This window comes from Ranitomeya variabilis, chromosome 5 (genome assembly GCF_051348905.1).
Source record: "Ranitomeya variabilis isolate aRanVar5 chromosome 5, aRanVar5.hap1, whole genome shotgun sequence".
NCBI classification, from domain to species: Eukaryota; Metazoa; Chordata; class Amphibia; order Anura; family Dendrobatidae; genus Ranitomeya; species Ranitomeya variabilis.
The window spans coordinates 367,218,529-367,506,886 of record NC_135236.1 but is presented as its reverse complement, the minus strand read 5'-3'; the positions used below and the strand labels follow the sequence as shown (position 1 = coordinate 367,506,886).

The 288,358-nt window shown below is 45.6% G+C and overlaps 3 protein-coding genes and 1 long non-coding RNA gene across 5 annotated transcripts; 2 read left to right on the top strand and 2 right to left on the bottom strand.

The window, feature by feature from the left end:
- The first annotated feature begins 59,915 nt into the window (after positions 1-59,915).
- Positions 59,916-63,690, top strand: LOC143776036 (uncharacterized). The gene is made up of 3 exons (XM_077264925.1): positions 59,916-61,335; positions 61,482-61,641; positions 62,568-63,690. The coding sequence occupies exons 1-3, from the start codon at positions 61,179-61,181 to the stop codon at positions 63,640-63,642; spliced, it is 1,392 nt and encodes a 463-aa protein (XP_077121040.1). The 5' UTR covers positions 59,916-61,178; the 3' UTR covers positions 63,643-63,690.
- Positions 63,691-68,704: 5,014 nt separating this feature from the next.
- ZNF800 (zinc finger protein 800) lies at positions 68,705-159,625 on the bottom strand. Of its 2 annotated transcripts, XM_077264923.1 has the most exons (6): positions 159,409-159,624; positions 102,514-102,605; positions 102,278-102,377; positions 86,665-86,760; positions 79,014-79,157; positions 68,705-71,846 (listed from the first exon to the last, which is right to left on the bottom strand). In XM_077264923.1, the coding sequence occupies exons 2-6, from the start codon at positions 102,562-102,564 to the stop codon at positions 70,216-70,218; spliced, it is 2,022 nt and encodes a 673-aa protein (XP_077121038.1). In that variant the 5' UTR covers positions 102,565-102,605; positions 159,409-159,624; the 3' UTR covers positions 68,705-70,215. The 2 variants fall into 2 exon arrangements, with proteins under 2 accessions (XP_077121038.1, XP_077121039.1); XM_077264924.1 differs by lacking the exon at positions 102,514-102,605 and having other exon boundaries at positions 159,409-159,625.
- Positions 159,626-176,044: 16,419 nt separating this feature from the next.
- On the top strand, positions 176,045-176,905 carry LOC143773671 (uncharacterized). The gene is made up of 3 exons (XR_013215296.1): positions 176,045-176,106; positions 176,284-176,367; positions 176,449-176,905. It is a non-coding gene; the product is annotated as an uncharacterized LOC143773671 (long non-coding RNA).
- Positions 176,906-178,560: 1,655 nt separating this feature from the next.
- On the bottom strand, positions 178,561-180,404 carry LOC143773670 (uncharacterized). The gene is made up of 2 exons (XM_077261054.1): positions 179,711-180,404; positions 178,561-179,626 (listed from the first exon to the last, which is right to left on the bottom strand). The coding sequence occupies exons 1-2, from the start codon at positions 180,128-180,130 to the stop codon at positions 179,609-179,611; spliced, it is 438 nt and encodes a 145-aa protein (XP_077117169.1). The 5' UTR covers positions 180,131-180,404; the 3' UTR covers positions 178,561-179,608.
- Between the last annotated feature and the right edge of the window lie 107,954 nt (positions 180,405-288,358).

Genomic DNA, 288,358 nt, shown 5'->3' with positions numbered 1-288,358 from the left:
AGTGAGTAGGGCCAAATAAGTAAGTAGGCTAAATGCAGTTCAAAATTGGTAACAGGACTAAACTAGCGGCATTGCTTTGTTCAGCGGAGGACAACTGTAATGAGAGGCTGACACAGTGAGTAGGCCCAAATAAGTAAGTAGGCTAAATGTCTGCCAAATATTTTTTTCATAAATAAGCAGGTGGCATAGCTAGGTACAGGGGTGGGCTCCTCTGCTGAGTAGCAGACAGTGGTGGTAGGCGCAAAGTATTAACTGGTCTAAATGGAGGCCAGGGCCTCTGTATATTTAAACTATCATCTATCATTTCAACAAATTTGTATTGGCAGTGCCATTGAGGGATTTAACAGCACAGACTACACAGTGGTGGAGCAGGGAGAGGTAAGTATTGCAAGTGGTAGAGCACTGTTCAATCTGGGGGGAACAATCTCTCGTGGGCGGCGGTACTGGCACAGGGCCCCTCATATTACGATGGTGTGTCTGACGTTGGTTGTGCACCACCACCGTCAGAGAAACATCATTGTACTATGAGGGACCCTGTGCCATCGCCCAAGAGTAGGCACACCCACCTGTCCAGGCAAATGGCACTCGCACGGGTGCTTGCACCAGGTGGTGACCACGGCCCTGTGGGGGAGTCAGCCCATTTAGGGAGGTATAAAAATGGCCTATGGTGGACATTCAGCAGCTGAAAATGGAGGAATTGGAGGTCAGTAAGAGGAGGCCAAAAGCTAGATATTTTTCAGGCAAGCTACGTGTCAGCAGGGGAAGGTGGGGCCAAATAATTTGAAATCCATGATTGCTTAATTTTAATGAAGGTTAGATCATCAACATTTCGGGTAGCCAGACGTGTCCTTTTTTCGGTCAGTATTGAACCAGCAGCACTGAATACTCTTTCTGATAGCACATTAGCAGCAGGGCATGCGAGCTCCTGTAATGCATATTCTGCCAATTCAGGCCAGGTGTCTATTTTAGATGCCCAGTAATCAAAGGGGAATGACTTGTGAGGGAGAACATCAATAAGGGCAGAAAAGTAGTTCGTAACCATACTGGAAAAATGCTGTCTCCTGTCACTTTGAATCGATGCAGCAGTACCTGTCGTGTCAGCGGTCATTGTGAAATCACTCCACAACCTGGTCATAAAACCCCTCTGTCCAACGCCACTTCGGATTTGTGCACCTCTAACACCTCTGCCTTGTTGCCCCCTACGGCTCGTGTGAGAACCATCACAGCCGCTGTGTGCTGGGAATGCCTGAACAAAACGGTCTACAAGAGTTACTTGTTTGGTAGCCAATATTTGCTCAAGGTTCTCATGTGGCATGATATTTTGTAATTTTCCTTTATATCGTGGATCCAGGAGGCAGGCCAACCAGTAATCGTCATCGGTCATCATTTTCATAATGTGGGGGTCCCTTTTTAGGATACGCAAAGCATACTCAGCCATGTGGGCCAATGTTCCAGGTGTCAATTCACTGCTTGTGCTGGGTTGAGGAGCACTTTCTTGCAAATCAATATCACTTGTGTCCCGCAAAAACACTGTACCTGACCTTGCAACGCCACCAGTTTCTATTGCCCCCTGAGAAGCATCGTCATCCCATAAATATTCATCCCCCATCATCCTCCTCCTCCTCCTCTTCGTCCGCCACCTCGTCCAGGACAGTTCCCTGAGCAGATAATGACTGACTGTCATCAAGGCTTCCTTCCTCCTCGGCTGCAGACGCCTGCTCCTTAATGTGCATCAAACTTTGCATCAGCTGACGCATTAGTGGGATGCTCATGCTTATGATGGCATCGTCTGCACTTACCAGCCGTGTGCATTCCTCAAAACACTGAAGGACTTGACAGAGGTCTTGTAGCTCCGACCACTGCACAACAGACAACTCCATGTCTGCCATCCAAGTGCCTGCCCGTGTATGTGTATAGTCCTACAAATAAATTACAGCACGCCTCTGTTCGCACAGCCTCTCAAGCATGTGAAGTGTGGAGTTCCACCTTGTTGCAACGTCGATTGTTAGGCGGTGCTGGGGAAGATTCAGCGATCGCTGATGGTTCAGCATACGGCTGGAGTGTATGGGCGATCGGCAGATGTGTGAGCAAAGTCTTCACACCTTCAGGAGCTTGGCTGGTAACCCCAGATAATTTTTCAGGAAGCACTGCACCACCAGGTTCAAGGTGTGAGCCAGGCAAGGTATGTGTTTCAGTTCTGAAAGGGCTATGGCAGCCATAAAATTCCTTGTTATCACTGACTACCTTGCCTGCCTCAAGATGTACACTGCCCAGCCATGACTGAGTTTCTTGCTGCAAGTACTCGGCCAGTACTTACGCGGTGTGTCTGTTGTCACCCAAACACTTCATTTGTAAGACAGCCTGCTGATGCTTACCACTAGCTGTTCGATAATGGGACACCTCGTGTGCAACACTGACAGCTGTGGATGGACTGGTCGTGCGACTGCGCTCTGTGGACGAGCTTTCGCTTCTGGAGGACGAGGAGGAGGGGTGGCGAACGCCTACAGCCAACTGTTTCCTAGACCGTGGGCTAGGCAGAACTGTCCCACTATGGCTGTCCCCTGTGGACTCTGCATCCACCACATTAACCAGTGCGCCGTGATGGACACGTAACGTCCCTGGCCATGCCTACTGGTCCATGCATCTGTTGTGAGGTGCACCTTTCCACTGACTGATTGCCTCAGTGCATGGACAATGCGGTCTTTGGAGGGCTGGGATGGCTTTTCTCGCAAAGTGCTGACTGGGTAGGTCATAGCGTGGTACTGCGTAGGCCATCAGGTCTTTGAAAACTTCGCTTTCAACCAACCGGTAGGGCATCATCTCTAACGAGATTAGTCTAGCAATGTGGGCGTTCAAACCCTGTGTACGCGGATGAGAGGATGAGTACTTTCTTTTCCTATCGAGAGTCTATTGTAGGGTGAGCTGGACTGGAGAGCTGCATATAGTGGAACTAGCGGTGGTGGTGGTGGACATGGCGGATTGAGAGAGGGTTGGTGATGGTATTCTATACCTGCATAGTTTCCTACCAAAAACCTTGTGATTCCCTGACTGCTTTGGCCTTGCGACGATACCTCCACATTTGCTGCTGGTGGTGTCCTAACCGGTGGGCTTACAGTGAGGGAAGCTATGTAGCGTTGCTGACTACCTTCATTCTGAGCAGGTGCACCAATGGTACGGGACGTTTGGTAGTTAGTCCAGGCTTACAAGTGCATGCTGGTTAAATGTCTACGCATGCACGTTGTATTTAAATTTTGAAGATTCTTCCCTCTGCTAAAGGTCTTTGAGCATTTCTTACAGATAACTTTGCACTGATCAATCGGATCTTGGTTAAAAAATTGCCACACTGCACTCTTCCTACTATCGAATACCTTTTCAGGCATTGCACGCTGTGCTACTTTCACCGGATGGCCACGCTGTCCTTAAACTGTTTTTGTTTTTGACACACGTTTTTGGCCTGATACGGGCCTGCCAGATGACAGCTGTTGCGATGTAGATGGCTGCTGCGGATCATCCTCCTCCGCTTCTGAGCTACTGGCAGCAGCACCCTCTTCCCCAATGGCTGCCAATCTGGGTCAACAACTGGGTCATCTATCACCTCCTCTTCAATGTCATTTGCACCTTCCTCTGTGTCACCGTGTAAGGTGCTATAGCGTTCGGGACGGGGCACCATAATCTCATCAGGGTCAGATTCTGGCTGAGTACACTGCGACGGCAATGTAGTGATCTGAGTCAATGGAACAGCATAATAATCTAGCTGAGGCTGTGCATCAGTGCACTCCATGTCCGATTCATCTTGTAATGGGCAGTTAACAAATTCCCTTTCTAACCCAGGCACGGTATGTGTAAAGAGCTCCATGGAGTAACCTGTAGTGTCGCCTGACGCATCCTTCACTTTTGGTTTGGGTGAAGGACACAAGGAAATGTCTTGTTCCTGACTGGGAGCATCCACTGACGACTCGCTGCTTTTATATTTGGAACTTTCTGAAGAGGAGGCGAAAGAGCTAGAGGCTGAGTCAGCAAGGAAAGCCAAAACGTTTTCCTGCTGCTCCGGCTTTAAAAGCGGTTTTCTTACTCCAAGATAAGGGAGCCTTCAAGGCCTTGTGTAGCCAGACGATGTCGCCGGATCAACACCTCCAGCCTTAGGTGCTATTTTGCTTTTCCCACCACCACCACCATCAGTACCAGCTGGCAACGACCGCCCATGGCATCTTCCACCAGACTTCCTCATTTTTGGGAAAATGTTACCAAAATAACAACCGTTATATGGTACTGTAAAACAAGGTAGAAGGTGTATATAAACTTGTTGAGAATTTAAATCTCCCTTTTTATTATGGGGAGATTGCACCGCAACTCAGGCCCAGTGTACAACACAATGTAAGTGGCAGAATGTGGCTGGCTGATATACGACAAACTAACAGAACTGACGTATATCCACTTTTTGTCAATTTGAAACACCCTTTTTTGGGGAAAACTTCACTGCAACTCAGGCCCAGTGTATACCACAACACAATGTAAGTGGCAGAACGTGGCTGGCTGATATACGACAAACTAACAGAACTGACGTATATCCACTTTGTGACAATTTGAAACACCCTTTTTTTTGGGGGGAGACTGCACCGCATCTCAGGCCCAGTGTATAACACAACACAATGTAAGTGGCAGAACGTGGCTGGCTGATATACGACAAACTAACAGAACTGACGTATATCCACTTTGTGACAATTTGAAACACCCTTTTTTTGCGGGGAGACTGCACTGCAACTCAGGTCCAGTGTATAACACAACACAATGTAAGTGGCAGAACGTGGCTGGCTGATATACCACAAACTAACAGAACTAACGTATATCCACTTTGTCACAATTTGAAACACCCTTTTTTGGGGGGAGACTGCACCGCAACTCAGGCCCAGTGTGTAACACAACACAATGTAAGTGGCAGAAAGTGGCTGGAAGATATCTGAAAAAATCCAAGGACTGTAGTACAATTTCAATCTCCCTACAATGATCTCAGGACAAGTATGGCAGCAACAAAAAGAACTGCTGCACACAAAAGTGTGGACAAATAAATAAGATAACTGCAGAAAGGAGCAACAGGATTTTTTCTTTTAAAAAAGCAGTTGGTTTGCACAGCAGCGTGCAAACAGCAATGCAGCTATCAGGGAGCCTTATAAGGCAACCTAAAAAGCTACAGAGCTGATGCACAAAAAAATAGCCTCCACTGTCCTTACAAAAAAAGGTGGTTTTGGACAGTGAAATCGCTACAGCACAAGTGGTTTGGGGGTTAATCTTCCCTCCCTAACTATATCCCTTCTTCTGACAAAGCTGCAGCAATCTCTCCCTATGCTAAGATCGGCAGAAGTAAGATGGCGGTCGGCGTGCACGCCCCTTTATACCCCCTGTGACGCCACAGAAAGCAAGCCAATCACTGTCATGCCCTTCTCTAAGATGGTGGGGACCGAGACCTATGTCATCACGCTGCCCACACTCTGCGTCATCCTTCATTGGCTGAGAAATGGCGCTGAACGCGTCATATGAAACGCGACTTTGGTGTGAAGATCGCCGACTGCATGGCCGATCCCATAGTAGGATCGGGTCGGGTTTCATGAAACCCAACTTTGCCAAAAGTCTGCGATTTTTGAATTTGTCCGATCCGTTTCGCTCAACCCTAGTCATCATGTGGCCCTAGATAAAATTTTTTAGAAGATATCATGCTGCCGTTGCTTTAAATTTTTGGAGGGTCATGTTGCAGCCATCACTCGTAATTTGTAGAGGGTAAAAAGGTGGCCCTTATTCATAATTTTTAGGGGGTCTTCAGGCACAACTTGCTCTTAATTTCTAGAGGGCAATCACACAACCCTCACTCTTAATTTTCCAGGGTGTGTATTATGCCATCTTTCATGATTTTTACAGGATGTGTATGAGACCTACCTCTACAATTTGCTTACATATACATCCCCAGGAGTAAATGTTTTTCAGCCCTTGCAGTTAGTGCACAGGCTTTACCAGTCTAGGAGTCCCATTCCTTTTAAATGGGAAACATGTTTTCTGATGCCATCCTCTATGTGTCTTCCAGGGTGTATTGCAGTCCGTCCTTCTAATTTTTGTCAGTCCTTGCACTTAGTTCATAGGATTTATGAGTCTTGGAGTCCCACTTACTAACAACTAGTGTTGAGCGATACCTTCCGATATTCCAAAGTATCGGTATCGGATTGGATCGGCCGATACCGGCAAAATATCGGATCTCGCCGATACCGATACCCGATACCAATACAAGTCAATGGGACACAAATATCGGAAGTAATCCTGGATGGTTCCCAGGGTCTGAAGGAGAGGAAACTCTCCTTCAGGCCCTGGGATCCATATTCATGTAAAAAATAAAGAATAAAAATAAAAAATATGGATATACTCACCCCTCCGGCGGACGCTGGACCTTAGCGATGTAACCGGCAGCCTCCGTTCCTAAGAATGCAGAGTGGAGGACCTTCGATGACGTCGCGGATTGTGATTGGTCGCGTGACCGCTCATGTGACCGCTCACGCGACCAATCACAAGCCGCGACGTCATCGCAGGTCCTTCACTCTCTGCATTCTTAGGAACGGAGGCAGACGCTTGCAGCGGTGAGAGCCAGGGGCCGACCGAGGGTGATTATATCCATATTTTTTATTTGTATTCTTTATTTTTTACATGAATATGGATCCCAGGGCCTGAAGGAGAGTTTCCTCTCCTCCAGACCCTGGGAACCATACACTGGGAACTTCTGATTCCGATTTCCAATAGCACAAAAATATCGGAACTCGGTATCGGAATTCCGATACAGGAAATATCGGCCGATACCCGATACTTGCGGTATCGGAATGCGCAACACTACTAACAACAGAATGTGTATCTGGCCCTTCTTTTATGTTTAATACAGGGTGTATCGGAGTCCCTTTTACGTTTAATTTTTGGCAGTTCTTGCATTGTCCACATAAGCTTTGTGAGTCCCTCATTCATATATTAAACAGGATATGTCTGACCATGTCACACACACCCCATGCCCACATAAAGTAGTTACATGTTAAAATGACATTTACCGATGAATACCAGTGGGTGTAGCATTATTAACCCTCTACTATGTTATCCACTGTAGTCATAGATGATGGGGAAATATCCACTTTAAAGCATCATTTACACAGGAAGTAAAGTAGTTCTATTCAGACTAATGTGAAAGAACTGTTCTAATTGACTATAGCTCTGCAGAACTTGCTTTTATGTCTGTCACGTGTGATGAATTGCTTAAAACATTGATAAATTAGAAATTTTGCACACAAGTAATACATGATTTCATTAAATGTAATCAATCAGATGAATAAAACATGCGTAGTTGACTGTCTTTAGACATTGCCTTTTCAAAAGAAATAACATGATATGCTGAGTGTGTTACTTGTATATTTACGGTCACATTCTGAGATAAGAATGAGCACCAACTTATGCAGAATCAGAAAGCACTGAAACATGGAACATTAATTTTTTTGTAGTTAAACTCTTGTGAAAACTAAAATCTTTCTTAATAAACAAAACATGGTTTTATTCTATTTTAATGACCTGCAGCCTCTCGGTAGCCTTACAATTAACATCTACATTAATTGTAATCAATGTGGTATGCCATTTTCAAGTAAGATGAATTAGCTCATTAGGCATTAAACTTGACAGCTCTTGTTACCAAGAAAATTAATACTGTAGCATGAGGACAGCATATGCAGTTTGCTTTGCTATGAAGGAATGTTTATGTCATCCAAATATAATTGTATAAACATTTCTTTCCTTTTATGACATGTCAGGTTCTTTTTAAAGGCTACGGATACCTTTGCCATGAGAAAAAATGATTTCTTCAACTATGTTAGTAGATACATTTAGTTTAAAAAGTTTCAGTCTGCAACCATTCAATCCTCCATTTATTTTCAGACCTCCTAATAAGCATTTTTTCTCTTGTGGGAATATCCATGCCAGTAATATACGTTGATGTATGATCTGTGTGCAACCAAGGTAGTACTGTCTTCTTTAGTGCATATATCAGCACAGCTACTAATATGCATTTGTAAGGGTGGTGGATTGGACTGTTGCATTCCTGCCGCTGAAGACACCAATCGCAATGTATTGTGTCCTGTGTCTTTTTGTAAATATCTTGTCATGTGAAATGTAATGTAACATAAGATAAGTAATAGTGATGAGCTAGTATACTTGTTACTCGAGATTTCCCGAGCACGCTCGGGTGTCCTCCGCGTATTTTTTTAGTGCTCGGAGATTTAGTTTTTATTCGCTGGAGCTGAATGATTTACATCTGTTAGCCAGCTTGATTACATGTGGGGATTCCCTAGCAAGCAGGCAACCCCCACATGTAATTATGCTGGCTAGCAGCTATAAATCATGCAGCTGTGTCAACAAAAACTAAATCTCCGAGCACTTATAAATACTAGGAGACCCCCCGATCATGCTCGGGAAATCTCGAGCAACGAGTATACTCGCTCATCACTAATAAGTAATGTATAATGTAGGATGTGATAGTATAAGTATTGTATTGATTGTATACTGTAAGGAATGTAGACAGTTGAAGGTAGCAAAGGTAGTGATGACAGGGTAAGATAGGTGTTGGGACTAGCCCACAGAGGGTTGGCATTAGTGTTAGGGAAAAGACTGGTTTTCCTGGTAGTGGGGGGAGTTTAAGTTAAGAGAGCAGAGTGAGCAGTGCTGCTAAAAGGGGTGATCCGCAAAAGGAGGAGACCAAAGGCTATGGATAGCTAAATCACATAGAGAAGTATTGACAAGACAAAGTGACTTTCCGTGAGGTGTTCTCGGATAGAACACGGAGTCACAATCCATGGAGCTTGTAGTGCAGAAGATAATAGACTTAAGCAGGACCGAGTAGAACAGACAAGAGTGGGTCCTGAGTGCATGGGTTCCATGGCGCCAGTAGTGGAATTAATAAAATGTGGAACTACTATGCAATCAGGACTGAGGCATTAAAGCTTGGTTGTGGTGACCAAGTACAAAACAAATAAGCTGCATAGCCCTACAGAGGAAGGATATTGTGTGTAGGAAAATGCTTTATACTGTGATGAAAAAGTCTATAAAGCTTTTTACCCGCTGTCCCTCATATATAACCTACCAAATTAACATCTAGGTAAGCGTAATTTTTGATCAGTGGTCTTGTTTACTGAACTGTGAAACCTATGGTCCTGGCCAGCTGACACCACCAGTTACATGCAGCCTGCATAGGCTTAAGGACCAGCAATTTTTTTTGAGCGGTCTATAGTGGCTTACATTTTTCTTTGCTGTCTGATGACGCTTTGACGTGGGATGCACCACTGTGGGAAAGGGATGACCTTATGCTACATTCCCCAATATACTTCCTGTCTGTCTTCCATAAAGCTTTTGATGAGCCAGGTTGTGTCCACTCCACCACCGATTCCATGCTGCAGCTCAGGCAAGGGACTAGCTCTGTCGTACATTATGCCATCCAACAGAAAAACTGACCAGCACATCCCAACTAGTGTGAACAAGTGCCAGCTAACACAACAATTCTAAAAAAAATACAAAGCAGCACTCTGGATTGTTTAGAATTGTAAATAGGAATGAGAAAGTATATTCGTTAGGATTTGGTACTCGGCAAGTAATGCGGTACTCGAATCCTAGCGAGTATTTCACTACTCGCCTCGCAATACTCGTATCTCCCGCCCAGCATTAGCCACAGTAATGCTGCAGCCTTTTTGGTTGTGGGCAGCATTATTGTGATTGGCTAGATGCGCAGCGTCATAGATGATTCATCAAAGTAAGCTATGAGTCATAGGCTCTATAAAAGCCCTGCCGGCGCCATTTTCTGCACATTGCATCCAGAACACAGCTAGTGCTAGCATAGGGAGAGTGTGAGCAGCTGTTAGGGAGTTGTGCTTTTGGAAATCGTCCAGAAATCATCTAAAAAAAACCCCCACAAAACTCTTGTGAGAGCTATTCTAGTAGTAGGTGACTGTAGTAGTACAGGGAGACAGGCAGGAGAGTTACAGTACATACATAGTACCTCAATATCTCAGCTCTTACTGAAAGTACTGTATAAGGTCAGGGAGTAGTGACAGTTTTAGCAGCTATTCTTGGGGTCACATTTACCCCTGCAGGCCAATTTGTTTGCTCTTGCAGTGCTGTTTGCACACCGAATGGCACTCACGGTACTGCACAACTGAGACGCAGCCAGCACTGTTGTCTTCTGTTGTGAATTGCAGGCAAAATATTCGGCATTAAACGCAGGTCAAGGTTTTTGCCTTTACGGTGCTGTTTGCACACCGAATAGCATGCATGTTACTGCACAACTGACACGCAGCCAGCTCCATTGTCTTCTGTGGTGACTGGCGAGCAAAATATTCGGCATTAAACTGAAGCCAATTTTTTTATACTGCAGACAGTCCTCCTGTTTGTAAAACACAAAGCAGTACTAGGCTGTAGTGCTACCTTCCACAAAGCACGAACTGCTCCTTGTTCCCCAATATCTGCATCTGAACATCTGCAACTATGTCACAAAACCCCAAATTCCCAAAAAGCCTTTTGTGAAGGGACAGGGACGTGGGGTTGTCAGTGGTGCCCGACAAGGCACTGAGTCTGGGAGACAGAAGAAGGTTGATACATCCATGTTCCTGGTGAAAATTCCCGGTCTGGAACGTAAATGTGTCTGGAAGCCAGAAGAGCAAGAGATGATATTGTCTTGGATGGCAGATAAGGCCTCAATTAAATTTTCTTGTAGCACCCAATCCTCCATGACCACAGTCTGCTGTCGATACACAGAACGCTGGGTCTTAATGAGTCCATGACAGCACGCACTAGAGAGAGGTGATTCGCCCATAGGAACAGGAAACCTACAGAAATAAAAGGGGGCAGTCGACCTCTACTCCTCAGTTGGATTTCAGAGTACCAGAAGAACTGCCCCAGTATTAGGTACATACAATCTATAGCTATACATTCAAGAATCCTATTTGGTATCTTAATTATCCATAATTTTTTACGTGTACTATTTACAACTAACTTAGGGAGAGAAGTGAATGGGTGCTGTCGTGGACTCATTAAAAGAGCATTACCTGTAAGTAATCTGGCTTTTTACCCTTCGCCACAGCACCCACTAGAGAGATTTCTAAAGATTCATCACCTGGGAGGGACCTCCGTGCTGATTACAGCTCTGCCAAAGGCTAAGTCAGAAGAGGGTGAGAGATCAAGTCTGAAGTGATTATAGCAGGTAGATGGAGTCGACCATGTAGCAGCCTTACATATAGATTCAATTGGAACATCTGCTCTCTCAGCCCAGGAAGATGCCATGGCTCGAGCTGAATGTGCCCTTAAACCCTCTGGAGGATTTTCATTTTTTGCGGAGTATGCCAGGTAAATCGCATCCCTGATCCAATGAGATAAGGTGCCCCTCATGACTCCATACCCTTTTTTGCGGCACTAAAAGGATATAAACAGAGCACTGCACTGTCTCCAGTACCTAGATCTATCTATGAATTTCATGGCTGCTCTTTTGACGTCTAGGGTATGAAATATTTCTTCTTCTGGAGTAGCAGGGTCACTAAAGAAGGAGGGAAAAAAAGATTTCTTAAGATCTATGAAACTTTGCTGCCACCTTAGGGAGATACAAGGGATCCGGTTTAAGTATAAAACTATCCTGGGATATTAATAAAAAAAGGTGGGTCTAGGGATAGTGCTTGGACATCACTAACCCTTCTACCTGATGTCAGTGCCACTAGAAGGGCTGTCTTTAGAGATAAATATTTTAGTGGAACTGAGTCTAAGGTCGGGATCACACACAGCGAGATATGGCCGAGTCTCGCAGGTTAAAACCAAGCTCTGGCACCGGCACTCTGGAGCGGAGCGTGAGGCCGCATAGCAATACATGGAGAGGCACGCTTCGCTCCGGAGTGCCGGTGCCAGAGCTTTTTTAACCTGCGCAGCTCCGCCGTATCTCGCTGTAGGGTGACTCCGGCCTTATGGTTCAAATGGTGATCCTGCCAGGGCCTCCAGGACTAGATTCAAGTCCCAGGGAGGAATACGAGATATGTGAACCGGATGTATGCATTCAGATGCTTTGATGAACTGAGATATCCACCTATCTCCTGCTATATTATGACAGTAAAGAGCTCCTAGAGCAGACACTTGGACTTTTAATGTGCTAACAGATAGACCTAAATCTCTAACTTTCTGTAAAAATTCTAAGATAGGTGTTATCGGAACATCTCTGGAGCAGGTTTCTGTGTAGAAATCTAAGAATTTTCACCATATTTTGGTGTAAATTTTTGTTGCTGAGGGTTTTCTGCTCTGAAGGAGCATATTAATTAGCCCCTCTGAGAACCCTTTCGATCTTAACTGCCTCTCAAGTTCCAGGCCATCAAGTGTAGACTGTCTACTTGAGGATGGAAGAATGGGCCCTGAGAGAGCAGATTGGGGACTTAAGGAAGGACCCAAGGTTTGATATTGACATGGCCTGCAGACAGGAGAACCACGGCCTCCTGAGCCAGAATGGTGCTATCAAGATTATTCTCGTCTTCTCCTCCCTGATTTTCCTGATGACCAGCGGCAACAAAATTAATGGTGGAAAGGCATACGCTAGTTTGAAATGCTATGGAGCTTCAAGGGCATCCACTATTTCTGGGTGATCTGTTAGGTTCAGGGAGGCAAATCTGTTCTCGCTTGTTGTTTCTTGTGGCAAAAACATCTATTTGGGGAAGACCCCACATGTCCACGATCTTTCTGAATATCTGGTGGTTCAGACACCATTCTCCTTGCCTCAACATATGACGGCTTCAAAAATCTGCTTTTAGATTATCCTTGCCCTTGATATGAACAGCAGAGAGGGATAGTAAATGACCTTCGGCTATATCGAAAATTTCTTCTGCGGAAGACATCAGGCTTTCTGATCTGGTTCCGCCCTGCCTGTTCACATAGGCGACTGCTGTGGTGTTGTCCAACATGATTCTTACATGTTTTCCTTGAAGCTGTGGGAGATAATGGTGCAGAGAGTAACTAACCGCATCTAATTCCTTTAGGTTTGACGACCCCTGTAATTCCCTTATATACCACTGAGCCTGTGTAACAGTTCACCATATGGGCGCCCCATCCCGTAGGGCTAGCATTCGTAGTGATTATACATGAAGGCTTCACCACCCAAGGGACTCCGCTAGATAGATGGGTATTATCTAACCACCAAATCAGAGAAGATAAGACTTCCGCAGTTAGTTATTCCTCAAAGGTGACCTAGCAAACATCTCTCCTCAAAGAGGATCTGATGCTGCAGCTTCTGAGTATGATACTGGGTCCACTAGACCGCTGGGATGCAATACAAAAAGGAACCTAATAGGGACATCGCCTCCCTTAGAGACATCTGGGGTCTGTCCATTACTGCTCTAATTTTTTTCTTTAATGCGCAAAATCTTTACCTCTGGGAGTAGGCATCTCTGACTCATTGAGCCTAGGTGAAGACACAAAAAAGACTGGCGGGTTTGTGGTACGAGCCTGGATTTTTCGAAATTGATGATCCACCCTAATCCCTGTAAGGACAAATTTGTATCAGCTAGACGATGTTTACATTGGGTGGCTGAATTTTCTACTATGAGGAAGTCATCAAGATATAATTAATGTATCCTTCTGACGCAAGAAAGCCATAACCTCCAACATCCCCTTTGTGAACACTCGGGGTGCCAGAGACCAAAGGGCATCGCCGTGAACTGGAAGTGGTGGATCTCTCCCGCAAAGGACACTGCCAGTCTTAGGTACTTCTGATGTTTGCCGTGTATGGGTAGATGGTAGTATGCACCTCTCAGATCTATGCCAGCCACCATACATCTAGGAAACATAAATTTTATGGTGGATTTAATTGATTCTATTTTACATTTTTGATTGCAGATAAATGTTTTCAATTTTCTTAAGTTAATGATTGTTCTAAACGAGCCATCTGGTTTAGAGACCAGGAACAAAGGGAAATAAAATCCCCTGCCTTTCTGGTCTTCCGGAACCTTTATTAAAACTCCTTTAGACAAAACGCTGTAAATTTCTGACTCAAGAGCCGCCTGTTGTATTGGCGACTTGAGAGATGTAACTATAAATGATTCCTGGTAAATCTGCTGGAACTCTATTCTCAGTCCTTCTTTAACTATGTTCAAGATTCAGGTACTCGCCATTAACACCCAGAAACTTATGAAGAACTTGCAGTCCTCATTGGCCCCAATCTCCTCCATCTCATGTCCTGATTCTGCTCTGAACCATTACAATGAAACCCTGCAAAGTGCCCTGGATGAAGCTGCTCCTCCTATACATAGAGCAACTCGACACAGATGGCGACAACCGTGGCACACGCTGCAAACACGCTTCCTGCAGCGATGCTCCAGGTGCGCCGAACGTCTGTGGAGAAAATCTTATCTACCCGAAGATTTCATCCATTATAAGTTCATGCTAAAAACATACAACTCTGCCCTTCACCTCTCCAAACAAACCTATTTCAACACCCTCATCACCTCACTGTCCAATAACCCTAAACGTCTCTTCGACACTTTCCAGTCCCTACTCAACCCAAGAGAGCAGGCCCCAACCACAGATCTCCGCGCTGAAGATCTGGCCAATTACTTCAAAGAAAAAATTGACCACATTCGCCAGGAAATCATCTCCCAATCTCTTCATACCAGGCACTGTCCTCCCTCCCCCACTGCATCTAGTTCACTCTCTGACTTTGAACCAGTTACTGAAGAAGAAGTAAGCAGGCTCCTTGCATCTTCTCGCCCGACCACTTGCACCAGTGACCCCATTCCGTCACATCTCCTCCAGTCCCTTTCCCCGGCTGTCACCTCTCACATAACAAAAATATTCAACCTTTCCCTCACTTCCGGTATTTTTCCCTCCTCATTTAAGCATGCCATCATACATCCATTACTTAAAAAACCCTCCCTCGACCAAAACTGTGCCACTAATTATAGACCTGTCTCTAATCTTCCCTTCATCTCTAAACTCCTGGAACGCCTGGTCCACTACCGTCTTACCCGCTATCTCTCAGATAACTCTCTTCTTGACCCTCTTCAATCTGGCTTCCGCTCTTTACACTCTACTGAAACTGCCCTTACTAAAGTCTCTAATGACCTACTAACAGCTAAATCTAATGGTCACTACTCCATGCTAATTCTATTGGATCTTTCCGCAGCATTCGACACTGTGGATCATCAGCTCCTCCTCACTATGCTCCGCTCCATCGGCATCAAGGACACCGTTCTCTCTTGGTTCTCCTCCTATCTCTCTGACCGATCCTTCACTGTATGTTTTGCTGGTTCCTCCTCCTCTCACCTTCCCCTTACTGTTGGGGTTCCTCAAGGATCAGTCCTAGGCCCCCTCCTCTTCTCTTTGTATACTGCCCCTATTGGACAAACAATCAGTAGATTTGGTTTCCAGTACCATCTCTATGCTGACGACACCCAATTATACACCTCTTCTCCTGCTTTCACTCCGACCTTCTTAGAAAACACCAGTGATTGTCTTACCGCTGTCTCTAACATCATGTCCTCCCTCTATCTGAAACTGAACCTGTCAAAAACTGAACTCCTCGTGTTCTCTCCCTCTACTAACCTACCTTTGCCTGACATTGCCATCTCCGTGTGTGGTTCCACCATTACTCCAAAGCAACATGCCCGCTGCCTTGGGGTTATCCTTGATTCCGAGCTTTCATTCACCCCCACATCCGATCACTGGCTCGCTCTTCTTATTTGCATCTCAAAAACATTTCTAGAATTCGCCCTTTTCTTACTTTTGACTCTGCAAAAACTCTTACTGTTTCTCTTATTCATTCCCGTCTGGACTATTGTAACTCTCTACTAATTGGCCTCCCTCTTACCAAACTCTCCCCGCTCCAATCTGTCCTGAATGCTGCTGCCAGGATCATATTCCTCACCAACCGTTACACCGATGCCTCTACCTTGTGCCAGTCATTACACTGGCTACCCATCCACTCCAGAATCCAGTACAAAACTACTACCCTCATCCACAAAGCACTCCATGGCTCAACACCACCCTACATCTCCTCTCTGGTCTCAGTCCACCACCCTACCCGTGCCCTCCGCTCCGCTAATGACCTCAGGTTAGCATCCTCAATAATCAGAACCTCCCACTCCCGTCTCCAAGACTTTACACGTGCTGCGCCGATTCTTTGGAATGCACTACCTAGGTTAATACGATTAATCCCCAATCCCCACAGTTTTAAGCATGCCCTAAAAACGCATTTGTTCAGACTGGCCTACCGCCTCAACGCATTAACCTAACTATCCCTGTGTGGCCTATTAAAAATAGAAAAAAAACAAAACACATAATCAGGTTCCTTGCATCGTGTTCTCATACACTTTATGCAGTTAATAGCACTCTGTGTCTGTACTGCTACATACTTAGGCAGTTAACTGGTTCATGCAGCTTTACATGAACACCCGAGCCTTACACTATGGCTGGTCCAAATAACTAAAGCAATTGTTACCATCCACCTCTCGTGTCTCCCCTTTTCCTCATAGTTTGTAAGCTTGCGAGCAGGGCCCTCATTCCTCCTGGTATCTATTTTGAACTGTGATTTCTGTTATGCTGTAATGTCTATTGTCTGTACAAGTCCCCTCTATAAGTTGTAAAGCGCTGCGGAATATGTTGGCGCTATATAAATAAAAATTATTATTATTATTATTATTATTATTATTTTTTCCCATTTTTAGAAACATTTTTTTAGTCTGCCTCCTGCTGGAGAATCAGGATTATCTATATCCGCCACCTTTCTGGAAGGAAGATCCTTTACATATGGCACCTTTTTGCTTATCTTCCCTTGTAGTCCAACGGCTGTCTTTCTGACATAACCCTTCTATTAAATGGACGTCTCCTAAATGTTCTCCTATAGAATGGAAGAGATGAATTAGGAAAACCTTTCTTTCTTTCCTTTGCCTTGGTGAAAATTTCATCTAGGACACTTCCAAAGAGAAACTCACCCTGACACAGGATAGCACAGTTTTGATTTAGACTGTTTGTCCCCTTTCCAGCTTTTGAGCCACAGAGTGCGTTGTGCATTATTAATCAGGCCCACCGACCTGGCTGCCAGGCGTAAAGAGTCAGCCGAAGCATTGGCCATAAATGCTGCAGCCCCTCTGATTAATGGAATGGCAGATAATTTGTCTCTAGACACCTTCTGCTGAATCTGCTACTCCAGCTGATCAATCCATACCAGCATGGATCTAGCCGTACATGTACTGGCTATGGCTGGTTTAAACACTCCTGTAGTGGCTTCCCACAACCTTTTAAGTGAAGATTCTGCTTTGTGATCGAGTGGATCTGCCAACATAACAGCTTCTTCTACTGGTAGAACTGACTGTCTGGAAGTAGAGGCTACCGCTGCATCTACCTTAGGGACCTTAGACCAATTCAATAACTCCTCATCACTAAATGGATACTTCCTTTTAGACGCTGAGGGAAGGAAGCCCCGCTGATGGTTTGTCCCATTCCCTCTTAATTAGGGTTTTTACTGCTGGGATTATGGGAAAGCTGCACTCGCTCCTGCCTGTAAAATCCTGGGTACTGAATGGAAAGTAGGGTGACCTGTAGTTACCTTGAGTTGCGGTGAGGCGCCCTCTGCTGAATGTCCTCATGAACTGGAGCCTTGGAAAAGTTCCCACGCTCGAGTTCATATGAGGACATCCAGCAGAGGGCGCATCACCGTGACTCAAGGTAACTACAGATCACCCTGCTTTCCATTCAGTACCCAGGGTTTTACAGGCAGGAGCGCAGCTGCATTAGCACAGCTCCTGGCTGTAAAATGATTTAACCCCTTCAGAGGGATTTACATCGTGGGACATAACGACGGAAGTTATGGAATATTGTTGTTTGTTTTTTTAACTTTGTTTCAGGACGATGGTCTTCAGGTGGATTAAGAGTCTAATAAAATATTACAACAACCTGTGTCTTTATTTCATTAAAATACTTTGTAATAATGTGTGTGTTTTCTTAACCATTTCATACTATTGTATTAATAATGGATAGGTGTCATAATTGACACCTCTCCATTATTAATCTGGCTTAATGTCACCTTACAATAGCAAGGTGACATTAACCCTTCATTACCCCATATCCCACCGCTACACGGGAATGGGAAGAGAGAGGCCAAGTGCCAGAATAGGCGCATCTTCCAGATGTGCCTTTTCTGGGGTGGCTGGGGGCAGATGTTTGTAGCCAGGGGGGGCCAATAACCATGGACCCTCTCTAGGCTATTAATATCTGCCCTCAGTCACTGGCTTTACCACTCTGGCGGAGAAAATTGCGCGGGAGCCCACGCCAATTTTTTCCGCCATTTAACCCTTTATTTTAGCAGCTACAGCGGCCAAATTTTGCACATACACACTACTAACATTAGTAGTGTGGAATATGCAAAAAAAATGGGATATGAGATGGTTTACTGTATGTAAACCATGTCTCATATCATGTCGGGTTTGTGAAGGAGAAATGAAAAGCCGGCAATTGATTTACCGGCTTTTCACATATATCGCGCTGAATTAAATATAAATACAGAATATATATATATATAAATATATATGTGTCTCAATGACATATATATATAGATACTGTATATATGTTTTAACGAACATTTGAGCACATAAATCCATTAGATGTCGGTTTTGCAAGCCTGCGAGAAAATGTCGCAGTACGGATGCCATACGGATTACATACGGAGGATGCCATGCGCAAAATAGGCTGACACACCCTGCCTACGGATGACATACGGATCACCATTTTGAGAATTTTGTGGCGTATTACGGCCGTAAAATACGGACCGTATTTTTATACGCTGAGTGTGAGGCCGGTCTAAGAATCCATCTCTGGTGGGTGCACCTTCTGTGGGGACGACATCCTAGCATGCTGTTCTCCCATGTTTCTCTTCATTATATTTGAATCTGGCACGGTTCACACCGGATAATCCCACTTTTTCTGGTTTGCCCGGAAGTAACCATCACTTCTGGGGCAAGAGCGCTCCCAGGCATATTGCTGCCCGTTCCCCGGCCACCCCACTCACTCCATGGATTCCGATATTAGCGGCGGCAGCAGGAGATATTATCGTGTGCTCTCCATGATGTCGCGTGTGAGGTGGCTTCACCTGGACCCCGACCATTCACCGCGTATCCGCATGGTACCAGGAGGCCTTAACCGGGCCCGATACACACAGACGCTTCATCAGACGAGGAGGGAGGCTGGTAGACAGAGCTCCCCCGACGCTGCTTCTGAACCGCAGCCCATCATTCCCACAGAAACCGCACAGGCGGCGTGCATTTGCCCAGGTATTTCTTCTTTTCTTCCATAGGTGTCAATGCTTCGGTTCACAAAGGAACAGGAAACCAACTGAGGAGAGGTCGACTGCCCCATTTTATTTCTGTAGGTTTCCTGTTCCTATAGGCGGATTCCCTCTCTAGTGGGTGCTGTCGTGGCGAAGGGTAAAAAACAGGCCACATATTGAAACAGTCTGTTATCTCCGTCAGACGCCTGGTGTATCTGTGGCGTCCAAATCCTTGCTTTGCAGGCATACATTGCATTTTTTGGTCTGCTAGCCTTGGTCTATACAGTATTTAGCGGTTACATTTTTTTTAAAAAAACCACATATTGAAACAGTCTCATCTCCGTCAGACGCCTGGTCTATCTGTGGTGTCCAAATCCTTGCTTTGCAGGCATACATTGCCTTTTTTGTCTACTAGCCTTGGTTTATACAGTATTTAGCGGTTAAACAAAATGTAAAACCAAAAAACAGGCCACATATTGAAACAGTCTGTTATCTCCGTTAGATGCCTGGTGTATCTGTGTGTCCAAATCCTTGCTTTGCAGGCATACATAGCATTTTTTGGTCTGCTAGCTTTGGTCTATACAGTATACCGGCCCATGCATTCAATGCATAAGAAAACCGTATGGCAGGACCAACTGAATAATGTGAAGTGAGTTTTCCTGAGGCCATCCAGTACTTGGGTTCAAAGGATTATTGGGGTGCATATGACTTGGTAGCAGGGCAGGCCTTGCAGTCGATACGTAAGAAAACAGTATGGGATTACAAAATGACTAACGTGAAGTGTATTTTCCTGTAGCCATGCAGTACCTGGGTTCAAAGGATTCTTGGGGTGCATATGACTTGATAGCAGGCAGGCCTTGCATTCAATGCAATATTTTTTTCAGGAAGCCCTCCAGTACCTCTTGTGAAAGGGGTATTGGGGTGCATTGTAATTCTTGGCATCCCAGCCACTCACTGCATAGGCAATAACAGCATAGGAACCCCACTGTTTAATAATGGGCCTTTAAGAACATTAATGCCGCCTGATGCCCCTCTAAAAATAGGCTTTGTGACTTTAAGAGTCCATCCTTCATAAATGAAACAAGATTGGTCTCCTTATGTGTCACACAACACATGGCCAGCTAGGGTTGTTAAATGTTACAATGACATATCTCAGTGAATGCATTTATATTGGTTGAAAGCAATGTTAAAGTTGAAAAACGCATCAAAAACGCTGCTTGTGAACATAGCCCAAGTGGTGGAGCAACATTTTGTTCTGGGGTTAATTATTTTGCCGTATATACAACTCTTTACCCTGGAAAGGATGTAACATATTGTTAGGGTTGGCGGAACACACCGAATATATTTAGTAGATGGGATTGGTGCATTCGCAACCCGGGATCCACCGTGCAGGAAAGAACCTGCTGCTAAGTAATTGGCGGCAGAATATGGCGGTATGAACCAGCTCTGTTAGCTTCACAGAGCGGCTGAGAAAGCAAAGCTCTGTGCCCTGTTAGACTTTCACAGAGGCACAGGCTAACTACCCAAATGAGAGCAGTCAGTGGTCATGCATGCACACAAAACTCCTTGCCGGAGGTGCCAGCGTTCTAGGGGCTTATTTCAGCCAGGTCCCTGAATACACACAAACACAATCTCCTCGCCGGAGGTGCCAGCATTCTAGGGGCTTATTTCAGCCAGGTCCCTGAACACATACAAACACATGACCACACTGGCGCAAAGCATATACACTGTGTTCCAAACTATTGTGCAAATAATATTTCCTCATATTTTCTCGAAATTACCTATCTGAATTGCAGTCATTGTTATTTTCCACTCATCTACTATTCTAGTATAATTGCAATGTTTTGGAACAAACTGCCTATGAAAACAGTATCTTTTTTTAAAAAAAAAATAAACACTCAAAATGCATGTTCCAAATTATGACCAGCAGAGTTTTCAACCTTTTTTTTTTTATTTTGAACAAAAAAATGGTCAATTGTTAAGTTATAAGCATTATCAGTTTATTACAAAATGAAATTAAACAGTTTTCAAGTGAAAACTTTATTCTAGGTGATGTTACATTTGCACATAGGACCCCTTGTTCGAAAGAAGCTTCTGAACTCTCTCGTCCATTGAATTTGTTAGTTTTTGGATGGTTTCAGCTTCAATTGTTTTGCATGTGGACAGAATACCCTCCCAGAGCTGTTGCTTAGATGTGAACTGCCTCCCGCCATCATAGACACTCCTTTTGATGATGCTCCAGAGGTTCTCAATGGGGTTGAGGTCAGGGGAAGATGGTGGCCACACCATAAGTTTGTCCTCTTTTATGCCCATAGCAGTCAGAGATGCATATGTGTTTTTTGCAGCATAAGACGATGCATTATCATGCATGAAAATGATATTGCTGCGGAAAGCACGGTTCTTCCTCTTGAACCATGGCAGGAAGTGTTGTTTTAGAAACTCCACATAGATTATGGAGTTGATCTTTACCCCTTCAGGGATCATAAAGGGGCCGACAATCTCTCTCCCCATGATTCCAGCCCAAAACATTACTCCACCTCATCCTTATTGGCGCCTTAGCCGTGTTTTCATGGGGTGTCCATCAACCAGCCATCCTCCACTCCATCCATCTGGACCATCAAGCGTTGCATGGCACTCATCAGTGAACAAAACAGTTTGGAAGTCAGTCTTCATGTATCGTTTGGCGCACTGGAGCCGTTTCTGCTTGTGTGCAGTGGATAGTGGTGGTCGACAGGATGGCTTACGCACAGCTGCAAACCTCTGAAGGAACCTGCATCTTGTTGTTCTGGGGACGTTGGAGGCACCAGTAGCTTCAAAAACTTGTCTGCTGCTATGATAAGGCATTTTTGCAGCTGCTCTTTTAACCTTACGCAATTGCCTGTTGGAAAGAGTCCTCAATTTTTCCTTATCATAACGCACACGTGTGTGCTGGGAATCAGCTACATACTTCTTGATTGTGCGATGATCACGATGAAGTGTCTTGGCAATGTTGATTGTAGTCATGCCTTGACCTAAATACTCCACAATTTGTTGCTTCTCAGCAGCCGACACATCCCTTTTCTTTCCCATTTTGGCAAAAAATGCAGGCTGCTTAATAATGTGGAACAGCCTTCTTAAGTAGTCTTGCCTTTATTTGGACACACCTGCCAAACTAATTTGCACAGGTATCTGCAATTGCTTTCAGTGATATAAAGATCCCTGACACACATCACCATCAATGAGTTTAAATGACAAACAAAAAAATTCTAACATTATCACTCCTAAACTCTTTGTGCATAATAATTTGGAACAGTGTAACTTAGGAAGATACAAGCGCATGGCCATGCGAGCCTTAAATAGCTGCAGCACGTACAGGACCTTCCTAGAAGGACAAATGAGAGGCTGCTGCAGAGCCTGCGCACCTACAGGACCTTCCTAGAAGGACCAATAGATTTGGCTGCAGTACCTGAGCATGTGACCCTTGATCTCCACTGAGATATCTTACCCTGGGCACGCTCAGTGTGTGCAAAGCAGGACTTAGTCCCAGAAAAGCCTGCTCGCCGCAGATCAGTGCAGGGTACAATAGCAGAGCCTGGAGAGGCAGCAGTAACCCTTTGCACAGTATCAGTCATAGTGAGACGCTGGGACCGACGTCTCCGCTGAGCAGGCTCCACTGCGACCGATGCAGAATGGGAGACCGCAACAAACACGGATCAAGATTCCCCCTGTGGAGCAGAGGAAACTCGACTCCTAACATTACCCCCCCTCCTAGGGCCCCCCCTCCTTGAGCCTTGCTATGCTCAAAAGCTGCAATGAGCAGCGGAGCCCGAATGTGCTCCACAGGCTCCCAGGTTCTATCCTCTGGACCGTTACCCTTCCAGTCCACCAGATAACATTTCTTGCCACGTACCACCTTGCACCCCACGATAGCATTCACCTCAAACTCATCCGTGGATGAACCCGATGTCCCGGCATATGACTCAGAAAACTGGGACAAATGAACGGGCTTTAAGAGGGATACGTGAAAAGTATCGGTGATACCAAGGCGTGGAGGAATAGCCAAACGGTAGACCACAGGGTTGACCTGTTCCAGAACCTTGAACGGGCCAATGTAGCGAGGCGCAAACTTACTGGAATCAACTCGCAGCCTGATGTTATGGGCGGAGAGCCACACTAAGTCGCCAGGAGCAAAGGTCGGAGTGGGACGCCGGTGTGTATCAGCCGAAACCCTCAATCTCTCCTTGGAGGCCCGGATGGCATCCTGTGTGCGGTCCCAGATGTCACGTGCCTCCACCGCCCAGTCTGCCACCCTAGAATCGGTGGATGACACGGGCATGGGCACAGGGACACGCGGATGCTGGCCGTAATTAAGGAGAAAAGGAGTCTGACCAGTGGAATCGGCTACGGCGTTGTTCAAGGCAAATTCCGCCCAAGGTAGCAAAGATGCCCAGTCATCCTGCCTAGCAGAGACAAAATGTCGCAAGTATGTCACCAGAGTCTGGTTGGTTCTTTCTACCAACCCATTAGTCTCGGGATGATATGCAGAGGAGAGATTCAGCTCTATGCTGAGTAAACGGCAGAGCTCTCTCCAAAACCGAGATGCAAACTGTGGACCCCGGTCGCTGACAATTTTATCAGGCATTCCATATAAGCGGAAAATATGTTTTATGAACAAAGCCGCCAAGGCCCGTGCTGAAGGTAACCGTGGAAGTGGCACCAAATGCACCATCTTAGAAAAATGATCGGTGACTACCCAAATAACGGTGCAGCTACGAGACTTGGGTAAGCCCATCACGAAGTCCTTCCGACCATCTCCCAGGGCCTGTCTGCCACCGGCATGGGGTGAAGTAACCCAGCAGGCTGTTGCCAAGGAGACCGATTCTAGGCGCAGGAGACACACGCCCGAATATAGTCCCCGACGTCACGGGCCATATGAGGCCACCAGTACGTCCTCGCCAAAAGCTCAGATGTCCTCGGTGCCAAAATGTCCACCCACTCTGGACGAGTGAGCCCAAGAGAGAACCTCCGGTCATAAATTCGCTGGTACGAAAGTCTTGCCCGGGGGCACGGACTCTAGCGAAACCGGAGCCACAGTTCTCAGGCTCTCAGAAGGGACAATAAGCCGAGGCTCCTGCTCCTCAGATGACACTAAGGAGCGGGAGAGAGCGTCGGCACGAATGTTCTTCTCCCCGGAGAAAAAATGGAGAGTAAAATGGAACCGGGAGAAGAACAGGGTGTCATGTCGGACACTGTTCAGACCAGGTCGTTCGACAGACAGCGGTAATTCCGTTTTTGACCACTATGTGCTCATTGGCATCAGCTAGATTTTATCTAGCTGGTCCGGGGTTAATTTACCTGATGCTCGGATTGGAAGCTGGGCCATGCCCATTGCCTTTAAATAGTTCTCCTGAACATTGGGCGTAGCCGATTATAGCTTCTGTCTTGTGCGTTGTTATCTCAGTCTGGAGTGGTGAGCTAGTTGTTGGAGTATCATTGCTGGTGGTGTATTTCCCTTTGTCTTATTTACTCCTTCCTTTATATTTATTTTGCCCTGCGCATTTATTGTGTATTCCTGAGTGACTTCGGCGTGGTGTATATTTTCCGTTATCCTTGTCTGTTCTAACTGTGGGTATTGGTGTATGATCTTTTCACTGGATGGTGGGCGGTAGTTTCAGCCTAGGGTTGAAACAGTAGACAGGGCAAGGGTCGAGGCCTAGACATGCACACCATCAGTGTAAACTCTAGGTAGAGGGTCAGTCAGGATTTCCCTAGTCTGAGGGAAATTACAGGGGCCCGGGTTATTAGCTCTTGCCCCCCTAGTATCCCCGTGACATTATAATCGGCCTTTAAATAAAAAAAAAAAAAGGGTTTCCTTTTTTTTGTTTTGTCATGGATCCCATGACTTCCATAACCCGCCAGTTGGAGGCGCTGTCCCTACAGGTCACTGAGTTGAGGGGGGCAGTGCAGCAACAGGGACTAGCAGTATCTAATGTGCAAGCTGGAGCTACAGGTAGAGTTGCTGAGCCTAAGTTTCCTTTGCCTGAAAAATTTGCTGGGGAACGCAGTAAATTTGTTTCTTTTCGTGAAGCTTGCAAACTATATTTCTGTATGCGCCCGATCTCCTCAGGTAATGAGGCTCAGCGTGTGGGCCTGGTGTTGTCATTGTTAAGCGGGGATCCCCAAGCATGGGCGTTTTCTTTGCCATCTGATTCTGCTGCATTTGACTCTGTGGAGAGTTTTTTTTCCTTTCTTGGAAATATTTACGACGAGCCAGACAGAATGGCTCTAGCAGAATCTAAGATACGCACTATTCGCCAGGGGGAGCGAGTAGCAGAGGATTACTGTTCTGAATTTCGTCGCTGGGCGATCGATAGACAGTGGAGTGATCCAGCGCTGCGGAGTCAGATTATTCATGGGGCTTCTAGAAGGGTTAAAAAAGCCCTTCTGATGTACGAGACTCCTACTTCTCTAGATTCCGCTATGAGTCTGGTTGTCCGCATTGATCGCCGTTTGTGTCAGGGGGAGCATGAGACACCGCCTATGGGAGAGGGTTTAGGTTCACGTGTGGTTGCTGCAGGTGAGCCCACAGAGCCTATGCAAATCGCAGGGGTGTCACATGTGAAGCGTCGAGCCCCTGAGCTCAGGAAGCAGGGAGCCTGTTTTTACTGCGGTAAGACTGGTCATTTTATTAACATCTGTCCTCTACTGTCTACGAAAAACGCAACGGCGGAAAACTTCTAAGCTCAGAGGGTGTGGAGGAGACCAATCTGAGCTTATGTATATCCTCCATGGTGGTTTCTCAATGCATGCTCCCTGCTAAGGTTATAATTGCTGGCAGTGAGCTGCCAATTACTGTGTTTGTGGATAGTGGTTCAGCCACAAATCTCATTGATGAGGAGTTTGCGCGCACAGCAGGTTTTAGGATTGAAAAACTGCCTCATCCTATCCGCGTGGTCACCATCAATGCCGCTCCTCTCTCACAGGGGGAGATTACTGAATTTGTGGCTGAGGTAAAACTCCACATTGGGGTTCTACATTCCGAGCAGATTTCATGTAAGGTGCTCAGGAATCTTCCTGCTCAGGTGGTTTTGGGTTTTCCATGGTTGTCTATGCACCACCCGGTAATTGACTGGAAAACTCAGGACATAATTCAGTGGAGCGAATTTTGCCAGGAGAATTACCTAGCCACATGTGTGTCTGCTGTGACTTCAAGCGTTCTGGAGTCACTTCTGGATTTTGTGGATGTGTTCTCTGAGAAGGGTTGTTCAGAGTTGCCGCCACATCGCCCCTATGACTGTACTATCAGATTTAAACCAGGGGCCAAATTGCCTAAAGCAAGGATGTTTAACATCTCGTATCCATAATGTAAAAAAGAGGACAGCGCCACAACGGTCAGTGATAAGAAAAAACTTACAGCTTTAATCTGCCAACTGCGGCGACGTTTCGGTATAAACCTTTATCAAGCACAGTTTGACACATGTTCCAACCACCATTACAGGTCCTTCTCAAAAAATTAGCATATAGTGTTAAATGTCATTATTTACCATAATGTAATGATTACAATTAAACTTTCATATATTATAGATTCATTATCCACCAACTGAAATTTGTCAGGTCTTTTATTGTTTTAATACTGATGATTTTGGCATACAACTCCTGAAAACCCAAAAAACCTGTCTCAATAAATTAGCATATTTCACCCGTCCAATCAAATAAAAGTGTTTTTTAATAACAAACAAAAAAACCATCAAATAATAATGTTCAGTTATGCACTCAATACTTGGTCGGGAATCCTTTGGCAGAAATGACTGCTTCAATGCGGCGTGGAATGGAGGCAATCAGCCTGTGACACTGCTGAGATGTTATGGAGGCCCAGGATGCTTCAATAGCGGCCTTAAGCTCATCCAGAGTGTTGGGTCTTGCGTCTCTCAACTTTCTCTTCACAATATCCCACAGATTCTCTATGGGGTTCAGGTCAGGAGAGTTGGCAGGCCAATTGAGCACAGTAATACCATGGTCAGTAAACCATTTACCAGTGGTTTTGGCACTGTGAGCAGGTGCCAGGTCGTGCTGAAAAATGAAATCTTCATCTCCATAAAGCATTTCAGCCGATGGAAGCATGAAGTGCTCCAAAATCTCCTGATAGCTAGCTGCATTGACCCTGCCCTTGATGAAACACAGTGGACCAACACCAGCAGCTGACATGGCACCCCACACCATCACTGACTGTGGGTACTTGACACTGGACTTCAGGCATTTTGGCATTTCCTTCTCCCCAGTCTTCCTCCAGACTCTGGCACCTTGATTTCCGAATGACATGCAAAATTTGCTTTCATCAGAAAAAAGTACTTGGGACCACTTAGCAACAGTCCAGTGCTGCTTCTCTGTAGCCCAGGTCAGGCGCTTCTGCCGCTGTTTATGGTTCAAAAGTGGCTTTACCTGGGGAATGCGGCACCTGTAGCCCATTTCCTGCACACGCCTGTGCACGGTGGCTCTGGATGTTTCCACACCAGACTCAGTCCACTGCTTCCTCAGGTTCCCCAAGGTCTGGAATCGGTCCTTCTCCACAATCTTCCTCAGGGTCCGGTCACCTCTTCTCGTTGCACAGCGTTTTCTGCCACATTGTTTCCTTCCAACAGACGTACCATTGAGGTGCCTTGATACAGCACTCTGGGAACAGCCTATTTGTTGAGAAATTTCTTTCTGGGTCTTACCCTCTTGCTTGAGGGTGTCAATGATGGCCTTCTTGACATCTGTCAGGTCGCTAGTCTTACCCATGATGGGGGTTTTGAGTAATGAACCAGGCAGGGAGTTTTTAAAAGCCTCAGGTATCTTTTGCATGTGTTTAGAGTTAATTAGTTGATTCAGAAGATTAGGGTAATAGGTCGTTTAGAGAACCTTTTCTTGATATGCTAATTTATTGAGACAGGTTTTTTGGGTTTTCAGGAGTTGTATGCCAAAATCATCAGTAATAAAACAATAAAAGACCTGACAAATTTCAGTTGGTGGATAATGAATCTATAATATATGAAAGTTTAATTGTAATCATTACATTATGGTAAATAATGAAATTTAACACTATATGCTAATTTTTTGAGAAGGACCTGTATATATCCCAAGCACCACCCCTCATTAGAACAAAACACCAATAGGAGTATAGTACTACAATGACACAATACATCAGTACATCAAAATACATATAAATATACAAAAAATACTTGTACAAATACATAAGCATTGACAATACAGCATCAGAAAAAGGCATACTAGTCCTGATCTCTAAAATTCAACGAACTCACCCACAAAAGTGCAAAGAAGATCGCCCTCAAACAGATGTAAACAAACGACATTCCTCCAATAGAACTATAGCATTCCCCGTAGTCAAGATACAAACCACCCCCCCAGGATGATGCCATAACGGCCGTAGTCCAATCAGATACTCCTCCACAAATCATGTGATCATGGTGATAGAAAAAATTGCTGCACAGATCCAGTCCATACATGGGAGAAGTCTCCATTGCACATAACAGGATTAGTATCCAGGATATCGATCAGCTCCCAAACAGAATAACAGTAGTCCAATGCAAAATAACAGTAGTCCAATGCAAAATAACAGTAGTCCAATGGGATCTTTGTTTACATCAGTGTGGTCACAGGACTACTGTTATTTTGCATTGGACTACTGTTATTCTGTTTGGGAGCTGATCGATATCCTGGATACTAATCCTGTTATGTGCAATGGAGACTTCTCCCATGTATGGACTGGATCTGTGCAGCAATTTTTTCTATCACCATGATCACATGATTTGTGGAGGAGTATCTGATTGGACTACGGCCGTTATGGCATCATCCTGGGGGGGTGGTTTGTATCTTGACTACGGGGAATGCTATAGTTCTATTGGAGGAATGTCGTTTGTTTACATCTGTTTGAGGGCGATCTTCTTTGCACTTTTGTGGGTGAGTTCGTTGAATTTTAGAGATCAGGACTAGTATGCCTTTTTCTGATGCTGTATTGTCAATGCTTATGTATTTGTACAAGTATTTTTTGTATATTTATATGTATTTTGATGTACTGATGTATTGTGTCATTGTAGTACTATACTCCTATTGGTGTTTTGTTCTAATGAGGGGTGGTGTTTGGGAAATATAATGGTGGTTGGAACATGTGTCAAACTGTGCTTGATAAAGGTTTATACCGAAACGTCGCCGCAGTTGGCAGATTAAAGCTGTAAGTTTTTTCTTATCACTTACCGTTGTGGCGCTGTCCTCTTTTTTACATTATGGATTGGACTTTTTAGCTGGGCTGACCCCCTGGCAAGGACTTGCGTCCACAGGCCTAGGAAGGCTATAAGGGACATAGGGTGCGGTTTAACCTATTTTTTGGATTTGTTTAACATCTCTGGTCCGGAGAGACAAGCATTAACCCCTTCCCGACATCTGACGGTATAGTACGTCAGATGTCGGGTCCCCTGCTTTGATGTGCGCTCCGGCGGTGAGCGCACATCAAAGTCACGACATGTCATCACCCGCCGCTATTAACTAGTTAAATGCCGCTGTCAAACGCAGACAGCGGCATTTAACTACCGCATCCGGCCGTGCGGCCGGATATGAGCGCATCGCCGACCCCCGTCACATGATCGGGGGTCGGCGATGCTTGTACATTGTAACCATAGAGGTCCTGGAGACCTCTATGGTTACTGATCGCCGGTGGCTGTGAGCGCCACCCTGTGGTCGGCGCTCACAGCACACCTGCATTTCTGCTGTGTAGCAGCGATCTTATGATCGCTGCTGCATAGCAGAGCCGATCGAGTTGTGCCTGCTTCTAGCCTCCCATGGAGGCTATAGAAGCATGGCAAAAGTAAAAAAAAAAAGTAAAAAAAAATGTGAAAAAAATAAAAAAAATATAAAAGTTTAAATCACCCCCCTTTCGCCCCAATCAAAATAAATCAATAAAAAAAACCCCCAACCTACACATATTTGGTATCGCCGCGTTCAGAATCGCCCGATCTATCAATAAAAAAAAGCATTAACCTGATCGCTAAACGGCGTAATGAGAAAAAAAATCGAAACGCCAGATTTACGTTTTTTTGGTCGCCACGACATTGCATTGAAATGCAATAACGGGCGATCAAAAGAATGTATCTGCACCAGAATGCTATCATTAAAAATGCCAGCTCGGCACGCAAAAAATAAGCCCTCACGTGACCCCAGATCACGAAAAATGGAGACGCTACGAGTATCGGAAAATGGCGCAATTTTGTTTTGTTTTGTTTTTTGCAAAGTTTGGAATTTTTGTTTTCACCACTTAGGTGAAAAATAACCTAGTCATGTTAGGTGTCTATGAACTCGTACTGACCTGGAGAATCATAATGGCAGGTCAGTTTTAGCATTTAGTGAACCTAGCAAAATAGGCAAGCAAAAAACAAGTGTGGGATTGCACTTTTTTTGCAATTTCACTGCACTTGGAATTTTTTTCCCGTTTTCTAGTACACGACATGGTAAAACCAATGATGTCGTTCAAAAGTACAACTCGTCCCGCAAAAAATAAGCCCTCACATGGCCAAATTGACGGAAAAATAAAAAAGTTATGGCTCTGGGAAGGAGGGGAGCGAAAAACGAAAACGGAAAAAGCTCCGGGGGTGAAGGGGTTAAAGGATTACATTGCTGAAAGTTTGAGCAAAGGGCACATCAGGCCTTCATCCTCGCCTGTGGCAGCAGGGTTCTTCTTCGTGAAGAAGAAAGATGGCGGATTACGCCCGTGTTTGGATTTCAGGGAATTGAACCAGATTACGGTTCGTGATCCATACCTTATGCCACTAATACCAGATTGGTTCAACCAGGTGGCAGATGCTAAGTGGTTTACCAAGCTTGACCTCAGGGGGGCGTACAACCTCATAAGAGTCCATCAAGGTGATGAGTGGAAGACGGCTTTTAATACCCCTGAGGGTCATTTTGAAAATTTGGTGATGCCATTTGGGTTGACTAACACACCTGCAGTGTTCCAACATTTCATTAATGTGTTTTCGCATGTTTTGGGGAAATTCGTTATTGTGTACCTAGATGACATTCTCATATATTCTTGCGACCGTGATACTCATTTAGATCATGTCAGGCAGGTGTTACAGCTTCTCAGAGAGAATAAGCTGTATGCTAAACTTGAGAAATGTGTATTTTCTGTTCAAGAGTTGCCTTTCTTGGGTTATATTGTGTCTGCTTCTGGTTTTAAAATGGATGCCGCTAAGGTGCAAGCGGTGCAGCATTGGGAACGGCCTGATAACCTGAAAGCACTTCAGCGGTTCCTTGGGTTTTCTAACTACTATAGGAAATTTATCAAGGATTTTTCCATCATTGCTAAACCGCTAACTGACATGACTAAAAAGGGTACCAATTTCTCTGTTTGGCCTGAGGCTGCTGTGCGCGCATTTGAATTTCTTAAGAACAGTTTTGTTTCAGCCCCCATTCTTGTGCAGCCAGACGTATCTAAACCCTTTGTTGTGGAAGTCGATGCATCTGAGGTTGGTGTGGGGGTGGTACTATCACAAGGCTCATCGTTGAGTGATTTGCGTCCATGCGCCTATTTCTCCAAGAAACTGTCGTCCGCTGAATGTAACTACGATATCGGCAACAGGGAGTTGTTGGCAATCAAGATGGCCTTTGAGGAATGGCGACACTTCTTGGAGGAGTCAGTACATCAGGTTACTGTTATTACCGATCATAAGAATCTGCTGTATTTGGAGTCAGCCAAGTGTCTGTCCCCCAGGCAGGCTCGCTGGGCATTGTTTTTCACGCGGTTCAGTTTTGTTGTCACTTACAGACCGGGGTCTAAAAACACTGAGGCGGATGCTCTGTCCAGGTGTTTTCCGGGGGGAGAACCTCGGGAGGATCCAGTACCCATCCTCCAAAAGGGTGTTGTGGTTTCGGCTCTCATTACCGAGGTTGAGGCTGAGATTGCCGAGGCTCAGGAGGAGGTACCATCTGAGCTTCCCATCAACAAATCTTTTGTACCGCTTCATCTCCGCTTAAAGGTTTTGGCGGAGCATCATGATGCTGTCCTGGCTGGCCACCCAGGGGATAGAGGTACCTTGGAGTTGGTGTCACGTCGGTTTTGGTGGCCCAAGATCCGACAGGACGTGGTTTCATACGTGTCAGCTTGTACCACGTGCGCTAGGGCTAAGACACCCCGCTCCCATCCTGTTGGCACACTACTTCCTCTTGAGGTACCTAGTAAGCCATGGACGGAAATCTCCATGGATTTCATCACTGATTTGCCCTCCTCAGCTGGGAACACGGTCATCTTGGTGATTGTTGATCGGTTTTCAAAAATGTCGCACTTTGTGTCTTTGCCTTCATTGCCTAAAGCTAAGACTCTGGCTCAGGTATTTGTGCAGGTGGTCAGACTTCATGGGGTTCCGTCTGACATCGTGTCTGATAGGGGTACTCAGTTTGTGGCAAAATTTTGGAAAGCATTTTGCTCACGGCTGGGGATCAAGTTGTCTCATTCTTTGGCATTTCATCCTCAGTCAGATGGTCAGACTGAGCGTATGAACCAAAATTTGGAACAGTACTTACGCTGCTTTGTCTCTGATAACCAGGAGGAGTGGTCTACCTTTCTTCCTTTGGCTGAGTTTGCCATCAATAATAACCGCCAGGAGTCGTCTGGGGAGTCTCCGTTTTTTTGTGTTTACGGGCTACATCCTCAATTTTGTACTTTGAGTCACAGGGGCTTTTCCGGCGTTCCGGAGGAGGACCAGTTAGGAGCACAATTGTCATTAGTCTGGAGGAGAGTTAAACAGCACCTGTTGAGTGTGGGTGCTAGGTACAAACGTGTGGCTGACAGTAGGCGTGTGTCAGGTCCGGACCTGAGTGTGGATGACTGGGTGTGGTTATCCACAAAAAACATAAGACTCAAAATACCATCCCTTAAATTGGGTCCATGGTTTATTGGTCCATTTAGGGTCACCGCCGTCATTAACCCAGTAGCATACCAATTGGAGCTTCCTACGGTGTATAAGATACACAACGTGTTCCACAGGTCTCTTTTAAAGAAGGTGGTGGGTTCTGTGGACGCGGCGCCTATGCCACCTCCAGTCTTGGTGGATGGTAATTTGGAATTTGATGTCTCCAAGGTGGTTGATTCTCGTGTAATGCGCCGGACTTTACAGTACTTGGTACACTGGCGTGGTTATGGGCCTGAGGAGAGGTCCTGGGTACCAGCCTCGGATATTCATGCGGATCGGCTGGTCAGGTTTTTTCACCGTCGCCATCCGGACAAGCCGGGTCCTATAAGCCGTGAGGGCCCTGGGGTCCCTCGTAGAAGGCGGGGTACTGTCATGTCGGACGCTGTTCAGACCAGGTCGTTCGACAGACAGCGGTAATTCCGCCTTTGACCACTTTGTGCTCATTGGCGTCGGCTAGATTTTATCTAGCTGGTCCGGGGTTAATTTACCTGATGCTCGGATTGGAAGCTGGGCCATTGCCTTTAAATAGTTCTCCTGAACATTGGGCATCGCCGATTATAGCTTCTGTCTTGTGCGTTGTTATCTCGGTCTGGAGTGGTGAGCTAGTTGTTGGAGTATCGATGCTGGTGGTGTATTTGCCTTTGTCTTATTTACTCCTTCCTTTATTTGTATTTATTTTGCCCTGCGCATTTATTGTGTATTCCTGAGTGACTGCGGCGTGGTGTATATTTTCCGTTATCGTTGTCTGTTCTAACTGTGGGTATTGGTGTATGATCTTTTCACTGGGTGGTGGGCGGTGGTTTCAGCCTAGGGTTGAAACAGAAGACAGGGCGAGGGTCGAGGCCTAGACATGCACACCATCAGTGTAAACTCTAGGTAGAGGGTCAGTCAGGATTTCCCTAGTCTGAGCGAAATTGCAGGGGCCCGGGTTATTAGCTCTTGCCCACCTAGTATCCCCATGACACAGGGACCATCTAGCCTGGCGAGAATTCAGCCACTGGGCCCTCTGTATATATACCAAGTTCTTGTGGTCAGTGAACACTTGGAAGGGAAAGCGAGCTCCCTCCAAGAGGTGTCTCCACTCTGAAAAAGCCAACTTCATGGCTAGCAACTCCCTGTCCCCGATGGAATAATTCCTCTTCGCTGGTGTGAAGGTCTTGGAGAAGAAGCAAGGATGCTTCCGACCTTGAGCATCCTTTTGGAAAAGGACTGCTCCAGCACCAACGGATGAGGCATCCACCTCCAAGATAAATGGCTTAGCTACATCGGGGCGATGTAGGATGGAAGCGCTAGCAAAGTGTGACTTAATCGAGAGAAAGGCCTTGGAGACCTCCTCTGACCACAACTTGGGATTTGCTTCCTTCTTTGGTGAGGGCAACCAAGGGAGCTACCAAAGTTGAGAAGTGTGGAATGAACTGGCGATAGTAGTTAATGAACCCCATAAAGCACTGCACCACTTTAAGAGAATGGGGTTCCTGCCAGTCCATCACAGCCTGTAGCTTGGCAGGATCCATAGCCAAACCCTGGGCAGAGATGATATAACCAAGGAAAGGCAAGGACTCCCGCTCAAACACACACTTCTCCAACTTGGCGTAGAGGGAGTTTGCCCGTAAGAGGTCGAAGACTTTGCGAACATCTCTCCGATGGGAGTCAATATCTGGAGAGTAGATGAGAATATCATCCAGATAGACTACGACCGAGGTGGTGAGCATATCCCGGAAAATGTGATTCACAAAGTATTGGAAAACGGCTGGAGCATTAGAGTCCGAAGGGCATCACCAGGTATTCATAGTGCTCATCCCTGGTGTTAAAAGCCGTCTTCCATTCGTCCCCCTGACAGATGCGAATCAGGTTATAGGCACCCCGCAGATCTAATTTTGTAAATACCCTTGCTCCCCGTAGCCTATCAAAAAGCTCAGATATCAGGGGTAATGGGTACTTGTTCTTAACGGTGATGGCGTTAAGACCCCTGTAGTCTATGCATGGACGCAAGTCTCCAGTCTTCTTCTGTACGAAGAACCCAGCCCCTGCAGGTGACACTGACTTCCTAATAAATCCTCTTGCCAGATTCTCTTGGATGTACTGAGACCTTGCCTCCGTTTCCGGGAGAGATAACGGATAGACTCGACCCCGGGGAGGCTCAGCAGCAGGCAAGAGGTCAATAGGACAGTCATAGGGGCGGTGAGGCGGAAGGGTCTCCGCAGCCCTTTTGGAGAACACGTCTGCATAGAGCCAATAGTGCTTTGGGAGAGAGGAAAGATCTGCGGGTACGTGTGTTGTAGCAACCTGAACGCACTCCCTCTGACATCTACTCTCGCAGGATTTACTCCATCCCAAAATTTTCCGAGGACCACTCTATATGAGAATGATAGCGTAACCATGGTATCCCCAACAGGACCTCATCAATTCCCTCAGGAATGACTAACAGGGAGATAATCTCCTGATGTGATGGAGACACAGAAAGCGTGATAGGAATGGTTTGGTGGGTAATCAGTGAGGGTAGTGTCAACCCATTTACCACTCGAACGGTTACTGGTTTGGCGAGCATAACCAGGGGTATTGCGTGACGCTGGGCAAAAGCGGATGACATAAAATTACCCTCCGCCCCAGAGTCCACGCATAGCTCTACCATAAGAGTGGATGGGCCTAAGGTAATTGTCCCCTTGAAGGACAACTTTGAGGCAAACATCGCAGTGTCTAGTGTACCTCCTCCAACTGCCACTAGACGCTGACGTTTCCCCGACCGCTGAGGACACTTGGAGGCAAGATTTTCTGACTGCCGGCAAACATGACAGACCTTATGTGCACGAGCGGACTGGGACTTGGATCCCGCTCGTGTCACCTCTATGGCCTCATGTGACTTGGACGCCTGGACTGGAGATTCCAGAGGTCTGGCGAAGGTGGGAACCAGCCGAAACCTCTGCCTACACTGGGCTCGCTCCAACCTTCACTCGTGAAAACGAAGGTCTATGCGAGTTGATACAGCTATGAGCTCCTCCAGTGTGGCAGGAATCTCCCTAGCAGCCAAAGCGTCCTTCACATGGTCAGCCAGCCCCCTCCAAAATACGGGAATGAGGGTTTTATCTGGCCATTCCAACTCAGACGCTAATGTCTGGAAGAGAACCGCAAAATGGCTGACCATGATTGAACCCTGAGTCAAAGCCAGCAGCTGGAGCGCTGTATCATGGGTGACTTGAGGTCCTACAAAGACCTGTTTCAGAGTGTCCAGAAACCGAGGAACACTCCGCACCACATGATCATTGCGCTCCCACAGCGGCGTAGCCCACTCCAACTCCCTGTCCGACAAGAGAGATTATGAATCCCACCTTTGCCCGCTCTGTGGGAAAACGTGCAGCCAGGAGCTCGAGGTGTATACCTCACTGGCTCACGAAACCCCTACAGGACTTACTGTCCCCAGAGTATCTCTCAGGCAATGGGAGGTGAGATAAGGTCAGAACAGAGGTGGCAGTGGGTAAAGCTGCTGCAGCCACGCTAGCAGCCTGAACAGCTATTGCGGTAACATCCACCCCGAGGTTGCACGCTCAAGAGACGTCAAACGGCCCTCCAGCAGCTGGATGTACCCCTGCAATCGCTGTTCATCCGCCATTACTTAGCCAGATCCTGGCGCTAGTATACTGTTAGGGCTGGCGGAACCCACCGAATATATTTATTAGATGGGATTGGTGCGTTCGCAACCCGGGATCCACCGTGCAGGAAAGAACCTGCTGCTAAGTAATTGGCGGCACAATATGGCGGTATGAACCAGCTCTGTTAGCTTCACAGAGCGGCCGAGAAAGCAAAGCTCTGTGCCCTGTTAGACTTTCACAGAGGCACAGGCTAACTACCCAAATGAGAGCAGTCAGTGGTCATGCATGCACACAAAACTCCTCACCAGAGGTGCGAGCGTTCTAGGGGCTTATTTCAGCCAGGTCCCTGAATACACACAAACACAATCTCCTCGCCAGAGGTTCCAGCATTCTAGGGGCTTATTTCAGCCGGGTCCCTGAACACATACAAACACATGACCACACTGGCGCAAAGCATATAACTTAGGAAAATACTAGCACATGGCCGTGCGAGCCTTAAATAGCTGCAGCACGTACATGACCTTCCTAGAAGGACCAATAGATTTGGCTGCAGTACCTGAGCATGTGACCCTTGATCTCCAGAGATATCTTACCCTGGGCATGCTCAGTGTGTGCAAAGCAGGACTTAGTCCCAGAAAAGCCTGCTCGCCACAGATCAGTGCAGGGTACAATAGCAGAGCCTGGAGAGGCAGCAGTAACCTTTTGCACAGTATCAGTCATAGTGAGACGCTGGGACCGATGTCTCCGCTGAGCAGGCTCCACTGCGGCCGATGCAGAATGGGAGACCGCAGCAGACACGGATCGAGATTCCCCCTGTGCAGCAGAGGAAACTCGACTCCTAACACATATTTCCCAGCAAAATCCATTTTGTTTTTGTATGTTTTTTGGTGCACCTGTAAAAATGGTGTGAAACTCTGACAACATTGCTTACAGCTGCGACCTAGGAGTCAGAAATGCTTCCAGTGGCGATCCACATGATGTGCCTATGCCTTTTGAGCAGTGTTTCCATAATTTTGAGATGTTTTTAGACTTTAAAAGGACACCCGGATGGTGGTAAAAATACTCAGGTTTCCCATAGACTTACATTGGGCTCGTTGCTCGGGTCGAGAATTCCAATTTGCTCAACCCGAGCATTTTAGTACTCGCCCATCACTAGTTCCCGGTGGTGAAGAAATATTTTTTTACAGTATGCTACAAAATACAACCTGTTCTCACATTCCCTTACAGTTCAGCAGTCTCTTGGCCAAAAAAAGAGTGCCATGACAGAAGCATACGAAATGAAGTCCATCCATCCATTCAAAAGCCAAGAGGTGAACGTCCAGGAATAATATGAACAAGTCAACTCATCACAAGGTCCATCAGTTCTGACACGGCAAACATGGCAGTGGAGGTGTCTCGAATGCTTCTTAAAGGGAACCTGTCACCCCGTTTTTTGAAGATGAGCTAAAAATAGCGTTAAATAGGGGCAGAGCTGGGCGTTACATTAGTGTCTTTGTGTGCCTTTATTACCCACCTATGCTGCCGAAATACCTTTGTAAAGTCGCCGTTTTCTGCTGTCACTCACGCTGGTCTGGTCCTATGGGCGTGGTGACAGCGCTGTTTCTCCCCCAGAATCCTGCTCATCATTACGTTGGTGGCGTAGTGGTGTGCGCATGTCCAAAAGGCGAATCCACTGCCCAGGTGATGAAAAACAGCGCGATCTGCGCTATTCAGCCGTTTACCGGTGGGCGCGGCCATCTTTCCTGTGGCCGCGCGTGCGCAAATGGAGCGCTCTGCTGCCCGGGGCTTCAGGAAAATGGCTGCGGGATTCTGCGCGTGCGCAGATGGAGATCGCGGCGGCCATTTTCCTGAAGCACCGGGCAGCAGAGCGCTCCATCTGCGCACGCGCGGCCACAGGAAAGATGGCCGCGCCCACCGGTAAACGGCTGAATAGCACAGATCGCGCTGTTTTTCATCACCTGGGCACTGGATTCACCTTTTGGACATGCGCACACCACTACGCCACCAACGTAATGATGAGCAGGATTCTGGGGGAGAAACAGCGCTGTCACCACGCCCATAGGACCAGACCAGCGTGAGTGACAGCAGAAAACGGCGACTTTACAAAGGTATTTCGGCAGCATAGGTGGGTAATAAAGGCACACAAAGACACTAATGTAATGCCCAGCTCTGCCCCTATTTAACGCTATTTTTAGCTCATCTTCAAAAAACGGGGTCACAGGTTCCCTTTAATAGTGAAATCACAAATGTCTATGAAAGCACCATGCAACTCACATTACAGAAGTCAGTTGCTTGCAAAAAGGTGAAAAATCCTCAACTTCAATTCTGTTTTTGAGTTTGCAAAAAAAGTATGAAAAGTGGACAGTAGAAGATTGGAAACGAGTGGCTAGCCCAAGCAGCTGACCTGTCTTCTGCTCTGCATTCACTGTCTGCCCTTGTTCATTCTCAGGTTGAGCCCTAACAAAGCTTTCTCCTCTGTCCTCTCCTGCTTATAAGCTGTAACATAATAAAATAATACAGTAATATCTGAAAATCATGGATCACTTGGTAAATATAGACCCCACACTTTTAGACCACAGGCTGAAGAGATCTGAAATCAAGATTTTTGAACTGACACTAATAGTTTTATTTTTAAAAATATGATCCCAGCTTGTATTTTGGTACAGATGTTGCTAGGAGCATAACAGGCACAAGTGCAGATTTTAAAATTTTTTAATTCAACTTTTTTTTCGGAAATGCATTTTAAAGTTTTGCGTTTGTGTTCGCATGGGTAAAATATTATCAAAGATAGTCTTGTGACATATCTGGTGAAAGCCTGTACAGTTCTGAGTAGAATGGTGTTTATTTTGTTTCTCTTTTTTCTAGCCTGAGTTATGAGGAGAAATGTAAAGGCAGGCAACCCCGAAATTCACACTTTTTCCGAACTTTGAAAATCAATTAAAAAAAAATATCTAGAATTTTTTTTCTTCACATTTTGCATTCTCTGACACTATTACCAAATAACAAAATCGCAAAAGAATTAAAAATATAGAGGTAAAAATCATTGGTTCACTTGGCATGGAATGACCCAGTAAAGACCTTTGAACAAATTATTAAACGGTATATATGTAAGTAATTGGATAAGAATACAGTAATTAACCACAGCCTGCATGGGTTTGTAGCAAACAAGTAATGCCAGACTAATCTAATTTCCTTCTATGATGGAATCACTGACTGGGTGGATCAGAGAAATGTGGTACATTCAGTATCTCTCGAATTCAGCTAAGCATTTGATAAAGTATTGCATACTATTCTTATTGAAAAAATGACCAATTATGGGATTGACAAGGCTACGGTTAGGTGGATGCATAACTGGCTAAGTGATCATACTCAAAGAGTGGTAATTAAAGGTTGCACATCCAATTGGAAGAGTGTTTCAAGTGGGGTACCGCAAGGCACTATCTTTGCTTTAGTGTTGTTCAACAATATTATAAATTATCTAGGTAATGGAACTGAAAGTAAACTAATCAAATTTGCAGATGATGCAAAGCTAGGAGGGATAGCTAACACTAGAGATGACAAAGGATTCAGAAGGATCTAGATAAGCTTGGACAATGGGCAGTGACTAATGGAATGGTATTTAACAGAGAGAAATGAAAGATTCTACATTTGGGCAAGAAAAACGAAAATTACATCTACAAAATGTGAGGAATAGAACTAAGCAATAGCACGTGTGAAAAAGACTTGAATATACTAATAGATCACAGACTGCAGATGAGTCAACAGTGTTATGCAACAGCAAAAAAGCAACACAGTTCTGGGATGTCTAAGAGAAGCAAATAGTCTAGCTCACGTGAAGTAATTATCACCTTGTACCCCTTCTTTGTTAGACCTCATTTGGAATGCTGTGTCCACTTCTGGGCACATTTTAAAAAAAGACAAAAAAAAAAAATGGAGCAAGTTCAGAAAGAGCTACCAGGACGGTGAGCGGACTGCAAACGATGTCCTACAAGGAACGGTTAAAGGATCTGGGAATGTTTAACTTGCAAAAAATAAAGCAAAGAGGAGTCTTAATAGCTCTCTACAAATATCTGAAGGGATGTCACAGTATAGAGGGATCTTCCTTATTCTGATTTGCACATGGAAACTCGAGAGGCAATGGAATGAACCTAAAAGGGAGAGGATAGATTAGATATTAGAAAAAACTTTTTGACAGAAACCGTGATCAATGAGCGGAACAAGCTGCCACGAGGTATTGAGCTCTCCATCAATGGAAGTTTTCAAATAGAGGCTGGACAGACATCTGTCTGAGATGGTTTGGTAAATCCTGCATTGAGTAGGGGGTTGGACAAGATGACCCTGGAGGTCTCTTCCAACTTTAACATACATATGTTTGAAAATTAGTCTTCATGTATGTCTGGGCCCACTGCAACAGTTTCTGCTTGTGAACACTGTTTAGGGGTGGCCGAATAGTAGGTGTATGAACCAAAGCAAGCCTTTGAAGGATCCCACACCTTGAGGTTCGAGGGACTCCAGAGGCACCAGCAGCTTCAAATATGTTTGCTGCTTTGTAATGGCTTTCTAGCATCTGCTCTCTTAATCCGATGAACTTGCCTTGCAGAAACCTTCCTCATTATACTTTTATCAGCACGAACACGTCTGTGCTCAGATTCAGCCACAAATCTCTTAACAGTACGATGATCATGCTTAAATTTTCGGGAAATATCTAATGTTTTCATCCCTTGATCAAGGCATAGCACTATTTGATGCTTTTCGGCAGCAAAGAGATCCTTTTTCTTTCCCATGTTACTTGAAACCTGTGGCCTGCTTAACCCCTTCATGACCCAGCCTATTTTGACCTTAATGACCTGGCCATTTTTTGCAATTCTGACCAGTGTCCCTTTATGAGGTAATAACTCAGGAACGCTTCAACGGATCCTAGCGATTCTGAGATTGTTTTTTCGTGACATATTGGGCTTCATATTAGTGGTAAATTTAGGTCGATAATTTCTGAGTTCATTTGTGAAAAAAATGGAAATTTGGTGAAAATTTTGCAATTTTCACATTTTGAATTTTTATTCTGTTAAACCATTTTTTTTTTGCTAGGAAGTTATAAGGGTTAAAATTTGACCAGTGATTTTTCATTTTTACAACAAAATTTACAAAACCATTTTTTTTAGGGACCATCTCACATTTGAAGTCAGTTTGAGGGTTCTATATGGCTGAAAATACCCAAAGGTGACACCATTCTAAAAACTGCACCCCTCAAGGTGCTCAAAACCACATTTAAGAAGTTTATTAACCCTTCAGGTGTTTCACAGCAGCAGAAGCAACATGGAAGGAAAAAATTAACATTTAACTTTTTAGTCACAAAAATGATCTTTTCGCAACAATTTTTTGATTTTCCCAAGGGTAAAAGGAGAAACTGGACCACGATCGTTGTTGTCCAATTTGTCCTGCGTACGCTGATACATCATATGTGGGGGTAAACCACTGTTTGGGCGCACGGCAGGGCTCGGAAGGGAAGGAGCGCCATTTGACTTTTTGAATGAAAAATTGGCTCCAATCTTTAGCTGACACCATGTCGCGTTTGGAGAGCCCCTGTGTGCCTAAACATTGGAGCTCCCCCACAAGTGACCCCATTTTGGAAACTAGACCCCCCAGGGAACTTATCTAGAAGCATAGTGAGCACTTTAAACCCTCAGGTGCTTCACAAATTGATCCGTAAAAATGAAAAAGTACTTTTTTTTCACACAAAATTTCTTTTAGCCTCAATTTTTTCATTTTTACATGGGCAACAGGATAAAATGGATCCTAAAATTTGTTGGGCAATTTCTCCTGAGTACGCTGATACCTCATATGTGGGGGTAAACCACTGTTTGGGTGCACGGCAAGGCTCGGAAGGGAAGGCGCCATTTGACTTTTTGAATGGAAAATTAGCTCCAATCGTTAGCGAACACCATGTCGCGTTTGGAGAGCCCCTGTGTGCCTAAACATTGGAGCTCCGCTACAAGTGACCCCATTTTGGAAACTAGACCCCCCAAGGAACTTATCTAGATGCATAGTGAGCACTTAAAACCCCCAGGTGCTTCACAGAAGTTTATAACGCAGAGCCATGAAAATAAAAAATATTTTTCTTTTCTCAAAAATGATTTTTTAGCCCACAATTTTTTATTTTCCCAAGGGTAACAGGAGAAATTGGACCCCAAAAGTTGTTGTCCAGTTTCTCCTGAGTACGCCGATACCCCATATGTGGGGGGTAAACCACTGTTTTGGCACACGTCGGGGTTCGGAAGGGAAGTAGTGACGTTTTGAAATGCAAACTTTGATGGAATGCTCTGCGGGCATCACGTTGCGTTTGCAGAGCCCCTGATGTGCCTAAACAGTAGGAACTCCCCACAAGTGACCCCACTTTGGAAACTAGACCCCCAAGGGAACTTATCTAGATGTGTGGTGAGCACTTTGAACCCTCAAGTGCTTCACAGAAGTTTATAACGCAGAGCCGTGAAAATAAACAATCATTTTTCTGTCCTCAAAAAAGATGTTTTAGCAAGCAATTTTTTATTTTCACAAGGGTAACAGGAGAAATTGGACCCCAATATTTGTTGCCCAGTTTTTTGTGAGTACGCCGATACCCCATATGTGGGGGTAAACCACTGTTTGGGCGCACGTCAGGGCTCGGAAGGGAAGTAGTGACATTTGAAATGCAGACTTTGATGGAATGGTCAGCGGACACCACGTTGCATTTGCAGAGCCCGTGATGTGCCTAAACAGTAGAAACACCCCATAAAAGACCCCATTTTGGAAACTAGACCCCCCAAAGAACTTAGCTAGATGTGTGGTGAGCACGTTCAACCCCCAAGTGCTTCACAGAAGTTTACAACGCAGAGCCGTGAAAATAAAAAATCATTTTTCTGTCCTCAAAAAAGATGTTTTAGCAAGCAATTTTTTATTTTCACAAGGATAACAGGAGAAATTGGACCCCAATATTTGTTGCCCAGTTTGTTGTGAGTACGCTGATACCCCATATGTGGGGGTAAACCACTGTTTGGGCGCACGTCAGGGCTCGGAAGGGAAGTAGTGACATTTGAAATGCAGACTTTGATGGAATGGTCTGCGGGCGTCACGTTGCATTTGCAGAGCCCGTGATGTGCCTAAGGCTACTTTCACACTTGCGTTTGGAGCCGCTGCGGAGGGCTGTGGACTTCCTCCGTGAAACCCCACCCCCGCCGCTAGCTCCGCCTATTTCTGCATGCGGCCGGCATGCGGCCTGTGTACCTATATTTAACATTAGGTACGCAGGTCGTGCGGCTGTATGCAGATGCTGCCGCATGCGTCGTTTTGACGATGCGGAAAAAAAAAAAATTGCTACAAGCTGCGTCCTACACTGGTCTCCGCATCGTCAAAACGACGCATGCGGCAACATCTGCATACAGCCGCACAACCTGCGTACCTAATGTTAAATATAGGTACAAAGGCCGCATGCCGGCCGCATGCAGAAATAGGCGGAGCTAGCGGCGGGGGGCGGGGCTTCACGGAGGAAGTCCACAGCCCTCCGCAGCGGCTCCAAACGCAAGTGTGAAAGTAGCCTAAACAGTAGAAACATGTTGTGAATTAGACCTTTTTGGCTCCCTCTTGTGGTCACTAGTGATATGACTCTGGGATTGTTTTTCCTCAGTTTGGCACCCACCTGGGTCGTTAGTCCAGGGGTGTTGCTATATAAACTTCCTGGTTTCTCAGTCCAGTGCCTGGCATCGTTGTAATCAGTTCCTTTCTGTTTGCTCCTGTCTGCTGGTCTTGGATCTTGCAAAATTAAGCTAAGTCCTGCTTCCTTGTTTTTTGGTTATTTGCTTTGCTCTTATTTTTTGTCCAGCTTGTACTAAATGTGATTCCTGATTTTGCTGGAAGCTCTAGGGGGCTGGTGTTCTCCCCCCGGGCCGTTAGACGGTTCGGGGGTTCTTCAATATCCAGCGTGGAAATTTTGATAGGGTTTTTGCTGACCATATAAGTCATCTTACTATATTCTGCTATTAGTCAGTGGGCCTCTCTTTGCTAAATATCTAGTTCATTCTTACGTTTGTCTTTTCTCCTTACCTCACCGTTATTATTTGTTGGGGGCTTGTATCCAACTTTTGGGGTCTTTTCTCTGGAGGCAAGAAAGGTCTATCTTTTCCCTTCTAGGGTTAGTTAGTTCTCCGGCTGGCGCGAGACGTCTAGAACCAACGTAGGCACGTTCCCTGGCTGCTGCTATTTGTGGTGCTAGGATTAGATATATGGTCAGCCCAGTTACCACTGCCCTATGAGCTGGTTTTTTGTGTTTGCAGACTTGGTAATTACTTCTGAGACCCTCTGCCTTTGGGGTCATAACAGTATGCCAGGCCAAAGTTGAATGTTTAATGCATTGCAGAAGTGGGATAATAAGAAAGGAAATTCCGAGTTTTTTTTTTTTTTCCTTTCTTCCTCCCCTTTACCTCTGAGTGGCTTGTGCTTGCTGCAGACATGAATGTCCAGACCTTGATTACAAGTGTGGACCAGCTTGCTGCTCGTGTGCAGGGCATACAAGATTTTGTTACCAGTAGTCCAATGTCTGAACCTAAAATACCTATTCCTGAACTGTTCTCTGGAGACCGATTTAAGTTTAGGAATTTCAGGAATAATTGTAAATTGTTTCTATCTCTGAGACCCCGTTCATCTGGAGACTCAGCTCAGCAAGTAAAAATTGTTATCTCTTTCTTACGGGGCGACCCTCAGGATTGGGCCTTCTCGCTAGCGCCAGGAGATCCGGCATTGGCAAATATTGATGCGTTTTTTCTGGCGCTCGGATTGCTTTACGAGGAACCCAATCTTGAAATTCAGGCAGAAAAAGCCTTGCTGGCTATTTCTCAGGGTCAGGATGAAGCTGAAGTGTATTGCCAAAAATTTCGGAAATGGTCCGTGCTTACTCAGTGGAATGAGTGTGCTCTGGCCGCAAATTTCAGAAATGGCCTTTCTGAAGCCATTAAGAATGTGATGGTGGGTTTCTCCATTCCTACAGGTCTGAATGATTCCATGGCGCTGGCTATTCAAATTGACCGGCGTTTGCGGGAGCGCAAAGCCGCGAATCCTCTGGTGGTGTTGTCTGAACAAACACCTGATTTAATGCAATGTGGTAGAATTCAGACTAGAAATGAACGGAAAAATCAGACGTCAGAATGGGTTGTGTTTTTACTGTGGTGATTCTACACATGTTATATCAGCATGCTCTAAATGCCTAACTAGGGTTGTTAGTCCTGTCGCCATTGGTAATTTGCAACCTAAATTTATTTTGTCTGTGACTTTAATTTGCTCATTGTCCTCCTACCCTGTTATGGCGTTTGTGGATTCAGGTGCTGCCCTGAGTCTTATGGATCTGTCGTTTGCCAAGCGCTGTGGTTTTGTTCTTGAGCCGTTGGTAAATCCTATCCCTCTTAGAGGTATTGATGCTACGCCATTGGCGGAAAATAAACCGCAGTTTTGGACACAGGTAACCATGTGCATGACTCCTGAACATCGGGAGGTGATTCGTTTTCTTGTTCTGCATAAAATGCATGATTTGGTCGTTTTGGGTCTGCCATGGTTACAGACCCATAATCCAGTCTTGGATTGGAAGGCAATGTCTGTGTCAAGTTGGGGCTGTCAGGGAATTCATGGTGATTCCCCGCCGGTGTCTATTGCTTCCTCTACTCCTTCGGAAGTTCCTGAGTATTTGTCTGATTACCAGGATGTATTCAGCGAGTCCAGGTCCAGTGCTCTTCCTCCTCATCGGGACTGTGACTGCGCTATAGATTTGATTCCAGGTAGTAAATTTCCTAAGGGAAGATTATTTAATCTGTCTGTACCTGAGCATACCGCAATGCATTCGTATATCAAGGAATCTCTGGAGAAGGGGCATATCCGTCCATCCTCTTCCCCTCTTGGTGCGGGATTCTTTTTTGTGGCCAAGAAGGACGGATCTTTGAGACCTTGTATTGACTATCGGCTTCTGAATAAAATCACTGTTAAATTTCAGTATCCTTTGCCTCTGTTGTCGGACTTGTTTGCCCGGATTAAAGGTGCCAAGTGGTTCACCAAGATAGATTTTCGTGGTGCGTACAACCTTGTGCGCATTAAGCAAGGAGATGAATGGAAAACTGCATTTAATACGCCCGAAGGTCATTTTGAGTACTTGGTGATGCCTTTCGGGCTCTCTAATGCTCCTTCAGTGTTTCAGTCCTTTATGCATGATATTTTCCGGAAGTATCTGGATAAATTTATGATTGTTTATCTGGATGATATTCTGTTTTTTTCTGATGATTGGGACTCGCATGTAGAGCAGGTCAGGATGGTGTTTCAGGTTTTGCGTGAGAATGCTTTGTTTGTTAAGGGCTCAAAGTGTCTCTTTGGAGTACAGAATGTTCCCTTTTTGGGTTTTATTTTTTCCCCTTCTGCGGTGGAGATGGACCCAGTCAAGGTCCGAGCTATTCATGATTGGACTCAACCCACGTCAGTTAAGAGTCTTCAGAAGTTCTTGGGTTTTGCTAACTTCTACCGTCGTTTTATCGCTAATTTTTCTAGCGTTGTTAAACCTTTGACGGATATGACCAAGAAAGGTTCTGATGTTGCTAACTGGCCTCCTGCAGCCGTGGAAGCCTTTCAAGAGTTGAAGCGCCGGTTTACTTCGGCGCCTGTTTTGTGCCAGCCTGATGTCTCACTTCCCTTTCAGGTTGAAGTGGATGCTTCTGAGATTGGGGCAGGGGCCGTTTTGTCGCAGAGAGGCCCTGGTTGCTCTGTAATGAGACCATGTGCTTTTTTCTCAAGGAAGTTTTCGCCTGCTGAGCGGAATTATGATGTTGGCAATCGGGAGTTGTTAGCCATGAAGTGGGCATTTGAGGAGTGGCGTCATTGGCTCGAGGGTGCTAAGCATCGTGTGGTGGTCTTGACTGATCACAAAAATCTGATGTATCTCGAGTCTGCTAAACGCCTGAATCCTAGACAGGCCCGCTGGTCATTGTTTTTCTCCCGTTTTGACTTTGTGGTCTCGTATTTACCAGGTTCAAAGAATGTGAAGGCTGATGCTCTTTCAAGGAGCTTTGTGCCTGACTCTCCTGGAGTCGCAGAACCAGTTGGTATTCTCAAAGAGGGAGTTATCCTGTCAGCCATTTCTCCGGATTTGCGACGTGTGTTGGAGATTTCAGGCTGGTAGACCTGACTCTTGTCCACCTGACAGACTGTTTGTTCCTGATAAGTGGACCAGCAGAGTAATTTCAGAGGTTCATTCCTCGGTGTTGGCAGGGCATCCGGGAATTTTTGGCACCAGAGATCTGGTGGCTAGGTCCTTTTGGTGGCCTTCCTTGTCACGGGATGTGCGGTCATTTGTGCAGTCCTGTGGGACTTGTGCTCGAGCTAAGCCTTGCTGTTCTCGTGCCAGTGGGTTGCTCTTGCCCTTGCCTGTCCCGAAGAGGCCTTGGACACACATTTCCATGGATTTCATTTCAGATCTTCCGGTGTCTCAGGGCATGTCTGTCATCTGGGTGGTATGTGATCGCTTTTCCAAGATGGTCCATTTGGTATCTTTGCCTAAGCTGCCTTCCTCTTCCGATCTGGTTCCTTTGTTCTTTCAGAATGTGGTTCGTTTACACGGCATTCCTGAGAATATTGTGTCTGACAGAGGATCCCAGTTTGTTTCCAGGTTCTGGCGATCCTTTTGTGCTAAGATGGGCATTGATTTGTCGTTTTCGTCTGCCTTTCATCCTCAGACTAATGGACAAACGGAGCGAACTAATCAGACTCTGGAGGCTTATTTGAGGTGTTTTGTTTCTGCAGATCAGGATGATTGGGTGACCTTCTTGCCGTTGGCTGAGTTTGCCCTTAATAATCGGGCTAGTTCCGCTACTTTGGTTTCGCCATTTCTTTGCAACTCTGGTTTCCATCCTCGTTTTTCCTCGGGACATGTGGAGCCTTCTGACTGTCCTGGGGTAGATTCCGTGGTGGATAGGTTGCAGCGGATCTGGAATCATGTGGTGGACAACTTGAAGTTGTCACAGGAGAAGGCTCAGCGTTTTGCCAACCGCCGCCGCGGTGTGGGTCCCCGACTTCGTGTTGGGGATTTGGTATGGCTGTCTTCTCGATTTGTTCCTATGAAGGTCTCCTCTCCTAAATTTAAGCCTCGCTTCATCGGTCCTTACAAGATATTGGAAATCCTTAATCCTGTGTCCTTTCGCTTGGATCTTCCGGTGTCGTTTGCCATTCACAACGTGTTCCATAGGTCTTTGTTGTGGCGGTACGTTGTACCTGTGGTTCCTTCTGTTGAGCCTCCTGCTCCGGTGTTGGTTGAGGGCGAGTTGGAGTACGTGGTGAAGATCTTGGATTCTCATCTCTCCAGGCGGAGGCTTCAGTATCTGGTCAAGTGGAAGGGCTATGGTAAGGAGGATAATTCCTGGGTGGTTGCCTCTGATGTGCATGCGGCCGATTTAGTTCGTGCCTTTCACGCTGCTCATCCTGATCGCCCTGGTGGTCTTAGTGAGGGTTTGGTGACCCCTCCTTAAAGGGGGGGTACTGTTGTGAATTAGACCTTTTTGGCTCCCTCTTGTGGTCACTAGTGATATGACTCTGGGATTGTTTTTCCTCAGTTTGGCACCCACCTGGGTCGTTAGTCCAGGGGTGTTGCTATATAAACTTCCTGGTTTCTCAGTCCAGTGCCTGGCATCGTTGTAATCAGTTCCTTTCTGTTTGCTCCTGTCTGCTGGTCTTGGATCTTGCAAAATTAAGCTAAGTCCTGCTTCCTTGTTTTTTGGTTATTTGCTTTGCTCTTATTTTTTGTCCAGCTTGTACTAAATGTGATTCCTGATTTTGCTGGAAGCTCTAGGGGGCTGGTGTTCTCCCCCCGGGCCGTTAGACGGTTCGGGGGTTCTTGAATATCCAGCGTGGAAATTTTGATAGGGTTTTTGCTGACCATATAAGTCATCTTACTATATTCTGCTATTAGTCAGTGGGCCTCTCTTTGCTAAATATCTAGTTCATTCTTACGTTTGTCTTTTCTCCTTACCTCACCGTTATTATTTGTTGGGGGCTTGTATCCAACTTTTGGGGTCTTTTCTCTGGAGGCAAGAAAGGTCTATCTTTTCCCTTCTAGGGTTAGTTAGTTCTCCGGCTGGCGCGAGACGTCTAGAACCAACGTAGGCACGTTCCCCGGCTGCTGCTATTTGTGGTGCTAGGATTAGATATATGGTCAGCCCAGTTACCACTGCCCTATGAGCTGGTTTTTTGTGTTTGCAGACTTGGTAATTACTTCTGAGACCCTCTGCCATTGGGGTCATAACAGAAACACCCCACAAGTGACCCCATTTTGGAAATTATACCCCCCAAGGAACTTATCTAGATGTGTGGTGAGCACTTTCAACCCCCAAGTGCTTCACATAAGTTTATAACGCAGAGCCGTGAAAATAAAAAAATTTATCTTTCCTCAAAAATTGTTTTAGCAAGTATTTTTTTATTTTCGCAAGGGTAACAGGAGAAATTGGACACCAATGGTTGTTGCCCAGTTTGTCCTGAGTACACTGGTACCCCATATGTGGGGGTAAACCACTGTTTGGGCGCACGTCGGGGCTTGGAAGGGAGGGAGCACCATTTGACTTTTTGAACGCAAGATTGGCTGGAATCAATGGTGGCGCCATGTTGCGTTTGGAGACCCCTGATGTGCCTAAACAGTGGAAACCCCTCATTTCTAACTTCAACACTAACCCCAACACACCCCTAACCCTAATCCCAACTGTAGCCATAACCCTAATCACAACCGTAACCCCAACACACCCCTAACCACAACCCTAACCCCAACACACCCGTAACCCTAATCCCAACCCTAACCCTAACCCTAATCCCAACCCTAACCCTAATCCCAACCCTAACCACAACTGTAACCCCAAAACACCCCTAACCCTAATCCCAACCCTAACCCTAATCCTAACCCTAATCCCAACCCTAATCCCAACCCTAATCCCAACCCTAACCACAACCCTAACCCCAACACACCCGTAACCCTAATCCCAACCCTAACCCTAATCCTAACCCTAATCCCAACCCTAACTCTAATTCCAACCCTAACCCTAAGGCTATGTGCCCACTTTGCGGATTCGTGTGAGATTTTTCCGCACCATTTTTGAAAAATCCGAAGGTAAAAGGCACTGCGGATTTACAGGGGATTTCCAGTGTTTTTTTGTGCGGATTTCACCTGCGGATTCCTATTGAGGAACAGGTGTAAAACGCTGCGGAATCCGCACAAAATTAACATGCTGCGGAAAATACAACACAGCGTTTCCGCACGGTATTTTCCGCACCATGGGCACAGCGGATTTGGTGTTCCATAGGTGTACATGGTACTGTAAACATTAAGGAAAACTGCTACGAATTCGCAGCGGCCAATCTGTTGCGGATCCGCGGCCAATCCGCTGCGGATCCGCAGCCAAATCCGCACTGTGTGCACATGCCATAACCCTAACCCTACCCCTAGTTCTAACCCTAACCCTAGTAGAAAAAGAAAAAAAAAATATTTTATTTATTTTTATTATTGTCCCTACCTATGGGGGTGATAAAGGGGGGGTCATTTACTATTTTTTTTATTTTGATCACTGTGATAGGCTATATCGCAGTGATCAAAATATATCTGAAACGAATCTGCCGACCGGCAGGCGCACTGCGCATGCGCCCGCCATTTTGGAAGATGGCGGCGCCCATGGAGAAGACGGACCGACACCGGGAGGCCCGGTAAGTATGAGGGGGGGTGATCGGATCACGGGGGGGACTGGAGCACAGGGGGAGCGGACAGGACGACGGGGGGAGCGGACAGGATGACTTAGGGGGACGGACCACATAATGGAGGACTGGGGAGATCGGTGGGTGTGGGGGGGTACAGATTAGGTTTTCCAGCCATGGCCGATGATATTGCAGCATCGGCCATGGCTGGATTGTAATATTTCACCGTTTTTTTGGGTGAAATATTACAAATCGCTCTGATTGGCAGTTTCACTTTCAACAGCCAATCAGAGCGATCGTAGCCACGAGGGGGTGAAGCCACCCCCCCTGGGCTGAAGCACCACTCCCCCTGTCCCTGCAGATCGGGTGAAATTGGAGTTAAGTACAAAGAAAGAAAAAAAGCCAGCTCACCGATATATGCAAGAAGCACGGAACTTCGTCCTGACTCGACGTGATGCAAATCCAAGTAAAAGAGAAAAATGTTCCAGCTTCTTTGATAAAATGTAAATCTTTAATCCATCATATGAAATAGTAGAGGACACACTCCTGGGACAATGCCATATCACAAGTGAAGAAAGCTACGCGTTTCAACCATACGATCTTTGTCACAGCTGATCTGCTCAGCAGTCCATCCGGTATAAGAAGGACTGACCTACCAATGGAAAGGTAAAGCAAAAAAAAAAAAAAAAAAAAGGAGCTCACCTGACCAACAGTACTTTGAATCACAAACACATATAGATCATTGCCAGATATTCTAAAAAATATAAACAATATATATATATACAATGGTAAGATACAATAAATCCCATATATACAAAAAAAAAAAAGGACAGAAAAAAACACAAAAAAAGGGCTAAAAAACATGCAATATATAAATACATGAATCTATGCCTGCACTGCAATTTACCGTCTCTAATAGTGAAACATAAGTTCACTTTTTTTATTTAAACCATGCGGAAATCTAGTACCCAAATTAAACATCCAAAAGGCTTCCCGTGTGAGTAAAGACCAATGTATGATTTATCGCAGGAAATGCAATCTATTTTGTATACTACAAATCGTGTGTTACAATTAATAAAAGTTTTAATTTTATATTTATTTTCCATACCCCTAGTACCAAACAATTTTGTAACTATTAAATGCTTACAGGTAGTACAATTAGTGATATTGCATTTATAGCAACCCGTACAACTAAGCCAGGTGCTATTAGGTTATTTGGACATAAAGCAATTAGGGGATAATATGTTACCTAGCGTAGGTGCCCTTCTTGCTACAACGTTGCAACCATTATTTAACAATACAGCAAGAGTGGGATCTTCAAAAAGAATTGGAATAGCCCTATTAATAATTGTTTTGATCTCATTAAATTGCGGGCTAAATTGTAGACAGACATATGGCTTAGTTGCCACATTTTTAAGGGATGTCATTTTTGTTTTTATTTTTCTTATGGCTAGATTCCACATCTAAAAGATCTGACTGATTCTTCTGTTTGGCAACATTTAATGCTCTATTGAACATCCAGTTTGGGTACCCCCGCTTTCTAAATTTATTCCCTGCTTGAAATAAATCATTATTAAAATTACGATTGTTGTTGCAATTCCGCTTCAATCTGGTAAATTCCCCCACGGGGATGGCTTTGATTGTATGCCTAGGATGGCTGCTTTTCGCATGGAGCACCGTATTCCCTGCCATTGGCTTTGTAAACGTACGTGTAGATACCAACTCATCAGGAATCCCTGTCAATTCCAAATCAAGAAATGAAATTTTGGAAACTGCATGCACAAACGTAAATTTTATGTTGAAATCGTTATTATTAATGTAATCCACAAATTTTTTGTATGGCAGATAAATCATACATTGGTTGCACAATCAGAAAACGAAAAAACCGCATCTCTGAACATTTGTACGATATCAAATGTACAACTAACAGCAATCGTACCGTTTCCTCAGCAGCGAGACATTTCATTGAAATGCATTCACGCAGTACTGATTCCTTAAGAGTAACGGGCATTGAAAAAATAAAAAAACCTCCGCGGGGAGGAGACATGCATAGGTCTTTACTCACACGGGAAGCCTTTTGGATGTTTAATTTGGGTACTAGATTTCCGCATGGTTTAAATAAAAAAAGTGAACTTATGTTTCACTATTAGAGACAGTAAATTGCAGTGCAGGCATAGATTCATGTATTTATATATTGCATGTTTTTTAGCCCTTTTTTTGTGTTTTTTCTGTCCTTTTTTTTTTTTTGTTTTGTATATATGGGATTAATTGTATCTTACCATTGTATATGTATATACACTCACCGGCCACTTTATTAGGTACACCATGCTAGTAACGGGTTGGACCCCCTTTTGCCTTCAGAACTGCCTCAATTCTTCGTGGCATAGATTCAACAAGGTGCTGGAAGCATTCCTCAGAGATTTTGGTCCATATTGACATGATGGCATCACACAGTTGCCGCAGATTTGTCGGCTGCACATCCCAAAGATGCTCCATACAAGGCAGGATGGATCCATGCTTTCATGTTGTTTACGCCAAATTCTGACCCTACCATCCGAATGTCGCAGCAGAAATCGAGACTCATCAGACCAAGCAACGTTTTTCCAATCTTCTACTGTCCAATTTCGATGAGCTTGTACAAATTGTAGCCTCAGTTTCCTGTTCTTAGCTGAAAGGAGTGGTACCCGGTGTGGTCTTCTGCTGCTGTAGCCCATCTGCCTCAAAGTTCGACGCACTGTGCGTTCAGAGATGCTCTTAGGCCTACCTTGGTTGTAACGGGTGGCGATTTGAGTCACTGTTGCCTTTCTATCAGCTCGAACCAGTCTGCCCATTCTCCTCTGACCTCTGGCATCAACAAGGCATTTCCGCCCACAGAACTGCCGCTCACTGGATTTTTTTTCTTTTTCGGACCATTCTCTGTAAACCCTAGAGATGGTTGTGCGTGAAAATCCCAGTAGATCAGCAGTTTCTGAAATACTCAGACCAGCCCTTCTGGCACCAACAACCGTGCCACGTTCAAAGGCACTCAAATCACCTTTCTTCCCCATACTGATGCTCGGTTTGAACTGCAGGAGATTGTCTTGACCATGTCTACATGCCTAAATGCACTGAGTTGCCGCCATGTGATTGGCTGATTAGAAATTAAGTGTTAACAAGAAGTTGGACAGGTGTACCTAATAAAGTGGCCGGTGAGTGTATATATTGTTTATATTTTTTAGAATATCTGGCAATGATCTATATGTGTTTGTGATTCAAAGTACTGAAAGTACTGTTGGTCAGGTGAGCTCCTTTTTTTTTTTTGCTTTACCTTTCCATTGGTAGGTCAGTCCTTCTTATACCGGATGGACTGCTGAGCAGATCAGCTGTGACAAAGACCGTATGGTCAAAATTGGAGTTAACCCTTTCACCCGATCTGCAGGGACGCTATCCCTCCATGACGCATATGCTGCGTCACAGGTCGGATTGGCACCGACTTTCATGACGCAGCGTATGCGTCAAAGGTCGGGAAGGGGCTAATAATGTGGAACATAATTTTTAAGTAGTTTTCCTTTAATTAGAATCACCTGGAAAACTAGTTATCACATGTGTTTAAGATTGATTTCAGTGATCCATTGAGCCCTAAGACACAATAGTTTATTTGAAAAACAAAACAATTAAATCTTTATGACACTTAAATCCAATTTGCATAATAATTTGGAACACGGTGTACAGATTACGGCTCATCATTGATCCTTTATTATGGGATCTACAATACAGTCTCTAGACAATGCCGTTGTTATAGCAATCTCATCTATAATATCACCTCTAGACACATCGTATGCCCTATTATCTGTTGGGTCACTTCCCTGCAATCATGTGTCCTTTATACCATATAAGGACACTTCCACAGTATATATGAGTCATTGGTTTATCTTTGAATAGCGGCCAGCAATTTTTCTAGAGCAGTACATTTAAGTATACCTTTAAATTATGTATGCGTTTTTACTCAAAATTCTACTGGTCAATAGTCAATGTGCAAGTTTTCTGCACCTATTCTTGCTTTTCCCCTCTCCCTTTTTTCCCTTAGGCAAGCATGCCTAACAATATTCACTTTGTACGCCTGAACACCGCATTGAGAATTTCTTTGCTTACCTCTATGCCCTCTATGGAGCAACGCCAAAACAATACCTATACCTTGACTCTCCTCCAGATGAGACAAGGCAGAGACAAAAAAACTACTTACATGAAGAAAGAAAAATAGCAAACTTACTTTCGTCCCTGTCAAAATAATCCAGCAAATTTACATTACACTCAGAAAGCGGTTTTAGGTGTTGTAGAACCTGTGTAGCGGCGGTTAACACATGCTGATGTTGTTGCTTGATATCTGCCACCTCCGATGACAAAGACCGCAATTGCGCAGTCAAGGTATTTACAATGTTCATGATTGCTTCTTAGCACGCAAAAAAAAAAAAATGGAGTAGGCTGGTGATGTTATGCTTGTGTAGCAACTCAATCAGGATAATAGGCAAAGCTAAAAACCGCAAATGACCCTTCTAGTTCCTGTACACTAGAGGTCCTGAACCCACAGTACCTAGTAATTTCCGCAGGAGCAGAGATGGCCCTAATCACACAGACTAGAAGATGCCAACGTGGACTTATACTGCCTGAAGGGCCGTTGAGTGCTTCATATTGCTCCTAAAGAATTGGCGGCAGAGCAGAGTGTGAATTACCTACAAAAATTAAAGTGTGCTGAAAAAAAGAAAAGATCCCAGAGTGAGTAGGATACAGTTATATGAAAAAGTTTGAGCACCCCTAATAATCTTAAACTTAATGTTTTATAAAAATAGTTTTTTTTGCAACAGCTATTTCAGTTTTAATATATCTAATAACTGTTGGACACAGTAATGTTTCTGCCTTGAAATAAGGTTTATTGTACTAACAGAAAATGTGCAATCTGCATTCAAACAAAATTTGACAGGTGCATAAGTATGGGCACCCTTATCATTTTCTTGTTTTAAATACTCCTACCTACTTTTTACTGACTTACTAAAGCACTTTTTTTGGTTTTGTAACCTCATTGAGCTTTGAACTTCATAGCCAGGTGTATGCAATCATGAGAAAAGCTACTTAAAGTGGCCACTTGCAAGTTGTCCTCCTGTTTGAATCTCCTCTGAAGAGTGTCATCATGGGCTCCTCAAACAACTGTCAAATGATTTGAAAACAAAGATTATTCAACAAAGTTGTTCAGGGGAAGGATACAAAAAGCTGTCTAAGAGATTTAACCTGTCAATTTCCACTGTGAGGAACATAGAAAGGAAATGGAAAAACACAGGTACAGTTCTTGCTAAGGCCAGAAGTGGCAGGCCAAGAAAAACATCAGAAAGGCAGAGAAGAATGATGAGATCAGTCAAGGACAATCCTCAGACCACCTCCAGAGAGCTGCAGCATCAACTTCCTGCAGATAGTGTCACTGTGCATCGGTCAACTATACAACGCACTTTGCACAAGGAGAAGCTGTATGGGAGAGTGATGCGAAAGAAGCCGTTTCTGCAAGCACGCCACAAACAGAGTCGGCTAAGGTATGCAAAAGCACATTTGGAGAAGCCAATTTCTTTTTGGAAGAAGGTCCTGTGGACAGATGAAACCAAGATTGAGTTGTTTGGTCATACAAAAAGGCGTTATGCATGGCAGCAAAAAGACACAGCATTCCAAGAAAAACACTCGCTACTCAAAATTTGGTGGAGGTTCCATCATGCTTTGGGGCTGTGTGGCCAATGCCGGCACCGGGAATCTTGTTAAAGTTGAGGGACGCATGGATTCCTCTCAGTATCAGCAGATTCTTGACAATAATGTTCATGAATCAGTGATAAAGTTGAAGTTACGCAGGGGATGGATCTTTCAGCAAGACAATGATCCAAAACACCGCTCCAAATCTACTCAGGCATTCATGCAGAGGAACAATTACACTGTTCTGGAATAGCCATCCCAGTCCCCAGACCTGAATATCATTGAACATCTGTGGGATCATTTGAAGAGGGCTGTCCATGCTCGGCGACCATCAAACTTAACTGAACTGGAATTGTTTTGTAAAGAGGAATGGTCAAAAATACCTTCATCCAGGAACTCATTAAAAGCTACAGGAAGCGACTAGAGGCTGTTATGTTTGCAAAAGGAGGATCTACTAAATATTAATGTCACTTTTCTGGTGAGGTGCCCATACTTATGCACCTGTCAAATTTTGTTTGAATGCAGATTGCACATTTTCTGTTAGTACAATAAACCTCATTTCAAGGCAGAAACATTACTGTGTCCAACAGTTATCAGATATATGAAACAAATAGCTGTTGCAAAAAAACAATTTTTATAAAACATTAAACTTAAGATTAATAGGGGTGCCCAAACTTTTTCATATAACTGTAAATCAGGAAGTACAAAAGTACAAAGTATGTTCTGTAACGTTATATGCCGCCTACTTCCTAAAATGGAATAGAAGATAGGTGCAGAATAAAGTACAAAAACAGCAAAGAGAAAAATCTTAGCTGTAATCTCACTGAGTGGCTTTAAACAGAATGTCTGAACATCCAAATAAAACTATCACCATCAGGAAATGTCAGCAGAGGGAAAGAATATAAAGCCACACGCGAAAGGTTAAAGTGCAAGCAAATGAAAATACCTGTGTTATCCTAAATAGACTACAGCCAGAATAGAAAAACCCAAATACGCGGAGAAAAGATGAGTCTGTTGTGCACTAAGACATTTCTATGACACAGGAACAAAAAAAAAAAAAGACCTTCAGGAAAGAAGTATCATTTTATTCTAATCATGATGAATTTCTTTATTGGCCTATGTCCTTTCTGAATTCAAACATATATGCCATGAACTGCAAACATCTCTCTGATCTGGTTTCCAATGCTTATCCCTTTAAAAATCAATAATTGTGAAAGAATAAATCCAATCGAATCATAACATTGGATATGATTTCTCTATCGTGCACTGTAACAACGAAAGTTAATATGTACCATATTTTTTGGACTAGAAAACACTCTCTAATAAAGAAAAAATCTTGCTATACAGATTATTCCATCTTATAGTCCAGGGACAGTTTCCTATGATCGAGTAGAACACTAGCACAGTTCTTGCGGACCACTGAGAGGTCTGCTAATTCTCCTCCTGTCTGACAGTGATCTATGCAAGGCAGGAGAGAAAGTTACCAAGACCTATACATAACTAATGTTGCAAATCCTGTCCAGCTGAAGAACCTTTAAAATATGTTATCAGTCACTTGCGTGGAAGCATCTTCTAAGTGTGATATAGTGAGGATTTGTGTTGATGTAGCTGAGCTGTGTATGTGATGATGATGTAGCTGAGGTTTGTGTGTTGATATACTGTAGCTGAGCTGAGTGTGTTAAATATGTAGCTAAGCTGAGTGTGTTGATGTAGCCGAGTGGATGTGGTGATGTAGCAGGGTTTGTGTTTGTGTAACAGAGCTGTGAGTATAGCAGAGCTTTGAGTAGTAGAAGAGCTGTGAGTGAATAGCAGAATTGAGTGTAGCAAAGCTGTAATGCAGCAATTCTGTACGTAGAACAGCTTTGAGTATGTATGTTCAGAGCTGTGTGTATATGTAGCAGAGATATGTGTATGGGCATAGAGTAAAGCTGTGTATGTTTGGAAAAACAGTGTGTATATACAGCAATGCCGAGTCTGCATATGCAAAGTCTGCAGCAGTGTTGTGTATGTGTATGTACTGACTGCTGTAAGAGTACATAATGTGTGTGCTCTGAAGTCATAAATGTGTAAGGCTACGTTCACATTAGCGTCATGCGACGCAGCGTCGCCGACGCACGACAACGCATGCGTCATGCGCCCCTATCTTTATCATTGGGGACGCATGCGTTGCGTTTTCGGTAAAACGCACGACGCATGCGTCGTTTCACCGCACCTGGCCGGCGTCGGAGACGCTACATGTAGCATTTTTGTTGCGTCCAAAAAACGCGCGCGTCGCACTTGCGTCGCTCGTGCGTCGTCAATGCGTTACAATTTCCCATTGAAACCTATTGACAACGCACTTGCGTCGCGGGTGTGCGTCGTGCGTGCGTTGTGCGACGCATGCGTCGTTAGATAAAATGAAACAAAAAAGTGTCTAGACAATGTCTAGACAGTGCAAACAGTGAGAAAAACATCCCACATATATAAAGAAAATGTTGGATTGTTTGTCACTTCTGCTGCAGCATCTTGAGGCAAGACACCAGAGGCACATCTCCAGAACATCTAGACGCATCACACCAGAACACCAGACGACTTCTACTATTCATCCGCTGTCCAGAGATGTAAGTATAGAATGATTCTGTGCATTTTCTCCATGTTTTTTAAAATTATTTTTGCAAGTTGTGTTTTATATTCTGCACTGTGGTTAGGATATTGTGGTATTTTTGGTCTGGTTCTGATGTATGGCGTTGTATACGATGGCGTTTCATGGTCTGCGGCCTTGATTATTGTTCTTTCCAGGACAGATTTTTCGTTTCCATTTTTTGGTTTGGTGGTGTTTTTTGTATTCAGTTGTGATGTTTTATTCTTGCGTTATATGATGGCGTTTAATAGTCTCCGGCCCTGTCGGTTTTATTGTAAAGTATGGTAGTATAGAATGATTCTGAGCCCTTTTATTACATTTAGTAATTTTTTATTGCAAGTTGTGTATTATGTTCAGCACTGTGGTTGTGTAAAGACATCGTTGTATGTTTATGGTTGTGAGGTATGGCGTGTATTGGCCCTTTTATTGTCTCCGGCCCTGTCGGTTTTATTGTAAAGTATGGTTTGTTATTAATGTTTCTTCCCTTAATTTTTCGGGGTTGTTAATTTTTTACTTTCAAAAAAATATTGTGTTTTTTGTGTTGCTCCGTGCATACTGTACTTTAAAAAAAAAAAAAAAACACTTTTGGGATTACTACATTGGGTCTGTTGTAGATTAGTCTTCTTATCTTTAGGCTTTTGTACTCTGGCATTGGGTTGTCTCTGCCATTGTTTCTTTAATTTAATCAATGTGGCAGTGTTGTTTGCTCAGCGTTAGTTCAGTTGGAGTGCAATGTTCTTTGTGGTTTAATTTTTTTTTTTTTTTTTTTAATTTATTGCTGGATTGTGCATAGGAGCATAGTATCAATGTTATTTTGTTCTTTATTTCAGAATTGCATTAGTCATGGCCAGCGGCAGCGACTCGAGCAACACCCCACCGCTGAGGAGTGCGGTGAGTACATGATCTACTATTGCTTACTATTCGCTGTCATTTTTTAGATGGGTCACTCAACTTTTTGGTAAACTATTTTGCAGGCTTCTTCAAGTGAGGAGGAGAACCAGGAGGAAGAGAGGGAGCAGGAGCAGGGACCACGGGGCCAAGCTGTGGTTGCAGCACGGAGAGTAAATATTTTTTTCAAACCTATTCATTTTTTTTGTTTAATTTTTTTTTTTTTTTGCAGGTATGGGGGGTGGTGGGAGGTTGTGGTGTTGTGTGTAGTAGGTGGCGGTGGAGGAGGTAGGGACAATTTTTTTTATCTTTCAAACATTAATATTTTCCATTTTTTCTAGGTTTCACAACGGGCCCTGGATGAACCACTCGATATTGACATGATGGTGGCATCCATTGAAGCACGGGGCCCGTTGTGGGACAGCCGTGACCCTCGGCACGCGGACCAGGGCATATTGCGCCGTCTGTGGATAGAGGTGGCACTATCGCTGTGGGATGGCTTCGACAGCGCTTCACCCAAGGCCAAAGCTAGTTTCCGTAAGTATTTACAAAATGCTGCTGTGACCCATCATGCCAGGATTACACAACCGTCTGCGATGTCTTCTATTGGGATTGCACACGGTTGCGTAATCGTTTTCAATATATTATCTAAAACCTTTTTTATTTTTTTAATTTATACACAGTTAAACAATTGAAGACCAGATGGCGCTCCATGAAGGACCGTTTCAAGAGGGGCCTGAAAAAGGAGGGACAGACTCGTAGTGGTGCTGCCGCTTCAAGGACCTCGGTGTACAAGTACAACCGTATACTGCAGTTCTTGCGACCGGTCCTTGGAAGCAGAGAGTAAGTATAGTACCTATGCACACACCTAGTTTTTATAACATTCCTATTCACATACTACATTCCAGCCACGTAGCTTATTGCCCAGCCATTTATTTTGGCAAGTACCAAGTATAGAAAGGAAGAAAAAAAGGCAAGCTCACCGAGGCGTGAAAAGTAAAAAATACATAATTTTATCCTCTTCAATCATAAGCAGAGGATGAAACATCAGCACAATACAATAGACACTATCTACGCGTTTTAGGTGACAGGGAACATCAGACCTGAAACGCGTAGATAGTGTTTTTATTGTATTGTGCTGATGTTTCATCCTCGGCTTCTGATTGAAGTGAATAAAGTATTTTGTTTTTACTTTTCACGCCTCGTTGACCTTGAATTTTTTATTCATTTCTGGTCTTCTCACACTTGACACAGCGGCTCCCTTCTGGGATTACTACAATGTTGAGCTTGACTTACTAGCAATTTCACTGAAATCAGAAGTATACAGAACACAGAAAAATAGTAGATTGGCCATGCCCAGCCAATATTTAATAGTGGAGTAGTATAGTGGCTATCCAGGTGTATCCGCGATTTTGTAGACACAAAAAAGTAAAATATAATCGATACGGCATACATTCCACTGCAAAGCAGGTTATGTTCCCATGGTTACTCAGCTCGCAGGACCTGTGATGACGTCTCGGTCACATGACCGTGACGTCATGGCAGTTCCAACTTAAGCATAATTGTGTGGCGTTGCAAACCACAACCATGGGTGACTATTGTGAATTAAATAAATACCTTTTTTTTAATATTGATGGTGCATATGCAGTGTCAATATTAAAAATAGGTTAATATTAATGGCGGCAATGGATATCTGGCGGTAAAGTTAATTAATGACGCATGTTAAATGTGATATTTAGTATACTAATGGTTTCCTTATGTTTTCACAGAACACACAGCAGCACCCGCGAGACTGTCCGACCCTCTGGAGCGGTCCTTTGTGAAGCGCCATCTGAACAGTCGCAGCCATCCCACAGCGAGAGCAGGTCTGCACCACCCCAATCTGGCGAACCGGCAGCCGGTCCATCAGATGTTCCCCTGGCCGAGGCCTCTGTCGCTCCTTCCTTTGGGTCTTCCCGACAGCGTCAGCGGGCCTCGGACAGGGCGGTCATGCCCGAATTTTTACATCTGAGCACCGTATTTCAGAATGGTTTCAAGGCGATGTGCGATAAAATGTGCAGTATCGAACGTCGTCTTGAAAACATCGAAACGGATCTCTCGAGGCCGGCCAAACATTTTTTTAATGCCATTCACAACGGCATGGTTGAACATCTTACGCCGGAACTCCAGATTTCGGTCATGCAGGGCTGCAACAATGTATATGTCAGTGCTCTGCAGCAGGCTCGGGTCATGCAGTCAGCGACAACTATGCCCGCAGTACCATCGCTGGCTGCCATGACTCCGACTCCTGCTGCAGAGCACCACCACAGAGCTCCGCGTGCCGAGGGCCACCGCCACCGCCACCACAGAACAGACCCCCAAAGTTCAGAGCATGACAGGCCTTCAAGGGGACACAGACGGGAAGCCGACCCACACCCAGAGGGAGAGAGGAGGAAAAAGAAGAAGAAGATGACGACGACGACAAGCACTACGACCTTGGCTATGGCTGCTCCCAAAAGTACCACCAGAAAACACCCCGGGTCGACCCGGAGCACAACAAGTACCCAGGCTGGGTCTACCCGGAGTACACCCAGTACCCAGCCTGGGTCTACAAGGAGTACACCATCTACACAGCCTGGGTCTACCCGGAGTAGCCAGCCAAGGACACTGGTCGTCCCTCCTCCTCCCTCATCTCCTGCTTTGGTAGTCTCGCCAACATCCAGTGGCTGGATGGATCTCGGCATCCCGTCTAGTGTCCTAGAGTATGCTGCTTCCTCCCCCTCGTCCTCCGCCTCGGTCTCCTCAACACCCCCAAAAAGTGTGGGATATCAATCCCCTTTCGTTGCGGATGTTGGTACCCCCTAATAACATTTCCCAATTTTTTTTTTTTTGTACCCTAAATAAATGTTATTTATTTTTTTTTTTAAATTGTTTTTATTGTCTCAAATAAAGTTTGCACCAAATCACACCTTGCGCCGTATACACAAATCTTGTCTTTGTAACACCTGATGTGCAATGTCTGACAATATTTATCAAATTTTTTTTTTCATTGTTTATAGGGCTGACGCTCATTGTACTCGGATGTTACAAATACAAACAGCATTGCTCAATATGTCAAGTTTACAATGTACCATCAGACAACGATTTCAGTATAGATAAAGTTGTTTTTTGTGTGTAACCAACGTTATCTTTTCTGAAATCGTAAAAACGATTGAGCCCCTGCTGTGAGTTTTTTGGTGTCAGCGAATGATTTGGAATTGTTTTTGGGTAACTGATCAGACGCTGTCATTGTTGGATCGGCGAGTTTAGAACGATCCAGCGATGTCTTTGTTTTAAATAAGGGAATATTGGGTTACTAGCGCACTGTTTTAAACACTCCAATAAAAAGTGAACAATACCCCACAAATATAAAACGGTGTCTACCACGTCCTTCGCCGTCATCTGTCCACACTGACACTGTGATTCCCGCCCGTAAAGCTGAGCACACCGTTGACTTAATAATAAACGCTGTGCTGTGCTTTCGGGCTGGCACAGTACGGGAAGTTGCCGGCGATGGACGTTTCACACACCGGAGTGTAAGGTTTTTTTGTTTTTTTTTAAATTACATTTACAATGCTAAACATCGTGAGTGTGGCAAAGCGCTTCATAACATTACCCAGATTACACGGGACTTGCTCTTTTTTGGTTGCTGGAGAGCTGTCTGTGTGACAGCTCTCCAGCAACCACGCGACAACTAAACAACGATCTCGGTCCAGTCGTATCACTGGTCGGTATCGTAGGATAATAGTTTTATTAATGTACCTTAAGAATATTGGTCAGGTGAGGTGGAAGCAATGTTCACAGTGTCGCCACTATTTGACTCTGGACGTATTCTAGCATCCTGAGTACAATAGTGTTCACTCTGTACAGTTTTGCAAACATGATCGTCTCCCTCCTTGTCAAGCCAGGTTCCATATGCAAATAGTCTGCAGGATTAAAAATGGTTGACAAGGTGGGAGCCGATTATGTTATACGCCAAAACTGTGGAACAGACAAATTTTTTGGGACACACATTACTTTCAATAAAATTGGATTTTACAATTCTATTACTATGGAAAAACGTATGGGAGATTTGTTTTTTGAAAACGGAAAGGCACAAGAACTTTTTTTCAAAACACAACGCATTATACAATTAGGGGACATTATAACAATAACCATATAATAACCATACATAGGATGGTTAAATGACATGGACACAACAGTGTTTACATGACATCATAATAACACGAAGATTAAACCATGTGATCTTGCCATGAAACACGGCCAACATCAGAAACAAAGTATGCAGCAAATTGGTCCCTCATATGAGCAATCTCCACAGTTGTCCACAGAGGATGAGCTTGATAATCAGGCAATGGATTTGGTATGGGCTCATCGAGTTCCACGTTGACTCTCTCTTTATCAATAATAAAATTGTGGAGAACCACACACGCCTTCACCACCTCATCCACTGTCTCAATTTTCAAATTTATAGCGGATCCTAAGATACGCCATTTGGAGGCCAGGATGCCAAAGGCGCACTCCACAGTTCTTCTGGCCCTGGACAGTCTATAATTAAAAATACTTTTGGTGCGGTCCAACCCCCGACTGGAGTACGGTTTAAGTAGGTTGCCACTCATTTGAAAAGCCTCATCCCCAACCACAACAAATGGCAGGGCCGGTCCTTCGGTGTTGGGAAGAGGTCGTGGCTGGGGGAAATTAAAATTGTTCTCGTATAATCTTTGGCCCATGTCTGACTCCTTAAATGTCCGTGAATCATTGGCACGGCCAAATGCTCCAATGTCCACGGCAAGAAACCTGCAGTCAGCACCTGCAATGGCCATGAGGACGGTGGAAAAGGTTTTTTTGTAGTTAAAAAACAGCGAACCACTTCGTGCAGGCTTTAAAATCCGAATGTGCTTCCCGTCAACTGCTCCAATACAATTAGGGAAGGAACACACTTGTTCGAATTTTTGGGCATTGGCCTGCCATATTTCTGTTGTAGGGATGGGTAAAAACTCCTCCCGGAGGTTGTCCCACAATGCGCGGCATGTGTCGGCAATAATACCAGACAGTGTGGAGACTCCAATCCGAAACTGGAAATGCAGTGATCTCAAGGTCTCTCCAGTAGCAAGGAAACTGACAAGAAGAAAAATAAAAAATAATGTAATTAATTAAATTGTTTTGAAATAATTTTTCATTCTTAATTACAATCCCCCACCCCACAAATCCAAAACACGTTACTTTAACCCTTTCACGACATACGCCGTACATGTACTGTGCATGCCGTGTCTCCCCCTTTGATGTGGGCTCCGGCGCTGAGCCCACATCAAAGTTGCAACATGTCAGCTGTTTTGGACAGCTGACATGTGCGCGCAATAGCGGCGGGTGAAATCGCTATTCACCCGCGGCTATTAACCTGTTAAATGCCGCTGTCAAACGCAGACAGCGGCATTTAACTACCGCATGGAATTTTTTTTTACACCATTTAGATAAAAAATAACCTAGTCATAGGTGTCTATGAACTCGTACTGACCTGGAGAATCATAATGGCAGGTTAGTTTTAGCATTTAGTGAACCTAGCAAAAAAAAACAAAAAAAAAAAACAAGTGTGGGATTGAATTTTTTTTGCAATTTCACCGCACTTGAAGTTTTTTTTCCCGTTTTCTATTACATGACATGGTAAAACCAATGATGTCATTCAAAAGTACAACTCGTCACGCAAAAAATAAGCCCTCACATGGCCATATTGACGGAAAAATAAAAAAGTTATGGCTCTGGGAAGGAGGTGAGCGAAAAACGAAAACACAAACACGAAAAAGGGCCGCGGGGTGAAGGGGTTAAAAAATGGCAAGAACATATAAATCCTTCACATTGCATTACGTACCGTAGAGTCACCAGCAGACGTTCCTCGGGGGAAATCGATTTACGGAGCTGCGTGTCCTGCCTGGAAATGGTTCCTTCCACCAGACGCAACAGATATCGGAAGCTGTTTTGTGACATCCTTGTGTATTCAAAGTATTTATCCTGGTTCTCATTTAATTCGCCAAACAGACAAGGATAGGCTCCACGACTCTCTCGGACTTCCACTATAGGGTGTAGCCAAAAACGCCGATGACTCCTTCTCCGTAGTTTGTCCCTTTTCCTCTGTTCATGACAGGCAATAGCATAAGCAATAGCAAGGGCTAATTCCAGCTCAAAATTGAGGTAGATAATCTCCATGGGACGATCCATCTTGATGCTCTATGGTTGGAAATAATCTATGCCGGGGTATATATACCACTATTACATTAATACCCACCCTCATCTACCCATTGGTGGCATTATCTATTGTCTAAACACTAGACCCACCCTCTTCTATTCATTGGTGGTGTTTAGCTAGTGTCTAGACACTAAATTGTTACATCATTGTTTCACAACGCATGCGTCGTTAAACGCTGCGTTTTTTGTAAAACGCAACAAAAACGCACCAAAAACGCAGCGTTTTACGACGCATCCGTCCGACGCTTGCGTCAAAAAAGGTGCGTTTTTGCGTGCGTTTCCGATGCGTCGTGCGTTGCGTCGGCGACGCTGCGTCGCATGACGCTAATGTGAACGTAGCCTAATACACCTGCTGCAGAGAAACACTAACAATATATCTATTAACTCCCTATTCTGACTCCTTCCATTTCTTTATAGGCAATGTTAATTTTCAAGACTAAAATAAAACAAGGAGGTACACAGAGATTAAATAAGTTATATTTATCAATTAATACATTATACTAAAAGGCTTAAATAGTTTGAGAAAATGACTGACTATAAATCACAGAAAAAGATAATCACAGTTAATTACATTCATTAATTTATTTTGAAACGTGAAGTATGACCAGATGTAATCGATGTTTGTAATAATTCTTTAATAAGGTTATCCTTTCAAAGACACTGGTGGAATACAACTAAAATCTGATCCTTGCAACCCACTAATTGCCAAAGCACTGTGTGTGCAACTCTGTCAGCTATCAGTTCAGCTCAGCTTCTTCTGAGTGGCCACTTAGTCATGAACAATAGTGGGCAAAGTTAATATTGTTGCTACACCCATACCACTAGTGTTTTTGACTCGACAATCCAGGTACTGAAATCTATTTTATAATATAATAGGAGCCTTTACATTGGAGGAAACTAAAAAAAAAACACTAATAAAGGAACTAAATTACTCCTAACTTCTCAAAATGACAATAAAAATAACTAATAAATTACATCAAAAAGGTTGGAACAGATACTAATGAGAAAAAAAATTGAATTAAAAATATTGTAACACAGCTCGTCTTTTTTTTTTAAATATACTTTTTAAAACCAAAATTAGTATTTGTATTTCTGTATCTTTTTTTTTACAATATTATTAATCTTTTGGTTTGAATTTCCATAACTTAAAAATCTTGAATTTAAAGGGAACCTGTCACCCCCAAAATCGATGGTGAAGTAACCTCACCGTCATCAGCGGCTTATCTACAGCATTCTGAAATGCTGTAGATAAGCCCCCGATGTTACCTGAAAGAGGAGAAAAAGACATTAGATTATACTTACCCAGGGGTGGTCCCGGTCCGATGGGCGTCGCAGGTCCAATCCGGGGCCTCCCATCTTCATTCCATGACGTCCTCTTCTGGTCTTTGCGCCGCGGCTCCGGTGCAGGCGTACTTTGTCTGCCCTGTTGAGGGCAGAGCGAAGTACTACAGTGCACAGGTGCCGGAAAGGTCAAAGAAGACCAGAAGAGGACGTCATGGAATGAAGATAGGAGGTGCCGTAGCGGACCTGACACGCCCATCGGACCGGACCGCAGCGGGACCGCCCCTGGGTGAGTATAATGTAACCTCTTTTTCTCCTCTTTCAGGTAACATCGGGGGCTTATCTACAGCATTACAGAATGCTGTAGATAAGTCCCTGATGATGATGAGCTTACCTCACCATCGATTTTGGGGGTGACAGGTTCCCTTTAAAGTAAAGCGGTTATTGTATGCGAGAGTCCATGCCATGAAAGTTTAGTTCACATATATGGACACACTATACATGCCCTATAGTAATATTACACCAAATCTAACCATGCTGTAAACGTACCAATTACAGTATACTGGACAAGTTTTAGTATGCTATTTTTACAGTATGGGGAGTGTATAAGAAATATATACAGACACAAATGTGTGTACACACAAAAAGAAATCACAATTCCAGAGAACTAAGCATGGAAACATAATTAACCAAGCTCCTAACTGTGCTACATATGCTATAAAAGAATAAAAAAACATAATCATAAAATGTATACAGCAATATTACCCAATATTTCCTTGAGATTATTCTCAAATGTTTACAAACGATTTTAACCCCTTAATGACCATCAATACGTCTTTTTACTGACCTGAGATATAAGAGACTAGCATCCCCATACAGGTGACAACCCAGCTACTGTCGGCTGTACACTATAGCTGACAACTTGCTGCATCAGCCACGATCTGTGTTGGCACCCACCTTAATGTTGATGTAAAGCAGACATGATGGGAATGTTATTTATTAATGTTTTTGTGTGGTATGTCTATCTGGATTAAAGGGATAATCAAAGTTTGAAAATTGCTAATTTAAAAAAAAAAAAAAGTCAAATTTCTGATATTAAACTAAAATAAAGCAAAACATATCAACTTAAGTTTACCGTTATCATAAAGTATAATATGTCATGAAAAAAGTCTCAATCATAGGAATATGTTGAAGTATTCCACAGTTATTACTACATAAGGTGAAACTGGTCAGATTTAAACAAAATTGGCTCGGTCACTAAGGAGTTAAAACCTAAAACATAATATCATGAGATCAAAGACATATTTCATAGCAAATTTGAAGCAGTAATTTAAAGTTAAATGTTAAAAACAGAAATTAAAAATCATCGAAAACTTCAAGTATTACATTGGAGCATCTCAAAAATCAATGATTCCTTCACATTAAATTTTGGGAAAATATAATAATTTGCTTTTTAAATCTGGCATCTTGGGAGAATTCTTCCAGACTTATGCAAGAGGATATACATCTATAGTGATTCTAGCTCACACAAGTGCATGGTTCAGTATTTACAAAATACATAGATATTATTAAACGCAGAAATGAGGTTTGTACTAAAAAGTTAACATTAATAATGTACACAATACACAAGCTTTAAAGCAATCTATCTGGCCAAGCTGCTTTTTTATGCAGCATGCTGACAATTCACTTAAAAATAATAAAATACTGTAATGGACTAAGGTAAGAAAACAAGCCTGAGCCTCTGAGACAGAGTTTTACCAGAATACTCAAGTATCCATTAGTATAGAGACTCTAAAACAGTTTGCTTTCAGTAAATGAAATGACTTGTCTCTTAGAAAAGAGGAACCATTCACTTGTTTTTGAAGCATGCTTTTCTTTTTACGACACAGGTGTTTTAGACCTTGTACTTCTCCCTTTTTTTTTCACAACCAAAGGCGACTTACTAGAATTCACTTTGTGATTCTTTTTATGTAGCTCCAAATCTTTCTGTTTAGCGAAGGCTTTAGCACAGATTTTACACTTAAGTAACAAAAAGTTTTTGGTCACTCTAACTTCAATGCCTGCCTCACCCCTATCACTCTTTTTGCTGGAAGAGGAGGACAGATCTTTTTTTGAAGTAGGCGTTTTACATTTTTCTTGCTTGTGACTTTTTCTTGAAGCTTTATCCATAATACACTCAATTGGTTTCTTGATGGCTCGACTTTCTAAGTTTGACGTTATTTTAATCAGAGTACGCTGTGTCTTTTTGTGTACAACCGTTATGTGCCGGATAACATCACGTTTCCGACGGGTCTCATATGTGCAAAGAGGACATTTGTAAAATTTTACAAAAATGCAGTTTCCGTCTGTATGCAGTTCTATGTGTTTTCCCAGGTTCTGCTTAGAGGTGAATTGTCTTTTACAGAGCTTACAGTAAAGCTGCTTGAAATCAAAACCAGCTGATAATTTAGGCTTTCGACATTTCTTTTTGTCACTGGCAGGGGATGAAACAGTCTTGGGAGAATCTCCATCTGACTTTGCCTTGTTTTTTGCTGGATGCACATTCTTTTTTTCAATTAACACCCCCTTAGATTCACTCTGAGGGGAACTTGTACCAGAATTTGAGGAGTCTTCAAGTTTCATTTTTCCATTTGTGATGGCAGCATGTCTTTCAGCTGATTTGGTATTATTTTCAGACTGATTTTTCTTATGTAAAATCAGCATATGCTTCTTCAGTAAAGATTTTGAGGTATATCGCCTGTTGCAAACAGAACAACCATAAGATGAAAGACTGAAATCAGACTTTGCAGAAGATTTTTTTGCACGTAAAATAGTCTTTACTCCTTTTTTGGGCGTTGCTGTTTCAGGATTTAAACTTTTACAGGGTTTTGCAGTAGTTTCTGCTGTTATATAGTCTCTTCTCATACCCCTGTGAACTTCATCAATGTGTCTCCTAGTATTGGCCTTAGTAGCAAACGATTTCTGACATATGTGACAGCTTTTACCCGTTGAATGGAATGTACTGGAAATTCCTTTTGAAGAAGACAAAGGTTTATTTCGTTGTACCTCAATGAATTTCTTAATATCCTCTAACTTTTTCTTATGTACTTTTTTAACGTGACGACGAATGCTTCTTCGACAATTAAAATCTTTTTTGCAAAGGCGACATAAAAATGGATTACTAATGCTAGCTTTCTTAGTTGATTTTGCAACTAGACTGGAGACAATTGGATTATTTACCTTTGAGGTGCTAGAAGTATCTTCTATAGTAGGATTTTCTGAAGATGAAATTACAGTTTCTGGAGTGACTGTTGGTTTATGGGCAGGTTCCTCCTCTTGAACATCAGCAGATTCAGAAATATTGGTAACAAGGTTTACTTCACTGGAAGGGTTAACAATCTGAAACACTGCATTTTTATTTGTCTGAATAGCTTCTAATTGTATGACGATCTCTGGGTTGCTTGCTTTTGGGCTCACCGACTCCACTAGATCTTTTACTACTTGACTTTGATTGTTCCCATTTGGAGGATCTATGTCAAGATGCAAAAATAAACATCAAATTGTGTGCAATAGAACATTGTATAAGAACATTTTATATTACTAACTGCCTAATTTTCCTAATTTTTACCTGCACCTAACTTCTTGTAAATATGGGACTGATTTTAAAGTAAAAATAGTTTTGCAAGTGCATTACCAGTATACATATTTAACTATGTATGCATATTTACAAAGACATATTAATAGAATTCAGCTATAAGTGGAAAAATAAAGATTAGTTAAAATTACATTAGTGTAAGCAAATAATTAAGTGAAGAGAATACTGCCGACCAGGCCATTTCTGCCATAAGGCAAGAGGAGTATCTTAACTATGGCGGTGAGCAATCTGAAGCTTCTGTCAACAGGTGGCATTTTGCTGCACCTAGGATTGAGATTTGGATAATTCTCAGTACTGACTGTTAAACCATCAAATCGTTTAGAGAACAAGTAGAATGGATATTTCATACATTCTATTGTATTGAGAGGGCAATGTGTAGTAAGTGGGGAGGACACTGAATATGGAGGCAGTGTGTAGGGGAGCAGTGTGTGGGACACCATGAAGACGGGGATAATATGGAGGCCACAGTTTGTAAGGGGATACAGTGTGCAGTTTATAGTCGATAAGGAGGTAGTGCAGCAGTTATAGCTCATAAGAGCATATTGTGTGGGGAATATAGCTTATAAACGTCAAGTGTGGTGGTTATAGTACATAAGGACAGAAACCGTGCTAGCTGTAGCCCATAAGGAGGGGGCTGTGCTGTGGTTATAGCTCAAAAGGATGGACAGTGCAGTGATTATAGTTCATAAGAATAGATAATGTAGGTTATAGTCCATAAAAAGGTCAGTGTGGCAATTAAAATTCTAAAGGAGGTAGAGGGTGGCGGTATTAATCCAAAAGGAAGAACAGTGTGGCTATTAAAAGTTTACAAGGGTGGACAGTCTGGCAGTTGTAGATCATAAGGGGAAAATAGAGTGGCAGTTATTATAGTTCATAAGGGTGACGTTATGGCAGTTAGAAAAGGGATTTCCGCACTCCTGGTTGAGCGTCTCTGGTGCCTAAGTAGGGATCCAAACCGTAATCCAATAGAAGCAATAAACCTGGCACTCAGGATAGTTTGAACGAATAACATATTTATTTGGCAATCCACAAAATAAAGTTTTGGTCTGTTTAGACCTCCATCAGAAAGGATTGTTGTGAAAGGCGTTAAGGTATAGTGGCCATTTTTATAGGCAGTTTGCCTGGAAAAATTGTCATTATACCTTAGCGCCTTTCTACAGCAATTCGGATTGCCCTTGAAAGCGTTGTTCTCTGACAGTTCCCACACGGCAATCAGTTCTGATGAAGGTCTAAAACAGACCGAAACGTTAATTTGTGGATTGTCAAATAAATATGTTATACGTTCAAACTATCCCGAGTGCCAGATTTTTTTGCTACTATTGAGACAGTTCTAGTCTATGAGGGAGGACTGTGTTGTGGTTGTAATTCATAAGGTGGAACGATGCAGTGGTTGTCGTTCATAAGGAGGGATGGTGTGATGAGTATAGCTCTTAAAGGGGATATCCGGGACTTCATGAAAAACAAGAAATGTGTTTAAGCACCAACAGGAAGTTAGGTAGTTGCTACCTTCCTGTCTGTTGCGCCCATCACCAGCAAAGAGTGGTCACAGACTGCTCCTGCCATGGATTCAGCTACCTCTGCTGACACGAAGTCGAGGGAGCAATGCCACCCTGGTCTGTCAATGAGCTGTCATGGTTGTGGACAGGATTCCCTTTCATGTCCTCTCAAGGTTAATTATGCATGGCCTCTTTTTGGTTTGGAGAGGGCTATATTTACCCGCCTCTGTCTGGGGATTCTTGTCAGTGATACATTCGTTCTAGACTGTGTGTCTGACCCCTGGTGTGCTTGCATACTGTTTAGTCCGTTTGCCTTTTAGTATATGATCTGGTCTGTTTTTTTGTCTGTGCATTTGCCTAGTGACTCTGTCCCTGTTATCCGTTTCTGACTGACTCTTGGCTTGGTGCTCTCTCTCTTCCCATCTGCCTGCCCCGTTTGTACTGCGTCACTATCTCCGGCTATCTGACCTCTTGCTACGTCCTCACCACCCTTTACGTCTCACCATTTTATACTACGCTGTCCTCCCGGCTTGACCTCGGCACTCTCTGACTACTCTCTGGCATCTACGGCCACCGTTGCCACACACTCTTGCTCCGTTTGGAACACGTGCGCAGACTCCTGCTGCAAGTCTGCAGCTGGGTTCCTGTTATTATCACTGACCTACCAGTATTTCTTCCTTCTCTGGTGTTGGGGTTTTGTTTTACTATGGACTCGTTGCATGCACTTTTTGAACAAGTGAGTAATCTCACTCAAATGTTGCAAAAACTGTCTGTGGAATAGAGAACCCTGGTTCAGTCGCATCAACATGTTCAGCAAAGAGTTGCTGATGCCATGCAGGAGTCTTTTTCTCCTAGGGCTCAGGATGAGGGTGCCACAGATGTTTCCTTACTTTTCCCCAAACCACCTGTTAAAGTTACAGGTCACCTTTTCTGGGGATAAAAATTTAGGGTGTTCAGAGAGGGGTGTAAATAGTTTTTTTCCCCTCTACGACTGCGCACCTCTGGGAAATGAAAGCCAGAGGGTGGGGATTATTGTTTCTTTATTAAGGGCGGCTCTCTCTCTCTCTCTCTTCCGCCGCTCCGGAACGTATGTCTGTGGATCTTGGGCATATTTATGGTGAGCCTGATAGAGTGCGTCTGGCTGAGGATATGGTGATGAGTGTGACACAGGGGAAGCACTCAGCGGAATGGATTTGTTCTGAGTTCAGACCCTGCGCAGCTGAGATTTCCTGGAACGATGCCACTTTACGAGGGTTGTTCCGCAGGGGCCTGTCCAACCGTTTGCAGGACACGTGATGGTGTCTCCGCAGCTACTCTACATGCATTTGCCTATTGGGGCAGTGTTCTGGATCACTGCGTTGAGAAACACGTCATGGTGTCTCCGCGGTGTTGGATGTTTTGGTCTCCCCGAGGTCAATCATCTGTACCTTCACAGCCTTTTTACTAGGCACTGCTCCTAATAGCCAGTTTCCTACTCCACACTGATGAGGGGCAAAAACCCCGAAACAGCTGTCTGTGGATGGATACCATGCTTGGCATAGGTGGTTTTCCTTTATTGGATGTTTTCCTTTATCGGATGCTGCCCTTCCCGTGGTTGTTCCTTCCCGGGTAAAGGCCTGGCTATTCATTTCTTGCATTGAGAAACACGTGATGGTGTCTCCGCAGCTACTCTACATGCATTTGCATATTGGGGCAGTGTTCTGGATCACTGCGTTGAGAAACACGTGATGGTGTCTCCGCGATATTGGATGTTTTGGTCTCCCCGAGGTCAATCATCTGTACCTCCACACCCATTACCGCATAGGACAGAGGTTGAATGCTGGACTGAGAGAGGGGAGATAGATTAACCCTTGCAGGCACAACCCCAAGTCACGTGTGAGAGCGGGCACGTGACGAATTAGTGACACCACGGAGAAAGGATCCGTGACACAGGGGCTCTCCAAATGCGACATGGTGTCCACTAAAGATTGGAGCCAACTTTTCATTCAAAAAGTCAAATGGCGCTCCTTCCCTTCCGAGCCCTGTTGTGCGCCCAAACTGTGGTCCCCCCCCACATATGGGGTATCGAAGTACTCAGGACAAATTGGACAACAACTTTATGGGTCCAGTTTCTCGTTTTACCCTTGGTAAAATACAAAAATGTTGCTAAAAGATCATCTTTGTGACTACAAAGTTAAATGTTCATTTTTTCCTTCCATGTTGCTTCTGCTGCTGTGAAACACCTGAAAGGTTAGTAAACTTCTTGAATGCGGTTTTGGGCACCTTGAGGGGTGCAGTTTTTAGAATTTTAGAATGGTGTCACTTTTGGGTATTTTCAGCCATATAGACCCCTCAAACTGACTTCAAATGTGAGGTTTTCCCTAAAAAAACCGTTTTGTAAATTTTGCTGTAAAAATGAGAAATCGATGGTCAAATTTTAACCCTTATAACTTCCTAGCAAAAAAAAATTTTGTTTCCAAAATTGTGCTGATGTAAAGTAGACATGTGGATAATGTTATTTATTAACTATTTTGTGTCACATATCTCTCTGGTTTAACAGAATACAAATTAAAAATTTGAAAATTGTGACATTTTCAAAATTTTCCCCAAATTTCTTTTTTTTTTAAATATAAACGCAAAAATTATCGACCTAAATTTACCACTAACATGAAGCCCAATATGTCATGAAAAAAACAAAATCTCAGAATCGCTACAATCCGTTGAAGCGTTCCTGAGTTATTACCTCATAAAGGGACACTGGTCAGAATTGCAAAAAATGGCCAGGTCATTAAGGTCAAAATAGGCTGGGTCATGAAGGGGTTAAGAAGCACCCAGAAATGGAGGGAAACAAAGGGCTGGCGAGTTTCAAAGTGGACAACAATGAGTCCAAATCACTGGACACCAGTGGACAGATGTTAAAATTGCTGTTAATAGAAGGCACCTTTCAAATATGAGACACCTGGAGCAGTTGCAAAAGGAGAGTGGCCCAAAATTCCAGTTGAGAGGAGTAAGAAGCTTGCTGATGGTTATAGGAAGTGATTGACTGCAGTATTCCAAAAGGTGTGCAAACAAATATTGACTTGGAGGTGCCAACAATTTTGTCCGACCCATTTTTGGTGTTTTATGCGAAATTATGTCCAATTTTCCTTTTTTTCAGTTTTTTTTTATGTTGTTCCATTCCAAACAAAGGAATAAATGAGTATAACAAAACATGTGTAATTGCAATAATTTTCTGAAAGAAATTCTAGGGTGCCAACACTTGACGGTATATTTGGTACCTTATCACTATCATATTCTATCTGCCTAACCAAGTGGTTGTTACCCCTCCATTACAGCTAATTGTGTTAATTGTGAGAATAGTTAAAAAAAAATTAGGGTGACAACTTCCTCTCCTTCCTGGATGAGACAAGACCACTTGCTTAATTCAGGCTTTTTGCAGTTCACAAAATTTGGTTTATAATTATCCTTAACAGTTCTTCAACATACCCAAACTAGAATGTTATAGAGCAGTGATTTTCAACCTTTTTTGAGCCGCGGCACACTTTTTATACTTAAAAAATCCCGGGGCACACCACCAACCAAAATGGCACAAAATGACACTAAAACAGTACATATTCTACATATAGTTAATAATATAGATTCTAAATGTATTTATACTCACTCAGTGTGAATATACAGCGTTTCCGCGCTGTATTTTCCGCACCATGTTCACAGCGGCTTTGGTTTTTCATAGATTTACGTGGTACTGTAAACGTGATGGAAAACTGATACGAATCCGCAGCGACCAATCCGCTGCGGATCTGCAGCCAAATCCGCACTGTGTGCACATAGCCTAATTCTAACCCTAATTCCAACCCTAACCCTAATTGCAACCCTAATTCTAACCCTAACCCTAATTCTAACCCTAGCCCTAAGTGCAACCCTAGCCCTAAGTGCAACCCTAGCCCTAAGTGCAACCCTAAGTGCAACCCTAGCCCTAAGTGCAACCCTAGCCCTAAGTGCAACCCTAGCCCTAAGTGCAACCCTAGCCCTAAGTGCAACCCTAGCCCTAAGTGCAACCCTAAGTGCAACCCTAGCCCTAAGTGCAACCCTAAGTGCAACCCTAGCCCTAAGTGCAACCCTAACCCTAAGTGCAACCCTAACCCTAAGTGCAACCCTAAGTGCAACCCTAACCCTACCCCTAATGGAAAAACAAAAATAATTATATTTTCTGTATTTTATTATTGTCCCTACCTATGGGGGTGATAAAGGGGGGGGTTGATTTACTATTTTTTTTATTTTGATCGCTGTGATAGAACTTATCACAGCGACCAAAATGTATAGGAACGAATCTGCCGGCCGGCAGATTCGGCAGGCGCACTGCGCATGCGCCCGCCAGTTTCCAAGATGGCGGCGCCCATGGAGAAGACGGCCGGACACCGGGAGGGACATCGGAGCTAGGTAAGTATGGGGGGGTGGGATCGGAACACGGGGGGGGATCGGAGGACCGGGGGAGCGGACAGGAGGACCGGGGGAGCGGACAGGAGGGAGGAGGGGAGCGGACAGGAGATCGGGGCAGAAAGGAGGGGGCACCATAGTTTGGTGAACTTTCCCCGCGGCACACCCGACCATGTGTCGCGGCACACTAGTGTGCCGCGGAACACTGGTTGAAAATCACTGTTATAGAGAATGTACAACAATTTTATCTTTGCATAATCGAACTGCCATAGAAAGGGGATGAGTTTCTTCCAGATCGCCTATCTCCTACTTTTTTGTTGGAAGAAAATTTCAATGTATATTGAAAAATTGATTACACCCTACAAATCTCCATTACAGCATGAAAATAAACAAGTTAGTAATTCACCTGCTCTTTCTATCTGCTGTCATTCTCTTGCAATGAGAGCTTTCACAGTGTACATAAGATATGGGCAATTGGAACATGATCCAGTATGCACAGTAGTTAAATTCCAGGCCTAGGAGTTAAGTTATAAGATCCCAGTCAGCTTTCTACAGCCCATTATTTTTTATGCAACAGTTAGCTGCTCACCTCCATTACCTACCTCCTGTAGGTCCAATAACAACTGCAAAATATTTGTTGAAAAAATGCTTCAGGAATAGCATTAAAAATGTTTCTTTGGTTCTTTACATTGAAGGTCCTTTCATGTCGCAATAAGGAATGATTATAAGAATAATGCAAGCTGCTGGTGACATATTTTAGACCAGAGGTGTCAAACTGCATTCCTCGAGGGCCGCAAACCATGAGTGTTTTCATGATTTCCTTAGCATTCCACAAGGTGCTAGAATCATTCTGTGCAGGTGATTAAATTATCACCTGTGCAATACAAGGAAATCCTGAAAACATGACCTGTTTGCGGCCCTCGAGGAATGCAGTTTGACATCTCTGTTTTATCACATGAGTGGATCCAAAAAGGAATAAAAAAGACTCATGCTGCTATTCTGTTTGGCTCAAAAACGGTCAGAGAAACAGCATGTGTGATTTTAGAAACAGCAACTGTCATTGCATACAGCATTTAGAATAAGGTTACTTCTCCAACATTTTTTGTTTGTTTTTACAAAAACAGGCTCACCTTCATCCACATAGAGCTTGGAAACACAGTAAAACTGCTTGTGTGTGATCAGATTTGGCAACCCCCTAAAAAGGCTGCGGCAAGATTTACATTCAAATATAGTGTCTACTTCACGTAAGAGCATCAGTCTAAGTTGTTTAGTTCCTATGAAAAAACAAACAAAAAAAGCAAATATAACCTCTAGTTATAAATGTATATACATATATACAAACTATAGCAAAGGCTCGTGCAACAAAATTCAATGAAAGGAGGCCTCTGGGGAACGTCTCATAAAGACCTTTCACAAGGTCAAAAGTGGCTATTTTTTGTATTCTTGCAGCTCTCCTGAGTACTTTGTTTTTTATCTTAAAAATTCCTTCTAGAGTTCCAATGATGCGTGACCTTTTAATTTAGTTCTAATTTTATGTTTTTTTACAGAAGGATGTTGCTCATAGGATAATTAAGTAGAGCAGACTGAAGACAGGCCACCTTGTAACATCCTAAGAAATTAGCACTAAATAAAAAAATAAAAAGGCCCATATCTCTGCTACTGTATAAACAGTACAACGGCATCATCAGGGAAGCAGAAGGAATAAAATAGGAGAAACTGGACATTAAACCAAAGCGGGTAAAACAGGTCAGGTCCTTTGATCCCTTGCTGAATTTGTAAGTTTGCCCACTGACAAAGGCATGAACAGTCTATAATTTAAAGGGTAGGTTAATTTTATCATTGAGAGATAGAATATCAAAAATTAAATCCAGAAAACCACATTGTATAAATTATATAAATGTATTTGCATTTTGCAGTGAGAAATAAATATTTGATCCCCTACCAACCATTAAGATGCTCCTAATCAACTCACTACCTGCACTAAAGACAGCTGTCTTACATAGTCACCTTTATAAAAGACTCCTGTCCACAAACTCAATCAGTCAGACACTAGCCTCTACAATATGGGCAAGACCAAAGAGTGTTATAAGGCTATCAGGGACTTGATCATAGACCTGCACAAAGTTGGAATGGGCTACAAAACCGTAAGACGCTGGGTGAGGGTATGTGCACACGTCAGGATTTTTTGCATTTTTTCAGCTATAAAACCGCGATAAAAACGTGAAAAAAACGCTAACATATGCCTCCTATTATTTACAGTGTATTCCGCATTTTTTGTGCAAATGTTGTGATTTTTCCCGCGAAAAAATCGCATCGCGGAAAAAAAAGCAACATGTTCATTAAAAATGCGGAATTGCGGGGATTCCGCACACCTAGGAGTCCATTGATCTGCTTACTTCCCGCACGGGGCTGTGCACACCATGCGGGAAGTAAGCAGATTATGTGCGGTTGGTACCCAGGGTGGAGGAGAGGAGATTCTCCTCCACGCACTGGGCACCATATAATTGGTCAAAAATAAAAGAATTAAAATAAAAAATAGTCCTATACTCACCTTCGATGTCCCCCGCAGTGTTCCCACCTCACCGCTGCATGCTGCCGCTTCGGTTCCTATAGCTGCTGTGCGGTGAAGGACCTGTGATGACGTCATTGTCTTGTGATTGGTCGTGAGCGGTCATGTGACCGCCCACGTGACCGCTCACATGACCGCGACGTCATGGAAGGTCCTGCGCGCACACACCAGCTATAGGAAGAGGAACGGACGCCGCTGAGGAGATGTCTGGATGAGTATAAGCATTTTTTTTAAACATTCTATCTTTTACTATAGATGCTGCATAAGCAGCATCTATAGTAAAAAGTTGGTCACACTTGTCAAACAGTATGTTTGACAAGTGTGACCAACCTGTCAAGTCAGTTTTCCAAGCGATGCTACAGATCGCTTGGAAAACTTTAGCATTCTGCAAGCTAATTACGCTTGCAAAATGCTAAAAAAACGGAAAAAAAAAAACGGAAAAAAAAAATGCGGATTTCTTGCAGAAAATTTCCGGTTTTCTTCAGGAAATTTCTGCAAGAAATCCGGACGTGTGCACATACCCTGAGAAGGAGACAACTGTTGGTGCAATAGTAAGAAAATGGAAGAAATACAAAATGACTGTGAACTGACATCGATCTGGGACACCATGCAAAATCTCACCTTGTGGGGTATCCTTGATCATGAGGAAGGTGAGAGATCAGCCTAAAACTGCACAGGGGAACTTGTTAATGATCTCAAGGCAGCTAGGACAACAGTCACCAAAAAACCATTGGTAACACATTACGCCATAAGGCTGCCGTCACACTAGCAGTATTTGGTCAGTATTTTACATCAGTTTTTGTAAGCCAAAATCAGGAGTGGGTGATAAATGCATAAGTGGTGCATATGTTTCTATTATACTTTTTCTCTAATTGTTCCACTCCTGGTTTTGGCTTACAAATACTGATGTAAAATACTGACCAAATACTGCTAGTGTGACAGCAGCCTAAGGGTTTAAAATCCTGCAGTGCTCGCAACGTCTCCCTGCTTAAGAAGGCACATGTGCAGGGCTGTCTGAAGTTTGCCACTGAACACCTGGATAATTCTGTAAGTGATTGGGAGAAGGTGCTGTGGTCAAATTACAAAAATTGAGGTATTTGGCACTGACTCATCATGCCGCGTTTGGAGGAAGAGAAATGCGGCCTATGACCCAAAGAGGGTCATTCCATGTCAAGTGAACCAATGATTTTTACCACTATATTTTTAATTCTTTTGAGATTTTGTTATTTGGTAATAGTGTGTCAGAGAATGCAAAATGTGAAGAAAAAAATTCTAGATTTTTATTTTTTATTGATTTTCAAAGTTCGGAAAAAGTGCGAATTTCGGTGTTGCCTGCCTTTACATTTCTCCCCATAACTCAGGCTAGAAAAGAGATAGAGAAACAAAATAAACACCATTCTACTCAGAAGTGTACAGGCTTTCACCAGATATGTCACAAGAGTATCTTTGATAATATTTTACCTATGCGAACGCAAGCGCAAAACTTTAAAACGCATTTCCGAAAAAAACGTTTAATTTAAAAATTTCAAAAACTGCACATGTGCCTGCTATGCTCCTATTCACATCTGTACCAAAATACAAGCTGGGATCGTGATGGGATCATATTTTTAAAAATAAAACTATTACAGTGTCAGTTCAAAAATCTTGATTTCAGATCTGCTCAGCTTGTGGTCTAACAGTGTGAGGTCTATATTTACCAAATAATCCATGATTGTTAGATATTACGGTATTATTTATTATGTTACAGAGTATTAGAAGCAGGAGAGGACAGAGGAGAAGCTTTGTTAGGGCTGAGAATGACCAGGGGTAGACGGTGACTACAGAGCAGATGACAGGCCGGCAGCTCGGGCCGTATTCACACCAAATCTGAACACCCAGGCAACTCCTCAAATGGAGGGAGAAAAATATTCTTAACATCCAGTTCATGTGTTGTACAAACCAGGACTACAAAGAGCAGGAGGAGAGTTTGTTATATCGGTTACAGGAAGCAGAACCCATCACAGGGACTCAGCAATACCGGACTGTCATCCCATGTAGTGGAAATAAAGACCGTGACGTCCATGACGTGGTAGAAGGCGGCACAAGATCGGCAATGGATGACAACTGGCTATGTGACCTGTGAATATAATCGGCGCTGGCGGCTACTGGACTCTCCAAAGATTGTGAAAATGAAGACGTAGAAGTGACTTTTCTGCACCGTCTGGTCCAGCGCCGTCCTTTGTGTATCCAAGAAAATCAGACATTGTAAAAGTGAACAAAAAACAGATATAACACAGGTGGAGCCGAGCACTATGACAGCCGCACATACTCTGACAGAAGGAAACGGCCATTGCTAGTGAGCGCTTATGGGCAAGATGACATTTCATCCTCTAGAAGGGACACATTGATGATAGAAGGCCAGTGTAAAAACCTACTATTAATTGTTTGATTAGTTCATATTTTATAGAACGAGGATTTAACTACTGGACATTCTTCTTAAACACTTCAGAAATGAGATGTTTAGTGATATAGTAGAAAAAAAATTGTTCCATGTATAAATAGGTGGTAGAAATATCGGCTCTTTTAATCTTGTTTTTAACATATAATTAGGATCAGACTGTATTTAGAAAACCACACTTGAGGATGTGATCACCTTTTATCTTTTGGCTTGTTCAATGAATTCAGGTTAAAAAAATGCTGAGCAAGTAGTTATGATGATTAAGGGTACTTTCACACTGGCGTTTTTTGTCCTCCGTCGCAATGCGTCGTTTTGGTCAAAAAACGCATCCTGCAAAAGTGCTTGCAGGATGCGTTTTTTCTCCATAGACTAACATTGGCGACGCATTGACACGTCGCAACCGTCGTGCGACGGTTGCGTCGTGTTGTGGCGGACCGTCGGCAGCAAAAAACGTTGCTTGCAACGTTTTTTGGTACGTCGGGAACGTCTTTTCCGACCGCGCATGCGCAGCCGGAACTCCGCCCCCTCCTCCCCGCACCTCACAATGGGGCAGCGGATGCGCTGAAAATCTGCATCCGCTGCACCCGTTGTGCAGCACAAACAACGCTAGCGTCGGTACGTCGGCCCGACGCACTGCGACGGGCCGAGTACGATGCTAGTGTTAAAGTAGCCTAAGATGCATTTATTCTGGCACGTTGTTTTTTGTGTTTCTTTATTGTTACATATAAATGTTGAATGCAGCAAGTTGTAATTTGAAAAGAAAAAAGGAAGAAACTCACACAAACATAAAATCAGATGATTCAAGGCTTAAAAAAAAATACAAATGTGATAGATCCCAAGTTGAATCCCTGTACAAATGTAAGCAAGGACACAAGTAACACACATGCATGTTTTCACAATTTTAAAACATACGTTTTTTTCAGAATTGCGCATCAAAATTTTTAATTTGATTTCTCCAAAACAAAATATAAAGAAACATAGTCTTGTGGCATATCAAATGAAAGCCGGTACCGTTCTGAGAAAAATGATGCCTCTCCCACCTCTATATCTTAATTCTAGCCCGAGATATGATACAAAATGTAAAGCCATACCAGGCCAAAATCCATGCTTTTTCAAAACTTTAAAAATCTGTAAAAAATTAACTGATGAAGAAAAAAATTCTAAACTTTTAATTTGTAATTAACTAAAGTTGTACTTCATAAAAACAAAAAATAAAAAAAATCTAAAGACGTAAGGTAAAAAAAATATTCATATTTGGATCACTTGATATGGAATGACCCAAGAACACTGTCCCCACTGTCAAGCATAGAGGTGGAAACATTATGTTTTGGGGGTGTTTCTCTGCTAAGGGCACAGGACTACTTTACCACATCAATGGGAGAATGGATGGAGCCATGTACAGTAAAATCCTGATTGACAACCTCCTCCCCTCCATCAGGACATTAATAATGAGTCGTGGCTGGATCTTCCAGCACGACAATGACCAACATACAGCTAAGGCAACAAAGGAGTGGCTCAAAAAGAAGCACATTAAGGTCATGGAGTGGCCTAGCCAGTCTCCAGACCTTAATCTCATAGAAACCTTATGGAGGAAGTTGAAGCTCCGAGTTGCCAAGCGACAGCCTCAAAATCTTAATGATTTAGAGATGATCTGCAAAGAGGAGTAGGCCAAAATTCCTCCTGACACGTGCGCATACTCATCATCAACTACAAAAAAAGTCTAACTGCTGTGCTTGCTTACAAGGGTTTTGGCACTAAGTATTAAGTCTTGTTTGCCAGAGGGATCAAATACTTATTTCTCACTACAAAATGCAAATAAATGTATATAATTTATAGAAAGTGATTTTCTGGATTTTATTTTTGATATTCTATCTCTCAATGTTAAAATTAACCTACCCTTAAAATTATTGACTCTTCATGTCTTTGCCAGTGGGCAAAATTACAGAATCAGCAAGGGATCAAATATTTATTTCCTCCACTGTATGTGTGAAAAAACTAAACAAAGCAGACCTGAAAAATAGCTTTTATTAAGTATTCCTCTAAAGCTCAAAAATATATAAAAGCAAGTCAGCGAGTGGATCAGACGTAGATACACAGTAGTCATAGGCCAGGCACATTCTCTTAAAAAATAAGTTCCTACCAGGTAGTGAGCACTTTATAACTTGTGTATAAATTCAGCACCCACTCAATAAACATCATATTATCAGGTTCATAAATCAATAAGCACTAGAGCACTTTATGGGTCTTGGTGATGGATTGGTGAGGGATCTCCTTCAGGGTCAGACAGGTTCAGTCTATGTGGAGCGGGGGCAACAATTATTTTCCCCATAGGGTGCCAACCTCCGCTGCCAGGTAGGGAAAAGGAGTATCAGTTTTCTGTTCCCTAGTTATTTTTCTATGACCTTTACTATGACTACTGTGAAACTGTACATTTTTTACCTGTTGACAGATCCTCTATAAACTTTTTAATTTTAGAATAAACAAGTTTAATGGTTGTTTAATAGTTGTAAACAGAGCTCTATAAGATCGTATTCATGCTACTAAAAAAAAATTGTATATAACTGACCCTCCTCCAACTATCCAAAATATTTCATATACACACAGAACACATGCATTGTGCTTAGCTTATAGTTTTAATGTTTGAGGAAACCTAATAGTTGATCCATGCTACCCGAATCATGGGCTTCATAGATCGACTCCGTTATTGCCGGTCTTCCCTTGACTGACAGGCCTCTCTCTCTATATACCAGGAACCTGCATTTTGGAATAAGCATCCCAGTTGCATTGTACCAGGATAGCATTTACCTGTACTGTATGTTTTCTCTGAACGCCAATTGCTCAGAGTGAAACATGCATGGCTGCAAGAACGGTGCTGGTCTGGTCCCTGAATCATGAAGCCCGAGATTCAGGCAGCATGAGTTAGCAGACAAGATCACAGTCAGTAAGGATATGTTCACACCACTTAGGTGTCAATTCAATATATGAACAGTAATATATCTCTGGCGCACACATTTTTGATCTGCAGGCAGGTATATGTTCGAATAACTTTCATTCTACTGTACTTTCTGTATTAGAAGAATCTTTACTGTTCTTCACTGTTTATAGATTATCAATTATTTGCAGAAATCTAACTAAATACAGCCTAATAGTGGGCAAATGCCATGAGCCAAATGGACTCGAGTGGATTTTCCTTCCACTCAACTTTCCATTAATATGCTTGGATACAGCACTCTGTGAACAGCCACCTTCTTTAGCAATGACCTTTTGTTGCGTACCCTCCTCGTGGAGTGTGTCAATGACTGCCTTCTGGACATCTGTCTAGTCAGCAGTCTTCCCCATGATTGTGGAACCTACTGAAACAGACTAAGGGACCCTTTTAACCGCTTAGGAAGCCTTTTGCAGGTGTTTTTTGTTAATTATGCTAATTTACTGAGATAATGACTTTTGGGTTTCATTGGTTGCAAGCCATAATCATCAACAACAGGAGTTTCACTTTTTGTATTGAAGAACTGAAATAAATTTACTTTTTGATATTCTAAATTTGTGAGAAGCACCTGTACCTTCTGATGGGTGCCTTAGCATCACAGCTCTGTTTCATTTAAAGAAATGGTAGTGTTTGTTTAAATGTTTTAACAATTAACTGCTAAATATATAGTCAATAATAATAATCTCAAACTACTTTACCGACTTAATAAAATACAAGTACAATTTTTTTTATTGATAATGAAACACTGTAGCTACATAATAAAAGAATTTGGTAACGATGGAAACATACCTGATCTGAAACATTCAATAATTTGTAAAATGCCAGATTTTGAAGTCTGAACAGGCTGTTGTAATAAAGGTGGATCTCCTGGCTCGACAACTTTTTCTGTAATACAGAAGTGAGTCAGTGAAATACATTTTTCAATTCTTGATTTTCAGATATTTGCTGCTGAGTTTTATGCCATTTTTAGCAAAAGAAAATATGTTTAGACATCATAAGATTGCCCATTATGAGATAGCTTATATATTAAGAACAGGCCATTTGGACCAAAGAAATCAAAATATTGTGTTTCACAATTGCTAACAATACATGAAGATGAGTCGCCTATTTTTCTGAGCATGATGCTCCTGCCTCCTCTCTAATGTTGGTTGAAGATAAAACAGTAGTCAGCAATCACTGGCAATGAGTATAGAGGGCTCTTAAATTAAAAGGGGACGAGCAACTGAGTAAGTGGGGTTCTCTCTTAGTGTCCATCTTACAAGTTGAAGTGTGGTGACCACTCCTTAGTCCTAAACGTTAAGTCTGCTTTTCCCTCAAGAAAGTGATAATAGGAACCTATCATATTCCAAACGTTATCAACCTGCAGGTAAGGGGGTAACCCTCAGGCTAATAGCATTTTAAAGCTGCCCATTGAAAACCCGACTACCTACTGGAAATTAACTTTATTCCTCCTGGCAGCATCTGGCTTTCAGTCATAGAGGCGTAGCTTCAGTCACCACTGTCAGTCTTGGCCCTGGCATTGACTGATAGCTGGCGCTGTACTGATGTGTGGACTTTAACCCTCAAGGGTGGTTGGCACGTTAATGACCAGACCAATTTTTACAATTCTGACCACTGTCCCTTTATGAGGTTATAACTCTGGAATGCTTCAACGGATCCCGCTGATTCTGACACTGTTTTCTCGTGACATATTGTACTTCATGATAGTGGTAAAATTTCTTTGATATTACGTGCGTTTATTTGTGAAAAAAATGGAAATTTGGTGAAAATTTAGAAATTTTCCAACTTTGAATTTTCATACCCTTAACCCCTTCATGACCCAGCCTATTTTGACCTTAATGACCTGGCCGTTTTTTGCAATTCTGACCAGTGTCCCTTTATGAGGTAATAACTCAGGAACGCTTCAACGGATCCTAGCGATTCTGAGACTGTTTTTTCGTGACATATTGGGCTTCATGTTAGTGGTAAATTTAGGTCAATAATTTTTGCGTTTATTTGTGAAAAAAATGGAAATTTGGCGAAAATTTGGAAAATTTTGCAATTTTCAAATTTTTTATTTTTATTCTGTTAAACGAGAGTTATGTGACACAAAATAGTTAAAAAATAAAATTTCCCACATGTTTACTTTACATCAGCACAATTTTGGAAACAAAATTTATTTTTGCTAGGAAGTTATAAGGGTTAAAATTTGACCAGCAATTTCTCATTTTTACAACAAAATTTACAAAACCATTTTTTTTAGGGACCACCTCACATTTGAAGTCAGTTTGAGGGGTCTATATGGCTGAAAATACCCAAAAGTGACACCATTCTAAAAACTGCACCCCTCAAAGTGCTCAAAACCACATTCAAGAAGTTTATTAACCCTTCAGGTGCTTCACAGAAGCAGAAGCAACATGGAAGGAAAAAATGAACATTTAACTTTTTAGTCACAAAAATGAAATTTTAGCAACAATTTTTTTATTTTCCCAAAGGTAAAAGGAGAAACTGGACCACAAAAGTTATTGTACAATTTGTCCTGAGTACGCCGATACCCCATATGTGGGGAAGAACCACTGTTTGGGCGCACGACAGGGCTCGGAAGGGAAGGAGCGCCATTTGACTTTTGAATGAAAAATTGGCTCCAATCTTTAGTGGACACCATGTCGCGTTTGGAGAGCCCCCGTGTGCCTAAACATTGGAGCTCCCCCACAAGTGACCCCATTTTGGAAACTAAACCCCCCAGGGAGCTTATCTAGATGCATAGTGAGCACTTTGAACCCCCAGGTGCTTCACAAATTGATCCGTAAAAATGAAAGTACTTTTTTTCACAAAAAAATTCTTTTAGCCTCAATTTTTTTCATTTTCACATGGGCAACAGGATAAAAGGGATCCTAAAATGTGTTGGGCAATTTCTCCTGAGTACACCGATACCTCATATGTGGTCACAAACCACTGTTTGTGCACACGGCAAGGCTCGGAAGGGAAGGAGCGCCATTTGACTTTTGAATGAAAAATTAGCTCCAATCGTTAGCGGACACCATGTCGCGTTTGGAGAGCCCCTGTGTGCCTAAACAATGGAGATCCCTCACAAGTGACCCCATTTTAGAAACTAGACCCCCCCAAGGAACTTATCTAGATGCATAGTGAGCACTTTGAACCCCCAGGTGCTTTACAAATTGATCCGTAAGCCTCCATTTATTCATTTCCACATGGGCAACAGGATAAAAGGGATCCTAAAATTTATTGGGCAATTTCTCCAGAGTACACTGATACCTCACATGTGGGGGTAAACCACTGTTTGGACACACGTCAGGGCTCGGAAGGGAAGTAGTGACGTTTTGGAATGCAGACTTTGATGGAATGGTCTGCGGATGTCACGTTGCGTTTGCAGAGCCCCTGATGTGCCTAAACAGTAGAAACCCTCCACAAGTGACCCCATTTTGGAAAGTAGACCCCCCAAGGAACTTATCTAGATGTGTGGTGAGCACTTTGAACCCCCAAGTGCTTCACAGAAGTTTACAAAGCAGAGCTGTGAAAATAAAAAATCATTTTTCTTTCCTCAAAAATTATATTTTTGCAAGCAATTTTTTATTTTCACAAGGGTAACAGGAGAAATTGGACCCCAATATTTGTTGCCCAGTTTGTCCTGAGTACGCCGATACCCCATATGTGGGGGTAAACCACTGTTTGGGCACAAGTCAAGGCTCGGAAGGGAAGTAGTGACGTTTTGGAATGCAGACTTTGATGGAATGGTCTGCGGGCGTCACGTTGCGTTTTCAGAGACCCTGATGTGCCTAAACAGTAGAAACCCCCCACAAGTGACCCCATTTTGGAAACTCGACCCCCCCAAGGAACTTATCTAGATGTGTGGTGAGTACTTTGATCCCCCAAGTGCTTCACAGAAATTTCTAACGCAGAGCCGTGAAAATAAAAAATCTTTTTTTTCCACAAAAATGTTTTTAGCCCCCCATTTTTTTTATTTTCCCAAGGGTAACAGGAGAAATTAGACCGCCAAAGTTGTTGTGCAATTTTTCCTGAGTACGGCGATAACCCATATGTTTGGGTAAACCACTGTTTGGGCGCACGTTGGGGCTTGGAAGGGAGGGAGCACCATTTGACTTTTTGAACGCAAGATTGGCTGAAAATCAATGGTGGCGCCATGTCGCGTTTGGAGACCCCTGATGTGCCTAAACAGTGGAAACCCCTCAATTCTAACTCCAACACTAGCTGCAACACACCCCTAACCCTAACCACAAGCCTAACCCTAACCCCAACCCTATTTCCAACCGTAACCCTAATTCCAACCCTAACTCTAATTCCAACCCTAATCCTAAGGCTATGTGTCCACGTTGCGGATTCGTGTGAGGATTTTTCCGCACAGTTTTTGAAAAATCCGCAGGTAAAGCGCACTGCGTTTTACCAGCGGATTTACCACGGATTTCCAGTGTTTTTTGTGCGGATTTCACCTGTGGATTCCCATTGAGGAACAGGTGTAAAACGCTGCGGAATCCAAACAAAGAATTGAGTGCAGAAAATACAACGCAGCGTTTCCGCGTGGTATTTTCCGCACCATGGGCACAGCGGATTTGGTTTTCCATAGGTTTACATGGTACTGTAAACATGATGGAAAACTGCTACGAATCCGCAGCCATATCCGCACAGTGTGCACATAGCCTAATTCTAACCCTAATTCTACCCCTAACCCTAAGGCTACATTCATACTAGCGTCGGTACAGGGCCATCGCCACGCGTCGGCCCGACGTACCGAGGCACGTTGTGAAATAAATGCACAACGGGGGCAGCGGATACAGTTTTTCAACGCATCCGCTGCCCCATTGTAATGTCTGGGGTGGAGGGGGCGGAGTTTTGGCAGCGCATGCGCGGTCGAAAATGGGGGACACGATGCGCAAAAAAATGTTACATGTAACTTTTTTTGTGCCGACGGTCCACCAAAACACGACGCAACCGTCGCACGACGGTTGCGACGTGTGGCACTCCATCGCAATGCGTCGCTAATGCAATTCTATGGAGAAAAAACGCATCCGGCGGGCAACTTTGCAGGATGCGTTTTTCTACAAAACGACGCATTGCGACGGCCGTCACTCAACGCTAGTGTGAAAGTAGCCTAACCCTAGCCCTAACCCTAGTTCTAACAATAACCCTAACCCTAGTTCTAACAATAACCCTAACCCTAGTTCTAACCCTAGTGGAAAAATAAAAGTAAATATTTTTTCTTTATTTTGTTATTGTCCCTACCTATGGGGGTGATAAAGGGGGGGGGGTTATTTATTATTTTTTTTATTTTGATCGCTGTGATAGAACCTATCACAGCGATCAAAATGTACCTGGAACAAATCTGCAGGCCGGCAGATTCGGCGAGCGCACTGCGCATGCGCCCGCCAATTTGGAAGATGGTGGCGCCCATGGACAGACACCGGGAGGGACACCGGAGGTCGGTAAGTATGAGGGGGGGGATCGGACAGCGGGGGGGGTATCGGACAGCGGGGGGAGCGGACAGGAGGCCGGGGGAGCGGAGGACAGCAAATGACAGGACGGAGGACCGTGGGGACGAGATCGGTGGCGGTGGAGGGGGGCAGATCACGATCTCCAGCCATGGCTGATGCTATTGCAGCATCGGCCATGGCTGGATTGTAATATTTCACCAATTTTCATTGGTGAAATATTACTATCGCTCTGATTGAAAGTGAAACGTCACTTTCAACAGCCAATCAGAGCGATCGTAGCCACGGGGGGGGGGGGGGGGGGGGGGGGAGAAAAGCCACCCCCCCGGGCTCAAATACCACTCCCTCTGTCCCTGCAAGTCGGGTGAAATTACAGTTAACCCTTTCACCCGGCCTGCAGGAGCGCGATCCGACTATGACGCATATGCTGCTTCACAGGTCGGATTGGCACAGGTTTTCATGACGTATACGCTGCGTCAAAGGTCGGGAAGGGGATAAATCACAGAGATATGTTACACAAAACACTTAATAAGTAACATTTCCCACATGTCTACTTTATATCAGCACAATTTTGGAACCAAACTTTTTTTTTGCTAGGGAGTTATAAGGGTTAAAAGCTGACCAGCGATTTCTCATTTTTACAACACCATTTTTTTTAGGGACCACATCACATTTGAAGTCACTTTGAGGGGTCTATATGATAGCAAATACCAAAAAGTGACACCATTCTAAAAACTGCACCCTCAAGGTGCTCAAAACCACATTTAAGAAGTTTATTAGCCCTTCAGGTGCTTCACAGGAATCTTTGGAATGTTTAACCCCTTTACCCCCAAGGGTGGTTTGCACGTTAATGACCAGGCCAATTTTTACAATTCTGACCACTGTCCCTTTATGAGGTTATAACTCTGGAACGCTTCAACGGATCCCGGTGATTCTGACACAGTTTTCTCGTGACATATTGTACTTCATGATAGTGGTAAAATTTATTTGATATCACCTGCATTTATTTGTGAAAAAAATGGAAATTTGGCGAAAATTTTGAACATTTCGCAATTTTCCAAATTTGAATTTTTATGCAATTAAATCATAGAGATATGTCACACAAAATACTTAATAAGTAACATTTCCCACATGTCTACTTTAAATCAGCACAATTTTGGAACCAACATTTTTTTTTGTTAGGGAGTTATAAGGGTTAAAAGTTGACCAGCAATTTCTCATTTTTACAACACCATTTTTTTTTTTTAGGGACCACATCTCATTTGAAGTCATTTTGAGGGGTCTATATGATAGAAAATAACCATTCTAAAAACTGCACCCCTCAAGGTGCTCAAAACCACATTCAAGAAGTTTATTAACCCTTCAGGTGTTTCACAGGAATTTTTGGAATGTTTAAATAAAAATGAACATTTAACTTTTTTTCACAAAAAATTTACTTCAGCTCCAATTTGTTTTATTTTACCAAGGGTAACAGGAGAAAATGGACCCCAAAAATTGTTGTACAATTTGTCCTGAGTACGCTGATACCCCATATGTGGGGGTAAACCACTGTTTGGGCGCATGGCAGACCTCGGAAGTGAAGGAGCGCCATTTGACTTTTCAACGCAAAATTGACCGGAATTGAGATGGGACGCCATGTTGCGTTTGCAGAGCCCCTGATGTGCCTAAACATTGAAACCCCCCCACAAGTGACACCATTTTGGAAAGTAGACCCCATAAGCAACTTATCTAGATGTGTGGTAAGCACTTTGACTCACCAAGTGCTTCACAGAAGTTTATAATGCAGAGCCGTAAAAATAAAAAATCATATTTTTTCACAAAAATGATCTTTTCGCCCCCAATTTTTCATTTTCCCAAGGGTAACAGGAGATAGTGGACCTCAAAAGTTGTTGTGCAATTTGTCATGAGTACGCTGATACCCCATATGTGGGGGTAAACCACTGTTTGGGTGCACGTCGGGGCTCGGAAGGGAAGAACTGGCGTTTTTGAATCCAGACTTTGATGGAATGGTCTGCGGGCGTCATGTTGCGTTTGCAGAGCCCCTGATGTGCCTAAACAGTGGAAACCCCCCCAATTCTAACTCTAGCCTTAACACCAAACACCCCTAACTCTAATCCCAACCCTAACCACACCTCTAACCCTAATCCCAACACTAACCATAACCCGAATACACCCCTAACCACAACCCTAACCATGACCACACCCCTAACCCTGACACACCCCTAACCCAACCGTAAACATATTCCAAACCCTAACCCCAACTCTAGCCCCAACCCTAACTTTAGCCCAACCCTAGCCCTAATGGGAAAATGGAAATAAATACATTTTTTTATTTTATTATTTTTCCCTAACTAAGGTGGTGATAAAGGAGGATTTGATTTACTATTTATAGCAAGTTTTTAGGTTTGGCAGCTGTCACACACTTTTTATTGGTACCATTTTCGGGCACATGACATTTTTTGATCGCTTTTTATTCTGATTTTTGTTAGATGGATGGAATGGACAAAAACCAGCAATTCATGAATTTCTTTTTTTTTTTTTTTTTTTGGGGGGGGGGGGGGGGGGGCGTTTATACCGTTCCGCATTTGGTAAAATTGATTAAGCAGTTTTATTCTTCGGGTTAGTACGATTACAGCGATACCTTATTTATATAATTTTTTATGTTTTGGCGCTTTTATACAACAAAAACTATTTTATATTAAAAAAAAATCATTATTTTTGCATCGCTTTATTCTGAGGGCTATAACTTTTTTTTTTCGCTGATGACGCTGTCTGTCGGCTCGTTTTTTTGCGGGACAAGATAACATTTTCAGCGGTACCATGTTTATTTATATCCGTATTTTCAGTCGCGTGTTATTCCACTTTTTGTTCGGCGGTATGATAAGGCATTGTTTTTTTGCCTAGTTTTTTACGGTGTTCACTGAAGGGGTTAACTAGTGGGACAGTGTTTTAGGTCAGGTCGTTATGGACGCAGCGATACTAAATATGTGTACTTTTATTGTCTGTTTATTTACATAAAGAAATGTATTTATTGGCACAAAATATTTTTTTTCCTTTATTTAGTAATTTTTTTTAAAATAATTTTACACAGTGTAATTTTTTTTTTTTTTAACTTTGTTACTTTGTCCCAAGGTGGGACATCACTATGTAGTGTCAGATCGCTGTTCTGACACTTCGCACAGCACTGTGTCAGATCAGTGATCTGACATGCAGTGCTGGAGGCTTGCCAGCGCCTGCTCTAAGCAGGCACTCGCAAGCCACCTCCCTGCAGGACCCGGAAGGACCCCCGCGGCCATCTTGGATCGGGGGTCTGCAGGGAGGAGACGCTCGGAACAAAGCGATCACATCACATCGCGTTGTTCTGAGGGTCTCAAGGAAGACCTCCCTGCGAGATGCTTCCCTATGTGTCAGGACTCTGAACATTTTTATTACCTTTTGTGCATTACTGCCCTTTCCCAAGATGGCGTCTTTGGTCTCATGTGCACTGTGTCTTCCTGCTATAAAACTCCACCCCAGCCTTCAGTCTGTGCTAGAGTATTCTGCCTTGCATCCAGCTCCTGACTCTGGTGACTCCCTGGCTATATACCTGCTCCTGTGAACCTGTGTGGTGATCCTGCTACTCTGCTCTGAGTTCCTGCTGCATACACCAGTTTCCAGTAATCCTCCTTCATCTGCTGCTCGTGTTTACTTCCATCTGCATTTGCTGGACATGTAAGCTGTTGCTGCTCTGCAAAGACCTGAGACTATTACCCAGGCCTCCCTGGTTGTGCTAAGATATTATTTTAACTGCCTTATAAGCATAGCTATCTGTGTTTGGACTAAAACAAGGACTTATTCGTGTCAAGTATCTTCAAGAATAATTGTGCTTCATAGACTTTCTGCGTGATTGCATTTTCCTCTGAAGTTCCCTATAGACTGTTTAAGCTGCGTTTATTATTTGCACCAAGTGTTGTGGACTTGAGTTTCTCTCTGCACCTGTTTGAATCACCGTGTGATAATATAGACTTTACCACTTATAAAACTGTGTCCTGTAGTTGTCTTGTTCCACGCAAAGAGTCTCCTGAGTTATCCCCTATAATTATTACACTATGCCACCGGAACGCTGCGATCATGTTTGATCGCAGTGTTCCGGGGGTTAATGTGCCGGGAGCGGTCCGTGACCGCTCTTGGCACATAGTGCCGGATATCAGCTGTGATAGTCAGTTGACACCCGGCCGTGATGCCCCCCATGAGTGTGCCTTATCGCCTATGACGTACTATCCAAGTCCATGGGAATTAAGTCCTAGGTCACATGGACGGGATAGTATGTCCAATGGCAGAAAGGGGTTAAATTAATTCTCAGGAGTGGTTACAGCAGCCACTCACTAAGTTCCTGCCGGGCTAAGAGTAGCGATCGGGCAGTTTTTGAACGCCAACCCAATATCCGCAGGTTTATGGCATTTTGGGACACGACAGGTTACCTTTAAGTTATTCTCTGTCATCCCATCAACGCACACAGAAAGGAAATTCAATAGACGAAAAAGGATATACCTGGCAAGATTTAAAAATATATATATTTTTTACAAAACAAAAAAAAAACATAAGAGTTGCAGACTAGTGATTAGTGTTGAGCATTCCGATACCGCAAGTATCGGGTATCGGCCGATACTTGCGGTATCGGAATTCCGATACCGAGTTCCGATACTTTTGTGGTATTTGTGGCCACCGGAGAGGTGAGTATATGGATATATATGGATATACTCACCTCTCCGGCGGCCCCTGGACCTTACCGCTGTAACCGGGAGCCTCCGTTCCTAAGAATGAGCCCGTGAAGGACCTTCGATGACGTCGCGGCTTCTGATTGGTCGCGTGAGCGGTCACGCGACCAATCAGAAGCCGCGACGTCATCGAAGGCCCTTCACGCGCTCATTCTTAGGAACGGAGGCTCCCGGTTACAGCGGTAAGATCCAGGGGCCACCGGAGAGGTGAGTATATCCATATTTTTTTTTTTAATTCTTTATTTTACACATGAATATGGATCCCAGGGCCTGAAGGAGAGTTTCCTCTCCTTCAGACCCTGGGAACCATTCCGATACTTTGCGTCCCATTGAAATGCATTGGTATCGGGTATCGGCGATATCCGATATTTTTCGGGTATCGGCCGATACTATCCGATACCGATACTTTCAAGTATCGGACGGTATCGCTCAACACTACTAGTGATCAATGCAGGCTGAAGTCCCATAGGACTAAGTAAAAAAAAAAAAAAATAATAATAATTTTTTCCCAATAGATACGCATTAGGTTTCTTTTTTTTCTTTTTTTACATTGAAAACATATTACCGTAGGTATTTTTCTGTGTCCTTTAGAATCAATCTGTACAGCTGTCACATTATTTATCCCCCACGGTGAACAATGTAAAAATAAACAAAAGCCACAACAAAACACTATCTTTTCTTCATACACCTCTGCAATAAAAGTGGAATAAAACAGATCAAAAAGTCGTATATGAATTATTTTTGGTATCCTTGAAAAGTCTACTCGTCCTGCAAAAACAGCTCTGCTGTCAGCAGAAAAGATAAAAATTATAGAGTTTAGATGTAAACACTGTAAAAAATAAATACAAGCACTTTTTGAACTGCTATTGATTTGTTTATTCAGCCACTCAAAAATTAGAATAATTCTAGGTTTGCATGATGCTGATTACCTTGGGGTTTCATTCTAAAGATATGTGCACAAGTTAAGTAAGTGTTGCAGAAATTTGTGTAAAATATGTGAGTTTTTTAAATGCATTTTTGTAGTCGATTTCCCCCCACTCATTAGTATGGGTGAAATTTGCAGCATAAACGTTGAAAGAATTGACATGCTACAGATTTAAATCTGCTCCAAACCTGCAAGGAAAAAATAAGTAACGTGTGCATGAGACTTCAAGATTCTCTTTCACTTTGCAGGGCACCAAGAAACCCTTCAGGTTATGTGACAAACGGTGCAGAAGAAATATGCAACAAAAACACAACGTGTGCACACAGCCTTAGGCTTCTTTCACACTCGCGAAGATAGGAGGCCCAGGACCGGACCGCGATGCCCATCAGATCGGACCGCCCCCCAGGTGAGTATAATCTAACCTCTTTTTCTCATCTTTCAGGATATATCGGGGGCTTATCTACAGCATTACAGAATGCTGTAGATAAGCCCCTGATGCTGGTGGGCTTAGCTCATCATCGATTTCGGGGGGTGACAGGTTCCCTTTAAAGTGTGGCGTGGACAATCTGTAGAGTGCGTTTATCTCATTGTTGGCCTACTGTGAAAGCGGAGTTGGAAATGAAGTATACCTTTATAGTCACATATGAGAAACGAGTGTCATGAGTGAGTGGTTTTTGTGACATGTTGTAACGACCTGTTTAATAAAGCGACCATGTTTAAACCACATGGTAAATAAAGCATAAGAAAAAAACAAGAAAATAAAAAATACAACGGCATTATTTCTTTTTATCCACCCCCAAAATAGAAGACATTCTATACATCAAAATTATTATATTAAGAATATAACTGATCGTACAAAAAGCCCTAATCCAGATAAATTGGCAGAAAAAGAAAAAAATGTATTATCCTGCCCTCAGTGAATTTGCAGTCTTACATATGTCAAGCTTATCCTATCCTATTCTGGATAGGTCATCAATGTTTGATCAGTGGGGGTGCGACAACGGACATCCCTGCTGATCAGCTGTTCTTGGTTGCGGAGGCAGCCAGAAGTGCTCGGTTACGCAGCTGCTCCATGTACTAATAGTGGCAGCAACAGAGTAGTGCTCATCGGCACTATCTGTAGACCAAGCAGATCCATAGCCGAGCACTCAACACCAGCACCGAGGATAGCATATAGACGGGGGTGCCGGGTGTCGTACTCCAACCAATTAGACATTGATGACCTATCCTAAACATAGGTCATCGATGTTAATGTAGAGAACAACCTCTTTAAAGTAAATTTTTTAACGATGCAGCAACTATTTGCGGCCAGGAAGGTGTGGTTGTGCTTGTCTATTAATATTTGACCCAGCTTGTGATTGGTTATGTGACTCAAAGGCTCTTGACAGCCTTCTTTTAAAGCGTTAGTGTTGCCTTGCTCACAAACTACATAGCACCTCAATCTATACGACAGATGCTGGTGGAGGAGCATGTGACCAGACCAATACATCAGTGTAACAACTCTGCCGACATCAGTGTAACAACTCTGCCGGCATCACTGCATGGCCTCCCATCCCTCACACGCCATCTTACCCACTGCTCCAGGTCATGTTGTGATTTCTGTCTGCTGCCGGCTCCATGCTCTGTGTCTCTTGCTTTCTGCCTTCTCTCTGCATGCTTCCTGGCTGTGTGCATAGGGGGGCAGTGCCAGAACTCTCTGGTTCATATGGAATCAGGGGGCACCTGTCTAATGTGTCCCTGACCAATTACGAAGAGGCTTCTAGTATTTAAGGCAACTGCACCCTGTGGACTGGGCCTGTGCAATGTGTCTAAATTCAGTTAGTGTCTAGCTACTGAGATGCCAGGTCTTGCTCTGTGTTCCTCCTTTTCTGGAGGTACTGCTCCTAGCTTTGCTTGGCTATTCTCTATCTGCCCTCCAGGAGGCTGTATATCCTGGTCTCAGTGTCTTTGTCCTGTCCTTGCCTTGTTCTTGTCTGTCCACCTTCCAGGAGGCAGAATATCCTGGTCCCTGTGTCTTTGTTCTTGTACCATTACCTTGTCTGAACTCTGTTTTACCTCTGTCTCCCTGCCTCCTTGTCTCTGGCTTCTTTCCCTGCTGTGTCTTTCCTTGTGTGGACCCTCTCTGTTTGCTTATGCTCCGCACTCTTGCGTCTCTGCCTGCTCTGTACCCTTGTGACTTTGTCTGGGCTCCACTCTTTTGCAGCTTTAACTCTGCTCTGCTCTGGGCTCTGCGCTCTGTGCCTTCGCTCTGCTCTGGGCTCTGCGCTCTGTGCCTTCGCTCTGCTCTGGGCTCTGCGTTCTGTGCCTTCGCTCTGCTCTGGGCTCTGCGCTCTGTGCCTTCGCTCTGCGCTCTGTGCCTTCGCTCTGCTCTGGGCTCTGCGCCTTCGCTCTGCGCTCTGTGCCTTCGCTCTGCTCTGGGCTCTGCGCTCTGTGCCTTCGCTCTGCTCTGGGCTCTGCGCTCTGTGCCTTCGCTCTGCTCTGGGCTCTGCGCTCTGTGCCTTCGCTCTGCTCTGGGCTCTGCGCTCTGTGCCTTCGCTCTGCTCTGGGCTCTGCGCTCTGTGCCTTCGCTCTGCTCTGGGCTCTGCGCTCTGTGCCTTCGCTCTGCTCTGGGCTCTGCGCTCTGTGCCTTCGCTCTGCTCTGGGCTCTGCGCTCTGTGCCTTCGCTCTGCTCTGGGCTCTGCGCTCTGTGCCTTCGCTCTGCTCTGGGCTCTGCGCTCTGTGCCTTCGCTCTGCTCTGGGCTCTGCGCTCTGTGCCTTCGCTCTGCTCTGGGCTCTGCGCTCTGTGCCTTCGCTCTGCTCTGGGCTCTGCGCTCTGTGCCTTCGCTCTGCTCTGGGCTCTGCGCTCTGTGCCTTCGCTCTGCTCTGGGCTCTGCGCTCTGTGCCTTCGCTCTGCTCTGGGCTCTGCGCTCTGTGCCTTCGCTCTGCTCTGGGCTCTGCACTCTGTGCCTTCGCTCTGCTCTGGGCTCTGCACTCTGTGCCTTCGCTCTGCTCTGGGCTCTGCACTCTGTGCCTTCGCTCTGCTCTGGGCTCTGCACTCTGTGCCTTCGCTCTGCTCTGGGCTCTGCACTCTGTGCCTTCGCTCTGCTCTGGGCTCTGCACTCTGTGCCTTCGCTCTGCTCTGGGCTCTGCACTCTGTGCCTTCGCTCTGCTCTGGGCTCTGCACTCTGTGCCTTCGCTCTGCTCTGGGCTCTGCACTCTGTGCCTTCGCTCTGCTCTGGGCTCTGCACTCTGTGCCTTCGCTCTGCTCTGGGCTCTGCACTCTGTGCCTTCGCTCTGCTCTGGGCTCTGCACTCTGTGCCTTCGCTCTGCTCTGGGCTCTGCACTCTGTGCCTTCGCTCTGCTCTGGGCTCTGCACTCTGTGCCTTCGCTCTGCTCTGGGCTCTGCACTCTGTGCCTTCGCTCTGCTCTGGGCTCTGCACTCTGTGCCTTCGCTCTGCTCTGGGCTCTGCACTCTGTGCCTTCGCTCTGCTCTGGGCTCTGCACTCTGTGCCTTCGCTCTGCTCTGGGCTCTGCACTCTGTGCCTTCGCTCTGCTCTGGGCTCTGCACTCTGTGCCTTCGCTCTGCTCTGGGCTCTGCACTCTGTGCCTTCGCTCTGCTCTGGGCTCTGCACTCTGTGCCTTCGCTCTGCTCTGGGCTCTGCACTCTGTGCCTTCGCTCTGCTCTGGGCTCTGCACTCTGTGCCTTCGCTCTGCTCTGGGCTCTGCACTCTGTGCCTTCGCTCTGCTCTGGGCTCTGCACTCTGTGCCTTCGCTCTGCTCTGGGCTCTGCACTCTGTGCCTTCGCTCTGCTCTGGGCTCTGCACTCTGTGCCTTTGCTCTGCTCTGGGCTCTGCACTCTGTGCCTTCGCTCTGCTCTGGGCTCTGCACTCTGTGCCTTCGCTCTGCTCTGGGCTCTGCACTCTGTGCCTTCGCTCTGCTCTGGGCTCTGCACTCTGTGCCTTCGCTCTGCTCTGTGCCCTGCACTCTGTGCCTTCGCTCTGCTCTGGGCTCTGCACTCTGTGCCTTTGCTCTGCACGCTGTGCCTTTGCTCTGCGCCTTTGCTCTGCACGCTGTGCCTTTGCTCTGCTCTGGGCTCTGCACGCTGTGCCTTTGCTCTGCACGCTGTGCCTTTGCTCTGCTCTTGGCTCTGAACTCTGTGCCTTCGCTCTGCGGCTCCGTTCTACCCTGCTCCGCTTCTTGCGGTTCTACCCTGCTCTCTACCTTGTCTCTTTGCAGCTCTGCCTGTGCTCCGTACTCCTGCGGTTCTGCTTCATGCTGGTTCTGCTGCCGAAGAATCTCTTGCTGCTCTACAGCTCTTATCTGCAGCCTTGCGGTTCTCATCCTGTGTGAACAGGTCTCAACCTGTTCCTTCATACTTCATTCCTTCCTGCACCTTCTGTGTGAACAGGTCCCTACCTGTTCCTTCATACACACCAGCTCTGACCGCCTGCCCTGTGTCTCAGCCGTGATCGCCTGGCAGAGTACTAGCCATGCTCACCAGGCCCTCTGCTACTCGTACCTATCCTAGTGTGCCATCTTCCCAAGTGGGATCAGCAGCCACAGCCAGACACCGCCCTGGAGTGGCACCTGGCAGCTGCCTGCCGCACAAGCCTGACCTCACCATCAGAGGCTCCAGTGAAGACCAAGGCAGCTGTCCTAGTCACGCCCCTTCCCAGGTAGTCTGGTTTGTGGCACAGTGGGGCCACAAACCCCCTGGCTCACTCCTACCAGTCAGGGCGTGAGCATGACAATCAGCATCCTCCAACTCTAAAACACCTCACATGTGACAGCTGCTTTTCTATTGGAGGAGGAGGCTACATGCTCCTCCTTCTTGTAAGACAAAACTAGGTGTGGAATAAGAACAGAGAAAACACAAATGAAATATCTGCACCTAGAAACATAGTTAGCAAGGCCGAAAAAAGACATTTGTCCATCCAGATCAGCCTACATTCCGTCAGAATAAATCCCCAGATCTACGTCCACCTCTGTCTTGGCTTTGTTTTACAAATGGTGACACAAAAACAATGACCAACATACTGATGTGAGAAAGGCGCTTTAGCATGGCTGTCATGTTTCAGAAATATCAGAGAGAGAATTTGATGTTTTAGAATATGAGATTAGATAGAGATAAAATATTTGATTTATTAATTTTTATTAGATTAATAGAGATTCGAATATTTGTTTTTTTATTATAGCTACTGCAGACTATAAGAGTTGTCTCAGAGGGGACAGCTCCTTTAAACTGCATTATGGAAGTCTTCCTTACTAGTGCATAGTTCAATACTACAGCAGTGTACCTGAGTCACAGCAGCAATGGTGATGATGATCCGTCTGGCAACATTTGTCCCTTTTTAGAGTAGGTGACTTTGTTTCATCCATCTCCATGTCATTTTTGCTCTGTTAAAACAATTACAATCTTGAATTTTTAAAGGTCCATTTTACCAGCACAAACCAATATACAACTCCAATACACACATGCACTTTGTGGTCACATGCAAGGATGCAGGTAAACAAGGATAAATTCGATTGATACCTTGTTGCGCAAATAGTGTGTCTTCCGAGGTAAAAAGTAATTTTTTTCCATGGTTTTATTTAAGGCAGAATTATTTTACTTGCTGCGACAGACTGCAAAAGAAAAGTATAATATATGTAGTCACCAGGAAACACGAGTTGAGTATTGGCATGTGAAGCTCCACGGGGTTGTTATAAAAGGAAAGGAGGGAAATTACAAATTTCTTACCATCTTGACTAGATATGAGCAAATTTATGTTATCTGTATTTTGCTTATGGAGCTTTATTTGCAGCACATAAATTAGCCCAAGGTTGATAACAGAATATGAATACATATGAATATGTGGAATAAAACATCAGATCACAGATATAAAGGTATCAAAAATTAAAAAAAAAAAAAAATATATGAAAAAAATATAAAAGTTTAAAACACCCCCTTTCGCCCCATTCAAAATAAAATAAAAAAAGTATCAAACCTACACATATTTGGTATCACCACGTTCAGAATCGCCCGATCTATCAATTAAAAAAAGCATTAACCTGATAGCTAAACAGCGAGAAAGAAAATTCGAAACATCAGAATTAAGTTTTTTTGGTCGCCGCGACATTGCATTAAAATGCAATAACGGGCGATCAAAAGAACGTTATCTGCACCAAAATGGTATCATTGAAAACGTCAGCTCAGCATGCAAAAAATAAGCCCTGACCTGACCCCAGATCACGAAAAGTGGAGACGCTACGGGTATTGGAAAATTGCGCAATTTAAAAAAAAATTTTTTAGCAAAGTTTAGAATTTTTTTTTTACCACTTACGATAAAACGTAACCTACACATGTTTGGTGTCTATGAACTCGTAACGACCTGGAGAATCAAAATGGCAGGACAGTATTAGCATTAAGTGAACCTAGCAAAAAAGCAAAACAAAAAAACAAGTGTGGGATTGCACTTTTTTGCAATTTCACCGCACTTGGAATTTTTTGCCCGTTTTCTAGTACATGACGTGCTAAAACCAATGATGTGGTTCAAAAGTGCAACTTGTCCCGCAACAAGCCCTCACATGGCCATATTGACGGAAAAATTAAAAAGTTATGGCTCTGGGGAGCAAAAAACGAGAACGCAAAAACGGAAAAGGGCAAGGTCTTGAAGGGGTTAAAGGATCCATCGCCCCTATGAGAGCCCAGGCAGACGCAGAGGTTGCAGGAGGGGGTACAGGGAGGCGACACTCACGTTCCCGCCTGTTGATGTTTTTGGGAGACTGGGACCTTGAAAGGCCCCGTCGCCCAACCAATCCGTCAAAAAAAAAGGGAAAAAAATTGAAAAATAAAATAAAGTCTGGGTCTGAAATCAGACCCTTGTGCCTCCTAAAGATACTAAGCAAGAACTCGTTCACGAGAGAGCCAGCAGAGGGTGTATATTGCGGAGGTGGAGTTAAGTTTTTAGCGTATTTGCTTAGTGTCCTTCTAGTGGCAGCAGCATAACACCCAAGGTCCTGTGTCCCCCAATGAGGCGAAGAAGAAATATGTTTTTTTAATTCTTATAATATTTTGGACAACTAGGTGGTGTTGTTTTATTATTTGTAGGTTTTCCCTCCAGACGCTAGCGCCATTGACAACCTACATCTGTAAATTACACTAAAAAAAAATGGATGACACTACAGATGAACTTCGTCTCTTTTTTTCTAGATGAAAATCTGACAATAATTCTTTATACACTAGTGTCAACTTAGACAGAGTTTTGAAATCCAAATGCACATTACGCTGGAAATTATATTAGGGGCATTACATGCTCCCCTGCATTTATGCCCTTCCTGGTAAGGCGATTTTTGCGCGTTACTATTTTCCTTCCTTCTTCAGGCCAAATGCATTTTTTTAATCTATTTTTATTTGGTGAAAGTAAAATTCAGAAACTAGTTAAAAAGGCATTCATGTATGTCATCACTTTCCAAAGAACCATAACATTTTCTTTTTTTTCAGTCAATAGAGTTACGTGAAGGCAAATTTGTTACATGGTGAGATGTTTTCATTGATACCATTTTTGGGATAGATAACTTTTGATTGCTGGTTATTGCACTTTTGTTCGGTGTTGTGGGGATCTAAAAAATTCAATTTTTTTCTCTTAAGGGAGTTTATGATTCAGATTAATTTTACGTTTTGTTAGATATGACTTTTAAAGATGCAGAAACACCATGTTTACTTTTTTAATATTTAATAAGGGAAAAGTAGGGTGATTCAATTTTATTTTCTTATAAACTTTTTTTTTTTTTGCTTTATCTTTTCATTCATTTTGAGTCTTGAACCTGCAATCGTCCAATCGCTTATATTATATACTGCAAAACAATAGCTGGCCTTCACATGGACACCATCATGGCAGGCATGGAGACCTTCAGTAAGGGTATAGAGCAATGGGTGCATAGAGCAGCATATCTAACAGTTTGTGAAATTTAATAGAAGGGTTAATAGAAGAGGGCAGAGCTCTGCAATCATCTGTTAGCAAAGATGCATGCTCAGTTGCTGACAAAAATCAGGACTAACCAATGGACATCCAGTACATCCAATGATGGAAAGAGGTTGAAGGTAAATTTGCATGTGGCTTTCAGGCTACGTGCACATGTTCCGGATTTTTCACGGCAAAAACGCTTAAAAATACTTACATTAAGCATCCCATCAATTTTAATGCATTCCGCAATTTTTGAGCACATGTTGCATTTTTTTCAGGATAAAATCGCATAGCGGAAAAAAACGCAGCATGTTCATTAATTTTTCTGATTTTTCACGGATTTTTCACGGATTTGCCGCTATATTATTGCATTGGGAAGCTCCGGAAAAAAAATGCAAAAAATTCGAGAAAAAAAACGCGAGAAAAACGCGGAAAAAAAAAATGTGGATTTCCTGCAAAAGTAGTCCTGATTAGCTCAGGAAAATTCAGCACACTTTCCTGAACGTGGGCACAGGGCCTTAGAGTGTTTTCATTTAAAAACTAACTGTAGTTTCAATTTTTATTTCATAAATCAATAGTACATATGAAAATAGACTTTGTAATATACTGTATTTTTCAAACTATATGACGCACTTTTTTCCTCAAAAATTTGAGGAAAGTGTGGGGTGAGTCTTATAGTCCGGATGTACCTTATGCATATCTATATGTCCCCTACGGTTGTGGATAGGAGTGGCAGAGGCAGAGATGAGGGTCACAGGAGGCAGGAGCCAGTTTCTGCGGCTAACACTGTGCCCACTGTTAAAAGAAAATGAATATTCACTTCTCCTCACGTCCAGAGTCCCTCCCACGTCTATGCACTGAAGCCAGCGCTGAGAGGTTGGGGGATTATGGGTATGGGTAGCTTTGAATATTTATTTTCTTTAATAGTAGGAACAGTATTAGCCGCAGCCGGTGAGCGATCACATGTGCCCGCTATTAAAGAGAATGAATATTCACTGCTCCCCACGCCCAAGGGAGTGGAGAGCATTGACCATTCACTCTCTTTAATAGCGGCAGCTGCAGCTAACATTGTGCCCGTTATAAAAGAAAATTAATATTCACTGCTCTCCACGCCCATAACCCAGGGCATGTAGTGCAATGAGTGTTACATGATTAAATCAGATGCTGGCATCAGAACAGGACGCCACTGTGAGGGAGTAGAACTGTTTATTTTTTCATGTGTGCAGGGTAATGGGGGCCATGTATACCAGGATGGGGGACCATGTATACCACAATGGTGGCTATATATATACACTCACTGGCCACTTTATTAGGTACACCTGTCCAACTTCTTGTTAACACTTAATTTCTAATCAGCCAATCACATGGCGGCAACTCAGTGCATTTAGGCATGTAGACATGGTCAAGACAATCTCCTGCAGTTCAAACCGAGCATCAGTATGGGGAAGAAAGGTGATTTGAGTGCCTTTGAACGTGGCATGGTTGTTGGTGCCAGAAGGGCTGGTCTGAGTATTTCAGAAACTGCTGATCTACTGGGATTTTCACGCACAACCATCTCTAGGGTTTACAGAGAATGGTCCGAAAAAGAAAAAAAATCCAGTGAGCGGCAGTTCTGTGGGCGGAAATGCCTTGTTGATGCCAGAGGTCAGAGGAGAATGGGCAGACTGGTTCGAGCTGATAGAAAGGCAACAGTGACTCAAATCGCCACCCGTTACAACCAAGGTAGGCCTAAGAGCATCTCTGAACGCACAGTGAGTCGAACTTTGAGGCAGATGGGCTACAGCAGCAGAAGACCACACCGGGTACCACTCCTTTCAGCTAAGAACAGGAAACTGAGGCTACAATTTGCACAAGCTCATCGAAATTGGACAGTAGAAGATTGGAAAAACGTTGCTTGGTCTGAGGAGTCTCGATTTCTGCTGCGACATTCGGATGGTAGGGTCAGAATTTGGCGTAAACAACATGAAATCTTTGGGATGTGGTGGAACGGGAGATTCGCATCAGGGATGTGCAGCCGACAAATCTGCGGCAACTGTGTGATGCCATCATGTCAATATGGACCAAAATCTCTGAGGAATGCTTCCAGCACCTTGTTGAATCTATGCCACGAAGAATTGAGGCAGTTCTGAAGGCAAAAGGGGTCCAACCCGTTACTAGCATGGTGTACCTAATAAAGTGGCCAGTGAGTGTATATATATATATATATATATATATATATATATATATATATATATATATATATATATATATATATATAGTAGAAGAAAAAATGCTTGAGAAAGGCTCAGTGTGAGCTGAAACGTCGCACAGAGATGTGGGTTGATTAAACTACACACTTTTTTCACCCTGAAAAGGACTTGGAGTGCTGCCTTCTTTTTTCTACTTTGTATACATGTCGGGTAGATGAGTGGACCATTCTATCCAGGAGGCCAGGCACCCACGGGTTAGCATTTTTCTTTATATATATATATCTATCTATCTATATCAGGATAGGTATGGGGCCATGTATACCAGGATGATGGCCATGTATACGAGGATTGTGGGCAGGGCTGTGAAGTCGGTAGACTAAATCTCAGACTCCAACTCCGACCCATCAATTTCCATGACACCGACTCCCTCATACATGGCTCATGTTTAAGCTTAAGTGACAAATTTAATGTGGTAAAATGGTAACATGAGGCTTTTAATCATTATTATGATACAATAATCAAGCCATTTAGATAGAACATAAAATATATTTATTGGAATACAACTTCAGAACAAAAAACTTTCATATTTACAATCATACACTCTGCAGTAAGTGTAAAAAAAAGTTTTCAACAAAAACTTACTGAATAACATTTGTGCAGTCTATGAATTTGCTCTGAGAAATAGTATCGCCTCCATCAGATCCTCTGTCACCAGTTTTATGGCATGGCAGCTAAAAATATCGCCTTATTAAGCGTCTGCTATGCATTCCCTACATCATTGTAGAACCCCCTAACTCCCCTTGTATACTCACAAAAACGTTATTTAATGTGTCCTGCGCTGTAAGTTAATTTGGTCGCCGTCATACATCATACATAACGCCTCTTGTTCCGTGCACCTGCTCAGAAATATAGCCTTTTGTGTCTACGCAGTAGGCTTTGCGCATGCGCTGACATGTACTTCCGGCTCATGTACCAGAACTATGTTTGCCAGTGCATGCTGGGCAAAGCATACTGTGCAGGCGCAAAAGGCTATGTTTCTGAGCAGGCGCAAGATGTTGCACAGGGCAAGAGGTGTTATCTACTGTATGATGTATGACGGCGACCAACAGCCGATGGGCGTGATGTAGAGACCCGAAACCATGCCCATCAGACCAGACTAATAAATTAACATACAGTGCGGGACACATTAAAAACGTTTTTTTGTGAGTATACAAGGGGAGTCAGGGTGTTCTATAGCAATGTAGGGAATGCATAGCAGACGCTTATCCCATTACATGCCAAATTAGCTATTCTCATTTTTTTTTTTTTTAAGACAGATTTTTAATGATTTGGGTCCTAATGAATCAGAAAGATAATTTGCAAAAATTTTTCAAGTATGGATTTTTCAGAAAAGGGCGCCCCAATATTCAATTAAACATGACAATTACATGATTTCCTATTTTGTAAACATTCATTTTACAAACACAACACAAAAAAGTGGACCTAATTATAAAAATTATAAAATCTTAGTTGCTAGAAGCTAAAGATTAGGCGTCCCAAAAAAAGGACATTGGTAGATAATGGGTTAATAAGGCAATATTTTTAGCTGCTATGCCATAAAACTGGTGACAGATTCCCTTTAAGGCTAGAAAACAACCTCTCTACACTAAATTTGGTTGGTGGCAAAGCAGTAACCACATGGGCAACATCTCTAACTATTTCAGGGTATAAAGGAATTGCCTCGTGTAGTCAGTTTTGATGAAAGACTGAACTCTTCTACTTCTTTGAGAGCAAGTGAAAAACGTTGCTGAAATATGGTCAATCTGTTTTCTATGGTAGTGGAATCTTTTTCCCTGCAGCAACGCTTTGCCTTCTCCATGTCATTAAAATACTTGTCGAAATCAAACTCCTCATCGGATGAGGATGAAGGAATGGCAGCAGCAGCACTGGCAGGACCAGAGTCCTCTTGCTCTTGGCTGTCCTGTAGCTCATAACTGATACCTCAATCAAAGCTTCTTTTCCTTTAGTAAGCTGTTGATCATCCAGCGATATATGATGACTCTGGTCCACATAAACAGCTGCTAGAAGAGTTTTATTTTCTAATAGCAGTGACTCTCTCTCTCTTTCATTGAAGCAGCAATGCCATCTGCGATTAAACCTCCTCTTTGGGACAGTCAAAACAACAAGTTCTACCACTCCTTTATAAAAATGCCAGGAGTTAAATCCTCAGCTTGTAACATTTTTAGTCACTGTAAACGGGTGATGAAGCAATTACTTCAATTCAGCCACCTGTGTCCATTGACCTTCATGTAGTGTTACCTGAGGGTTGGCTATATCTACAAGGAAGGGTTTCAGCTCAAGCAATCAATCATTAAATAGGTGCTGCCCCACCGAGTGGCTTGATCCACAATTGCCACTTTCCAGCACGTCTCTTCAAGATGGAATCAATTTTAGGGGTTCTGACAGCAATAGCCAATTTCCTCACTTTGCTAATCAGAGTTCCAGCATGTCACTCTTGCAGACTATCTCTTATTGCACACTACAGCGTGTGCACAACACAATGCATGTGATGAATAGGAAAGAGGCGTGAAGAAGCTGCAACAAGATCATCTAATTGTTAAGAATCATTTTGCTGTTCTTCTGTAGTAATATCTGTTTGTTCCTCCGTTATGGGAACAGGACTGTGGTCTTCCATCTCCAACATACTGAATGTGAAATTTTCTTCTAGCTGCTGTCCACCTTCATTATTCTAATTCATCAGTTTAATTGTACTTATCATGTTTGAAGCATTATCAGTTACAAGAGCAAGAACCTGTTCTTTTTTGAGTTCATAATCTTGCAGAACTTTTTTCCACTAAGGTGTGGAGAAACTGGCTGCTGTGAAGAGCTTTAGTATCTTTTACTGCCAGCATCTTAGTAAAAAAAAAATTTTCTGTCACAAACATATCGAACATTGATAGCAAAATAGTTCACTCTGTGACGTGTGCAGGCATCCATTTTAAGAAATCCAAAGCGTCTCAAGAGTCTTTTTAAGATCTTCCTTTTGGTTAAGAGCTTCTTCAATCACTAATTTTCTAATACCTTCTCTTTCAAGAGAAACATCAAGTTTGTGGGCGATATCTCCATTAAGAGCTGTAAAAGCTGGTCATGTGTTGCGAATTCTGTTCTCGAACTCCCTCCGGTGGTTATGAATGGTACTTCGGCGAGTTCTGTCCATGGACTCCCTCTGGTGGCTGTGAGTGGAGCTGCTGGTTCTGAGGTTCTGTCCTCAGCTGACCTCATTTAGTCCTTGGCTGGCTGCTCTATTTAACTCCACTTAGATCGTTACCTGATGCCAGCTGTCAATGTCCTAGTACTGGTTCAGTTTGCTCTTGGATCTTTCAGATGACCTGTCTACTCCAGCAAAAGCTAAGTCTCTGCTAGCTTATTTGTTTACCACTGTTTTTTTGTCCAGCTTGCTATCATGATTCTGCCTGGCTAGCTGGAAGCTCTGGGATGCAGAGTGGCACCTCCACGCCGTGAGTCGGTGTGGGGTCTCTTTTGCACACTCTGCGTGGTTTTTTGGTAGTTTTTTATGCTGACCGCAAAGATAACTAAACAGACTTGAGGATAGAAAAGGTAAGTCTGGCCTCCTTTGCTGAAACCTATTTCATACCTGTGTTTGTGACTTCCATCTTAACTCACAGTCAATATGTGTGGGGGGCTGCCTGTTTCTTTGGGGAATTTCTCTGAGGCAAGTTAGGCCTTATTTTCTATCTTTAGGGATAGTTAGCTCTTAGGCTGTGAAGAGGCGTCTAGGCAGAGTCAGGTACGCTCCACGGCTATTTCTAGTTGTTGTGATAGGTTTAGGGGTTGCGGTCAGCAAAGCTCCCACTTCCCAGAGCTTGTCCTGTATTACTAGTTTGCTCATCAGGTCATTCCTAGTGCTCCTAACCACCAGGTCATCATAACAGTACAGGTGGCCCGTAAAGTGTTAATGCATCTCAATAGAGGGATAAAGGAAGTTCTGAGACCATTTTTTTTTTTTTTCCTCTGCAGCGTGTTTTGTTTTTCTTTTCCCCTAAATCTCTGGGTGGTTCAGGACACAGGTGTAGATATGGACATTCAAGGTCTGTCCTCTTGTGTGGATCAACTCACTGCAAGGGTACAAAACATTCAAGATTATGTAGTTCAGAACCCGATGTTAGAACCCAGAATTCCAATTCCTGATTTGTTTTCTGGGGATAGATCTAAGTTCCTGAATTTCAAAAATAATTGTAGACTGTTTTTTGCTTTGAAACCCCGCTCCTCTGGTGACCCCATTCAGCAAGTAAAAATCATTATTTCTTTGCTACGTGGCGACCCTCAAGACTGGGCATTTTCCCTTGCGCCAGGAGATCCTGCATTGCGTAATGTAGATGCGTTTTTTCTGGCGCTTGGGTTGCTTTATGATGAACCAGATTCAGTGGATCAGGCAGAGAAAATCTTGCTGGCTTTGTGTCAGGGTCAGGATGAAGCGGAGGTATATTGTCAGAAGTTTAGAAAGTGGTCTGTGCTTCCTCAGTGGAATGAGTGTGCCCTGGCGGCAATTTTCAGAAAGGGTCTTTCTGAAGCCCTTAAGGATGTTATGGTGGGATTTCCCACGCCTGCTGGTCTGAATGAGTCTATGTCCTTGGCCATTCAGATCGATCGACGCTTAAGTGAGCGCAAAACTGTGCACCATTTGGCGGTATCTTCTGAGCAGAGGCCTGAGCATATGCAATGTGATAGGACCTTGACCAGAGCTGAACGGCAAGAATACAGACGTCAGAATGGGCTGTGTTTTTACTGTGGTGACTCCACTCATGCTATCTCTGATTGTCCTAAACGCACTAAGCGGTTCGCTAGGCCTGCCACCATTGGTACGGTACAGCCAAAATTTATTTTGTCCGTTACTCTGATTTGCTCTTTGTCGTCCTATTCGGTTATGGCATTTGTGGATTCAGGCGCTGCCCTGAATTTGATGGACTTGGAGTTTGCCAGGCGCTGTGGTTTTTTCTTGGAGCCCTTACAGTATCCTATTCCATTGAGAGGAATTGATGCTACGCCTTTGGCCAAGAATAAGCCTCAGTACTGGACTCAATTGACCATGTGCATGGCTCCTGCACATAAGGAGGATATTCGCTTTTTGGTGTTGCATAATCTGCATGATGTGGTCGTTTTGGGTTTGCCATGGCTACAGGTCCATAATCCAGTATTGGATTGGAAATCAATGTCTGTATCTAGTTGGGGTTGTCAAGGGGTACATGGGGATGTCCCATTGTTGTCAATTTCGTCTTCTCATCCTTCTGAAGTCCCTGAGTTCTTGTCAGATTACCGGGATGTATTTGATGAGCCCAAATCCAGTGCCCTACCTCCTCATAGGGATTGTGATTGTGCTATTAATTTGATTCCTGGTAGTAAGTTTCCGAAGGGCCGACTGTTCAATTTATCTGTGCCAGAACACGCCGCTATGCGGAGTTATGTAAAGGAGTCCTTGGAGAAAGGGCATATTCGCCCGTCGTCGTCACCGTTGGGAGCAGGGTTCTTTTTTGTGGCCAAGAAGGATGGTTCTCTGAGACCTTGTATAGATTACCGCCTTCTCAATAACATCACCGTTAAATTTCAGTACCCTTTGCCACTACTGTCTGATTTGTTTGCTCGGATTAAGGGGGCTAGCTGGTTCACCAAGATATATCTTCGAGGGGCGTATAATCTTGTGCGTATTAAACAGGGCGACGAATGGAAAACAGCATTTAATACGCCCGAGGGCCATTTTGAGTACCTGTACCTGGTGATGCCATTCGGGCTTTCTAATGCTCCATCTGTGTTTCAGTCCTTTATGCATGACATCTTCTGAAAGTACCTGGATAGATTCATGATTGTATATTTGGATGATATTTTGGTCTTTTCGGACGATTGGGAGTCTCATGTGAAGCAGGTCAGAATGGTGTTCCAGGTCCTTCGTGCTAACTCCTTGTTTGTGAAGGGGTCTAAATGTCTCTTTGGAGTTCAGAAGGTTTCATTTTTGGGCTTCATTTTTTCCCCTTCTACTATCGAGATGGACCCTGTTAAAGTTCAGGCCATTTATGATTGGACTCAGCCTACTTCTGTGAAGAGCCTTCAGAAATTCCTGGGCTTTGCTAATTTTTACCGTCGCTTCATCGCTAATTTTTCTAGTGTTGTTAAACCATTGACTGATTTGACCAAGAAAGGTGCGAATGTGGTCAATTGGTCCTCTGCGGCCGTTGAGGCTTTTCAGGAGTTGAAGTGTCGTTTTTCTTCTTCCCCTGTGTTGTGTCAGCCAGATGTTTCGCTCCCGTTTCAGGTCGAGGTGGATGATTCTGAGATTGGAGCAGGGGCTGTTCTATCTCAAAGAAGTTCTGATGGCTCGGTGATGAAACCGTGTGCTTTCTTTTCTAGAAAGTTTTCGCCTGCTGAGCGCAATTATGATGTGGGCAATCGAGAGTTGTTGGCTATGAAGTGGGCGTTCGAGGAGTGGCGACATTGGCTTGAAGGAGCCAAGCATCGTGTGGTGGTCTTGACGGATCACAAGAATTTGACTTATCTCGAGTCTGCCAAGCGGTTGAATCCTAGACAGGCTCGATGGTCGCTGTTTTTCTCCCGCTTCGATTTTGTGGTTTCGTACCTTCCGGGTTCTAAAAATGTGAAGGCTGATGCCCTTTCAAGGAGTTTTGTGCCTGATTCTCCGGGAGTTCCTGAGACGGCTGGTATTCTCAAAGAGGGGGTAATTTTGTCTGCCATCTCCCCTGATTTGCGGCGGGTGCTGCAGAAGTTTCAGGCTGATAGACCTGACCGTTGCCAAGCGGAGAAACTGTTTGTCCCTGATAGATGGACTAGTTGAGTTATCTCTGAGTTTCATTGTTCGGTGTTGGCTGGTCATCCTGGAATCTTTGGTACCAGGGATTTGGTGGCTAGATCGTTTTGGTGGCCTTCCTTGTCACAGGATGTGCGTTCTTTTGTGCAGTCCTGTGGGACTTGTGCTCGGGCTAAGCCCTGCTGTTCTCGTGCCAGTGGGTTGCTTTTGCCCTTGCCGGTCCCGAAAAGGCCCTGGACGCATATTTCCATGGATTTTATTTCAGATCTCCCTGTCTCTCAAAGGATGTCGGTTATCTGGGTGGTTTGTGATCGCTTCTCTAAGATGGTCCATTTGGTGCCTTTGCCTAAGTTGCCTTCCTCCTCTGATTTGGTTCCGTTGTTTTTCCAGCACGTGGTTCGTTTACATGGCATTCCGGAGAACATCGTGTCAGACAGAGGTTCCCAGTTTGTTTCGAGGTTTTGGCGGTCCTTTTGTGCTAAGATGGGCATTGATTTGTCTTTTTCTTCGGCTTTCCATCCTCAGACAAATGGCCAAACCGAACGAACCAATCAGACTTTCGAGACATATCTGAGATGCTTTGTTTCTGCTGATCAGGATGATTGGGTGTCCTTCTTGCCTTTGGCTGAGTTCGCCCTTAATAATCGGGCCAGCTCGGCCACTTTGGTTTCGCCTTTTTTCTGTAATTCTGGTTTCCACCCTCGTTTTTCTTCAGGACAGGTTGAGTCTTCGGACTGCCCTGGTGTGGATTCTGTGGTGGACAGGTTGCAGCAAATTTGGACTCACGTGGTGGACAATTTGACATTGTCCCAGGAGAAGGCTCAACGTTTCGCTAACCGCCGTCGCTGTTGGTCCCTGACTTCGTGTTGGGGATTTGGTTTGGTTATCGTCTCGTTATGTTCCTATGAAGGTTTCGTCTCCTAAATTTAAGCCTCGTTTCATTGGTCCTTATAAGATTTCTGAAATTCTTAATCCTGTGTCTTTTCGTTTGGACCTTCCAGCTTCTTTCGTCATCCATAATGTGTTCCATAGGTCGTTATTGCGGAGATATGTGGCTCCTATGGTTCCCTCCGTCGACCCTCCTGCCCCGGTGTTGGTTGAGGGGGAGTTGGAGTATGTGGTGGAGAAGATTTTGGATTCTCGTATTTCGAGACGGAAACTTCAGTACCTGGTCAAGTGGAAAGGTTATGGTCAGGAGGATAATTCTTGGGTGGTTGCCTCTGATGTTCATGCTGCCGATCTTGTTCGTGCCTTTCATTTGGCTCGTCCTGATCGGCCTGGGGGCTCTGGTGAGGGTTCGGTGACCCCTCCTCAAGGGGGGGTACTGTTGTGCATTCTGTTCTCGAACTCCCTCCGGTGGTTATGAATGGTACTTCGGCGAGTTCTGTCCATGGACTCCCTCTGGTGGCTGTGAGTGGAGCTGCTGGTTCTGAGGTTCTGTCCTCAGCTGACCTCGTTTAGTCCTTGGCTGGCTGCTCTATTTAACTCCACTTAGATTGTTACCTGATGCCAGCTGTCAATGTCGTAGTACTGGTTCAGTTTGCTCTTGGATCTTTCAGATGACCTGTCTACTCCAGCAAAAGCTAAGTCCCTGCTAGCTTATTTGTTTACCACTGTTTTTTTGTCCAGCTTGCTATCATGATTCTGCCTGGCTAGCTGGAAGCTCTGAGATGCAGAGTGGCACCTCAACGCCGTGAGTCGGTGTGGGGTCTCTTTTGCACACTCTGCGTGGTTTTTTGGTAGTTTTTTATGCTGACCGCAAAGATACCTTTTCTATCCTCAAGTCTGTTTAGTTAAGTCTGGCCTCCTTTGCTGAAATCTATTTCATACCTGTGTTTGTGACTTCCATCTTAACTCACAGTCAATACGTGTGGGGGGCTGCCTGTTTCTTTGGGGAATTTCTCTGAGGCAAGTTAGGCCTTATTTTCTATCTTTAGGGATAGTTAGCTCTTAGGCCGTGAAGAGGCGTCTAGGCAGAGTCAGGTACGCTCCACGGCTATTTCTAGTTGTTGTGATAGGTTTAGGGGTTGCGGTCAGCAAAGCTCCCACTTCCCAGAACTTGTCCTGTATTACTAGTTTGCTCATCAGGTCATTCCTAGTGCTCCTAACCACCAGGTCATCATAACAGTCATGCAAATAATGATAATGGAACACAGTCCTTCACAACAAGCTCGATGAGCGGTCTTTCAAACACATCTTCTGTCATTGTTGCAGTAACTTTGTCACTTATAAAATATCTTTTAACTGATGTTTGAGACGCTCTTTCCTCCTCCTTTGCCTGGCAGGAAGTGCTGGTCTCTGGTTTCTTGGTGCTGCTGTCATCTTTTTCAATCAAAGCTTTGTAAATTTATGGGTGGGAGAGTTGTAAATGTCTTCTTAGATTGAAAGCTCTTGAAGGAGCATTTTTATCACTGCCTGTGTATGCACTGATTTTGGCATCACAGCATTTATTTTCATCTGGGTCACTAATACACAAAATGTTTTTTATCTTGACACTGTAAAATGCTCAAATACAGCTGACTTCATAAGATGCTTCTTAGACATTTTGTAATCATGTAGATTCGCTCTCAAAATATTTTTGTCCTGTAAAAAAATAAGGTATATTGTAATTCTTGCAGGAATAGGGAATCATGCACTGTATAATTTAGCATATAAATAAAACAATATTTGCATAAATCAATAGGACAGATGATAAGTATAAAGTTTGTAAAATATGTTAGACAGCTTTATGCTGAACTTTCAATGTCAGGCTTGTCTCAGGGTACAGCTCACTAAATGCTTCACATCATATTTCTTCACAGTCTATGAAGAGGGGAGGAGGGAGGGAGCATGTTTGTGCTGAATCATATTTCAGAACACACAAATATATATGTTCTCATCGATCCTGTTACTGTATTTCTGAATTTGAGATGTTAGAAAACAGTTTTTCCCCTTATATTCTATGTATAGTGCATATAAGTCATCAGGGCAGATAATTTCTCCAAACATGAGCTAAGAGGGAAAAACAAACAAAAACATCAAGCATACAGAGACAACATATACTGGACTATTGATTTATGCACAGTTTATTGAAAGTTTAGATATGCTTTAGGAAGTACTTGCCTTCTTTAATCCTGCTTTCCTGTTCACTCCAGAAGTTCTGAGATGATTGAAGGCTTTCCTTTCAAATGTGTTTGTTATTTTTTCTCCTAATCTGTAGAGGAGGAGCCTCACTACTTATCATGAACATAAACTGCAGCACAGATTCATCTCAGCTAAAAGTATAGACTCTTTGATGAGGAACAGGACAGACACTTATAGGACATTTCATAAATTTCCCAAATTCTCATGAAAAAAATATTCCCCACAAACTGCATTGAACTGCTGTACCCAATTTATTATATATTTTAGGAGACGGAGTCGGTCCATTTTATACCGACTCCAACTCCACCAAAATGGGCTCAGACTCCGACTCCACAGCCCTGTTTGTGGATAGTGGCCATGTATACCAGGATTGTGGATATTGGCCATGTATACCAGGATTGTGGATAGTGAAAATGTATACCAGGATGGTGGATGGTGACCATAAATATCAGGATGGTGGATGATGCTTATGTATACCAGGATGGTGGATGGTAGCCATGTATAGCAGGAAGGGGGCAATATATACCTGGATGGGGAGCCATGTATAACAGGATGGGGATGGTGGCCATGTATACAGGATGGGGGACCATGTATTCCAGGAATGGAGCCATATATACCTGGATGGGGACATATATATCAGGATGGGGGGGGGCAAATATATAAAATACCAGCAGTGTCAGCCGCAGCTCCCTCCACTGTAACAGTGTGTCATGTACACATTTTTGCTTCAATTTTTTTTATATATATTTCCCCCGCTAAAACCTTAGTGCGTCTTATAGTCCAAAAAATACGGTACCTTAAAGAGAACCTGTCAGGTCTCCCATATGCTCCAATCCAGCAGCATTCAGCTATATGTGATTAAACTCACTCCCTAACCAACCCTATATAAAATAATTCAGTTAAATACATGCTTTAAAAAAGCATTTATAACCTCAGCTTTTATTATGTTAATGAGGGCTTTGATTAGTCGTTGGGGCATTAGCTGCCCTAAACTAGTCAGAGCTCTTTCCATATTAATCTAGCCCCTGTGGGAATGATAACATACTTTGCACGAGCCAGCGTCATCTCCAGCTCATGTAAATCTGTGCACGCGCGCAGCTCATTCCAGCAGCGTTGCTGCATATCTAAAGGCAGGTATATGCTTCCCAGCTTCAGAGATGCGCACTGCTCATAATCATAAGTTTAGAAGAAAGCTTCCGGTCACGCACCGTGAACACCTCTAAGGCCAGGAAACGTACAGCCTGCCTTCAGAGATGCAATGATGCAGCCGGAATGAGCGGCACAGATTTACATGGACTTAAAGTCTTCCTTCAACCTTAATAACTATGTTACTATGTTACATGAATTGGCGATGATGCCCACAGGGGTGTGATAACATGGACAGAGGGCTGATTTGTCTGGGGAAACTAAAGCCCCATTGGATAGTACTTGGCCATGTTATACGCTCATTAAAGTGAGCCCTTAGTCTTTTACCTTTCAGTACATAATTGTACATTTTGTTTCTTCAGTTCAAGTATATGCATTGCCATTTATTTGCTTAATTTTTGTATCCCCAAATACTCAGTAGTTTTAAATTATCCATCTTGCAGAGCTTAGTGCCATCAGACATTAAAATTCTAATAGTCCTTGTCAATGTCACTAATAAATTAAATCAAATAAATAAAAAAAAAATACTACACCTGTTTACAGTGACCCTTATCAGAGCGTTCTGTTGGGCTATGTTTCCACGGTCAGGAAACGTTCAGGATTTGATGCGGATTGGACGCTGTGTACATCCTCAGCGTCCAATCCGCAGCGTACAGATGTTACAACATAGTGGAGGGGATTCTATGAAATCCCATCTCCACTGTGCGTGCAGGGCTGCATCCGGCGGCCCTGCGTAGCCAGAAATGCGGCGCGTCTTTCCAGACCACAACATGTCTATTTATTTTGCTGAGACGCTCCATCTCCGCAAGATAAATAAAACAGTCTATCTATAGGATGCGGTGATTCCAGATGTGTTCAATGAACACATCCAGAATCACCGAGTGTACAACAGGGGGCGGCGGTTTTGGGCGGAGCGGGGTATCTGCTGTGTCCAAAGCGCTGCCAATATGCCCCATGGATACATACCCTTAAAGGAGTTGTCTTCTACTTGGCTAACCCATTCTTAAATGCTGTACCCAATATTAAGTTTAAAAAGCTTTTGAATACTAATAAAGTGCTTGGCAGTTAGAAAATGGCAGTTGGACAGGGCAGGAGACAGGTAAGGTGCATAAGTTTTTCAAACAATCATGCTTCTTGGTCAGTCATACTACATTATGCATTGATCATATCAATCTGCTTCTTATTTGTTTTTACCTCTACTTTCTCACAACTCGCCCGCCCTTTAACACATTCTGGGCACTCTCTCTATAGCCACCCTTCCCTTCTCCCCTCTCCCATGTATAACTCTGAAGATCTACTGACATCTTTTACCCACTCCAAACCAGCCACTACCGCCATGCAGCACTCAAAACGTTCATACAAATCATCCCACCACCTGCTCTATTTTTTCTCCTTCTACTAGTTGCAGGTGACATCTCTCCCAACCCTGGGCCTCCCTCCACCAGCATACATTACTCTCCTCCAGCTACATATAGCAACCCTGCTAATCTTATTAACATTCAGTGCATGCCTTCTCATATCGCTTTCCACTGTGCTCTCTGGAATGCACAGTCTGTGTGTAACAAACTAACTTACATTCACGATCTTTTCCTCTCTAATTCCCTTAACCTTCTGGCTATTACAGAAACCTGGATCCAGCATTCAGACACCACCGCCGCTGCCGCACTCTCGTTTGGTGGGCTGAAATTTTCACATACCACCAGACCTGAGAACAGACATGGTGGAGGTGTTGGTTTGCTCCTTTCATCACAATGTGTTTTCCAGGTCATCCCCCTGGTTCCCTCACTCACATTTCCTTCCTTTGAAGTCCACGCCTTCAGACTCTTTAAGCCCTTCTCCTTGCGAGTGGCGGTTGTTTATCACCCTCCAGGCTCCTCCCGCCAGTTTCTAGACCACTTTGCCACCTGGCTTACTCACTTTCTATCCTGTGACATCCCTGCCCTCATCATGGGAGACATTAACATCCCCATCAATGATCCCCTCTCCCAATCTGCCTCTCATCTTCTTTCTCTAACTTCTTCATTTGGCCTCTCGCAGTTTACTAATTCTCCTACGCATGAGGACGGGAATACTCGACCTGATTTTCTCCCGTCCTGGCTCGCTGCACGACTTTACTAACTCCCCTCTCCCGCTCTCGGACCACAACCTTCTTTCCTTCTCTGTCAAGAATTGTCTCCTCACCCGGGACACCCCCACTTACCACACTTATCGTAATACACGTACCATTAATACCCAGCAGCTTGTGGACAATCTCCACACATCTCTAGCCCCCATCTCCTCCCTCTCCTGTCCAGACTTAGCATTGTCACACTTCAATAATACACTGAAGAATGCCATAGATGAAGCAGCACCTTCTACACGCAGAAAGACCCGACACAGACAACGGCAGCCCTGGCACACTATGCAAACACGCTTTCTTCAGCGTTGCTCAAGGTGTGCAGAGGGGCAGTGGAGAAAATCTCTCTTAGCAGAAGACTTCATCCACTATAAGTTCATGCTCAAAACCTATAACTCTGCCCTTTATCTGGCCAAACAATCCTACTTCACCACCCTCATCACCTCACTATCCAACAACCCAAAACGACTTTTTGAAACCTTACACTTCCTCCTGAAACCTTAAGTACAGGCCCCCATCACCAACCTCAGCGGTGAGGATTTGGCCACTTATCCCTTAGAAAAAATCAACCACATCCATCAGAATATCTCAGTGCAATCTCCTCAGTGCCTGGATCCCCTTCCCTGCCGTACCTCAAGCTCACTAGACATCTTTGAGCCTGTTTCAGAAGAAGTTTCCAAGCTCCTCGCTTCTGCTCGGCCTACAACCTGCAACAGTGACCCCATTCCTTCACATATCCTGCAGTCTCTCTCACCAGTGGTCACCACTCACCTGACTAAAATATTTAACCTCTCTATTTCTTAAGGTATCTTTCCCTCCTCATTTAAACATGCCATCATAACCCCTTTACTTAAAAAGCCATCCTTGGACCAGAACTGCACTGCTAATTACAGACCTGTCTCTAACCTTTCCTTCATCTCTAAACTCCTGGAATGCTTGGTCCACTCCCGTCTAATCCACTATCTCTCGGATAACTTTCTTCTTGACCCCTTACAATCTGGTTTCCGCTCTTTACACTCCACTGAAACTGCCCTCACTAAAATCTCTAATGATCTAATAACAGCTAAATCCAAAGGTCATTGCTCTCTGCTGATTCTCCTGGATCTCTCTGCCGCATTTGACACTGTGGATCACCAGCTCCTCCTCACTATGCTCCGCTCTATAGGCCTCAAGGACACAGCCCTCTCCTGGTTCTCCTCCTACCTCTCTGACCGCTCCTTCACTGTATCTTTTGCCGGCTCCTCTTCCTCTCCTTGTCCCCTTACTATCGGGGTTCCGCAAGCACAGTCCTAGGCCCCCTCCTCTTCCCTCTTTACACGGCCCCTGTTGGACAAACAATCAGCAGATTTGGGTTCCAGTATCACCTCTTTGCTGATGACACCCAATTATACACTTCTTCCCCCGACATCACCCCTACCCTAATTCAAAATACCAAGGATTGTCTGTCTGCTGTCTCTAACATCATGTCCTCCCTCTACCTGAAACTAAATATCTCCAAAATGGAACTTCTTGTGTTTCTCCCTTCTACTAACCTCACTCTACCCAACATCGAAATTACCCTGGAGGGTTCAACCATAACTCCCAAGCAGCATGCCCGCTGGCTTGGGGTCATATTCGACACCGAACTTTCCTTTACTCCCTATATCCGATCACTCACTCGCTCTTGTCACCTGCATCTTAAAAACATCTCCAGAATCCGACCTTTTCTCACCGTTGAAACGGCAAAGACTCTTAGGCCATGTTCACACTTTGCGGTTTTTACCGCGGATCCGCGGCGATTTTGATGCTGCGGGTCCGCAGCAGTTTCCATAGCGTTTACATTTACATGTAAACCCTATGGAAACCGCAAACCGCAGTGCACATGCTGCGGGAAAAACCGCGCAGAAACGCAGTGGTTTACAACCCGCAGCATGTCACTTCTTTGTGCAGAATCGCAGCGATTCTGCACCCATAGGAATGCATTGTTCCGCTTACTTCCCGCATGGGGCTGTGCCCACGTTGCGGGAAGTAAGCGAATAATGTGCGGTTGCTACCCGGGGTGGAGGAGAGGAGACTCTCCTCCAGGCCCTGGGAAGCATAGTGTAAAAAAAAGAATTAAAATAAAAAATGATGCTATACTCACCTCTCAGCGCTGCACGCGGCTGTCCGGTCTTAGTTGCTGTGCGAGCAGGACCTGCGGTGACGTCGCGGTCACATGACCGTGATGACGCCGCGGTCACATGACCGTGACGTCACGAAGGTCCTTCTCGGCACAGCATCTTTGGAACCGGACCGCCGCGTGCAGCGCCGAGGAGATCGGGACATCAGAGGGGGCGAGTATAACCATTTTTTATTATTTTTACCATTACTATTGATGCTGCATATTGCTGCATATGCAGCATCAAGAGTATAGGAGTAATACCGCAGCGGAAATCGCAAAACAAACCGCGATAAATCTGCAGGGATAACCGCAGCGGTTTTGCCCTGCCGATTTATCAATTCCGCTGCGGGAGAACCCGCAGAGCACACCGCAAAGTGTGCACATAGCCTTACTGTCGCTCTCATTCATTCCCGTCTGGACTACTGCATCTCTCTTCTGATCGGTCTCCCTCTTACCAAACTTTCTTCTCTCCAATCCATCTTGAATGCTGCAGCCAGGGTCATATTTCAGTCCAGCCGCTTCACCGATGCCTCCATCTTGTGCCAGTCATTACACTGGCTACCCATTCGCTACAGGGTCCAGTATAAACTCATCTCTCTCACCCACAAAGCTCTCCACAGTTCTGCACCGCCTTATATCTCCTCTCTCATCTCTGTCTATCGCCCTACACGTGCCCCCCGTCCTACAAATGACCTAAGACTAACATCCCCTGTAATCCGAACCTCACACCTCAGTCTCCAAGACTTCTCTCTCGTGCTGCGCCAGCTCTCTGGAATGCACTTCCCCAGACGATCAGACTGATACCTTGCCCCTACCTAATCAAGCGCGATTTAAAAACCCATCTCTTCAAACAAGGCTACCACATCAACTACTCATTAAACTAACTTTGCCCTGTTCCCTCCTTTCAAATATTACTCTAAATCTACACCCTACTATTCATCTGTCTCCACACCCTCCATACACATGATAACTGCACTTGATACTTGACTATTGCAATTAAACACATGGGCTGATGATCGGATCATGCAGCTTTGTATGAAAATCCCTATTATAATAGCCAGACCTGAAATAATCACTTTTCACCTATTGTGTACCCCCATTTCCTTGTAGATTGTAAGTTTGCGAGCAGGGACCTCACTCCTAATGTCACTGCTTAAATTGTCTTAACTCGTACCGAATTTAGTTTTTGTACATGTCCCCGCTTAATTGTAAAGTGCTGCAGAATATGTTGGCGATATATAAATAAAAATTATTATTATTATAATAATAAACTCCCGATCAGCATTGTTATAACTTATGCAAACATATGCAAAAGGTGCCTATACTTTAAGTATAATAGCGACTCCCTCAAATATTTATACAAAGAGGAATGCGAGCCCATGCTATTTATAATGATAAAAATATTCATTTTATTGGAACAATTCATATAGGCAAAACATATAGACAAAAATGGGCAAAGTTAGAGGTGAGACAGTGGCAATGACAACAGAACTATAGTAAATGGAGCAAGGGATGTTATATATGAAAAGTAAACCAACGGTAGATGCCAGCAAAGTGATCAATGAATAATATATATGATGATAACCATCCTACTGAAAATCAGGGTGGTAATGCATACGGTAATTATATTGCACATACCGTATATACTCGAGTATAAGCCGAGATTTTCAGCCCAAATTTTTGGGCTGAAAGTGCCCCTCTCGGCTTATACTCGAGTCATGATCGGTGGTGGGGTCGGCGGGTGAGCACTGTCATATACTCACCTAGTCCCGGCGTTCCTGTCGCTCCCCCTGCCTGTCACACTGTCTTCGGTGCCGCAGCCTCTTCCCCTGAGCGGTCACGTGGGACCGCTCATTAGAGAAATGAATAGGCTGCTCCACCTCCCATAGGGGCGGAGCCGCATAATTAATTTCTCTAATCAGCGGTGCCGGTGACCGCTGACAGAGGAAGAGGCTGCGGCACCGAAGACCAGCTGTCCGGGGGAAGGAGCGGGACGCCGGGAGCAGGTAAGTATCGCATATTTACCTTCCCTCGTTCCACACGCCGGGCGTCGCGCCATCTTCCCGGCGTCTCTCCGCTCTGACTGTGCAGGTCAGAGGGCGCGATGACGCATATAGTGTGCGCGCCGCCCTCTGCCTGATCAGTCAGTGCAGAGAGACGCCGGGAAGATGGCGCCGAGGAGCTGCAAGCAAGACAGGTGAGTATGTTTTGTTTTTTTTTTTATCGCAGCAGCAGCAGCTATGGGGCAATAATGGACGGTGCAGAGCACTATATGGCACAGCTATGGAGCAACGGTGCAGAGCACTATATGGCACAGCTATGGGGCAACGGTGCAGAGCACTATATGGCACAGCTATGGGGCAACGGTGCAGAGCACTATATGGCACAGCTATGGGGCAACGGTGCAGAGCACTATATGGCACAGCTATGGGACAATGGTGCAGAGCACTATATGGCACAGCTATGGGGCAACGGTGCAGAGCACTATATGGCACAGCTATGGGGCAATGGTGCAGAGCATTATATATATGGCACAGCTATGGGGCAACGGTGCAGAGCACTATATGGTACAGCTATGGGGCAATGGTGCAGAGCACTATATGGCACAGCTATGGGGCAACGGTGCAGAGCATTATATATATGGCACAGCTATGGGGCAACGGTGCAGAGCACTATATGGCACAGCTATGGGGCAACGGTGCAGAGCATTATATATATGGCACAGCTATGGGGCAACGGTGCAGAGCATTGTATATATGGCACAGCTTTATGTGGAGTATCTATGGGGCAATGGTGCAGAGCATTGTATATATGGCACAGCTTTATGTGGAGCATCTATGGGGCCATAATGAACGGTGCAGAGCATTATATGTGGCACAGCTTTATGTGGAGCATCTATGGGGCCATAATGAATGATATGGAGTATCTATTTTTAATTTTGAAATTCACCGGTACCTGCTGCATTTTCCACCCTAGGCTTATACTCGAGTCAATAAGTTTTCCCAGTTTTTTGTGGCAAAATTAGGGGGGTCGGCTTATACTCGGGTCGGCTTATACTCGAGTATATACGGTATATCGTTAAAGGGAACCTGTCAAACCCCCCCCCCCCGGCGTTTTTAACTAAAAGAGATACCTTGTGCAGCACTAATGCTGGATTCTGTCAAGGTGGCTCTTCTAGCATGCCCCCCGGACAGTCGACAGGTATGGTGGGGTAATTAAAGAGAACAATATTGCAGCATTAGAAGGGACACCAACTAAAAGAGGCACCTTGACAGAATGCAGCATTAGTGCTCTTTTAGGTGGCTCTTTCAGTTAAAAACGCCAGGGGGGTGAAAGGTTCCCTTTAAGCATTTAGTGCAGCATTATATGGATTGCAAATATGTATTAGTATGAATATTAAAGCTGAATCAGATATAATTGCACATCCATCTTAATTCCAGCACTGAAAGTAAAAAGTAACAATATGCATAGTACCACCCATGACATGTCGTTATATAGATCAAAAGTTTAAATAAAGTATGGCAATAACAAAGTCACATGTCAAGTATAGCAGCAATTGCCCATTGGTATAGTTGGAGCTGCAACCTGGCTTCGGTAGCTTCTCCAGGGAGCGTGGCTTCACATTTTAGGTGTTCCTCTACATATGTCAGGTTCCTCTGATCAGATGACCAGCCAGAACCATTCATGATGCAGGGCTCGCATCATGAGCGTGAAAGGTCCTGCAATCGTCCATCCGCCCATCAGTCTGGCGCAATCATGTGGGTCGGTCGGCGTAGTATCCCTTTTGGAGCCTTTGAGAGGGAAATCCCCAAAAAGGTGTTGGATGGCTTACTTACAAAATTCCCCAAAATCCCTACTATATATTTTATACCTAAAATCCACAAAAACCCAGAACCGCCAGGACGTCCCATAATGTCCGGCATAGGGGGATTGTGAGAACCAATTTGTAAATTTATAGATTATTATCTAAAACACTTGGTCGAGTCCCTACCCTCCTATGCTTGTGACACTATGGGCGTCCTGGCCTGGATGGATGGAATGGTATTGGAGAAAAATATGTTGTTGGTAACAGTAGACATAGAATCCTTATATACCTGCATCCGTCATCATGATGCATTGGAGGCATGTCGGTTCTTTCCGGATAGTAGCAACTGGGATGGCCAAATATGTGATCTAGTCCTCAAATTACCGCATTTTTCGGACCATAAGATGCTCCCCAAAATTTGGGGTGGAAAACAGCAGAAAAAAAGATTTTTATAAGATGGGGGTCCGTCTTATTGTCCGAATTTAAGGTATGTTACCTGAGAGCTGGCGGTGGTACAGCAGGGTCACAGAAGGCATGGTCCCTTCCTCAGAATGCTGGTGGCAGCACAAGTGGGGCAGTGCAGCAGTCCTGGGGTGCGATGCTGCGGGTCCGGTGTTGGTGGTGAGGCAGAGCTGGAGCAGGGCCCCATCCTCAGGATGCTGGTGGCGGCAGAGGTGTGGTGATGCTGTGGCAGTGGGCGGTGCGGAGTGCACCTGAGCTGGGTCCCGTCTTCAGGATGCCAGAGGCTTCAGGAAAATGGCAGCCAGAAGCTGCGCGTTTGCAGATCGAAATCTCGGAAGCACTCTGTTTCAGGAAAATGGCCACCGCAGACTGAGATGGCCGTGGGCAGACTTCAATCTGCGCACGCACGGCATAAGGCTGCCCACTGCTTTAGGAAGATGGCCGCAGGGAAACCGGTGATGCACTTTAATCACAGTGGACACCGGGCTGTGGCGCCGCCACTTTTCTACTGCCGGTATCCTGAAGAAGGCACCCTGCTCAGGTATAATCCGCACCTCCCACTGATGCATCATCGTCACACTTCTGCCGCAACCCCCTGGTAAGCCTCCATTCGCACTACAAGACGCACCCCCCCATTTTCCACCCAAATTTTGGGTGGGAAAAAGTGCGTCTTATAATCCGAAAAATACGGTAATTTTTTGGTTTTTCGAGACATTTTTTATTAACAACGATGTGGAACTGCCATGGGTGTGCCCTCATTCGCTAACCTCTTTCTGGGGTACTGGGAGAGGGAAATATTTGGGGGGAAGGGTGCCCAGGCCGACAACCATATGCAGTGCTAGCTAGGCTACATAGATGATGTGTTCATTGTGTGGCAGGGGACCCAACATCAATTACAGGACTTTATGGGAGATTTTAACGATAATAGATTTAACATCAAGTTGACCTATGCATGTAGTGATATTGAGATGGATTTCCTGGACACAAAAATTCAGACTGATCAACATCTAGTTACAAACTGATGTCTTTCGGAAGTCAACCTCAGTCAACTTCCTCCATGCGGGCTCCTGCCACCCATATGCAACCATTAGGGCCATCCCAGTTGGCAAGTATTTAAGAATGCGACGCATTTGCTCATCAGAGGACAAATTTCAAAAACAGGCAGATCATCTTAACCCCTTAGTGACGGAGCCAAATTTTTGAAATCCGACCTGTGTCCCTTTATATAGTAATAACTCTGGAAGGCTTCAACAAATCCCAGTGATTTTGAGATGGATTTTTCATGACACATTATACTTTACGATAATGGTAAATTTAGGTCAATATGTTTTGTGTTTATTTATAAAAAATATTAGAAATTTGAGAAAATGTAAAAAAATTTGCAATTTTCAAACTTTGAATGATTATCCCTTTAATTCAGATAGTCATACCACAGCAAAACATTAATAAATAACATTTCTATCATGTCTGCTTTACATCAGCATCCTTTGTAAAATGTTCTTTTATTTTGTTATCATTTTAGGATATTTAAAAATGTATCAGTAATTTTTCATTTTTTCAAGGAAATTTTCAAAATTTCTTTTTTTAGGGACCTATCCATGTTTGAAGTGACTTTAAGGGTTCCATATATTGGTAAATCCCCAAACATTATACCATTTTAAAAACAGCACCCCCTGACATATTGAAAACTTCTATCAAATAGTTTATTAACCCTTCAGGTGATTTTCAGGAATTAATGCAAAGTGGCATGACAGAAATGAAAATGTGTATTTTTACCACCTAAATGTTGTTGACTTCTGAACAGTTTACAACAGCCATCAGACACTAAGGCCTCTATTTTGCCGTGAATTGCCATGACAAGTACATTAGGACCTCACAATCATGATCTCAGAGTGCCAATGGGGATAAAGAGTAAGCCCCCACACTCTGTTAACCATTTATATGATGTAGTCACTATTGACAGCAGCATCTAAGGGGTTAAACAGATTTGGATAGTGCAAACAGTGATCGTGGCTAATGCAGCAAGTTGTCAGCTATAGTGTACAGCCAGCAGCTGCTGGATTGTCACCTGTGTGTTTATGCTATTCTCTTATATTTCAGGTCAGTTAAAAGATGTATTGGCGGTCATTAAGGGGTTAAAGAAAGATTCCAAATGAGGTCCTATAGTAACAGATGTATTAAACAAGGTTACAATAGAGCTAGAGCAAGCAGTTGACTAGCACTACTACACCCTCCATCAATTAAAAAAAAAAAAAACACTGCATGCTCGGGAAAACCTGAGTAACGAGTACACTCGCTCATCACTAGCAATTTATTATGCTGTATGTGGCTGCCCAAAAAATTATATTAGCTTAACATTGCGCCAGTTAAAAAAAACACACGAGAGCATGTACGCGATATAATGGCTGCTGAAACCGCAACGGACTTGGATTACCTAAAAACAATACCTCAATGCAACCCTAAATCATATAAAGAGGCATTCAGCATATTCAGTGCAGAATCAGAGGAGGGGATATAAAACGTTTCCTTGCACAAAAAGAGTGCAGATGGATTACCATCTTGGTGACAATGACACCCCAAGGCCTAAATGAGTCTCAAGGTTTCGCCTCCTTATAATTTGATCAAAAAGCAAACTCCACCTATGAGAGAGAGAGCGCGCGCGAGAGAGAGAGCCTGACTTTTTCCCGGATCCAGGCATGCTCAGAGGGGAAAAACATGATACCTCGCTGGATTCCTGTGTGTGACGGTCAGCGACGGATCCTGCGCCCATAGGCTTCCATTATAGCCGACGACGGGCAGCGCAGGATGCGTCGCTGATCGATTTTCCGACGTGCAGAAAAAAGCGTTCCTATGAACGTTTTCTCCGCACGACGGACCACTATTTTCCGACGGATCCAGTGCACAACGGATGAAACGGATGGCCATCCGTCACAATCTGTTGCTAATACAAGTCTATGGAAAAATGCAGGGTCCTGCACATTTTTTTGCAGGATCCTGCATTCTCAAAAATCGACGGATTGTGACGGAAGCTGAAAAACGCAAGTGTGAAAGTAGCCTTAGGCCTCTTTCACACATCCGTCTTTCTTTTTCCATCACAATGCGTCGTTTTGTGAAAAAAACGGATCCAGCAAATGTTTCTGCTGGATCCGTTTTTTTCTCATAGACTTGTATTAGAGACGGATTGTGACGGATGGCCATCCGTTTCATCCGTCGTGCACTGGATCCGTCGTAAAATTGTAGTCCGTCGAGCAGAGACAAGGCACAGAGGAACGTTTTTTCTGTGCGTCGGAAAATCGCTCAGCGACGGATTCTGCGCTGCCCGTCATTGCCTGTAATGAAAGCCTATGGACGCAGGATCCGTCACTGACTGTCAAAAGCAGGAATCCAGCGATGGATGCAGTCTTTTGAAACTAAGCATGTGCGGAAGAATTTCCCGTCAGGGAAATTCTCTCTCTCTTTTTACTATTGATGCTGCCTATGCAACATCAATAGTAAAAAGATATAATGTTAAAAATAAAAAATCGTGAAATTCTTACCTTCCGGCGTTCCCGCAGCCTTCCCGCTGCTCGCGATGCTGCCAGCAGCTCCCGTTCCCAGTAATGCCTTGCAAATGACTCGACCGCTACGTCATCGGGTCATTTCTCAAGGCATTACTGGGAACGGGAGCTGCCGGCAGCATCGCGAGCATCAGGAAGGCCGCGGGGACGCCGGAAGGTAAGAATATCACAATTTTTAATTATTATTTTTTTTTACTATTTTTAACATGGGTTGTGTTGTGTATGCGTTTTCGCAGCGGAAAAACGCTGCGAAGACGCATACACAACGTGTGCACATAGCCTCGACGGATCCGTAAAAAAAAAAAAAAGGACCCAGTGCACCCGTTTTTTACAATCTGCACAGGATCCGTCTTTTATTTTTGACAGATTGTGACTGATTGTAAAAAACGGAAGTGTGAAAGAGGCCTTAGAGACAAGCTTCAAAACATCTGGAACAAGGTAATTTGGAGTGAGGAGACCAAAACTGAACTTCTTGGCCACAACCATAAACGTTACATTTGGAGAGAGAGGTCAACAAGGCCTATGATGAAAAGAACACAATTCCTACTGTTAAGCATGGAGGTGGATCGCTGATGTTTTGGGGATGTGTGAGCTACAAAGGCACAGGAAACTTGTCAAAGTTGAAGGAAAGATGAATGCAGCACGTTATCAGCAAACACTGGAGACAAATTTGCACTCATCAGCCCGGAAGCTGCACATGGGACGTACTTGGATGTTCCAACATGACAACAATCCAAAATACAAGGCCAAATAGACCTGTCATTGACTACAGCAGAACAAAGTGAAGGTTCTGGAGTAGCTATCTCAGTCTCCTGACCTCAATATCATTAAGCCACTCTGAGGAAATCTCAAGAGCAGTTAATGCTAGACAGCCCAGGAATTTACAGGAACTGAGGCTTTTTGCAAAGAAGAATGGGCAGTTTTACTATCTGAGAAAATAAAGAACCAAATCCACAACTACCACAAAAGACTTCAAGCTGTCATTGGTGTTAGAGGGGGCAATATACTGTATTAAGAAATGGGGTACGGTATGTAAACTTTTGATCAGGGTCATTTGGATGTTTTGGGTTGTCACTATGATTTAAAAATATAAAACAGTAGTTTGACAATAAATGGCTTCACCCAACCACTATCCATGAGTGGAGAAAAAGTTTTGGTGTTATCATTCATATTCTCTGAAAAAAGACCAAGCAAAAATTCTGCCAGGGTATGTAAACTTTTGAGCACAACTGTATTATAACCCTCTGTGCTATACTGTACAATACTTATGTTTTGTTATGCAGAAATGTGGTACATGGGTGTTGTGAAAGATATATAAAAATGTGGTTTAATGCCTTTTATATAACATTCACTGTATATTAGAAATTGTTATTCCCTTTATAAGCACACTATATTAAGTATTACATGCTATTTTTCCCATGTATTCTTCAAATCCTGTACTAGCGCAGTTCATTCACATGCATTTATTCACGTCATTTTCAAGATGTATAAGCGTGTATAAGCGTGTGCACGTCCTCCAGGGTCCTGTCCCGTGCCTCCTCTCTCTTCTATCTGGAGCAACTGCGTGGTTGTGGCCAGGCACTGGCCGCCCCACGTGATTGCGCGAGATGCACGCTTGCAGGACCTCTCAGGTGCTGGTGCACATGCACCGAGACTTGCATCAAGAATGGTTCCGGACGATCATCTGATCGGAGGAACTGGACATATATAGAGGAACACGTAAAATGTGACACCACGCCTCCTGAGGAAGCTACCGAAAGGTGAAACGTGCATTGGGCTAGAGTGCCGGGGTGCTGCGCCAGCTATACCAATGGGCAATGGCTGCTGTACTTGACATATGACTTTATGTTATTGCCATCCTTTATTTAAACTTTTGATCTGTATAACTGTATGTCATGGGTGGTACTATGCATATGGTTACTTTTTACTTCCAGTGCGGGGTTAAGATGGATAATAATCTTATAAGATGGATGTGCAATTATATCTGATTCAGCTTTAATATTCATACTAATACATATTTGCAAGCCATATAATGCTGCACTGAATACTTAACGATATATATGAATATAACTACCATATGTATTACCACCCTGAATTTCAATAGGATGGTTATCATATACAGGGGTTGGACAAAATAATGGAAACACCTAACGTTTTGGCATCATAATCTTCGAACATGTAATAAACATGCAAACCATAACATATCGTAATGTTTTGTAGTTGATTATTTGTGTTATGTGGTATGTGTATGTAAATTAACTGTTTGATTCGCATAATTGTAAGAACATTGATGAGAACCTGATACCAATGGCAGACCTCTCGGATTTTCAAAGAGGCCAAATTGTTGGTGCTCGTATGGCAGGCGCTAGTGTAACAGAAAGTGCCCAAATGCTTGGCGTGTCAAGAGGTACTGTCTCCAAAGTAATGACTGCGTTTGAAAGAGAAGGAAAAACGTCCACAGCAAAGCACACGTCCGGCCGAAAGTCAAAGTTGACTGAGCGAGACCGTCGGACTCTAAAGCGAATTGTGAGAGAGGATCGCAAGACCACGGCTCCGAAAATCACTGCTGAGCTCAATGAACACCTACAGAACCCAGTTTCCACGAAAACTGTTCGTCGGGAGCTGCACAAATCTGGATTCCACGGAAGAGCTGCAATTAGAAAAGCGCTTAGAGTGGTGTAGAAACCTCCAGAATTGGTCCCTCGAGCAGTGAAACATGTGATATTCTCAGACGAATCATCGTTTACCCTATTTCCGACCTCCGTCCAAGTGTACGTTTGGAGACAGCCGAAAGAAGTGTTCCATCCAGACTGCCTTCTCCCAGCTGTAAAACATGGCGGCGGTTCTGTGATGATCTGGGGTGCTATTTCGTGGAGATCCACCGGGCCAATGATATCCCTTCATGGAAGAATTAACAGCCAAGATTATTTAGGCATTTTGGGCTACCAAGTGCATCCAATGGTTCAAGCACTGTTCCCAGAGGGAAACACCATCTTTCAGGATAATGCACCAATTCATACAGCTAGAATCGTTATAGCATGGCACGAGGAACATTCTAATGAAGTTGAGCATCTCATCTGGCCCCCACATTCCCCAGACCTCAACATTATTGAGCATTTATGGTCGATTTTAGAGATTCAAGTTAGACGTCGATTTCTGCAACCATCGTCGCTCAAAGAACTGAAGGTTGTTTTAACTGCAGAATGGGCTAAAATTCTTTTGGAAACAATTCACACCTTGTATGAATCCATACCTTGGAGAATTGAGGCTGTAATCGCCGCAAAAGGTGGACCTACACCATATTAAACTAACTTTTGTTGATGTTTCCAGGTGTTTCCATTATTTTGTCCAACTCCTGTATATTCTTCATTGATCACTTTGCTGGCATCTACCCTTGGTTTACTTTACATATATAACATCCCTTGCTCCATGTACTCTGGTTCTACTGTCATTGTCTCACCTTTAACTTTGCCCAATTTTTGTCTATATGTTTGTATGTTTAAACCTTTTATGAATCGTTCCAAGAAAAATGTATATTTTTATCGAATAGCATGGACTCGCATTCCTCTTTTGTATAAACCATTCAAACAGTGTTGGCACTTGGTCTTCCAGCGCTCGTCTGAAATGGTTATGCCATATATACTGTAACCAATCAGAGACCACTGATGGGCTGCTTTTCTCACACTTCCATCAGACGTTTAAGTTTCATTGAAAAGACGTGTGAGCAAAACAGCCCTTCAGCGGCTGCAGAATGTACGTGGGATCGCAAGATCACGCAGGTCACTGGACATCACTAGAACAGCACTGATGGAGGCGGCGAGTAGAAGCCTTTTTTTTATTTCACATGAGGGGAAGTAGTCCAACTATTGCACAATCCCTTTAATAACCACTTTTAATTTCCCATCACTGACCCAATGGTTAACCCATTTTTCCTGGCACCACTGTCCTCACTTTATTCACCAAGCTTTTATGAGGCACTGTACCAAATTCCTTTGAAAAGTCCACATATCCTTGTTCCAGTCTAGAAGTTGCGGTACTTCCTGATAAAAGTTTACCAGTTTAGTTTGACTGGTGAAATCCTTCAGCATCCCACGTTGCTGCTGAGTTATGAAGTTATTCCTATTAACTCTAAAAAATCTCAGGTTTTGGTCATAATTGGGGTTAAACTTATACAGCCCTACAGTTTCTGGAATTAGTTTTTGACCCCTTTTGCAGCACAATTTGCAGGACAGTTGCTATGCACCAATTCTCTACAAATGACCCTGTTATAATGGAATCATTAAATACACAATATTTAACACTGAAATTGCAATGCAAAAAAGGAAAGTTGTGGAATAATGAAAATCACAGGATTAATAAACATGTTGATGTTATGCAAGTGATGAAAACAAGGAAACCAAACGTTGAAAATGTCTCTGTTTGTTCAGTATTGTGTAAAAAAGTGCAATGTGCAAAAATAAGTGCACTTAATCTTAATAGCATGCCAAGGCGTGTATTAATGGTTATTTGAGGAATGTTCGTCCACGCTTAACCCCTTCACCCCCGGAGCTTTTTCCGTTTTTCCGTTTTCGTTTTTCGCTCCCCTCCTTCCCAGAGCCATAACTTTTTTATTTTTCCGTCAATTTGGCCATGTGAGGGCTTATTTTTTGCGGGACGAGTTGTACTTTTGAACGACATCATTGGTTTTAGCATGTCGTGTACTAGAAAACGGGAAAAAAATTCCAAGTGCAGTGAAATTGCAAAAAAAGTGCAATCCCACACTTGTTTTTTGCTTGCCTATTTTGCTAGGTTCACTAAATGCTAAAACTGACCTGCCATTATGATTCTCCAGGTCACTACGAGTTCATAGACACCTAACATGACTAGGTTATTTTTCACCTAAGTGGTGAAAAAAAAATTTCAAACTTTGCAAAAAACAAAACAAAACAAAATTGTGCCATTTTCCGATACTCGTAGCGTCTCCATTTTTCGTGATCTGGGGTCAGGTGAGGGCTTATTTTTTGCGTGCCGAGCTGGCGTTTTTAATGATAGCATTTTGGTGTAGATACGTTCTTTTGATCGCCCGTTATTGCATTTTAATGCAATGTAGTGGCGACCAAAAAAACGTAAATCTGGCGTTTCAAATTTTTTTCTCATTACGCCATTTAGCGATCAGGTTAATGCTTTTTTTTTATTGATAGATCGGGCAATTCTGAACGCGGCGATACCAAATATGTGTAGGTTGGGGTTTTTTTTATTGATTTATTTTGATTGGGGCGAAAGGGGGGTGATTTAAACTTTTATATTTTTTTTATTTTTTTCACATTTTTAAAAACTTTTTTTTTTTACTTTTGCCATGCTTCTATAGCCTCCATGGGAGGCTAGAAGCAGGCACAGCCCGATCGGCTCTGCTATGCAGCAGTGATCATAAGATCGCTGCTACACAGCAGATTTGCAGGTGTGCTGTGAGCGCCGACCACAGGGGGGCGCTCACAGCCACCGGCAATCAGTAACCATAGAGGTCTCAAGGACCTCTATGGTTACAATGGAGGAGCATCGCCGACCCCCGATCATGTGACGGGGGTCGGCGATGCGCTCATATCCGGCCGCACGGCCGGATGCGGTAGTTAAATGCCGCTGTCTGCGTTTGATTCTGCTCGCGCCTATTGCGGGCACATGTCAGCTGTTCAAAACAGCTGACATGTCCCGGCTTTGATGTGCGCTCACCGCCGGAGCGCACATCAAAGCGGGGGTCCCGACATGTGACGTACTATACCGTCACATGTCGGGAAGGGGTTAAGGCACTTTGACACACAAATTAATCATGATCCTATGCTGACAGCTCCCTATGTAACTGATGACCAATGACATCGAAGATGTCCGGAGACCCTGCAGGCCATGGTAGCACCATTTTGCCCATGCAAGCTGTTCACAGTAACACGAACAACATATGGCCTGGTGATGTCGTACATGTATTGCATGTTAATTATGTCAATGATATTGTTTGTGATCTCATCCTAGGCATTGCAAAGTGTGAATCAGCATAAAAATCAGCAAGAAAGAATTACATGCCACAAATGTAATAAAGTAGATGTGCAATATTGTGCGGCTTTAATACTGGAGATAGCAAGGCAACCCAAAAAGAGGCAGAGGGGGTTTGTTACCTTCTCTGTCTCCCCCGTTGCTGTATACCTAGTGCTGAAGAAGTGTCCGCTGGGCGTAGGGAGACAGCAGGAGCTTCTGGGTCCCAGGAAAACTAGTTAGATTTGCAATACAGGCAGGAGGATGAATTTCTATTGTAACTGAGGATTAGCATGCCAGCCCTCATTACTAGGGAAATTAGATAATTGAAACAAAAAAAGAAACTCCCCTTTTATGACCTTATAGAAACAATGTGTGAAATAAATGAAAAATAGATAAGATAAAATGAAGAGAAAATATAGGCTGCTCTTAATCCAAATAACTGTTGTAATGCTTCCCCTATTGGAAAAAAACACCTGTGATATATAGAAATTATCGTTGCAGAAACAAATTTTAGTGGTCCTTTGCGGACAAATAAAAAAAAATAGTTAAAGTGTCATGTATGTTCTTTATTTTTCAACTGTTATCACCCAATAGAGGCAAAAAATAAAATTAAAATTACTTAAAACTTAGGCCCCATGTATTATTAAAGAACAGATGCAAAATTATTTTTATATCCGATCGAGATAATAATTTACAGCTCCATAAGCAACATGCAAGGGAAAAAAACAAAAAAACAGCTTATTCCCTTCTCCAAAAACAGATGCATGCTTGGCCAGTCTTACATCATGTCAGCCAAAGCAAAGTTGTTCATCAATGGTATGAGCTCAACATTGAAAAATTTGCAAAAATACGTAAGCTACTTACCGGTAGCAGTGTTTTTTCAGGAGCCAATGACAGCACTACGAGAGAGGGGATCCGCCCTTCAGGGACAGGAAACCTACAGACATAAAAGGGCGGTACATCTCTACCGCATCAGTTGGTTCCAGAGCATGAGAGGACCCCCTTGGTTAGTAACACAGAAAACAGCATAAACTATGGTACAATTCACCCTATGAGTGAAAGTAAGATTTAAAGAAAAAACGAAGGTGTTGAGCCATCCGACAAAGAATAGGGTAGGGAATTAAGGGTGCTGTCATGGGCTCCTGAAAAAACACTGCTACCGGTAAGTAGCAGCTTACGTATTTATTCAGTCGCCATGACAGCACTACGAGAGACTTTCAGAGAAATAAGGAAGATTTAGGGAGGGATAAATGCCTCAAGCACCCTTCTCCCAAACGTGAGGTCGGAGGAGTCACCCAGATCCAACCTATAGTGTCTAAGAAAGGTAGATGGAGAAGACCATGTGGCCGCCTTACAAATGTCTTCACTCGACACCTCTGATCTCTCTGCCCAGGATGTTGCCACGGCTCGAGTGGAGTGAGCTTTTATACCTTCTGGGATCTCCATGCCACCTGCTGTATAAGCGAGAGAGATCGCCTCCCTGATCCATCTGGCTAGTGTGTTTTTAGATACTTTAAGACCCTTTCTAACTCCCTGTTAGGCTATAAATAAGGAGTTATCTTTTTTCCAGGTATCTGTAACTGAAATATATTTAAGAAGACATCTTCTTACATCTAAAGAATGAAAACTAAGTTCCTTATCATTAGTGGGATTAGAACAAAACGAAGGAAGGACCACCTCTTGTAACCTATGAAACTTTGAAGCCACTTTTGGAAGATAAAGGGGATCAGGTTTCATAACAAATCTATCTTCCCTAAACTGCATGTATGGAGGTTGCCTAGATAATGCTTGAAGATCACTAAAGGTACCGTTACACTAAACGACTTACCAACCGATCACGACCAGCGATACGACCTGGCCGTGATCGTTGGTAAGTCGTTGTGTGGTCGCTGGGGAGCTGTCACAGACAGCTCTCTCCAGCGACCAACGATCAGGGGAACGACTTCGGCATCGTTGAAACTGTCTTCAACGATGCCGAAGTCCCCCTGCAGCACCCGGGTAACCAGGGTAAACATCGGGTTACTAAGTGCAGGGCCGCGCTTAGTAACCCGATATTTACCCTGGTTACCATTGTAAAAGTAAAAAAAAAAAAACAGTACATACTCACATTCTGATGTCTGTCACACCCCCCGGCGTCCACAGGGTTAAAACTGCTTTCGGCAGGAGCGCTGCTAATATGCACGCGCTGCTGCCGAGAACTTCCCTGCACTGACTGTGTCAGCGCCGGCCGAAAGCAGTTTTAACCCTGTGGACGCCGGGGGACGTGACAGACATCAGAATGTGAGTATGTACTGTTTTTTTTTTTTTAACTTTTACAATGGTAACCAGGGTAAATATCGGGTTACTAAGCGCGGCCCTGCGCTTAGTAACCCAATATTTACCCTGGTTACAAGTGAACACATCGCTGGATCGGCGTCACACACGCCGATCCAGCGATGACAGCGGGTGATCAGCGACCAAAAAAAGGTCCTGATCATTCCCATCGACCAACGATCTCCCAGCAGGGGCCTGATCGTTGGTCGCTGTCATACATAATGAGATCGTTAGTGAGATCGTTGCTACGTCACCAAAAGCGTGACGTTGCAACAATATCGTTAACGATATCGTTATGTGTGACTCAGCCTTTACCCTTCTCGCGGACGTGAGTGCAACTAAAAGAGCTGTTTTAACCGACAGGATTTTTATTGAAACAGTATCAATAGGTTCGAATGGGGCTTGCGTTAAAGCTGAGAGTACAAGATTTAGGTCCCACGGAACTATCTTTTGTTTAATGATTGGTCTGGATCTAGTAACTGCTTTAAAGAACCTGGATATCCAATGATTGTTGGCTAAATTAGAATTGTATAGCACCCCCAGAGCCGACACTTGAACTCTGAGAGTGCTTGTGGCTAAGCCCATTTCTTGACCCTTTTGTAAGAATTCTAAAATTTGATTAATACAAGGCTCCTGATCAATTTGTGCTCCTGAACTTGAAAGGAATTTCTTCCAAACCCTGACGTAAATGTTTGTCATAGAGGTTTTCCTGCTCTTTAGAAGTGTATTTACAAGATCTCGAGAAAACCCCTTCCCCCTTAGTAATGACCTCTCAAATTCCACGCTACTAGGTGTAAATTGGCTACTCGTGGATGGAAAAATTGGGCCCTGGGAGAGGAGATCTGGTAATTCTGGGAGAATCCATGGTTGGGTGACAGACATCTTCCTCAGCCAAGGAAACCACGGCCTCCTGGGCCAGAACGGGGCTATTAGGATTACTCGGGCCCTTGTCTTCCCGTATTTTCCTCAGAACTATAGGAATTAGATTTAGCGGGGGAAAGGCATAAGCGAGACTGAAGTGCCAAGAGATTAGTAGAGCGTCCACTGCATACGGGTTGTCCCCTGGATTTAAGGAACAGAATTGGTGTAGTTTTCTGTTTCCTCGGTCGGCAAAAAGATCTATTTCTGGACATCCCCATATTTGCACGATCTGATTGAAGATGGTCGGTTTTAGTGACCAGTCCCCCTGTCTGAGTCTGTTGCGGCTTAGATAGTCGGCCACGGTATTGAGTTTTCCCTTTATGTGAAGAGCCGTAAGAGAAAGTAGGTGATTCTCGGGCATCTGAAAAATACGATCCGCGACCTCCATTAATGAACCGGACCGCGTACCTCCTTGATGGTTAATATAGGCTACGGTTACCTGGTTGTCTGAGAACAGCCTGACGTGTCGACCCTGTAGGGGTATAAGAAAACTATTTAAAGTGTGCTCTACTGTTAACAACTCTTTCAGATTGGAAGATGAATTTTGTTCAGACTGAGACCATAGTCCCTGGACCCAATTATTTTCCAAGTGTGCCCCCCATCCCTTGGGGCTAGCATCTGTAGTTATTATCCGTGTTACATGATTTGTCCAGGGAACCCCTCTACGTAGATTTGGTATGTGTGTCCACCAATTTAACGAACGAATAGTTTCAATAGACAGTGAAAATTTGCTGTCAAGATGAGCTCCTAGCCGATGAGAATTATGTAGGACATCCTGCAGTGTTCTGGTGTGATATTGAGCCCAGAGAACCGCCGGAATACAAGATGTAAGTGAACCCAATAGAGACATTGCACCTCTTACAGAGACTAATGGATTGCTGATCATTCTAGCGGCCAGCAGTTGAATACTATCCACCTTTGAATCTGGCAGGTGACATTCCTGCTGACTAGAGTCTATGATAAGACCCAAAAATTCTTGTGTTTTTACGGGCTGTAAACGAGACTTTTTGAGATTAATGATCCATCCTAATTTGTGCAACGCCGCTATCACCTTCTCTAATTGGTCTTTGCAATGTGACTCTGAATGTCCCACAATCAATAAATCATTTAAGTAGGGAATTATTAAGATGCTCTGTTCGTGAAGGTGCGCCATAACCTCTACCATGATTTTAGTAAAAACACGGGGTGCAACTGCGACACCAAAGGGAAGTGCCTGATATTGGAAGTGTTCTACTGTGCCCGCAAGTGAAACCGCCACCCTTAGAAAACGTTGATGATCTACATGGATTGGGACATGATAATAGGCGTCTTTTAAATCTAAGACAACCATGAAGCAATTGCTAAAGAGAAGCTTTATTGCCGACATTACAGACTCCTTTTTTGAAGGACGGAACCAGCAAAAATGTATTCAGGCCTTTTAAGTTTGTGATGGTACGAAATGATCCATCAGGTTTTTTGATCAGGAATAAAGGGGAATAGAACCCCTTACCTCTTTCTTCTGTGGACACTTTAATCAGAACTCTTTTTTGCTGGAGTTCCTGAACTTCCGACTCCAGTGCCAATTGTTCTACAGGGAAGGACGGATAGGCGTCAGTTTAAATTTGTCCTGAGGAACTCAATAGAACTCGAACCTCAGACTCTTTTCAATAATGCTGAGAATCCATGGGCTATTGGTGATCTGTATCCAGGCCGGGTAGAAGGCTAAAAGCCTACCCCCCACCTGGTCCGCCAGTCATTGTGGCTTCTTAAAGTCCCGAGAGGGATTAAACATAAATCCTCTACCTCTTCTTCTGTTGCCGTCATATCTGGTTGAATCTCTGTTTGAATCTCTGTATGATCTTCTGCGATTGAACCAACCTCTGTTGTAATCCCGTCTATAAAAGGGTCTTCTTAAGAAAGGAAATCGCTTCTTACTGTCACCCGCCTTTTCCAACAGTTCATCCAAAACTGTTCCAAACCAATGAGCTCCCTCACAGGGAATGCTACACAGTTTTGATCTGGCCTGCAAATCTCCTGGCCAACATTTTATCCACAATGCTCTACGGGCTGCGTTAGACAGGGCTGAGGATCTGGCGGCCAATTTAACCAAATCCGCTGATGCATCTGAAAGGAACGCTGCTGCATCCTGAATTATAGACATGGAAGATAAGATCTCATTTCTGGGAACTGTATCTTTGAGTTGATTCTCTAGGTGACTCAGCCACACCATTAATGACCGAGCTGTGCAAGTGGCCGCAATTGCTGGCCTCAGGGAACCCGCTGATGTTTCCCATGCACCCTTAAGGAAGACGTCAGTTTTCCTATCCAATGGGTCCTTTAGATTTCCTAAATCATCGAATGGAAGAGAGGTTTTTTTGCACGCCTTGGGCACTGCCGCATCTAGTTTTGGGGCCTTGTCCCATGAGGATGAGGCTTCCTCCTCAAAAGGATATCTCCTTTTGAACGCTGGGGGAAGAGAACCCTTCCTTTCGGGCTTTTTCCATTCCCTTGTTATCAATGTTTTTATTTTATCCACTACTGGAAAAGACCTTCGGGATTTCCGATCTATATCCCTGAACATTATGTCCTGAATGGAACATTCTGACTGGGTCTCCTCAATCCCCATTGTGTTGACGACTGCTTTAATTAGGTGGTTAACTCTATCGAGTGACAGACAGGCCTGGCTGGACTCTATATCCCCCGACGAGGAGGATGACGGGAAGGAATCTGAACTCAGTTCACCCGAGTCTGAACCTATATCTGAGACTGGGGATGTAACTTCCTTCCTCTTTTTGACATACGCTTTCTGAGACCTGGATCTTAAAGAACCTCTGACTTCTTGTCTAACCATCTCAGCGTAGAAGTAAGGTAAGGGGCCTGTTCTTCAATTAAGAGTTGTATGCAGGATGTACATAATCTCCTCTTATGCCCATCCGGGAGCGGTTCCCCACACTCGGCACACTCCCTATGCTTGACTTTGGTAACACATTTTCTCCCCTAATAAGGAGAGGGGGAAAATAAGGAGGGATAACCGTCAGTAAGTGAACTTTCACGTAGATCACTTACCCAGCCCTGCAGCGAATGGTACCGTAGTTGGGGGGTCCTTCCTAGCTGGTGAATCTTTACGGCTTGAGGACTTGCTTGATCTTGCCTTTTGAGTCCCTTTAACTCCACCAGCGTGACTACCACCACTAGCACGCCGCTGGGAGATCACCTGAGACTCATCCGAATCTTGAAGCTGCTGCTGCTGAGTCTTGTCCAGCTGCGGTGCTCCCTTTGATGACTCCATCGTAAGAATGGGTCTGGAGCACCCTGCAGACCTTGCACACTTCTTAAATATCCCCACGGTACCGCCCCCGGATGGGGGTCAGCAGGATCTCCAGGTGGTCTGCCGGTATCGTAAACTGAAGGGGGCGTGTTCTCCCTTCAAAAGACCGCACCCCCGTCGCCGCCAGAGAAAACCTCCGTCCCCTCCTGGGCCCAAGCCTCAGCTCGAATGCCGGAGCACCGTTATCGGCCAGAACGGCGCTACAGCGTATGCGCCGCCGCGTCATCAGGCCGCGCCGCCCAGTCGCATCACTGGACACACCCCTTCCGGTCGCGACCGCGGCATTGCAAGCCGACACGCGACCGAGGACGCCAGTACCGCCCGGACCGACGCGGATGCCCACAGCAGGCAGCGGATAGACTCCAGAGGTCCCAGTAGGCGCGGCCAATGAGGAGAGCCCCCATACTCACCAGGTACTCGCAGCGATGGACCACACCGGAAGCCAGCCTTCTTTACCTAAGGCTGCTTCCCCTGCTGTCACCGACACCACTCAGTTCCCCTGAGGTGTGGTGCTTCCAGCATCCTGAACAGGCCAAGGTAGGGGGCCCCCGCTACCTGTATCGGTCTGTCAGGAGCGGGATAGCTTATTTTTCTTCGACCTTCTTCTAAGGCATGCCTGAAGAGGTTCCACTGTCAGGGACAGGAAACCAACTGATGCGGGAGAGAGGTACCGCCCTTTTATGTCTGTAGGTTTCCTGTCCCTGAAGGGCGGATCCCCTCTCTCGTAGTGCTGTCATGGCGACTGAATAAATTAAACATGTATTTATACAATGAAGTAGTGAGATTTGTGCTGTTGCTGCTAATGTCTTTTGTTCACACAAGATGGTCTAAAGATGGAAGAACTGCACTTCTCAGCTGACATCAAGACTAGGTTTGTAGCCACTAGTTGTGCTATCATTGGGTTCATTTCACCCTTGCATATGTGTCTCCATTAACAAAAAGCGCAAGTATGATGCACTATTTTTTCTATTAAAATGGGCAGAAACCTTAATAGCAGACACTTTAACAGCTTTTAAAAAAGGGCTGGATGATTTCATTGATACACATAACATTGCGGGTTATAGCTAGATTAGGGACGAAATGTACAGTTGGAGAAGAAAGGTTGAACTTTGATGGACCTAGGTCTTTATTCAACCAATGTAACTACCGTATGTAACTAACAGAAACCAAAGAGACCCTAAAGTAGTCATTGAGTTTCATATAATGCAATTTGTCCTGTGTAAGTTCCAGTACTCAAAACACAGACTTATTATATGACGTTAACCCTGCAATCTGAGCAATAGGTGCTCCATAAGAATTATACCACACGCCATAAAAATCACACTACGCTGCAATATCGAATGGTACTCTGCACTCAAGAGGTATGCACTTGTGGCAGATTTATTAGGTCATTTGTTCAAACTGTCCTGATGTTTTAGTCTGCAGGTCTGACCATTAGTTATCAAACATCTGACTGCAGGGGTTGGAAGAGCGGCTGGAGTCAGACAGCATTTAGGCCATGAGAAGCGATGTGAAATAGCACCCTCCAACGCGACAAGAGTGTGCTAGTCATTATTATTACATAAAACTGTATTGTTTAGAGCGCAGAACAGCGTACATTACCTTACTCAAGACCCTATGAGAAACACAACAATGTATAAATACCTTACACAAGGACCTTGTCACTTAGCTACTTGAGATTCCTTCTCTATAGATTGTACAGACCCTTTATATAGCCTAATATAGGACTGTGTCAGTATGTTCACACGTGGCGTTTTTGAGCATACAGCTGAAGTTTAGTGAAAAAAAAACAAATCTAATTCTACTTCACAAAGTTTTAGCACAAAAAATGCATTATGGATGTGCTTTTGCTGTGTTTTTTGATCACCCATTACTTTCAATGAGTGAAAAATGCAGAAAGAAGTGACATGCTCCATTGTGCAAAAACCAAGCAAAGCACAAAATACTGAGGACACAAAAAACGGTAATTAGTTCTTACCGGTAATTGTATTTCCAGGAATCCACCTGACAGCACCATTGGAGGACGTCCTTCTTACCCTCAGTGGGACAGGAACCACAAGCAGTTGAAAGGACCCTCCCCACTCCACCCACCAGTGATTTTCTAAGTACCACATCTGGATAGATGCAAAAAGAGAGTTTATTTACAATTACACACCAATGTTACATCACATTAGTCAGTAGTATAAGCTTGCAGTGGGAGGGAACTAGTAGTGCTGTCAGGTGGATTCCTGGAAATACAATTACCGGTAAGAACTAATTACCGTTTTCCAGTCCACCACCTGACAGCACCATTGGAGAATACCAAAGGATGTTTAACTAGGGTGGGACTACTGCATGTAATACTTTTCTACCGAAGGCTAACTGGTCTGATACGACATCTAATTTATAGTGTCTAGCAAAGGTAGAAAGACTAGTCCAAGTCGCCGCCCTACAGATTTGCACAGCTGAGGCACCCCCCTTCTCTGCCCATGATGTAGAAATAGCTCGTGTTGAGTGGGCCCTAAGAGTATCCGGGGGATCTTTCCCTTGGTCTGTATATGCTAGGCTAATCATGTTTTTAATCCACCTAGCAATGGTTGACTTTGCTGCTTTACAACCCCTATTTGGACCACCGTATTGTATAAATAAGTTAGTGTCCTGTCTCCAGCTTTCTGTCGCCCCCAGGTATTTTAGAACAGTCTCCCTAACGTCAAGGTTATGGTAGACCCCCTCTTTTGCGTTTTTAGGGTGTTGACAGAAAGAAGGAAGGATTATCTCCTGATTTATATTGGTAGAGGATACTACTTTGGGGAGGAAAGCTGGGTTAGGTTTGAAGACTATTCTGTCGTCAAAGATTTGAAGAAATTGATTCTGGATAGAAAGAGCCTGCATTTCCCCCAGCCTTTTAGCCGATGTGATGGCAATTAGGAATGCAGTCTTAAAGGAGAGATTGGCTATGTCCATATCTTCCGACAGTAAGTAAGGGGTTTTACACAAAGTGTTAAGGACCAGGTTTAGGTCCCAACGAGGAGTTGATTTCCTCACGAGTGGCCTCATTCTCTGCGTAGCCCTGGAAAATCTCGCTATCCAGGGATGGGAGGCTAGTGATGTATCAAAAAAGACACCAAGTGCTGCAATCTGTACTTTTAGAGTACTAGGCCGAAGGCCCTTGTCAAATCCGAGTTGCAGGAAATCGAGGATTCTGGGAATGTCTGGTTTCGAAGTATCCACAGTACCTTCTCCCAGAAAGGAACAATACCGCTTCCAGATCTTGTTATAAATCACCGAAGTCACCGGCTTTCTGCTTGCCTGGAGTGTGGTAATGACCTCTTCTGACAGGCCTCTGGATCTTAGGGTTTGCCGTTCAGGATCCAAGCAGATAGGTGAAGAGAGTCTGGATTCTTGTGGAACACCGGACCTTGAAGTAGAAGGTCCTGCCTGTTCGGTAGTAAGACTGGTTCCTCTGTTGACATCTTGGATAGTAGAGAAAACCAGCTTCTTTTCGGCCAAAAAGGAACCACCAGGATTACGGTTGCTCTCTCGTCTCGTATCTTCCTGAGTGTCTTGGGTATCAGAGGAAGAGGCGGAAATGCGTACAGGAGACCTTCTCCCCAATATTGAGACAAGGCGTCTACTGCAGTGGCTCCGTCCAGAGGACTGAGCAAAAAAAATGCTCTGGCCTTTGTGTTTGACCTGGTGGCAAAGAGGTCCACCTGAGGTGTCCCCCATTTCTGGCATAGACTGCTGAATACTTCTGGGTTCAGTTCCCATTCTCCGGGATGTACCGACTTTCAGCTCAAGAAATCTGCTACCTGATTCTTGGCGCCTTCCAGGTGAACTGCCGAGATGGATTTGACAGATCTTTCTGCCCACCTGAAAATCTGGTCTGCTAAGTGTTGCAGTGGTGGATGTTTCGGACCTCCCTGGTGTCTCAGAAATGCCACTGCTGTGACATTGTCGGACAGTATTCTCATGTGTCTGTCTCGGACCAATGACTGGGCCTGGCACAACACTTTCCAGATCGCATAAAGCTCCCTGAAATTTGACGATCTTGCGGCAATCTGAGGAGTCCATTCTCCCTGGAAGTATGTTCTTCCTATATGATCGCCCCATCCGCATTGACTGGCGTCTGTGGTAACTGTAACACAGGGATCGAGTATCCATGGAACTCCCTCTCTCAGGTTTCCCGGTGTGGTCCACCAGGTTAGGGATCTCTTTACAGATGGAGACACAACCATCTTCCTGTCTAGGGAACTCTGTTTCCTGTTCCAGGATCCTAGGACTTCTCTTTGCAACTCGCGAGAGTGGAATTGGCTCCATTTCACACAGGGTATACATGCTGTCATGAAGCCGAGTATCCTCATTGCCTCTCTTATGGAGGGGGTACTTCTTCTGAACTGATGAATGTGCCTGATCAAGGCCTCTTGCCTGTCTTCTGGTAAAAAAGATGTTCTTAGATTGGAATCCAACATCACCCCCAAAAATTTTATTCTGGAATTTGGGACCAGGCAGGACTTCACAATCCATCCCAGCTCCTGTAGGATGGAAAGAGTGAAAGTGCAGTCTATTTTGAGGAGTTTCTGTGATTTCGCCATTATCAGGAAGTCGTCCAGGTATGGGACTATGGTCACATTCTGGTTTCTTAGATAGGCCACAACTTCCGACATCAACTTGGTAAAAATCCTGGGCGCTGAAGCAAGCCCGAAGGGGAGACATCTGAACTGGAAGTGATGTACTATCCCCTTGTTCATTATGGCAAATCTCAGGAATTTTTGGTAGGAGATGTGTATCGGGACATGATAGTATGCGTTGCTTAGGTCTAGGGTACACATTACCATGTCCTTGTCTATCAGAGGCGTCGTGGACTTTATAGATTCCATCCGGAATCTTTTGTACCGGACCCATTTGTTTAGTGGTTTTAAATTTATAATCGTCCGGGAGTCCCCGGATGGTTTCTTTATTGAAAACAAATGGGAATAATGGCCTTTGCCTCTTTCTGAGATGGGAACTGGTACAATCGCCTCTAAATCCAACAGCTCCTGGATGTTTGTCCACATGGAGGAGTCGGAGAGCGGGCAGGGTCGGGTTACTACAAATCTTTCTGGGGGACTGCTGGAGAACTCTAAAGGCCCTGTCACACATAGCGAGATCGCTAGCGAGATCGCTGCTGAGTCACAAGTTTTGTGACGCAACAGCGACCTCAGTAGCGATCTCGCTATGTGTGACACGTACCAGCGATCAGGCCCCTGCTGCGAGATCGCTGGTCGTGTCGGAATGGCCTGGACCTTTTTTTGGTCGTTGAGGTCCCGCTGACATCGCTGAATCGGTGTGTGTGACACCGATCCAGCGATGTCTTCACTTGTAACCAGGGTAAACATCGGGTTACTAAGCGCAGGGCCGCGCTTAGTAACCCGATGTTTACCCTGGTTACCAGCGTAAATGTAAAAAAAACAAACAGTACATACTCACCATCTGATGTCCGTCAGGTCCCTTGCCGTCTGCTTCCTGCTCTGACTGACTGCCGGCCGTACAGTGAGAGCACAGCACAGCAGTGACGTCACCGCTGCGCTCTGCTCTCACTGTACGGCGGCACTCAGTCAGAGCAGGAAGCAGACGGCAAGGGACCTGACGGACATCAGATGGTGAGTATGTACTGTTTGTTTTTTTTGGTAACCAGGGTAAACATCGGGTTACTAAGCGCGGCCCTGCGCTTAGTAGTAACCCGATGTTTACCCTGGTTACCCGGGTGCTGCAGGGGGACTTCGGCATCGTTGAAGACAGTTTCAACGATGCCGAAGTCGTTCCCCTGATCGTTGGTCGCTGGAGAGAGCTGTCTGTGTGACAGCTCCCCAGCGACCACACAGCGACAAAACAGCGACGCTGCAGCGATCAGCATCGTTGTCTGTATCGCTGCAGCGTCGCTGTGTGTGACGGGGCCTTAATTTGTATCCCTGCGCAATCACTTGTAGAATCCAAGGATTCTGGGACACCTTCTGCCAACCCCCTAGAAATTTTTGTAACCGACCTCCCACCTTGATGTCATTTATTTGACTTTGGTGTACCTGCACTTGGGAAGATGAAGTCTCTACCCTTTCCACCCTTGGGATAAGACCACCTCCCAGTCTTCCCTTTCCCCCTGTAGTCCGTCCTCTGACTAGGTCGGGGCCTACGAAAGGGCTGATACTTTTTGGTATTCTCCTCAGGGAATCCCTTCTTTTTATCTGAGGCTTTTTCTAGGATATCGTCTAGAATAGGCCCAAATACTTTATTCCCTGAGAATGGGATTCCACATAATTTATTTTTTGACTGGAGATCCCCCCACCAGGTTTTTAGCCACATGGCTCTTCTGGCCGCGTTAGACAAAGATTCGCTTCTAGCCGCGAAATGTACACATTCGGCAGAAGCGTCCGCCATAAAGCCTGTTGCGAGTTTGAGCAACGGCAGGGATTTAAGGATAACCTCTCTGGAAGTTTTGGCTTTGAGATGATCCTCTAAATCGTCAATCCATAAATGCATTGACCGGGCTACGGATGTTGCCGCTATATTGGCCCGTATTATTGCGGAGGAAGACTCCCAAGTTCTCCTTAGCAAACCGTCCGCTTTACGATCCATAGGATCTTTTAATGCAGAAGAGTCCTCAAATGGGATTGAGGTCTTCTTCGCCACTTTTGCTAGTGGAACATCGATCTTGGGAACTTCATCCCACACTTTAATGTCCTCTGGATTGTAGGGCAGACGAAGTCTAAAATCCCTGGGAATCACCAGTTTCTTCTCCGCTTCCTGCCACTCTTCCAGGATCATGGAACGGATGTGGTTGTTGACGGGGAAGACTTTTGTCACCTGGGCATGTAATCCGCCAAACATCTTGTCCTGGATCGAGGTCTCCTCTGGCGTATCCTGTAGCTGCATGGTGTTACGCACAGCATAAAGAAGCTCATCTGTGTCTGCTGCAGAGAAGAGATATCTCTTCCTTCTGCCCAAAGATGCGTCTCTTGGAATCCCTTGGCCTCTTCAATGAAGTCTGCGGTTCTGACTGAGTTGCCTGGGAAAGATTCAAGCTTGAGATAGAAGCCTGAACCTCCTGTCGAATCATGGTCCTCATACTGGATAGTAGAGTCGTCGGCTCATCACCCACAATTTTGGATGTGCACGATTTGCACAATGGTTTCCGCCAATTTTCCGGAAACTTAGTGGCACATATCGGGCATTTATTTTTCCCAGATTTTTTCCTTTCGGCTGTGGGGATGGGAGGCTCAGCCTAGGATAAATAGAGATATGTGTGGGGTACGTAAGTAGGGAAGCAGGGGGAGGGGTGAGCTTTGTGGTATGGCTTTTACATAGCCCACTCACGTGCCCCTGAAGCTGGTCAGTCCCCTCAGGTCTGGCAGTCTCCTCCATAGTGCAGAAAACAACCTGAACGTATAGCCCAGTGCTCCTTTGTCAGGATGGCCGGCGGTATACAGACCCCCCTAGTGAGTTTATATAGGTTTTACCTGGTTGATCCTGCCCTCCTTACCGCCGCTGCGGTGACCGCGCTGTGCCCCTCACCGAGGCCGGCGATGCTGCCGGCGCCATCCTCCACGCTGGCCGCGACCGGAAGTGACGCGGCCGCTGGACCCGGAAGCGGCCACCTGGAAGCGGTCGCTGGAGAAGCTGCGGCCGCATGCTGGAGCCGGCCGCTGCTGGAAGCGGCCGCCGCACTCACCCCCCGGCAGACAGGCACCCGGACCGAGAGCCCCCATGAGGAGGAAGCGGACCCGACCCCAGGAGCAGCGCTACACTGGGGAGGCTGAGGGACCCCCCATAGCAGGTATCAGCCGCAGATATCTTGCGGCGGGGAAGGGAAAGGCTGGGCTCCCCGATCCCCACCATCTGCACAGCACCGTCGGAGGACATGCTTGCCGTTCCTATCCGCAGTGGGACAGGAAAAACACTGGTGGGTGGAGTGGGGAGGGTCCTTTTAACTGCTTGTGGTTCCTGTCCCACTGAGGGTAAGAAGGACGTCCTCCAATGGTGCTGTCAGGTGGTGGACTGGAAAAGAACCTATGTGCATAAGATTTCTGAAATCTCAGACTTTGCTGGTACTGTAAAACGCAGCTGAAAATTAGCATAAAAAAAAACCCGCATCCAAAATGCCACGTATGAACATACGTTAAATGTGGCTTGGATAAAAGTATGTGTAATTTCAAATATACTCACGGATACAATTATAAAATGTACTATCAAGATACATTTAGAAAATGAAAATAGCTGTAGATTTGTCTCACAAGGCTACTTACAGTAGCTATCTTCAATACTTTTGTCACAAAATATTTTGTGTATCTCACAAGTTTTCCTTCGACATTGAAACAGATTGAAAAGAATGCACAACTTTCACAAATAAACATGAAATCACCTAATTTAGAAAAATACACTTTTGTAATGAATTTCATCCACAAACGCTGGCCCCTTGGAAGCCCACAGTTCTAGTGATATCCCATACTTTCAATGGTCTATCAATATCACTGGATGCTACGTCACTACAAAACAGGGTAGTCTAAAGTCCCAAATTTCAGATAGCTGGGGAACTCTGAATGGAATTTCAAAAGGCAGCCCCTTTATCAAGCCCCATATATGAAGAGGCTCAATTACATTTCCCCAAATGAATACTTTTATGCAAGAGACTTTTATTACCCCATACATATAAGAACTAGAGTGACAAAAAGTGTCCCCTATGAAGCCCATTTAGATCACTATGTTAACTTGCAAATCTGACTTACCAAAATGAAAGCATTAAATAGCGAGTCCGGACAGTATAAACTAAGCATATGGGTCCAGATTCATTATTTATGTTTTGATTTTTAAGTTACTTTTCTTTTTTATATTGTGATATTCATTGCCATTTTATGTATCAAACTAGATGGTGGCCCGATTCTAACGCATGGGGTATTCTAGAATCTGTATGTACCGTATATACTCGAGTATAAGCCGACCCGAGTATAAGCCGACCCCCCTAATTTTGCCACAAAAAACTGGGAAAACTTATTGACTCGAGTATAAGCCTAGGGTGGAAAATGCAGCAGGTACCGGTGAATTTCAAAATTAAAAATAGATACTCCATATCGTTCATTATGGCCCCATAGATGCTCCACATAAAGCTGTGCCATATATAATGCTCTGCACCGTTGCCCCATAGATAGCTGTGCCATATATATAATGCTCTGCACCGTTGCCCCATAGCTGTGCCATATATATAATGCTCTGCACCGTTGCCCCATGGATAGCTGTGCCATATATATAATGCTCTGCACCGTTGCCCCATAGCTGTGCCATATATACAATGCTCTGCACCGTTGCCCCATAGATAGCTGTGCCATATATATAATGCTCTGCACCGTTGCCCCATAGCTGTGCCATATATACAATGCTCTGCACCGTTGCCCCATAGATAGCTGTGCCATATATATAATGCTCTGCACCGTTGCCCCATAGCTGTGCCATATATATAATGCTCTGCACCGTTGCCCCATAGCTGTGCCATATAGTGCTCTGCACCGTTGCTCCATAGATAGCTGTGCCATATAGTGCTCTGCACCGTTGCCCCATAGCTGTGCCATATAGTGCTCTGCACCGTTGCCCCATAGCTGTGCCATATAGTGCTCTGCACCGTTGCCCCATAGCTGTGCCATATAGTGCTCTGCACCGTTGCCCCATAGCTGTGCCATATAGTGCTCTGCACCGTTGCCCCATAGATGCTCCACATAAATCTGTGCCATTGCTGCTGCTGCAATAAAAAAAACCACATACTCACCTCTTTTGCTTGCAGCTCCCCAGCATCCCGTCCCGGCGTCTCTCTGCACTGACTGATCAGGCAGAGGGCGGCGCGCACACTATATGCGTCATCGCGCCCTCTGACCTGCACAGTCAGAGCGGAGAGACGCCGGGAAGATGGCGCGACGCCCGGCGTGTGGAACGAGGACAGGTGAATATGTAATACTTACCTGCTCCCGGCGTCCCGCTCCTTCCCCCGGACAGCTGGTCTTCGGTGCCGCAGCCTCTTCCTCTATCAGCGGTCACCGGCACCGTCATTAGAGAAATGAATAGGCGGCTCCGCCCCTATGGGAGGTGGAGCAGCCTATTCATTTCTCTAATGAGCGGTCCCACGTGACCGCTCAGGGGAAGAGGCTGCGGCACCCGGAGACCGTGGGACGGGCAGGGGGAGCGACAGGAACGCCGGAACTAGGTGAGTACATGACAGTCCTCACCCGCCGACCCCACCACCGATCATGACTCGAGTATAAGCCGAGAGGGGCACTTTCAGCCCAAAAATTTGGGCTGAAAATCTCGGCTTATACTCGAGTATATACGGTAGTTTATTTATGAAGTTTTCAGAATAATGCAATTTACACACAGGATTCGGCTGGCTGACCGCGACCAATTAGCGAAGCGTGGTTTAAATTGCCACGTAGTACCGTATTTTTCGGAATATAAGACGCACTTTTTCCCAAAAAAATTGTGAGGAAAATGGGGGGTGCGTCTTATATTCGGAACGCAGGCTTACCGGCATTGTGGCGGCGACAGAGGTGCGGGCATGATGTGGCACGGTGAGCTGTATGGCGTGAGCAGGTCCCATCCATATTTGAGGTGAATCCGCGGCCCGGTATTGATGGAGAGCAGCAGCGCTGGTGAGTTACGGTATTTTCCGGTGGCGGCGGCCATCTTGCTGAGGCCGCGCGTGCGCAGATTCACTACTCTGCGTCCCAGGGCTTCAGGAAAATGGCCCTGGGACTTGTTTATTGTACTTGTCTATATTTGCCCCGTTCACATGTAAAGCGTCATGGTATAAATGGCACTATAAAAATGTATAATAATAATAATAATAATAATAATAATAATAATAATAATATAGCACAGACACGTAGTATATAGCACAGCCAAGTAGTATATTGCCCAGCCACGTAATATATTGCCCAGCCACGTAATATATTGCACAGCCACGTAGTATATAACACTGCCCATGCAGTATACAACACAGGCCACGTAGTATATACCACAGCGATGTAGTATATTGCCCAGCCACGTAGTATATAGCACAGCCACGAAGTATATAGCAGAGACGTAGTATATAACACAGCCCATGCAGTATATAACAGTTCACGTAGTATATACCACAGCGATGTAGTATATAGCACAGACACGTAGTATATAGCAGACACGCAGTATATTGCCCAGCCACGTAATATATTGTACAGCCACGTAGTATATTGCACAGCCACGTAATATATTGCACAGCCACGTAGCATATAGCACAGCCACGTAGTATATAGCACAGCCACGTAGTATATACCACAGCCCATGCAGTATCTAACACTGCCCACGTAGTATATAGCAATGTGGGCACCATAGCCCTGTTAAAAAAAGAATTAAAATAAAAAAAATTGTGATATACTCACCCTCCGTCGGCCCCTGGATCCAGCCCAGGCATTTACCGATGCTCCTCGCGACGCTCTGGTCCCAAGAGTGCATTGCGGTCTCGCGAGATGATGACGTAGCGGTCTCGCGAGACCACTACGTCATCATTTCGCGAGACCGCAATGCATGGACCGGTCACCGGAGCGCCGCGAGGAGCGGGGAAGGCCTCGGCTGGATCCGGGGTATGAGTATATAATGATTTTTTTATTTTTTTAACATTAGATCTTTTTACTATTGATGCTGCATAGGCTGCATCAATAGTAAAAAGTTGGTCACGCAGGGTTAAAAGCACTGTTAGAGTGCGTTACACCGCGGCATAATGCGGTCCGTTAACGCTGCCATTAACCCTTTGTGAGCACTGACTGGAGGGGATTATGGAGCAGGCACTGACTGCGGGGAGTAAGGAGCGGCGATTTTGCCGCCGGACTGTGCCCGTCGCTGATTGGTCGTGGCCGTTTTGCCGCGACCAATCAGCGACTTGGGATTTCCGTGACAGACAGACAGAAGGACAGACAGAAAGATGGAAGTGACCCTTAGACAATTATATAGTAGATTCTTTGACTTGAGAACATTTGCAAGCAATTTTTGTGATTTTTGTAAAAAGTCGAAAACATCTGGAAATCTCGAACTCCACCCACAATGGTGAACATAAAAAAAAAACAAAACAGGAAGGCATATAAAACAGACTTTATAAAAAAGGTGCAAATTAAAAGAATTAGGAAAAAATGAAAAAAAAAAAAAGATGAAACAAAAAACGAGATGGAAAAAAAAATTAGGTGCAAATCAAATAATAAATCAGACCCATAGTCTTGTAGGTGCAATAGCCCCTATAAAAATAATTTTTTTTAAAAGGCACCTTTAGTATTCTGCAGATTCTGAAGTTTAATTTAAATATGCTAGTGTGCTCAGTGAACTCCTTGGCACGGTTAAACCTCTCTGAGCCGCCAGCTGGTTTCAGGCATTCCCAGCCTTTCTCACTGATGATTGACATAGCTGGTTGGCTTGACCTCTCTCTGTAGACAGTGCTTACTCCAGGCAAGCTAATGCTGTCAAGCATCAATGAAGGAAGTAGGGCTATGCAAAATCAGTGGCTGGAACTGTGCATTGAGCTGTTTAGTAACGCCAAAGGTGCACCAAGCACCCTATTTAGCATGGCTGTGGAGTAGGTAAGCCAAACCTTCGACGTTTCAATTTCCATCACTCCCAACTGACTCCACAGCACTGCCTTACTACTGAGCATGTACATAAAGCGCAGCACAGATTTATCTCAACTAAAAGCAGAGATCCTTAGATCAGGAACGGAACAGACATTTATAGGACATTTCACAATTTTCCCAAATTCTTACTAAAACATTTAGGCTATGTGCACTTTTTGCGGATTTTGCGGCGGATCCGCAGCTGTGGGTCTTGCAGCAGTTTTCCCATGAGTTTACAGTACCATGTAACCCTATGGAAAACAGAAACCGCTGTGCCCATGCTGCGGAAAAAAACGCTCGGAAATGCAGCGGTTTACATTCAGCAGCATGTCAATTCTTTGTGCGGATTCCGCAGCGGTTTACACCTGCTCCATAATAGGAATCTGCAGGTGTAAAACCGCAGGTGGAATCGGCACAAAATCCACGGTAAATTTCTCAAATCCGCTACAGAAAAATCCGCAGACCTCAAAAATACGTGTGCACATAGCCTAACAGTGCAATCTGCATTGAACTACCGTACCAATCTATATATATAATTGTCTAAGGGGTACTTCCGTCTTACTGTCGGCAACTTCCGTTACGGATATTCATTCGCTGATTGGTCTCGCCAGCTGCCTGTCATGGCTGCCGCGACCAATCAGCGACGGGCACAGTGCGATTAGTCACTCCCTACTCCCCTGCAGTCAGTGCCCTGCGCCCGCTCCATACTCCCCGCAGTCACGGCTCACACAGGGTTAATGCCAGTGGTAACGGACCGCGTTATGCCGCGGGTAACTCACTCCGTTACCGCCGCTATTAACCCTGTGTGACCAAGTTTTTACTATTGAGGCTGCCTATGCAGCCTCAATAGTAAAAACATCTAATGTTAAAAATAATTAAAAAAAAAAAAAATCATTACTCACCTTCCGCCGCCTTTCTGGTGACCGGTCCATGTAAGCGGCAGGTTCCGGTGCTAAGGTTGGTGTGTGACAAGGACCTGCCATGACGTCACGGTGATGTGACCGCAACGTTATCACAGGCCCTGCACGCCTGCGCGAGAAGGACCTGCCATGACGTCACAGTCATGTGACCGCGACGTCATCGCAGGCCCTGCGCGAGAAGGACCTGCCGTGACGTCACGGTCATGTGACCGCGACGTCATCACACCCTCGGACCGGAAGCTGCCGCCTGAACCGAACACAGGCGACAGAACTACAAGGGGCCCCTTGGAAGGTGAGTATATGTTTATTTTTTAACCTGTGACATACGTGGCTGGGCAATATACTACGTGGCAGGGCAATATACTACGTGGCTCTGTGCTGTATACTACGTCGCTGTGCAATATACTACGTCGCTGGGCAATATACTACGTCGCTGGGCAATATACTACGTGGCTGGGCAATATACTACGTGGCTGGGCAATATACTACGTCACTGGGCAATATACTACGTCACTGGGCAATATACTATGTGGCTCTGTGCTGTATACTAGGTAACTGGGCAATATACTACGTGGCTGTGCAATAGACTACGTGGCTGGGCAATAGACTACGTCGCTGGGCAATAGACTACGTCGCTGGGCAATAGACTACGTCGCTGGGCAATAGACTACGTCGCTGGGCAATAGACTACGTCGCTGGGCAATAGACTACGTCGCTGGGCAATAGACTACGTCGCTGGGCAATAGACTACGTCGCTGGGCAATAGACTACGTCGCTGGGCAATAGACTACGTGGACATGCATATTCTAGAATACCCGATGCGTTAGAATCGGGCCACCATCTAGTTTATTATATAGTTCTAGGAGTCAGTCGGTCCATTTTATACTGACTACACAGCCCTGCTAATTAGCCTATTAGATTAAAGAAGATCAGTCTGTAGAAATACACGAACAGGCAAAATTTGGATTTGCCTGTTCACAAGAATTTTTCCAGAAAATTCGATTAGCTGAGAAGTTATTCTCCATAAACTGACTATCCCTTATAATGCTCTTTGGTCTCTAATCAGACTCCCCGACATTAATGTAAAAAAAAAAAAAAACCCTCTCTAGTCACTCCATTCCTCACCATCACCTGTCTTGGTCTTCATCTCTTATCTTCCCATCATAGGCAAGGGCATTGAATCCATGGGCCTCTCACACAAGGCCAGGACTTCCGATGTGGGCAGAGACCTAGCATGGGCAGAATGGTCCCTATTCAGAGCCAGAAGTCCTGCCCAAGAGGTTTGGGGATTCACCAGAATGTTCGGGATAGAAAGATACAAGGATAGGATGGGTGATGGTGAGGACTGAGTGAGTCTTGAGTGAGTGGTGCGTACAATTTTTTTTCAGCCTTTTGGAGACCTTTTACAAGTTCAGCAAAATGGCAGCCGAAGAAGCAAAGTACAAAAAAAAATCCATATTTTGGTGAATGTGGATTTTGTAGTATTCGAGAATTCAATTGCATTCAAATATAATCGCTCAACATTATTTCAACCACCAGAGAGTTTATATGAAGATGTACCTCTTGCAAAGACAAGTCCACCAATATCTTTAACTAGCCTGTCCATTCAGGTTACCGAGAAATTGTTGTTTGAATCAATATGTAATCGAGACTGAAGTGCTTTCGATGTGTGGAAGCACTTCCTAAGCCACTACTCTCTCGAGTTCTAATCCCCGCCAAGGGCCATCTTCCACATAAGCGACAGTTTCTTTGCTATTTAACATCAAGCAAATGAACTGTCAAGCTGAAGGAAGCATCGTGAGGAATAGAGAGGTTGACAGAAGAATCTTGGGTAGTGCTTACACCCACTGAAAGCACTTCAGCCTCATTTGCATATTCTTTAAAATGCTGATTTCTCAGTAATAGAGGAATGGACTGGCCAGGTCAAGCTACTGCTTGGCTTAGCAAGAGCTACATGTACATGTGAAATAGTTTGGGAGTGAAATCCTGCTGAGAAGATTCTCTTTCATTTCTGCAGCAGGAAGGACACAACTAGAACACTAAAAGGTACGAGTTTTAGGGGTAAACCATTTTATTAGCATAGTATTGTACATAATAGTTAAACTCCATAGCTGATGTTGGGATTGTAGGGGTATACTGACCTTAAGCAAAGCTGCCAACTGATATTAATATCATAAGCCTCTGAATAATCCTCCTTTATTTGTATTTATGAACCATGTGTTTCAATGCATCACTTTCGGGAGCGCTGCTTGCTGCCAGTGAGTGGGAACCATTCTTATTTAGGCCCAGAAAAGAGCGGCGTTCTAGGGTGATCAGCTTGGTGGATCGCCTGCGCTCCGCAGTGGGACCCATCAGCGATCTATGGGGTTAGGGGCAGGAGTTGGGCTCTAGTCACTGACAGCATGGAGCATTTTTGAATTATAAATACAGAAAGTTTCCGAACTTCTACCAGGACGAGTGAACATGTCCTCCAGGTCATACACAGCAGCACCCTGTGACCGCCTGCTATGCCCGGGACCTGTGTGTGGGCATGAGGCGCCTGTGTGCCCAGCAGGCTGCAGCACAATGGCACGGGGGGCACTGTGTGCTCATGCGCTCCAGCCTCCACCATTGCGCACACAGCACTGGAGAAGCGCCCTGTGCCCCGGCTCTTCTGGGCAAGTCATGGGGTGCTGGTCTACATTCCCCTGGGTGGGCACGGTCCAGGGCAGAGGGGTCGTGCAGCATTATACCTGCGCTCTGCACCCTCCGCTCTCCTGCGCCTGACAACTGGCCTGACAGACTGCAGGGAACCCAGCCGGTGCCATTACAGGAAGCCCGGGACTGACGCGGCGCCGGGGGCAGCAGGTGCAGGCTGCCAGTCCTCCCGCTGCACCATCCACACAGCAGAGAGTGGGCGCCCACTGAGGGTCTGCACCAGCCATTATATACCCACGAAAGGCCGGACGGGGAAAGCGCGCTGGGGCGCATCAGGCGCAGGAAGCGGCCATACCGGAGGACGAAGGGGAAACAGGCGGCTCCATGAACGCACAGTTATTACCTCAGGCTCGGCAGATGGGCTCAGGAACATGACTCCGCAGAGCGCAACCGAGACAGCCACCGAACGACGCGCTCTCACCGTGCGCAACGCCCCGCCAGCAGCCAGCCGACTCTCCAGCCCAGGGCAGGGAGGAGGAGGAGGAGGAGACAGCGCGTCATCAAGCGGCGCCTGGCCAGGGGACCATGGCTCTGTGCTGTACACTGGGGGGATTCAGGGGAATAGCCCCTGCACAAGGCGCGTATGTGGGGTTCAAGCGGGCCAGCTGAGGTACCGAGCGGCCACTCACCGCACTGCCTCACCTGACAATAACTGCGCGCCACTGCCAGGCTGTACTGCTCCACCATAGCTGCCAGTGGCTGGCCCTGCTCAGCTGCGCCTGCCAGTGTAGCACCTCCGCTGCCACTAAACTGCTACACTGGCACCTGATGTGAATTTACCTCAGCTACAAGTGCATTCACCTCAGGTGACAGTGGCTGCTGCATCTCAGCTGCCAGGGTATAGACCTCAGCTACCAGTGCATTCACCTCAGCAGCCAGTGCATTCACCTCAGCTACCAGTGCATTCACCTCAGCTACCAGTGCATTCACCTCAGCTACCAGTGCATTCACCTCAGCTACCAGTGCATTCACCTCAGCAGCCAGTGCATTCACCTCAGCAGCCAGTGCATTCACCTCAGCAGCCAGTGCATTCACCTCAGCAGCCAGTGCATTCACCTCAGCTACCAGTGCATTCACCTCAGCTACCAGCGCATTCACCTCAGCAGCCAGTGCATTCACCTCAGCTACCAGTGCATTCACCTCAGCTACCAGTGCATTCACCTCAGCTACCAGCGCATTCACCTCAGCAGCCAGTGCATTCACCTCAGCTACCAGTGAATTCACCTCAGGTGCCAGAATATTAATCTCCGGTCCCAGTGGCTGCTCCACCTCAGCTACCAGTGTATTCATCTCAGGTGACAGTGCATTCACCTCTGTTGCCAGTGGCTGCTCCATCTGTATTGTCGGGACCACACTCAGTCGGAGAAGCCTTTGGAAGTGGGGAATCACCAGAAATAATACACAAGACACGTCTCGTATAGTATATCACTGGGAAGCCTTTGAAGCACGCCTGCCTTCAAGGTGCTATCCCCTCTTTATATAGTTGTACAGGTAGTTTCAGTGGTTATACAAGTTTTGCTTGTTTAAACAAAGAGAGAAAAGAGAAGACAAAAAAAACAGTTTCGGCTATGTGATAGTTTCACAACAAACAAAACAGTACAGTTTCAGTTTCGCCTAAGTGGCAGTTTCACAAACAAAAAATAGGATTTCACACTATAGCTAAAATGTCCTTGAATGGACAGGTCAATATTGATCACAAATTCTTTTTGGTTCATTGAGGTAACCATTTTTGTTCCGCTCTTCACAATCCCCCCTTTGACATATTCCATTCAAAACCTTGTCATATAGACGATTATTTTAGTCATTCTTTTTGTGATATTACAAAAAAAAAAAAACTTTATATTCTCGCATCCATTACACAAAATTTATTTGTGCATACCGAGATACCCTTGAGTACAACCTTGAATAATACATATATAATTACAATAACTATAACTGTATGTATTAGGCTTTGCATAATCCCGGTAACCCACCCACCGATCCCCCTGAACCAATTGGCCGGGTTAAAAAAAGAAAAGGTATCTGACCACCAGCTATCCTTATTTTGGTCATTGTCTTTGTCATACTGATCCCTGAGTCGTTGTACGTCTTCTAATTTAAATCTCATACTCATAGTACTATTCGGGTCTATATAATGACAGCAGGTGGGTCCGATGATTTGACACATACCCCCTTGTGAGGCAGTTAGGTAATCCAATACCAGGGTATGTTGGTTAGTGACTATTATAAGCTGATTCTGTACAGCTATACTAGTATTCAATATGTCCAATATATCCCAAATCTGGTCATCTAGATAATCCGTGGCTCTAACTAATTTATCCCACATCTGTGTTAACATAGGATAAATAAAAATGGTACTAGCAATTTTGTTGGGAATTCCCATTTGTACTATATGTGGCCTCCCCGAGGGACGTGGTGAGTTATCTGCAGCTCTTTTATACAGTGTGTGCTTGGGCACGGCTTGCATATTCACTTGTTTGTTCGAAATTATGAAAGTAGCCGGGGTTAGGCGTCCTAATGTACAAGTACCCTTTATACCTACGGGAAGCCATTTATATGCTCCTTCTCCGCATATCCAAAATGTACCCTCAGGCAGATCCCACAAAGCTGAGTGCTGCAATACCAATCTGTGAGCCAAATCCACAAAACTAGATACATTCTGAAGCATACACCAAGAGGGTTTTTGTCCCAAGGGGCTACAGTACCCGGCTGCGGGATTCCCACATACATGCATTCCGTTGACATACTCATCGGATTCATTACAAACCAGGTTCCCCGGCTTACTTGTACAACTGTTTGCATCACCTTGGGGGAACTACTCGGAATGTTCCCATTTTCTATTATGTATGTACCTTTCCAATACTGTAGGTTTGAAAGCATCAGAGGAAGGGGTGGTTGTACTGAAACTGAGCTGTAGATTTTCAGTGGGGACCTGTCCTAAATCAGTTAATCCAGTCTTATTCCTAGGTACCCATGCTCCTCCTCTGAGTGCTAAATATTGTAAGTTGCCTATTTTTCCTGTAAGATTGCCCTGCCACCAAGGAAATTCTACCCATCCCACAACTGGTATGGCGATTGTAGTATTCCATAGTCTAGTATTGCCAGGTTGGTTGTTGGCCAGGTTGTCTAAACAATTAGGCCAAGCGAATATTTCTTCAGCTGACACGGGAACTGCTAGAAAAGGTATACTTGTGGCTGATACTGGTGAATGGGTACAGATCCAACAATCTGCCAGGGGTTGCTTATTATTTAACAAATCATGCACTAATTTTCTATGATGTTGTACGAATCTATTGTTCAAAGGGGCTAGAGAATTAAATCTTTCCCATGCCTCCGTTGAGGTTAACATTATTAACATCAATATCATGAGTCTTATACTGCTTTTTTGCAATGGCTTGCATGTATCCATGATGCCTTTCCTTCAAGTTTGACTGCTGTTGGAGTTGTTAACAGGACTTGGAAAGGTCCGTCAAATCTCGGTTCCAGAGTCTTTCTGGTGTGTCTTTTCACGTAGATTTGATCACCAGGTTCCAACTTGTGGCCTCCTTCGAGATTTTCTGGATCTGGAAGGGAAGCAAAAACTTGCGAATGCACTTTAGTTAAACGTTTTTGTAATTCTTGTACATAAGCAGTTAAAGTCTCAGTATTCAACATCAGTTGTTGTGGAAAATAACAACCCAAATTTGCTGCTCTACCAAAAAGAATCTCATGTGGTGACAGCTTAGCCTTCCCCCTTGGGGCGTTTCGGATGGAATACAGGGCAAGTGGTAGACACTCGGTCCAAGGCTTTCCTGTTTCTGCCATGGCCTTCTGGATTTTTAATTTTATTGTTCCATTTAATCTTTCCACTTTACCTGAACTCTGTGAGTGATACGGAGTGTGAAACTGGTTTTCTACTCCCAACATTTTCATAACATTCTGGAATATTTCTCCAGTAAAATGGGTACCCCTATCTGACTCGATCACCTCAGGCATGCCGTAACGGGGTATCAGTTCATGTGCTACTTTAATGGCAGTAGTTTTTGCTGAGGCTTTACGAACTAAATAAGCCTCTGGCCACCCTGAGAACATGTCCACACACACAAGCACATATTCGTATCCATTGTACCTAGGAAGCTGGATGTAGTCGATCTGGAGTCTTTGAAAGGGATACAGTGGTCTTACATGATGCTTGGTAGGGGTTTTAATGGTCTGACCTGGATTGTGTGCCAGGCATATAGCGCATGATTTTCCGAGCGAAATTACCAAAGCCTGGAGCCAACCACCTTTCTTTTACCTTGAGCGTCATACCGTTTACCGATACATGCGTAGGTAGGTGGAGGTCACTCGCCACTGCGGGGTACCAGGCTCTGGGTAAACACAACAAAGTTCCTTTTTTCCATAATCCTTGCTGATCTTCTGCCCCTTTTTTCTGCCACTGCCCTCGTTCTTCGTCGTCTACCTGTTTCTGAGCTTCCTTCAATCTCTCCTCATCATCTTCAGAGCTATTTAGTGTGTGGGCATGATGTAAGGGTTTACGTGCTGCCTGTTTTGCTGCTTTGTCGGCTTTATCGTTACCCCTGGCTTCCTCGGTGTCGAGTCTCACATGTGCAGCTACCTTTATCACCGCTATTTCTTTAGTTTCTTGTGCTGCCTCCAGAATCTGTCTAATGAGGGAGGCATGTTTAACAGGTTGGCCTGAAGCAGTCATATAACCTCTGGCTCTCCATATTACGCCAAAATCGAAAATAATGCCATGTGCATATCTGGAATCAGTGTATATGTTTGCTGTCTGATCTTTGGCTATTTTTAGAGCTTCAACCAATGCCGTAAGTTCTGCTTCTTGTGCAGACTGATTAGCAGGGAGAGGTTCTGCTTTCAGCACTTCATGCTGAGTTACTACCGCATAACCTGTATGAAATTGTCCATTCATATCTGCATATCTACTGCCATCTATGAAAAGTTCAAATGTAGCATTACAGAGTGGCTTGTCACGTACATTACGTAAGCCCTGAGTCTCTTGTTCCATTAATTGTACACAATCATGCATTGACTGATGGGTCAAAGGAGTTGGAGAGTGCAGTTTCCTCAGGTATGGTACCCCCCTCAGACTCTAAAGGGAGCAAAGACGCGAGATTAACCCCTTCCCGACCTTTGACGCCACGTAGGCGTCATGAAAACCCGTGCCAATCCGACCTATGACGCCTATGTGGCGTCATGGAAAGATCGCATCCCTGCAGATCGGGTGAAAGGGTTAACTCCTATTTTACCCGATCTGCAGGGAGAGGGGGAGTGGTACTTCAGCCCAGGGGGGGTGGCTTCACCCCCCCGTGGCTACGATCGCTCTGATTGGCTGTTGAAAGTGAAACTGCCAATCAGAGCGATTTGTAATATTTCACCTAAAAAACTGGTGAAATATTACAATCCAGCCATGGCCGATGCTGCAATATCATCAGCCATGGCTGGAAACACTAATGTGACCCCCCCACACCCCACCGATCGCCCCCCCAGTGCTCCGTTATAGGGTCCGGTCCCCTCCGTCCGCCTGCCGGCTCCCCCGTCCTGCTGTCCGCTCCCCCGTCCTCCTGCCCGCTCCCCCCCTGCTCCTATGTCACCCCCCGTGCTCCGACGCCCCCCTCGTGCCCCGATCTCCCCCCCCTTATACTTACCGAGGCTCCCGGTCCCCGTCCGCCTCCATCATGGGCGCTGCCATCTTCCAAAATGGCAGGCGCATGCTCAGTGCGCCCGCCGGCCGGCAGATTCATTAGAGGTACATTTTGATCGCTGTGGTAGGTTCTATCACAGCGATCAAAATAAAAAAATAATAAATAACCCCCCCCCTTTATCACCCCCATAGGTAGGGGCAATAATAAAATAAAGAAAATATTTTTTTTTCTTTTTCCACTAGGGTTAGGGTTAGAACTAGGGGTAGGGTTAGGGGTAGGGTTAGGGTTACGGGTAGGGTTAGGGGTAGGGTTATGGCATGTGCACACAGAGCGGATCGGCAGCGGATCGGCCGCGGATCGGCAGCGGATCGGCAGCGGATCGGCCGCGGATCGGCAGCGGATCCGCAGCGGATCGGCCGCGGATCCGCAGCGGATCGGCCGCGGATCGGCAGCGGATCCGCAGCGGATTGGCCGCGGATCCGCAGCGGATTGGCCGCGGATCCGCAGCGGATTGGCAGCGGATCCGCAGCGGATTGGCCGCGGATCCGCAGCGGATTGGCCGCGGATCCGCAGCGGATTGGCAGCGGATCCGCAGCGGATCCGCAGCGGATTGGCCGCGGATTGGCAGCGGATCCGCAGCGGATTGGCCGCGGATTGGCAGCGGATCCGCAGCGGATTGGCCGCTGCGAATTCGAAGCAGTTTTCCATCAGGTTTACAGTACCATGTACACCTAAGGAAAACCAAATCCGCTGTGCCCATGGTGCGGAAAATTCCGTGCAGAAACGCTGCGTTGTATTTTCCGCAGCATGTCAATTCTTTGTGCGGATTCCGCAGCGTTTTACACCTGTTCCTCAATAGGAATCCGCAGGTGAAATCTGCACAAAAAAAACACTGGAAATCTGCTGTAAATCCGCAGGTAAAACGCAGTGCCTTTTACCTACAGATTTTTCAAAAATCGTGCGGAAAAATCTCACACGAATCTGCAACGTGGGCACATAGCCTTAGGGTTAGGGTTGGAATTAGAGTTAGGGTTGGAATTAGGGCTAGGGTTTGAAATAGGGTTAAGATTAGGCTTGTGGTTAGGGTTACGGATAGGGTTAGGGGTGTGTTGGGGTTACAGTTGTGGTTAGGGTTGGGATTAGGGTTATGGTTGGGATTAGGGTTAGGATTAGGGTTGGAATTAGGGTTACGGGTGTGTTGCGGTTAGGGTTGTGGTTAGGGGTGTGTTGGGGTTAAGGTTGTGATTAGGGTTATGGCTACAGTTGGGATTAGGATTAGGGGTGTGTTGGGGTTAGTGTTGAAGTTAGAATTGAGGGGTTTCCACTGTTTAGGCACATCAGGGGTCTCCAAACGCAACATGGCGCCACCATTGATTCCAGCCAATCTTGCGTTCAAAAAGTCAAATAGTGCTCCCGCCCTTCCAAGCCCCGACGTGCGCCCAAACAGTGGTTTACCCCCACATTTGGGGTACCAGCGTACTCAGGACAAACTGGGCAACAACTGATGGGGTCTAATTTCTCCTGTTACCCTTGCAAAAATAAAAAATTACTTGCTAAAACATAATTTTTGAGGAAAGAACAATTATTTTTTATTTTCACGGCTCTGCGTTATAAACTTCTGTGAAGCACTTGGGGGTTGAAAGTGCTCACCACACATCTAGATAAGTTCCTTCGGGGGTCTAGTTTCCAAAATGGGGTCACTTGTGGGGTGTTTCTACTGTTTAGGCACATCAGGGGCTCTGCAAATGCAATGTGACGCCCGCAGACCATTCCATCAAAGTCTGCATTTCAAATGTCACTACTTCCCTTCCGAGCCCTGACGTGTGCCCAAACAGTGGTTTACCCCCACATATGGGGTATCAGCGTACTCACAACAAACTGGGCAACAAATATTGGGGTCCAAATTCTCCTGTTACCCTTGTGAAAATAAAAAATTGCTTGCTAAAACATCTTTTTTGAGGAAAGAAAAATGATTTTTTATTTTCACGGCTCTGCGTTGTAAACTTCTGTGAAGCACTTGGGGGTTGAACGTGCTCACCACACATCTAGATAAGTTCCTTGGGGGGTCTAGTTTCCAAAATGGGGTCACTTGTGGGGGGTTTCTACTGTTTAGGCATATCAGGGGCTCTGCAAACGTAACATGATGCCCGCAGACCATTCCATCAAAGTCTGCATTCCAAAACGTCACTACTTCCCTTCCGAGCCCCGGCATGTGCCCAAACAGTGGTTTACCCCCACATATGGGGTATCAGCGTACTCAGGAGAAACTGGACAACAACTTTTGGGGTCCAATTTCTCCTGTTACTCTTGCAAAAAAAAAAAATTCTGGGCTAAAAAAATATTTTTGAGGAAAGGAAACACATTTATTATTTTCACGGCTCTGCGTTATAAACTTCTGTGAAGCACTTTGGGGTTCAAAGTGCTCACTACACATCTAGATAAGTTCCCTTGGGGGTCTAGTTTCCAAAATGGAGTCAATTGTGGGGAGTTCCTACTGTTTAGGCACATCAGGGGCTCTGCAAACGCAACCTGACGCCCGCAGAGCATTCCATCAAAGTCTGCATTTCAAAACGTCACTACTTCCCTTCCGAACCCCGACGTGTGCCAAAACAGTGGTTTACCCCCACATATGGGGTATCAGCGTACTCAGGAGAAACTGGACAACAACTTTTGGGGTCCAATTTCTCCTGTTACCCTTGGGAAAATAAAAAATTGTGGGCTAAAAAATCATTTTTGAGAAAAGAAAAATTATTTTTTATTTTCATGGCTCTGCGTTATAAACTTCTGTGAAGCACTTGGGGGTTCAAAGTGCTCACCACACATCTAGATTAGTTCCTTGGGAGGTCTAGTTTCCAAAATGGGGTCACTTGTGCGGGAGCTCCAATGTTTAGGCACACAGGGGCTCTCCAAACGCGACATGGTGTCCGCTAATGATTGGAGCTAATTTTCCATTCAAAAAGCCAAATGGCGTGCCTTCCCTTCCGAGCCCTGCCGTGCACCCAAACAGTGGTTTACCCCCACATATGGGGTATCATCGTACTCAGAACAAACTGGACAACAACATTTGGGGTCCAATTTCTCCTATTACCCTTGGGAAAATAAAAAATTCTGGGCTAAAAATCATTTTTGAGGAAAGAAAAATTATTTTTTTATTTTCACGGCTCTGCGTTATAAACTTCTGTGAAGCACCTGGGGGTTATAAGTGCTCACTATGCATCTAGATAAGTTTCTTGGGGGGTCTAGTTTCCAAAATGGGGTCACTTGTAGGGGAGCTCCAATGTTTAGGCACACAGGGGCTCTCCAAACGCGACATGGTGTCCGCTAACGATTGGAGCTAATTTTCCATTCAAAAAGTCAAATGGCACGCCTCCCCTTCCGAGCCTTGCCGTGCACCCAAACAGTGGTTTACCCCCACATATGAGGTTTCGGCATACTCAGGAGTAATTGCCCAACAAATTTTAGGATCCATTTTATCCTGTTGCCCATGTGAAAATGAAAGAATTGAGGCTAAAAGAAATTTTGTGTGAAAAAAAAGTACTTTTTCATTTTTGCGGATCAATTTGTGAAGCACCTGGGGGTTTAAAGTGCTCACTATGCCTCTGGATGAGTTCCTTGGGGGGTCTAGTTTCCAAAATGGGGTCACTTGTGGAGGAGCTCCAATGTTTAGGCACACAGGGGCTTTCCAAACGCGACATGGTGTCCGCTAACGATGGAGATAATTTTCCATTCAAAAAGTCAAATGGCGCTCCTTCCCTTCCGAGCCTTACCATGTGCCCAAACAGTGGTTTACCCCCACATGTGAGGTATTGGTGTACTCAGGAGAAATTGCCCAACAAAATTTAGGATCCATTTTATCCTGTTGCCCATGTGAAAATGAAAAAATTGAGGCTAAAATAATTTTTTTGTGAAAAAAAAGGACTTTTTCATTTTTACGGATCAATTTGTGAAGCACCTGGGGGTTTAAAGTGCTCACTATGCATCTAGATAAGTTCCTTGGGGGGTCTAGTTTCCAAAATGTGGTCACTTGTGGGGGAGCTCCAATGTTTAGGCACACGGGGGCTCTCCAAACGCGACATGGTGTCCGCTAAAGATTGGAGCCAATTTTTCATTCAAAAAGTCAAATGGCGCTCCTTCCCTTCCGAGTTCTGCCGTGCGCCCAAACAGTGGTTTACCCCCACATATGAGGTATCAGCGTACTCAGAACAGATTGGACAACAACTTTCGTGGTCCAGTTTCTCCTTTTACCCTTGGGAAAATAAAAAAATTGTTGCTAAAAGATCATTTTTGTGACTAAAAAGTTAAATGTTCATTTTTTCCTTCCATGTTGCTTCTGCTGCTGTGAAACACCTGAAGGGTTAATAAACTTCTTGAATGTGGTTTTGAGCACCTTGAGGGGTGCAGTTTTTAGAATGGTGTCACTTTTGGGTATTTTCAGCCATATAGAACCCTCAAAATGACTTCAAATGTGAGGTGGTCCCTAAAAAAAATGGTTTTGTAAATTTTGTTGTAAAAATGAGAAATCACTGGTCAAATTTTAACCCTTATAACTTCCTAGCAAAAAAAAAAATTGTTTCCAAAATTGTGCTGATGTAAAGTAGACATGTGGGAAACGTTATTTATTAACTATTTTGTGTCACATAACTCTCTGGTTTAACAGAATAAAAATTCAAAATGTGAAAATTGCGAAATTTTCAAATTTTTTGCCAAATTTCCGTTTTTTTCACAAATAAACTCAAAAATTATCGACCTAAATTTACCACTAACATGAAGCCCAATATGTCACGAAAAAACAATCTCAGAATCGCTAGGATCCGTTGAAGCGTTCCTGAGTTATTACCTCATAAAGGGACACTGGTCAGAATTGCAAAAAACGGCAAGGTCATTAAGGCCAAAATAGGCTGGGTCATGAAGGGGTTAAGGGTACCGGCACACAGTGAAATTTTCATCGCTACGACGGCACGATTCGTGATGTTCTAGCGATATCGTTACGATATTGTTGTGTCTGACACGCTACTGCGATCCGGATCCCCGCTGAGAATCGTACGTTGTAGCATATCGTTTGAAACTTTCTTTCGTCGTCTAGTGTCCCGCTGTGGCGGCATGATCGCATGGTGTGACAAAGGTGTGCACGATATTGTATACGATGTAAAGGGCGGAGGAGCTGGCTACGTAGGAGCGCTAAATTCTCCACCTCCTGTGTGCTGATTGGGCAGTACAATACTGTGCGCTCATTCGACAGACAAAGGACTATTGTTCCCTGCGGATAAAACCGGAGCTGTCGAGCGCTCTATTCATTTCTCTCTGGAGCACGTAAATTTGCTGAATTCCCTGGACTTTGATAACTACTATAACTACAGACTTTTACCGCAAAAGGTATGTATAACGCTACAGCGTATCAGATGTTGCGCTTCAACGGGGATAAACGCTGGAGCGTGGTCGATTGTTCCTTTATGGAGAGTAGGGTAGGCCAGAGAACCTCAGGTACACAGCTGTAGCGTGGCCCAATTAATTAATCCTTTTACAGATCGAGATGGTTGACTGCCCCATTTAATGCCAGTAGTAACATATATAGATATTAGATCAACGGTCAAAATATTGTTTTGTAAGCACGTGTATTTATTGTACGTTTGTTTTCTTTTTTAGGAAGTATGCTCACTTCCGATGAGAGTTCAGTCGTTGCTGCTGCCCTGTTATTTGAGGCAGCACGTCTCCAAGAGGAGAGACGTCCTAAACGAAAACGTCGCATGTGGACCCGGAGCTGGCTGCAGAAAAGATCCACATTGTCACACATGGGTCTCATAAGAGAGTTACGTGATAATAACCCTCATGATTTCCGAAACTACCTTAGGATGTCAGAGGAATCATTCAAGATAATACTGTCTGCTGTTACGCCCCTCATACAAAGGCGTGATACGCCGATGCGTGCAGCCGTGCCCGTGGATGAAAGGTTGGCGGTGACACTGCGGTTCCTGGCTACAGGAAGGTCTCTTCAGGATTTGCAGTTTTCCGCAGCTGTTTCCAGACCTTTCCTCAGAGTTGTGATTCCGGAGACATGCGAGGCCATTGTGCTGAGCTTAAGGCATTATATGGAGGTACTACTATTTAATTTGGGATGCTGTGTCATGTTGATATATTATACTAGCTATGTAACCCGTTCTACGCCCTGGCGGCGCACATTTCTATTGGTATCTGTTTGCCATCCTATCATGAGCTGCTCCAATCCTGCGGCCCCATTCTGACATGTGCTGCTGCGATCCTGCGCCTCCATTCTGACATGTGCTGCTCCCATTTTGCGGCTCCATTCTGACATGTGCTGCTACAATCCTGCGCCACCCTTCTTTTATTTGCTGCTCCCAACGTAATTTTATAGGTGATATTATTTCGATATATTGTTTAGCACCCCCTCTCAGTCAGTGAAGCCGTCTGATAAAAAGGCTGCCTGCATATTCAGGATTGTTGACTTTTTTTATACTAATCCATACTGCGCGTCAATCACTCTAGGATGTCCACATGAGAGTGTATGTGCACAACAAGATATTTGACCTAATTTGTACATGTTTCCTTCTTATCTTGCAATTTCCCAAGACGGCGGAGGACTGGAAGAGGATTGCTTCCGATTTTGATCAGCTGTGGCAGTTTCCAAACTGCGGTGGCGCATTAGACGGAAAGCATGTGCGCATCACGCAACCAGCCAACTCTGGATCCTTTTTTTTCAACTACAAAGGATATTTCAGTGTGATCCTCATGGCCCTTGTCAATGCAAACTATGAGTTCGTAGATGTGGATGTTGGCATGAATGGTCGAGTCTCCGACGGTGGTGTTTTTGAACACACTTCATTTGGGGAACGCTTGAGGAACAATCAACTGCAGTTGCCAATAAATGAAGACACAAAAGCAAACCTCAATTTTGTTTTCATCGCTGATGAAGCTTTCCCTCTTCATCCACATTTGCTGAAGCCATTTGCGCAGAGAACACTCACACGGGAGCGCCGAATCTATAATTACCGGTTGTCGAGGGCCCGTCGTGTGGTTGAAAATGCCTTTGGGATTATGGCAAATCGGTTTAGAGTGTTCCACACAGCTATCAACTTGAAGCTGCCGTCTATAGACTTTGTGGTTTTGGCATGCTGTGTGCTCCATAATTTCCTGAGACGTCATGATACCAGCTCCTATTCTCCTCCTTCATTCATTGATGCAGTGGACCCAAGAACCGGAGATATTGTGCCTGGGGAATGGCGTACACAACCTGATAATTTAACAGCTCTTCAAGCACTTGGATCTGGCAGACAGGCAGACGATGCAAGGGACTGTCGAGAAAAATACTGTCAGTACTTTAATGGTTCTGGAGCTGTAACCTGGCAGGATTGCGCTGTCTAAAAAAAATATTTCTTTTTGCTTTGCTGTTTACTCAACAATATGTAGGATATGCTTTCGTGTCCACAATTTAATATGGCGAGCAGGTCACTAACTTTTGTGTAATAAAATTAAATTGTATTTATTACTCCCGTAATTCTTGGTTTTTCAGTTTAGATAAAGTGGTCCTCATATGACGTCCTATGCCGTCAAGGTGTCCTGTGACTCTATAATCCCCATTGACGGGATACTACGTTATAGCGATCGGTCTAGATTGCATTCCAAAGTCAAATGGCGACTTCCTTCCATTTCAAGCTCTGCCATGCATGCACCCAAACAATGGTTTACCCACACACAATCGTATTTTAAATCATATAAACCTCTCTAAATTACTTTAAATGAGATGAGATGCCTATAAAATGGTGCTGTTAACCCTTATATCTTGGTAAACATTAAAGAAAGAATGCGAAGATTTTTTGTTTTTTTGTAACAATTTCTTGGTATTTAACAACAAAATATTACATAACCAAAAAAAACAAAAAAAAATTATCTCCTTCCACGGCCCAACAGGTGTCGCAGCGTCACGCCCTGCTGCTCTACTTGAGCCTGGAGGATCACTGCTGTCTGCTGCAGGAGCGCTGCTGTCCGCTCCAGGCGCAATTGTCTCGCCATGAGCTCTCTCAATGTTGGGCGGTTCTGTGGATAGAAGAGGTTGGAGAACTGACGGTGATTCCGCTGAAAATACATCTCGACCTCTGGGGCACGACCATAGTGTGTTGTAAATTTAAATTTGGTCTGGCCCCACAGGGCCATGTTTATTTTATTACATTTTACATTTTTAGTTGTCTATTGTGACATCTCGCAGATAACCACTCGTATTATCTTGATACTTACGGAGAAGGGACGCCGGTTCTTCATTGCCAGAACCAGAGCTGCTTACTTCCCATCCCAGCGATCTGGCCACTGCTGCAGCACCTAAAAGGAAATAATAACAGATCTGGTTAACTATGGAACACGCCGTTGGGAAGCGCTCGCTGTTTTGGTCACTTACGTATGGTAGCTTCTGGGGAGAATGCCGCCGACCCGGGGGAGGAAGAGGAGTGGCGGAAGTGAGGTGTTGAGGGTGGTGTAGGGGTGCGAGGCCGTCTGCTCTCTAAAGATGGTGGAGGCATAGTAGGCCGCTGGGTCATTACTGCGTCTGTAATGTATTCAAATATTTCCGCTACCCTCTTATGTCACGTATGCAGGTAAAAAAATAGCAATCAATTATTGTTAACTTACGTGACGTCCCGGGCTGTGGGCTCCCACTGCTGGCGGAAGGTGTTGTACTGCTGGCTATGGCTGGTATACGTTGCCGCCGCTGTCTCTCTACACATAAAGTAAACATACGAAACCTTTAAAAACACATGTAGAGTGCTGCAGATCAAAGGTAACAATATACTGAAACTGATAATTAATATCACACTTCACAGGGGTGCGAGGGTGCATTGTCGCAACAGATGGTGGAGGTGAGGAAGGCCGCCTGGTCATTACTGCGCCGGTAATGTCTTCAAATATTTCAGCTACCCTCTTATGTCCCGTATGCTGTTAAACAAAAAACCAATCAATGATTGTTAAACTTACGTGATGTCACGGACTGTGGGCTCCCACTGGTGTCAGAAGATGGGGTACTGGTGGCAATGGCTTGTATCACTTGCCGCCGCTGTCTCTCTACACCTAAAGTAAAGAATCGCAATGTTTACACACAACAGTTGAGTGCTGCAGATCAAAGCTAACAATATACTGAAACATAAAATAGAGATCACACTTTACAGGGGTGCGATACTCTGACATGTCTATAGCGTCTCCGTTTCAGCACTGCGTCGCGATTGTGCAGAGGACACCACACGACGCTGTTTTTTGGTGCCCCTAAAAACATTTAAAAAGTTAATGCATGTGTCACAAAACGCTGCAGAGGTAATGCGTTTACATTTGCATTCTGCGTTGCGTGTCCAAAGCTGCATTCGCTCACCAAAAAAGTAAACATTATAATTTAAGGTTCTATACATGTACATGTCAAATAAAACAGTGTTGACACAACAGCCATACCCCATGGATGCCCAAGCCACATAAACACTGAAACAAAGACGATGAGCGCTGCGGATTGATAACGAGAACGCCAAAAAGGTATTTCTGGAGTTGGCGTCACAATCGCGACGCAGTGCTGAAACGGAGACGCTATAGCGATGTTGATCGCGCGGCATGAGTCAAGGACCTCCTCTGGGCGTGGTTAGGTGGTTGAGCGTTTTTGAGGGCAAAATGGCGGCGCGTCAGCGTTCAGCTCCTCTGGGGCGGCCAGAGATGGCATTTTTTGTGCACCAAATGTATGCCCTTGACTATGAGGGCCGGGATAGTCGACCTGCGCACCCGAACCTGCACAAGCAGGAGGTGCTGCGCCGCATTGGGCGCATGATGGAGAGGAGGTTTGGCGTCCGACGCAGTGCGCAGCAGCTGCGTAAAAAGTGGGCAGACCTCCGCTATAAGACCCCGCAGCTTTTGGCAGAGTTGCGTGCGGAGCCACAGCGTGGTAAGTACCAGTATGGGGGAATCGGGAGACGCACGCTGCCGGGAGGTTAAGAATGTGAAACATGCTCAGGTCAGGGGTTCCACAATCTCCACCGAGACATACAATTTAGTGATTGCCGGGAGGGGGAGAATCAGGAGACGCGCGTTGCCGTGAGGCGCTTCCTTGTTATGCAAAAATACGTGTCTCAGGCCAGGTTGACCATTAAACACCAGAGCCCCCACCCAATGCACAGTCTAGCATCACAGGGAAGAGTGATCTCTATTTTCTATATACCGTATTTTCCGGCGTATAAGACGACTGGGCGTATAAGACGACCCCCCAACTTTTCCAGTTAAAATGTAAAATCTTCTTAAAAGTCGGGGGTCTTCTTATAAACCGTATGTCATCTTATAGGGCCGGTGACTTTTGTGCCTTTTGGGGGGGGGGAGTGGGCCTGATGATGACGAGGGGGCGTCTCACAGGAAAGTGAGTATCCCCCATTACCTCATTGTATCGCTGTAGCGTGGGGTCTCTGCTGGGAGCGGCGGCTGCTGCTCCTCATTGTGCCGCGTGGGTGCTGTGGTGCGGCGGCTCCTCTTCTTCAGTGTGGGGCCTCTGTGCTGCTGGGCGGCGGCGGCTTATCTTCAGGCAGTCGGGGCTCCTCCGGTATCTCCTTAAAGCCCGGAGGCCCTGCCGGCAACTCCATCGGTGCAATGCAGTGGCCTCCGGGAACATGGCCGCTGCTCAGATTCAGATCTCGTCCCGAGATCTCGGGAGACGAGATCTGAATCTGAGCAGCGGCCATTTTCCCGGAGACAGCTCCATTGCTGCTATGCGGTGGCCTCCGGGAAAATGGCCGCTGGGGGCGGCGCATGCTCAGATTCAGATCTCTGAATCTGAGCAGCGGCCATGTTCCCGGAGGCCACTGCATTACACCGATGGAGTTGCCGGCAGGGCCTCCGGGCTTTAAGGAGATACCGGAGGAGCCCCGACTGCCTGAAGATAAGCCGCCGCCCAGCAGCACAGAGGCCCCACACTGAAGAAGAGGAGCCGCCGCCCCACAGCACAGCCGCCGCCGCTCCCAGCAGAGACCCCACGCTGCAGTGATACAATGAGGTAATGGGGGATACTCACTTTCCTGTGAGACGCCCCCTCGTCGTCATCAGGCCCACTCCCCCCCACCCACCATATACACCCGGCAAGGCGATACCCGGCGTATAAGACGACCCCCGACTTTTAAGAAGATTTTCAGGGGTTAAAAAGTCGTCTTATACGCCGGAAAATACGGTATGTACGTAGATTTGGCGACTAAAAATTTCATTTGGCTCCTAACTTTTCCCGCCAATGATGCCTAGGTATTTGTTGGTAATTCTGGAGCCCTGTACTTTTGTTGTCAACATATTAAGGTTCTTTAATGTTTGTGTAGGGAGATGGCGCCGGCAACAGCCACCAGCACCAGCATCCTCCACCAGCGGCAGCCCACAGCCCGGGACATCACGTATGTTAACCATCATTGATTGCAATTTGCAATTTTATTACTGCATACGGGACATTAGAGGGGAACATTTATTTTGGCACCTATTTTTTCCCGCCACTGTTGCATAGGTATTTTTATTAATTCTGGAGCCCTGTACTTTTGATGTCTGAATATTACCGTTCTTTAATGTTTGTGTAGGGAGAAGGCGCCGGCAACAGCCATCAGCAAGAGCCGGCACGCCTTCATCCGCCACCAGCGGCAGCTCACAGCCCGGGATATCACGTATGTTAAACATCATTCATTGCAATTTTATTACTGCATACGGGAAATTAGAGGGGAGCTGAAATACTGTATACATTACAGACGCTGTAAGGACCAGGCGTGCTACCACCCCACCGCAGGCCACAACACCACCCTTCCGCCACTCATCTTCCTCCCCCGGGTCGGCGGCATTCTCACCAGAGGCCACCCTTCGTAAGTGACCAAAACTGCGAGCGCTTCCCCACAGCGTGTCCAACTGTTAACCATATATGTATTTGCTTCCTTTTAGCTGCGGCAGCTGGTGCACAAGCGAAGGGATGGGAGGTGAGCAGCTCTTCCACCTCTTCCGGGGATGACCAACCGGCGTCCCTTCTCCGTAAGTATACAGACAGTGTGAGGGGTTATCGGTGGGATGTCACATTTGACAACGACGAGAATGAAAAAAAAAAAAAAGGGCTCGACCTCTGGGACAGGACCAAATTGAGTGTATAGTAAATCTCAGGGTATGTTCACACATGCCGTACTTGCAGAGTAATCACCGTCCGTTCTCCGACCTCTTCTATCCACAGAAGCGACCACCGTGAGAGACCTGCTGGCCAAGCAGAGGCGGCTGGAGGGGACAGCAGCGCGCCTTCAGGGGACAGCAGCGCGCCTGCAGGAGACAGCAGCACGCCTGCAGGAGCAGGTTAAAGATCATGGACGCATGCTGCGCCAACTGCTAGCCCACCGCCGTGGGACTATGTAATTTATTTTTTGGTTAAACAAAAAAATAAGTAAATAAAACGTTTGAAGTTTAAAACACAGTTATTTTTACCCTTATTTTGTCTTATGTTTTAATGTACTAGGGGAGCAGGCCTGGGCCAGCCGAGCCAAGGCACAGACAAAAGGGAAAAAAAATGAAGACAGCGCTAAAGAGTTTTCAAAACGCATCCTAAAGTGCCTCCATCCTGTACGTCCGCTTGCCAGATGCACAAGATGGCTGCCAGAGATGTTTTATATACGGGGGGGGGGGGGGGGGGGGTTGGGGCATACCTGCAACCAAATCCCAATCACAACATGGTTAATGCACGTATCATAGAAATCAGTGAGCTATATTGGTGGTCAGGCCTGTGTTCTTTTGTGTGATGTCCTTTGTTTCAGTGATAAGGCAGAGGTGCATCTACATACTAAATGAATATTGGCCATAGAGATAATGGAGGATATAGGTGTACACTGTCAAAATCTTGAGTGAATAGCCTCTGTCCTGTTTGTGACCCATCATTATCTACATATGTACACAACTCCTGTGGGTTTCCATTGTAAAGCCAGTGGTCCTGAGATAGACATCATGTCTCCGACCTATGCATATGTACACAACTCCTGTGGGTTTCCAATAATGGAGGATATAGGTGTACACTGTCAAAATCTTGAATGAATAGCCTCTGTCCTGTTTGTGACCCATCATTATCTACATATGTACACAACTCCTGTGGGTTTCCATTGTAAAGCCAGTGGTCCGGAGATAGACATCATGTCTCAGACCTATGCATATGTACACAACTCCTGTGGGTTTCCAATAATGGAGGATATAGGTGTACACTGTCAAAATCTTGAATGAATAGCCTCTGTCCTGTTTGTGACCCATCATTATCTACATATGTACACAACTCCTGTGGGTTTCCATTGTAAAGCCAGTGGTCCGGAGATAGACATCATGTCTCAGACCTATGCATATGTATATTGATAAACAATGCCTTGTGTAGGACTTTAGGGCTGGCTCCAACATGTTCATTGAAAGAACAATGGTTTATTACCCAAACACCACAGGCCACCACCACCATTAGTCATTAGACTTTTAAATGCAAAATTGATCGTATGTATAAAATTGATCATGTTATAGCTGCACACAGTCTCCTGGCGCAGATTCAGGAACAGCAGAATGTGGCAATGGTGGAGTTGCAGAAAGTTAGAGCCTTGTGCCAACTGCTGGAGGCAGGACGAAAAAAAAAAAAAAAATCTCGCTTTGTAAAGTTTATGTTGTTAATGTTAAAAAAAATATTAATATTTTTCTTCCATTTTCAAAGTTGTGTTTATTGAAATGTACATTTTGTTAGTTAAGTTTATATCTGCCCTAATACTGTGCTGTGGACCCATTTTGTCGATGTGATCGTGATCGATGTGATCCACAGCACAGTAATAGGGCAGATATAAACTTAACTAACAAAATGTACATTTCAATAAACACAACTTTGAAAATGGAAGAAAAATATTTATATGACCCATTTTGTCGATGTGATCGAGACCCACCAATCAAGCTGTCGAGATTGAACTTCAAGAAAAAGGTTTTATTAAACAAACTATATTAAAAAGTAACAAAAAATACATAACATTATAAAAGCAAACTATCACAATTCGTGATACGCCGAATCTTCAATCCTAAAATTTTGATGCCTCATGGGCGAAGCAATGTGTGAAGGAATTGGCGTGTAGGAGTTGGGGGGTGGCGGGCTAAAGTGGGAAACGGGTACATTGTTTCGTATAGGTGTCTGTGCCCAACTATTAAAATTGGAACACTCTGGCCGCTCCATTGGCGGGGAACAAACAACACGTGCGTGCTCAGATAAACTGCCATCAGAACCCTTGCTGACAGCATCAAAAATTACACGCTCCGCTAGAGTTCTTTGTCTCTCAGTCATTTTGGCCAGTTTGTCCACAACGTAGTGTCCAAAGCCCTGCAACGCAGGGCTCCTATTGTTCGTTAATGCCTGTTTGGCAAGGGTTACAAGTTCATGTGAGACATCCGAGGTGGCTTTACGCTTCCTTGATCTTTGCCTCAGTTCAGTCTGCGCAGGTGCAGCCTCCACAATTGTACTCGTAGAGCTGTCCAATGCACTGTCCTGTGCTCTGTCCTCCTGGGGAGAATAAAAAACGAAGTTATTAACCAGAAAAGAAAAAGGTAAACCACCCTAACCGCATTCCAACTATATATTCGTATACATGTGAAAATGTTGTAATATATTATTATATTAGTAATATCATTCTTAACATTCCCATTTATGTATTATTTTGCACTCCACTGTTCTGACTACAAGGGGAACCTGATTCACATTTTAGGGTCAAAATAGTGTCACCAAGAATACTTATCTGCAGCTGGAAGCAAAACTATTTTCAATTTGTTTTGGTGTAATGGGTTATGAAGGTCGCCATTTAATACTTATTACGTTCGCCATATTAAACTTGACTGTGACAGGGTTACTTATTTGTACAGGAAAATGTTATAACTTCAAATTGATGGTATAATCTGAAGGATAAAAGAGAAAATGCTGATAAATTATATCTAATTATAGGACACATTGGTGAAGCTATGGTGCAAAGAGGTACTTACTTGTTGCCCTGGAGAGTCCTGGCAGACGAGGTTCTCAGATGTATTCTGTTCCACCGGTGCCAAGGAGCTAAAACACATCGAGGTCCGTGGCTCCTCTTGGTCCCTCAGAAAATTAAGATGCTCATAGTACCATAGTTTTGGTACGTACACATCTTCGGTTGAGGCACCGGACTTGGAACTGTGCAGGACCTTGTTTAACTCCTTCCTCCACACAGTGCGCAGCGCCTGAATTTTCTTTTTGATGACTGCTTCATTGGCTTGCTCCTCTGGTGCATGGAGGTTATAAAATTCGATGAGCTTTGAATAGCCCTGCTTCCTCTTTTCCCTGTTGCAATACTCTGGAGATTTAATCTTCCAGAGGCAGGGAAAAGACTGGTACAGCTCAATGAAATTCCTGATGAACTCCACGTGATTAGACATCTGAAAAATAACAATAAAATAACAAGTTAAGCATTTCACAAAGCGTACTGTAAAACAGCAATAGCGATAGGGGGACAAAAACTAAAAAATGTAAAAAAAAAAATATAAAACAAAAATGTTCGCAGACATACAAACGCTATTCCAAAAACAGCATGCACTGTCCACCCGCCATGCCCCATACATCGTTCCATCTGCCACGCAGTAGCCCACCATAACTGCTCATGCTGACCATACATTGTTCCATCCGCCACGCTGCTGCCCACCCCCCACAACAGCGTACCATCCGCATCGCTTCAGCGTCGAGCACGAGGCGCTCATGCCGAACATACATTGTTCCATCCGCCTCGCTCTAGCCCACCCCCCACAACAGCGTACCATCCGCATCGCTTCAGCGTCGAGCACGAGGCGCTCATGCCGACCTTACATCGCTCCATCCACTACGCCCAAGCGGTCCTTTCATACCTCGAAGCTGTGGTACCAAGTGTGGAATGCTCTGGTAACTGCGGTGCCAAGGGTGGAACGCTCTGGAAAACTGCGGTGCCAAGTGTGGAATGGCCTGGGAAACACAAAATGCGACGTCCAGGTCCACCAACTGTGCAAGTACAAACTGAAGAATAAATTTTTAAAATTGTGAAGAGGTGTCGGGAACAATAACGCTCAGGTGACAAATTTTCCAGCCAATTGTGTGCACATAACCTATGGCCTATCAGCACACACTCTGTAGCAGCACAACACGCCCCTAGTGAACGTCACGCACAGATAATTCAATTAAGTGCTCTGAATCGTCTCTGAATTGTCTGGTGTGACATGACCAGTACGACTGTCCCATACGACTTCTACATCGCAAATACGTCACGAAATTATCGCTCCAGCGCCGTGCATTGCAAAGTGTGACCGCAGTATACGATGCTGGAGCGATTCTCATGCGACGCTGCAACGTCACAGATCGTGCCGTCGTAGCGATGAAAATTTCACTGTGTGACGGTACCCTAAGAGTCTGAACCCTGGCAAAGGAAATGTTGGGCGGCAGTAGTAGGGAACATTGGAGACGGAGGTGTCTGGCCATTGAAATATGTTTAGGTTGGACCTGGTTAAGAATGCCATGTACATCATGAGTGGTCTGAACTAGAAGTGGGTGATCAAGAACAATCTCAGAAGCTTTATCTAATAACAGTGAAATTGCGGCTACTACTCTTACACAAGAAGGTGCGGCTCTAGCTACAGGGTCCAGATGAGCTGATATGTATGCCACAGGTCTCTGTTTGTTTCCATGTTTTTGTGTGAGCACCCCTGTAGCATGTGAGGATATCTCAGCTGCCATCAATTGAAAAGGTTTAGTGTAGTCTGGGAGTCCCAAAGCCGGAGCTGATACCAGTGCTGTTTTCAAAAAGGAAAATGACTGTTTAGCCTCTTTACTGAGTGAATATGGCGTGTTGGCAATACAGTCATATAAAGACTGCATGAGTTGACTTGCATGTATGATCCACTGTCTACAGTGTGAAACAATACCCAGGAAAGCACGCAGCTGTTTGTGATTCCTGGGTTCAAGCATGTTACGTATGGCTTCCGTACGTTGAGGTGTGAGGTGTCTGATGCCCTGTGATATGCAGTGACCTAAGAACACGACTGTTTGTTGACAAGCCTGGAGTTTCTGTCTATTTACTTTACAGCCTTCTTGCGCTAGGAAAATTAAGAAATTAACAGTTGAGGTAACTGCCGTCTGCTCATCAGGGCAACAAATAAGTAAGTCATCTACATACTGTAGAATGACTACTCCTGGTTCTGGGGTGAAATTTTTCAGCACGGTCTGCATTGCTTCAGAGTACAAAGTTGGTGAGTGTACCATACCTTGTGGCAATCTTGTCCATGCTAATTGTTTACCCTTGAATGTAAAGGCAAACAAATGCCAACAGTTCTTATGTAGTGGCACAGAAAAAAATGCGTTTGATAAGTCAATTACCGTAAAATATGCAGCAGTGCTGGGAATTTGAGACAGTAAGGTATGAGGATTCGGTACCACAGGGGTGACCGGTGCCAAAACCTTATTGATTTCCCGTAGGTCGTGCACCATGCGATATTTCACCATAGTTTCTTTGGAGGAAACTTTCTTTTTAACAGGATATAAGGGTGTATTGGCGGGTGACCTGATTTCTACCAAAACACCTTGTAACACATAATCCTGAATTTGTTGAGAAATCGCCAGTTCTTGCTGGGCGCTGATGGGGTATTGCCTAAGCTGAGGTAAAATGGTTCCCGGGGCAGTTTCTAACAGTATAGGAGCTACTGATAAGAATCCTACATCAGTGTCTCCTTTTGCCCATAGGCTGTCAGGAACCCGAGACAAGTCAATTTTTGCTTGTTGAGTGTAAATTTCGGGAAAATCCTCCATTGCCTGTATTCTAACATATTGTTCCAGAGTTTCTGCATCTTCAGGGATGGTCAGCATAACTGTGCCATTTTCTCTAAAATGGATGTTTGCGTGCATTTTACTTAAGACATCAGTACCCAGCAAGCAGGTAGGTGCACCTTTAGCAAATAAAAATTTGGATACAAAGGTTTTAGGGCCAAAGCTCACATTTAAAGGTTTTGTAAAGGGCAACGCCTGAATTTTACCATCATACCCTTCTGCATATGTTACCTTTGAGGATATATTGTCAGGATATGGTAAAAAGTCTTGATTTAAAATGGAGGATGTTGCTCCCGTATCTATCAGAAAAGGTACATTTTTACCCTCAACCTCAACTTGTATTATTGGTCTTCTAGAAGGAAGAGAGACCTGCATAACCTTCAGTCATTCTGAGCTGTCTGTTTGATCAGGCGCTGGGTTATTTATCCTATTTTTGGGTACAAAGGTTCCTGAATCTATATCTGCTTTTCTCTTCCTACATTCCCTTTGGAAATGTCCTGGCTTCTTACAGTAATGACAAGTAAACTTTTGATTAGCAGAGCCAGTATTAGCCTGTGCAATTCTTACTGGCTTAGAATTTTCTCTTAAGTCCATTTCTATCCCTACAGCTTTCTGTCTAGCCAGGTGTGGGTCTTCCAAGGTTCTCCAATCAGGGGTTGCGGCCTTAAGCTTTTCCTTCACTTTTGGAGACAATCCATCTATAAAGGTTTTTGTAACTAACCTCATCATTCCTGAAGCGGTTAGATCCATGCCTTCATCTCTGAAATTATTTTCTACACTTAGATAACATTCGTCTACTGATTGTCCAGATTTCTGAGCCACCACTCCCGTTGTTCCTCTCTGCCTCTGTTTTTCCCTCATGAAAACCATTAAGTGATCTACAAATTGCGTACCTGATTCTATCGTTTGTAAGGCACCATCTCCTGCCTGGGGCCTATGTACCTGTAGATTTGCTAATAGCTCCTGGAAGAGTCCAGGAGTCATTTTCATTCTACATAATTCTTCTCCATCTGCCCAAACTCCAGCGTGAGTCTGCATAATTTGCTGTATATATTGTGCAAATCTAACTGGACACTGGGTGGGATCTGGTGCGTTATGCAAGAGAGACATGCCTTCAGCGGGGGACCAAGGGAAATATTGTCGAGTTTGGTGATATCTAGTTCCCATTACTCCGTCAGCACCAGGTTCCCTAAAGGGTCTTGGTACTACCCTAACAGGGGCAAGTACAGCGCCATGTCTAGGTGTACCACAGGCTAGGCAATCATTTCTCCAGTCTGGATTTTGTTGTCCACAGTGCGGACATACCCATCCTCCTGGTCCGCCTAAACTTTGAGGTGGTGTTTGGAGAAAAGATGGGGCATGTGGGTTAAGGTATGGGGGTGGGGTGTTCTTATATTCCACATTTTGTTTTTCTCCATAGCCTGCGGGTCTAATACACCACTTTTTATTCTGTTGATTATATGTCCATCCCTCTTTTTCTGCTACCCTAGAGACATCAATCAACGCTTGGATCTGATCTATCCATTTCTTGTCTCTGATTATGCCTTTTTTTTTCCCTGAATTCCTTCCCATTTTTTTTCTACTAAAGGCTTCTGCCTTAGTAACTCCAAACTTACTAAAAATCTTTCTCAGCCCCTTAGTGGCATCTTCACCACTTCTCTCCTTTATGATAGTATAGATATCTAATTCTTCTGGTTCCGACTTTGTTTGCTTATTCCCCATTTTCTTATCCTGAGCTTTTTTCTTTTCTTGCCCTAGGTGGCGTTTGGGTATGAGAATACCTCGTTACCTTCTTCCTAAGGAGCTAGGATGTTTAACGGCTTCTGCGTACCGTGTTGATGTAAGAAAATCCTGATTCCTACACCTATAGCAAACAACACAAATGCAACCAGACAGAGGATCAAAATACAACGTATCTTGTCCCAGGCTAATTTATCTGTCCTGGGCTCATACTATCATACACTTATCCGTCACCAGGTTTTCGTCAAAGACAGGATCAGAGATTGAACATAGGCGCGGAGGTCTCCCCGAAAGGACGCAACCACGTTGCCCAGTGGGACAGTCACTTCTTCTGTTTCAACACCCTGGGCGGCTTATAGGGCTATTCCCAACTTCCACACACCTTCTATTCACATTCACTCTCATTCAATGCCGTACTCCGTGAGGTGGTCAATTCCTAAGTAGTTCAAGAACCCGAGCTATAGGTATCCTCCTCTACTAGAACTACCCGCTAAAGGACATGACACAGAAAATCTTACGGACAGTGCAGGGCAGATATAAGAGATCTAACAGTGTCTCTTACCTGGCCAGGTTTTTATTCATCTGCCGTCCATTATCCCAGATTCTCTTTTCGTTCGTATTCTGCCGGTGTTCTTGAAGGAGTACACAGACCTCGGGTCCCTGTTCAGGCGCCAGGAAATGTCGGGACCACACTCAGTCGGAGCAGCCTTTGGAAGTGGGGAATCACCAGAAATAATACACAAGACACGTCTCGTATAGTATATCACTGGGAAGCCTTTGAAGCACGCCTGCCTTCAAGGTGCTATCCCCTCTTTATATAGTTGTACAGGTAGTTTCAGTGGTTATACAAGTTTTGCTTGTTTAAACAAAGAGAGAAAAGAGAAGACAAAAAAAACAGTTTCGGCTATGTGATAGTTTCACAACAAACAAAACAGTACAGTTTCGCCTAAGTGGCAGTTTCACAAACAAAAAATAGGATTTCACACTATAGATAAAATGTCCTTGAATGGACAGGTCAATATTGATCACAAATTCTTTTTGGTTCATTGAGGTAACCATTTTTGTTCCGCTCTTCACAGTATTCACCTCATGTAACAGTGCATTCACCTCAGGTGCCGGTGTTTTCACCTCAGGTGCTAGTATATTCAACTCAGGTGCCAGTTCTGCTCCATCTCAACTGCCAGTGTATTCACCTTATGTGCCAGTATATTCATCTCAGGTGCCAGTGGCTGCTCCATCTCAGCTACCAGTGCATTCATCTCATGTGCCAGTGCATTCACCTCAGGTGCCAGAGTATTCATCTCAGGTGCCAGTGCATTCACCTCAGGTGCCAATATATCCATCTCAGGTGCCAGTGGCTGCTCCATCTCAGCTACCATTGTATTCACCACATGTGACAGTGCATGCATCTCAGGTACCAGTGTATTTACCTCAGGTGCAAGTGGCTGCTCCATCTCAGCAATCAGTATATTAACATCAGTTGCCAGTGTATTCACCTCAGATACCAGTGTTTCACCTCCGGTACCAGTGCATTCACCTCAGGTGCCAGTGCATTCACCTCAGCTACCAGTGTTTCACCTCAGGTATCAGTGCATTCACCTCAGCTACCAGTGTATTCATCTAAGGTGCCTGTGGCTGCTCCATCTCAGCTGCAAATGTATGGACCTCAGTTGCCAGTGGATTCTCCTCCAGTGCCAGTGTGTTATGACCCCAATGGCGAGGTTCTCAGAGGAACAAGTAAGTCTGCGAAGTACAAAAATCCAGCTCATAGGGCAGTGGTAACTGGGTTGACCATATATCTACTCCTAACGCCAACACTAGAAGTAGCCGGGGAACATGCCTACGTTGGTCGCTAGATGTCTCGCGCCAGCCGGAGGACTAACTACCCTAGAAGAGGAAAACAAAGACCTCTCTTGCCTCCAGAGAATAGACCCCAAAAGTTGGATACAAGCCCCCCACAAATAATAACGGTGAGGTAAGAGGAAATGACAAACACAGAGATGAACTAGGTTTAGCAAAGAGAGGCCCACTTACTAATAGCAGAATGTAGTAAGATAACTTATATGGTCAACAAAAACCCTATCCAAAATCCACACTGGAAATTCAAGAACCCCCGTACCGTCTAACGGCCCGGGGGGAGAACTCCAGCCTCCCTAGAGCTTCCAGCAAGGTAAGGATACAGATTATGTACAAGCTGGACAAAAATGCAAACAAAAACAAATAGCAAAAAGCAAGAAAGCAGACTTAGCTTAATCTAGCAGGAACCAGGATCAGTAGACAAGAGCACAACAGATTAGCTCTGATTACAACGATGCCAGGCATTGAACTGAAGGTCCAGGGAGCTTATATAGCAACACCCCTGACCTAACGACCCAGGTGAGCATACAAGGGATGGCAGACATTCCCAGAGTCAAATCACTAGTAACCACTAGAGGGAGCCAAAAAGGTAAATTCACAACAGTACCCCCCCCTTAGTGAGGGGTCACAGAACCCTCACCAAGACCACCAGGGCGATCAGGATGAGCGGTGTGAAAGGCACGAACCAAATCGGCCGCATGCACATCAGAGGCGACCACCCAGGAATTATCCTCCTGACCATAGCCCTTCCACTTGACCAGGTACTGAAGCCTCCGCCTGGAGAGACGAGAATCTAAGATCTTCTCCACCACGTACTCCAACTCGCCCTCAACCAACACCGGAGCAGGAGGCTCAGCAGAAGGGACCACAGGCACAACGTACCGCCGCAACAAGGACCTATGAAATACGTTGTGAATGGCAAACGACACCGGAAGATCCAGGCGAAAGGATACAGGATTAAGGATTTCCAATATCTTGTAAGGACCAATGAAGCGAGGCTTAAATTTGGGAGAGGAGACCTTCATAGGAACAAATCGAGAAGACAGCCATACCAAATCCCCAACGCGAAGTCGGGGACCCACACCGCGGTGGCGGTTGGCAAAACGCTGAGCCTTCTCCTGTGACAACTTCAAGTTGTCCACCACATGACTCCAGATCCGCTGCAACCTATCCACCACAGAATCCACCCCAGGACAGTCAGAAGGCTCCACATGTCCCGAGGAAAAACGAGGATGGAAACCAGAGTTGCAGAAAAATGGCGAAACCAAGGTGGCGGAGCTAGCCCGATTATTAAGGGCAAATTCAGCCAACGGCAAGAAGGTCACCCAATCATCCTGATCAGAAGAGACAAAACACCTCAAATAAGCCTCCAGAGTCTGATTAGTTCGCTCCGTTTGTCCGTTAGTCTGGGGATGAAAAGCGGACGAAAACGACAAATCAATGCCCATCCTACCACAAAAGGATCGCCAGAACCTGGAAACAAACTGGGATCCTCTGTCCGACACAATATTCTCAGGAATGCCGTGCAAACGAACCACGTTCTGGAAGAACACAGGAACCAGATCAGAAGAGGAGGGCAGCTTAGGCAAAGGAACCAAATGGACCATCTTGGAGAAACGATCACATATCACCCAGATGACAGACATGCCCTGAGACACCGGAAGATCAGAAATGAAATCCATAGAGATGTGTGTCCAAGGTCTCTTCGGGACAGGCAAGGGCAAGAGCAACCCGCTGGCACGAGAACAGCAAGGCTTAGCTCGAGCACAAGTTCCACAGGACTGCACAAATGACCGCACATCCCTTGACAAGGAAGGCCACCAAAAGGACCTGGCCACCAGATCTCTGGTGCCAAAAATTCCCGGGTGCCCTGCCAACACTGAGGAATGAACCTCGGAAATGACTCTGCTGGTCCATTTAGCAGGCACAAACAATCTGTCAGATGGACAAGAGTCAGGCCTACCAGCCTGAAATCTCTGCAACACATGCCGCAGATCAGGAGAAATAGCTGACAAGATAACTCCTTCCTTAAGAATACCCACAGGTTCAGCGACTCCAGGAGCATCAGGCACAAAGCTCCTAGACAGAGCATCGGCCTTCACATTCTTAGAACCTGGTAAATACGAGACCACAAAGTCAAAACGGGAGAAAAACAATGACCAGCGGGCCTGTCTAGGATTCAGGCGTTTAGCAGACTCGAGATACATCAGATTTTTGTGATCAGTCAAGACCACCACACGATGCTTAGCACCCTCGAGCCAATGACGCCACTCCTCAAATGCCCACTTCATGGCCAACAACTCCCGATTGCCCACATCATAATTTCGCTCTGCCAGCGAAAACTTCCTGGAGAAAAAGGCACAAGGTCTCATAGTAGAGCAACCAGTGCCTCTCTGCGACAAAACGGCCCCTGCCCCAATCTCCGAAGCATCCACCTCCACCTGAAAGGGAAGTGAGGTGTCAGGTTGGCACAAAACAGGCGCCGAAGTAAACCGGCGTTTCAACTCCTGGAAAGCCTCCACGGCAGCAGGAGCCCAGTTAGCTACATCAGAGCCTTTCTTGGTCATATCCGTCAATGGTTTAACAACGCTAGAAAAATTTGCGATAAAACGACGGTAAAAGTTAGCAAAACCCAAGAACTTCTGAAGACTCTTAACTGACGAGGGTTGAGTCCAATCATGAATAGCTCGGACCTTGACTGGGTCCATCTCCACAGCAGAAGGGGAAAAAATGAACCCCAAAAAGGGAACCCTCTGTACACCAAAGAGACACTTTGAGCTTTTAACAAACAAAGAATTTTCACGCAAAATCTTAAAAACCATCCTGACCTGCTCCACATGTGAGTCCCAATCATCAGAAAAAACCAGAATATCATCCAGATAAACAATCAAAAATTTATCCAGATACTTCCGGAAAATGTCATGCATGAAGGACTGAAAAACTGAAGGTGCATTAGAGAGCCCAAATGGCATCACCAAGTACTCAAAATGACCTTCGGGCGTATTGAATGCGGTTTTCCATTCATCGCCTTGCTTAATGCGCACAAGGTTGTACGCACCACGAAGGTCTATCTTGGTGAACCACTTGGCACCTTTAATCCGGGCAAACAAGTCTGACAACAGCGGTAAAGGATACTGAAATTTGACAGTGATCTTGTTTAAAAGCCGATAGTCAATACAAGGCCTCAAAGATCCGTCCTTTTTGGCCACAAAAAAGAATCCCACACCAAGAGGGGAAGAAGAAGGACGGATATGCCCCTTCTCAAGAGACTCCTTGATATATGAACGCATCGCGGTATGTTCAGGTACCGACAAATTAAACAGTCTCCCCTTAGGAAACTTACTGCCAGGAATCAAATCTATTGCACAGTCACATTCCCTATGAGGAGGCAGTGCACTAGACTTAGACTCGCTGAAGACATCCTGATAATCAGACAAATACGCCGGAACTTCCGAGGGCGTAGAAGAAGCAATAGACAAGGGCAGGGAATCTCCATGAATTCCATGGCAGCCCCAACTTGACACCGACATTGCCTTCCAGTCCAAGACTGGATTATGGGTCTGTAACCATGGCAAACCCAAAACAACCAAATCATGCATCTTATGCAGAACAAGAAAACGTATCACCTCCCGATGTTCGGGAGTCATGCACATGGTAACCTGTGTCCAAAACTGCGGTTTATTTTTTGCCAAAGGCGTAGCATCAATACCCCTAAGAGGGATAGGATTTTCTAATGGCTCCAGAACAAAACCGCAGCGCTTGGCAAATGACAGATCCATCAGACTCAGGGCAGCACCTGAGTCTACAAACGCCATGACAGGATACGATGACAGTGAGCAAATCAAAGTTACAGATAGAATAAATTTAGGTTGCAAATTACCAATGGCGACAGGACTGACAACCCTAGTAAGACGTTTAGAGCATGCTGAGATAGCATGTGTAGAATCCCCACAGTAGTAACACAAGCCATTCTGGCGTCTATGAATTTTCCGCTCATTTCTAGTCAGGATTCTATCACATTGCATTAAATCAGGTGCCTGTTCAGACAACACCATGAGGGAATTTGCGGTTTTGCGCTCCCGCAACCGCCGGTCGATTTGAATTGCCAGGGCCATGGAATCATTCAGACCTGTGGGAATGGGAAAACCCACCATCACATTCTTAATGGCTTCAGAAAGGCCATTTCTGAAATTTGCAGCCAATGCACACTCGTTCCACTGGGTCAGCACGGACCATTTCCGAAATTTTTGGCAATACACTTCAGCCTCGTCCTGGCCCTGAGACATAGCCAGCAAGGCTTTTTCTGCCTGAATCTCAAGATTGGGTTCCTCATAAAGCAAACCGAGCGCCAGAAAAAACGCATCAATATCAGCCAATGCCGGATCTCCTGGCGCCAGCGAGAAGGCCCAATCCTGAGGGTCGCCCCGTAAAAAAGAAATAACAATTTTCACTTGCTGAGCGGAGTCTCCAGATGAACAGGGTCTCAGGGACAAAAACAATTTACAATTATTCCTGAAATTTCTAAATTTAAATCGGTCTCCGGAAAACAGTTCAGGAATCGGTATCTTAGGTTCTGACATAGAATTTCTGATAACATAATCTTGTATGCCCTGTACACGAGCAGTAAGCTGGTCCACACCTGTAATCAAGGTCTGGACATTCATGTCTGCAGCAAACACAAGCCACTCAGAGGTAAAGGGGAAAAGAAAAAAAAATGAGAAAGAGAAAAAAAAACTCAGAATTTTCTTTCTTATAATCCCGCTTCTGCAATGCATTTAACATTTAATACTGGCCTGGCAAACTGTTATGACCCCAATGGCGAGGGTCTCAGAGGAACAAGTAAGTCTGCGAAGTACAAAAATCCAGCTCATAGGGCAGTGGTAACTGGGTTGACCATATATCTACTCCTAACGCCAACACTAGAAGTAGCCGGGGAACATGCCTACGTTGGTCGCTAGATGTCTCGCGCCAGCCGGAGGACTAACTACCCCTAGAAGAGGAAAACAAAGACCTCTCTTGCCTCCAGAGAATAGACCCCAAAAGTTGGATACAAGCCCCCCACAAATAATAACGGTGAGGTAAGAGGAAATGACAAACACAGAGATGAACTAGGTTTAGCAAAGAGAGGCCCACTTACTAATAGCAGAATGTAGTAAGATAACTTATATGGTCAACAAAAACCCTATCCAAAATCCACACAGGAAATTCAAGAACCCCCGAACCGTCTAACGGCCCGGGGGGAGAACTCCAGCCTCCCTAGAGCTTCCAGCAAGGTAAGGATACAGATTATGTACAAGCTGGACAAAAATGCAAACAAAAACAAATAGCAAAAAGCAAGAAAGCAGACTTAGCTTAATCTAGCAGGAACCAGGATCAGTAGACAAGAGCACAACAGATTAGCTCTGATTACAACGATGCCAGGCATTGAACTGAAGGTCCAGGGAGCTTATATAGCAACACCCCTGACCTAACGACCCAGGTGAGCATACAAGGGATGGCAGACATTCCCAGAGTCAAATCACTAGTAACCACTAGAGGGAGCCAAAAAGGTAAATTCACAACACAGTGTCTGCTCCATATCAGCTACCAGTGTATTCACCTCAGGTGCCAGAGATGTACATTTTTCTTCTTCATCCAGCGCAGACCTCCATCACTTTTTCCAGCCAGGTCCCGTCTCTGCATAAAATAACACACAGTTATCTAGAGCACCACTTCCAGAGCACATTCCCCAACTTCTACACTTCGCACCTGAATACAGATGTGCACCCACCATTAATACAATTGTGCTCAAATGTTTACATAACCCAGCAGAATTTTTGCTGCTTTCTTGGCCTTTCTTCAGAGAATATGAATGATAACACCAAACTTTTTCTCCACTCATTGCTAGTGGTTGGGTGAAGCCATTTATTGTCAAAGTACTGTTTTCTCTTGGGTCATTGCATGTCAAGTGGACCAGGGGTCCCCACTCAACCTCCGATTTTGCTGAAAATGTATAAGGATGTACATGTATGTTTGAAAAGAGGTTCTGTAAATTTTTAGGGCCAGATCTCAAATACATTGGGCACTGTTGACCTTTCACTGGAGGTTCCACCAAGCCTGCGGCTTCAGCTAAGAGGATTTTGCAAACTTTGGCACATAGCCATTAGAGTTCTGTACTGGCTATGATGCTGAAATTTGGCATACTAGCTCAACTTTTGCTGCTAAACACGATAAAATTATTACCGGCTATGACAAAACAATATTTCGGCCGCAATTTTGTGTCAAAGTAGCTTGAAAAACGCGTCGCATAAAATTTATGCCAAACTTTGCCCATATATAACTCAAGACCAAAAACCAATAGTAACTGGTGCTTTGCCCTGTACACCAAACATCTACATGACTTTGCATTGCTGCAATATCACGGTCAAAGCATATGTATTTGTGGAAATATTCACACCCACATATGATGAAAAACTTAAAAAACCCGATTTTTACCTATTTTTAGGTCAAATTTCTCAAAAAGGGTACCCCTAAAATATATTAATTCTGATATAATTAGAAAGAGCACATTTTTCTCTACAAGGATCATTGCTTTTTTTTTGGAGTCTCTCAGTTTAAGAAATGAAAAATGCCACTGAACATGGTGTTATTTATTAATACGCAATGAATGGTAAGGCTACTTTCACACTAGCGTCGCGCACTGCACGTCGCAATGCGACGTGCTGACGCAAAGACGCTAGCGTTGAAAGCGCCACACAACGGGGGCAGCGGATGCTGTTTTTCAATGCATCCGCTGCCCCATTGTGAGGTGCGAGGAGGCGGGAATGGCGGATTCGACGGAGCAAAAAACGTTACATGTAACGTTTTTTGCTGCCGACGGTCTGCCACAACACGACGCAACCGTCGCACGACGGTTGCGACGTGTATCAATGCGTCGCTATGCATCGCTAATGTTAGTCTATGGAGAAAAAACGCATCCTGCAAGCACTTTTGCAGGATGCGTTTTTTCTACAAAATGACGCATAGCGACGTGCAGTGCACGATGCTAGTGTGGAAGTAGCCTAACTGCACTATTCAAACCTTTGCGTTGGTCCATGGTGGTTATACCACAACCAATTCCCTAAGAATTGGTATTATAATCCTATTAAGAATTATAATAATGCTGTCTTTCGAGAATTGGTAACCCCATCGCCTAGGAGCCATGGCCGATAGCCATGCAAGGCGAGCCTCGGGCGGTCTCTTTATCGCAGGTTCCGAAGCCTGAGGGTGGGTGTCTTTGCCTAGGATCCCAAGCCTAATATTGGGAATCTTTTGTTGGTTCCCAAGCCATAATGTTCAGTCTAAGTGGTCTGGAATTGTTGCTGAATTTGCAACATAATCGGTTCAGAGAAGCTGTATTGTCGGCCCATTGCTGTTGCAGCTGGTGCTGGAATTATTGCAATGATTGACAGCTCGGGAATCCAGCATGTATCATTTCTCACAGGCCAGTGAAAGAAGCTAGCTGGTCCATGAGGATGCATAAAATGTATTAATGCATCATGCTCGTCGACTGAAATTTCAAAAATATTTCCAATCCACCAGTTCCTATCGTAAATGCAGGCAATATATTGCCCTGGCTGGAGGTTTGCAATTGGCACAAAAGGCATTTCTGATCTGACAGATCTATCTACATGGGCAATGAAAGATGATGGGTCATTTGACACCCTTGAAATGCAAAACTTTTTGTCATCAATTTGCACAAACTGGTGATTTTCTCTTGTTCCAGCAATTGTATGTCCATCTTTGAACCTTTCCTCTTGAACTACCCATATTTCGTCAATTTTTTCTTTTGGAACAAAAAAAAACTTGATTCCATGCAGTTGCTCGTTGCAAAAGTTGAATAAATCCACCGGGGTCAGTATTTGGTTTTCAGTTGGGCGTTGAAGACTGGCACAAGCTGCCAACCTCTTCGCTGTCCCTCCAATCCCATCACAGGGCGACTTTCCATGACTGGTACCAAAATAATTCCATTCAGCGCTGATATTGAAATCAGCATTGTGGTGGCACAAGTTGAGAAAATTTTTGAAATTTTTGTACTGGGCTGCAGATCCATCGCTGAAGTAGTGGATATGACGAATCCCATAGATAAGAGTCTTGAGATACTCCACAATTACTGTTAAGGAAGTGTGGACTGCAACTGTGTCATGTCGTGAGCAATCACTGATTATGCACAAGCTGATGTTCTGCGCAGCTTCACCATTTAACTCCTTGAAGTAAATTACAAATGGGTGTACTGTAGCTTGACTATTTTCCCAGTGGAAACCTTGAATGGCATCTTGAACAATAAATGAGTAATTTTCAGCAAAGTCCATAAGGATCACAAACTCTCCAGGTCTCAGATTTTCCTTCAACGATTTCAGATAGCAACTTTGATGCTTGGCGATGTAGTGATGGCTACAAAGTTTAGAAATTTTCAAAACCAATTCTTCAATGAAATCTTCTGTAGTCAGTTGTTTGGTATCAAGCGTGTCTCGATCAGTGTGAATCCATCGTTTGAACTCAATAATATCTTCAGGGTCACTGTTGACAAACACATTGACTAGAAATTCTTTTAAAACTTCAGGACCCGGGCATTTATCACAACAGCCAAGCATACAGTCCTTGGATTCAATTCCACAGACCATTTTGCATATGAGCTCTTTGTAGTCATCATTGATTGGGCATGCTGCAAGCATTAGTTTGACATTTTGGTGAATGTACACACACAAACGGAATGTGTTCCAGCAGATCCAACGGTTTTGCACCACTTCGGCCGAAGCTCACAAAACTTGGAAAATCCAATTTCAGGGCCATTCCGAGCCCGATAGGCAGCAAACATTTCCCTCATATTGCTCAGTAATAGTCGCTTTTGCATCTGCTTTTTTTCTCCTGCTATTCGCACTGATACATAGTCTTTTTTACCAGGGCACATTCGACTGAATTCATCATCCTCAAAAAATGCCTGCACCTTTTTCTTCACTTCCTCAGAAACTTTCTTGCCACACTTGATTCTAGGTAAGGCTAAGATCCCATGTTCACATTTAAGCTTTCGAGCTTGTTTGACCATTCGTTCAGAGACACCAAATTCATCTGATATAACCTTAATGGACCAACTTTTAGGTGCCAATGTCAAGATTTGGACCTTTTCTGCCCGACTGGACACCTGCAGCTTTTGCTTCAAATCTGCCAAAAGGTGATTGTAATCCAGACACATTTTGCACTGTGCTGTTTTTGTTTGCTCCATGTCTTTCGGCTCAAGCCCTCCAATTGAAGCAATCTTTCTCCTTGCATATGCAAGTGAATCCCGCTGGCTTACCCATGGATATTTCAGAGGAGAGATGCCAATGGATGTTAAGCTTGAATTTAGACTTTCAGGAGAACATTCCATTCCATCTGGATCTGATTCAGAGGAAACTGGATCAGCTGATTTTTTCCTGTTAGCAAATTCTTTTCGACATGATGCACACAACTTCTGGCCAGGCTTCACATCATTCTTTGTAAATTCGTTCAACTGGTCAGCTGCTAACAAATTGATAGCTCGCAAATCCTTTTTGGTGTTATGACCTTTCTTCCCAAAAGGATTGCAACACGATTTTTGCAAATGCTCATATTTGGTCAAGAATGAAGCTTCATGGTGTAAACAGATTTGTGAATGTTCATCAAAATTTAGTCCCACTCGTCGACGCAGCAATTTCTGTTCATCCAATCCAAAGCTTGTAAACAATTTCAACTCATCCTTGCTATGGGTGAATGTCTTAAGGTGGCACTTCGAATTGTTCGCAAGGCCAATAGAGCACTGGGCCGATTCTTCATCAATTTCATTCTCCATCGCTACAAAATAAATAATATATGCATTAAAATGTGACAATAGTCAATAACTTTTCATAAATAAAAAGGTTTATAGGTTTTTGATTATAATAGACATTGCTAACAACAATACAACTCTGTAACATGTGATAAGAATCTGAAAATCAAACACAAAATCAATGCATTACGCGCATAAATAACACCATGTTCAGTGGCATTTTTCATTTCTTAAACTGAGAGACTCCAAAAAAAAAGCAATGATCCTTGTAGAGAAAAATGTGCTCTTTCTAATGATATCAGAATTAATATATTTTAGGGGTACCCTTTTTGAGAAATTTGACCTAAAAATAGGTAAAATTCGTTTTTTTTTAAGTTTTTCATCATATGTGGGTGTGAATATTTCCACAAATACATATACTTTGACTGTGATATTGCAGCAATGCAAAGTCATGTAGATGTTTGGTGTACAGGGCAAAGCACCAGTTACTATTGGTTTTTGGTCTCGAGTTATATATGGGCAAAGTTTGGCATAAATTTTATGCGACGCGTTTTTCAAGCTACTTTGACACAAAATTGCGGCCAAAATATTGTTTTGTCATAGCCGGTAATAATTTTATCGTGTTTAGCAGCAAAAGTTGAGCTAGTATGCCAAATTTCAGCATCATAGCCAGTACAGAACTCTAATGGCTATGTGCCAAAGTTTGCAAAATCCTCTTAGCTGAAGCCGCAGGCTTGGTGGAACCTCCAGTGAAAGGTCAACAGTGCCCAATGTATTTGAGATTTGGCCCTAAAAATGTACAGAACCTCTTTTCAAACATACATGTACATCCTTATAAATTTTCAGCAAAATCGGAGAAGGTCGAGTGGGGACGATTTTTAAAACTGGTCCACTTGATGTGGAATGACCCTCTTTTTAAATCATAATGACAACACAAAACATCCAAATGACCCTAATCAAAAGTTCACATACCCCATTTCTTAATACTGTGTATTGCCCCCTCTAACATCAGTGACAGATTGAAGTCTTTTGTGGTAGTTGTGGATGAGGTTCTTTATTTTCTCAGACGGTAAAGTTGCCCACTCTTCTTGGCAAAAAGCCCTCCAGTTCCTGTAAATTCCTGGGCTGTCTAGCATGAACCGCGTGCTTGACGTCTCCCCAGAGTGGCTCAGTGATATTGAGGTCAGAAGACTGAGATGGCCACTCCAGAATCTTCACTTTGTTCTGCTGTAACCAAAGACAGGTAGACTTGGCCTTGTGTTTTGGATCATTGTCATGTCGGTACGTCCCCAAGTACATCAGCTTCCGGGCTGATGAGTGCAAATTTCTCTCCAGTATTTGCTGGTAATGAGCTGCATTCATCTTTCGTTCAACTTTGACCAAGTTTCCTGCACCTTTGTAGCTCACACATCCCCAAAACATCAGCGATGCACCTCCGTGCTTTACAGTAGGAATGGTGTTCCTTTCATCATAGGCCTTGTTGAGCACTCTCCAAATGTAACGTTTATGGTTGTGGCCAAAAAGTTCAATTTTGGTCTCATCACTCCAAATTACTTTGTTCCAGAAGTTCTGAGGCTTGTCTCTATGCTGTTTTGCATATTGTAGGTGAGATACTTTGTAGCCTTTGCGCAGTAATGGCTTTCTTTTAGCGACTTGACCATTCGGCCCAGTGCCTTCTTATTGTGCATCTTGAAACAGCCACACCGCTAGTTTTCAGAGAGTCCTGTATTTCAGCTGATGTTATTTCTGGGTTTTTCTATGCATCCAGAACAATTTTTCTGGCAGTTGTGGACAACATTTTTGTTGGTCTACCTGACCATGGTTTTGTTTTTACAGAGCCCGTGATTTTCAATTTCTTAATCACAGTTTGAATGCTGCTAACTGGCATTACCAATTCCTTGGATATCTTTTTGTATCCCTTTCCTGTTTTATACAGTTCAACTACCTTTTCCCGTAGATCCTTTGACAATTATTTTGTTTTCCCCATGACTCACAATCCAGAAACGTAATTGGCTGGATGAAAGATGCAAGTGCCTGTCTGGATTCCAGAAACTCACTCAGCTTTCATGCACACACACTGATTACAAGCAAACGGGTCACAGGTGAGGATGTTTCCTTTAGTAGCCATTCAAACCCATTTGTGTCAACTTCTGTGCATGTTATCAGGCCAAAATCACCAAGGTATGTGAACTTTTGGTCACGGTCATTTGGATGTTTTGGGTTGTCATTATGATTTAAAAAGAGAAAACACAGTAGGTTTGACAATAAATCGCTTCACCCGACCACTAACCATGAATGGAGAAAACGCCAAAACTTTATCATTCATATTCTCTGAAAAAAGGCTAAGAAAGGAAAAATTCTGCTGGGGTATGTAAACTTTTGAGTAGAACTGTATATAATTAGTTATAATGCAACCCACCATTCCAAATATAAATTGTAATCCACCACTGTGCCCCCCACTAACTATAAATAGCCACTTTTCCCAATCAATAAATATATAAATTAATTAGCAACTGTACTCTTTCCACCAAATCATTACCAGTCACACTGTCATCCTATACGCCCCCCACTCTGTACCTCCCACTCCCCCGATTTATTATATTTTCATGCACCTCTCTGCCCCAATTCATTGTTATGTCCTGCCTCCCATCCCCACCACCTATTCAATTTCATTTACTCTCCCCAATTCATCATCATTTGTTGTCCTCCATGCTCAGTTCATCATTTGCTCTCCCCACACTCAAACGTATTGGAGTTAAATCAGACGCACTCTCAGAAGTTTGATTTAATTTATATAAATTGTACACCACAATTCAGAAAACATTTTTTGTGGGATTGTTAAAAATCAAGTAGCGAGTGACATTTCGACCTCGTCCGGATCTTTTTCAAATATCACTATACTTGATTTGGTTAACTGCCTGATCTATACAGTAGCGTTTCTCAGCTTGGAGTGCTTGGAATGTAGTTTCCAGGGGACCCTCTAGCAGCGCTGTTGTGTGCTATAGCAGTGGTAAAGCTGCAGGGGATCGTATAAGAGGTAAGTATAGCGGCTAATTTAACTCCAATACTTATGACCGTGGACACTTCCATGTCAGCCAGCACCCCTGCCCTCTGCCAGCTGTGTGCACTTAATTTCTATTCATCTCCCCACCCTCAATTCATAATTTGCTTTCCCCACTAGTGAGCATGCTCAGGTGGTCTCAGAGTATTTGTAGCTGATCGGAGATTACGTTTTCATCGCCTCAGCTGAATGATTTGCGGCTACTAGACAGCTTGAACACGGGATTCCCTAGCAACCAGGCAACCCCCACATGTACTCAGGCTGGGTAGTAGCTGTAAATCATTCAGCTGCGATGATGAAAACTAAATCTCTGAACGCTAACAAATAATAGTAGACCACCCGAGCTTGCGCGGGAAAAGCCGAGCAACGAATAAACTCGATCATCACTACTCCCCACTCCTCACTCCCATTTCATTATTTGCTCTTCCCACCCCCTCTCCCAGTTCATCATTTGCTCTCCCCCACTCCCAATTCATCATTTGCTCTTCCCTCCACTCCAAATTCATCATTTGCTCTTCCCACCCACCACTTCAAATTGGTCATTTTGCTCTCCACCTCCCCACCCCCGAATCATCACTTGCTGTCGCCCAAGACCAGTTAATAAATTCTATTAAAAAAAATTCTATACTTCTTATATGATCACCTGCAGCTCCACTTATGGACTGGCATCATATGCACCATCAGCAGCACGTCGCAGAGGAGGCGGAGGGACTCTCTTGAGGCTGCACGGCCTTGAGAGCTCCAAGCCTCCCTGAATCGTACCTGCTGACACGATATCCTGGGGCCCGTTGAGCAGAAGCAACAAGAGGACTGAGGCCTTTACTTCTATTCACTGGACCCCATTCAGCAGTAAGGGCAGTAACCAGAGCTTGTCATCTGATGCACCAGCCATGTAGAGCAGGTAATAATAGGTTGTCCATCAACATGGTTTCTGAATGCAGGCAAACTGCATTGGATAATTTGTATTCCTCTTGAGCAGTCCTTTGTTTCTCTCAATATAAACTACCCCCAGTGCTACATTAAAGGAACTTTGAGCTCACCTCTATCTCACACCATTGAAGTAGTACAGCAAGCACACTAATCGGACACCTAAATGTCATGATCTCTGCAGGCAGAGATCATAGCAAGCCTATAGAGGGACAAGTTCTCGGAAGATGGAACTATACTGACCATGAACTAAGCCTGCCGCGCAACTAGAAATAGCCAGGTAGCATTTCCTATTTATCGCTAGATGCCCAGCTCTGGCCTAAGACCTAAATAGCTAGCAGAGGGAAATATAAGACCTGGCTCACCTCTAGAGAAATATTCCAAAGAAGACAGTAGCCCCCCACATATAATGACGGTGAGTTCAGATGAAACTACAAACGCAGCAGGAAAATAGTCTTAGCAAATTTGAGGTCCGCTTACTAGATAGCAGAAGACAGATAGTATACTTTCATGGTCAGCAGAAAAACACTAACAAAACACCATCCAGAGATTACCTTAAACTCTGGCATTAACTCATAACGCCAGAGTAGCAATCCCTGATCAACGAGAGCTTTCCAGACACAGTAACAAAACTTCAGCTGTGAACTGGAACAAATAGGCAAAACAAAACATGGACAAAAGTCCAACTTATCTAGTAGTTGTCTAGAAGCAGGAACAAGCACTGAGAGGCATCAGATAACATTGTTGACCGGCAAGAAACCACCAGAGAAATGAGCTTAAATAGCGACACCCACTACTGATGGAACCAGGTGAAACAGGAAAGAGGATGACAAGTCCAATTCCACAAGCGGCCACCGGGGGAGCCCAGAATCCAAATTACAACAGTACCCCCCCCTCAAGGAGGGGGCACCGAACCCTCACCAGATCCACCAGGGCGACCAGGATGAGCCCTATGGAAGGCACGAACAAGATCAGAAGCATGAACATCAGATGCATTGACCCAAGAATTATCCTCCTGGCCGTAACCCTTCCAGTTGACCAGATACTGGAGTTTCCGTCTGGAAACACGAGAGTCCAAAATTTTCTCCACAACGTACTCCAACTCACCCTCAACCAACACCGGAGCAGGAGGCTCAACTGAAGGTACAACAGGTACCTCATACCTGCGCAATAACGACCGATGAAAAACGTTATGAATGGAAAAGGACGCAGGGAGGTCCAAACGGAAAGAAACAGGATTAAGAATCTCCAATACAAAGCCGAGAACCAACACGACGATGACGGTTGGCAAAACGCTGAGTCTTCTCCTGGGACAACTTCAAATTGTCCATAACCTGCCCCCAGATGTGATGCAATCTCTCCACCACCGCATCCACTCCAGGACAATCCGAGGATTCCACCTGACCGGAGGAAAATCGAGGGTGAAACCCCGAATTACAGAAAAACGGGGACACCAAGGTGGAAGAACTGGCCCGATTATTGAGGGCGAACTCTGCCAATGGCAAAAAAGCAACCCAATCATCCTGGTCAGCAGAGACAAAACACCTCAGATATGTCTCAAGGGTCTGATTAGTCCGCTCGGTCTGGCCATTAGTCTGAGGGTGAAAAGCAGATGAAAAAGACAAATCTATGCCCATCCTAGCACAGAATGCCCGCCAAAATCTAGACACAAATTGGGTACCTCTGTCAGAAACAATATTCTCAGGAATACCGTGCAATCGGACAACATTCTGAAAAAACAGAGGAACCAACTCAGAAGAAGAAGGCAACTTGGGCAGAGGAACCAAATGGACCATTTTAGAGAAACGGTCACAGACCACCCAGATGACAGACATCTTCTGGGAAACAGGCAGATCTGAAATAAAATCCATCGAGATGTGTGTCCAAGGCCTCTTAGGAACAGGCAAGGGCAACAGCAGTCCGCTAGCCCGAGAACTACAAGACTTGGCCCGAGCACAAACGTCACATGACTGCACAAAGACTCGCACATCTCGTGACAGGGAAGGCCACCAGAAGGATCTTGCCACCAAATCCCTGGTACCAAAAATTCCGGGATGACCTGCCAATGCAGAAGAATGTACCTCAGAGATGACTCTGCTGGTCCAATCATCCGGAACAAACAGTCTATCAGGCGGACAACGATCCGGTCTATCCGCCTGAAACTCTTGCAAGGACCGCCGCAGATCAGGAGAAACGGCCGACAAAATTACTCCCTCCCTAAGGATACCTGTGGGTTCAGAATTACCAGGAGAGTCCGGGTCAAAACTCCTAGAAAGGGCATCTGCCTTAACATTCTTAGAACCCGGTAGGTATGACACCACAAAATTAAAGCGAGAAAAAAATAAAGACCAGCGCGCCTGTCTAGGATTCAGGCGTCTGGCAGTCTCAAGATAAATCAAATTTTTGTGGTCAGTCAATACCACCACCTGATGCCTAGCCCCCTCGAGCCAATGGCGCCACTCCTCAAACGCCCACTTCATGGCCAAAAGCTCCCGATTCCCAACATCATAATTCCGCTCTGCGGGCGAAAATTTGCGAGAAAAGAAGGCACAAGGCCTAATGACGGAGCAGTCGGAACCTTTCTGCGACAACACTGCCCCAGCTCCGATCTCCGAAGCGTCAACCTCAACCTGAAAAGGCAGATTCACATCAGGCTGACGCAACACAGGGGCAGAGGCAAAACGGCGCTTAAGCTCCTGAAAGGCCTCTACAGCATGAGGGGACCAATTAGCAACATCAGCGCCTTGTCTGGTCAAATCAGTCAGTGGTTTAACGACATCCGAAAAACCAGCAATAAATCGGCGGTAAAAGTTGGCAAAGCCCAAAAATCTCTGAAGACCCTTAAGAGAGGAGGGCTGAGTCCAGTCACAAATAGCTTGCACCTTGACGGGATCCATCTCAATGGAAGAGGGAGAAAAAATATACCCCAAAAAGGAAATTTTCTGGACCCCAAAAACGCACTTAGACCCCTTCACACATAAAGAATTAGACCGCAGAACCTGAAAAACTCTCCTGACCTGCTGGACATGAGAGTCCCAGTCATCAGAAAAAATCAGAATATCATCCAGATATATTATCATAAATTTATCCAGAAAATCGCGGAAAATATCATGCATAAAAGACTGGAAAACTGAAGGGGCATTAGAAAGACCAAAAGGCATGACCAAATACTCAAAGTGGCCCTCGGGCGTATTAAATGCGGTCTTCCACTCATCCCCCTGCCTGATCCGCACCAAATTATACGCCCCACGAAGATCAATTTTAGAGAACCACTTAGCACCCTCTATACGAGCAAACAAATCAGTAAGCAATGGCAATGGGTATTGATACTTAACAGTGATCTTATTCAGAAGCCGATAATCAATACATGGTCTCAAAGAGCCGTCTTTTTTTGAGACAAAGAAAAACCCAGCTCCCAAGGGAGAAGAAGATGGACGAATATGTCCCTTTTCCAAAGACTCCTTTATATATTCCCGCATAGCAGCATGTTCCGGCACAGACAAATTAAACAGACGACCCTTTGGATATTTACAACCCGGTATCAAATCTATGGCACAATCGCACTCACGGTGCGGAGGTAACGACCCAAGCTTGGGTTCGTCAAAGACGTCTTGATAATCAGAGAGGAACTCAGGGACTTCAGAGGGAATGGACGACGAAATAGAAACCAAAGGTACGTCCCCATGAATACCCTTACATCCCCAGCTCAACACAGACATTGCTCTCCAGTCCAAGACTGGGTTGTGAGACTGCAACCATGGCAATCCCAGTACCAAATCGTCATGTAAATTATACAGCACCAGGAAACGAATAATCTCCTGGTGATCCGGATTGATACGCATGGTTACTTGTGTCCAGTATTGTGGTTTATTATTAGCCAATGGGGTGGAGTCAATCCCCTTCAGAGGAATAAGAGTCTCCAAAGGCTCTAAATTAAAACCACAACGATTGGCAAAGGACCAATCCATAAGACTCAGAGCGGCGCCAGAGTCAACATAGGCGTCCGTGGCAATGGATGACAAAGAGCAAATCAGGGTTACAGACAAAATAAACTTAGACTGAATGGTGCCAATGGAAACAGACTTATCAAGCTTCTTTGTACGCCTAGAGCATGCTGATATAACATGAGTAGAATCCCCACAATAGAAACACAATCCATTCTTCCGTCTAAAATTCTGTCGCTCGCTCCTGGACAGAATTCTATCACACTGCATACTTTCTGGCGTCTTTTCCATAGACACCGCCAGATGGTGCACCGGTTTGCGCTCCCGCAGACGCCTATCAATCTGAATAGCCATTGTCATGGACTCATTCAGACCTGCAGGCAAAGGGAACCCCACCATAACATCCTTAACGGCATCAGAGAGACCTTCTCTGAAAGTTGCCGCCAAGGCGCACTCATTCCACTGAGTAAGCACAGACCATTTACGGAATTTTTGGCAGAAAACTTCAGCTTCGTCTTGCCCCTGAGATAGTGCCATCAAAGTTTTTTCTGCCTGAAGTTCCAAATGAGGTTCCTCATAAAGCAAGCCCAAGGCCAGAAAAAACGCATCCACATCGCGTAACGCAGGATCCCCTGCTGGCAATGAGAAGGCCCAATCTTGAGGGTCACCCCTGAGCAAGGAAATCACAATCCTAACCTGCTGAGCAGGGTCTCCAGCTGAACGAGACTTCAGGGACAAATAAAGCTTACAATTATTTCGGAAATTCTGGAAGCTAGCTCTATTCCCTGTGAAGAACTCCGGCAAAGGAATTCTCGGCTCAGATACCGGAGCATGTACCACAAAATCTTGTAAATTTTGTACTTTCGTGATGAGATTATTCAAACCCGCAGTTACACTCTGGAGATCCATTATTGTCAGGTGCACACAGAGCATACAGAGATTAGGAGGAGAGAGAGAAAAAAGACTGCAGCAAGGCAGACTGGAGGGAAAAAAAAAAAAAAAAAAAAAAATTCCAGCAGACTTCTTATAACTCTCCTTTCTCAACCTGGGTCTTTAACACTTTATTGGCCGGTCAAACTGTCATGATCTCTGCAGGCAGAGATCATAGCAAGCCTATAGAGGGACAAGTTCTCGGAAGATGGAACTATACTGACCATGAACTAAGCCTGCCGCGCAACTAGAAATAGCCAGGTAGCATTTCCTATTTATCGCTAGATGCCCAGCTCTGGCCTAAGACCTAAATAGCTAGCAGAGGGAAATATAAGACCTGGCTCACCTCTAGAGAAATATTCCAAAGAAGACAGTAGCCCCCCACATATAATGACGGTGAGTTCAGATGAAACTACAAACGCAGCAGGAAAATAGTCTTAGCAAATTTGAGGTCCGCTTACTAGATAGCAGAAGACAGATAGTATACTTTCATGGTCAGCAGAAAAACACTAACAAAACACCATCCAGAGATTACCTTAAACTCTGGCATTAACTCATAACGCCAGAGTAGCAATCCCTGATCAACGAGAGCTTTCCAGACACAGTAACAAAACTTCAGCTGTGAACTGGAACAAATAGGCAAAACAAAACATGGACAAAAGTCCAACTTATCTAGTAGTTGTCTAGAAGCAGGAACAAGCACTGAGAGGCATCAGATAACATTGTTGACCGGCAAGAAACCACCAGAGAAATGAGCTTAAATAGCGACACCCACTACTGATGGAACCAGGTGAAACAGGAAAGAGGATGACAAGTCCAATTCCACAAGCGGCCACCGGGGGAGCCCAGAATCCAAATTACAACACCTAAATGGAAGAAACTTCGAGTTCCAAAGTCTTCTGATACAGCATATATACTTGCTAGTTAGATCAAAGGAACAGGTATAGAGAATTAACATCTCATAAATTGTCACTGTGGAAGAGCCCCAACTAGTGGCATCAGCATAGTATATTCACTTATCATATGTTCTTGGGCAGAAGTGAACAACGTGGCCCGCCGTTCCACTTGTGCTAGCCCCAAACAATCTGGTCACAGAAGTGTATGTGTGGCTGTTTGCATTTAGTTTGCTGAAGCTAATTTGTCAAGGCAAACCGCACACCACGGCAGCATTACTTAATGGGATAACAGACCAAACAGATCTGTGGTTTTTGCCGCTGAACCGCCAACCAAGCATGGTAGTGTGTAATAGGCGTAACCTGGTGGTGGCTGGGAAGCTTGGTAAGCTCACACACGCACCATGCTTGGCACATATGCTCAGGTTGGTAGTTTATCAGTTTAAAAAAATGTACCCAGATTTGCCAGAGCTTGTAGTCAAGGTACAGCTGACGCCACTCTTGCGGTGCTGCAGCAGCGCATGCAAGTGCCAGCTCACCAACTGCTGTGCGACATCACCACACGCTGGAACTCCACACTTGACATACTGGCTAGGCTGTTGTGAATTTGGTTTCTGGGCTCCCCCGGTGGTTTCTGGTGGTACTGCACTTTGGTGCTTCATCTCCTCTGTTCACCTGTTTCCATCAGGATGTGGGAGTTTTCTATTTAACCTTGCTCCTCAGTCATTTCTATGCCGGCCAACAATGTTACCAGAAGCCTTTCTGTTGCATGTTCCTGCTCCTAGACTACTATCAGCTAAGTTGGACTTGTAGTCCTAAGTTTGTTTTGCATTTTTGTTCCAGTTCTCTGTGATTGATTATTTCTGAGGCTGGAAGCTCTTGCGAGCTGAAATTGCCACTCTGGTGTCATGAGTTGATATTAGAGTCTTAAAGTAATTTCAGGATGGTGTTTTGAAAGGGTTTTCAGCTGACTGTGAAGTTCCCTTTTCTGTCTTCCTACTATCTAGTAAGCGGACCTCAATTTGCTAAACCTATCTTCATACTTCGTATGTCAATTTCCTCTGAAATCACCGACAATATATGTGGGGGCTACTGTCTGCCTTTTGGGGAAAATTTCTCTAGAGGTAAGCCAGGTCTGTATTTTCCTCTGCTAGGGTCAGTCAGTTCTCCGGCTGGCGCTGGGCGTCTAGGGATAAAACGTAGGCACGCTACCCGGCCACTGTTAGTTGTGCGGTAGGTTTAGCTCACAGTCAGCTCGAGTTCCCATCTTCCAAGAGCTGGTCCTTTTTGTATGCTTTACTATGTTCTCTTGCCATTGAGAACCATGACAGTTTGGCCGGCCAAGGGTTAAAATAATTGGCAGAAGAAAGGAGAGAAAAGAACTCTGCAGAGAATTTTTTATTTTTTTTTTTCCTGAGTTTGCTCATTAGTTGATTCACTTGCATCTCTGCTTACTGCAGCCTTCGTCTCTCTCTCCTTCTAATCCTTGAATGGTTCTGATTTCACCTGATTAATATGGATCCTCAGAGTTTAGCTACAGGTTTGGATAATCTCGCTGTGAAGGTTCAAAGTTTACAGGATTTTGTTATTCATGCTCCTATATCTGAACCTAGAATTCCTTTACCTGAATTTTTCTCCGGGGATAGATCTCGCTTCCAGAATTTCAAACATAATTGTAAATTATTTTTGTCTCTGAGATCTCGCTCCGCTGGAGATCCTGCACAGCAGGTCAGGATTGCAATTTCCTTGCTCCGGGGCGACCCTCAGGACTGGGCATTTGCTTTGGCACCAGGGGATCCTGCGTTGCTCAATGTGGATGCGTTTTTTCTGGATTTGGGGTTGCTTTATGAGGAACCTCATTTAGAGATTCAGGCTGAAAAAGCCTTAATGGCCCTGTCTCAAGGGCAAGATGAGGCTGAAATATACTGCCAAAAATTTTGTAAGTGGTCTGTGCTTACTCAGTGGAATGAGTGCGCCCTGGCGGCGAATTTCAGAGAGGGTCTCTCTGATGCCATTAAGGATGTTATGGTGGGGTTCCCTGTGCCTACAGGTCTGAATGAGTCCATGACAATGGCTATTCAGATTGATCGGCGTTTGCGGGAGCGCAAACCTGTGCACCATTTGGCGGTGTCTACTGAGAAGGCGCCAGAGATTATGCAATGTGATAGAATTCTGTCCAGAAGCGAACGACAGAATTTTAGGTGAAAAAATGGGTTATGCTTCTATTGTGGTGATTCAACTCATGTTATATCAGCATGCTCTAAACGTACTAAGAAGGTTGATAAGTCTGTTTCAATTGGCACTTTACAGTCTAAGTTTATTCTATCTGTGACCCTGATTTGCTCTTTATCGTCTATTACCGCGGACGCCTATGTCGACTCTGGCGCCGCTTTGAGTCTTTTGGATTGGTCCTTTGCCAAACGCTGTGGGTTTGATTTAGAGCCTCTGAAAGTTCCTATACCTCTGAAGGGTATTGACTCCACGCCATTGGCTAGTAATAAACCACAATACTGGACACAAGTAAATATGCGTATTAATCCGGATCACCAGGAGATTATTCGCTTCCTTGTGTTGTATAATCTACATGATGTGTTGGTGCTTGGATTGCCATGGCTGCAATCTCATAACCCAGTCCTCGACTGGAAAGCAATGTCTGTGTTAAGCTGGGAATGTCAGGGGACTCATGGGGACGTACCTTTGGTTTCCATTTCGTCATCTATTCCCTCTGAGATTCCGGAATTTTTATCTGATTATCGTGACGTTTTTGAGGAGCCTAAAATTGGTTCACTACCTCCGCACAGAGAGTGCGATTGTACTATAGATCTGATTCCGGGCAGTAAGTTTCCAAAGGGTCGTTTATTTAATCTATCTGTGCCTGAACATGCTGCTATGCGGGAATATATTAAGGAGTCCTTGGAAAAGGGACATATTCGTCCTTCGTCATCTCCCTTAGGAGCCGGTTTTTTCTTTGTATCTAAAAAAGATGGCTCTTTGAGGCCGTGTATTGATTATCGGCTTTTGAATAAAATCACGGTTAAATATCAGTATCCTTTGCCACTGCTTACTGATTTGTTTGCTCGAATAAAGGGGGCCAAGTGGTTCTCTAAGATTGAACTTCGTGGGGCGTATAATTTAGTGCGAATTAAGCAGGGGGATGAGTGGAAAACCGCATTTAATACACCTGAGGGCCATTTTGAGTATTTAGTAATGCCTTTTGGTCTTTCAAATGCCCCTTCAGTCTTTCAGTCCTTTATGCATGACATTTTCCGTGAATATTTGGATACATTTTTGATTGTGTATCTGGATGATATTTTGATTTTTTCGGATGACTGGGACTCTCATGTCCAACAGGTCAGGAGGGTTTTTCAGGTTTTGCGCTCTAATTCCTTGTGTGTAAAGGGTTCTAAGTGCGTTTTTGGGGTTCAAAAGATTTCGTTTTTGGGGTACATTTTTTCCCCCTCTTCCATTGAGATGGACCCTGTCAAGGTTCAGGCTATTTGTGATTGGACGCAACCCTCTTCTCTTAAGAGCCTTCAGAAGTTTTTGGGCTTTGCTAATTTTTATCGTCGATTTATAACTGGTTTTTCTGATGTCGCTAAACCGTTAACTGATTTGACTAAGAAGGGTGCTGATGTTGCTGAGTGGTCCCCTGCTGCTGTGGAGGCCTTTCGGGAGCTTAAGCGCCGCTTTTCTTCCGCCCCTGTATTGCGTCAGCCTGATGTTACTCTCCCTTTTCAGGTTGAGGTCGACGCTTCAGAAATCGGAGCTGGGGCGGTTTTGTCGCAGAAAAGTTCCGACTGCTCCGTGATGAGACCTTGTGCGTTCTTTTCTCGTAAGTTTTCGCCCGCTGAGCGAAATTATGATATTGGTAATCGGGAGCTCTTGGCTATGAAGTGGGCTTTTGAGGAGTGGCGTCATTGGCTTGAGGGGGCTAGACATCAGGTGGTGGTATTGACTGACCACAAGAATTTGATTTATCTTGAGTCCGCCAGGCGCCTGAATCCTAGACAGGCGCGCTGGTCGTTATTTTTCTCTCGGTTTAATTTTGTGGTTTCTTACCTACCGGGTTCTAAAAATGTGAAGGCGGATGCCCTTTCTAGGAGTTTTGAGCCTGATTCCCCTGGTAATTCTGAACCTACAGGTATCCTTAAGGATGGAGTGATATTATCTGCTGTTTCCCCAGATTTGCGACGGGTCTTGCAGGAGTTTCAGGCGGATAGACCTGATCGTTGCCCGCCTGGTAGATTGTTTGTTCCTGATGATTGGACCAGTAGAGTCATCTCGGAGGTCCATTCTTCTGCGTTAGCAGGTCATCCTGGAATCTTTGGTACCAGGGATTTGGTGGCTAGGTCCTTCTGGTGGCCTTCCCTGTCGCGAGATGTGCGAGGTTTTGTGCAGTCTTGTGATGTTTGTGCTCGGGCCAAGCCTTGTTGTTCTCGGGCTAGTGGATTGTTGTTATCCTTGCCTATTCCGAAGAGGCCTTGGACTCACATCTCCATGGATTTTATTTCTGATCTCCCTGTTTCTCAGAAGATGTCTGTCATCTGGGTGGTGTGTGACCGTTTCTCTAAGATGGTCCATTTGGTTCCCTTGCCTAAATTGCCTTCCTCATCCGAGCTGGTTCCTCTGTTTTTTCAAAATGTGGTGCGTTTGCATGGTATTCCGGAGAATATAGTTTCTGACAGGGGAACCCAATTCGTGTCTAGATTTTGGCGAGCGTTCTGTGCTAGGATGGGCATTGATTTGTCTTTTTCGTCTGCTTTCCACCCTCAGACTAATGGCCAGACCGAGCGAACTAATCAGACCTTGGAGACTTATTTGAGGTGTTTTGTGTCTGCGGATCAGGATGATTGGGTTGCCTTTTTGCCCTTGGCGGAGTTTGCCCTCAATAATCGGGCTAGTTCTGCCACCTTGGTTTCTCCTTTCTTCTGTAATTCGGGGTTTCATCCTCGTTTCTCTTCCGGTCAGGTGGAGTCTTCGGATTGTCCTGGAGTGGATGCTGTGGTGGAGAGGTTGCATCAGATTTGGGGGCATGTGGTGGACAATTTGAAGTTGTCCCAGGAGAAGACTCAGCATTTTGCCAACCGCCGTCGTCGTGTTGGTCCTCGTCTTTGTGTTGGGGACTTGGTGTGGTTATCTTCTCGTTTTGTCCCTATGAAGGTTTCTTCTCCTAAGTTTAAGCCTCGGTTCATCGGCCCGTACAAGATATTGGAGATTCTTAACCCTGTGTCCTTTCGTTTGGAACTCCCTGCATCTTTTTCTATTCATAATGTCTTCCATCGGTCATTGTTGCGCAGGTATGAGGTACCGGTTGTGCCTTCCGTTGAGCCTCCTGCTCCGGTGTTGGTTGAGGGTGAGTTGGAGTACGTTGTCGAGAAGATCTTGGACTCCCGTGTTTCCAGACGGAGACTTCAGTATCTGGTCAAGTGGAAGGGCTACGGTCAGGAGGATAACTCTTGGGTGACAGCCTCTGATGTTCATGCCTCCGATTTGGTCCGTGCCTTTCATAGGGCTCATCCTGATCGCCCTGGTGGTTCTGGTGAGGGTTCGGTGCCCCCTCCTTGAGGGGGGGGTACTGTTGTGAATTTGGTTTCTGGGCTCCCCTGGTGGTTTCTGGTGGTACTGCACTTTGGTGCTTCATCTCCTCTGTTCACCTGTTTCCATCAGGATGTGGGAGTTTTCTATTTAACCTTGCTCCTCAGTCATTTCTATGCCGGCCAACAATGTTACCAGAAGCCTTTCTGTTGCATGTTCCTGCTCCTAGACTACTATCAGCTAAGTTGGACTTGTAGTCCTAAGTTTGTTTTGCATTTTTGTTCCAGTTCTCTGTGATTGATTATTTCTGAGGCTGGAAGCTCTTGCGAGCTGAAATTGCCACTCTGGTGTCATGAGTTGATATTAGAGTCTTAAAGTAATTTCAGGATGGTGTTTTGAAAGGGTTTTCAGCTGACTGTGAAATTCCCTTTTCTGTCTTCCTACTATCTAGTAAGCGGACCTCAATTTGCTAAACCTATCTTCATACTTCGTATGTCAATTTCCTCTGAAATCACCGACAATATATGTGGGGGCTACTGTCTGCCTTTTGGGGAAAATTTCTCTAGAGGTAAGCCAGGTCTGTATTTTCCTCTGCTAGGGTCAGTCAGTTCTCCGGCTGGCGCTGGGCGTCTAGGGATAAAACGTAGGCACGCTACCCGGCCACTGTTAGTTGTGCGGTAGGTTTAGCTCACAGTCAGCTCGAGTTCCCATCTTCCAAGAGCTAGTCCTTTTTGTATGCTTTACTATGTTCTCTTGCCATTGAGAACCATGACACTAGGCTTTGTGAGCAGCAGAGGCCAGTGGTTGAGAACCAGCTCCAACATGCCTGTCTGTATTCTGGTCAGCCTCAGCACATAACAACTGAAGAGTGGGCATGGATGTCTGCCGTTTGTGCAGTTCTTTAAGACTTTGAGGACTTCACAAAGATGGTGAGCAACAATGACGCCATAGTCAGCGCATTGGTCCCACTTCTGTGCCTACTTAAACAGTCACTGCTCACAAACATGAAGCTTTCCATGCTGACCAGATGGGGATGGAGGAAGGCATAACACAAAGAGATTAGAGCCAGCCTCATCCCATCTCAGTGTGGATTGGATAACAATGAGGAGGTGGACAATGAGGAAGAGGAGGAACAGATGTTGGTGACTAGCGCAACAGAAGCTAAACTTAGTAGCAAAGCCACAGAAGAGGACTAAAAATCCTCCAAAAATTAAAAAATACAGCTGAAAAAGGAGCAGTGCCGCTTTCCTGCCCAGTCTCTGAACAAATGCACTACATAATGCAGCCAACCCATATAGCAAAGTTGTTGCAAAACACAGGTGCAAAATATTCTACACCCACTCACATTCTACCAGTTCATGGAGTAGGTGACTGCTTAGCAAGGGTGGACACACAGCTGGGGGCCCCTGTGCAGGAAATATGTTTTTGCCCCCCTCCTTTTAAGGCGACAAAGCTATATATATACAGTGTCTTGTGAAAGTATTCGGCTTCCTGGAACTTTTCAACCTTTCCCCACATATCGCTTCAAACATAAAGATACCAAATGTAAATTTTTGGTGAAGAATCAACAACAAGTGGAACACAATTGTGAAGATGAACGAAATTTATTGGTTATTTTAAATTTTTGTGGAAATTCAAAAACTGAGAAGTGGGACGTGCAATATTATTCGGCCCCTTTAACCCCTTAATCCCATATGACGTACTATCCCGTCAAGGTGACCTGGGACTTAATTCCCAGTGACGGGATAGTACGTCATATGCGATCGGCTGCGCTCACGAGGGGAGCGCGGCCGATCGCGGCCGGGTGTCAGCTGACTATCGCAGCTGACATCCGGCGCTATGTGCCAGGAGTGGTCACGAACCGCCCCTGGCACATTAACCCCTGGCACACTGCGATCAAACATCGCAGTGTTCCGGAGTCATAGGGAAGCATCTCGCAGGGAGGGGGCTTCCTGTGTGCTTCCCTGAGACCCTCGGAGCAACGCGATGTGATCGCGTTGCTCCAAGGGTCTCCTACATCCTTCTCCCTGCAGGCCCCGGATCCAAAATGGCCGCGGGGCTACATCCGGGTCCTGCAGGGAGGTGGCTTACCAGCGTGTGCTCAGAGCAAGCGCTGGAAAGCCTGCAGCCCTGCATGTGAGATCGCTGATCTGACAGTGCTCTACAAAGTGTCAGATCAGCGATCTGTCACTATAACATGATGCTCCCCCTGGGGCAACGTTATAAAGTAAAAAAAAAAATATTCACATGTGAAAAAAAAAAATCCTAAATAAAGAAAAAATATTTATATATTGTTCCCATAAATACATTTCTTTATCTAAATAATAAAAAAAACAATAAAAGTACACATATTTAGTATCGCCGCATCCGTAACGACCCCACCTATAAAACTGTACCACTACTTAATCCCTTCAGTGAACGCGGTAAAAAAAAAATGAGGCAAAAAACGCTTTATTATCATACCGCCGAACAAAAAGTGGAATAACACGCGATCAAAAAGACGGATATAAATAACCATGGTACCGCTGAAATGACAGAAAAAAGACTCGCACATCCTAACTAGTGTGAATAGGTGCATACCAGGAGCAGCTACCTCCATACATAAATATACAAAAAAGGTTGCACTCTATCGTGCCAAAGCATGTCTAATATGGAATACTTGAAATTTGAATAGCAAAATGGCTTTTGAACATTAGAAAATTATTTAAGAGACGCTTAGCACAGAATTTGATATAATCAAATAGTGTGTGCCCATCAACCGACGTCAAGGTGGTCTCATAAACTGATGGGTCCCTGACCTCCCTGTCCAAATGTGAACACTTACCAAAGGCCAATGTCTGTAAGGCATACAGACATTGGCCTTTGGTAAGTGTTCACATTTGGACAGGGAGGTCAGGGACCCATCAGTTTATGAGACCACCTTGACGTCGGTTGATGGGCACACACTATTTGATTATATCAAATTCTGTGCTAAGCGTCTCTTAAATAATTTTCTAATGTTCAAAAGCCATTTTGCTATTCAAATTTCAAGTATTCCATATTAGACATGCTTTGGCACGATAGAGTGCAACCTTTTTTGTATATTCATGGTACCGCTGAAAACGTCATCTTGTCCCACAAAAAAGGAGCCACCACACAGCATCATCAGCAAAAAAATAAAAAAGTTGTCCTCAGAATAAAGCGATGCAAAAATCTTTATTTTTTCTATAAAATAGTTTTTATCGTATAAAAGCGCCAAAACATAAAAAAATGATATAAATGATGTATCGCTGTAATTGTACTGACCCGAAGAATGAAACTGCTTTATCAATTTTACCAAACGTGGAATGGTATAAACGCCCCCCAAAAAGAAATTCATGAATTGCTGGTTTTTGGTCATTCTGCCTCACAAAAATCGCAATAAAAAGCGATCAAAAAATGTCACATGCCCGAAAATGTTACCAATAAAAACGTCAGCTCGTTCCGCAAAAAACAAGACCTCACATGACTCTGTGGACCAAAATATGGAAAATTTATAGCTCTCAAACTGTGGAGACGCAAAAACTATTTTTTGCAATAAAAAGCGTCTTTTAGTCTGTGACAGCTGCCAATCATAAAAATCCGCTAAAAAACCCCGCTGTAAATAGTCAATCAAACCCCCCTTCATCACCCCCTTAGGGAAAAATAATAAAATTAAAAAAATGTATTTATTTCCATTTTCCCATTAGGGTTAGGGCTAGGGTTAGGATTAGGGCTAGGGGTAGGGTTAAGGCTAGGGTTAGGGTTGGGGCTAGGGTTAGGATTTCAGTTGGAATTTGGAGTTTCCACTGTTTAGGCACTCAGGGGCTCTCCAAACGCGACATGGCGTCCCATCTCAATTCCAGCCAATTCTGTGTTGAAAAAGAAAAATAGTGCTCCTTCCCTTCCGAGCTCTCCCGTGTGCCCAAACAGGGGTTTACCCCAACATATGGGGTATCAGCATACTCAGGACAAATTCGACAACAACTTTTGGGGTCCAATTTCTCTTGTTACCCTTTGAAAAATAAAAATTTGGGGGCTAAAAAAACAATTTTGTGGGAAAAAAATGATTTTTTATTTTCACGGCTCTGCATTATAAACTGTAGTGAAACACTTGGGGGTTCAAAGCTCTCACAACACATCTAGATAAGTTCCTTAGGAGGTCTACTTTCCAAAATTGTGTCACTTTTGGGGGTTTCAATATTTAGGCACATCAGTGGCTCTCCAAGCGCAACATGGTGTCCCATCTCAATTACTGTCAATTTTGCATTGAAAAGTCAAACGTCTCTCCGTCCCTTCTGAGCTCTGCCATGCGCCCAAACAGTGGTTTACCCCCACATATGGGGTATCAGCGTACTCAGGACAAATTGGACAACAACTTTTGTGGTCCAATTTCTATTGTTACCCCTGGAAAAAAAAAATTGGGGGGGCTAAAAAAACAATTTTGTGGGAAAAAATGATTTTTTAGTTTCACGGCTCTGCATTATAAACTGTAGTGAAACACTTGGGGGTTCAAAGTTCTCACAACACATCTAGATAAGTTCCTTGGGGGTCTAGTTTCCAATATGGGGTCACTTGTGGGTGGTTTCTACTGTTTAGGTACATTAGGGGCTCTGCAAATGCAATGTGACGCCTGCAGACCAATCCATCTAAGTCTGCATTCCAAATGGCGCTCCTTGCCTTCCAAGCTCTGCCATGCGCCCAAATGGTGGTTCCTGTTATGACCCCAATGGCAGAGGGTCTCAGGAATAAATACCAAGTCTGCAAACACAAAAAAACAGCTCATAGGGCAGTGGTAACTGGGCTGACCATATATCTAATCATAGCACCACAAATAGAAGTAGCCGGAGAACGTGCCTACGTTGGTTCTAGACGTCTCGCGCCAGCCGGAGAACTAACTAACCCTAGAAGGGAAAAGAAAGACCTTTCTTGCCTCCAGAGAAAAGACCCCGAAAGTAGGATACAAGCCCCCAACAAATAATAACGGTGAGGTAAGAGGAAAAGACAAACACACCAATGAGCTAGGTATTTAGCAAAGAGAGGCCCACTAGCTAATAGCAGAATATAGCAAGATGACTTATATGGTCAGCAAAAACCCTATTAAAATATCCACACTGGATATTCAAGAACCCCCGAACCGTCTAACGGCCGGGGGGAGAATACCAGCCCCCTAGAGCTTCCAGCAAGGTCAGAAATCACATTTAGTACAAGCTGGACAAAAATAGTAGCAAAGCAAGTAACTCAAAAAACAAAGAAGCAAGACTTAGCTTAATTTTGCAAGAGCCAGGACCAGCAGACAGGAGCAACAGAAGGATCTGATTACAACGATGCCAGGCACTGGACTAAGGATCCAGGAAATTAATATAGCGACACCCCTGGACTAACGACCCAGGTGAGTGCCAAACAGAAAAAAGACAATCCCAGAGTCATACCACTAGTGACCACAAGAGGGAGCCAAAAAGTCTAATTCACAACAGTACCCCCCCCCCCTAAGGAGGGGTCACCGAACCCTCACCAAGACCACCAGGGCGATCAGGATGAGCAGCGTGAAAGGCACGAACTAAATCGGCCGCATGCACATCAGAGGCAACCACCCAGGAATTATCCTCCTGACCATAGCCCTTCCACTTGACCAGATACTGAAGCCTCCGCCTGGAGAGACGAGAATCCAAGATCTTCTCCACCACGTACTCCAACTCGCCCTCAACCAACACCGGAGCAGGAGGCTCAACAGAAGGAACCACAGGTACAACGTACCGCCGCAACAAAGACCTATGGAACACGTTGTGAATGGCAAACGACACAGGAAGATCCAAGCGAAAGGACACAGGATTAAGGATTTCCAATATCTTGTAAGGACCGATGAAGCGAGGCTTAAATTTAGGAGAGGAGACCTTCATAGGAACAAATCGAGAAGACAGCCATACCAAATCCCCAACACGAAGTCGGGGACCCACACCGCGGCGGTTGGCAAAACGCTGATCCTTCTCTTGTGACAACTTTAAGTTGTCCACCACATGATTCCAGATCTGCTGCAACCTATCCACCACAGAATCTACCCCAGGACAGTCAGAAGGCTCCACATGTCCCGAGGAAAAACGAGGATGGAAACCAGAGTTGCAGAAAAATGGCGAAACCAAAGTAGCGGAACTAGCCCGATTATTAAGGGCAAACTCAGCCAACGGCAAGAAGGTCACCCAATCATCCTGATCCGCAGAAACAAAACACCTCAAATAAGCCTCCAGAGTCTGATTAGTTCGCTCCGTTTGTCCATTAGTCTGAGGATGAAAGGCAGACGAAAACGACAACTCAATGCCCATCCTAGCACAAAAGGATCACCAGAACCTGGAAACAAACTGGGATCCTCTGTCAGACACAATATTCTCAGGAATGCCGTGTAAACGAACCACATTCTGAAAGAACACAGGAACCAGATCGGAAGAGGAAGGCAGCTTAGGCAAAGGTACCAAATGGACCATCTTAGAAAAGAGATCACATACCACCCAGATGACAGACATGCCCTGAGACACCGGGAGATCTGAAATGAAATCCATGGAAATGTGTGTCCAAGGCCTCTTCGGGACAGGCAAGGGCAAGAGCAACCCGCTGGCACGCGAACAGCAAGGCTTAGCTCGAGCACAAGTCCCACAGGACTGCACAAACGACCGCACATCCCGTGACAAGGAAGGCCACCAAAAGGACCTAGCCACCAGATCTCTGGTGCCAAAAATTCCCGGATGCCCTGCCAACACCGAGGAATGAACCTCGGAAATGACTCTGCTGGTCCACTTATCAGGAACAAACAGTCTGTCAGGTGGACAAGAGTCAGGTCTACCAGCCTGAAATCTCTGCAACACACGTCGCAAATCCGGAGAAATAGCTGACAAGATAACTCCCTCTTTAAGAATACCAACTGGTTCTGCGACTCCCGGAGAGTCAGGCACAAAGCTCCTTGAAAGAGCATCAGCCTTCACATTCTTTGAACCTGGTAAATACGAGACCACAAAGTCAAAACGGGAGAAAAACAATGACCAGCGGGCCTGTCTAGGATTCAGGCGTTTAGCAGACTCGAGATACATCAAATTTTTGTAATCAGTCAAGACCACCACACGATGCTTAGCACCCTCGAGCCAATGACGCCACTCCTCAAATGCCCACTTCATGGCCAATAACTCCCGATTACCAACATCATAATTCCGCTCAGCAGGCGAAAACTTCCTCGAGAAAAAGGCACAAGGTCTCATCACAGAGCAACCAGGGCCTCTCTGCGACAAAACGGCCCCTGCCCCAATCTCAGAAGCATCCACTTCAACCTGAAAGGCAAGTGAGACATCAGGCTGGCACAAAACAGGCGCCGAAGTAAACTGGCGCTTCAACTCCTGGAAAGCCTCCACGGCTGCAGGAGCCCAGTTAGCAACATCAGAACCTTTCTTGGTCATATCCGTCAAAGGTTTAGCAATGCTAGAAAAATTAGCAATAAAACGACGGTAGAAGTTAGCAAAACCCAGGAACTTCTGAAGACTCTTAACTGACGTGGGTTGAGTCCAATCATGAATAGCACGGACCTTGACTGGGTCCATCTCCACCGCAGAAGGGGAAAAAATAAACCCCAAAAAGGGAACCTTCTGTACTCCAAAGAGACACTTTGAGCCCTTAACAAATAAAGCATTCTCACGCAAAACCTGAAACACCATCCGGACCTGCTCTACATGCGAGTCCCAGTCATCAGAAAAAAACAGAATATCATCCAGATAAACGATCATAAATTTATCCAGATACTTCCGGAAAATATCATGCATAAAGGACTGAAACACTGAAGGAGCATTAGAGAGCCCAAAAGGCATCACCAAGTACTCAAAATGACCTTCGGGCGTATTAAACGCGGTTTTCCATTCATCTCCTCGCTTAATGCGCACAAGGTTGTACGCACCACGAAGATCTATCTTGGTGAACCACTTGGCACCCTTAATTCGGGCAAACAAGTCTGACAACAGAGGCAAAGGATACTGAAATTTAACAGTGATTTTATTCAAAAGCCGATAGTCAATACAAGGTCTCAAAGATCCGTCCTTCTTGGCCACAAAAAAGAATCCCGCACCAAGAGGGGAAGAGGAAGGACGGATATGCCCCTTCTCCAGAGATTCCTTGATATACGAACGCATTGCGGTATGCTCAGGTACAGACAGATTAAATAGTCTTCCCTTAGGAAATTTGCTACCTGGAATCAAGTCTATGGCACAGTCACAGTCCCTATGAGGAGGCAGAACACTGGACCTGGACTCGCTGAACACATCCTGATAATCAGACAAATACTCAGGAACTTCCAAAGGAGTAGAGGAAGCAATAGACACCGGCGGGGAATCACCATGAATACCCTGACAGCCCCAACTTGACACAGACATTGCCTTCCAATCCAAGACTGGATTATGAGACTGTAACCATGGCAACCCCAAAACGACCAAATCATGCATTTTATGCAGAACAAGAAAACGAATCACCTCCCGATGTTCAGGAGTCATGCACATGATTACCTGTGTCCAAAACTGCGGCTTATTTTCCGCCAATGGCGTAGCATCAATACCCCTCAGAGGGATAGGATTAACCAACGGCTCAAGAACAAAACCACAGCGCTTGGCAAATGACAGATCCATAAGACTCAGGGCAGCACCTGAATCCACAAACGCCATAACAGGGTAAGAGGACAATGAGCAAATTAAAGTCACAGACAAAATAAATTTAGGTTGCAAATTACCAATGGCGACAGGACTAACAACCCTTGTTAGGCGTTTAGAGCATGCTGATATAACATGTGTAGAATCACCACAGTAAAAACACAACCCATTCTGACGTCTATGATTTTTCCGCTCATTTCTGGTCTGAATTCTATCACATTGCATCAAATCAGGTGTTTGTTTAGACAACACCACCAGAGGATTAGCGGTTTTGCGCTCCCGCAAACGCCGGTCAATTTGAATAGCCAGCGCCATGGAATCATTCAGACTTGTAGGAATGGAGAAACCCACCATCACATTCTTAATGGCTTCAGAAAGGCCATTTCTGAAGTTTGCGGCCAGAGCACACTCATTCCACTGAGTAAGCACGGACCATTTCCGAAATTTTTGGCAATACACTTCAGCTTCATCCTGGCCCTGAGAAATAGCCAGCAAGGCTTTTTCTGCCTGAACCTCAAGATTGGGTTCCTCGTAAAGCAATCCGAGCGCCAGAAAAAACGCATCAATATTTGCCAATGCCGGATCTCCTGGAGCTAGCGAGAAGGCCCAATCCTGAGGGTCGCCCCGTAAAAAAGAGATAACAATTTTAACTTGCTGAACTGAGTCTCCAGATGAACGGGGTCTCAGAGATAGAAACAATTTACAATTATCCCTGAAAATCCTAAACTTAAATCGGTCTCCAGAAAAAAGTTCAGGAATAGGTATTTTAGGTTCAGACATAGGACTACTGGTAACAAAATCTTGTATGCTTTGCACACGAGCAGCAAGCTGGTCCACACTTGTAATCAAGGTCTGGACATTCATGTCTGCAGCAAGCTCAAGCCACTCAGAGGTAAAGGGGAGGAAGAGAGGAAAAAAAAAAATTCAGAATTTCCTTTCTTATATCCCACTTCTGCAGTGCATTAAACATTCAATGTAGGCCTGGCATACTGTTATGACCCCAATGGCAGAGGGTCTCAGGAATAAATACCAAGTCTGCAAACACAAAAACCAGCTCATAGGGCAGTGGTAACTGGGCTGACCATATATCTAATCCTAGCACCACAAATAGAAGTAGCCGGGGAACGTGCCTACGTTGGTTCTAGACGTCTCGCGCCAGCCGGAGAACTAACTAACCCTAGAAGGGAAAAGAAAGACCTTTCTTGCCTCCAGAGAAAAGACCCCGAAAGTAGGATACAAGCCCCCAACAAATAATAACGGTCAGGTAAGAGGAAAAGACAAACATAAGAATGAGCTAGGTATTTAGCAAAGAGAGGCCCACTAGCTAATAGCAGAATATAGTAAGATGACTTATATGGTCAGCAAAAACCCTATTAAAATATCCACACTGGAAATTCAAGAACCCCCGAACCGTCTAACGGCCGGGGGGAGAACACCAGCCCCCTAGAGCTTCCAGCCAGGTCTGAAATCACATTTAGTACAAGCTGGACAAAAATAGTAGCAAAGCAAGTAACTCAAAAAACAAAGAAGCAAGACTTAGCTTAATTTTGCAAGAGCCAGGACCAGCAAACAGGAGCAACAGAAGGATCTGATTACAACGATGCCAGGCACTGGACTAAGGATCCAGGAAGGTAATATAGCGACACCCCTGGACTAACGACCCAGGTGAGTGCCAAACAGAAAAAAGACAATCCCAGAGTCATACCACTAGTGACCACAAGAGGGAGCCAAAAAGTCTAATTCACAACAGGTTCTCCCCACATATGGTGTATCAGCGTACTCAGGATGAATTGGACAACATCTTTTGGGGTCCAATTTCTCCTGTTACCCTTGGGAAAATACAAAACTGGGGGCTAAAAAATAATGTTTGTGGGAAATAAATAATTTTTATTTTCACGGCTCTGCATTATAAACTGTAGTGAAACACTTGGGGGTTCAAAGTTCTCACAACACATCTAGATAAGTTCCTTGGGGGTCTAGTTTCCAATATGGGGTCACTTGTGGGTGGTTTCTACTGTTTAGGTACATTAGGGGCTCTGCAAACGCAATGTGACGCCTGCAGACCAATCCATCTAAGTCTGCATTCCAAATGGCGCTCCTTGCCTTCCAAGCTCTGCCATGCGCCCAAATGGTGGTTCCCCCCCACATATGGTGTATCAGCGTACTCAGGATGAATTGGACAACATCTTTTGGGGTCCAATTTCTCCTGTTACCCTTGGGAAAATACAAAACTGGGGGCTAAAAAATAATGTTTGTGGGAAATAAATAATTTTTATTTTCACGGCTCTGCGTTATAAACTGTAGTGAAACACTTGGGGGTTCAAAGCTCTCACAACACATCTAGATAAGTTCCTTAGGGGGTCTACTTTCCAAAATGTTGTCACTTTGGGGGGTTTCAATACTTAGGCACATCAGTGGCTCTCCAAGCGCAACATGGGGTCTCAATTCCTGTCAATTTTGCATTGAAAAGTCAAACGGCTCTCCTTCTCTTCTGAGCTCTGCCATGTGCCCAAACAGTGGTTTACCCCCACATATGGGGTATCAGCGTACTCAGGACAAATTGCACAACAACTTTTGGGGTCCAATTTCTTCTCTTACCCTTGGGAAAATAAAAAATTGGGGGCGAAAAGATCATTTTGTGAAAAAATATGATTTTTTATTTTTACGGCTCTGCATCATAAACTTCTGTGAAGCACTCGGTGGGTCAAAGTGCTCACCACACATCTAGATAAGTTCCTTAGGGGGTCTACTTTCCAAAATGGTGTCACTTGTGAGGGGTTTCAATGTTTAGGCACATCAGTGGCTCTCCAAACGCAACATGGCGTCCCATCTCAATTCCTGTCAATTTTGCATTGAAAAGTCAAACAGCGCTCCTTCCCTTCCGAACTCTGCCATGCGCCCAAACAGTGGTTTACCCCCACATATGGGGTATCAGCGTACTCAGGACAAATTGTACAACAACTTTTGGGGTCCATTTTCTCCTGTTACCCTTGGTAAAATAAAACAAATTGGAGCTGAAATAAATTTTGTGTGAAAAAAAGTTAAATGTTAATTTTTATTTAAACATTCCAAAAATTCCTGTGAAGCACCTGAAGGGTTAAAAAACTTCTTGAATGTGGTTTTGAGCACCTTGAGGGGTGCAGTTTTTAGAATGGTGTCACACTTGGTTATTTTCTATCATATAGACCCCTCAAAATGACTTCAAATGAGATGTGGTCCCTAAAAAAAAAAATGGTGTTGTGAAAATGAGAAATTGCTGGTCAACTTTTAACCCTTATAACTTCCAAACAAAAAAAAATGTTGGTTCCAAAATTGTGCTGATGTAAAGTAGACATGTGGGAAATGTTACTTATTAAGTATTTTGTGTGACATATCTCTGTGATTTAAGGGCATAAAAATTCAAAGTTGGAAAATTGCAAAATTTTCAAAATTTTCGCCAAATTTCCATTTTTTTCACAAATAAACGCAACTCTTATTGAAAATTTTTTACCACTATCATGAAGTACAATATGTCACGAGAAAACATTGTCAGAATCAATCATCAGGATCCGTTGAAGCCTTCCAGAGTTATGACCTCATAAAGGGACAGTGGTCAGAATTGTAAAAATTGGCCCGGTCATTAGCGTGCAAACCACCCTTGGGGCTTAAGGGGTTAACTTAATACTTTGTTGTGCCACCTTTTGCTGCAATTACAGCTGCAAGTCGCTTGGGGTATGTCTCTATCAGTTTTGTACATCGAGCCTGAAATTATTGCCCATTTTTCCTTGGCAAACAGCTCGAGCTCAGTGAGGTTTGATGGAGATTGTTTGTGAACAGCAGTTTTCAGCTCTTTTCACAGATTCTCGATTGGATTGAGGTCTGGACTTTGACTTGACCATTCTAACACCTGGATACGTTTATTTGTGAACCATTCTATTGTAGATTTTGCTTTATGTTTGGGATCATTGTCTTGTTGGAAGACAAATCTCCATCCCAGTCTCAGTTCTTTTGCAGACTCCAACAGGTTTTCTTCAAGAATGGTCCTGTATTTGGCTCCATCCATCTTCCCATCAATTTTAACCATCTTCCCTGTTCCTGCTGAAGAAAAGCAGGCCCAAACCATGATGCTGCCACCACTATGTTTGACAGTGGGAATGGAGTGTTCAGGGTGATGAGCTGTGTTGCCTTTACGCCAAACATATCGTTTGGCATTGTTGCCAAAAAGTTCGATTTTGGATTCATCCGACCAGAACACCTTCTTCCACATGTTTGGTGTGTCTCCCAGGTGGCTTGTTGCAAACTTTAAACAACACTTTTTATGTATATCTTTGAGAAATGGCTTTCTTCTTGACACTCTTCCATAAAGGCCAGATTTGTGCAGTGTACGACTGATTGTTGTCCTATGGACAGACTGTCCCACCTCAGCTGTAGATCTCTGCAGTTCATCCAGAGTGATCATGGGCCTCTTGGCTACATCTCTGATCAGTGTTCTCCTTGTTTAAGATGAAAGTTTAGAGGGCTGGCCGGGTCTTGGTAGATTTGCAGTGGTATGATACTCCTTCCATTTCAATATGATCACTTGCACAGTGCTCCTTGGGATGTTTAAAGTTTTGGAAATCATTTTGTATCCAAATCCAGCTTTAAACTTCTCCACAACAGTATCACAAACCTGCCTGTTGTGTTCCTTGGTCTTCATGATGCTTTCTGTGCTTCAAACAGAACCCTGAGACTATCACAGAGAAGGTGCATTTATACGGAGACTTGATTACACACAGGAGGACTATATTTATCATCATTAGGCATTTAGGACAACATTGGATCATTCAGAGATCCACAATGAACTTCTGGAGTGAGTTTGCTGCACTGAAAGTAAAGGGGCCGAATAATATTGCACGCCCCACTTTTGAGTTTTTGAATTTCCACAAAAATTTACTGTATAAGCCGAGATTTTCAGCTCATTTTTTTAGGCTGAAAGTGCTGCTCTCGGCTTATACTCGAGTCATTGTCCCAGGGGGGTCGGCGGGGAGGGGGAGCGGCGGCTGTGACATACTCACCTGCTCCTGGAGAGGTCCCTGCATCTCCAAAGGTCTCCTGGCACCGGCAGCTCTTCCAGCGTTGAGCAGTCACGTGGTACCACTCATAACAATAATGGTGGAGCCGCATATTCATTACTGTAATGAGCGGTAGCGGTGACCCCTCAATGCTGGAAGAAGCTGCCGGCACCCGGAGAGTCCATCAGAAAAGCTGCCAGGGACCGTGTCGGGAGCAGGTGAGCATAATGGGGAAGGGGAGCACGGAGATATTCACCTGTCCTTGTTCCACCGCTGGGCGCCGCTCCGTCTTCCACGTCATCTGACTGTGACGCTCAGGTCAGTGGGCGCGATGACGTGGTTAGTGTGCGCCCTCTGCCGGAGCGTCAGTGCAGAGGATGCGGAATACGGACCGACGCCCGGCGGTGTAACAGGGAAAGGTGACTATAGCAAGTGCCGGGGGCCTGAGTGACGAGAGGTGAGTATGTCATTTTTTTTTTTAATCGCAGCAACAGCACATGGGGCATAATAGTCTATCTTATGGGGTCATAATCAACATTTGTGGAGCTTTATACGGGGCAAATATCTCTATGTAGCATCTTATGGGGCCATAATCAGCATTTGTGCAGCATTATATGGGGCAAATGTCTGTATGAAGCATCTTATGGGGCCATAATAAACATTTGTGCAGCATTATACGGGGCAAATGTGTCTATGGAGCATCTTATGGGGCCATAATCAGCATTTGTGCAGCATTATATGGGGCAAATGTCTGTATGAAGCATCTTGTGGGGCCATAATCAACATTTGTGCAGCATTATATGGGGCAAATGTGTCTACGGAACATCTTATGGGGCCATAATCAGCATTTGTGCAGCATTATACGGGGCAAATGTCTCTATGGAGCATCTTATGGGGCCATAATCAGCATTTGTGCAGCATTGTATGGGGCAAATGTCTGTATGGAGCATCTTATGGGGTCATAATCAACATTTTGTGCAGCATTATATGGGGCATATTTTAATATGGAGCATCTTATGTGGTCCATCATAAACTTTATGGAACATTATATGGGGCATATTTTGTATGGAGCATCTTATAGGGCCCATCATGAACTGTATGAAGCATTATATGGGGCTCCAGATTCAATATGGATATTCAAAAACACTTAACCTACTGATGTCTCAATTCATTTTATTTTTATTGGTATCTATTTTTATTTTTGACATTTACCGTTAGCTGCTGCATTTTCCACCCTAGGCTTATACTCAAGTCATTAAGTTTTCCCAGTTTTTTGTGGCAAAATTAGGGGTCCCGGCTTATATTCGGGTCAACTTATACTCGAGTATATACGGAAAAATAACCAATAAATTTCGTTCAACTTCACAATTGTGTTCCACTTGTTGTTGATTCTTCACCAAAAATTTATATTTGGTATCTTTATGTTTGAAGCATGATATGTTGGAAAAGGTTGAAAAGTTCCAGGGGGCCGAACACTTTCACAAGGCACTGATATATATACAGTATATATATATATATATATATATATATATATATATATATATATATAAATATATACACTAGCTGTTTCCAGCCAGCTAACGCTCGGCACCCTCAGGAGTCTCGTGTGGTAATGTGCGGGGGTGGAGCCTCGTGTGGTAATGTGTGGGGACGGAGCTTCGTGTGGTAATGTGGGGGGACGGAGCATCGTGTGGTAATGTGGGGGAATGGAGCCTCGTGTGGTAATGTGTGGGGATGGAGCCTCGTGTGGTAATGTGTGGGGACAGAGCCTCTTGTGGTAATGTGGGGGGATGGAGCATCGTGGGGTAATGTGGGGGAACGGAGCCTCGTGTGGTAATGTGGGGGAACGGAGCCTCACATGGTAATGGGGAACGGAGCCTCGCGTGGTAATGTGTGGGGACGGAGCCTCGCGTGGTAATGTGTGGGGACGGAGCCTCGTGTGGTAATGTGTGGGGATGGAACCTCGTGTGGTAATGTGTGGGGACAGAGCCTCGTGTGGTAATGTGGGGGGATTATGTGTGGTAATGTGGGGGGTGGGATTATTTGTGGTAATGTGGTGGGGGGTGGGATTATTTGTGGTAATGTGGTGGGGGGCAGGATTATGTGTGGTGGGGGGCAGAATTATGTGTGGTGGGGGCCGGGATTATGTGGTGGGGGGCGGGATTATGTGTGGTGATGTGGTGGGGGGCGGGATTATGTGTGGTGATGTGGTGGGGGGCGGGATTATGTGTGGAAATGTGGTGGGGGGGTGGGATTATGTGTGGTGATGTGGTGGATGGGCTGGAGTATGTGTGGTGGTGGGGGGGCGGCGGGATTATGTGGTGATGTGGTGGGGGGGCGATATTATGTGTGGTGATGTGGTGGGGGGCGGGATTATGTGTGGTGATGTGTTGGGGGTGGGATTATGTGTGGTAATGGGGTGGGATTATGTTTGGTGATGTGTTGACGGGGCAGGATTATGTGTGGTAATGTGGTTTGGGGGCGGTATTATGTGTGGTAATGTGGTGGGGGGTGGGATTAAATGTGGTAATGTGGTGGGGGCGGGATTAAATGTGGTAATGTGGTGGGGGCGGGATTATGTGTGTGAGGGGGCAGGATTATGTGTGGTGATGTGGTGGGGGGCGGGATTATGTGTGGTGATGTGGGATTATGTGTGGTGATGTGGGGGGCGGGATTATGTGTGGTGGGGGGTTGGATTATGTGGTGATGTGGTGGGGGGCGGGATTATGTGTGGTGATCTGTTGGGGGGCGGGATTATGTGGTGATGTGGGGGGGCGGGATTGTGTATGGAGATATGGTGGGGGGCGGGATTGTGTGTGGTAATGTGGTGGGGGCGGGATTATGTGTGGTGATGGGGGGCGGGATTGTGTGGTGATGTGGTTGGGGGCGGGGACTATGTGTGGTAATGTGGGGGGCGGGATTATGTGTAGTGATGTGGGGGGGTGGGATTATGTGTGGTAATGGCGTGGGATTATGTTTGGTGATGTGTTGACGGGGCGGGATTATGTGTGGTAATGTGGTTTGGGGGCGGGATTATGTGTGGTAATGTGGTGGGGGTGGGATTAAATGTGGTAATGTGGTGGGGCGGGACTGTGTAGTGATGTGGGGGGCGGGATTATGTGTGGTGTTGTGGTGGGGGCGGGATTATGTGTGGTGGGGGGCTGGATTATGTGTAGTAATGTGGTGGGGGCGGGATTATGTGTGGTGAGGGGGCGGGATTATGTGTGGTGGGGGGCGGGATTATGTGTGGTGATGTGGGATTATGTGTGATGATGTGGTGGGGGGCGGGATTATGTGTGGTGATGTGGTGGGGGCGGGATTATGTGTGGTGAGGGGGCGGGATTATGTGTGGTGATGTGGTGGGGGTGGGATTATGTGTGGTGATGTGGCGGGATTATGTGTGGTGATGTGTTGGCGGGATTATGTGGTGATGTGGGGGGGCGGGATTATGTGTGGAGATATGGTGGGGGCGGGATTGTTTGTGGTAATGTGGTGGGGGCGGGATTATGTGTGGTGATGTGGGGGGGCGGGATTATGTGTGGTGATGTGGGGGGGCGGGATTGTGTGTGGTGATGTGGTGGGGGGCGGGATTGTGTGTGGTAATGTGGTGGGGGGCGGGATTGTTTGACAATGTGGTGGGGGGTGGGATTGTGTGTGGTAATGTGGGGGGGTGGGATTGTGTGTGGTGATGTGGGTGGGTGGGATTGTGTGTGGTGATGTGGTGGGGGGCGGGATTGTGTGGTAATGTGGTGGGGGGGCGGGATTGTGTGTGGCAATGTGGTGGGGGGTGGGATTGTGTGTGGTAATGTGGGGGGGTGAGATTGTGTGTAGTGATGTGGGTGGGTGGGATTGTGTGTGGTGATGTGGTGGGGGGGCGGGATTGTGTGTGGTGATGTGGGGGGGCGGAGCTACTGTGCAGGGGGCGGGATTAGCGAGTAATCACGATGCCTCTTATATATATAGATATATATACACTAAGGGACTGTGCTATACATAAGTGAGTACACTGTATACATAATAATCGACAATAAGTCTTCCTCCACCTTCCCCTGTTCCTTAATCCATTATAAAAAAACCCTTCCGCCCATCCCAATTCTCCACACCCCTCATTGTCCTCCTCCCCCGACATCCCATTATTGCCCTTTCCCCCACCCCCATGATTGCCCTCTTCACCACCTCTATTATTGCTTTCTCCCCACCACCCCATTAAATTCCACCACCTCCATCATTGCCTCCTCCCCATCACCCCATCATTGTCCTTTCCACTGCCAACCTCATTGCTTTCTCCCTCACCACTCCATCATTACCCATTCCACCACCTCCATCATTTCCTCCTCCCCTACCACTCCTATCATTTCCCTCTCCATCAATCCAATCGTTGCCTTCCGCCCCATCACCCCATCATTGCCCTCTCTGCCAACCCAATCATTGCCTTCTGCCCCATCTCCCCCATCATTGCCCTCTCTGTCAACCCAATCATTGCCTTCTTCCCCATCACCCCCATCATTGCCCTCTCTGCCTACTCAATCAATGCTTTCTGCCCCATTATTGCCCTCTGTCAACCCAATCATTGCCTTCTGCCCCATCACCCCCTTCATTGCCCTCTCCACCTACACACAGACACACACAGCACCATTCACCACTCTGCATACACACACACACAGCACCAGTCACCTCTCTGCATACACACACACAGCACCATTCACCTCTCTGCATACACACACACAGCACCATTCACCTCTCTGCATACACACACACACAGCACCATTCACCTCTGCGCACACACAGCACCATTCACCTCTCTGCATACACGCACAGCACCATTCACCTCTCTGCATGCTTATACACACACACACCTCACTTCACCTCTGCACACGGTATCCTGAAGCGCACCATCGCCGGCAGCTTCTTGTCTCGCACAGCCGTGGTGCTGAATAATTATGTCATTCAGCCGCTGCTGGGTGAGTCATAACAGCTCCAGATCCAGGTTGGCGGGCATGCTGGGACTTCTGCTCCCTCGGGTATATGGCGCCAGCTTGTGCTCTGTCCCCCCAGTTATACAGCAGACGTCTCATCCTCGTTGCTTCATATCAGTACACCCCCCACCTCGGGGACGGACGCCCGCTCCTCACCTGTACAGGACTGTGCGGCTGGCTTGTGCTTGTGGTTGCCATGGTGTCAGGAGCAGCCGCGCAAATGGGCCTCTGAATTTCCCGGGATCTTGTGGCCCACCCCCCACAATGCGCGGATGATTGTGGGAGGATCGTTCAGTCAGAACTCGCACTGCAGCAAAAAAAGGCGGGAACTGGAAGTGAAAGCGAGACGGATCCATTCCCTGAAGCTCTGCTCCCATTTTCTGTTGGAGGCAGCGGAGCTGCAGGGATTTCTCCCTGCCCACCGCACATGAGGGCAATCTGGCCCCCGGAGCCTTGAGGCCGGAAAAACTGGCCAGATTGCCCTCATTATTAGCCACCCTGCAGGGGCCCCCGAAGCCTCTGGGCCCCGGTGCAGCCGTACCGGTTGAACCGGCGGTATGTCCGCCCATGCTGCTTAGTATACATTTGCACAATAGAGGCCTGTATAGTGCGCTGTTCACATGTAGGTAATGCATAGTGTCTGGTTCTCAGCGTATTAGTCACACCCATACTATTCGATTGGGCGGGCTGACCAGCACTCTCTCAGCACATCCCATGTGGACACCCTTGTATACAAGACCTAGCATGCTGGGCTTGGCTGCAACCTGAAAAATAAAGGGCACAAAATACATATAAATATGTGAGGTATTGGTCGATATTGTGGCCAAGATATGCAAGCTCGCAACCAAACACCAAGGGTCCTCACGCTTGTGAGTTCACACTAAGAAGCAAAGCCACAGAAGAGGACTAAAAATCCTCCAAAAATTCAAAAATACAGCCCAACAAACAGGCTCTTCATGCAAGTGCTGTGACTGTGACACAGCCGCGACACATGCAGCTGCGGCGCCATCAGCTGATCAGCCGGCACGATCCAGGAAGCCGGGTTCCCTCTGCAGCTTATTCGGTAAGCGCTATAGCTTGCCGAATAAGGAGGGACACAAACAAATTAGCTCAACTCTAATTGTCACACATACTGAGGAACTTTGTATAAAATTTCAGCTCTTTCTAAAAAGCCAAAAATTTTCCCTCTACCGATGTTAAAATGTGATAGTTCCAAAATTGACAATTCTCATATACTCTATAACTTGCTTTGTGTGAAATTTCCTCTTTTTCTAATTAAAATAAAATTTGGCCTGGTACAGGTTATTTTTTGAGTTGTGACGTCCCCGCCTTTTACCAGCACGTGTCCAGGAGCATTACTTGTGCACTTACCAGCGAGGTTGCTGGGATTGTCCTTTAAACGACTGACACGTGGACACGCGTTTGTGGCCAGGGACGCTACATTTCCCTGATGGCACACTGTGTGCACATTGTGGAGGATGGGCTGAGTAACCCTGGCATGGCACATGTTCTACCGACAAGGATTGCTGCTCCTACCTCTATCAGGGTTTCCTACACCAATTTTTGCAGCCACTCCTGCTCCTCCTCATCCTCCATCTCTGATGTGCTATCCCAGAACACATAGTTCACATCAGCTGTAAGCTCTGCAGCACTGCCTCAGAGAAGCGGCAACAATCTTTGCTGAAGCTAATTTTCTAAAAGACAAACGGCACACAGTAGCAGAGTTGCTTAAGGGAATAACAGGCCAGACAAATCTGTGTTTTTTGCCGCTGAACCTCCAGCCAGGCATGGTCGTGTGTCATAATGGGGGTAACCTGGTGGCGGATGTGATTGTTGGCAAGCTCAAACACGTACCATGCTTGGCACATATGCTCAACTTAGTAGTTCAGCGGTTTCTTAAAACCTACCAAGATTTGACAGAGTTTCTGGTCATGGTATTCTACATTAGCACCCATTTCCGCAACTATTCTACAGCTGCTGCCTTTCCATGCAACTGCCAGCTCACGGACTGGTGTGTGATGTGCCCACGAGCTGGAACTCCACACTGCACATACTTGCAAGGCTTTGGACCAGCAGAGGCCAGTTGTAGAATACCAGCTCCAAAACGCCCGTTGGTATTCTGGTCAGTTTCCGAATATAACAACTGAAGAGTGGCCATGGATGTCTGACATTTGTGCAGTTCTCCAAGGTTTTGACAAGCTCCGCAAATATGGTGAGTGGGAAAGACACCATAATCAGTGCAAAATTCCCACTTCTGTGCATATTTAAACAGTCACTGTGGACAATTAAACATGACACTTTGCATGCACACCAAGCGAGACAGAAAAAGTTATGAGACAGGGAGATACTGCCCAGCCTCATCTCATCTGCTCAGCGCAGATTGGGTAACAACGAGGAGGTGGTGACTGAAGAGGAGGAGGAACAGGGGCTGGCTGAGCGCAAAAGAAGCTAGTAAGTACACAAGCTTTGCCCCATCTCTCTTTCCTGAATGGGCTGATGAGTTTAATGAGGTGAAAGAGATGGAGGCGGAGATGGATTCATCATGGTGGAAACAAGGAAGTGTTGGCTGTAAAGACATTGGCACATATGGCCAACTTTATGTACTGCAGCCTTTCTCATGACCCTCGTGTTACATTCATCTTGGCCAAAAAAGAGTACTAGTTATTCAGCCTGCTAGACCTATGCTACAAGGAGATCTTTGCACCTCCTCTTCCTGATGCACAGAGGATTTCTAAAATGGTGCTACACCAGAAGGCTTTTGTGGAAAATATGTAGAAAAAATTCCCATCAGACAATGCTAGCGGCAGGGGACAAGCTTCTTGCCCCAACCAAGAGGCAGATGAGTGAGAGACACACCAGGTACAGCAGAGGCCAGGGTACACTGTCAAAAGGCATGGAACAATTTCATGGCACCTTCTTACAAGGAGGGAAAAGTTTTAAAAGAGGGTCAAGCAATACCTGGCCGATGAAACCAACGTACTCACTAATTCGCATGTGACTATCTATTGTGTTATGATCTGGTGGCCTAGGAGCAGCATGGACGAGCTCTGGAGTAGGTGGCCTCTATACTGACCGCAGACCCTGAACTTAACACCGCAACTAGAAGTAGCCGTGGGATGTTCCTGTCACTCCCTAGACACCTCGTCACAGCCGGAGGACTAATTACCCCTAAAGAAAGAAACAGGAAAACTATCTTGCCTCAGAGAAAATCCCCAAAGGAAAGACAGCCCCCCACAAATATTGACTGTGAGAGGAGAGGGAAATTACAAACGCAGACTGAAAACAGAATTTAGCAAAGGAGGCCATGCTACCTAGAAAGAAAAGACAGGACAGAGTACTGTGCGGTCAATATTAAAATACTACAAAAATCCACCACAGAGAATACAAAAATCTCCACACCTAACTAAAGGCATGGAGGGTAACTCTGCAACTCCAGAGCTTCCAGCTTGGCTGAATAATTCCTTACACAGACAAAGCTGGACAAGAAAAAACATAGCAATTCACTGAACCATAAAGTCCACTGCATGTGGACTGCAAAAACAAAGCCAGGACTTATCTTTGATGATTTGGACAATCCAGCAGGAGAAACCAAGCAGAGATGTGAATCCTGTAGCAAACAATGGACAACTGGCACTCACTAAAGGGTGAGGCCAGACTAAATAGCCCCGTTTGAAGTGGAAGCACCTGATGACTGCTGTGAAGGACAAACAGCAGCACTATCACTTATAACCACCGGAGGGAGCCCAAGAGCAGAACCCACAACAGAATTCACAACAGTACCCCCTTTTTGAGGAGGGGTCACCGAACCCTCACCAGAGCCCCCAGGCCGATCAGTACGAGCCAAATGGAAGGCACGGACCAAATCGCCAGCATGAACATCGGAGGCAACAATCCAAGAATTATCCTCCTGGCCATAACCCTTCCACTTGACAAGATACTGAAGCCTCCGTCTTGAAAAACGAGAATCCAAGATCTTCTCCACCACATACTCCAACTCCCCATCAATCAACACCGGGGAAGGATCAACAGAGGGAACCACGGGCACCACATATTTCCGCAACAAAGATCTATGAAAAACATTATGGATGGAAAAAGAGGATGGAAGGGCCAAACGAAAAGACACTGGATTGATAATCTCAGAAATCCTATAAGGACCAATAAACCGAGGCTTGAACTTCGGGGAAGAAACCTTCATAGGAACATGGCGGGAAGACAACCAGACCAAATCCCCAACCCGAAGCCGGGAACCCACACGCCGACGACGGTTGGCAAAACGCTGAGCCTCCTCCTGAGACAACACCAAATTGTCCACAACATGAGCCCAAATTTGCTGCAACCTGTCAACCACAGAGTCCACCCCAGGACAATCAGAAGACTCAACCTGCCCTGAAGAAAAACGAGGATGAAACCCAGAATTACAAAAGAAGGGTGAAACCAAGGTAGCAGAACTAGCCCGATTATTAAGGGCAAACTCGGCCAATGGCAAGAAAGCCACCCAATCATCCTGATCGGCAGACACAAAGCATCTCAAATAAGTCTCCAAAGTCTGGTTAGTTCGCTTGGTTTGACCGTTTGTCTGAGGATGAAATGCGGAAGAAAAAGACAAATCAATGCCCAGCTTAGCACAAAAGGACCGCCAAAACCTAGAAACAAACTGGGAACCTCTATCGGACACAATATTCTCCGGAATACCATGCAAACGAACCACATGCTGAAAAAACAACGGAACCAACTCAGAAGAGGAAGGCAATTTAGGCAAAGGTACCAAATGAATCATCTTAGAAAACCGGTCACAGACCACCCAGATAACAGACATCCTCTGGGAAACCGAAAGATCCGAAATAAAATCCACAGAAATATGCGTCCAAGGCCTCTCAGGGACCGGCAAAGGCAAAAGCAACCCACGGGCGCGGGAGCAGCAAGGTTTGGCCCGCGCACAAGTCCCACAGGACTGCACAAAAGAATGCACATCCCGTGACAAAGAAGGCCACCAAAAGGACCTACTAACCAAATCTCTGGTACCAAAAATCCCAGGATGGCCAGCCAACACAGAACAGTGAACCTCAGAAATCACTTTACTAGTCCATCTGTCAGGAACAAACAGTTTCCCCGCTGGACAGCGATCAGGTTTATAAGCCTGAAACTCCTGAAGAGCCCGTCGCAAATCAGGGGAGATAGCGGAAAAAATCACCCCCTCCTTCAGAATACCAACCGGCTCAAGAACCCCAGGGGAATCAGGCAAAAAACTCCTAGAGAGGGCATCAGCCTTAACATTCTTAGAACCCGGAAGATACGAGACAACAAAATCAAAACGAGAGAAAAACAGGGACCATCGAGCCTGTCTAGGATTCAGCCGTTTGGCAGACTCGAGGTAAATCAGATTCTTTTGATCGGTCAAGACCACAATACGGTGCTTGGCCCCCTCAAGCCAATGTCGCCACGCCTCAAATGCCCACTTCATAGCCAACAACTCACGATTGCCGACATCATAATTGCGTTCCGCAGGCGAAAACTTTCAAGAAAAAAAGGCACACGGTTTCATCGAGGAACCATCAGAATTCCTCTGAGACAAAACGGCCCCTGCCCCAATCTCAGAAGCGTCAACCTCAACCTGAAAAGGAAGAGAAACATCCGGCTGACGCAACACAGGGGCAGAAGTAAATCGGCGCTTAAGCTCCTGAAAGGCAGAAACAGCCTCAGAGGACCAATTCGTTACATCAGTGCCCTTCCTCGTCAAATCGGTCAGGGGTTTAACCACACTGGAGAAGTTGGCAATGAAACGGCGATAAAAATTAGCAAAGCCCAAAAATTTCTGAAGGCTCTTCACGGATGTCGGCTGGATCCAATCATGAATGGCCTGAACCTTAACCGGATCCATTTCTATAGATGATGGAGAAAAAATGAAGCCCAAAAAAGAAACCTTCTGTGCTCCAAAGAGGCACTTAGACCCCTTCACAAACAAGGCATTATCACGAAGGACCTGAAATACCATCCTGACTTGTTTCACATGAGACTCCCAATCATCTGAAAAAATCAAAATATCATCCAAATATACAATCATGAATTTATCAAGATAATTCCGAAAAATTTCATGCATGAAGGACTGAAACACAGATGGGGCATTAGAAAGTCCAAATGGCATCACAAGATATTCAAAATTGCCCTCGGGCGTATTAAACGCAGTTTTCCATTCGTCACCCTGCTTAATACGAACAAGATTATATGCCCCTCGAAGGTCAATTTTAGTAAACCAACTATCCCCCTTAATCCTGGCAAACAAATCAGAAAGCAAAGGCAAAGGGTATTGGAATTTGACCGTGATCTTATTCAAGAGGCGATAATCAATACAAGGTCTCAAGGAGCCATCCTTCTTGGCAACAAAAAAAATCCTGCTCCCAATGGAGAAGAAGATGGCCGAATATGCCCCTTCTCCAAAGACTCCTTAATAGTGTTGAGCGATACCGTCCGATACTTGAAAGTATCGGTATCGGAAAGTATCGGCCGATACCGGCAAAATATCGGATCCAATCCGATACCGATACCCGATACCAATACAAGTCAATGGGACTCAGGTATCGGACGGTATTCCTGATGGTTCCCAGGGTCTGAAGGAGAGGAAACTCTCCTTCAGGCCCTGGGAACCATATAAATGTGTAAAAGAAAGAATTAAAATAAAAAATATCGCTATACTCACCTCTCCGACGCAGCCGGGACTTCAGCGAGGGAACCGGCAGCGTTGTTTGTTTAAAATTCGCGCTATTACTTGGTTACGTGAATTCCCGGCTTGTGATTGGTCAGGTCGGCCATGTTGCCGGGACGCGGACCAATCACAGCAAGCCGTGACGAAATTACGTCACGGCTTGCTGTGATTGGTCCGCGTCCCGGCAATATGGCCGCCCTGACCAATCACAAGCCGTGACGTCACGGGAGGCTGGACACGCGCTCATTTTAAAATGGGCGCGTGTCCAGCCTCCCGTGACGTCACGGCTTGTGATTGGTTGCGCCGCGGTCAACCAATCACAAGCCGGGAGGCTGGACGCGCTCATTTTAAAATGGGCGCGTGTCCAGCCTCCCGTGACGTCACGGCTTGTGATTGGTTGCGCCGCGGTCAACCAATCACAAGCCGGGAGGCTGGACGCGCTCATTTTAAAATGGGCGCGTGTCCAGCCTCCCGTGACGTCACGGCTTGTGATTGGTTGCGCCGCGGTCAACCAATCACAAGCCGGGAGGCTGGACGCGCTCATTTTAAAATGGGCGCGTGTCCAGCCTCCCGTGACGTCACGGCTTGTGATTGGTCAGGGCGGCCATATTGCCGGGACGCGGACCAATCACAGCAAGCCGTGACGTAATTTCGTCACGGCTTGCTGTGATTGGTCCGCGTCCCGGCAACATGGCCGACCTGACCAATCACAAGCCGGGAATTCACGTAACCAAGTAATAGCGCGAATTTTAAACAAACAACGCTGCCGGTTCCCTCGCTGAAGTCCCGGCTGCGTCGGAGAGGTGAGTATAGCGATATTTTTTATTTTAATTCTCTCTTTTACACATTTTAACATTAATGTTGTTGCGATACCCGATACCCGATACCACAAGAGTATCGGAATCCCGGTATCGGAATTCCGATACAGCAAGTATCGGCCGATACCCGATACTTGCAGCATCGGAATGCTCAACACTTAACATAACTCCGCATGGCGGCATGTTCAGGCACAGACAGGTTGAAAAGTCGGCCCTTAGGGAACTTACAGCCTGGAATCAAGTCAATTGCACAATCACAGTCCCTATGCGGTGGAAGGGAACTGGACTTGGGCTCATCGAAAACATCCTGGAAATCTGACAGAAACTCAGGAATTTCAGAAGAGGGGGAGGAGGAAATTGACATCAGAGGAACGTCAACATGAACCCCCTGACAACCCCAACTAGTCACAGACATAGATTTCCAATCCAACACCGGATTATGTACCTGTAACCATGGAAACCCAAGCACAATAGCATCATGAAAATTATGCAACACCAGGAAACGACAATCTTCCTGATGGGCTGGCGCCATGCACATGGTTAACTGTGTCCAAAACTGAGGTTTATTTTTAGCCAATGGTGTAGCATCAATGCCCCTCAAAGGGATAGGACTCTGCAAAGGCTGTAAGGGAAAACCACAATGTCTGGCAAATTCTAAGTCCATTAAATTTAAAGCGGCGCCTGAATCCACAAATGCCATGACAGAAAATGACGATAATGAGCAGATCAGGGTCACAGATAACAGAAATTTAGGTTGTACAGTACTGATGGTAATGGAATTAGCGATTCTCTTGGCACGCTTAGGGCAATCAGAAATAACATGAGCAGAATCGCCGCAGTAAAAGCACAACCTATTCTGACGTCTAAATCCTAGTCGTTCAGCTCTAGACACAATCCTATCACACTGCATTGGCTCAGGACTCCGCTCGGAAGACAACGCCATAGTGTGCACAACTCTGCGCTCACGCAAGCGCCGATCAATTTGAATGGCCAGAGACATAGAATCACTCAGACCTGCAGGCGTGGGGAACCCCACCATAACATCTTTAACAGATTCAGAAAGACCCTTTCTGAAAATTGCCGCTAAAGCATCCTCATTCCATTTAGTAAGCACAGACCATTTTCTAAATTTCTGGCAATACGATTCTGCCGCTTCTTGACCCTGACACAGGGCCAACAGTGTTTTCTCAGCATGCTCTACAGAGTTAGGTTCATCATACAATAACCCAAGCACCTGAAAAAAGGTGTCTACATTAAGCAAGGCCGGATTCCCAGATTCCAGGGAAAATGCCCAATCCTGAGGGTCGCCACGCAACAGAGATATGACAATTTTTACCTGCTGGATGGGATCACCAGAGGAACGGGGCTTCAGAGCAAAAAACAGTTTACAATTATTTTTAAAGCTCAGAAATTTGGACCTGTCCCCAAAAAACAGATCAGGGGTAGGAATTCTAGGCTCCAAAACAGGAGTCTGCACGATATACTCAGAAATACCCTGTACTCTAGCAGCAAGTTGATCCACACGAGAAGCAAGTCCCTGAACATCCATACCAGCGCCTAACTCTTGAGCCACCCAGAGGTAAAGAGGGAAAAAAAACACCACAGAGTACAGAAAAAAAAATGGCTCAGCACTTTCTTTCCCTTCTTTTGAGATGCGGTTAACTCATTGTTGGCCAGTTGTACTGTTATGATCTGGTGGCCTAGGAGCAGCATGGACGAGCTCTGGAGTAGGTGGCCTCTATACTGACCGCAGACCCTGAACTTAACACCGCAACTAGAAGTAGCCGTGGGATGTTCCTGTCACTCCCTAGACACCTCGTCACAGCCGGAGGACTAATTACCCCTAAAGAAAGAAACAGGAAAACTATCTTGCCTCAGAGAAAATCCCCAAAGGAAAGACAGCCCCCCACAAATATTGACTGTGAGAGAAGAGGGAAATTACAAACGCAGACTGAAAACAGAATTTAGCAAAGGAGGCCACGCTACCTAGAAAGAAAAGACAGGACAGAGTACTGTGCGGTCAATATTAAAATACTACAAAAATCCACCACAGAGAATACAAAAATCTCCACACCTAACTAAAGGCATGGAGGGTAACTCTGCAACTCCAGAGCTTCCAGCTTGGCTGAATAATTCCTTACACAGACATAGTTGGACAAGAAAAAACATAGCAATTCACTGAACCATAAAGTCCACCGCATGTGGACTGCAAAAACAAAGCCAGGACTTATCTTTGATGATTTGGACAATCCAGAAGGAGAAACCAAGCAGAGATGTGAATCCTCTAGAAAACAATGGACAACTGGCACTCACCAAAGGGTGAGGCCATACTAAATAGCCCCGTCCGAAGTGGAAGCACCTGATGACTGCTGTGAAGGACAAACAGCAGCACTATCACTTATAACCACCGGAGGGAGCCCAAGAGCAGAACCCACAACAGAATTCACAACACTATTGGGTTTCAAAGCTGTACACCTGCACATGCTGTCCCTCTATACCTTGTTGGTGTTGAGCTGCCCTGCCTCTACCATCTTGTCTGAGTGGATTTTTAGTGCCACAGTTGGGTCATTATAGACAGATTCAATCAATTTTACCAGACGCGGAATGATATAAATGCCCCCCCCCAAAAGAACTTCATGAATTGCTGTTTTTTGTTCATTCTACCTCCCAAAAATAATAATAAAAAGCAATCAAAAAATGTCATGTGCCCGAAAATGGTACCAATAAAAACGTCAACTCGTCCCGCAAAAAACAAGTCCTCACATGACTCTGTGGACCAAAATATGGAAAAAATTATAGCTCTTAAAATGTGGTGATGCAAAAACTATTTTTTGCAATAAAAAGTGTCTTTTAGTGTGTGACAGCTGCCAAACAAAAAGCCGCTATAAAAACCCGCTATAAATAGTAAATCAAACCCCCCTTCATCACCCCCTTAATTAGGGAAAAATAATAAAATTTAAAAAATATATTTATTTCTTTTTTCCAATTAGGGTTAGGGCTAAAGTTAGGTTTGAGGCTAAAGTTAGGGTTAGTGTTGGGGCTAAAGTTAGGGTTAGGGTTGGGGTAGAGATGGGGTTAGGGTTTGGATTATATTTACGATTGGGATTAGGGTTAGGGGTGTGGTTAGGGTTATGGTTCAGATTAGGGGTGTGTTAGGGTTAGGGGTGTGGTTAGGGTTGGGATTAGGGTTAGGAGCGTAACCAGGTTAGGGGTGTGGTTAGGGTTATGGTTAGGGTTGGGATTCGGGTTAGGGGTGTGTTCGGGTTAGGGTTGGAGTTAGAATTGGGGAGGTTTCCATTGTTTAAGCACATTAGGGGCTCTCCAAATGTGACATGGCGTCTGATCTCAATTCCAGACAATTCTGCATTGAAAAAGTATAACAGTGCTCCTTCCCTTCCGAGCTCTCCCGTTGCGCCAAACAGAGGTTTACCCCCACATATGGGGCATCAACATACTCAGGGCAAATTGGACAACCTATTTTTGGGTTCCAATTTCTCCTGTTACCCTTGGGAAAATAAAAATCTGGGGGCTAAAAAATCATTTTTGTGGGAAAAAAATTCTTTTTTATTTTCACTGCTCTGCGTTATAAACTTTAGTGAAACATTCGGGGGTTCAAAGTTCTCACAACACATCTAGATAAGTTCCTTGGGGGGTCTAGTTTCCAATATGGGGTCACTTATGGGGGGTTTCTACTGGTTAGGTACATCAGGGGCTTTGCAAATGCAACATGACGCCGACAGACCATTCCATCTAAGTCTGCTTTCCAAAACGGTGCTCCTTCACTTCCGAGCTCTGCCATGCGCCCACAAGATGGTTCCCGGACTAAGGCCGGGGTCACACTCAGCGTAGGAAAATACGGTCCGTATTTTATATGCATAATACGCAGAAATATTTCCAAAATAGTGATCCGTATGTCATCCGTAGGCAGGGTGTGGCAGTTTATTTTACGCATGTTTACCTCCGTATGCCATCCGTAATGCGTATTTTTTACGCAAACGGACAAATTGGACATGTTAACGGTTTTGAGGCCTGAAAATAATTTAAATCATCAGCCTAATCCTATTTAAGGCCTCAACAACAGATAAAACCCTCCCATATGGCCATTTTGTTGCTGTGCTTGGGTAGGTGTTATGGTGTTACTTGTGCAACATGTCTGACCTCCTGCAATTCACACCAACTCAGTGGGTGTTATTTAATTGGGTCTTGTCACGCCGCTTTGGGCAGCCATACCCTGTGATAGTTGATCCATGAAGGAGGAGAAGAAGAATGTGGGTGCATCCACTTTTGCAGCAACGCACCACTAAAGGGCATTTTCACAGGCTCTATTCAGCTCTGCGGACACATCCTGGAAAATTCTACAACTACTGTCGGATGACAATATCCACCTTTGATATGTTGTTGGAGATCATATGTCCAGGAATCACGTATCAGGATACCAGGATGCGGAAATGCATATCTGCAGAGGAGCGTCTTCTCCTTACCTTACGGTTAGTGTTGAGCATTCCGATACCGCAAGTATCGGGTATCGGCCGATACTTGCGGTATCGGAATTCCGATACCGGGATTCCGATACTTGCCGCGTATCGGATACCGGAATCGGAAGTTCTAAGATTCAAAAAGCAGAAATTCAGCCAATGAGATTGATTCCAAGTGTGGGCACATCCTGTTTAGCATGGAGGGCATGAAACTACTGGCAAGGCTGTGATTGGCTGGTGTAATGATGTCATGATGCAGTTTAAAAGTCGCTGGCGCCATTTTGCGATCACTCTGCTGTGAATTCAGTTAGTGACAGGACGCTGTTTGCTGACTGAGGGACAGTTTAGAGATAGCGATTTGCTTCTTTGTGCTTTCCAAAGGCTAATTTAGCAACCGCTGTGTTCACCTACTATTCACCTTGCTTTTGCCTTGTAGCGCTGTTTTCACAGCGATCTGCAGGGTCTGTGTGTGTGTGTGTGTGAGTGCAGCCCAGTCTCCAGTCTGAGTGCAGCCACATAGGCCATCCATAGTTGGTTGTATTCAGTTCAGGGAGGGTGGTTCATTGCCTCATACTGTTCCTTTTTTTTTTTTTTTTCCCAAGTAGTGTAGTCTGCTGCTAATTTATTCAAAAAAATCCTATTAGTGTCTTTCCACCCGTCTCCAGCTAATTTGTGGAAAAACACTACATAGGATAAAGTAGAGGAGGGTTTTTGGGCCTTGCAGCGCCGTTTACGGCTGTCTGCACGGTCTCCGTGTGACTGCAGCTCGCCCTGTAATCTGTGAGCAGCTGTAGCCTGGTTGTCTCCAGCTCAGGGTTTTTCACTGCGTCATACCGCCAAATCAATTTTCTTTTTTTTCAAAGTAGTGTAGTCTGCTGCTAATTAATTTAAAAAAATCCTATTAGTGTCTTTCCACCCGTCTCCAGCTAATTTGTGGAAAAACACTACATAGGATAAAGTAGAGGAGGGTTTTTGGGCCTTGCAGCGCCGTTTACGGCTGTCTGCACGGTCTCCGTGTGACTGCAGCTCGCCCTGTAATCTGTGAGCAGCTGTAGCCTGGTTGTCTCCAGCTCAGGGTTTTTCACTGCGTCATACCGCCAAATCAATTTTCTTTTTTTTCAAAGTAGTGTAGTCTGCTGCTAATTAATTTAAAAAAATCCTATTAGTGTCTTTCCACCCGTCTCCAGCTAATTTGTGGAAAAACACTACATAGGATAAAGTAGAGGAGGGTTTTTGGGCCTTGCAGCGCCGTTTACGGCTGTCTGCACGGTCTCCGTGTGACTGCAGCTCGCCCTGTAATCTGTGAGCAGCTATAGCCTGGTTGTCTCCAGCTCAGGGTTTTTCACTGCGTCATACCGCCAAATCAATTTTCTTTTTTTTCAAAGTAGTGTAGTCTGCTGCTAATTAATTTAAAAAAATCCTATTAGTGTCTTTCCACCCGTCTCCAGCTAATTTGTGGAAAAACACTACATAGGATAAAGTAGAGGAGGGTTTTTGGGCCTTGCAGCGCCGTTTACGGCTGTCTGCACGGTCTCCGTGTGACTGCAGCTCGCCCTGTAATCTGTGAGCAGCTATAGCCTGGTTGTCTCCAGCTCAGGGTTTTTCACTGCGTCATACCGCCAAATCAATTTTCTTTTTTTTCAAAATAGTGTAGTCTGCTGCTAATTTATTCAAAAAAATCCTATTAGTGTCTTTCCACCCGTCTCCAGCTAATTTGTGGAAAAACACTACATAGGATAAAGTAGAGGAGGGTTTTTGGGCCTTGTAGCGCCGTTTACGTCTGTCTGCACGGTCTCCGTGTGACTGCAGCTCTATCTGTTGTCAGTTCAGCCCCCAAAAAATAAATAAATAATAAAGTTCACCAAACACACCAGTTACACCACTTTACATTTCTGTAGGCCACATTAGCTCATATTTGTGTCTAGTCCACACTTTAGATAATTAGTGCTTCTTATACCTGTTAGGAGGAGTTGCTCAGGAATAAGCACACAAATCCGTTAGTACTTTTCTGCTTATCTTTATCAGTCAACCAAGATGAAGAAGGCAGTGAGTAAGGCACGGGGGCGTGGGAGCCGTCGCGGAGCAGGGAGGGGACGTGGGGATTCTGTGCCTGCTGCGGGCACCGGTGACTCATCAGCACCCACTTTCACCAGGCAACAGTCGTTCATGCGAAGCTTTGTGTCCGAGCGCCGTACACCGCTGCTGCGTGAAGAACAAATTGAAGCTGTTGTCGGATGGATGGCAGCTAATGCATCAACTTCCATTAGTGCCACATCCTCTCAGACACAGAGCACTGGAGAGCAGCCATCTGTCTCTTCACCACCTGCCAAATTGCCCAGGCAGACAGAGAGCCCAGGACAGGAGCCGTCTCTACTTCTGTTCTCTGAATCTCTTGGCTTGGAAACAGGGGGCCAGCCAAGCAGCATTGGAGAAATGGAAGAAGAGGCAGGGTGCAGTGATGCCCAACAGCTTTTTCTGTCTTCCTCTGAAGAGGCGGGTGGGCCAGTGGCTCCGGTCACCACATCGCAGGCCGCATCAGCTGATGATGACACTCAGGTGCCACTTACTGGTGCGTGCTCTGCTGCTGAGACTACCCAGGAGGAGCAGTTGGGGGCAGAGGGTAGTGTAGATGATGAGGTCCTCGACCCATCTTGGCGTGAGGGACAGGAAGGTGGTGGGAGCAGCTCTGAGGAAGAGATTCCCCGTACGGCCCAAAGAGGGAGAGGGAGGGGGAAGACTGCGGATCCTGCAGCCTCCGCTTTGGCACCCGTTAGGAGCATGTCTCTTCCAAAAGCCAAAAAGGGCGCTCCCAAGACTTGCAGTGCCTGGTCCTTTTTTGACACAGTTGCAGATGACATTTGCTATGTCAGATGCAACGTGTGTCATCAAAAAGTCAAAAGAGGTCGAAATGTCAGCAACCTCAATACCTCCAACATGTGGAAACATGTGCGCAACAGGCACCCGGCGGAGTTAGAAAAACACACTGAAGAGGTAGGCCAACCAACAGCGGCAGCTACCACCTCTTCAGCTCGTGTTGCCTCTTCCTCTACCTCACACGCAGCTGGTTCGGCGTCCTCCCAGGATCGCCGTGGAAGAACCTCTGCCCCTGTTGTCCAGAGACCCGCTGTAATTCCACCCGCAGCGCCACTTTCCCAGTCATCCACACACTCCCAGCCCAGTCTACAGCCATCGGTAGTACAGGCATGGGAGAAAAGGCGGCCTTTCTCGTCAAACCACCCACGAGCACAGGCTCTGACTGCAGGCATTGCCAAACTTCTGTCACTGGAAATGCTGTCATTCAGGCTGGTGGAGACTGACAGCTTCCGTGACTTCATGTCATTGGCAGTCCCACAGTACAAAGTGCCCAGCCGCTTTTACTTCAGCAGGCAAGCCGTCCCTGCCCTGCAGAAGCATGTGGAGGGACACATAAAACACGCGCTACTGAACGCCGTCAGTAGCAAGGTCCACCTCACCACCGATGCGTGGACCAGTCAACATGGACAGGGGCGATACCTTTCCCTCACTGCCCATTGGGTTAATGTCGTTGAGCCGGGTACAGACCGTGCGAGTGGCGCAGGACGTGTCCTGCCCACTCCAAGGATTGCAGGAATCCATTCTGTACGCATTGACTCCTCCTCTTACACCAGTTCCTCAGAATCATCGCTGCAGGAGCCGTCACAGTCCACCTCCACATGGACCCGTGATGAACGTGTACCTGTTACGACCGACATGAGCACAGCCGTGGCCAAACGTCAACAGGCCGTCTTGAAATTAATTTTCTTGGGGAATCGTAGCCACACAGCGCAGGAGCTCTGGAATGCCATCAAGCAGGAGAGCGATGTGTGGTTTGTGCCAGCGAATCTCCAGCCAGGCATGGTAGTGTGTGATAATGGCCGAAATCTGGTGGCAGCTCTGGGCCTCGGCAACCTCACTCACATCCCATGTCTGGCACATGTGCTCAATTTGGTCGTGCAGAGCTTTTTGAGGGACTATCCGGATCTTGATGCACTGCTGCACAAGGTCCGCCTAGAGTGTGCTCACTTGCGGCGTTCCAGCACGGCAAAAGCGCGCATTGCGGCTCTGCAGCGCCGACACCGCCTGCCGGAACATCGCATCATATGTGACCTACCTACCAGGTGGAATTCCACGTTACATATGTTGGAGCGGTTGTGTGAGCAGCAGCAAGCTGTAATGGAGTACCAGCTGCTTCAGGCGCAAAAAAGTCGCAGTCAGCGCCGTACAGACTTCACAACCACAGAGTGGGCCACTATGAATGACGTCTGCCAGGTTTTGCGTCCCTTTGATTATTCCACGCGGATGGCGAGTGCAGATGATGCACTAGTCAGCATGACTGTCCCCCTTATCTGCCTGCTTGAAAAATCACTGCAAGCGCTAAGGGATGATGTTGTGGAAGAGGTGGAGGATGAGGATTCACCATTTCCATCATCTTCTGGACAGTCAGCGCCACGTGGTTCCTCACAAACGCGTAGGCAGGGGACCGTTTGTGAGGAGGATGAGGAGGAGTCAATGGAGGAGGAAGACATCCGTCCAGAGGAGGGAGTTACACAATTGTCCAGTACTCAGTGTGTACAGCGAGGGTGGGGTGATGACGAGCGGGCAGAGATCACGCCTCCAGCAGGGGACAGCGTTTCTTGGGCAGTTGGCAGTCTGCAGCACATGGTGGATTACATGCTGCAGTGCCTGAGAAACGACCGCCGCATCGCCCACATTCTCAACATGTCTGATTATTGGGTGTTCACCCTCCTCGATCCTCGCTACCGGGACAACGTAGAAAGCCTCATCACACCGTTGAACCGGGAGCGAAAAATGCGGGAGTACCAAGACACACTGGTCAATTCCATCATCTTCTCCATTCCAACTGAGAGAAGTGCTGCTAGTGCATTCCAAAGCAGCTCAGTGCGTCCAGGCCGTGGTGGAGGCTCTGCACAAAGAGGGAGCAGAAGCAGTGCCTCTGCCCAAGGCAAGACCAGTATGGCCGAACTGTGGCACAGTTTTCTGTGCCCGCCACAAAAGTCTACACCATCACAGACGGCTCCAGTCAGCAGGAGGCAACGGTTCCGTCAGATGGTGACAGACTACATGTCTTGCCCTCTTGCTGTACTCCCAGACGGCTCTTCCCCTTTCAAGTTTTGGGTCTCAAAGCTGGATACATGGCCAGAGCTAAGCCAGTATGCATTGGAGGTGCTGTCTTGCCCTGCGGCCAGTGTATTATCGGAACGTGTCTTTAGTGCTGCAGGTGGTGTACTAACTGACCGTCGCATGCGACTATCCTCCGATAACGTTGACCGGCTTACTTTCCTGAAAATGAACAAGGCCTGGATCTCGCCGGAATTTGCCACTCCTCCTCCTGATTGAATAATTAGGTCACTGTATACGTTATCCAGGTCTCCTGTTGTGTTCATCTTTCTACCACCTGAACTTAAATTCCTGGGCTCCAACACCGCCAGTTGAGGCTCAGACGTGCCGTCTGCACAGTCAAAACATACGACCCAGTGTTATTGGGTTTCAGTAATGTCAGCTGATCCCCAGCTGTGTAGCCGGCAATGTGTCATGCGACCGCCACGCTGACACAACAACTGAAATGTAAGGGAATCTGTCCCCCCCCCCCAAGGCGTTTGTTACTGAAAGAGCCACCTTGTGCAGCAGTAATGCTGCCCAAGGAAAAGGTAGCTATTTTTGTTTAGCTCCTTGCACACGCAGAACTTAACACTTATAAAATGTGTCCACTGATACCGTAAAACCGTCCCGGAGGTGGGACTTTACTTCGTAATGTGACGCAGCCCAGCCGTCATTCCTACCCCCCCGGCGCCGCGCACCGGCTCCTCAGCGTTGTTTTATTCCGTCCTGGAGCCTGCGCTGTTATGTTATCCCGTGGCCAGGCACACTTAGCGCTGCCCGTCTTCTGGCATCATTTGGTGTCTGGATGGCTGCGCCTGTGCGGCCGCGCTGGCAGAGAGCCCGCCTCGCAGTGTCTTCTGATTTAATCCCACTGGGGGCCTGGGATCCATGGACATGCGCAGTGCATATCTGAACCTCCACCTCTCACTCATTTCCCTATGGCTTCTTCAGACTGTTCGGTGTCAGCTGGTCCCTAACAGCATGCCACGGCCGTGACACCGCACAGTCTGAAGAAGCCATAGGGAGATGAGTGAGAGGTGGAGGTTCAGATATGCACTGCGCATGTCCATGGATCCCAGGCCCCCAGTGGGATTAAATCAGAAGACACTGCGAGGCGGGCTCTCTGCCAGCGCGGCCGCACAGGCGCAGCCATCCAGACACCAAATGATGCCAGAAGACGGGCAGCGCTAAGTGTGCCTGGCCACGGGATAACATAACAGCGCAGGCTCCTTGACGGAATAAAACAACGCTGAGGAGCCGGTGCGCGGCGCCGGGGGGGTAGGAATGACGGCTGGGCTGCGTCACATTACGAAGGAAAGTCCCACCTCCGGGACGGTTTTACGGTTGCAGGGGACACATTTTATAAGTGTTTAGTTCTGTGTTTGCAAGGAGCATGATGAAAAGAGCCACCTTTTCCTTTTGCATCTTTTGTGCTGCACAAGCTGGCTCTTTCAGCTACAAACGCCTTGGGGGGGGGTTAAAGGTTCCCTTTCGACTTTCTCAGGCTTCGGCCTACATTGTGTTCCTCTGCTTTTCCACCTGTCCCTGGGCTCCAACACCGCCAGTTGCCGTCCAGAAGTGCTGTACGCACAGTCAACAGTCCCTCCTCTGTTATTGGGGTTCAGTAACGTCAGCTGTTCCCCTGCTGTGTGTGTGGCAATCCCTCCTACCTCCTCCAACCTCCTCCTCCTCCACCCGTCCCTGGGCTCCAACACCGCCAGTTGCCGTCCAGAAGTGCTGTACGCACAGTCAACAGTCCCTCCTCTGTTATTGGGGTTCAGTAACGTCAGCTGTTCCCCTGCTGTGTGTGTGGCAATCCCTCCTACCTCCTCCAACCTCCTCCTCCTCCACCCGTCCCTGGGCTCCAACACCGCCAGTTGCCGTCCAGAAGTGCTGTACGCACAGTCAACAGTCCCTCCTCTGTTATTGGGGTTCAGTAACGTCAGCTGTTCCCCTGCTGTGTGTGTGGCAATCCCTCCTACCTCCTCCAACCTCCTCCTCCTCCACCCGTCCCTGGGCTCCAACACCGCCAGTTGCCGTCCAGAAGTGCTGTACGCACAGTCAACAGTCCCTCCTCTGTTATTGGGGTTCAGTAACGTCAGCTGTTCCCCTGCTGTGTGTGTGGCAATCCCTCCTACCTCCTCCTACCTCCTCCAACCTCCTCCTCCTCCACCTGCCCCTGGGCTCCAACACCGCCAGTTGCCGTCCAGAAGTGCTGTACGCACAGTCAACAGTCCCTCCTCTGTTATTGGGGTTCAGTAACGTCAGCTGTTCCCCTGCTGTGTGTGTGGCAATCCCTCCTACCTCCTCCTACCTCCTCCAACCTCCTCCTCCTCCACCTGCCCCTGGGCTCCAACACCGCCAGTTGCCGTCCAGAAGTGCTGTACGCACAGTCAACAGTCCCTCCTCTGTTATTGGGGTTCAGTAACGTCAGCTGTTCCCCTGCTGTGTGTGTGGCAATCCCTCCTACCTCCTCCAACCTCCTCCTCCTCCACCCGTCCCTGGGCTCCAACACCGCCAGTTGCCGTCCAGAAGTGCTGTACGCACAGTCAACAGTCCCTCCTCTGTTATTGGGGTTCAGTAACGTCAGCTGTTCCCCTGCTGTGTGTGTGGCAATCCCTCCTACCTCCTCCTACCTCCTCCAACCTCCTCCTCCTCCACCTGCCTCTGGGCTCCAACACCGCCAGTTGCCGTCCAGAAGTGCTGTACGCACAGTCAACAGTCCCTCCTCTGTTATTGGGGTTCAGTAACGTCAGCTGTTCCCCTGCTGTGTGTGTGGCAATCCCTCCTACCTCCTCCTACCTCCTCCAACCTCCTCCTCCTCCACCTGCCCCTGGGCTCCAACACCGCCAGTTGCCGTCCAGAAGTGCTGTACGCACAGTCAACAGTCCCTCCTCTGTTATTGGGGTTCAGTAACGTCAGCTGTTCCCCTGCTGTGTGTGTGGCAATCCCTCCTACCTCCTCCTACCTCCTCCTCCTCCACCTGTCCCTGGGCTCCAACACCGCCAGTTGCCGTCCAGAAGTGCTGTACGCACAGTCAACAGTCCCTCCTCTGTTATTGGGGTTCAGTAACGTCAGCTGTTCCCCTGCTGTGTGTGTGGCAATCCCTCCTACCTCCTCCTACCTCCTCCAACCTCCTCCTCCTCCACCTGCCCCTGGGCTCCAACACCGCCAGTTGCCGTCCAGAAGTGCTGTACGCACAGTCAACAGTCCCTCCTCTGTTATTGGGGTTCAGTAACGTCAGCTGTTCCCCTGCTGTGTGTGTGGCAATCCCTCCTACCTCCTCCTACCTCCTCCAACCTCCTCCTCCTCCACCTGCCCCTGGGCTCCAACACCGCCAGTTGCCGTCCAGAAGTGCTGTACGCACAGTCAACAGTCCCTCCTCTGTTATTGGGGTTCAGTAACGTCAGCTGTTCCCCTGCTGTGTGTGTGGCAATCCCTCCTACCTCCTCCAACCTCCTCCTCCTCCACCCGTCCCTGGGCTCCAACACCGCCAGTTGCCGTCCAGAAGTGCTGTACGCACAGAGCCAAACACCTCGCCAATGTGTTAGTGGGGTTCAGCACCGCCAGCTGTTCCCCTGCTGTGTATACGGCAACGTGTACTGCGACCGCCACGCAGGCACAACAAGTTAAATGTAAGGGAACCTGACCCCCCCCCCCCCCAGGCGTTTGTTACTGAAGGAGCCACCTTGTGCAGCAGTAATGATGCAAAGGGAAAAAGTGCCTCTTTTCGTGATGCTCCTTGCACATGCTGAACCAAACACTTATGAAATGTGTCCCCACACAGCGTTAAACCGTCCGGTAGGTGGAACTTTCCTTTGTCGTGTGACGCAGCACAGCCATCATTTTTACCCCCTTGGCGCCGTGCGCCGCCTCCTCAGCGTTGTTTTAATCTGTCCCGGAGCCTGCGCTGTTAGGTTAGCCCTTGGCCATGCACACATGTTGCGCTGCCCGTCTTCTGACCTCATTTGGTGTCAGGCTGGCTGCGCCTGTGCGGGTGCGCTGGCCGAGATCCCGCCTCGCAGTGTCGTCTAATGTAATCCCACCGCGGGCCTGTGATCCGTGCCCGTGCGCAGTGCATATCCTCTCCTCTCACTCCCCTCCCTACGGCTTCTTCAGACTGTGCGATGTCAGCTGGTCCCTAATAGCATGCCACGGCCGTGACACCGCACAGTCTGAAAAAGCCGTAGGGAGGGGAGTGAGAGGAGAGGATATGCACTGCGCACGGGCACGGATCACAGGCCCGCGGTGGGATTACATTAGACGACACTGCGAGGCGGGATCTCGGCCAGCGCACCCGCACAGGCGCAGCCAGCCTGACACCAAATGATGTCAGAAGACGGGCAGCGCAAAATGTGTGCATGGCCAAGGGCTAACCTAACAGCGCAGGCTCCGGGACAGATTAAAACAACGCTGAGGAGGCGGCGCACGGCGCCAAGGGGGTAAAAATGATGGCTGTGCTGCGTCACACGACAAAGGAAAGTTCCACCTACCGGACGGTTTAACGCTGTGAGGGGACACATTTCATAACTGTTAGGTTCCGCATGTGCAAGGACCATAATTAAAAGAGCTAAGTTTACCTTTTCCAGCATTAGTGCTGTACACAATGGCTCTTTCAGCTACAAACGCCTGGGGGGGGGGGGGTTAAAGGTTTCCTTTCAACTTGCTCGAGTGCAGGCTTCGGCCTACACTCCGCTCCCCCTGCTCCTCCTGCTGACCCTGGGCTCCAACACCGCCAGTTGGGGCCCGGTACTGCTAGCTGCACAGAGAAAAACACCTCGCCAATGTGTCAGTGGGGTCCAGCACCGCCAGCTGTTCCCCTGCTGTGTAGCCGGCAACGTGTCCTGCAAAAGTCACGCAGACACAACACACCCAAAGCTGCCGCCTGTGCAGGCTTCGGCCTACACTCCCCTCCCCCTGCTCCTCCTCCTCCTGCTCCTCCTCCTGCTGTCCCTGGGCTCTAACACACCGCCAGTTTTTGCCCAGATGTGCTAGCTGCACAGAGAAAAACACCAGCCAATGTGTCAGTGGGGTCCAGCACCGCCAGCTGTTCCCCTGCTGTGCAGCCGGCAACGTGTCCTGCAAAAGCCACGCAGACACAAGAACTGAAATTGAAGGGAACCTGTCCCCCCTCCCCCAGGCGTTTTTACGTTATCCAGCCACCTTGTACAGCGGTAATGCTGCATGTGTGCAAGGTGGCTCAGAAACGTATTCTCCTCGCACATGTGGAACTGAAAACACGTCTGCAATGTGTCCTCTGTGTGACCATTTAACCGTCCCGGTGGTGTGACTTTCCTTTGTAATGACACGCTGCAACCCCCTTGGTAGCGCTGCCCGTCTTCTGGCATCATGGTTTGGCTGCCTGCGCCTCTGCGGCCGCCCTGACCCACACAACGCCCCTCGGTGTCTTATTTATTGGGACTGCGAGGGTGTGATTGATGGGCAGGATCAGTGCATCAGTTCGCCTGTCCCTCCTCTCCTTCCGCCTTCTTCGGACTGTGCGGCTTCATGGCCGTGGCATGCGATAAGAGATCAGATGACGCCGCACAGTCTGAAGCGGGTGTAAGGACCCGAGTGTGAGAGGCGAACATATGTGCTGCGCCAGGCCCTGAATCCCAGCCCCGCAGTGTTTTAACAATGTTAAGACACTGCGGGGCTGTGATTCATGGGCATCGCGAACCGCACCGGCCGACATTACATGATGCCAGAAGATGGGCAGCGCTAACGGCGCTAGGCCAGGGGATAACACGACAGCGCAGACTCCTGTACAGCAAATAACAACGCTCGGGAGGCTGCACCCAGCACCAAGGTGGGATTCTTGACACCTGTGCTGCGTCTCATTACAAAGGGAACTCTCGCCTCCATTACACAGTTTGACTGTCTAAAGGGCTGAATGTTATACGTGTTCCATTCAGCGTGTGCAAGGAGAAAAATTACAAGAGCAACCTTTGACTTGCGCAGCACTGCTGCTGCATAAGCTGTGGCTCTTCTACTTTGTAACCCCTGAGGGGGGGTTAAAGGTGACTTTTGAAATCGGTTCAATTAGGCTTCGGCCTACACTCTGCTCCACCTGCAGAGCCCGGGCTCCAACAACGCTAGTTGCTGTCCGGAAGTGCTGGCTGCACAGAGCCAAACACCTCGCCAATGTGTCAGTGGGGTCCAGCACCGCCAGCTGTTCCCCTGCTGTGTAGCCGGCAACGTGTCCTGCAAAAGCCACGCAGACACAACACACCCAAAGCTGCCGCCTGTGCAGGCTTCGGCCTACACTCCCCTCCCCCTGCTCCTCCTCCTCCTGCTCCTCCTCCTGCTGTCCCTGGGCTCTAACACACCGCCAGTTTTTGCCCAGATGTGCTAGCTGCACAGAGAAAAACACCAGCCAATGTGTCAGTGGGGTCCAGCACCGCCAGCTGTTCCCCTGCTGTGCAGCCGGCAACGTGTCCTGCAAAAGCCACGCAGACACAAGAACTGAAATTGAAGGGAACCTGTCCCCCCTCCCCCAGGCGTTTTTACGTTATCCAGCCACCTTGTACAGCGGTAATGCTGCATGTGTGCAAGGTGGCTCAGAAACGTATTCTCCTCGCACATGTGGAACTGAAAACACGTCTGCAATGTGTCCTCTGTGTGACCATTTAACCGTCCCGGTGGTGTGACTTTCCTTTGTAATGACACGCTGCAACCCCCTTGGTAGCGCTGCCCGTCTTCTGGCATCATGGTTTGGCTGCCTGCGCCTCTGCGGCCGCCCTGACCCACACAACGCCCCTCGGTGTCTTATTTATTGGGACTGCGAGGGTGTGATTGATGGGCAGGATCAGTGCATCAGTTCGCCTGTCCCTCCTCTCCTTCCGCCTTCTTCGGACTGTGCGGCTTCATGGCCGTGGCATGCGATAAGGGATCAGATGACGCCGCACAGTCTGAAGCGGGTGTAAGGACCCGAGTGTGAGAGGCGAACATATGTGCTGCGCCAGGCCCTGAATCCCAGCCCCGCAGTGTTTTAACAATGTTAAGACACTGCGGGGCTGTGATTCATGGGCATCGCGAACCGCACCGGCCGACATTACATGATGCCAGAAGATGGGCAGCGCTAACGGCGCTAGGCCAGGGGATAACACGACAGCGCAGACTCCTGTACAGCAAATAACAACGCTCGGGAGGCTGCACCCAGCACCAAGGTGGGATTCTTGACACCTGTGCTGCGTCTCATTACAAAGGGAACTCTCGCCTCCATTACACAGTTTGACTGTCTAAAGGGCTGAATGTTATACGTGTTCCATTCAGCGTGTGCAAGGAGAAAAATTACAAGAGCAACCTTTGACTTGCGCAGCACTGCTGCTGCATAAGCTGTGGCTCTTCTACTTTGTAACCCCTGAGGGGGGGTTAAAGGTGACTTTTGAAATCGGTTCAATTAGGCTTCGGCCTACACTCTGCTCCACCTGCAGAGCCCGGGCTCCAACAACGCTAGTTGCTGTCCGGAAGTGCTGGCTGCACAGAGCCAAACACCTCGCCAATGTGTCAGTGGGGTCCAGCACCGCCAGCTGTTCCCCTGCTGTGTAGCCGGCAACGTGTCCTGCAAAAGTCACGCAGACACAACACACCCAAAGCTGCCGCCTGTGCAGGCTTCGGCCTACACTCCCCTCCCCCTGCTCCTCCTCCTCCTGCTCCTCCTCCTGCTGTCCCTGGGCTCTAACACACCGCCAGTTTTTGCCCAGATGTGCTAGCTGCACAGAGAAAAACACCAGCCAATGTGTCAGTGGGGTCCAGCACCGCCAGCTGTTCCCCTGCTGTGCAGCCGGCAACGTGTCCTGCAAAAGCCACGCAGACACAAGAACTGAAATTGAAGGGAACCTGTCCCCCCTCCCCCAGGCGTTTTTACGTTATCCAGCCACCTTGTACAGCGGTAATGCTGCATGTGTGCAAGGTGGCTCAGAAACGTATTCTCCTCGCACATGTGGAACTGAAAACACGTCTGCAATGTGTCCTCTGTGTGACCATTTAACCGTCCCGGTGGTGTGACTTTCCTTTGTAATGACACGCTGCAACCCCCTTGGTAGCGCTGCCCGTCTTCTGGCATCATGGTTTGGCTGCCTGCGCCTCTGCGGCCGCCCTGACCCACACAACGCCCCTCGGTGTCTTATTTATTGGGACTGCGAGGGTGTGATTGATGGGCAGGATCAGTGCATCAGTTCGCCTGTCCCTCCTCTCCTTCCGCCTTCTTCGGACTGTGCGGCTTCATGGCCGTGGCATGCGATAAGGGATCAGATGACGCCGCATAGTCTGAAGCGGGTGTAAGAACCCAAGCGAGAGGCGAACATATGTACTGCGCCAGGCCATGAATCCCAGCCCCGCAGTGTTTAAACTATGTCAATACACTGCGGGGCTGTGATTCATGGGCATCGCGAACCGCACCGGCCGACATTACATGATGCCAGAAGATGGGCAGCGCTAACGGCGCTAGGCCAGGGGATAACACGACAGCGCAGACTCCTGTACAGCAAATAACAACGCTCGGGAGGCTGCACCCAGCACCAAGGTGGGATTCTTGACACCTGTGCTGCGTCTCATTACAAAGGGAACTCTCGCCTCCATTACACAGTTTGACTGTCTAAAGGGCTGAATGTTATACGTGTTCCATTCAGCGTGTGCAAGGAGAAAAATTACAAGAGCAACCTTTGACTTGCGCAGCACTGCTGCTGCATAAGCTGTGGCTCTTCTACTTTGTAACCCCTGAGGGGGGGTTAAAGGTGACTTTTGAAATCGGTTCAATTAGGCTTCGGCCTACACTCTGCTCCTCCTGCAGAGCCCGGGCTCCAACAACGCTAGTTGCTGTCCGGAAGTGCTGGCTGCACAGAGCCAAACACCTCGCCAATGTGTCAGTGGGGTCCAGCACCGCCAGCTGTTCCCCTGCTGTGTAGCCGGCAACGTGTCCTGCAAAAGTCACGCAGACACAACACACCCAAAGCTGCCGCCTGTGCAGGCTTCGGCCTACACTCCCCTCCCCCTGCTCCTCCTCCTCCTGCTCCTCCTCCTGCTGTCCCTGGGCTCTAACACACCGCCAGTTTTTGCCCAGATGTGCTAGCTGCACAGAGAAAAACACCAGCCAATGTGTCAGTGGGGTCCAGCACCGCCATCTGTTCCCCTGCTGTGCAGCCGGCAACGTGTCCTGCAAAAGCCACGCAGACACAAGAACTGAAATTGAAGGGAACCTGTCCCCCCTCCCCCAGGCGTTTTTACGTTATCCAGCCACCTTGTACAGCGGTAATGCTGCATGTGTGCAAGGTGGCTCAGAAACGTATTCTCCTCGCACATGTGGAACTGAAAACACGTCTGCAATGTGTCCTCTGTGTGACCATTTAACCGTCCCGGTGGTGTGACTTTCCTTTGTAATGACACGCTGCAACCCCCTTGGTAGCGCTGCCCGTCTTCTGGCATCATGGTTTGGCTGCCTGCGCCTCTGCGGCCGCCCTGACCCACACAACGCCCCTCGGTGTCTTATTTATTGGGACTGCGAGGGTGTGATTGATGGGCAGGATCAGTGCATCAGTTCGCCTGTCCCTCCTCTCCTTCCGCCTTCTTCGGACTGTGCGGCTTCATGGCCGTGGCATGCGATAAGGGATCAGATGACGCCGCATAGTCTGAAGCGGGTGTAAGAACCCAAGCGAGAGGCGAACATATGTACTGCGCCAGGCCATGAATCCCAGCCCCGCAGTGTTTAAACTATGTCAATACACTGCGGGGCTGTGATTCATGGGCATCGCGAACCGCACCGGCCGACATTACATGATGCCAGAAGATGGGCAGCGCTAACGGCGCTAGGCCAGGGGATAACACGACAGCGCAGACTCCTGTACAGCAAATAACAACGCTCGGGAGGCTGCACCCAGCACCAAGGTGGGATTCTTGACACCTGTGCTGCGTCTCATTACAAAGGGAACTCTCGCCTCCATTACACAGTTTGACTGTCTAAAGGGCTGAATGTTATACGTGTTCCATTCAGCGTGTGCAAGGAGAAAAATTACAAGAGCAACCTTTGACTTGCGCAGCACTGCTGCTGCATAAGCTGTGGCTCTTCTACTTTGTAACCCCTGAGGGGGGGTTAAAGGTGACTTTTGAAATCGGTTCAATTAGGCTTCGGCCTACACTCTGCTCCACCTGCAGAGCCCGGGCTCCAACAACGCTAGTTGCTGTCCGGAAGTGCTGGCTGCACAGAGCCAAACACCTCGCCAATGTGTCAGTGGGGTCCAGCACCGCCAGCTGTTCCCCTGCTGTGTAGCCGGCAACGTGTCCTGCAAAAGTCACGCAGACACAACACACCCAAAGCTGCCGCCTGTGCAGGCTTCGGCCTACACTCCCCTCCCCCTGCTCCTCCTCCTCCTGCTCCTCCTCCTGCTGTCCCTGGGCTCTAACACACCGCCAGTTTTTGCCCAGATGTGCTAGCTGCACAGAGAAAAACACCAGCCAATGTGTCAGTGGGGTCCAGCACCGCCAGCTGTTCCCCTGCTGTGCAGCCGGCAACGTGTCCTGCAAAAGCCACGCAGACACAAGAACTGAAATTGAAGGGAACCTGTCCCCCCTCCCCCAGGCGTTTTTACGTTATCCAGCCACCTTGTACAGCGGTAATGCTGCATGTGTGCAAGGTGGCTCAGAAACGTATTCTCCTCGCACATGTGGAACTGAAAACACGTCTGCAATGTGTCCTCTGTGTGACCATTTAACCGTCCCGGTGGTGTGACTTTCCTTTGTAATGACACGCTGCAACCCCCTTGGTAGCGCTGCCCGTCTTCTGGCATCATGGTTTGGCTGCCTGCGCCTCTGCGGCCGCCCTGACCCACACAACGCCCCTCGGTGTCTTATTTATTGGGACTGCGAGGGTGTGATTGATGGGCAGGATCAGTGCATCAGTTCGCCTGTCCCTCCTCTCCTTCCGCCTTCTTCGGACTGTGCGGCTTCATGGCCGTGGCATGCGATAAGGGATCAGATGACGCCGCATAGTCTGAAGCGGGTGTAAGAACCCAAGCGAGAGGCGAACATATGTACTGCGCCAGGCCATGAATCCCAGCCCCGCAGTGTTTAAACTATGTCAATACACTGCGGGGCTGTGATTCATGGGCATCGCGAACCGCACCGGCCGACATTACATGATGCCAGAAGATGGGCAGCGCTAACGGCGCTAGGCCAGGGGATAACACGACAGCGCAGACTCCTGTACAGCAAATAACAACGCTCGGGAGGCTGCACCCAGCACCAAGGTGGGATTCTTGACACCTGTGCTGCGTCTCATTACAAAGGGAACTCTCGCCTCCATTACACAGTTTGACTGTCTAAAGGGCTGAATGTTATACGTGTTCCATTCAGCGTGTGCAAGGAGAAAAATTACAAGAGCAACCTTTGACTTGCGCAGCACTGCTGCTGCATAAGCTGTGGCTCTTCTACTTTGTAACCCCTGAGGGGGGGTTAAAGGTGACTTTTGAAATCGGTTCAATTAGGCTTCGGCCTACACTCTGCTCCACCTGCAGAGCCCGGGCTCCAACAACGCTAGTTGCTGTCCGGAAGTGCTGGCTGCACAGAGCCAAACACCTCGCCAATGTGTCAGTGGGGTCCAGCACCGCCAGCTGTTCCCCTGCTGTGTAGCCGGCAACGTGTCCTGCAAAAGCCACGCAGACACAACACACCCAAAGCTGCCGCCTGTGCAGGCTTCGGCCTACACTCCCCTCCCCCTGCTCCTCCTCCTCCTGCTCCTCCTCCTGCTGTCCCTGGGCTCTAACACACCGCCAGTTTTTGCCCAGATGTGCTAGCTGCACAGAGAAAAACACCAGCCAATGTGTCAGTGGGGTCCAGCACCGCCAGCTGTTCCCCTGCTGTGCAGCCGGCAACGTGTCCTGCAAAAGCCACGCAGACACAAGAACTGAAATTGAAGGGAACCTGTCCCCCCTCCCCCAGGCGTTTTTACGTTATCCAGCCACCTTGTACAGCGGTAATGCTGCATGTGTGCAAGGTGGCTCAGAAACGTATTCTCCTCGCACATGTGGAACTGAAAACACGTCTGCAATGTGTCCTCTGTGTGACCATTTAACCGTCCCGGTGGTGTGACTTTCCTTTGTAATGACACGCTGCAACCCCCTTGGTAGCGCTGCCCGTCTTCTGGCATCATGGTTTGGCTGCCTGCGCCTCTGCGGCCGCCCTGACCCACACAACGCCCCTCGGTGTCTTATTTATTGGGACTGCGAGGGTGTGATTGATGGGCAGGATCAGTGCATCAGTTCGCCTGTCCCTCCTCTCCTTCCGCCTTCTTCGGACTGTGCGGCTTCATGGCCGTGGCATGCGATAAGGGATCAGATGACGCCGCATAGTCTGAAGCGGGTGTAAGAACCCAAGCGAGAGGCGAACATATGTACTGCGCCAGGCCATGAATCCCAGCCCCGCAGTGTTTAAACTATGTCAATACACTGCGGGGCTGTGATTCATGGGCATCGCGAACCGCACCGGCCAACATTAAATGAGGTCAGAAGATGGGCAGCGCTAACGGCGCTAGGCCAGGGGATAACACGACAGCGCAGACTCCTGTACAGCAAATAACAACGCTCAGGAGGCTGCACCCAGCACCAAGGTGGGATTCTTGACATCTGTGCTGCGTCTCATTACAAAGGGAACTCGCGCCTCCAACACAGTTTGACTGTATAAAGGGCTAAATGTTATACGTGTTTCATTCAGCGTGTGCAAGGAGCGAAATTAAAAGAGCAACCTTTGACTTGTGCAGCACTACTGCTGCATAAGCTGTGGCTCTTCTACTTTCTAACCCCTGAGGGGGGGTTAAAGGTTACCTTTGAAATTGGTTCAAGTAGGCTTCGGCCTACACTCTGCTCCCCCTGCAGAGCCCGGGCTACAACACCGCTCGTTGCTGTCCGGAAGTGCTGGCTGCACAGAGCCAAACACCTCGCCAATGTGTCAGTGGGGTCCAGCACCGCCAGCTGTTCCCCTGCTGTGCAGCCGGCAACGTGTCCTGCAAAAGCCACGCAGACACTTGCTCTTGTACCTTCTGCTCCACATCCTGGTTCCAGTACCGTCAGCTGGTTCCGGGCAGAGCCTTTGGCTTAGGTGCCTCCCTCTGGGTATCCGAGTTCCACCAACGTCAGGTGGTCCTTGGTAGTGCTTTCAGGCACGGGTACCTCCTGCTTAGTAACCGGGTTCCAGTAACGTCAGCTGGTCCTCGGTAGTTCCATTGGCTCTTGGACCTTCGGCTACCCATCCGGGTTCCAGCACCGTCAGCTGGTTCTCGGCAGTGTCTTTTGCTCTTGTACCTTCTGCTCCCCATCCTGGTTCCAGTACCGTCAGCTGGTTCCGGGCAGAGCCTTTGGCTTAGGTGCCTCCCTCTGGGTATCCGAGTTCCACCAACGTCAGGTGGTCCTTGGTAGTGCTTTCAGGCACGGGTACCTCCTGCTTAGTAACCGGGTTCCAGTAACGTCAGCTGGTCCTCGGTAGTTCCATTGGCTCTTGGACCTTCGGGTAGCCATCCGAGTTCCAGTTCCATCAGCTGGTTCTCGGCATTTTCTCAGCCTTCTTGTACCTTCTGCTACATTTCCAAGTTCAAGAGACTAAACACGATGACCCGGAAGAACACCCCTAAGATGACGACGACACCAGAGACGACAACCACCGTGATGACGACGACCCTGGAGACGATGACCCTGAAGACCACCCCGATGACGACGACCCCGGAGACCACCCCGATGACGACGACCCCGGAGACGACGACCCTGGAGACGACGACGACCTGGAAGACCGAGAAGCAGAAGAACAAGAGGCTGCAGAACAAAGAGCAGAAGGACATTAAGCATAACACAAAATATCAGAGCAAAAAAATATTATGTAAATTATAAGCAGAAGAAGACTAAGCAGTGTATGGGGGTGAGTCCGTTCCTCCTCGTGGTGCCCCTGGATAAAGCCTGATGCTGCAGGCCAAACTGAACGCGGACAAATGTAACTGGTTTGTGACAGGCAGAACGGAAGGTGTAATCTTCAAACTTTTATAGATAACAACTACGGGAATGCCTGTCACAAATAAGAATATGATGAAGAAGTTGAATATGATGAAGATAATAGTAAAATAAAAAGAATATGAACAATGTAACCCAAAAAATAATAGGTAGAAGATGAAGAAGAAGATGAATAAGGTGAAGAAGTTGATGTCAAAGAAGCTGATGATGAGGATAATTAAGAAGAAAGCGTGGGAGAAGTAAAAAAGAAGGTGAAGGGCGTGGAAGTAGTGAAACATCAATATCTGACATAAAAAAAAAAAAAAATAACATAGTCAAATTCTTTCTAACGCCGAACTTCATAAAAAAAAATTAAAAATCCTGCTATTCTATTACATTGGGCTAAACCTCTGTCCCTTTAATATCTCCGCCACGTCCCCCAATACATCCTACATTATTCTTAGTTGTTTTCCTTCATGTAGAATGAACCTACAAGTTTATAAAGGGTTTATTTTAATTCCGATATTTTCGTCCCATTGACTTGCATTGGGATCGGGTATCGGTATCGGATTGGATCCGATATTTTGACGGTATCGGCCGATACTTTCCGATACCGATACTTTCCGATATCGGAAAGTATCGCTCAACACTACTTACGGTATGTAATCACCATCCTCACATACTGTATGTTGATAATATTTTTTGTTAATGTTAACAACCTAGCATATTTTGTTAATTAGCTTACAAAATGTTTTAGGAATCCAAGACAAATATGTCTTAAAGGTTAAATGTTGCTATCCAGTGTAAATTTTTGAAGGTACACTGTTCCCCTGTTTTTTTATTTTTTATAAAACTATGGTTTAGTCTAAGCATTGTAACTTATATATTTTTTGTCTTGTGCTTTCAGATTCCTCTCAACTGGCTTATCTTATGCAGGATTACATCTAGAATTTCTCATAGGGTGGTCAACAATTTCAGGCATTGTACGTAACACATGTATGGAAATCTGGAACAGACTGCATGGACTTGTGATGCCGGAGCCTAAAATGGAGGATTGGCTCAAAATAGCTGGTGATTCTTCACAATCTTGTCAATTTCCGCACTGTATTGGAGCCCTGGATGGGAAACATATCAGGGTGCGTAAGCCACCGAACTCGGGCACCCAATTCTATAATTATAAGCAGTTTTTCTCTGTAGTTCTGTTAGCTGTAGTTGACAGTAACTACAGGTTTATAATTGTAGACATTGGGGCCTATGGGCGAACTGGAGACTCTAGAGTCTTCAATGCGTCAATTATGGGTCGGCGGCTACGTGAAAACCTGTTGGACCTCCCACCAGCACCACAACTCCCAGGCTCCAATGCTGAACCAGTGCCATATGTACTTGTGGCAGATGAGGCCTTCCAATTGACCAGGCATGTCATGAGGTCTTATCCCCAGTGCAACCTGGATAACCGGCGGCGTGTATTTAATGTCAGACTTTCGCGGGCAAGGTGACTGGTGGAGTGCGCCTTTGGCATTCTGGCAGCAAAATGGCAAGTTCTCCAGACTGCCATTCAGCTGAGTGAGGCAAATGTTAATGAAGTAATAAAAGCTTGTGTTGTTCTACACAACTTCACAAGAATTCATGAGTGCTGCTCAACTGACAGTGGTGAAGACTAGGGTTGAGCGAAACGGATTGAACAATTTCAAAAGTCGCCGACTTTTGGCAAAGTCGGGTTTCGTGAAACCCGACCCAATCCCAGTGTGGGATCGGCCACGCGGTCGGCGACCTTTGCGCCAAAGTCGCGTTTCGTATGACGCTTTCAGCGCCTTTTCTCAGCCAATGAAGGTGGACGCAGAGTGTGGGCAGCATGATGACATAGGTCTCAGTCCCCACCATCTTAGAGAAGGGCATGGCAGTGATTGGCTTGCTTTCTGCGGCGTCACAGGGGCTATAAAGGGGCATTCCCGCCGACCGTCATCTTACTGCTGCCGATCTGAGCATAGGGAGGGGTTGCTGCCGCTTCGTCTGAAGCAGGGATAGCGTTAGGCAGGGTAAATTAACCCCCAAAATTGCTTGTGCTGTAGCGATTTCCACTGTCCAACACCACCTTTTCTTTGCAGGGACAGTGGAGGCTAGATTTTTCTTAATCAGCTCTGTAGCTTATAGGGCTGCCCTAGAAGGCTCCCTGATAGCTGCATTGCTGTGTGTACGCCGCTGTGCAAACCAACTACTTTTTTCAAAGCACAAATCCTGCTGCTCCTTCCTTTCTGCACAGTTTGCCCACACTTTTTGTGTGCAGCCGTCCCTTTAATTGCTGTCTGCCATACTTTTCTGAGATTATTGTTGGGAGATAGTAATTGTATTTATTTATTTTTTTTAAATATATCTTCAAGCCACTGTCTGCCCCTGAAACTGTGTAGTGTAAAACAGTGGGCCTGTATTTTTCTCCACTGTCCCACACCTAAAAAGGGAGATTTATATTGCCAATCAGTGCATCTGCGCCAGTCCTGTCTGTGGTATCTCTGTCAGTAATTTTGTGCCACAGAAACTAAACTGTAATATAGTGGGCCTCATTTATTCACTAGTCTCCCCAAAAAAATTAATTAAAATAAAGGGAGAATAATACTGCCAAATCTGTGCATCTGTGCCAGTCGTGTCTGTGGTTGATCTGTCAGTCATTTTGTGCCACAGAAACTATACTGTCATACATTGGGCCTGATTTATTCACTTGTCTCCCATATAATAAAAATAAAAATAAAGGGAGAATAATATTGCCAAATCTGTGCATCTGTGCCAGTCGTGTCTGTGGTTGCTCTGTCAGTCATTTTGTGCCACAGAAACAATACTGTCATACATTGGGCCTGATTTATTCACTTGTCTCCCATATAAAAAAAGAAAGGGAGAATAATATTGCCAAATCTGTGCATCTGTGCCAGTCTTGTCTGTGGTTGCTCTGTCAGTCATTTTGTGCCACAGAAACAATACTGTCATACATTGGGCCTGATTTATTCACTTGTCTCCCATATAATAAAAATAAAGGGAGAATAATATTGCCAAATCTGTGCCAATCTGTTGTGAATTCCGCTCTTGGGCTCCCTCCGGTGGTTGTAAGTAGCACTTTTGTGAATTCTGCTCTTGGGCTCCCTCCTGTGGTTTTGAGTGGTATAGCTGCTTCTTGGATTTAGCATTAGCAGCTGCTTCCACTGATCTTCTTTCTGCTCAGCTATTTTAGTCTCCTTTTTTCCCTCAATCAATGCCAGTTGTCAATTGTTCCTGCCTGGAGGCATGGCTCTTGGATTTCCCTGACACTCTGACCCATTCAGCTAAGATAAGTCCTTGCTTGTCCTTTTGCAGTCCACTTGTTGTGGACTTATTGTTCAGCACATTTATGTTTTGTTCATTTGTCCAGCTTATCAATATGGATCCATTTGGCTAAGCTGGAAGCTCTGGGCTGCAGATTTTGCCCTCCACACCTTTAGTCAGGTGTGGAGATTTTTGCATATCTCTGCGGTGGACTTTTTCTAGTTTTTATTACTGACCGCACAGTGTTTCTTTCCTTACTGTCTATCTAGCTAGAATTGGCCTCCTTTGCTTAATCTTGTTTCATACTATGTATGTAATTTCCTTCTCCTCTCACAGCCAATATTTGTGGGGGGCTGTCCTATCCTTTGGGGATTTTCTCTGAGGCAAGATAGCTTTCCGTTTTCTACCTTTAGGGGTAGCTAGTTCTCCGGCTGTGACGAGATGTCTAGGGAGTGACAGGAACATTCCACGGCTACTGCTAGTGTTGTGTTAAGATCAGGAACTGCGGTCTGTATAGTTACCACCTGCCCAGAGCTAGTCTCATGTCGCTCCTAAATTACCAGTCCATAACAGTACAACTGGCCAAAGATGAGTTGAATGCATCTCAAAAGAAGGAAAAGAAAAAGAGTTCTGAGCCATTTTTTTTTTCTTTAGTTTGTTTTGTCTTTTTCCTTCCTCTTAATCTCTGGGTGGATTTGGGCGCGGACATGGATGTTCAGGGTTTGTTTTCTCGTGTGGATCAGCTTGCTGCAAGAGTTCAGAGTATCCAAGATTATGTTGTTCAGATTCCAGCCTTAGAGCCTAGAATTCCTACTCCAGATTTGTTTTACGGGGATAGATCTAAGTTTTTGAACTTTAAAAATAACTGCAAATTGTTTTTTGCTCTGAAACCCCGTTCCTCTGGTGACCCCACTCAGCAAGTTAAAATAATTATTTCTCTGCTGCGTGGTGACCCTCAGGACTGGACATTCTCCCTTGAGTCAGGGGATCTGGCATTGTTTAATGTAGATGCATTTTTTCAATCGCTCGGATTATTGTATGACGAACCTAACTCTGTAGAGCATGCTGAGAAAACACTTTTGGCCCTGTGTCAGGGTCAGGAAGCGGCAGAATTGTACTGCCAGAAATTTAGAAATTGGTCTGTGCTCACTAAATGGAATGAGGATGCTCTGGCAGCAATTTTCAGAAAGGGTCTTTCAGAAGCCCTTAAAGATGTTATGGTGGGGTTCCCCACGCCTGTTTGTTTGAGCGAATCTATGTCCCTAGCCATTCAGATTGATCGGCGCCTGCGCGAGTGCAAAGTGGTGCACCATATGGCAGCGTCCTCTGAACAGAGTCCTGAGCCTATGCAATGTGATAGGATTCTGACTAGAGCGAAACAGAGGGGATACAGACGTCAGAATGGGCTGTGTTTTTACTGTGGTGATTCTGCTCATACTATTTCTGATTGCCCTAAGTGTATTAAGAGGGTCGCTAGATCTGTTACCATCAGTACTGTACAGCCTAAGTTTCTCCTGTCTGTGACCCTGATTTGCTCATTATCATCATTCTCTGTCATGGCATTTGTGGATTCAGGCGCTGCCCTGAACTTAATGGACTTAGACTTCGCCAGGCGCTGTGGTTTTTCTTTGCAGAGTCCTATTCCTTTGAGGGGTATTGATGCTACACCGTTGGCCAAGAATAAACCTCAGTATTGGACTCAGCTGACTATGTGCATGGCTCCAGCACATCAGGAAGATTGTCATTTTCTGGTGTTGCATAATTTACATGATGTTGTTGTACTGGGTTTTCCATGGTTACAAGTACACAATCCAGTGTTGGATTGGAAATCGATGTCTGTGACTAGTTGGGGTTGTCAAGGGGTACATAGTGACGTTCCTTTAATGTCAATTTCCTCTTCCCCCTCTTCTGATGTTCCTGAATTTTTGTCAGATTTCCAGGATGTATTCGATGAGCCCAAGTCCAGTTCCCTTCCTCCACATAGGGACTGTGATTGTGCTATTGACTTGATTCCAGGCTCTAAGTTCCCTAAGGGCCGACTCTTCAATCTGTCTGTGCCAGAACATGCCGCTATGCGGAGCTATGTTAAGGAGTCTTTAGAGAAGGGGCATATTCGTCCGTCTTTGTCGCCATTGGGAGCAGGATTCTTTTTTGTTGCCAAGAAGGATGGCTTCTTGAGACCCTGTATGTCATGTTCCCAATGGCAGGGAATTAAACACATAACACGGGCAAAAACAGGACGAGCTCTAGGGTGATGGAACCTGAGCTGACCGCGATCCTGAACCTCAACAGTCAACTAACAGCAGCCGGGGAACGTTCCTGGGGGGACTCTAGACGTCTCGCGCCAGCCGGAGATCTAGCTACCCCTATCAGAAGAATCACAGACCTATCTTGCCTCCAGAGAAATATTCCCACAGAAATAGCAGCCCCCCACATATAATGACGGTGAAATGAGAGGAAGGCACAAACGTAGTTATGAAAACAGATTCAGCAAAATGAGGCCCGCTTAAGCTAGATAGCAGAGGATACAAAAGGTGAACTGCGCGGTCAGCTTAAAACCCTTCAAAATACCATCCTGAAATTACTTGAACTCATGTGCCAACTCATGGTACATGAGTGGTAATTTCAGCCCACTAGAGCAACCAGCAGCAGAGAATTACATATCTGCAAGCTGGACTAAAAACATGAAAGCAAACATGAAACAGGGAAATCCAGACTTAGCTTGTCTTGAAGGCCAAGGAGCAGGTAACAAAGGTAACAGAGACACACTGATACATTGATAGCCGGCAAGGGAATGACAGGAAAGCCAGGTTAAATAGGAAACACCCAGCCTCTGATGGACAGGTGGAAACCAGAGACCGCAACCCACCAAAGTCACCCAGTACCAGTTGTAACCACCAGAGGGAGCCCAAAAACAGAATCCACAACAGTACCCCCCCCTTGAGGAGGGGTCACCGAACCCTCACGAGAACCCCCAGGGCGATCAGGATGAGCTCTATGGAAGGCGCGGACCAAATCAGTCGCATGAACATCAGAGGCGACCACCCAGGAATTATCCTCCTGACCATAACCCTTCCACTTAACCAGATACTGGAGTTTACGTCTGGAAACACGAGAATCCAAGATCTTCTCAACAACATACTCCAATTCTCCCTCCACCAGCACCGGAGCAGGAGGCTCAACCGAAGGAACAACGGGCACCTCATACCTCCGCAATAACGACCGATGGAACACATTATGAATAGCAAACGATGCTGGGAGATCCAAACGAAAAGATACAGGGTTAAGAATCTCCAAGATCTTATAAGGACCGATGAACCGAGGCTTGAACTTAGGAGAAGAGACCTTCATAGGGACAAAACGAGAAGAAAACCACACCAAGTCCCCAACAAGAAGTCGGGGACCCACGCGGCGACGGCGATTAGCAAACTGCTGAGTCTTCTCCTGAGACAACTTCAAATTGTCCACCACCTGATTCCAAATCTGATGTAGCCTGTCCACCACCACGTCCACTCCAGGACAATTCGAAGGCTCCACCTGACCAGAGGAAAAACGAGGATGAAACCCCGAATTACAAAAGAAAGGAGAAACCAAAGTAGCAGAACTAGCCCGATTATTAAGGGCAAATTCGGCCAGTGGCAAAAAGGCAACCCAGTCATCTTGATCAGCAGAAACAAAACACCTTAAATAAGTTTCCAAGGTCTGATTAGTTCGCTCCGTCTGGCCATTCATCTGAGGATGGAATGCAGACGAGAAAGACAAATCAATGCCCATCTTAGCACAAAACGTCCGCCAAAATCTAGACACAAACTGGGATCCCCTGTCAGAAATGATATTCTCCGGAATCCCATGCAAACGAATTACGTTCTGAAAAAATAAAGGGACCAGCTCAGAGGAGGAAGGCAACTTAGGCAAGGGTACCAAATGAACCATCTTAGAAAAGCGGTCACACACAACCCAGATAACGGACATTTTCTGTGAGACAGGGAGATCTGAAATAAAATCCATGGAAATGTGCGTCCAAGGCCTCTTCGGGATAGGCAAGGATAACAACAACCCACTGGCCCGAGAACAGCAAGGCTTAGCCCGAGCACACACTTCACAAGACTGCACAAAGGTGCGCACATCCCTTGACAAGGAAGGCCACCAAAAAGACCTGGCCACCAAGTCTCTTGTACCAAATATTCCAGGATGACCAGCCAACACAGAAGAATGGACCTCGGAGATGACTCTACTGGTCCAATCATCCGGAACAAACAGTCTTTCTGGTGGACAACGATCAGGTGTATCCGCCTGAAACTCCTGCAATGCACGTCGCAAGTCTGGGGAGACGGCGGACAATATTACCCCATCCCTAAGGATACCAGTAGGCCCAGAGTCTCCAGGAGAGTCAGGCACAAAACTCCTGGAAAGAGCATCTGCCTTCACATTCTTTGAACCTGGCAGGTATGAAACCACAAAATTGAAACGAGAAAAAAACAACGGCCAACGAGCCTGTCTAGGATTCAGACGCCTGGCAGACTCAAGGTAAATCAGATTTTTGTGATCAGTCAAGACCACCACACGATGTCTAGCACCCTCAAGCCAATGACGCCACTCCTCAAATGCCCACTTCATGGCCAAAAGCTCCCGATTACCCACATCATAATTGCGCTCGGCGGGCGAGAATTTTCTAGAAAAGAACGCACATGGCTTCATCACCGAGCCATTGGAACTTCTCTGTGACAAAACCGCCCCCGCTCCAATCTCGGAAGCATCAACCTCAACCTGAAAAGGAAGTGAAACATCTGGTTGACATAACACAGGAGCAGAAGAAAACCGGCGCTTAAGTTCCTGAAAGGCCTCCACAGCCGTAGGAGACCAATTAGCAACATCAGCACCCTTTTTAGTCAAATCAGTCAAAGGTTTAACAACACTGGAAAAATTAGTAATGAACCGACGATAAAAATTAGCAAAACCCAAGAACTTCTGAAGACTCTTAACAGATGTAGGTTGTGTCCAGTCACAAATCACCTGAACCTTGACGGGATCCATCTCAATAGTAGAAGGAGAGAAAATGTACCCCAAAAAAGAAATCTTCTGGACTCCGAAGAGACATTTTGAGCCCTTCACAAACAGAGAATTGGCCCGCAGGACTTGAAACACCTTCCTGACCTGTAGAACATGAGACTCCCAGTCATCAGAAAACACCAAAATATCATCCAAATACACAATCATAAACTTATCCAGATATTCACGGAAAATATTGTGCATAAAGGACTGAAAGACTGAAGGAGCATTAGAAAGTCCAAAAGGCATTACCAAATACTCAAAATGGCCCTCAGGCGTATTAAATGCGGTTTTCCACTCATCACCCTGCTTTATCTGCACAAGATTATACGCACCGCGAAGATCTATCTTAGTGAACCACCTAGCCCCCTTAATGCGAGCAAACAAATCAGTCAATAATGGCAATGGATACTGATATTTGACTGTAATCTTATTCAGAAGGCGATAATCTATACAAGGCCTCAGGGAACCATCTTTTTTTGCCACGAAAAAAAAACCTGCTCCCAGAGGGGACGAAGATGGACGAATATGTCCCTTTTACAAGGACTCCTTAATATAATTCCGCATAGCAGTATGCTCTGGTAATGACAGATTAAATAAACGACCCTTAGGGAACTTACTGCCAGGAATCAACTCTATAGCACAGTCACAATCCCTATGAGGAGGGAGCGAATTGAGCTTAGGCTCCTCAAAAACATCCCGATAGTCAGACAAAAACGCAGGGACCTCAGAAGGAGTAGATGAAGCGATTGAAATCAGAGGTGCATCATCATGAACCCCCTGACATCCCCAGCTTAACACAGACATTGTTTTCCAATCCAGGACTGGATTATGAGTTTGTAACCATGGCAGACCAAGCACTAGTACATCATGTAAATTATACAGTACAAGGAAGCGAATCACCTCCTGATGAACGGGAGTCATGCGCATGGTCACTTGTGTCCAGTACTGCGGTTTATTCATAGCCAATGGTGTAGAGTCAATTCCCTTCAAAGGAATAGGAACTTCCAGAGGCTCCAGACTAAAACCGCAGCGTTTGGCAAATGACCAATCCATAAGACTCAGGGCAGCGCCCGAATCCACATAGGCATCGACGGAAATGGATGACAGTGAACAAATCAGAGTTACAGACAAAATGAACTTAGACTGCAGAGTACTAATGGCAAAAGATTTATCAACCTTTTTTGTGCGTTTAGAGCATGCTGATATAACATGAGCTGAATCACCACAATAAAAACACAATCCATTTTTCCGCCTATAATTTTGCCGTTCACTTCTGGACTGAATTCTATCACATTGCATAGTCTCAGGTGCCTGTTCAGAAGACACCGCCAACTGGTGCACAGGTTTGCGCTCCCGTAAACGCCGATCAATCTGAATGGCCATAGCCATAGACTCATTCAGACCTGTAGGCGCAGGGAACCCCACCATAATATCCTTAATGGCCTCAGAAAGACCATCTCTGAAGTTTGCAGCCAGGGCGCACTCATTCCACTGAGTAAGCACCGACCATTTCCGAAATTTTTGACAATATACTTCCGCTTCATCATGCCCCTGAGAGAGGGCTAATAAAGCCTTTTCAGCCTGAATCTCCAGGTTAGGTTCCTCATAGAGCAATCCCAGTGCCAGAAAAAACGCATCCACACTGAGCAATGCAGGATCCCCTGGTGCCAATGCAAATGCCCAATTCAGAGGGTCGCCCCGCAGGAAAGATATTACAATCTTGACCTGCTGAACAGGGTTTCCAGAGGAGCGAGATTTCAAAGAAAGAAACAATTTGCAATTGTTCCTGAAATTCAGGAAGGTAGATCTATCTCCAGAAAAAAACTCTGGAATAGGAATTCTAGGTTCAGACATAGGAGTGTGAACAACAAAATCCTGTATGTTTTGAACTTTTGCAGCAAGATTATTCAGGCTGGAAGCCAAACTCTGGACATCCATGTTAAACAGCTAAGGTCAGAGCCATTCAAGGGTTAAGAGGAGGTAAGAAGCAGCTAGACAGCAATTAAGGGCTAGGCAGCAAAACTCTGAGGGAAAAAAAAAAAAAAAATTCCCTTCAACACTTCTTTTTCTCCTGCTTCAGCCCAAACAATTAACACTTTGTGGGCCGGCTATACTGTCATGTTCCCAATGGCAGGGAATTAAACACATAACATGGGCAAAAACAGGACGAGCTCTAGGGTGATGGAACCTGAGCTGACCGCGATCCTGAACCTCAACACTCAACTAACAGCAGCCGGGGAACGTTCCTGGGGGGACTCTAGACGTCTCGCGCCAGCCGGAGATCTAGCTACCCCTATCAGAAGAATCACAGACCTATCTTGCCTCCAGAGAAATATTCCCACAGAAATAGCAGCCCCCCACATATAATGACGGTGAAATGAGAGGAAGGCACAAACGTAGTTATGAAAACAGATTCAGCAAAATGAGGCCCGCTTAAGCTAGATAGCAGAGGATACAAAAGGTGAACTGCGCGGTCAGCTTAAAACCCTTCAAAATACCATCCTGAAATTACTTGAACTCATGTGCCAACTCATGGTACATGAGTGGTAATTTCAGCCCACTAGAGCAACCAGCAGCAGAGAATTACATATCTGCAAGCTGGACTAAAAACATGAAAGCAAACATGAAACAGGGAAATCCAGACTTAGCTTGTCTTGAAGGCCAAGGAGCAGGTAACAAAGGTAACAGAGACACACTGATACATTGATAGCCGGCAAGGGAATGACAGGAAAGCCAGGTTAAATAGGAAACACCCAGCCTCTGATGGACAGGTGGAAACCAGAGACCGCAACCCACCAAAGTCACCCAGTACCAGTTGTAACCACCAGAGGGAGCCCAAAAACAGAATCCACAACACTGTATTGATTATCGCCTTCTTAATAAGATCACGGTCAAATTCCAATACCCTTTACCTTTGCTCTCTGATTTGTTTGCTCGGATTAAGGGGGATAGTTGGTTTACCAAGATTGACCTTCGAGGGGCGTATAATCTTGTTCGTATTAAGCAGGGTGACGAATGGAAAACTGCATTTAATACGCCCGAAGGCCACTTTGAATACCTGGTGATGCATTTCGGGCTTTCTAATGCTCCTTTTGTATTTCAGTCCTTCATGCATGATATTTTTCGCAATTATCTTGATAAATTCTTGATTGTGTATTTGGATGATATTTTGATTTTTTCCAATGATTGGGAGTCTCACGTGAAGCAGGTCAGGATGGTATTCCAGATCCTTCGTGATAATGCTCTATTTGTGAAGGGGTCTAAGTGCCTATTTGGGGTCCAGAAGGTCTCTTTTTTGGGGTTTATTTTTTCTCCCTCGTCTATAGGAATGGATCCTGTTAAGGTCCAAGCCATCATGACTGGGTTCAACCCACATCTGTGAAGAGCCTTCAGAAATTTTTGAGCTTTGCTAATTTTTATCGCCGTTTCATTGCCAACTTCTCTAGTGTGGTTAAGCCCTTGACCGATTTGACGAAGAAAGGCGCTGATGTGGCAAATTGGTCCTCTGAGGCTCTGGAGGCCTTTCAGGAGCTTAAGCGCCGATTTACTTCTGCCCCGGTCTTGTGTCAGCCTGATGTGTCTCTTCCTTTTCAGGTTGAGGTGGACGCTTTTGAGATTGAGGCAGGGGCCGTTTTGTCACAGAGGAACTCTGATGGTTCCTTGATGAAACCATGTGCCTTCTTTTCCCGAAAGTTTTCGCCTGCGGAACGCAATTATGATGTCGGCAATCGGGAGTTGTTGGCGATGAAGTGGGCATTTGAGGAGTGGCGATATTGGCTTGAGGGAGCCAAGCATCGCGTTGTGGTCTTGACTGATCATAAGAATCTGATTTACCTCCAGTCGGCCAAGCGGCTGAACCCTAGACAGGCTCGGTGGTCCCTGTTTTTCTGCTGTTTTGATTTTGTGGTCTCATATCTTCCGGGATCTAAGAATGTTAAGGCAGATGCCCTCTCTAGGAGTTTTTTGCCTGATTCTCCTGGAGTTCTTGAGCCGGTTGGCATTCTTAGGGAAGGGGTGATTCTTTCTGCTATCTCCCCTGATTTACGGCGGGTGCTTCAGGAATTTCAGGCTGATAAACCAGACCGCTGTCTGGTGGGGAGGTTGTTTGTTCCTGATAGATGGACAAGTAAGGTAATTTCTGAGGTCCATTGTTCTGTGTTGGCCGGTCATCCTGGGATTTTTGGTACCAGGGATTTGGTTGCTAGGTCCTTTTGGTGGCCTTCCTTGTCGCGGGATGTGCGTTCTTTTGTGCAGTCCTGTGGGACCTGTGCCCGGGCTAAGCCTTTGCTGTTCCCGCGCTAGTGGGTTGCTTTTGCCTTTGCCTGTTCCTGAGAGGCCCTGGACGCATATTTCCATGGATTTTATTTCGGATCTTCCTGTGTCTCAGAGGATGTCTGTTATCTGGGTGGTTTGTGACCGGTTCTCTAAAATGGTACATTTGGTACCTTTGCCTAAATTGCCTTCCTCTTCTGATTTGGTTCCATTGTTTTTTCAGCATGCGGTTCGTTTGCATGGCATTCCAGAGAATATTGTGTCTGACAGAGGTTCCCAGTTTGTTTCCAGGTTTTGGCGGTCCTTTTGTGCTAAGATGGGTATTAATTTGTCTTTTTCTTCAGCGTTCCATCCTCAGACAAATGGCCAAACTGAGCGAACTAATCAAACCTTGGAAACCTATTTGAGATGCTTTGTGTCTGCTGATCAGTATGATTAGGTGGCTTTCTTGCCATTGGCCGAGTTTGCCCTTAATAATCGGGCCAGTTCGGCTACTTTGGTTTCGCCTTTTTTTTGTAATTTTGGTTTCCATCCTCGTTTTTCTTCAGGGCAGATTGAGCCTTCTGATTGTCCTGGTGTTGATTCCGTGATGGACAGGTTACAGCAGATTTGGACTCATGTGGTAGACAATTTGACGTTGTCTCAGGAAAAGGCCCAGCGTTTTGCTAACCGCCGTCGGTGTGTTGGTCCTCGGCTTCGTGTGGGGCATTTAGTCTGGTTATCTTCTCGTCATGTTCCTATGAAGGTTTCTTCCCCTAAGTTCAAGCCTCGGTTTATTGGTCCTTATAAGATTTCTGAGATTATCAATCCAGTGTCTTTTCGTTTGGCCCTTCCAGCCTCTTTTGCCATCCACAATGTTTTCCATAGATCGTTGTTGCGGAGATATGTGGTACCTGTGGTTCCCTCTGTTGATCCTCCTGCCCCGGTGTTGGTTGGGGGGGAGTTGGAATATGTGGTTGAAAAAATTTTGGATTCTCGTTTTTCGAGGCGGAGGCTTCAGTATCTTGTCAAGTGGAAGGGTTATGGCCAGGAGGATAATTCTTGGGTGGTTGCCTCCGATGTCGCCGATTTGGTTCGTGCTTTTCACTTGGCTCGTCCTGATCGGCCTGGGGGCTCTGGTGAGGGTTCGGTGACCCCTCCTCAAGGGGGGGGGTACTGTTGTGAATTCCACTCTTGGGCTCCCTCCGGTGGTTGTAAGTAGCACTTTTGTGAATTCTGCTCTTGGGCTCCCTCCTGTGGTTTTGAGTGGTATAGCTGCTTCTTGGATTTAGCATTAGCAGCTGCTTCCACTGATCTTCTTTCTGCTCGGCTATTTTAGTCTCCTTTTTTCCCTCAATCAATGCCAGTTGTCAATTGTTCCTGCCTGGAGGCATGGCTCTTGGATTTCCCTGACACTCTGACCCGTTCAGCTAAGATAAGTCCTTGCTTGTCCTTTTGCAGTCCACTTGCTGTGGACTTATTATTCAGCACATTTATGTTTTGTTCATTTGTCCAGCTTATCAATATGGATCTATTTGGCTAAGCTGGAAGCTCTGGGCTGCAGATTTTGCCCTCCACACCTTTAGTCAGGTGTGGAGATTTTTGCATATCTCTGCGGTGGACTTTTTCTAGTTTTTATTACTGACCGCACAGTGTTTCTTTCCTTACTGTCTATCTAGCAAGAATTGGCCTCCTTTGCTTAATCTTGTTTCATACTACGTATGTAATTTCCTTCTCCTCTCACAGCCAATATTTGTGGGGGGCTGTCCTATCCTTTGGGGATTTTCTCTGAGGCAAGATAGCTTTCCGTTTTCTACCTTTAGGGGTAGCTAGTTCTCCGGCTGTGACGAGATGTCCAGGGAGTGACAGGAACATTCCACGGCTACTGCTAGTGTTGTGTTAAGATCAGGAACTGCGGTCTGTATAGTTACCACCTGCCCAGAGCTAGTCTCATGTCGCTCCTAAATTACCAGTCCATAACACAGTCATGGCTGTGGTTGCTCTGTCAGTCATTTTGTGCCACAGAAACAATACTGTCATACATTGGGCCTGATTTATTCACTTGTCTCCCATATAAAAAATAGAAAGGGAGAATAATATTGCCAAATCTGTGCATCTGTGCCAGTCGTGTCTGTGGTTGCTCTGTCAGACATTTTGTGCCACAGAAACAATACTGTCATACATTGGGCCTGATTTATTCACTTGTCTCCCATATAAAAAATAGAAAGGGAGAATAATATTGCCAAATCTGTGCATCTGTGCCAGTCGTGTCTGTGGTTGCTCTGTCAGACATTTTGTGCCACAGAAACAATACTGTCATACATTGGGCCTGATTTATTCACTTGTCTCCCATATAATAAAAATAAAGGGAGAATAATATTGCCAAATCTGTGCATCTGTGCCAGTCGTGTATGTGGTATCTCTGTCAGTCATTTTCAGCCACAGAAACTATACTGTCATACAGTGGGCCTGATTTGTTCAGCATTCACCCACACATAAAAAGGTAGATTTATATTCACAACAAGGTAACATACACCTTCTACCTTGTTTTTCTGTACCATATAACGGTTGTTAGTTTGGTTACATTTTCCCAAGAATGAGGAAGGCTGGTGGAAGAGATCGTGGCCGTGGGCGGTCATTGCCATCTGGTAATGCTGATGGTGGTGGTGGTGCTGGTGGAGCATCGGGTGGTAGAGGGAAAATCAAAATAGCACCTAAGTCTCAAGTTGTTGAGCCAGCGTCATCGTCCGGCTACACAAGGCCTCGAAGGCTACCTTTTCTGGGAGTTGGAAAACCGCTGTTAAAGCCGGAGCAGCAGGAAAAAGTTTTGGCTTTCCTTGCTGACTCTGCCTCTAGCTCTTTCGCCTCCTCTTCGGATAGTTCAAAATTGAAAAGTAGCCAGTCGTCGGTGGCTGCTCCCGGTCAGGAACAAGTTGATTCCTTGTGTCCTTCCCTCAAAACAACAGTGAAGGATGCATCAGGTGACACAACAGTTTACTCCATGGAGCTCTTTACACATACCGTGCCTGAGATAGAAAAGGAAATAGTTAACAGCCCACTAGAAGATGATTCGGACACGGAGTGCACTGATGCACAGCCACAGCTAGATTGTCATGCTGTTCCATCGACTCACATCACTACATTGCCCTCGCAGTGTACTGAGCCAGAAACTGACCCTGATGAGACGATGGTGCCCATTCCCGAACGTTATAGCACCTTACACGGTGACACAGAGATAGCTGAACATGAGATTGAAGAGGAGGTGATAGATGACCCAGTTGTTGACCCAGATTGGCAGCCATTGAGGGAAGAGGGTGCCGCTGGCAGTAGCTCAGAAGCGGAGGAGGAGGATCGTCAGCAGCCATCTACATCACATTTGCAATTATCTGGCAGGCCAGTCTCTGGCCAAAAAAGTTTGGCAAAACCAAAACCATTTTTCGGACAGCGTGGCCATCTGGTTAAAGTAGCACAGTGTGCAATGCCTGAAAAGGTATTCAATAGTAGGAAGAGTGCAGTCTGGCAATTTTTTAACCAAGATCCGAATGATCAGTGCAAGGTGATCTGTACGAAATGCTCCAGGACATTTAGCAGAGGTGTGGGCGACAACAGACACACCGCAGAAGTTCTGGCTGAGTTCTTGCAGCAAGAAACTCAGTCATGGCTGGGCAGTGTACATCTTGAGGCAGGCAAGGTAGTCAGTGATAAGGGAAGGAATTTTATGGCTGCCGTAGCCCTTTCAGAACTGAAACACATTTCTTGCCTGGCTCACACCTTGAACCTGGTGGTGCAGTGCTTCCTGAAAAGTTATCCGGGGTTACCAGACCTGCTCCTGAAGGTGCGAAGACTTTTCTCGCACATCCGTCGGTCGCCCGTACACCCAGCCATAAGCAGAACCATCAGCGATTGTTGAAGCTTCCCCAGCACCGCCTAATAATCGACGTTGCAACAAGGTGGAACTCTACACTGCACATGCTTCAGAGGCTGTGCGAACAGAGGCGTGCTGTCATGTATTTGTGGGAGGATACACATACACGGGCAGGCAGTTGGATGGCAGACATGGAGTTGTCTGCTGTGCAGTGATCGAAGCTACAAGACCTCTGTCAAGTCATTCAGTGTTTTGAGGAATGCACACGGCTGGTCAGTGCGGACGACGCCATCATAAGCATGAGCATTCCACTAATGCGTTTGCTGATGCAAAGTTTAACACACATTAAGGAGCAGGCGTCTGCAGCCGAGGAGGAGGGAAGCCTTGATGACAGTCAGCCATTGTCTGCTCAGGGAAGTCTCGGGGACGAGGTTGTGGACGAAGAGGAGGAGGAGGAAGATGGGGATGATTATTTATGGGAGGAGGAAGCTTCTCAGGGGGGAATAGAAAGTGTTGGTGGTTCAAGGTCAGGTACAGTTTTTTTGCGGGAGGCAAGTGATGTGGATTTGCCAGAAAGTGCTCCTCAACCCAGCACAAGCATTGGTTTGACACCTGGAACATTGGCCCACATGGCTGATTATGCCTTGCGTATCCTTAAAAGGGACCCCCGCATTATCAAAATGATGACCGATGATGATTACTGGTTGGCCTGCCTCCTGGATCCACGCTATAAAGGGAAATTGCAAAATATCTTGCCACATGAGAACCTTGAGCAAATATTGGCTACCAAACAAGCAACTCTTGTAGACCGTTTGGTTCAGGCATTCCCAGCACACGGTGGCGGTGATAGTTCTCACACGAGCTGCAGGGGGCAACATGGCAGAGGTGTTAGAGGGGCACAAATCAGAAGTGGCGTTGGACAGAGGGGTTTTATGACCAGGTTGTGGAGTGATTTCGCAATGACCGCAGACACGACAGGTACTGCAGCATCAATTCAAAGTGACAGGAGAAAACATTTGTCCAGTATGGTTACCAACTATTTTTCCTCCCTTATCGATGTTCTCCCTCACACGTCATTCCCATTTGATTACTGGGCATCCAAAATAGACACCTGGCCTGAATTGGTAGAATATGCATTACAGGAGCTCGCTTGCCCAGCTGCTAGTGTGCTATCAGAAAGAGTATTCAGTGCTGCAGGTTCAATACTGACAGAAAAAAGGACTTGTCTGGCTACCCAAAATGTGGATGATCTAACCTTCATTAAAATGAACCAATCATGGATTTCTAATTATTTTGCCCCACCTTCCCCTGCTGACACCTAGCTGTCCTGTAAAAATATCTTGCTTTTGGACTCGTCTTAATGACTGCTCCAATTTCTCCATTTGCAGCTACTGTATGTCCAGCATGGGCCATTTTTACACCTCCCTAAATGGGCTGACTCCCCCCACGGGGCCGTGGGCACCACTTGGCACAAGCACCCGTGCGAGTGCCATTTGGCTGAACAGGTGGGTGTGCCCACTTTTGGGCGACGGCACTGGCACAGGGTCCCTCATAGTACAATGAAGTGTCTCTGGCTGTGGTGGTGCACACCCAACATCAGACACACCGTCGTAACATAAGGGGCCCTGGGCCAGTACCGCCGCCCACGAGAGAGTGTTACCCCCCAGCTCAAACAGTGCTCTACCACTTGCAAAATTACCTCTCACTGCTCCACCACTGTTTAGTCTGTGCTGTTAAATCCTTCAATGGCACCTCCAATACCAATTTCTTGACATGATTGTTGCTAGTTAAAATATTCATGTGCCCTGTCCTACATTTACACCAGTTAATACTTTGCCCCAACTACCACTGTCTGCAAGTCAGCAGAAGAGCCCACCCCTGTACCTAGGTATGCCACCAGTTTGTTTGTTAAATTTTTGTTTTGCCAGACATTAACCTCACTTTATTATTTTGTCCTGCTAACTGTGTCAGACACTCCTTACAGTTGTCCTCCACTGAACAAAGCTAGGCCACCTGCGTACTCCTGTAACCGATTTTTAAATGCATTTTGCCTATTCCTTTTTTGGCCCTACTAACTGTGTCTGCCTCTCGGTGCAATCGTCCTCCGCTGACCACACCAATGCTGCCTGTGTACCCCTGTAGCCTAATTTAAACTGCATAGAGCCTCCTTTTTTATTTTAGGCCTAGGTAGTCTGTCTGCGGTCCCTCCTTGCAATCGTCCTCGGCTGACCACACCAATGCTGCCTGTGTACCCCTGTAACCAAATTTAAACTGCATAGAGCCTCCTTTTTTATTTTAGACCTAGGAAGTCTGTCTGTGGTCCCTCCTTGCAATCGTCCTCCGCTGACCACACCAATGCTGCCTGTGTACCCCTGTAACCTATTTTAAACTGCATAGAGCCTACTTTCTATTGTTGGCCTACTACCTGTGTCTGTCTCAGCCAGTCCACTCCTTACAGTTGTCCTCCACTGAACAACGCTATGCCGCCTGTGTGCTCCTGTTACCAATTTTGAACTGCATTTAGCCTACTTACTTATTTGTGCCTAGAAACTGTGCAAGCCTCTCCTAACAGTTGTCCTCCCACGCTGAAACAAGCTAGGCCGCCTGGTTAGTCCTGCTAGCAGTTTTAAACTGCGTTTAGCCACCTTTTTTATTGTAGGCCTCTGTCTGTCTGTCTGTCTGCACCACACATTACACTTACAACTGTCCCCCGCTGTAAAAAGCTAGGTGGCCTGTGTACACCTCTTACCAATTTAGAACAGCATTTAGCCAACTTACTTATTTGGGCCTAGTAACTGTGTCAGACTCTCACAACAGTTGTCCTCCACCCATGAACCCAGCTATGCCATCTGTGTACTCCTTTTACCAATTTTGAACTGAATATAGCCTTCCTTTTTATTTTAGGCCTACTTAGTGTGTCAGAGCCACTATTTACACATGTGTTATGACCCCAATGGCAGAGGGTCTCAGAAATAATTACTAAGTCTGCAAACACTAAAAACCAGCTCATAGGGCAGTGGTAACTGAGCTGACATATATCTAATCCTAGCACCACAAATAGCAGCAGCCGGGGAACGTGCCTACGTTGGTTCTAGACGTCTCGCGCCAGCCGGAGAACTAACTAACCCTAGAAGGGAAAAGAAAGACCTTTCTTGCCTCCAGAGAAAAGACCCCAAAAGTTGGATACAAGCCCCCAACAAATAATAACGGTGAGGTAAGAGGAAAAGACAAACGTAAGAATGAGCTAGGTATTTAGCAAAGAGAGGCCCACTAGCTAATAGCAGAATATAGTAAGATGACTTATATGGTCAGCAAAAACCCTATCAAAATATCCACGCTGGATATTCAAGAACCCCCGAATCGTCTAACGGCCCGGGGGGACAACACCAGCCCCCTAGAGCTTCCAGCAAAGTCAGGAATCACATTTAGTACAAGCTGGACAAAAATAAGAGCAAAGCAAATAACCAAAAAACAAAGAAGCAGGACTTAGCTTAATTTTGCACGAACCGGACCAGCAGACAGGAGCAAACAGAAAGGATCTGATTACAACGATGCCAGGCACTGGACTAAGGATCCAGGAAGTTTATATAGCAACACCCCTGGACTAACGACCCAGGTGGGAGCCAAACTGAGGAAAGACAATCCCAGAGTCATATCACAAGTAACCACAAGAGGGAGCCAAAAAGTCTAATTCACAACAGTACCCCCCCCTTAAGGAGGGGTCACCGAACCCTCACCAAGACCACCAGGGCGATCAGGATGAGCAGCGTTAAAGGCACGAACTAAATCGGCCGCATGCACATCAGAAGCAACCACCCAGGAATTATCCTCCTGACCATAGCCCTTCCACTTGACCAGATACTGAAGCCTCCGTCTGGAGAGACGAGAATCCAAGATCTTCTCCACCACGTACTCCAACTCGCCCTCAACCAACACTGGAGCAGGAGGCTCAACAGAAGGAACCACAGGTACAACGTACCGCCGCAACAAAGACCTATGGAACACGTTGTGAATGGCAAACGACACCGGAAGATCCAAGCAAAAGGACACAGGATTAAGGATTTCCAATATCTTGTAAGGACCGATGAAGCGAGGCTTAAATTTAGGAGAGGAGACCTTCATAGGAACAAATCGAGAAGACAGCCATACCAAATCCCCAACACGAAGTCGGGGACCCACACCGCGGCGGCGGTTGGCAAAACGCTGAGCCTTCTTCTGTGACAACTTTAAGTTGTCCACCACATGATTCCAGATCTGCTGCAACCTATCCACCACAGAATCTACCCCAGGACAGTCAGAAGGCTCCACATGTCCCGAGGAAAAACGAGGATGGAAACCAGAGTTGCAGAAAAATGGCGAAACCAAAGTAGCGGAACTAGCCCGACTATTAAGGGCAAACTCAGCCAACGGCAAGAAGGTCACCCAATCATCCTGATCTGCCGAAACAAAACACCTCAAATACGCCTCCAGAGTCTGATTAGTTCGCTCTGTTTGTCCATTAGTCTGAGGATGAAAGGCAGACGAAAACGACAAATCAATGCCCATCCTAGCACAAAAGGATCGCCCGAACCTGGAAACAAACTGGGATCCTCTGTCAGACACAATATTCTCAGGAATGCCGTGTAAACGAACCACATTCTGAAAGAACACAGGAACTAGATCGGAAGAGGAAGGCAGCTTAGGCAAAGGCACCAAATGGACCATTTTAGAAAAGCGATCACATACCACCCAGATGACAGACATGCCCTGAGACACCGGGAGATCTGAAATGAAATCCATGGAAATGTGTGTCCAAGGCCTCTTCGGGACAGGCAAGGGCAAGAGCAACCCGCTGGCACGAGAACAGCAAGGCTTAGCTCGAGCACAAGTCCCACAGGACTGCACAAATGACCGCACATCCCGTGACAAGGAAGGCCACCAAAAGGACCTAGCCACCAGATCTCTGGTGCCAAAAATTCCCGGATGCCCTGCCAACACCGAGGAATGAACCTCTGAAATGACTCTGCTGGTCCACCTATCAGGAACAAACAGTCTGTCAGGTGGACAAGAGTCAGGTCTACCAGCCTGAAATCTCTGCAACACACGTCGCAAATCAGGAGAAATGGCTGACAAGATAACTCCCTCTTTAAGAATACCAACTGGTTCTGCGACTCCAGGAGAGTCAGGCACAAAGCTCCTTGAAAGAGCATCAGCCTTCACATTCTTTGAACCTGGTAAATACGAGACCACAAAGTCAAAACGGGAGAAAAACAATGACCAGCGGGCCTGTCTAGGATTCAGGCGTTTAGCAGACTCGAGATGCATCAAATTTTTGTGATCAGTCAAGACCACCACACGATGCTTAGCACCCTCGAGCCAATGACGCCACTCCTCAAATGCCCACTTCATGGCCAATAACTCCCGATTGCCAACATCATAATTCCGCTCAGCAGGCGAAAACTTCCTAGAAAAGAAAGCACATGATCTCATTACCGAGCAACCAGGGCCTCTCTGCGACAAAACGGCCCCTGCCCCAATCTCAGAAGCATCCACTTCGACCTGAAAGGGAAGTGAGACATCAGGCTGGCACAAAACAGGCGCCGAAGTAAACCGGCGCTTCAACTCTTGGAACGCCTCCACGGCTGCAGGAGCCCAGTTAGCAACATCAGAACCTTTCTTGGTCATATCCGTCAAAGGTTTAACAACGCTAGAAAAATTAGCGATAAAACGACGGTAGAAGTTAGCAAAACCCAAGAACTTCTGAAGACTCTTAACTGACGTGGGTTGAGTCCAATCATGAATAGCTCGGACCTTGACTGGGTCCATCTCCACAGCAGAAGGGGAAAAAATAAACCCCAAAAAGGGAACCTTCTGTACTCCAAAGAGACACTTTGAGCCCTTAACAAACAAAGCATTCTCACGCAAAACCTGAAACACCATCCTGACCTGCTCCACATGTGAGTCCCAATCTTCAGAGAAAACCAGAATATCATCCAGATAAACAATCATAAATTTATCCAGATACTTCCGGAAAATATCATGCATAAAGGACTGAAACACTGAGGGAGCATTAGAGAGCCCAAAAGGCATCACCAAGTACTCAAAATGACCTTCGGGCGTATTAAATGCTGTCTTCCATTCATCTCCTTGCTTAATGCGCACAAGGTTGTACGCACCACGAAGATCTATCTTGGTGAACCACTTGGCACCTTTAATCCGGGCATACAAGTCCGACAACAGAGGCAAAGGATACTGAAATTTAACAGTGATTTTATTCAGAAGCCGATAGTCAATACAAGGTCTCAAAGATCCGTCCTTCTTGGCCACAAAAAAGAATCCCGCACCAAGAGGGGAAGAGGATGGACGGATATGCCCCTTCTCCAGAGACTCCTTGATATACGAACGCATTGCGGCATGCTCAGGTACAAACAGATTAAATAGTCTTCCCTTAGGAAATTTACTACCTGGAATCAAATCTATGGCGCAGTCACAGTCCCTATGAGGAGGCAGAGCATTGGACCTGGACTCGCTGAATACATCCTGATAATCAGACAAATACTCAGGAACTTCCGAAGGAGTAGAGGAAGCAATAGACACCGGTGGGGAATCAGCATGAATTCCCTGACAGCCCCAACTTGACACAGACATTGCCTTCCAATCCAAGACTGGATTGTGGGTCTGTAACCATGGTAGACCCAAAACGACCAAATCATGCATTTTATGCAGAACAAGAAAACGAATCACCTCCCGATGTTCAGGAGTCATGCACATGGTTACCTGCGTCCAAAACTGTGGTTTATTTTCCGCCAATGGCGTAGCATCAATACCTCTAAGAGGAATAGGATTTACCAACGGTTCAAGAACAAAACCACAGCGCTTGGCAAATGACAGATCCATAAGACTCAGGGCAGCACCTGAATCCACAAACGCCATAACAGGGTAAGAAGACAATGAGCAAATTAAAGTCACAGACAAAATAAATTTAGGTTGCAAATTACCAATGGCTACAGGACTAACAACCCTTGTTAGGCGTTTAGAGCATGCTGATATAACATGTGTAGAATCACCACAGTAAAAACACAACCCATTCTGACGTCTATGATTTTTCCGCTCATTTCTAGTCTGAATTCTATCACATTGCATTAAATCAGGTGTTTGTTCAGACAACACCACCAGAGTATTAGCGGTTTTGCGCTCCCGCAAATGCCGGTCAATTTGAATAGCCAGCGCCATGGAATCATTCAGACTTGTAGGAATGGGGAAACCCACCATCACATTCTTAATGGCTTCAGAAAGGCCATTTCTGAAATTTGCGGCCAGAGCACACTCATTCCACTGAGTAAGCACGGACCATTTCCGAAATTTTTGGCAATACACTTCAGCTTCATCCTGGCCCTGAGAAATAGCCAGCAAGGCTTTTTCTGCCTGAACTTCAAGATTGGGTTCCTCGTAAAGCAATCCGAGCGCCAGAAAAAACGCATCAATATTTGCCAATGCCGGATCTCCTGGCGCTAGCGAGAAAGCCCAATCCTGAGGGTCGCCCCGTAAAAAAGAGATAACAATTTTAACTTGCTGAGCTGAATCTCCAGATGAACGGGGTCTCAGAGATAGAAACAATTTACAATTATTCCTGAAATTCCTAAACTTAAATCGGTCTCCAGAAAACAGTTCAGGAATAGGTATTTTAGGTTCAGACATTGGACTACTGGTAACAAAATCTTGTATGCCCTGCACACGAGCAGCAAGCTGGTCTACACTTGTAATCAAGGTCTGGACATTCATGTCTGCAGCAAGCACAAGCCACTCAGAGGTAAAGGGGAGGAAGAGAGGAAAAAATAAAAAAATAAAAAACTCAGAATTTCCTTTCTTATTATCCCACTTCTGCAATGCATTAAACATTCAATGTTGGCCTGGCATACTGTTATGACCCCAATGGCAGAGGGTCTCAGAAATAATTACTAAGTCTGCAAACACTAAAAACCAGCTCATAGGGCAGTGGTAACTGAGCTGACCATATATCTAATCCTAGCACCACAAATAGCAGCAGCCGGGCAACGTGCCTACGTTGGTTCTAGACGTCTCGCGCCAGCCGGAGAACTAACTAACCCTAGAAGGGAAAAGAAAGACCTTTCTTGCCTCCAGAGAAAAGACCCCAAAAGTTGGATACAAGCCCCCAACAAATAATAACGGTGAGGTAAGAGGAAAAGACAAACGTAAGAATGAGCTAGGTATTTAGCAAAGAGAGGCCCACTAGCTAATAGCAGAATATAGTAAGATGACTTATATGGTCAGCAAAAACCCTATCAAAATATCCACGCTGGATATTCAAGAACCGTCTAACAGCCCGGGGGGAGAACACCAGCCCCCTAGAGCTTCCAGCAAAGTCAGGAATCACATTTAGTACAAGCTGGACAAAAATAAGAGCAAAGCAAATAACCAAAAAACAAAGAAGCAGGACTTAGCTTAATTTTGCACGAACCGGACCAGCAGACAGGAGCAAACAGAAAGGATCTGATTACAACGATGCCAGGCACTGGACTAAGGATCCAGGAAGTTTATATAGCAACACCCCTGGACTAACGACCCAGGTGGGAGCCAAACTGAGGAAAGACAATCCCAGAGTCATATCACAAGTAACCACAAGAGGGAGCCAAAAAGTCTAATTCACAACACACATGCCCTCCTCCGCTGAACCACGCTATGCCGCCTGTGTACTCCACTTACCAATTTTGAACTGCATTTTGCCTAATTACTTATTTAGGCCTACTTATTGTGTCTGTCTCCCATTACAGTTGTCCTCCACTGAATAAAGCTGAGCTTCAATCTTCAGACTTTCGGCCTATGTTATCAGATATTAAACTGCATTTGGCCTACGTGTCTGGTTGGGCCCTACTAACGGTGTCTGCCGCTCCTGGGTTTTCTCCTGTTTGGTTTTCTTGAGCTGCAATCTTCAGGCTCTCATTAAGTAGTTGTTGTTAATATAACACTGCTGTTGGCCTACTAGTGTGGTTGGGGCCTACTAACGGTGTCTGGCGCTCCTTGGTGTTCTCCGCTGAACAGAGCTGAGCTTCAATCTTCAGGCTCTCATTAAGTTGTTGTTTATATAACACTGCAGTTGGCCTACTAGTTTGGTTGGGGCCTACTAACGGTGTCTGCTGCTCCTGGGTTTTCTCCTGTTTGGTTTTACGGAGCTTCAAGCTTCAGGCTTTCGGCCTACATTTTAAATATTAAACTGCAATTAGCCAACTCGTTTGGTTGGGCCCTAGTAACGGTGTCTGCTGCCCCTCGCTTGTCTCCTACACTGAATAAAGCTGAGCTTCAATCTTCAGGCTCTCATTAAGTAGTTTTTGTTAATATAACACTGCTGTTGGCCTACTAGTGTGGTTGGGGCCTACTAATGGTGTCTGCCGCTTCCTTGGTGTTCTCCACTGAACAGAGCTGAGCTTCAATCTTCAGGCTCTCATTAAGTTGTTGTTTATATAACACTGCAGTTGGCCTACTAGTTTGGTTGGGGCCTAGTAATAATGTCTGCCGCTCCTTTGGTGTTCTCCGCTGAACAGAGCTGAGCTTCAATCTTCAGGCTCTCATTAAGTTGTTGTTTATATAACACTGCAGTTGGCCTACTATTTTGGTTGGGGCCTACTAACGGTGTCTGCCACTCCAAGGTGTTCTCCAGGTTTACTTGCCTGAGATTCAATTTTCAGGCTCTCATTAAGTAGTTGTTTATCTAACACTGCTGTTGGCCTACTAGTGTGGTTGGGGCCTACTAACGGTGTCTGCCGCTCCCTGGTGTTGTCATTCACTGTACAAAGCTGAGCTTCAGTCTTCAGGCTTTCGACCTATATTATCAGATATTAAACTGCAGTTCGCCTACTAGTGTGATTGGGCCCTACTAACGGTGTCTGCCGCTCCTGGGTTTTCTCCTGTTTGGTTTTACTGAGCTTCAAGCTTCAGGCTTTCGGCCTACATTTTAAATAGTAAACTGCAATTGGCAAACTCGTTTGGTTGGGCCCTAGTAACGGTGTCTGCTGCCCTTCGCTTGTCTCCTACACTGAATAAAGCTGAGCTTCAATCTTCAGGCTCTCATTAAGTAGTTTTTGTTAATATAACACTGCTGTTGGCCTACTAGTGTGGTTGGGGCCTACTAACGGTGTCTGCCGCTCCTTGGTGTTCTCCGAACAGAGCTGAGCTTCAATCTTCAGGCTCTCATTAAGTTGTTGTTTATATAACACTGCAGTTGGCCTACTATTTTGGTTGGGGCCTACTAACGGTGTCTGCCACTACAAGGTGTGTTATGATCTGGTGGCCTAAGAGCAGCATGAGACGTACTCTGGAGAAGGTGGTACCTGTACTGACCGCAGACCCTGAACTTAACACCGCAACTAGAAGTAGCCGTGGAATGTACCTATCACTCCCTAGACATCTCGACACAGCCGGAGGACTAATTACCCCTAGAGATAGAAAAGGGAAAACTATCTTGCCTCAGAGAAAATCCCCAAAGGATAGACAGCCCCCCACAAATATTGACTGTGAGAGGAGAGGGAAAAAACATACACAGACTGAAATCAGAATTTAGCAAAGGAGGCCACTTCTAGCTAAATAGAAAGGATAGGACAGAGTACTATGCGGTCAGTATTAAAACACTAGAAAATATCCGCCACAGAAAATACAAAATCTCCACAGCTAACTAAAGATATGGAGGGTATATCTGCATCTCCAGAGATACCAGCTTGGCTAAACAAATCCTTATACAGACCATGCTGGACAAGACAAAAACATGGAAAAGAACTGAACAATAAGGCCACAGCATGTGGACAGCAAAAATCAAGGCCAGAACTTATCTTTGTTGAAATGAACAGCAAAGCAGGAGAGACCAGGCAGGGATGTGAATCTTCCAGGAACAATGGACAACTGGCACTGACT

What these genes read in the sequence shown, in the direction of transcription:
- LOC143776036 (XM_077264925.1), top strand. Translation starts at nt 61,179, where the DNA reads ATGATGGTGGCATCCATTGAAGCACGGGGCCCGTTGTGGGACAGCCGT. An exon ending in CAAGGCCAAAGCTAGTTTCC is followed by an intron (nt 61,336 to 61,481) that starts GTAAGTATTTAC and finishes ATTTATACACAG; the next exon opens with TTAAACAATTGAAGACCAGA. An exon ending in CCGGTCCTTGGAAGCAGAGA is followed by an intron (nt 61,642 to 62,567) that starts GTAAGTATAGTA and finishes ATGTTTTCACAG; the next exon opens with AACACACAGCAGCACCCGCG.
- ZNF800 (XM_077264923.1), bottom strand. Translation starts at nt 102,564, where the DNA reads ATGGAAAAAAATTACTTTTTACCTCGGAAGACACACTATTTGCGCAAC. An exon ending in CACACTATTTGCGCAACAAG is followed by an intron (nt 102,378 to 102,513) that starts GTATCAATCGAA and finishes TTGTTTTAACAG; the next exon opens with AGCAAAAATGACATGGAGAT. An exon ending in CAAGCTCTATGTGGATGAAG is followed by an intron (nt 71,847 to 79,013) that starts GTGAGCCTGTTT and finishes ATCTTGACATAG; the next exon opens with ATCCTCCAAATGGGAACAAT.
- LOC143773670 (XM_077261054.1), bottom strand. Translation starts at nt 180,130, where the DNA reads ATGTCTAATCACGTGGAGTTCATCAGGAATTTCATTGAGCTGTACCAG.